This window comes from Acanthochromis polyacanthus, chromosome 8, assembly GCF_021347895.1.
Source record: "Acanthochromis polyacanthus isolate Apoly-LR-REF ecotype Palm Island chromosome 8, KAUST_Apoly_ChrSc, whole genome shotgun sequence".
In the NCBI taxonomy this organism is placed as follows: domain Eukaryota; kingdom Metazoa; phylum Chordata; class Actinopteri; family Pomacentridae; genus Acanthochromis; species Acanthochromis polyacanthus.
Window position 1 is genome coordinate 24,642,569 of NC_067120.1, and position 237,257 is coordinate 24,879,825.

General features: G+C 40.6%; 6 protein-coding genes and 2 long non-coding RNA genes across 13 annotated transcripts; 5 read left to right on the forward strand and 3 right to left on the reverse strand.

Annotated features, from left to right (window-relative positions):
- The first annotated feature begins 4,587 nt into the window (after positions 1–4,587).
- rfwd3 (ring finger and WD repeat domain 3) lies at positions 4,588–19,863 on the forward strand. The gene is made up of 12 exons (XM_051952137.1): positions 4,588–4,729; positions 5,487–5,607; positions 5,900–5,951; positions 6,763–6,960; positions 9,326–9,417; positions 10,490–10,604; positions 12,181–12,433; positions 12,720–12,870; positions 12,958–13,134; positions 13,300–13,514; positions 15,832–16,046; positions 17,783–19,863. Exons 1-12 carry the CDS (start codon positions 4,588–4,590, stop codon positions 17,924–17,926), a joined length of 1,875 nt encoding a protein of 624 aa, XP_051808097.1. The 3' UTR covers positions 17,927–19,863.
- Positions 19,864–26,018: 6,155 nt separating this feature from the next.
- On the forward strand, positions 26,019–73,875 carry glg1a (golgi glycoprotein 1a). The gene is made up of 25 exons (XM_022212340.2): positions 26,019–26,390; positions 36,732–36,761; positions 38,185–38,271; positions 40,881–41,096; positions 43,790–43,993; positions 44,655–44,726; positions 45,059–45,245; positions 45,800–46,014; positions 47,489–47,610; positions 49,013–49,114; positions 50,361–50,514; positions 53,499–53,723; positions 55,636–55,698; positions 56,008–56,121; positions 56,430–56,518; positions 58,058–58,175; positions 59,722–59,814; positions 60,323–60,460; positions 61,777–61,900; positions 62,034–62,176; positions 64,028–64,129; positions 66,560–66,667; positions 66,815–66,935; positions 68,907–69,013; positions 70,911–73,875. Exons 1-25 carry the CDS (start codon positions 26,064–26,066, stop codon positions 71,076–71,078), a joined length of 3,429 nt encoding a protein of 1,142 aa, XP_022068032.1. The 5' UTR covers positions 26,019–26,063; the 3' UTR covers positions 71,079–73,875.
- A 4,586-nt stretch (positions 73,876–78,461) lies between these two features.
- LOC127535149 (uncharacterized) lies at positions 78,462–79,638 on the reverse strand. Its single transcript, XR_007943794.1, has 3 exons — positions 79,451–79,638; positions 78,736–78,822; positions 78,462–78,660 (listed from the first exon to the last, which is right to left on the reverse strand). It is a non-coding gene; the product is annotated as an uncharacterized LOC127535149 (long non-coding RNA).
- Positions 79,639–82,073: 2,435 nt separating this feature from the next.
- On the reverse strand, positions 82,074–101,105 carry si:dkey-234i14.3 (fibulin-7-like). The gene is made up of 7 exons (XM_051952241.1): positions 100,969–101,105; positions 98,135–98,294; positions 94,987–95,161; positions 94,644–94,936; positions 92,570–92,707; positions 92,348–92,483; positions 82,074–84,887 (listed from the first exon to the last, which is right to left on the reverse strand). The coding sequence occupies exons 1-7, from the start codon at positions 101,050–101,052 to the stop codon at positions 84,527–84,529; spliced, it is 1,347 nt and encodes a 448-aa protein (XP_051808201.1). The 5' UTR covers positions 101,053–101,105; the 3' UTR covers positions 82,074–84,526.
- Positions 101,106–105,765: 4,660 nt separating this feature from the next.
- Positions 105,766–204,873, forward strand: LOC110959664 (RNA-binding Raly-like protein). 6 transcript variants are annotated; one of them, XM_051952246.1, is made up of 9 exons: positions 105,766–105,943; positions 122,157–122,229; positions 145,499–145,549; positions 163,649–163,833; positions 175,553–175,666; positions 181,302–181,453; positions 183,567–183,629; positions 198,709–198,757; positions 201,526–204,873. In XM_051952246.1, exons 1-8 carry the CDS (start codon positions 105,907–105,909, stop codon positions 198,742–198,744), a joined length of 711 nt encoding a protein of 236 aa, XP_051808206.1. In that variant the 5' UTR covers positions 105,766–105,906; the 3' UTR covers positions 198,745–198,757; positions 201,526–204,873. The 6 variants fall into 6 exon arrangements, 4 of the variants coding, with proteins under 4 accessions (XP_051808206.1, XP_051808208.1, XP_051808205.1 ...); XM_051952245.1 differs by having other exon boundaries at positions 105,767–105,943; positions 181,290–181,453; XR_007943792.1 differs by lacking the exon at positions 183,567–183,629 and having other exon boundaries at positions 105,768–105,943; positions 163,750–163,833; positions 181,290–181,453.
- Positions 152,385–163,792, reverse strand: LOC127535150 (uncharacterized). The gene is made up of 2 exons (XR_007943795.1): positions 163,662–163,792; positions 152,385–153,584 (listed from the first exon to the last, which is right to left on the reverse strand). It is a non-coding gene; the product is annotated as an uncharacterized LOC127535150 (long non-coding RNA).
- Positions 204,874–205,941: 1,068 nt separating the features above from the next.
- On the forward strand, positions 205,942–214,820 carry LOC110959665 (5-hydroxyisourate hydrolase-like). Its single transcript, XM_022206608.2, has 4 exons — positions 205,942–206,015; positions 212,298–212,434; positions 212,556–212,691; positions 213,920–214,820. Exons 2-4 carry the CDS (start codon positions 212,301–212,303, stop codon positions 214,007–214,009), a joined length of 360 nt encoding a protein of 119 aa, XP_022062300.1. The 5' UTR covers positions 205,942–206,015; positions 212,298–212,300; the 3' UTR covers positions 214,010–214,820.
- A 598-nt stretch (positions 214,821–215,418) lies between these two features.
- afg3l1 (AFG3-like AAA ATPase 1) lies at positions 215,419–234,594 on the forward strand. The gene is made up of 16 exons (XM_022206607.2): positions 215,419–215,720; positions 218,838–218,919; positions 220,962–221,053; positions 223,544–223,693; positions 223,941–224,012; positions 224,517–224,641; positions 224,780–225,047; positions 225,924–226,061; positions 226,158–226,311; positions 226,407–226,514; positions 228,363–228,488; positions 230,177–230,287; positions 230,533–230,648; positions 231,085–231,285; positions 231,993–232,187; positions 233,806–234,594. Exons 1-16 carry the CDS (start codon positions 215,589–215,591, stop codon positions 234,031–234,033), a joined length of 2,298 nt encoding a protein of 765 aa, XP_022062299.2. The 5' UTR covers positions 215,419–215,588; the 3' UTR covers positions 234,034–234,594.
- Positions 234,595–237,257: the final 2,663 nt, after the last annotated feature.

Consider the following 237,257-nt stretch of genomic DNA (forward strand, 5'->3'; position numbering starts at 1 on the left):
ATATGTCCATATGGTGTTTTTTTAGTACCATAAAGACAAAAAGTAGTCAACACTATGGCTGAGCATTTCCTTTTTGAAAGTGCAATGTACGATTGACAAAACACAGATTCAGACCTCCAGGCTTTCATATGTAACAAACCTAAGCACCCAATCATGCCCACTTTCAAGGTGGAGCTTTTTGTGTTAGAATACTCCTTGAGAATTGGTTTCCAATTCAAAAATGTATGACTGATTTACTCCAGTTTTTTAAGTTGCAATGGTGCAGCACAGAGTAGTTTTACAATGATTAAACAGTCATGGGTGAGCTGGTGTGCTCAAGCTACAGTGATTAGGGAGGGGTTAACTTTGTATCTTAACCTCCCTAAGATCCAAGCTTCTGGTTTGGTTTGTATTTTAATTTTCTGCTCATTGGGATAAGGAGAAACCAATAAAATATAAATAACTGGATCATATCAAATATTTGATTATGAATGTATTATTACATTTAATTAATATTTTTTTTAACTAATTTACATTGTTATTACTATTATTATTATTATATTATAGTAGTAGTAGTAGAAGCAGTAATATTAGCATTATTATTAGTATTAACAATATGCCCTTTTGGAAAAAAAAATTTAAAAAAACAAAAACATGTCCACATATGTGACCGGCAGGTCTTAAGAGGTTAAAGTAGTTTCTAGGTGCGATATACATTTTACAATGGAGCAGATTCTGATTAAATAACTTCTGGAATATCTTGAACAACAAGTATGAAATTTTAAGTATGACTTGTGCTTTCTGTTTATAAGATTAACAGGCAATGAGATTCCAATCGCAGTTTGATAGAGTCCTATTAACATAAGGCAGTTAATTATGTAGATTGTCTTATTATCGTGAGATAGATACTGGATACTAGGATTAGTTTCTGCTAATATGGATTTGGGACACAGCTAGGAACTTTTCTACAGCAGACATTTCACTTGGCAGAGCAGGTAAACATCTGATATTAGTGATGTCTCAGTTTTATTCAAGGATCAACTGATAGTGTGCAGTGAACCGTTATGCAAATTACATTGTATAATGAGTCCAACAATGAGAGTCTTATACAATGTAATTTGCATAACGGTTCACTGGGTCAAGGCAATGAGTTGAGTTCACATAAGAACTGCAGCCTGTGTCGGATCACAAGAGTTGACAATCCCCAGAGCATACATTCACTCAATGTTTGCAGCATGAGCCTCCCACACAGCGCTGTCAAACTTGACCGGCTCTCGTTTATCTGTCTGACCATCAGTGATGACGATGGTGACTTTTCGTACTCCTGATTGGGCGCCAAAGAAAGCCTCCTGAGTGGCCTTTCTGATGGCAGTGCCAGTCTAAGTGCCCTCACCCGTGTAAGGCATGAATCTGATTGCCTGCTTGATGTCCTATTTGGTCCTGTGACGAGCCAAGTTGAACTCTAAGTGGACATCCAGACTGTAGAGGACCAGTCCGATCCTGGTGGCGTTGTGTCCGACTGCGGTCCGGTCCACCAACCTGGTGACAAAGTGTTTGATGATCTCAAAGTTCTCAGGGCCAACGCTCTCTGAACTGTCTATCATGAACACGAGTTCCATTGGTCTTTCTTTGCATTTGATGCCTGAAAAAAATAATATACTGTTAACTCTTATCGTCTTGTTCATTGGTTTACCTCATGGTGAAAGCTGCAGCAATTTGCATTCCTATTTTGATCCAGCAATGTTCAAATGACAGTGTTGATGTGAAAGTTGTGTCTTAGCATTTGACAGATCCACTGCAGAGCATTTTAGGCAATGACTGTTGTGTGGGAATTTTGTTATTATTGTTTTCTAAATCATTTTTTAAAATGATAATTTCCATTATTTTTAAATTTGTCATTTCCTTTTTTTAAAAAAATAAAAAAATATGGCAGATGGGGCGGGGCTAAGGGAAGGACTCTATGATGTGGCAGCCTCTGATTGGATGCCTTCGGACAAAGTCTTGCCCCTTGTAACGTGGCAGCTTCTGATTGGGACCTGTCAAAGTTTGATGAGTAGTGTCCCATATTACTCTCTCACAGGTGTGTGTTGTGCATGTGTGCATAACACATATGTACAGATACCAAACTGCGTGACCTAAATATGTAGCGGGCAGCAGGAACTGATAGGACTCGGAAACATCCCCACAATTTCATCAACTGTTCCTTGTATCATTTCAGACAGATAAGTCCTGATAAATCTGCAGTGGTGGATTTGTAGTAGGATCTCAATCGTGATCGTCAGAAGGCAGCTGATATGGTGTTGACTTGTAGTCATAGTTAAAGTGACACCGTGACCCTATCTCGTAGTGATACAGAAATCTTGAACAAATCCATGGATCCAGACTATAAGTTGCATCAGTGCCAAAATCTAATCAGTTGATTCTTGTGTAATTTCTGACTTTACCTGAAAATTTTATCCAAAACCGTTCGTCCGTTTTTGAGTAATGTTGCACACAGACAAACAGACGGATAAACGGACAAACTTACGCTGATTGTCACATAACTCCGCCATTCCTTGGCAGAGTAACAAATGAAGTGGCTCTGGCTAAGTACCAAGACACCATTCAGCATGTCCTGTATATTCAAGTTTGTATGTATTCCAGAAAAAAAATAACAGATCTGAATCTTGATAAGGTCTGTAGACTTTAGTTGCATTGAAGTCCCTACTGTGTGGCCTACATTTTAAATATGGTAAATCTAAACTGTACATTTTTAATTTGACATAAGAGTAGATATCTACTGTTCAGCTGAGAAGTAATGCAAGTACTGTAGGTAATGTAGTTAAGATGACATACTTGACATACTGTGCTCTGTAAATCATTTACAGGATTTTTTTCCGATTTGATTGATAGCATAATTCCCTGTTCCACCTTCCAGCCCACTTGGTGGCGGTAATGCATCTAAAAAAATCAGTGTGTCCACTAAAGAAGAAGACAGCAAGCTCCACAAACGCTGCAGGATGGGGCGGGCAAAGCGGGCTGGCGCCGGGAGATTCGAGCCATGACCGCGATTCAGGCTGAATTAGCTACTGTGTGAACCTGAAGTAACCGTAAGCCCTCCACAGCTTGATCCGCCGGACGTGTTTGTGTTTTTTGTGTTGTCATGTCGTTAGCCTGTGTGGTCTCTCCGAGCGGAATCAGCGGCTGTTAAAACTTCTCAGGTAGGTTCTCACCGCGCTTGTGCTGCTAACTCAGCTGAGCACATCACAGCTCAAGGCGATAAATGTTAGCTAGTTCGTGTCGGCATCGAGCTAACGTTTTCCTCAAAGTTTCTGTAGTATTAACATAGTGAACAGTCGTTGCGTATGCATCGAGCCCAGCACAATCCCAATTCAAGACAAAAATGTTGTGTTTGTTGCCTCACAACAAATACTAGCTATTTTAGCGCAATCGTACGTGGTTACAAGGAGATTAAATGAAGAGTAAAAAAAAACCACTTTTCCGCTTTAGTTCTGTAACGCTGACTTCATATAAGCCTTATGACAGAACAGGTGACTGCTTTAACTTTTATCTCCAGTGGCTGTTGGCGTTCATTGCTTGGAGGCCTCCCAGACCTCGGGCTGTCGTTTAGTGCTTAGCCGAGGAACACACCACCTTGTCCCGCAGAAGGCTACGAGAAGGTGTTAATCGTAACAGATGACAACTTGATTGAACTAATGAGTTATAAGGGGATTTGTTTAACAACCGTCAGTTAATGGCTTCCACATTTTCAGGAGACAGCTGTTAACGTTGTCATGGCTCTAATGGGCGTTAGCTATGTAGCTGTTAGCACAACTTGCACATTATGTCAGCTTTGGCTTTGTGCAGCTGGCTGGAGCAGAGTTTGACTCCGTTGTGAGACCATCCACTAGGGTAAATCACAAGCACTGTGAGCACGTTGCTACCTGGTTGCTTGTTAGATATTCATTACTCTCTTTCAGTATACATTTATGTTTCTTGTCCAGTGTCAAGAGATACATTGAGCTCCAAATCTCCACTGGAGTAGGCCCTATACTTCAGGAGGTTTTGTTTGCGTCTTCAACGTTACAATACAGATTCAAGGTGAATGAGAGTACCCACTAAACAGACAAGCAAGTTAGACTTGAGGAATCCTTGAAGTAGACTTTGCTCTGCCTTCTGTTTGTAGTGACCAATCAGTGGAGCATTCATGGTGTTTTTATTGCAGGACACAAATGTCACATTATATGCAGTTAACGAGTGAATCACAATTTTAGGCTAGTGTATAAATAGCAAGAGGAGTACAGTTCAGTGTGCCATCTTTTAACACTTTGTCACCTTTCTTAAACACATTTTAGAAAGTGCTAAACCCTAATGCAAACAAGGATTTATAAATCCACAACTAAAAGTGGTAAAATACATTACTTTAATCAGATCATACAGACAGCCAGTCAACACTGAATTATTTTTTTTAAACAGATGGAGGCCATGGAAGTAGACTCCCCTGTGGAGCTGCAGGGGGAGGCATCGTACAGCCAGAGGTTGCAGCTGTTGCTGTAGTCAGGCTGAGGAGGCCAGTGCACCACCTGTCATTTCAGACTCTGGAAGCAGCACTGAGTGGAGGAAGAGAAGATGATGAAGACAATGAAGGAGGACAGTCAGCAGCTCGGGTTCCTCCAGACTTCTTGCCACCTGGGCATTAGTCAGAGGGCAGTGGGTGGGGCTGCAGCTACACCTTCTGCAACTCAGGGGGCGCCCATGCGGAGAGGCTCAGGTACCCAGAACTGTGTAGAGAATTTCTTATTTAGGTATTTAGTGCTTACTTTAATGAATGCCGTTAGAGTGTCACAACAGTTAAAACTAGACGAGGCAGTCAAGCGTGTGCAGTACTTTCCGCCAGTCTGTCCATGCCCCCATATTGCAATTGTTCAGATAATGCATGCTATTTGTGTATTAGTTTATTGATGTATCATAAATCACAGCAACATAGAATGTGGCCGTTTAATATAGATGTACCCACAAACAAAATGACCTTGCAGTGCACACAGATGTGTGTTATGTGTGTGTACGTTATGAATCGCGTGACCGAAATATGTAGCGGGGGGCGGGGACTGATGGGACTCGGAAACACCCCCACAATTTAATCAATTGTTCCTTGTATCATTTCCAACGGATAAGTCCGCAGCGTATTTGTGGTAGAAGCGCAATCATGTGATTGTCAGCAGTCAGCTGATGTAGTGTTCACTTGTAGTCATAGTTGCAGTGATACAGAAATCTTGAACAAATCCATGGAGCTGTCCTGAAAATTTCATCGAAATCTGTGTTTGAGTAATGTCTTGAACAGACGAACCACATCTGATCGTCACATAAGTCTGCTGCGTTCCTTGATGGAGTAATAAAACGGCAACTAACTCTTCTCTGCCTAAATTTGACCCAGTTCTGACTTTTCACACGCCCAGCACCCAGTACCTGTATTTTGTCAAAAACATCAGTATTCTCCTGAGCTGTTAAACCTATATCTGTGCAGACAGGGGCTCAGGTTGCACTATCCCAGTCAGACTGCAGCACCGTCAAGAGGCTTCCCAGACTTTTTGCTCCGAGCGCCGGCTGCCCAGTGTGGCAGAGCCCAGAGTCCGGAGACCACCGAGGGCAGTGAATCTGAGGATGAGGCAGAGGGGGATGAAACAGACCGGCTGCTGGCATGGAGCCTGTCAACTAGCCCCCTCTGGCTGGCCCTATCTCAACGCTGCCATCCAACACATTTCCATCACCAGGAAGCCAGTGCAACCAGTGATCCGACCAAAATTCATCACATGTTGCTGACACTAAATGACCAAACTTGGTTTCTATAATATGTAAAAGCAGTCTTCAGCGTATTAGCACAGTTAGGGCTGATGTATAGGTTAGATTCTTAAATTCCAGTGATTTTTTTTTTTGTGTTCAGACTCCAGTTCAGTTGCGAGGTGAGAGGACAAGAGCTAAATCAGGACGGCCAGGTAACTTTCAGATCTTGTCATCCTTCTGTTCCTGCTCTTATTTATCATGTTCATGTCAGTATTTTTAATGCACAGGACGGAACTTTTCTATTTCTACAGGGAGGCTTTATAACCTCTTCTGCTTTTAATTTGTACAGAGAGCTAGTAATGATATGAACTGTGGGAAAATCTATTTACGAAGAGATTGTATATTTTATTCCACCGTTCTGAACTGATACATTATATCCCAAATCATTTTTTTCGATTCATGTACCAATTAGTACACTCAGTCGACTCCATATCCATTAAATTGAATTTTATTTTTGCAAGAAATGGTTCATTCATTAAATTCTAATGTGAACTATAGTTGTAGCTATTTAAGATGTTCTGTTACAGCCTGCTTTACACTAAACACCATCAAACTTTATACATTTAGAAAGGGCAGACTTTTTCAGGGGACATTAGACTATTGAACTATTTTGGAGAGAATCCAGCCTTTTAGAACGGAGATTATTTCGCATAGGAAATAATATTTTGCACAAAATTTGTTGCTAAAAATTTGCCTGCCATTTCTACATTATTCATACACTTGAATCTGTTCTTTTTGTTTATTGAAGTTGTTGTATGAGTGCCCCCACATTTGCTTTTTTTTTTTGTTTTTTTTTGAAGATATGTGAAAGTTAACATTTTGAAATGTGCTATCTGCACAGATGGCCTCAAGAGTTTCTTGTCAATGAATTAACATATTTTTGTAACACTGTTTGGTTGTTTTTTGGTAATAAGAGTTTTAGGTTCTTTACATGGAATCCTTGTGCCACTATCTTTTTGCTAGGTGGCCCCAGCATCCCTAGCTTCAGTCCAATCATCCCACAGTGAGGAGAGTGACGGCGACACGTGCACATCTGCTTTGAAGCGTGGACTACAGCGGGTGAACACAGACTGTCTGCTCTGCGGCTGTGGACATCTCTTTGGCTTCACCTGTATCCAACGCTGGCTGAAAGCTCAGGGCCAGGCTGCTAAATGTCCACAGGTCAGTGACGCCACTGTGTCTTATCAGTAGTCTTCTCACATGGTTCCTTAGGCAGTGAAGTAGTCATTTCCAGATCTGTGTAAGTATGGAAAGGAAAAAAAAAAAGAGTAATGGAAAACACATAATAATGTTACTAGACTGTTGCCCCTTTTTAAGCTTTCTAAATTCTGAATTTCTAGGCATGTTTAATACAGTGTGAGAGAGCATGGGCCAGAAAGAGCTTGATGTTGTTGAAAGTAAGACATGTGTGGTGTAATACTTGAACAGTCACTCATCCAATAGATCTGCCTCAACACCTGTACATCACAACCTCCAGAACAGAAACTTTTGCCCCAAGAGCTCATAACTGCACTGGACAGACTAATTAGTCTGAATGAAATGGCTCTGAATTGATTACAACATCACAAATAAACAATTATTAAGCTTGACTGAGCATTTCTGAGTAGTGCAGTGATGCAGTTTTCAGAACAATGAAGTGACTTTTTTTTCATAAAGAAACCATACCTTCATTGTTGTTTCCTGAGGGCACCTTAATAAAACAAGGCTGTGCTGATGCTGCAAAAATAAACTCTGACTTTACAACTCATTTTAGTTCATACCTGTAGAAAAGACTTTGAAAATATGTGGTGGAGAGCTAAAAGCTGAGTGGTTACAGTATGTACTACATACTTGTTAAGGCCCCTGGGCAGTGCGCTCAGGTTTGAAATCCAGCTTACTGGAATATTTGCTGCATGTCACATCCCAGACTCTCTAGCTCACATATCTGTCTCTGTGCATCATCCTGTCATGAAGACACAAAGTCCTGATAAGAAATCTAATAATCGGGACAGCAATAATGCAGTGTTATTTCTTCAGTGTGTTAGGAAAACATATATTTTGTACCAATCCTCGCTGGGCAGCGATGTGTCTTTTTCCTTGCTGCTCATAGATTCCACATTGCAGCTTGAACAAGAAAGCACTCAGAGCACAGAATTCAGATATTGTATGGTTTCCGACACACTAAATCTTTAAATAATTTGGTGGTCCACAGCAGTCGTTTTGTAGTGGGAATCAGTCGTGTAATCGTCAGCAGACAGCTGACATGATGTTCACTTATAGTCTAGTTACAGTGGCTGCTCTCCTAGCCTAAGCCGCGCTAGACCCAGCTCTTAAGACACAAGGGTCTACGAACTCTCGACAGGGAGGGAGGCGGGCTAAAAAGGTTGTCTATCAAATCACTCTGCAGCAATTGGGCAGGTATACAACCATCAGCGCAACGAATAGGCTCCTAGAGCGTTGGAAATCGAAGGATGCGGTAATTCGGTGCAGCCTTATTTATACAGTCAATGGTGAAGCTCAAGTATATTACAAGACATGTTAACAGAAAGATTATTCAGAGTTGGTGCTCATGGAGCTCAAACGACTGTTGTCGACCGTGGCAGAGAATTAAATTCGTTGCCGTGGGTTGTCTAGCGCGGCTAGGCTAGTTGTTTCCGGTTGTTTCTGTCAGAATCGTCGCGCCTCTGTCGTCACTGAGTTACGCCCCACCTTCTGACTCTACACTTCATGGTGATTCGTCCGGCTAGTTTTAGGAGCATCCAACCTCGAGCCTTATGGAGGGTAACTAGACCCACCCTGGCAGAAAATTAAATTCGTTGCCGTGGGTTGTCTAGCACGGCTAGGCTACTGCTCTCCCACAGTGATACAGAAATCTTTAACAAATCCCGTGGGTCCAGGCTATGATCCACATCATTGCCAAAATCTAATCACTTGGTCCTTGTGTCATTTCTGGCCTTCCCTGAAAAGTTCATTGAAATCTGTTCATTTTTGAGTAATGTTGCTAACAGACAAACCAACGCTAGTCATCACAAAACTCTGCTGTGTAACAACATGCTGTGCATTGAATCATTCTGAATTTGGTGTTTGAATGAGCTACTTGAAACTACGATCTCGTGGCACTTATTTGGCAGCATAATAGCACGCATAGTCATACGTAGCATACATTGGAATTTACCATATATTAACATTGAACTGTGCTTGAATGTAAAACATGGTATAAAAAAATCTACCTAGAAGTTCAGAAATACAGTTGTGCTCATAAGTTTACATACCCTGGCCAAATTTGTGAAATATTGTCCTTTATTTTTTAGCAAGTATGTTTGTTAATGGAAACAGTTTCTTTCATTTAGGGCTGGTGTTTAGACAAAGCTATTTTTTGTCATTTAATTGTATTCGCTCTGATCATTCATGTTTTCATTAAAGAATGGAGTACATTTTACAAATTCTGCCAGGGTATGTGAACTTATGAGCACAACTGTATTAGTGTGGAATATCATTGACACCTGGATAGTGATGATTTAACTCAGTGTATTTTCTGTGTCTTTAGTGTAACAAGAAAGCAAAGCGTTCCGACATCGTGCTTCTGTATGCACCAAAGCTGAGAGCACTGGACAACTCTGAGCAAGAGAGCTTAAAGAAGTGAGTGATGGTTTTCCTTCTTCAACACACCAAACTGTAAAATCTTGAGTCATCGCCAATGCTAAGAATACTGAAAAGCAGTTATTTTAAAAAGGGCCCATTTTTCCTTTTTTTGGACAAATTAATGTCTGTCACTCATTCAGACATTTAAATTTTGTGTTGTTTGACATCCATGAGGTTCAGTGAGATGCTGTTACCATTTTGGAGTGTTTTTTTTTGTTGTTGTTTTTTAAAGCATGGCATTGTACCTTTTGCTTAACCAATTTTATAACTATTGTAACTTTGCACCGGTCCCCACTGGTGCAAATGTAAAGTGCAGGAGTGTGTGGGCAGAACGTGAACAGATTTGGCAAATTCTTTTCTTAATAATACCAGTAGTTTAAAACTCCTTTGTAGGAGCCTAAATGCAGTTTATTTTATGTTGGACATTGACATTCAGTGATTTAGAAGTTAAGAAATACACATCTCATAATTTCAGTAAGATAATACGTTAATGTTTAAAATGTCTTATAATGACAGAATGATTGATAATTGAGTTAAGCTAAAAACGTTTAACAATCTCATTCATATTACATTTGTGGCTTTTTGGAGCAAGTTGTTGTCAGTCAAGTTGTCGATAATCTTATTTGTTTGTGACTGCACTACTTTATTTTGGTAGATTCATAACGTGACATGAGAGTTTGGGCCAGGTGGTCACACACACAGCAGTTCAGTCAGGCTAAAGGAGAGTGGAGCCACACAGTTTTTTGACCTCTCTTTTGTGGATCGATTCCTGCTTCTATTAACTGTGGAAATAATTTTGTACAACGTTTTTTGTTTTAAGTAAACCTTAAACGAGTCAAGACGTTCTGTGGATTTTTTCGTTGTGGATTAGTAGGAGTGGAATTGTCGAGCGTCAAGCTAACGGCTACATTCATTAGGAACTACATCCTTGTTCCTAGAATGTTTTTGGCACTGACCAATTGACAGCATTTCTTTAAGGAATCTCGCCTTTTGTTGCTTGTGGTCAGTTGCTTGTCAAATTGGTATTAAAATTCCTGAAACAAATTCATTTAATTGTGTGTGCTTGCAGATCTCTGGAGCAGGAGCAATCTCTGAGGAGGAAGGCTGAACTGGAGTCAGCTCAGTACAAACTCAAACTGCAGGTTGTCACCAACAAATATGGACAAGCGCAGCAAGAGCTGCAGGTATGAGTGTCAGCTGTTCATTTTACTTTGTTTATCTTATTGTGTCCTGAAACTTTGAAGTAAACTTGTGAATGGGTTTCATATTTTTGGTTCTAGTTGTAATTAAATAGAATCTGATGAACAAAATAGAAAATTACAATAGCATTGATGTCTATGGTGTCCCGTGCTTTCACTCTAAATCAGCTGGGATAGACTCCAGCCCCCCACCCCCCCACAACCTTAATGAGGCTTCCATAGCTAGCTCGTTTTCTGTGAAGTCAGGAATGTGCCAAATTGTGAAATCAGGTATAGCATTAAGTATACGGTCCAGTCACAGTCTGAGCAGACCTACTCACCCATTTTGACTGTTTTCAGTGGTGTAGAACCAAACTTAAGAAGAGAAAACTACAAAATGATGAGAAATTATGCAGCAAGAAAAAAAAAGTGTAAACAATATGTGATTAATACTTCAGACTTCTCAAAGTTGTCACTGTTTGCCTTGATGACAAATTTATACTATGTTGACAATATCTTAGCCAGCATCTTGAGCCAGTCACATGAAATGGTTTTTACAGAGCAGGTAACTCTTGTCAAAAAGCGACAATTTGGTGGACTTTCTTCCTTTTTAATTGGACAATCACTTGTTGTGCCAAGGTAATGTTGATGTATAGGCAAGACCTGCTCAAACAAGTAAGGAGTAGGACATGAAGGTTTGGTGCACCCTAATTTCTCACTTTGTGAGCGCATGCACTTTAAATGTGACATGTATACTCCTGTTCAAAAATTTTGGGTCACTTAGAAATGTCCTTGTTTTTGAAAGAAAAGCAGTGTTTTTCAATGAGGATAACATTAAATAAATCAGAAATACAATCTAGACATTGTTAATGTATTAAATGACTGTTCTATCTGGAAACAGCTGATTTTAATTGGAATATTTACATAGGGGTACAGAGGAACATCTCCAGCATCCATCACTCCTGTGTTCTAATGCTACATTGTGTTGTGCAATTCTGTTAGCACGTAAATAAAAGTGTGAGTTTTCATGGAAAAGAAATTGCCTGGGTGACCCCAAACTTTTGAAATATAGTGTTTGTCAAATTGTTCTGGGAAAAAAAAGAAGTTTAAAAACTTGAATAAGCAGGTGTGTCTAATGGGGTACTATATTAGAGAATTGACTTGCAAGTAAAAAAGTGGATTTTTTCCCCCTCTCATTTGTTTTTTGTGAATCATTTATTATATTGGATTAAGCTAGTATAAAATCATATTACACTTTCTGGCATCATTTGTGTCATTAATGTAAATCACAGTATTACTGAAACTACTTTACTGTAAGTTGTAGGATTCCAAATAATTTTCCATTTTAATCATTCATATTGAATTGTTCTGCTTTTGGTCTTGGGAAATTTTGATTTTAAAAGGGATTCTTCAAGGTACGGAGTTCCTTTTTAAATGTAATTCATAACTTATTATAGTGAAAGATTAAAAAAGTGGCACATTTTGAACTTCATAGCTTAAGGGTGTCCACTGCATGTGATATTATTTCCATGATGTTCGGAAATGAATGTTGTGATGACCTCCTCTCTCCCTGATTGTGTAGGAGCTCAAAGCCCTGATGGCCCAGACTGGCCGGAGCTCACTTCCCTCCTCATCTACCCCTTCTTCCGCTTCGTCGTCAGCCTCATTCCTTCTCGGTCTGTCTCAGAGGGGGGATGGCTCCAAGACACTTCAGTACAGTTTCTCTAAGGGTGTGCTGGTGTCTCAGGCTGGAGGCTGCAGGGTTTTATCCTACTGTGAGCCTCTGAGTTGCCTGTTGGCCTCACAACCTTCTCCTCACTCCACACTGGTGCCTGGTAAGATGCCATCACTTTTTAGTTATCTTTTGACCCATTGACAGCTAGTTCCTTTGTCTGTTGACCCCTTGGTTAGGAACATATCTAAGCACATTGTTGGAGCAACATTACTTATGTTTCTTATGTTAGTTATCAACAACAACTGTCAATGCATTTATAACACCACCAAGTGTTCTCTTATTATGTGAATGAAGCTTCAGTTGAAAATGGCTGCCAGGCCTCTGTTTGACCAGTTAGCTCTGTCCTGATGGCTTCCACATGTAACTTTTCTTGTTTCTCCGTTCAGGTTGTGGGGTGAAGAAAGTGAGTGTAGTGAACATGAAGGCGAGTCAGTATCTTCCCATACACAGTAAACAGATCAGAGGTCTGTCCTTCAACAGACAGAATGACAGTCTGCTGCTGTCTGCTGCCTTGGACAACACCATCAAACTGACCAGGTATACATGCATGGGAAAATGTCACATTCACTGAAGTTTTTGTTGTGTATCTTGGATTATAATGTGAGTTTTTGGTGTGTGTTGCAGTCTGCTGACCAACACTGTTGTTCAGACCTATAACACCGGTAAACCAGTGTGGAGCTGCTGCTGGTGCTTGGATAACAGTAACTACGTCTATGCTGGTCTGACTAATGGTTCAGTGCTCATCTATGACACCAGGGACACCAGCACACATGTTCAGGAATTGCAGACGCTACGTTCCAGGTACATGCAATAAAAAAAATACGGCTAATATGTTCTGATTGTTCCATTTTTAAGGGTGGGTTGGAAAAACTGAGTTTTTGGTTGTATAGTGTGGTGTCTTTGGGCCGAGAAGATGATTAACTCTTTCTTGAGAGATCCTGACTTGTCTGACTCTAATTTTTCCAGGTGTCCTGTGGCATCTCTGAGCTATATACCTCGGGCGGCGTCCAGCTCATTCCCTTGCGGTGGGATAATTGCTGGCTCTCTAGAAGGTGGATATTTCTGGGAGCAGGTGAACGAGACCACCTACAGACCACACCTCCTGCCACTGGAGGCTTCCGGCTGCACCGACATCCAGGTAGAGACAGAGAGCAGACACTGCCTGGTTACATACAGGCCAGGTAAGACTCAAACCCTATATACCCCCCACCTTACCATTAATGTGCTTAAAGCTGCGAATAATCGTTGATTGTCATTATTCTTCAAATTATCTGCATATAAACCTAATATAAATAGCTGTGGGACTAAGGGTATTTGAATCTGTAAAATATTTTGAAAACATTGCTTCATTTCTCACCAGAATTTTAGTATTTCCGTACATTGCCAAATACAATGGAAAAGTTTATCATTTTCCTTCTCACACCTTAAACAAGTATCAGGTATAGCGCTATTAGATCTGTTAAGTTTTTCTGGAGTTATATACGTTTGAATCAACCAGTTGTATTGCAGTAGGCTTAGGTGGGTGTTCGTAGCTCTCAGTTGTGCTTTAGTACATGCCTCCTCTCACTTTTCCATTGGGATGTCCTCCCTCCATGCCCCCAGCCATCCTGCAGATCTTTCTGTACTTTCCTCTCTAAACCACTGTTATTCATTAGTTTTTCTATTAGATAGCCTTTCTGGTTGTAAATGACAAAGGGAGAGGGGGAGCACCCGTTTGTTTTGACCCGTGATACGGGTATTCTAGTGATATTTAATGACTTCTACCCCAAGCCTTTAATGATTGATTAATACCGTATTTGGCTTTATGGTTACATGCTACTAGAAGTATTGACAAATATCTGTTTTTGGGCACTCACTCAAAGTTTTAATACTTGCATACCTGCAAAATAGGTGTGACATTGTGTTGTGCAGTTCAACCGAACCAATGTCAAATTTTGATTTAGAATGGATTTCAGTTTGACCAGTAGGTTTATTTTGACTACGAATGACATAAACAAGTGACAAAAGACATGGTGTTGGAATCGTTAATGATTCATTTTAACAATTTCATTATTTTACTAAAAATGCCATGTCCAACATGATTCCTATAAATTTAAATTGTCACAAATTTGGGAGAAAATTAATTATTTCTACCATTGCAAATGGTTCAGGTAATTTCTACATGTAATAGAACATTCTTATACTCTATAAACTGGGAACAGTGTGTCAGTATGAAAACCAGACAGCTTAGTTAGAGCTTTCAGTTGTGTATTGTGGCTCCTCACACGTTATAAAGCCATATCAAAGTGTTTTCAAATGCCAGTGGCCACATTGCAAAGCATCATGAAAAACAGCAAGGAGATCTCAAAAGTCATGGTAGGATGCCAAAAGTTAGCCCTGCCCCTGCAAGAATGGTAAGACCAACACCAAAACCATCCTGATAAATGCGAGCAGTCCTGGGAGCAACATCTAAATCAGACACTGAACAAGGCTCATCAAGGAGGACTCCACCTCTCCTATACAGATGCAACAAAGCTCACCTTGACAAAGAAGAACAGATTTGGTCATCAATTATTTAGTCGAATGATATGAGAATATAGTTGTTTGGATGTAGGGATGTAGATTTGGTTTAGTGAAAGAGAGGACCACCATTCCCACGATCAAGCAAGGTGATGGGAATGTAATGCTTTTGGAGTTTTTACCTGATAGGCCAAAGAAAGTAGTCAAAGTAAACCGCATCAAGAGACGAGAGGAAAACATGAAGATTGTGGAGGAAAACATTAAGTAGTGTGCAGAGAAACACCTTGGGCTGCGTTTGACAGCAAGTCAGTGATTAGAAACATACAGCTGAAATAGCCAAGAGAACACGGAATCAATATGTTGGACTGGCCCAGCCAGAGTCCAGTCTGAATCCCATGTGGAGGAAACTGAAGACCAGAATGATGCCTACTATATTTGGTCACTTGTATTTTCCAGTTGGGAAAGACGCATTGGTCGAATAAAAATTCATTATAATTTTGGCAGAGGTACACTGTTAAAAAGTTTGGGGTCACTTCAAAATGTCATTTTTGAAAGAAAAGCTGTTTTTTCAATGAAGGTAACACTAAATAAATCAGAAATACAGTCTAGCATTGATAATATGGTAAATGACTATTCTAGTTGGAAACAGCTGATTTTTAATGGAATACCTACATAGGGGTACAGAGGAACATTTCCAGCAACCATCACTCCTGTGCTCTAATGGTACATTGTGTTAACTAATGGTGTTGAAAAGCTAATTGATTATTAGAAAACCCTTGTGCAATTATGTTAGCACATGAACAAAAATGAGTTTTCATGGAAAACCCCATGAAACACTACCATTCAGAAGTTTGGTTACCCCAAACTTTTGAATGGTAGTGTATATTGGTTTGGTAAATCCACAGAAACCCTGGATCAGTGCTGTCTGGGAGCAGAACATATGATATTAATCTGAAGGTTAAGCCTAGTTGCTTCATTATTAAACTTTGTCTCACACAGGACGCTCCAACCCCTCTCTGCGGTGTGTCTTGCTGGCTCTGAACCGAACTCCTCAGCAGGACTCTAGTCAGCTGCCCAGCTGCTCCTGTTGTCCGGTGCAGACGTTCAGTGCAGGCGCGTCCTGCAAACTGCTCACCAAAAATGCAGTCTTCAAGAGTCCAGATGGAGGAGGAATGCTGGTCTGTGCTGGGGACGAGGCTTCTAACTCCGCTATGGTCAGTTGTGTGTGTGTGCGCGCACGTGCGCATACAGAATCAGTGAGGATTGTTGAATAGTCAGGTCAGAAATATATTTAAATCGGACTGGGAGTCAGCAGCTGTAGTCCGTTGTAATCACTCACAAGAGGTCATGCCACTAAGAAAATTTTCTACGTCACTCAAACTAATGAATTGAGTTGCTGTTATCTATATTTGTGACCCAGCTGATTTTGTCATATTTCTAGAAAACCCATAAGAAATGTAATTTTGTGGTGAGAAAGACCCATGTGTTTCACTCGTTCCATCGTAGAAAATTCTGCTTTGTAGGAATCGTGGGTACTCAAGACTGCCATGATATACATGGTCTTCCAAGTATATGTATGTAGCATTTTTGGTATTATTTTATTGACTTCTGTTGATTATTAACTTGACAGATTATTTTTCCAAGTTTGTCTAGCCTAAAGCCAAAGTATCCCATAAATGTCCGTGATTATTTATTGTTTTATGTGTTTTTATTTTAAGACCAAAGTTGTTGTTTTTTTTACAATTTAAAAAAAATCTGATTTTTTTTTTTGTTTAGTTTATTCTTTTTTTCCCCTTTTTTGTTATTTTTGTGCTGCTTCCACTTCACCTAAAGTTTCAGATAATGTCTTTTTAAAAAACAAATACAGGCAAGTCTTAAAACCAGGGTGGATACAGCCCTAGTGCTTAGGGTTACTGTTGGCCAGTTGTTTAAAGTTTTGACAGCCCTTTAGAGTGTAAATATATAAATAGTACCATATGATTTATTACTCCTAGGAAAACGACAGAGTTATGTGACAATCGGTGTCTTTAATACTGTGTGCAACATTACTCAAAAATGGAATAATGGATTTGGATGAAATTTTCAGGGAAGGTAAGAAATGACACAAGGACTAACTGATTTTGGTATTGATGCGGCTTCTACTCTGGATCCACGGATTTGTTAAAGATTTCTCTCTCATTGCGAGATAGCGGCAAGGCATCACTGTAACTATGACAACAAGTGAACTAGGGCTGAAACAATTCCTCGAGTAATTTGATTACTAAAATTCCTCGAGGCAAAATTCTCTGAATCAAGGCTTCGTTTCATCAATTACTTGCTAGACCCCGGACCATGGTCTGAGGCCGAACTCAGACTTCATTCAATACAAACTGGGTTCTATTTAACCAGCGCAGCTTTTCTACTGTTTATGGCAGGAGGGTCTAAACGGTCATCTAAACAAGCCGTCGGCGAACTAAAACAAGGACAGATTTAGCTACTGCACAGCTTATTTCTTACCTCAAATGCTTTCAGAAATACTTTTCCCCAAAGTGTTTTTGAAACAACAGAGTTTGTGGCCAAGCCGCTATGTTTATCCGACGCATCTGCTGGACCAACAGCTCGGTCATTGGACCACACAGTGGCCAACTAAAGCACAAGTGCTGTTATGTGACACTGTTGTGGCCACCATGCATGCGATATTCAGATGTGGCGCATTTACGACTATTCGGGCCGTCTCCGCCGCTACTGCCGCGCTGCCACACGAACCACACGAATGGATCCGAATATTAATAAATGGTCTCTGTGTTAACAGTGTAATGCTGTAAATTTAACAAGAAAATGGGAGGGAATCAAAACAAGACTTAAATATGAATGAAAATATACTTGTCAGATCAAAATGGACTGGAAATAACACCAGCCAGTTTCTCTTCACTCTTCCTCATGTATTTGTATTTTTTGTTTTCCTCCTCAGTTGTGGGATGCCGGTAGTGGCTCTCTACTCCAGAAGCTGCCAGCTGACCTCCCAGTGTTGGACATCAGTCCATTCTCTGTGAACGGTGAGCACTTTCTAGCTACGCTAACGGAGAAGATGCTGAAGCTCTACAAGTGGGAGTGAGCGAGGAAGACTTGGTGTATGGGAGCCGCTGGTCTCATCCAGAAACCAAAAAAACAAAACCTTACCACAGGCCCAGAGGACCAGAAGAGGAAGCAGTCTGGCTAGAACTGTGGGAAACAATGCTGCTAAACTTTTATCTGTGTGTTTACACATGCAAAAAAACAGATTACTTCAAGTCATGGGCCTGAGGAAACCTTTCAGTCATTATTTTAATTTCCTTCCTTTTTAGCGGAACATCCATTTGTTGCAGTGTGAAGCCTCAACCCAGGGGTGTGATGGACGCTTTTCCTTTCAAAATAGTATGATTGTCTTTGCATAAGTCAGAAGTTGAATTAATAATGTATATGGTCAGTGTGTCAGCAGAGTCCCAGTCACCTCAGCTGCTGGAGTGGTTGGAGGCTGTGGACAGCAACAGATTTTCTCTTGTTTTGAATCTAACTAAAGCGATTCTTTGGAGAAACGTAGGGTCAATCTTAAAGTTAAAATGAGTGACACAGCAATGTGTTTGCAAGTTGTGTGTCCCTAATTACCAATCAGTTAAATTTAGGTTTTTCACTGTCCATTGTCAGGCTCTATCTACATTCATTTCTGACCAGTAGTGAAAACATTCAGCGAGATTTCCGAACTTAAGTTTTCTAATCCTTCACAGTCAACATCAAGTCTGGGCAGCAACTGACTTCTATTGTCTTCATTATTTTATCTGCAGATTACCAGTTATCAGCCTAACAAATCTTGTGATGGTTGGAATGTATGTGCAACAGTAATGTAACTTTTAAAGTGAATTTATTCATGTCCACTGTGATGGATTACACAGCTTAATAGACTTTTATACTATACAGAAATAAAAACTAAGGACTGTCTGGAAAAGTGACAGAACGTGAAATTTCTACAGAATAGCAACATTGTTTGAAAAATGGTTCAATGTAAGTGTAAGTCAGTTGTCGTAAAAGGGTTACATCCTGGTCCATTAAGTGGAAACTTTTAAAGACCATTGTCGCTGATGTATAGTATGAATCATCATGGCTAATTTTCCAAATCATATCATCACTTTGTAGTTGGATTCCCTCCTGGAATGAATGAGTTTAAGCATTTCTTGTTCAGATATAAAATTTGGTGACTAAGCAGTAAACCTAATCCATTCAAAATGCAAATTCCATTTTTATCTTCACGGTTGGGTTTTATATTTACCTTGTCAGTGCAGTTCCTTTCTGCAGCTTTGTAACGAAAACTTGGGAAGTCCTGTCACCACAGAAACAATGCATTAGTTTGACAATTTCATAAAAGTGACTTGATATTGATCATCTAAAAATGATGACATGGTTTGGAAGACTGACTATGCTGTAAATGATTTGTAGAGGAGCTACGTGTCATGTTCTGTTGTCAGAGTTCTGCTGCTGTTTCACTTGAAACGGTTAAGACAGCTGGTGAATAGCGCGTAGGCAACAACATGGGGAGCCCTTCAGCTTTTTCAAATCTATATCTAAAACAGGTATGTATGCTTGGATTTCAGTTAGCCCAGCCGACTTAGGCTTAAGTAGGACGTCGCTATCCAACTCTGAAACCTCAGACACCAAATTTTGTCACAGACTTTCAGTTGTTTCCAAAAATTGCGCAAAGAAACACAGTTAACCCAACTTGTTTTCATTAAGTCTGACCTCCCACTCCCTTTTGAGCATTTCATTGTGCACTTCACACAAGTTCACCCTGTCTGTCACAATGATTTATTTTGTTCATCTTCAGTCTGATTTTTTTTTTTATCTACTGTCCTCTGAACCAGAACTTTAAGTGCCAAAGTAATCTGCTGTTGATGTAAATTTTACTTTCCTTATCTTTGTTACTAAAGACAGTTGTATATATGTATATTTGCTACCAAACATTTGTGTACATCTTCGAAGGTAATAAAAACTGTTATTTTTCATTAAAGTTGTTACAATTTACTGTTTTAAATCACTGTATAAAATCTGCTGCCATCTCTTTTTTTATTAAAAAACAAGAAAAAAAAACAGCAGTACTCCACCGAGGCTGTTCAGTTGTATAATTTCCAATGAATGAAATCTTTAAACAAATTTCTGGTCTGTAGGAGTCGATTTGTAGTAGGATCGCAATCATGTCGTTGTCAACAGGCAGCTTACATAGTGTTCACTTGTCATAGTTACAGTGACGCTGTGCCACTATCTTGCAATGAAACAGAAATCTTTAAGAAATTTGTGGATCCAGTCTACAAGCCGCATCACTGCCAAAATCTAATCACTTGGTCCTTGTGTCATTTCTGACCTTCCCTGACAATTTCATCGAAATTCGTTCTTTTGTTTTTGAGTAATGTTGCTAACAGACCATAGACTGTGTGTGTATATATAATGGACGTAGCATCTGGCTCCAGAATTGAAGCCAACCCGGAAGTGTCAAAAACTTGCAATATCACGCCGTCTGCTAGGGTTGGCTCCAAAAAGCTTTTGCTCCATAGACCCCAATTCATTTTTGGAAAAAATAAAATTTGATACTGATTTTTTACAGCTCAGGATTTTTTTCCTGTTAGTTTTCATGGTCAAAATGAGAGATCAGGTGGCTGATCTTAAAATAAATCAATACTGAATTTTAAATAAATCGTTAAAGTTGGCGGAGCCAGGGGGCGTGGCTATACTTGATAGACAGCAACAGAAGCCTTTGCGGTAAAATTTGGGCGGGATAAGAGAGTCTTCAGCCAATCCTGCCCCGAGTTGCTCTCCGGTCCAGCCTGTTTGATGATGCTTTTTACGTCACTGGCTCCAAAAAATCCAAAACGGCGACCAGGAAGTAGCAAAATCCGGGCTTCATTTTCTCGGCGTTGAAACAAACGAGTGAAGTCACAGTTAGTTCACGCCTGTAACAGACAGATGGACAGACAAACCGTCAATCGTTACAAAACTCTGATGCATTCCTTGGAGTAATAAGCGCTCAACATCGTGATTGAGAATTTCTATCATGACAGTCTCAGAAATACAGATTCGTCCATTATTAATCAAATAGTTGTACATGTAACAGTTGAGCTTAGTGTCTTCACCCTTTCGCAGCCTCCACCAGAAACCAGTAATTCTCTTTTTGATCTTCCTGTTGCCTTGTAAACCATATCAATGCAAGTTGTCATTTTAAACTTGAGAATATACTTAAGGCTTATAGCAAAGAATTTCAAAATTTACACAAAAGCACTAACTTTAGTTTGTCTTTATGAAGCATCTATTTCTATTTCTCACAAGCATCACATGTGACTTGCACATTTTACAGCCATCTTCTGTTGAAGTCAGATAAATTTATCTTTCTACATCAGTGCCATGAGCTGAAAGGAAACTATCATTTAGATGGGATAGTTCAGTTTGGAAAGATTTTTCTACTAACTGCACAAATCAGCTACATGCTGCTTTCAAGATATGCATGTTAATTGCTACTTTATTTAGGCAAATTGCTAAATGTATGAATTATAAAATTCTTAAAAGTTTTTGTTTCAAAATATACAGTCATGGAAAAAATTATTAGACCACCCTTGTTTTCTTCAATTTATTGCTCATTTTAATGCCTGGTACCACTAAAGGTACATTGCCTGAAGAATACAATGAACATGACAAAAAAGGCAGCTGATTACATAGTACTTTTGTCCAATTTGACAAGCTTAAGCTTAATTGTATTTCCAGGGTATATAAGAGGCCATTTCATGTCATAAACAGCACTTCACATGCAAAGGCCTAGAGTGGTTTCCTGCTTACATTCAAGTTGTAGCACGACTCAGAAGTTGTCAGCCGTCACATAATGTCTAAAACAAAAGAATTATGTGAAGCCACAAAAGCAGCCATCTTGGCACTGCTGGAAATTGGCATGAGTGAGAAACAGGTAGGGAAAAACTAAAGATCTCCATGACAGCTGTTCATCACACCAAAAACAAAAAAAAAGCCAAATGTGGTACTATGGAATAGCTCGCTGGTCGCAGCAGGATACGTCTTTCTACCCCATGAGATGACCGTCACTCATTTGTTCCTGTGACGAGTCCTCGTCAGACCTCCAGGGACCTAATGAGTGGGAGAAATAGGACTTGTTCGGTAAGGACAGTTGGAAAGCGACTTGTTGAAGCTGGTCTGAAGTTGCATGGGGCACGGAAGAAGCCCTAAATCACCTCAGTCAACCGTTTATTGAATCAACAAGAACTTCAAGGAGAGATGTTCAGTTGTGAAGAAGGTTTCAGGGCGCCCGAGAAAGTCCAGCAAGCACCAGGACTGTCTCCTAAAGTTGAGGTAGCTGTGGAATCAGGTCACCACCAGTGCAGAGCTTGCATAGGAATGGCAGCAGGAAGGTGTGAGTACATCTGCATGTACAGTGAGGTGAAGACTTTTGGAGGATGGCTGGTGTTAAGAAGAGCAGCGAAGAAGCCACTTCTTTCCAGGAAAACCATCAGGGACAAACTGATATTCTGTAAACGGTACAGTTGTTGGACTGCTGAGGACTGGGGTAAAGTCATTGCTTCTAGTGAATCCCCTTTACGATTGTTTGGGTCATCTGGAAAAAAAACTTGTCCGGAGAAGAAAAGGTGAACGCTACCATCAGTCATGTGTTGTGCCAAGAGTAAAGCATCCTGAGACCATTCATGTGTGGGGTTGCTTCTTAGCCAATACAAGGCTAAGAACACAGCCATGAATAAAGAATGGCATCAAAACGTCCTCCAAGAACAACTTGTAGTTAATCCTCGAGGCAGGTGGACAAACAAAAACCCACAAATTCGGAAAAACTCCAAGCATTGATTATGCAAGAATGGGCTGCCATCCGTCAAAAAGGTGAACGCTGCAAATACTTACTTGTTGCATAACCTCAGTGTAATTGTCAATAAAAGCCTTTGACACTCATGAAATGCTTGTAATTGTACTTCAGTATGCCATGGTAACATCTGACCAAAAGATCTAAAAGCAGTGAAGTAGTAAACTTTGTGAAAACTTATAGTCATGCCAACCTATACTCATTCTCAAAACTTTTGGCCACTGCCCATACACTGAAGGAACCTACACTTTCCTACAGGAAATAACAGAAATAACAGAAAACCTTGAATGAGTGGATGTATCCAGACTTTTAACTGGTACTGGATATCTTCTGATTAATGAATGATAAAAAAAAAAACACAACTACACTATCATTCAAAAGTTTGGGGTCACCCAGATAATTTCATGTTTTCCATGAAAACTCACATTTTTATTCATGTGCTAACATAATAGCACAAGGGTTTTCTAATCATCAATTAGCCTTTCAACACCATTAGCTAACACAATGTAGCATTAGAACACAGGAGTGATAGTTGCTGGAAATGGGTCTCTGTACCACCATGTAGATTTTCCATTAAAAATCAGCCGTTTCCTGCTAGAATAGTCACTTACCATATTAACAATATCTAGACTGTATTTCTGATTCATTTAATGTTATCTTCATTGGAAAAAAAGTATTTTTTTTAAATAAAGATATTTTTAAGCGACCCCAAACTTTTGGATGGTAGTGTATTGTTTTTGCAGACGTACAAGAAATTTTAACCCAACTGTATAGAGTTGCAGTGCTTTGTCAGCTAAACAATTAGTTGCTAATTGATTTGTATTTATAAAATATCCTCCTATCCGAGTTGCTCAGATGTGTGGATTTGCCACTCATCTATGTCATATGTGACAATAATTAAAAAAATCTTTATATTTTGTGCAGTTTAACTGGAAAGAAACCCCTGTAAATTTTGATTAATGGATGTGTATAGTGGATATTTTTAAATAGCATTTTATAGACTAAAGTTTTTATTGTTAATGAAAATACGCACAAATCAATGACAGATGATGACAAACATTTTGGTAAGGATCTATGTACTTGTTTAGTCATGAATTGTTACAAAAAGTGGCATGGAGGAAGTACATTTTGTTTTGAAGTGAGAAAATACACTTATTAACATACCCTGACAGACACTGTTCCTTACTCACTACAATCTTCAGCATTTTTGTACTGACATTTCCTCCCATTTATAAGTGACTTATCCCCTGACTTACATGCAGACACGGAATCTTTTTAGCAATGTAATGGCTGAAAAGTAATGGAAATATATCTTTCAAGTTGTTCGGCATTTGCAATTTTTTTTTAAAGTTAAATGCATTTTTCTTTAAATTTCATGTGACTGATGCTTTGAAAGGGTAAAATTAGTCTGGTGATGTTCAATGCTTTCTTGTTGTCAACAAGCCCAATGTGCAGATTCAGACTAATAAAAAAAGAATGTATTTAATGTTAACTTGCCGCTGCTGGGAAGGATCCTGTTATGTTGTGATCGTGGCTCTGGACACTGAAGGTAACTTGTTTTTCTATAACGAACCAGATTAAACATTAATGCTCCAGATAAAACATTAATGCTCTTGCTGTGGCAAATAGCTTTTATTTTATTTTATTTTATTACATTATTGTTTAAGTTGAGATTTACAAGAAATATTTTAACCGTTGCTGTGTAAAGGGAATACTGCTGTTAAAAAGCACTATATTTGTTTAAAGTGTTTTCAAACCAAATGTGATTGCATTTTTGTTCATATAGCAATACTTTCAAAATAAAACTGTGGAATACACTATCCATCCATCATCAATACACCACCTAATCCTTATTAGGGTTGCGGGGGTGCTGGAGCCTATCCCAGCTGACTTAGGGCGAAGGCAGGGGACACCCTGGACAGGTCGCCAGTCTGTCGCAGGGCTACATATACAGAGAAACAATCACACTCACATTCACACCTATGGGCAATTTAGAATAATCAATTAACCTCAGCATATTTTTGGACTGTGGGAGGAAGCCGGAGTGCCTGGAGAAAACCCACGCATGCACAGGGAGAACATGCAAACTCCATGCAGAAAGATCCCGGGCAAGCCGGGACTTGAACTGGGATCTTCTTGCTGCAAAGCAAAAGTGCTAACCACTGTTCCACTGTGCAGCCCTGGAATACACTACTGTTAATTTAATTAATTTTGTGCATAAACATGCCAAAAATCAAGCGATGAATTGCTAGAAAAATTTTAACCATCGCCCAGCACGGGTATTTTTACTTAAGTGTTTTGTCTGTGTCCTGTTTGCCATACCTTATGTCACTGTGCCATCAAGCTCCAGTGATGTCCAAAGATATTAAAAACATTATAGTGAGACACACAGTTGCACATGTTCCTTTATTACTATGAACACACACACACACACACACACACACACACACACACACACACACACACACACACACACACACGTTTGTACTTCTATCTTAGTGAGGACATCCATAGGCGTAATGCATTTCCTAGAGCCTTACCCTAACCTTAACCGTCACAACTGATTGCCTAACCCTAATCCTTACCCTAACCCTAACCAAACCTCAATTCATACCTGTTCTCTAAAAACAAGTCTTCACCCTCAAACATGGCTGTTTCAAAGTGAGGACCGGCCAAAATGTCCTCACTTTGTAAAAATGTCCTCACTTTGATAGTTAAATGCAGAAAATGGTACTCACCATGTAGCAAGTACAAGAACACACACACACACACACACACACACACACACACACACACACACACACACACACACACACACACACACACACACACACACACACACACACACACTACAGTTAATTTTACTCAGTACCACAAATGCCATCATATATTTTGTTAACTGTAAGAGATTATGTCAAAAGCATATTGAGGGATTTTGAATAAAACTTTGGTACCTGTACCAAAAATCATATATTGAATGGGAGCTGCTTTGCAAAAAATGAAAATATTGATGAACGATGGAGTCACAGTTAGTTGGTGCATCATTTACCACCAAGTGTTTTTTTTATAGTTACTGACAAAGTGGTTCAGTACCAGCTTTTTTACAAGTATAAACTTCTTAAATGTTTTTTGTCTGTCATTAAAATGATAAAGAATGGCAGGAAAAGACGTTCCCATGGTGGTTGCGTGACTGAATGACACAGAGCAGGGCCCCACAGGCACAGACTCATCATTTAGGAGCTGTCCACGACCGTCCCATAGCAAAGCTAAAAAAAAAAAAAAAGCGTCTGCAACTTTAATTCTAGTTCCCATATTTCCGACAGCCCCTGAACGCAGCAGTAGGCTGACTGGCTCTGTGAAGATGGCGGACTGTATACGTGTTCCTCTGCTCCTGCTTTTGATGTGCATCTTGTCGTTTGTGCATTCAACTCGAGGAGAAAACAATGTTGTCGCCAAACTTGCTCCTGAAAACCTACCAAATCCAGCCGGAGTTCTGGGGCCCGCTGCGGGGAACCCGGGAGCCGCTGAGAAGAAGGAGGGCGCTGGGGCCTCGCTATCGCGGAGGCGCTCTGCCGGCTTCAAGTTGTCTGAGGAGGCGGTGTGCAGGGAGGACCTGACCCGGCTTTGCCCCAAACATTCCTGGAACAACAACCTGGCGGTACTGGAGTGTCTCCAGGACAGGAAAGAGGTAAACTAGCGGGCGTGAGCAATGTGGCTGCTGGGAAAGAAGCAGGGTGTGCCTGCTGAACAAACGAGCTAGTGTTAGCTGCGACAGTTAGCCAGCTGCTAGCCCCATCGTATTGAGAGAACGTCACGCCAAATGTCGGCCAAAAGTGAAGCAATTTACGAGTTATAACATTCAGTGTGACACTCACTGCACAAAGAGGTCGAAAACGTGTACAGAGTCATCTCGTCAGGGCGGTCTGTTCAGTTCGGCATCATGCAATGTCACGAAAGGCATGTAACTTCTTCAAGACTTGCGACTGTTTGAATTGTGTTTCTTTATAGCTTTAGCGTCTCCCAAAAATATCAAACTGGAAAAGCCAAAGACTGACAAAGGATAATAAAACAACACTGGAAAACATTAAAAATAATCCCTGTTTTGTGAAGTATTAGTTAGCCGATTTTTGCCAAAATGCATGGCTGTCACAGATTCACTCTTTTGCTCAATTTATTGTTATTCACATCTGGGCTAGCTGGCGGCTAAATGTAAAATTGTCCACGAAAAATTTCCAACTTAAAGGCTTAACAGTCCAAAGACACACACTGACACTGTGTGTTTGAGGCAGATCGGTAACCTGGTAGCTATTCAAACTGGGTTAGCTTACGTTAAGCTTGAGCGAGATGGTAGCTAAACCATCACCAAGGCTTTAGCTCGTTGATTTTTGGCTTGTTTCACACCAACCACATTATATGTAACGTTACCCCACAAGGTTTCAGTTCCAGTCATTTGGGGTAACGCGACAAGTTATTTTAAGTTTGTAATTGTTTTGTAGTATAGACGTCAATGTAAGGAAGATAAAGGAGTTAAAATCCGTTTTGGCTTTGGAGTCTCTCATCTCTCACCTGGGAATGGTTGTTACTGTCCTCCCTCTTCTAGTTGGGGCAGCACCAGGATTAGTACTCTGAGGGTTTTCGAATATTGAATATTGTCCTTACATGTTTAGACGTCACTTAACCAGAAAATAAATGAACTCTTCCCTTCTTTTTCAGTCCCAGTGCCTAAGATTTGCCAGTACCATTTTTTTGTATATCACAAAGCTGATTATTTTCTGCAAATATCTTATTTTTCATTTTGAAGATCAAGCTACATGTTTGTATTGCAAATTTTAAATGTTTCATAACATGTCCTATGGGACATATGTATGACATGGACAGAACTATGATCCATGAGGTGCTATTTGGTTGTAGAACAAACAGATTCAAAAAAACTTTATTTGTTCCCATGGGGCAATCGAAAAAGGCACGTAGAACAGGCAGTGCAACAATGATGTAAGAAACTGAGTCAAAAAAAAGAAATTAAAAATAAATGATGTAAATAAAACAAATGGGGATATATATATATATATATATATATATATGTTGCAGGCGAAATTAGAATCCAGGCAGATTTAAAAAATCCGCCTAGGCAGAATTACAATTTTGATTTCACCTAGGCTAGATTGAAATTTGAAGGGTTTTGAATATAATATGCTCTGTTAATGTAATTATTTGTTTTCCCTAACATTATGTACCTTGAAATTTGGTTGTAGATACAAGGTAAATAATTACTTAAAAGTAATATCAACTTTTGTCCTCAACACTTGACAAAATAAGCAGCGAAAAATTATGTTGTCAAAGTAGTTTCTGGGTTGTTTTTTCGTATACTGTATACCAAAATCCTGTTAGAGGGTGAGGGTTATTCTTTCTAATATACAGGCTATTGATATATCAAGATTGAAATCTTTACAACAACCATGGTAGGATTTTGATTTCGCCTAGGCAAAATCAAAATTCTAATTCTGCCTAGGCGGATTCTAATTTCACCTGTAACATATATATATATATATATATATATATATACACACACACACACAAATGTAGAGCAAGTGAGACAAGAATATAATATAAAAAATAGAATGAAAAGAAAAAAAACAAAAACTTAGTAACAAGCTAGTGCAAATGGTAGTGTCTACAGATACGGACCCGTAGCCTGTGGGCTACGGATACGGCACTTTCCATTTGCCAGATAGATACGGACCCGTACGCGTGTCTCGCGAGTCAAGAAGCTGCTAACCACTGCAAACTGTTGAAAGGTAAGCAAAGGTTAAGGTTAGGGTTAGTGTTAGGGTCAGGTTTAGGGTCCGTACCTGTAGTACCAATGCTACGGGTCCATACCGCTAGCGTCTACCGGGAGTCACGTGACCAGATCTCGCGCATCTGATTGGCAAATGGCAAGTGCCGTATCCGCAGTCCACAGGCTACGGGTATGGGTCCGTATCTCTAGCAACAACCAGTGCAAATATGGATGAACAATGTATACAGGTGCCACAAGCATCTCACCAACATTCAGTGTAGGGCTGTAACTATCAGTTATTTTCATGATCAAGAAACCTGTCACCCATTTCTTTGATTACTTGATTAATAAGTTACTCAATAATTTGCCACAAAAGTTTAAAAAATATCTGTCAGTGACAAGCTGTTTGCACAGCAGTCCAAAGATGAAAGCTATTTAGTTTACAATGAATGGCAGAAGAAAAAAGCCATTTATCACAGCCACAATGCTGCAAATATGAAGCATTTGGTGACTTAGTTGAGTTCTATTTTCATACAACCTCGTTATCTGTAAACTGAATTTAACCTAGATGGAGAGATAAGGTTTTCTTGATGAACAGTGAATAGCTTTCTGGTGGCTTTCCTCATCTTGCGCCAACTTTGGTCCAAAGATATTGTTAAAGAAAGATGAAAGACCACTTAACTCGCACAAAAAAGTCTCTTTCCCAGGCTTGCTAGTGATTTTCTGAGCACCAGGTTGCATTTGTGACCTGTAGGCCCCTCCAAGGTCTCCTTGAGAGATCAACTCAGGGCCATTGCTTTTCACTGGATGGCAACTGATTGCTCACTCATTTAAGCTCATTAGCTGCTTGTCTGCAGCAAAACTGCAGTGGACTGAGACATCACTCTATGCTAGGACAAGAGCTTACAGCAGCTAAGTTAGAGCTTGATTTGTGTCTATTATCTGCTTAGTCACAATCACAAGACAATATCCTCTGTGGTGGTAAACGTCATTGTGAAACACCCTGTCTTTAGCTTGTCTGTAGAAAATGTAGGGCAGTGAGCTAATTGCAAATAGCTAAAAGATGAAGAATGGGACAGTATACAAGGGGCAAATGCCAGTAAAACAATCTAGGAAGCCAGTACTAAAAATGACTACTGATGATATCAGACTTTAAAACTGCAAAAATACAAAGCAATTTTTGTACTTAAATATAAGGATATGCTATAACAGTAAATGGAGTATCTTCTCTTAACTGTTTGACTGACAGAACAAGCAATTTGAATGTGCAAAATTTGACTCATTTAACTTATTTTATTTTAATGGTTACAGTGGTTAAGTTTAATAATTTCAGAGTTTTCATAAAAAAGACCAGTCAGCTTACAACATAATTTGCAGTTAAATCAGGAATAACATAGTTTGTATTTACAGTATGGGGCAGCATGGCTTAGTGGGTAGAGTGGCTGTCTTGCAACCGGAGGGTTGCTGGTTCGATCCTCGGCCTGTCGTGCTCATGTGCTCAACCTAATTGCTCCTGGTGGGTCGTGGTTAGTGCCTTGAATGGGTGAATGTGACGTATCTTATAAACCGCTTTGGGTACCTTGCAGGTATAGTAAAGCGCTATATAAATACAGACCATTTACTCACTGGAAGATCAGCCCCTTAAGTGATCAGTAATACTGGGATTAGTCGCTGCCCTTTGCAGTGCACTGGGTGTAACATTTTTATATAAATCATTAAACACAGTTTTCTCTCTTACCTTCTCTCTTTTAACTGGAGAGATTTTTTCAAAATGAAATGACGTTAAATCATCTCTGTTAAAAATGACCATCTCGGTGCCATGCGCACCAGTTTCAGGCTATTGGCTGTTTTTTATTTTTTTATTTTTTTATTTTTTTTGTCCTTTTAAAACCTTTTTAATGACGCCGAGAATGATGTTTAGGGTCATGACTGAAATTAGCATGAGAGTGAAAATAATGTCATATCAAAAGTCCTGTTTATTTTTCCACCGAGGTTTTGACATGGAAAGAGAGCAAGTGTGATCCTGTGAATTTTGCTGCCCATTTTTTGTGATAATCATTTACTTGTTCCCAGGGAGTGCTTGCTCCCTCTGTTAGACCCAAGTAGAGCTTCATCATTTTAGGTTTTTATGGCGTAGTAAACTTTATTTCTGCATATGCATATGTCTGACTCGGCTGATCTCCCTGTGGACAATAATCAAAGTAATTTATGTGCGAGTTTGTTCACCACTGTTGAATTTAAAAAAAAAAAAAAAGTCTTTGGACTTGTTGCCACCGCAAATTTTGTTGCAGGATGTTTTGTATTTATCAACGACTGTGCATAGGTGTGAATGTGAGAGTGACTGTTTGTCTGTATATATAGCCCTGCGACAGACTGGCGACCTGTCCAGGGTGTCCCCTGCCTTCGCCTGAGTCAGCTGAGATAGGCTCCAGCACCCCCACGACCCTAGTGAGGATAAAGCGATGTATAGAGAATGGATGGATGTTCAAAAGTTTAGGATAACTTCGAAATTTCTTTTTTTTTTTTTTGAAAGAACAGCATTGTTTTGGGTCCATGGTGTCATCTCTCTATGCCTGCCATGCCAACTGTGTTAGAACCCTGAGCTGCCCAGCTGGCGCTCTGCTGCTACGGTTCTCTGGTTCAAGGGTGAGATTAAGAGCTGCTTTTAGACTTGATGCATTTTTGTGTGTCTCTGGCCTGCCCGCTGTCAGTCCTGCTGGTGGCTGTGGTTTTGTGTACGTGGTGCAGAGCCTCTGAGTCCAGAGGGAGGAGGCTCTGGAGATTGAAGACTTTGCTTTGGCCTGTTGGCTGCATGAAGCCTCGATGTGACTGTTTCTAATTCGTCCTCCCAAATGGACCCAGTGCCATAATGATCAATTAGCACATTAGAGCTCCATGGCAGCGTCTTGTAAAACAGGCGTTGACCAGTGTTTTTAGCTGTTATGCTGTACACGTTGAAAAACACAAGGAATGGGATCCTCAAATCAGGCAGTGTCTGTGACGTTTTGAGTTCCTAGTCTCTGTTCTCTAAAGCGTTGGTGCTTGCCGTTTGTCTGCTTATCAGGACTTGTGTGTTTTCAGCTCTTGATATTTCCCTGTCTAAGTGATGTCAATCTAAAACCATTATTTCCAAAGATACTGCACTAAAATACAGTCATTAGTGATTTTGTTTTTCCATACTGGCCAACGTTTTAAGTGTTGACTACCTATTGAAGCTAAATGATTGTGCTTTTTACACCATTACATTTATCAGATTTCGATACCAACTTACTTTGAATTCATATAACACAAATGATAAGCTAGCTAGTTGAATAAAATGCACGATTAGAGCTGTCCGTTATAAGCTATGTTGCAAAAAGTATTTGGTAAATAAAGCAACAATATTTCAGCTTGCTTGGGAACAAGATTATTACCAGTATGTAGTTGCTTTTATTGGCTTATCTTGCATTATCCTACATAAAGACAGGAGCTTTTAGTTTGTTTTGATGAAAGTATTTTGTTGCTCAGCCAAGAAAAAGAAGAAAAAAAAAGTTCCTGGTTGCTAAACAACATTCTTTAGTATCCTTCCAGCATCCAGTGTTTGTCTGACGGTATATTAAGTCTTAATGTTTAGTGTCGACACCGTTAAAGTGTTGATCTGACTTCAGCTCTGCTGCTGTTGTATTTAAAAGGAAGTGATATTACCAGTTATTAGTTAAAAAGTCTCAGGCACCTCAGCGCTTGTGACTCATCCTCTGATGTTTTTAGATATTTGTAACTGTTGTTGGGACTTGCAAGTTGCTTGTTAATCGTCCAAAATCATACAGCGATCTTTGGTAATTGAATCACAAATTAAATTACAATGCTCTCCATGTTTAGTGACAGGCTTTGCGATCACACATTTGTTTTAGCACCTCCTTCTCAAAGATGTCACGGAGGTTGTGAAAGAAGGATGATTGCTCAACGACTGTGGTCTTGTCATACATCGTCTACAAGTCATTACAAAAATGTAACCGACTACAACAGGGCTGTCACTAACAACTAGTTTATCGATTTAGTCAAGTAATCCAAAATTTCCTAAAAAAAAAAGTAGCGTGACCTTCTAATTTAAGATCATTTTATTTTGACAAGCTGCAAGTCATTGTGTAGTGCAATACAGTGAAATGGAAATGTTTACATATGAAAGTGCAAAACTGTAGCATTAAACTGGAAACTCCAACATGATAAAAATACATGAAAAAGAGGGCTCAATAAGTCAGTAGTATACCCCCAAAAGAAAGTTCTTTTAAACCCCTTAACAAAGCGAAAGAATCGACCTGTAAATTAAACAAAGTGCAAAATATACATGGTAATTAATTTACAAACACAGGACAGCTAAGCCAACTAAATGTCTCCTTATTGTGTTATTTGTCTTTTATTTGTAAAAAGAAAAAAATAAAGCCGAATTCACAGCACAGCTATCGTCTTAAAATTATGTCTGTGGTGAGTTTGTCAGACAAAGCTGTGGTTTTAAAGTCAGGATTTAGTGGTGCAGAGCATATGGATCGACCAATATGTAATTTTGTAGAAATGAGAGCAACTTTTACTGGGATTTCAGCTGCTTTAAAGTCCAGTATTTGTTCGTGAAGTGAGCAGGAGAGAAGCAAACAGACCTAAAATGGTTCCATGCCAAATAGCCTGTATGTTTGTTTTTCCCTTTTGAGGTGTGTTGTGCTGTGCTACGGTATGCTATCGAAACTGTTTTAATAATATATTGTGCAATGATAATGAAGTTAAATTAATATATTACATTAAAATGTTTTAAAAAGTTAAAGTTTGAACCAAGCTGTGAGCACTGTTGGCACATAAAGATGATAACAGAGCAGCTCAGTGGACAAACCTTAATGAAGGTGTGTTATTTGGGGATGCTAGTTCTTTTAGAAGATGATAAAGTATAGAGACAGAGAGACAAAAGGTCCATTATCAATAAAAACACATTCTTATGACAAGGCAGATAACATGTATTGGCTGGTCATTATTTCAAGCAGGATACAGAAGTGTTGCTTGAATGTTGTAAGAGACCACAGCTCTCTGAACAGTGCAGTATACAAACTATTACTCCGCTAAGGAACACCGCAGAGTTATGTGATGATCGATGTTGGTTTGACTGTTTACTTGTGTGCAACATTATTAAAAAACGGACTAATGAATTTGGATTAAATTTTCAGGGAAGGTCAGAAATGAATGAATATTTGGATCTCAAAATTAATACTCAGACACCACTGTCATGACCGAATATTCGGATATTCAGGTCCAGCCCTACAATTTTGTGAAAGTAATGATGATATTATTTAATAATTGTGCAACCACAGTGAATGAATTTTGAGTTGCAACAATTTCGGCAATTCCTTGAATAATTTCTCAAGTAAAAATACCAAAAGTTGCCTTTGGTCTTGTATGATGTTACATTGAACACCTTAGGTTTTTTTGTTGATTAAGAAAAGCAATTTGAAGACCTGATCTTGGGTTTAAGAAATTGCAAAGGACATTGGTGCATTTTATAGACCATATAAATACTGATTGATCAATACAATAATCACAGGCTCTTCAGTTAATACAGATACATTCTTGGGTTTTTGGCGCTCAGAGATTTACTGCCAGAAGTTAATGAAATTAAGCTAGTCCATTTAATTATATGCTGAATGATATTTAATTTGAACAAGTTAATTATTGCTTTCAAACTGAGAAAATAGTGCTCAAGAAGAAAGCTCGGAACACACTAACGCCCAGCTGCTGCTCTCTGCTTCATGACTCAGAAGGTGTTGGAAATGAATGGCTTCCCTCTGGATTCTCCCCTCCTTTCTGTCATGTGTCATTTTCTCTCTTCATCTCCTCCTCTCACCCATTTCCAATTATAGCTCAACCTCGCTCTGTTTTTCCAAGACAAAAAAGGGAGCTGATTAGGTTTAATTGAGCTGCAGCTACTACATTAGATGGAGGCTTTAGCAGATTTGTCACATTCGGTGATTGGAGCAACAAAAGGAGCCTAAATATTTCAAATATGTGAATGGGTGTGTCTCTGAAGGTTTTATTTCTAACTGTTGTGTATTTTACAGCTGTAACAGTCATTCAGAGATGGATTCATTCAATAATTTCAATTTAGAGTTGATTCAGATGAACAGTTAATTTGCTGTTGCCCAACAAAAGCCTATATTACTACACTCTCATCAGCTTTATTTGTTAAGAAATGGATAAGAACTTTTAGTTTTCTGAAACATGAAGGTCCCCTGACAGAGCTGGATAGATGCCTGCATTAGTCATTTTGGGCTCTGTAGCAGTGTAACGCAATGTCTGGCTGTTTATCCCAGAGGTGGGCTGAGTGTGTGCAGATGTGATGGTGGTACAGAAACAGAGGTAAATTAAAAAAAACAAACAAATATCTTGTGGTCTTTGATCCAGCATTAGACTGTCAAATTCTATCCAGGTTACCCCGCCCAGTTCTTGTCAACTTATCAACAAACGATTGATTGCAAGTAGGTTGAGCCTGCACAAAAACAAAATTACGTCAGTGCATCTGGGAACAAACTGTATTTTTTGATAATTGTAGTTTCCCAGCTGGACAACATAACCTACAAACAAAATCAGCTGTGTTTTATGGGTTAGCTTTTTTGCATTCTAGTGATTGCCTTTACAGTTTTGTCGTCATGACGTCAACAGTCAAGCTCACTGGATTATAAGCAATTATCAACTGTTTGAGACTTTGCTTTTCTTTGATTCCTTTATTTGTATCTGATTATTAGGTTTTTGGGCGTAACAGTATATAAATTCCAGAGTTTGCTATGCACCTCAGTTTTGGGGTTATGGTTTGGTGCATTTTCCAAAGAAAACAAAAGCATGCATAGTGCATAAAATACATGCTAAATATTAATATTCAATGGTTTCTCAGTTTCTAATTACTACGCCAAGGAACGCGGCAGAGTGATTTGACTACCGCTGTACGTTTGTCTGTGCGCAACATTATGAAAAACAGATTAGAATTAAATTTTCAGGGAAGGTCAGAAATGACACAAGGACCACCTGATTATAGTTTGGCAGTGATGCAGCTTATAGTCCGGAGATTTTAGTATCATTGCGAGATAGCGACACAGCGTCACTGTAACTATGACAAAAAGTGAACTCTACATCAGCTGCCTGCTGACAATTTTATGATTGTGATCCTACTACAAATAAACAGCTATGGACTTATCAGGACTTATCTGTTGGAAATCATTCAACGACCGAGGAGCCTTGGCGGAGTACCGTGCTCTCTGAGTGCTTTCCTTGTTCTTATTATATCAGTTAAAGCAACCATACTTGGAAATTATTAACACAAACTAAAACAAATGTTAGAAATATTGATTGTAAGACTTGGATCTGTACTGTGAAATGTACAGTATGTAAAATAGTTTTTCACTTAAGTGCATCATATTCATAACTAATAATTCATTTAAATCCATAAAACACAGCAAAGTAATATGTCTTTCTCTCTCTTTGTCAGCACTGGGGACTTGGCCATCTTGTCTCACTAAATTTTATTGGAACTGTTTATTATGGAATTGGTATTAAACAATAAAACCCGGAATCTTACATTGAGTGTGAGCTCCTTACGGTGCTTGGTCAGTTGACCTTTATAGAGTGAACAGACAAGCTGCATATTGTGGTATTTTTAATGTGCAGTGTGAACACGTTCTATGGGATTAATAAAATCTCTTTTGAATTTTCAACCTGGAAGTGAGAACTTGACTTCTGACAGCAAATGTGAATGTACACAAAGATGCTTTTTCTTAAATTATGGTTTTTATCATTTAAACCCGATAGTTTTTGATTATCCAGAATTCGGTAAAAATGATTGTTTTTAGGGGATTGTTAGTCTGCATTCATTCAGCTGCTGGTAGAGGCAGGAAGGCAGACAGGCCACCTCAGGGTAATGCAGCACAGCAGGAAAACTTGGTCCCCATGCTGCTCTAGAAGCGGTGTGCCAAGTCTGGAGGCCTCCTACGAACTTGTGCTATCCACAGATTTACCATTCCTGAACTGTGCTGCTTCCTTAAATAAGATGCCTGCAGCAGTTTAACCATAATGTCAGTGCCTGATGCCACCACTAGACTTGTCTAGAAAAGCTTGCAATGGATTATAGGATATTATAAATTGCAGAAGATGCACTTGATGTACCCTCAATGAAAGTAAAATAGGCCCTAAACATGAAATGAATCTCCACATTACCATCTAACCTTTTGTTCTCTTTTCCTCTTTCAGGAAACGGAAATCGCTGCTGAATGCAACCATGTAAGTCTCTACCCTAAAGGACCATTTCCCAGCATGCACCCTGTCGTCCTGTTTTTCCATGTTGTGTATGTTAAATGTAGAACACCTGACAGTTAATTTCCAACAACAGGGGCAGTAGTTTGCTACCTCTGTTTACCTTAACACCAGAAATAATAAGTAACTTCTAGTTTTCCTTGAGCTTTCTGCTGCACAAACTTATTAACTGTTGCGTTTTTATTCTTATCACTTTCAGTACTTCTCATCTAAAGTGTTTTTGACATTTTAATCGAATGCCAACATCTAACTATCAGCAAAATGCAGCCCAGTTGTAATTAAACAGAGTTGGTGACAGTTGTCATTGACATCAAATTAGTGTTTGCTGAGCACTGAACTGAAGTGAAAAGCAAATCTTTCCTAAACTGGCTATCGATCAGGCACAACATTATGACCACTGACAGGTGAAGTGAATTTCATAGATCCTCTTGTTATATTGTAACGTTCAACTGGGAAACCTTGAGTCCTGACATTCATGTGGACGTTTGACATGTACCATCCACCAAAGCATTGCAGGTCAGGCAGCCCCCTAACCCCCAGCCCCTCAGTGTCAGTAGCAGTCCTTGATGCCAGTTACCATCCTTAGCAGAACAATACACTCCAACACACGTCCAAAACTGCTCAGGAGCAGCCCGGGGAACATGGCAGAGCTAAGCTGTTCACTTAGATTCCACACTCCCCAGATCCAAATCTTATTGAGCATCTGTGGGATGTTCTCCGATAAGTCTGATCTAGGTAGATCCCTCCCTGCAACCCACAAAACACACAGAATCTACTGCCACCATCCCGATGCCACAGGACATCCCCAGAGGTCCTGTGTACATGCCCACTGGGTCAGAGGAGCTTTAGCAGCATAAGGAGACTAACACAATACTAGGCAGGTGGTCATAATGTTATGCCTGATCGGTGTATGTAGCTGCCAGTTTCTGATATCTTGGACCTAAGTTTCCTGTTGATGAGCTGGTCAGGCTACTCCATGCTGTCAGTTAGCAGAACACACACATAATAGGGAGGATGAAAGGTGGATATACTCCTCTGTGTATTCAGTCTAAAGAAGACTGGATAACACAGCATTCACCAAGATTACCTCACCAAGCTGAGCTGCATGTATTGAAGTGTACTAACTCAGTGTTTTGACATTAGATGTATTTACAGTTTTTTGACACTAATGAGCCAAAAAAGACATGGTAACAATGGAACTTAACCTACAGTACAGATTCTAAAAGACACAATAATTGATTGGTTGAACACAGTTAAAAGTCCTGGTTGTTAGTCTATTTGCTTGTAAAATTCTATTCAGTTCAATTCAACTATTTTCTTGTGCAGTATAATGATTCAGTTAGTTGGTGTTCGTGTAATCCGCACTTTGCTTGTATCTTCTGTCCTCCAGCTTCTGTGGAACTACAAGCTGAACCTGACCACTGACCCAAAGTTTGAATCTGTTGCAGTGGAGGTCTGCAAGACAACCATTTCTGAGGTCAGTCACTAAAACCTAACCTCTGCAGCTTCAGTGAAGAATTGTCATTTAAATTACTGTCAGTTCTTGAGAAAAATCAAACTAGCTTTCCAGACAAACTTTTTCACTGGTAGCGCCGGTGCCACCAACTTTCTCATTTGGTCTCACCTCCAATCTTGCCCCTGCAAAACGCATCAATTGCTGAACGTCCGTTATCAATACACTGCAGTTTACTAATGTTCCCTAAACGCCCCACATTGCAGGCTGCCGCAGCACTTGCTTGGTAGCTGCGGTGCTCAGACAGGTGTTTGAAAAAAGTTAAACTAGGTTGTTTTAATGTATATTTGTTCAATCTATAACTGAGTGTTTTTATTTCTTCATGTGATCTTTTGTATGAGCAGAAAAAACAGCCCATGTACACTACCTTGCAAAAATATTGGGTCACTTAGAAATGCTCTTATTTTTGAAAGGAAACTATTTTTTTCAATGATGATAACATCGCATTACTTAGAAGTACAGTCTAGACATTGTTAATGTGATACATGACTATTCTAACTTGAAACAGCTTATTTTTAATGGAATATCCAAATAGGGGTACAGAGGCCCATTTCTAGCAACCATCACTCCTGTATTCTAAAGGTACATTGTGTGAAAGGCTAACTGAAGATAATTGATGATTAGAAAACCCTTGTACAATTATGTTAGCACATGAGCGAGTACAGGAAAAATTTACTCGCACCGTCTCAAATTTTAGTTACAAAATGCGACTACGTAGTCTCAGTTTGGAGCCCTGGTAGGTGTGCTCTGCATTTCACGAGAAGACCCCACTTTTAAGTGTAAATACCACAGTACACAAAAGTTATAAAAATACTGCTTTCCACCACTGTGGTAAACACAATAGCTGCCTGTGCCGGTTAGTGTGACACAAATACAGCTTAGTGATCCTCATGCACTAGCACAATGCGACCCCTTTAAATTTTAACTTGCACACTCTCAAAAAAGTAGCACTCGGGAACCCTGATATGTTTGTTTTCGGAAGGCAGCATTTTGAGACAAGTGTAAATGTTTCTAGAAACTGAATAATAGAAAAAATGGTGAAATTATAAAATATTGTCTGTTCAATCTTTTTAATTTAGGTACATAGTGTTTTAGTATTTTATTGTCACTAGAATGTGCATCATTTTACACATGTTAACATGCACGGAGACATCATGCTTTAGATGTATTTTAAGTGTCAACTGAAGAGCTATAGATTATTTTTTAACCTTTAAAGTCCATAAAGTTTTATGGAACTGCTTTCCCCTTAAAAACAAAAGCAGGTTTCCTGGTTTTATTGATATCAGTTTATGAGTTTTTAATTAGGTTTTGGGGCAATATTCAAATACAATTTTGTCTAACCCACTTTTTCCGGATCAGAAATACTTTATTGATCTGGAGGGGAAATTGGTTTATAATAGTAATCAAACAATAAACACGTAAAATGACTTCAAAAGGAGCTTAACAATTTCTTAATTTTAAAGCAGGCGCTTGTAATTGCTTCATTTCCTTTACAACACATTGGGAGTCTTCCAAAAAAGTAGTGGTTGTTCATTAACTATGAAGCTATATAAATTAATAACTGACCTTACAGCTTAGTAATAGTATTGTAGTTGGGAGGTATCGCCTGCCGCCAGTGCATGTCAGATGCATAAAAAACACCCTTCTGCCACACCTTTCTGATATGAGATGGAGGGTGTCTGTGTCGCCTGTTATCTGTAACTTTCTTAACTGATAATCTGACATTCACACCGCATGCTGTGATTTGAAAGGTGCGTGACAAAGGAGTCAGCCATAGTACTTCTTGTTGTAGCCACCTTTTTCTTATTGGTTAATTAACAATTTGTGACATTCTTTATGTATTTAACCCAATGCAAAACAGTTTTTTTTTGTTTTTTGTTTTTTTACGAAAACAAATTTCAGCACTGTAAGCTGAATATTCGGATCTCAAAATAAATATTCGGATACCGCCGTAACGGGTCCAGCCCAAAGTCTTTATCTCCCTGTCTGCATTTATTTGCCAGCACCAGCTGAAGTTTGCTATAGTCTGCAGATGTCATCTCACTCATAATACAGAAGCTCTATAAAAAGCCTAGTTTCACAGCACTGTGCTGTACAATAATTGAAATACAGCAATTCCAAAATGAAAGCTCACAGTCTTGTTTTACCACAACTAGATACCACATGTTCTCTGCAGGTGAAGCTGCTAGAAAAACACATTCTGCAGCACACCCCCTTCATGTTGGCTGCATACACTAAATGGTACATGTAACCATGGCATATGCAGTGAAGCAAACAGTACTTTGTAGAAATAAATGACTAATGATATATAGGCCTGGCCAAGTTACCTGATTCACAAACAAAAATGAGGGTTCTTAGGCCTCCCAGTAAGAAAATGAAAACAAGTCCAACATCTAAGTTTGCCAGATCTGTTAAGGTATTCAGACTGAGAAGAGTCTTGGTTTCATCTTTGCGTAGCTTGAGGTATTTTCTAAGTGAATATGGGTGTACTTGTTAACCACCTCTCAACAAGAAGACATTTTAAAGTGCTTTCAGTTTTTTCCCTAATGACACTATTGTTTATCTTTATTCAGATAAAAGAATGTGCAGCGGAGGAGCTGGGGAAAGGTTATCTCGTATCCTGTCTTGTGGATCACCGTGGCAACATCACTGACTACCAGTGCAACCAATACATCACAAAGATGACCAGTATCGTTTTCAGCGACTTCAGGCTCATCTGTGGCTTCATGGATAAGTGTCGCGATGACATCAACGCTCTGCACTGCGGTAGCATCAGCACTGGAGAGAAGGTGAGTGGAAGCACATGTCTGACTTTGAAGGTAAATATCTGACAAGTCTTTGCATTTAGTTTACTTTAAGGTACAGTCCTCCATAAACTATTCTGACTTCTTTGTTTTTTACATTCTTTATATACCTGTATGTTAATATTTAAATTCGTGGTGGGATGTGATTAAAAAATTAATCTAAGTAGTTACAGGTAAGGCTGGTAAGGCCGCGTTAATTTCAATTAATTTTTTACAGCAAAAATAACGCTTTAAAAAAAAACCATTTAATCGCGCTTTCCTCAGTTCCCTGATTTCTGGCACACCGGCAACACTAATGAATACTCCAGCCAAGTAGGTGACGGTAATGAACCTAATGTGTGTTTGCCAGCCATGAAGCAGAAGCACTGAATGACATCAGCACGCTGCTGAACACTATAGAATGATGAAACCGCAGTGAACTTGTTGCACAGAAAGTTTTCTTTAAAAATCTTCCTAATGGCAGCTTGGATAAAAGCGTGGTTGTGTGCAAATTGTGCAACAAAGAGTTTTGTGATCACCACAGCACTTCAAACCGATGGTATTACCTCAGTGCAAAACATGTTTACCAGATTTTATCTTGGGTCTTATGACATCCTTGCTTCCACTGAAATTTCAAAAAACTACATTCAAAGTGTGACTCGGCTAAAAGGACAAAAGACATGTTTGACAGCAGTTTGTCAGTGAGCAGAGCAAACACGTTTTGCCATTGCTGCGCCAAGTTAAACCTCATAAGCCTGTTAGGCACACAGTTATTATGGGATATCACGTTGGCACAGTTGGAAATCGCAGCAATTTACTTTTTGTCAGCGGCAGTCGGTTTCATTATCAAGAATTTGTCATGGCAGCTCGTTTCTGTGTACTGGAGCTGCTCAGAGTGGAGATTAGGCTGACAACGTTTGATATATTTATGGCAAACAGAGTTCACCTTCGTTGTATTGACTGTATACACACTGAAAAAATTCGAGACTGACAAATTTATTGATGAAGTGCGAGTAGATGTGATGCTAAAATATGAATAATTGAGTGCAGTAATATGTTTTTTATTTGTTGGTACAGCAAATAATGATAAATCTTTAATTTTTTTGACCTGTAAAAAGTCAAAAACTCAACTATGTAAGAAAGTTCAAAGAAAACAACTTAAGTTTAGTACTTCATATTAAAATATTCTGTTATGCTTTGAATTATGACATAAAACTGTATGTGGTTCAGAAAATATCACTAGCTAACTTCTGCATTATACATTTTTTGCTCATGTGTAATATACTTAAGTCATATATTTACAAATTGATAGGCTGAAGGCCAAAAGAATACATTTTTTGTTTTTATAACCACGATCAAAAATTGGATTAAAATGACCAATCAAAGCTTGTCTTTTTTGATTAAACATTTTAATCCAATTGTGTTCTTCTTTTGTGTTCCATTGGGAATAAACTTGAAAAATCATGCCCAGATTAGCAGAGTAGAACTTTGTAGTTTTATTTGAAGAATTGCTTTGAAACTCCAGAACTACTTGGTTGAGACTGTGTAGCAATATTTTTGTTTCTGTGGTACAACTTGTCATATGTGTTTAACCCTTTACGCTTCAGTGCGTAGTAGGTGTACCGCCGGCGGTACACTTACTAATTTGCATAGGAATTTCAAGAATGTCCGACGGCTGCAAACCCGATTATACAAACACTATACGCCGATGGAAAGCTTAGATTCTCATGAATCCGCCGGTATAAACCACTTTCAGATGTGATTACCACAGCGGGTGAGAAAAACACATTTGTCCGACAAAAACAAATATTCATCCATCCGTTCTCTATACACGGCTTCAACGCACACAGCGCGACTCACATTTCCGGGTTCATTATTACACACAGAAAAAAAAGATTCCACAAAAAACGGCCATAATCCAACCTTTTACATCCAGACAACAAAAGCCAGTAAACTATTTTGTCCAAAACATGTCCTGAAGTCTGTATAAAATCCACGAATCGGTCGTTTTCAAGGAAATGCACCTTGCGATGTGCGTCCAATATTTCCTGTATTTTTCGTCATTTTTTTTATTTAAAAATAGAATATTAGCGATTTTTTTGTACTGAAAACGGCTGGAATTGACTGAAGCTTAAAGGGTTAATCAGTAAACAAAAAAGCTTTTTTTCATTTTTGTAGCCAAGTACTTTGTACTAAGAAGTATTCTTTATGTTATGCTTTGTAATATTGTGACATGTAGCTGCATGTGGTTCAGAAAATATCACTGGTTGACCTCTACATTATCAATTCTTTTGTTAATGTGTGTAAAGATGGGACTTTTCATAATGGCCTCATTTAACTTTTATTTGCCTCACCTGCGTTCAGAGACGATTTGATCTACGAGTTCAGTGTTGCAGATTCTGAATCAGTGATGTGACAACAGTGCAAATTTCAAACTGGTTTCATGGCGTGTCCCTGAAATATTGTTGTTCAGACATACCTTCAGATTTCAATGGGCATAAAAAAAAAATTGATATAATATGCTAAGAATTTCAAACAAACCAAAGATGGTTGAGCAGAAGCAGTTGATAAGATTAATGACCCGTTATTGAACTTTTTCTATAACTGTTGTCTTAAAGGGAAACCTTATTGTACTTGAGCTGAGTGACACTGCCTGAACTGTACCTGCTGTAACTATGTATACTTCACTATCTGTGCAGGACATCCACTCACAGGGTGAGGTGATTGCCTGTCTGGAAAAAGGTTTAGTGCGCGAGGCTGAGGAGCAACCAGGGGCACATGCCATCAAGGACGACTGTAAAAAGGCCATCATGAGAGTTGCTGAGCTCTCCTCTGATGACTTTCACCTCGACCGCTACCTTTACTTTTCCTGCAGAGAGGACCGAGAACGCTTCTGTGAACACGTGAGAATTTGCTGACAGTTAAATACACATCTACATGTGTACAGTTTTTACTCAGTTGATGCAGATTTCTTAGAAGAATCTCTCAACGTGTCATTTACATCCTTTCTATTCTTAGCGCTAGTGTATGCCATATCCTTCAAATGCTCATTTCCTCCTATGCTTTTTCTTTATGTGCCTATGTCATGATTTGCAATGTTTACCAATTGTCTGAACTGAGAGGAAAGTTGGTTTTCTTACCTTTGTGATCTTTACAGCTCTTTACATTGATTTTCAACTTAGTTTTCAGCTTTGAAAACGTGTCAATTTTGGCTTTGAGAAATCTACAGATATGCTGAGATACATCTCTAAAACCTTGTTATAATTTCACAATCACAGTGGTAACAACAGCAGGCTCTCTCCTGATTACTAACCCCTCACTTCAATTCATTTATCTTCTCAACAAAATGCATAGAAGAGAAAAATTTGGATATTAAAATGTATTTAATGAATGGCTATTAATGCCAGAGGTCATCTTACCTTTCTTCTTGAGAGTATCAGCCATCCATACAACGTGAACGGGATTCTGAAATTTTGACTACTAAAGTAAAGGTAGAAAATCTCGTAAATGCAGCAGTAGAAGAGAGCAGTAGTTAATGGACTGTTTTGTGTCTTGATATTTCAGACATTGGCTGGGGAGGGAAGAGTTTACAAATGTCTCTTTAATCACAAATTTGAGGAAGCCATGTCTGAGAGGGTGAGTACTGTTCACTTCAACTGTTAAGTGTTTAAAACCTAATAGATGATGCTTAATAGAATTTTTTGTTTAATTTTTATTTTTTTAATTGTAACTAAGTGGCTTTTGGGAAGTACCAGTAAAACAATGTATTAAATCTCTAGGTGACAATGTCTGTCCTTTATTGGACAGCACAATAAAGGCAATGCGACATGGTTTAAATAAAACATTACCATTGAAGTCGGTGATGAAATATAATCTTATAACTATAATCCAGAAACTGGACTAAATACATACTCAGTCATGCTGTGTACTGTACTGTACCGTGATGATGACTGTGGCTGTGTCTTCAGTGCCGTGAGGCGCTGACCACCAGGCAGAAGCTGATCGCTCAGGACTACAAGGTGAGCTACTCACTTGCTAAAGCTTGCAAGTCAGACCTGAGGAAGCACCGCTGCAGTGTGGACACCAGTATGCCCAGAGCCCGAGAAGCTCGTCTGTCTTACCTCCTGCTGTGTCTGGAGTCGGCTGTACATCGAGGTAAGCAGAATCAACTTTCTCTGTCAGTCACTCTTAGTTAAACCACTAATATGTCTGTCTTTAGTTGATTGTCTGACAGTCAGAGGCCAGTCTGAGTTCAGTTACCTGTCAGACACTAGTCTGCTTTCACTTGTGATTTATTGATGTCTCAGCTACACTATGAACCTCGCACCTTTATATCTGTCTTAATAAAATGTTGCCTTCTTCAAGAAAAGACTTCTTCTATTGCATGTAACAGTGAAAAGGTTTAATAAAAGTTTAATAAAAATAAATAAATTGGATTCAAAATTCATCCTTACAAAAATGAGAAACAATTATCTTAATGTAAATATTTTTTAAAAAAAAATTAAGTTTCAGATTTAGTTTATTTTTTTCATAGAAACAGCTGCACACACGATTCAATCTGCATCATTCTAAATGAACCTCATCTTGCTAATTTTGTCAAATTGCTGTAGTAAAATGCCATAGTAAGGAAAGCTTGATAATGTAAAAATCACTTCATCCATCTGAACAAGCTGCAGCTTAGTGAGAGCATTTGTATGAATGTATTTCAGGTCGTGTGGTCAGCGGTGAGTGTCAGGGTGAGATGATGGATTACAGACGGATGCTGATGGAGGATTTCTCTCTGAGTCCTGAGATTGTGCTGCACTGTCGCAGTGAGATTGAGACTCACTGCTCCGGTCTGCACCGCAAAGGGCGAACTCTGCACTGCCTTATGAGGGTCGGTCGGGGAGACGAGGGAGCCATTGAGCCCAACTGTCAGAAGGCAGTGAGTTGAAAATGACAATCTTTACTGGTTTTTTTCAGTATGCTATGAGGAAAAGTAAAATTTATTTTCAGTCAATGTGCACAACACGCAAAGTATGGGATATCATAATCACCATTTCTCCAATGGAGAACCTCTATAAATACCTCAAAACAATGTGCTGATGTATCTTTAATCATAATTATGTCTAATGTAGCCACAACTTTTAAAACACACAAATATTTTTAATATTATATATTAAAAATACAGTTCCACAAATATTTCATGGTAATATTTGAGATTGTCTAAAATTTTAAGGGTGTCCGAAAACTTTTTTCCACTACTATAGTTGTTAGCATTGGCAGTCAGTTTTCCCACTGTTGCTGTTATTTCTCTTAATCAGCCTGACTGTACATACGACTGTCTGCAGTAAGGTTATGTCATCCATGAAGCAGCAAAGGGATTGCAATAGTTGACCTGCAATATTACACACATCTCTGATCATTGTCCTTGCGCTGTTCAGAATGATCTCGGAGGCAGTGAAGAGGATTAGTGAGATGGAGCAACCCAGTGCTATTCCCCTGTTGCAGTTGTGTATTCCCTTAGTGAGTGGCATATTTTCACACTGCATAGAAGCTCTCTTTGATGTTCTTGACACAGGCAGGCAGGTCAAAGAAGTCCGAGACAAATCTTTTGTGTGGAACCGATCAGTATGCGTTCTCCAGATCGAGCTACACTGCACAGAGGTCTTTCAGCCTGTAGACACTTTTTGATCCCATGGTATTGTCTCAAACCTCTGAGTGTTGTTTCCTTTGTGCATCCACAAGGACACGACCAGAAAATCTTCTCTGTCGCCAAGTACCACTCCAGTCATTTCCGTAATATCCATCCTGATTGGTCCTTCTTTTATCCCATTTCTTGGAGGACTGCTGGGCTCTTTCTTTCTTTCCATGCTCTTAGTTGAGTTGGGTCAGCCCTCCACTGGACCTGTGGGAAGGGTAACTAGCCCACCCACACTTGATGTAGTCAGACACTATGGCTGGGGACATCCAAAAGAAATGCTTTGTTCTGCATAGCGTATAATCATTTTGGTGGAATTACACTTTTACTGCATTGCTTCTGCTTTTATTTTGAAAAGCAGAAGCAATTACACTTTTGCTGCATTGCTTCTGCTTTTATTTTGAAAAGCTGAAACACTTTAGGCTGTTTACTTTGCCATATCTGAGTCTTTAGATAAACAAGCCTTTGTTCATGTGGCAGATTCAGTCTGTACCTTTTGAAAAGCTGTTTTCAAGAGTAATCATTATTTCAAATGTTCCCAGAAATTTAGAACCGATTCTCGATCCCAATAGCACCTTCAACTTTATGCGACTATCGGCCATGGATGATGCTTTCCTACTTTAGACAAAATTCACTGTAGCACTAGAGGATAGGCTCTAGTGTGGACTGTCTGTTTGTGTTAGATTCTTTTGTAGATGTGATTGTTTTTTGTCCTCAGCTCCAGACACTGATCCAGGAAGCAGACCCAGGAGCTGACTATCGCATCGATCGGGCGCTTAACGAGGCCTGCGAGTCTGTCATTCAGACAGCATGCAAACACATCCGCAACGGAGACCCTATGTGAGTCCTGCTCTACTGACTGTCACTTGTAGGGATGGGTATCATTAAGATGTTAACAGTACTAATATTCTTACTGATACTGCTTATCAATCTGGCACTTTTATTGGTAATTTGTTTTGCTTTGTTTGTTTTTGTTAAAGAAAAAATATTTGCTTTACATACTGTAATGTGATAATTGGAATGTAAAATAAATTGAGGATTTTTTTTTAAACAGCAAATTACTTTAGAGACCAAGGCTCCAAACTAAATTTTTTCGCTGGAGCAATGGTGCAACCAGCTAAAAAAATTGGTTGCACCATCCACTTTGGCACAAGCGAGACACTATTTTTGAAATAATCAGGCACAGACCTCTTTATCTTTGGAAGACATGCTAAATAGTTTGTTTTATGCACCGGACAGAGGAAGAGTGACAGGGCCACATAAGAAATAAAAGTACTACTTTCTACCATTATGGCTAACACATACCTGCACCAGTTAGTGCGACACTAACTCTAGCCTAAAATCATCAGCTAGAATGTTGGGTGTTGGACATAGTTGTTTGTTCCAACAAGACAATGACCCAAAACATGCATCATCGGGAGTAAAGAAATGACTAAATCAGTCTGGAATTAGGGTTCCAGACTTGTTTTTCAAAATCCTGGTTTTAAACCCATCAAGAACCCATAGACTGTCAGAAAGCCAACAAATTTAGTTGAACTGCACCAATTCTGTTAAGATGAGAGGTCAAAGATACAACCAGAAGTTTGCCAGAAGCTTTCAGACAGCTACCAAGTACTAAGGTGCTTAGTTGAGATGAAAAAGGCCAGGGGACATTCAGCTAAATGCTGGTGATGCATTCATATTTGTGACCCTGTAGATTTTTTCATATTTCCAGAAGGCCTAAAATAAATCTATGAAAGAACCAAAATGCATGATTGTTTTGGTGACAACGGGGTTCAGTGATTTCATCATAGGAAGTTAAGAGTTATAAGAATCACAGGAAACTCAAGACTGCCATGAGATACATGGTCTTTACAAGTTTATGTCAACTTTTGCTCATGACTGTGTATGTAGTTTAGTTTGTTCTAGTTTTTCATTTTCTGTCATTTAAGGTTTTACTGGTGTGATTTTTGTGAGATTGCTCTGAAAACTGTCTAAACTTTCAGTAAGAGGGATGAAGAATAAATACCCTGACTTCTATGATTTAGCTTGCTGTAAACACCCAGATTGTAAATCTTGTAAATCTCCGTCAAAAAAATAATGCAATGTAATTCAACTCTACTGAGAGAATTTAAACATCTGTGAAAATAAAATGTTCTGCACGTTTCATTAAAGATGGGTAATTACCAAAACAACCCAGCATTTTATACTTGATCTGCTTTCTGGATTAGATGTGAATATATTTGTGTTGCTGATCCCGTAGGATCCTGTCATGTCTGATGGAACATCTGTACACTGAGAAGATGGTGGAAGACTGTGAACAAAGACTGTTGGAGCTGCAATACTTCATCGCCAGAGACTGGAAGTAGGTCCTCCCATCATTTATTCCCAGGCTGATTTAACTATAGAGATGACAAGAAACTTTGGGTCACAGTGACTAAGTTAATATTACTTTTTTTAATGAACTAAAACTTATTGTGTTAATTTCTTAATGATATTTTTGCTTTTTATTCTGTTTAATGCTTTTTAAAGTTGGCCTACTTTGGGAATTCTGTTATTATCTAACAGAATTTAGAGAAATGAAAACATGGATCAGTTTGTTCATTTCCTACTTGAATAAACACTCGGTTGGGGTTCCTTTACCAAGAATCTCTGCATCAATGCAGCATGGCATGGAGGCGATCAGCCTGTAGCACTGCTAAGGTCTTACTGAAGCCCAGGTTGCTGTGATGGTGGTCTTCAGCTTGTCTGTATTTTTAGGCCAGATGTTTCTCATCCTCTGGACAAAACGCCATATGGGGTTCTGTGGGTTTCTGTGGGGTCAGGTGAGTTGGCTGGCCAGTCAAGCACAGTAACATCATGGTCAGCAAACTACTTGGTAGTAGTTTTGGGTCTGTGGCCAGATGCTAAATCCTGCTGGAAAAGGAAATCATCATCTCTATAAAGCTTGTCAGCAAATAGAGGCTTGAAGTTCTCTAAAATCTCCTGGTGGATGCTGTGTTGACTTTGGACTTGATAAATCACAGTGGACCTACACCAGCAGATGACGTTTTCACTCTTCACCTTTCACCTCTGTGGCCTTCCTTACTTGTAGAGGGTGTCATGATTGTCATCTGGACAACTTTCAGTTCAGTAGTCTTCCCCGTGACTGTGGTTGTGTGTTCTGAACTAGACCAAGAGATGCACAGTATTTGGACTAATTGAATCATACTTGACTCAAACTGGAAATTAAATATTTTAAAGTGCTTCAGTTTTGAGTTTCATGAGCTATAAGCCACAAACATCAAAATTCAAACAAGAAAAGTTTTGATATGTTTCCCTTTACGTGTAATGAAAACAGAGTAGAATAAATTTTCACTTTACTTTTTTGAGATGCACTAGTACATTAACACTGTGTTTAGAATACATGCATTTATTGTATGTGTGTTTGTTTATATAGTTAAGTTCAGAAATGAAAACATAGACCAGCCGATGTGGCAGATGTATGTGTGGTGTGTTTGTTGCTATATTGCTGCATCATGTTTGAGTTATCGATCAGACATTATGACTGTGTTCTGACAACTGACAATCCAGTTGTTTATCTGTGCATTCCTTTCTGTGTTGTTGCTCAGGTTGGATCCAATCCTGTATAGGAAATGTCAGGGTGATGCGTCCCGACTCTGCCACACTCACGGCTGGAACGAGACCAGTGAGATGATGCCACCTGGTGCCATTTTCTCCTGCCTGTACCGCCACGCCTATCGCTCTGTGGAGCAAGGACGGAGGGTGAGCCTCTCTTGCCATCTCTTGATTTTTATCTGATCTGACATTTCAAACGATGCATATATTGAGGCCGTAGATAATCATGATGTGTCTTCAGGGTTACATTTTGTAAGTTTTCATCCCCTAGATTTTGTGAGATATGCAGGTTTAGCCCACCATCTCAAATGCATTTCAGAGTCACATAAGATAATCCACAGATGATCATTCATTCTGAGCTATCTTCTGGCCAATATAGTTTAAATATAGAATCTTCTGTCAATGTTGTTTAATGATTATCCCGAGTTAGCATTTTTTTTCTCTCGTTACACTGTGGGAACCACAAAAAAGGGCCCTTGACCTCTGTCACACTGGTGTGGTGACAAATATGTAGGTTGCTGAATATATACCAGATGATTTAGCACAAAACACCTGAACATTCATCCATAGCAAGATCAAATGGTTAACTAGAAAAGCACTCGGAGAGCGCAGACCTCCGCCAGGCCATCTCTCAATTGTACAGATGAGCAATCATCATCAGAGTTTGTTTGTCTGTCTGTCTGTCTGTTTGTCTGTTAACAGCATAACTCATAAAGTCATGGACGGATTTTCACCACATGTTTACAGAATGTCCGGAAGAGCAAAAGTAACAATCGATTAGATTTTGGCGGTGATCCGGATCACTGTCTGGATCCAGGATTTTTTTTGAAGAACTCTGTACAATTGAGAGATGGCCCATCTCTCATAGGTGCGCTGAGAGAGCAGCTCATCCACTCTTTGTTGAACCAGTGAATTAAAATCATCCATGGAGTAGCCGGGGGCTTGGCCACTCTCCAAATCCACAACTCGGTGCTTGATATCAGCCGCATTAATGCTCAGGAGAATGCAGAACGCTACGGACGCCACAGAACATAAAGACGAGATTATGTTCAGCGCTGTCGTGCGGCAATATTGTCGCTTGTGAGACGCCACTTCTTTTGCCATTTTCACCTCCACGCACTTAGATGCTCCTCTTGCCTCCCCGATCTCCATTTAACTACAACTACACGCACCGTTGAGAGCAAACCGCATCTTGCGCGGAGTGACGAATTTAGTGGCACACTATCTCTCAGTGCGTGCGTGCGTTTGTATGTCTGCGACGCGGCGCACAGTGGCTGTATGGTGGCAGCGGCGGACAGATGAGCGCTGCGCATCTCCTGGCGGCCATCTCTCAATTGTACAGAGTCCTTCAAAAAAATCCTGGATCCAGACGGTGATCCGGATCACCTCCAAAATCTAATCGATTGTTACTTTTGCTCTTCCGGACATCCTGTACAAATTTGGTGAAAATCCGTCAATGACTTTTTGAGTTATGCTGTTAACAGACAAACAGACAAACAAACTCCGGTGATTACATAACCTCCTGGCGGAGGTAGAAATCAAGTGAAGTGGTTGTTTTGGCTCCTTGCTTGAAAATGTTTATCTTAATAGGAGATCTTTTGTCCTTATGCATCCCCATGATTTTACCTTTAGCAGCAGCTAAATGTCTAAACTAACAGTATATACAGTGTGTAAAATTATCACAGCAGCTTGTTGACATTCAGAAGAAAATGAAAACTGTGGTTTAAGGAAGTCTGTGAACATTATCACTGATTGGAGGATATTCTTGTAGCTCCCCAGTGGGGCGGATGAAGCAGGAAAGCTTGGTTTGACTGTGAGTATGTCTGTCTGCTGAGCTGATGATGATAATCAATGGAAACGGGACATGCCTGTCATGATGTGGTTTGTAGGAGAAGTGATTGTCATGGGTAAATCTTATCTAGTCTCATTGCATGTGGGAACTGGTTTTTAATTGCTGAAATGAGCTGTTAAACTGATGTGGGGAATCAATACAAAGCTCCAATAACAACAAACAAGGTTACGCTGATTAATAAACTACCACAAATTGAAAATTTGATTAAAAGCAGCAGGGTAATGTGTGTTATCTGTGCTTAAAGTGATACTCCTCCCAAAACACATAGTTTCAGTATATCTTTTAAAGGCTTGTAGGATTTCTTTGGAACAAAATTCAGTTTTTGTAAAAATGTTTTCTCCCTTTCAAAGTAAAGCTACACTGGTTGGCTCAAGATCTAATTGGTTGAAGTGAATTCTGCTTGTCACCATGTTTATTGAAGTAAAAGTATCAGAATTGTAGAAATTTTACAAACCACTCATCGACTCAATCCTTTTTTTGGTGTCGTATTTAAAATATGGTCACATGCTCTTCTGTCTTAACTTTCATTTTCATTTTTTTTCTTTAAATGGTGACATGTAACAGCAACATCAGGTTAACTGCAGATGACTGATAGGAGCAAACTGTGTGTCACCATCTCGTTTTATTTATTGTCCTTTTTTCTGGAAGAAACTGCTTCACAATGGAGTTACACTCTGTTCTGAAGAGTTGCTTGAACAAACACATCGTTTTGATAAGCGACATGACCTTACTCTTCTGTTGAGAGCTGACCTACCCAAGCTCATTAACTTCAGGGCTCTGTACTGACTGGAATGATGTACAATCCTGAGAACAAAATGTAAGAGGACATGGCACAAAACACATAAAATGAAGAGACTCAATTGAATCGTACTAGCATGTTCCCAACTCATGTTAACCATTAGTTCAGCAGCTGCAGTAGCTTACCTACAAGTCCTGTGAGGTAGTACCAACGTCATAAGGTTTCTAGTACATGTTTTGATCATACTGCGTTCTAATTCTCTCTTCAAGCCTTTGATGATATACTGGAAACATAATGAAAGAAATCAACTACTTTTTCCCTATCTTCGTGTACATATTTTGTTTCTGTTGCCTCTGAATTTCATAATGAAATACTTTGTCTCTGTAGACTGACTTACATATCTAAAAGTTTTTAACAGTCTCTATTGAGGATTATTTGTAAAGGCAAAATCTCGGGTGGTGTATCACTTTACGGCAGAATTTTGGCAATTTATTTCTCTTGCTTTTTGCAAAAATTGATGTTGTGATTATCCTCATACAGCTGTCCCGGGACTGTAAAGTAGAGGTGCACAGGATCCTGCATCAGAGGGCACTGGATGTGAAGCTGGACCCTGAATTGCAGAGACGCTGTATGACTGACCTGGGAAAGTGGTGCAGTGAAAAAACAGAGGCTGGTCAGGAGCTTGAGTGTCTGCAGGACCATCTGGAGGATCTTGTGCCTGACTGCAGAGATGTCGTGGGAAACCTGACAGAGCTGGAGTCAGAGGTTAGTCACTACCTCAGTAAATTACTGTAGAATTTAAGGACTATTTATCTTTTTTTTTATAACTCCACTGTAATACAATAAACTTCTCTGACTTCATGTTTTCTGCTTACTAATAGAATGCACTATGTCAAAGGGAAATCAAAAAATGTCTTTCTGCTTCACTAGATTGCCAGCATAATACCTAAATGGTCTTAAGTAAGACTCCATACTCATCCTCTAAATCTGTGACTTCTAACCTTTTTGCTTTGGTTTGTGACCAATATGAAATTAAATGTGATCAATGTTGGAAAGATTTATGTGGTTCATATCACACTGTTGGGTAAAAAGTTTTATTTTTGGGAATTTTTTACATTCCGAGAGCACAGTACTCCGCCAAGGCTGCTCAGTCGTATAATTTCCAGTGGATAAATCCGCAGCAGTCGATTTGTAGTAGGATCACAATCATGTGAGCGTCAGCAGGCAGCTGACGTAGAGTTCACTTGTAGTCATAGCTACCGTGACGCTGTGACGCGATCTCACAGTGATACAGAAATCTTTTACAAATCCATGGATCCAGACTATATAGCCGCATCACTGCCAAAATCTGTCCTTACCTGAAAATTTCAGCCAGGTCTGTTTTTGAGTAATGATACAAACAGAAGGACAAACGTAAGCCGATTGTCACATAAAGCTGTCGTGTTCCTTGGCGGAGTAATAAACACTTTTTTGTATAGCCTTAATTATAAGAAAAGGTTTTCTAATAAGTACTGCTAGTTTGTAGTTGTTTAGTAGTTATGTTTATGTTCATATAGAAATGACATGATAGACTGAATCCATCAATGTTAAGCACAGTATTTTGGTTAATTCTTTGCTTATTCCTCATTGTGTTGGTTCATAAAGTTTGATTGTTTATTTTAGGTTGTAGGGAATAACTTATTATTACATCTTGCATACTTGACAGCTGCACTAAAAACTTAATCCATTCAAACTAAGGAATTGCACAGGACTTTTTCTGTGCACGCCTTATGAAAGTCTCTTTCGAATGAACCGAATGTACACTACCATTCAAAAGTTTAAGGTCACTTAGAAATGCCTTTATTTTAGAAAGGAAAGCAGTTTTTTTTCAATGAAGATGGCAAAAAAAGAATCAGGAATACAGTCTAGACATTGTTCATTTGAGAAATGACTTTTCTAGCTGGAAACGGATGATTTTTAATGGAATATCTACATTGGGATACTAGGGCTGAAGCTAAATATCCGAATATTCGGTCGTGATGGTGGTCTACGAATATTAATATTGAGATCCAAATAGTTGCCTGATCCTGTGTTCGAGTGGTACATGTGTTAGCTAATTGTGTGGAAACTACTTGATGGTTCGAAAAACCCTTGTGCAGTTATGTCAGCACATGGATAAAAGCGTAAGTTTTCATGGAAAACATGAAATTATCTTGGTGACTCCAAACTTTTGAATGGTAGTGTATCTATCCCATGAACATAAGTAAACTGAATGGGTTGGATTTATTGCTTAGTCCATTCCACCTATAGATGTTAGCCTCAGTTGTCATAGATTATAGCCATAGGATATAGTGTAACAAATATTAGTCAGTTTGCTTTATTTGAAGGATTTTCAGAGGCCTAAAATGTTTAAAATCATAAATTAGACAATTCAGAAAAGAGCATTTTATTTTACATAGCAGAGCTGTGTTATTTCTTCTTCTACTGGTTTAATCGTCTCAAAAACCTCAATTTTTTATTGAGTCCCCCAGGGGTCTTCTGACACCAGGTCAGGAAATACTGCTCTAATATCTGAATATAGCCTCTGTGTCACTGGGAGCTGTGCTGGTGCGATATGAGCAGGTTTAGTAGAACTGAATGGGCTACTTTTTATTATTGACTGTTTTGTGCAAATGGCAACACTCTTTTCTGTTTTTAGGATATTCAGATCGAGGCGCTGCTGATACGAGCATGTGAACCAATCATTCAGACATACTGCCATGTAAGTACACAATAGAGTCACTGTGTTATAAGCCCTTTTCAAAAGAGGAATATGTAACATTGCTACCTTCATCAAGCCAATTGAAATGACGGCTTGGTGGCAATGCACACTTTGATGATTTATACGTGAATCTTTCTTACAGTTTTATATTCAGACATGCGAAGTCTGAATGTAAAACTCAAAACTACACCTAAGAGAGCATAACTTGTGAACTTATGAAGTTTGAAAAGCTTCTGAAAGTGTTTGAATACCTTTTACAATACTACCCTCTTTTTTGTGTTTCTGTCTTTTTCTCCATTTGTCGGTCAGGAGGTAGCTGATAATCAGATCGACACTGGTGATCTGATGGAGTGTTTGGTTCAGAACAAACACCAGAAGGAGATGAATGAGAAGTGTGCAGTGGGAGTAACACACTTCCAGCTGGTAAGCAGATGAGTGAAAATGAGTTGTCAATAAGAAAGTTTTAGATGCTACTTGGGTAAATAAAAAAATGACTAATCCTTTTCTGAAGTAGCAAATCAAATTTTTTTCATGAATGCATTATAATGCAGTCAGTTATGATATAAATGGATAAATATTTTCCAATTTTTTTACTGTTTCTGGAATTTCAAAAATTATCAATATTTTAGATAATGAAAATGTATTTATATTAATAGAAATATTCGTGCCTACAGTAATTATCTGCTACATTGATAAATAAGAAGCAGTTTTGCCTGTCTTTCTATCTACAGATTCAGATCAAAGATTTCCGATTCTCCTACAAGTTTAAGACCGCCTGCAAGGAAGATGTCCTCAAACTGTGTCCCAACATCAAGAAGAAGTAAGTCACACCAACACAAAAATGTTTGAGACATTACAACAATATGCACCTTCACACATTTAACAAGTAGTGAAAATCTGAAAAAAAAATCACCATTTTATTGGATATGAAACTATGTCATACAAATTAGAAAAGTTCAATTATTGTTCTTAAACTGTGAAACTGGTTCAGTGCTCAGTTTTTTTAAGTGTTTTTGTAAATGGTGTTTGGTCAGTTCCTGTAACTCCTGCTGAGGTTTCTCCAGCTGGTGGCTGAATTATAATGTTCACTGCCAACAGCCTTTTTCCATTCAGCAGCCCAGCAAATACTGAGGTAGAGGAACCTGTGGTAGAGGTTATGTTTAAGGTTGAAGAGAATATTCTGGAGTCTTGAAAAACACTCTCAGAAGTATTACCAGAGTTGAACTGGCAGTTGTTTTTGAATTCTTTTTTTGAGTTGCTATTATTTTAGCCTTTTTTAATTTCAATGTTGTAGAAACTGATGTTTTGGCACGACAAAGTCTCTATGACAAATCTATGCTCTATGAAACAGCATTACAGCTGTTTTTCATATTTCCAGGTGTAATGTCTCTTTCACAGCATTCTCTCCTCTCTTGCCTATTAGGATTACAAACTCATCTGATTGCTGCTTACAGGATATGGTGTTTGTTGAAACGCCTGTACTTAAAAATAACATTTTGTTAGAATGCCCTGTTTTATTTATTGGTGTAGTTGTACAGCCATGGCCATAAGTTTGGACACAGCATGACTTACTATGTCTGTTTTGATGTCTATTACAGAACATAACTAATATTTTTTGACAGCACCAGTTTAATTAGTCAACAAATCAACAAGGGATATAATATTATCAATAAATTCCAACAATTGGAACAACTTTGTTCCCAAAACATATTAGAAGAAAATAACAAAAAAAATGCAGTACTTTCACAACCGAATTTGGTAAGAATAACAAAATGACACCAAACTCTTTTGATGTTTTTTTTTAAATATGAAACTTAATATAGTTCTCAGGAGTTGTGTACTGTATTGTAAGTGACAATTTTGTGGTATTTTCTAAGATTCACAAGCGTCATGGTACTTGTGTCCAAACTTATGGCCATGGCTGTAAATGTCAAAGGGATTTTTGAGTGAAGTTTCCTTATTTTGAATTCAGAATTTCAGGTTCAGAAATTCAGTTCTTTACAAAAGAGTTTGAGTTTGGCTGTCTATGCTCACAGTGTGTGGATCAGTTGTAACTCTCAGTCAGATTTGTATTTAGACGTTTTTGGTAAAGTTTCTTCAAACTAGAAAACAACAGTTTTGTCAAAAACTTTTTGGTGCGATTTTGCAATGAACATAAGTAAGAAGGTAAACAGAATTATATGTAGCAGTGTGACTTGGAGATTATATTCTAGTCTGTCTGTTCATCAGCAAAGTGAAGACTACAGTTTTACCCACATCTAAAATACTAACTCATCACTCTTTACAAGGTTTTTTTTTTGATAGTAGCTGTTGTATACCAAAATCTGATTGGTTGAGTGGTCTTGTATTTTGTTGTCAGGGTGGATGTTGTGATTTGCCTCAGCACCACGGTGAGGAACGACACCCTGCAGGATGGCAAGGAACAGAGAGTGTCCCTCAAATGTCGTAAGCAGCTGCGGGTGGAGGAAGTAGAGATGGTATGTCCGCTAACATTCTGTCAGAGTGACTCAGTTGTCCAGTGTATAATCTAATGTTTAGTTTCCAGTGAACTGTTGCTCAGAGACTAAACAGAAGGATACCTGACCACAATAAATGGGATAGTCTGAATGTCTGACAGCAGGTGTTGCTAAATTTGACCGTGTTCCTATGGTATAATGCCAAAGATGTTAAATGCCCTGAAAGAAAATTAACATTGAAACACTATTGAATTCATGAAAGCAAATAAGTGAAACAGTTTGATGTTGAAATAGGCACGCATTAATGTGTTATTTCAACAGACACAACACGTGGGTATATTTATAATAATCCATATGGCATTGTCAGAAATGGAGCTTTTGGGGTTTTTTTGCTGAGAAATGCAGCTTTTGATTATTAGTCATTCATGATCAGAAATCATCATAATAATAATAATGGATTAGCTTTATATATATATATTTATATGGGCACTCAAAGTGCTTCACAATGGACCCATTATTCATTCACTCACACATTCTCACTCTGGTGGTGGTAAGCTACATTTGTAGTCACAGCTGCCCTGGGGCAGACTGACGGAAGCGTGGCTGCCAATCCACGCCTATGGCTCCTCCGACCACCACCAACATTCACACGCATTCATACACCAGTGTGAGAGCAGCGCTGGAGGCAAGGCGGGTAAAGGACACAACAGCACATGACTAGGTCAGAGCGGGAATCGATCCGCCGACCCTTCAATCATTGGACGACCCGCTCTACCACCTGAGCCACATACAATGGCAATATAGAATGTGGCCATTTAATATAGATGTATCCACAAGCAAAATGACCTTGCACTGAGCACAGGCGTGTGTTATGCATGTGTACATTATGTATGGATACTGAATTGTAACCTAAATATGTAGTGGGCGGCGGGAATTGATGGGACTCAGAAACATCCTCACAGTCTAATCAATTTTTCCTTGTATCATTTCCGACTGATAAGTTCGCAGTGGTGGATTTGCAGTAGGATCACAATCGTGATCGTCAGCAGCTAGCTGACGTAGTGTTCACGTGTAGTCATAGTTACAGTGACACTGTGTTGCCATCTCACAATGAAACGGAAATCTCGAACAAATCCATGGATCCTGACTATAAGCTGCATCACTGCCAAAATCTAACTGAAAATTTCAGCCAAGTCCGTTAGTCCGTTTTTGAGTAATGTTGCCAACAGACAAACAGACAAACCAACGCTGATCGTCACATAACTCTGCCACATTCCTTGATGGATTAATTCGAGTTGAAGTTTATTATCCGTCTTCTCTTAAATCTGTCTGACTGAACTCCTATTCGAACAGTTGTAAAGCCTCAGTGGACCAGCATTAATTGTGGCTCTTGTTGAAAGTTCCTGCTTTTATGTTCTGAGGTTCTTGCACTGATGTTTTTGTCTCCAGAGATATTGAGATGTATTGAATATGCATACTGAGATCCTTCCTATTGCCTGCACGGATTAAAGATTTTGTGTGTGGTGTTTGTGTCTATTGTCTGTAAATCCACTCTGAATTTCTGCAGTCAGAGGACATCCGTCTAGAACCAGAGCTGTACGACTCCTGCAAGCAGGACATCAACAGGCTATGTCAGAATGTGGCCTTCGGCAATGCACAGGTCAGCAGCTGCACACACTAACAGACTTCATTCATTCATTATAGGGAAGACACTTTTAGGAATTAATACTAAATAGTAAGTTTACCTCAACACAGAGAACATGATGAGTATGTCTGAAAAAGTTAGCATAAGGTTTACATATAGGCAGGAACCCTGTGCCACCTTCAATTTGAACATATTTTGAGTCCACATTTTGTAGTCAGTTAGTGTAGAATACTTTTCAATTTCTGTCCTTCGTAGAAACTTGAAACCATGCATAAGACTGGTTTCTTTTGATGATTGAAATGTTGTTAATACACAATGTGGTGGTTAGTTTTCTTAACTGTGTGTGGGAACTTTAAATTTAAAATTGAAACGACAGTAGCATATAAACCTTATGGCCAATTGTAGCTACTTCTGTCTTTGCTTTGTTAATGCTGCAGTTTGAGCAATATGGTCCACATTGTGTAAATTTCAAGAGTTCCAGTAACCAACAAATGTGTTTGTATGTCTTTCTGTCTCTTTGCAGGTTATTGAATGTCTCAAAGAAAACAAGCGTCAGCTGACCCAGCGTTGCCACCAGAGGATTTTTAAGCTGCAGGAGGTGGAGATGGTTGATTCTGAGCTGGACTACCAGCTGATGAGAGTCTGCAAGAACATGATCAGGGTAGGTCATCAAATTATCAAATCAGAAAAGCACTCAGAGTGCAGTGCTCCGCCAAGGCAGTTCTCCATATGGTATTATTAGAAATGTATCATTTTTTTAAATTTTTTTTAGAAATGCAGCATTGGCACCTAGATAGCTGAATAATTTGAGTGTGCAACCCATGAACAGGGGCTATATCCCCTATGCAGCAGCCTGGGTTTGATTCCAGCTCACAGCCCTTGGATGCAGGTCTTCCCCCCTATTCTTCTCCTTATTTCCCTGGCTGCCTCTTTACTAACCTGTCAAATAAAGCCAAAAATGGCCAAAAAAAAAGAAGAAAAGAAATGCAGCATTTCTTTATTAGTTATTGATGATCAGAAATCACAGTAACATAGAAAGTGACCATTTGATATAGATGTACCCACAAACAAAATGACCTTGCCTAAAAACAGGCACGTTATGCATGTGTAAGTTATGTATAGATACCGAATTGTGTGGCCTACATATGTAGCGGGCAGCAAGAATTGATGGGGCTCAAACACCCCCACAATTTAATGAATGGTTCCTTGTATCATTTCTGACGGATAAGTCCGCAGCGGCAATCATGTGATCGTCAGCAGGCAGCTGACATAGTGTTCACTTGTCGTCATAGTGACAGCGACGTCGTGCCGCTATCTCGCAACGATGCAAAAATCTGTAACAAATTTGTGGATCCAGACCATTAGCTGCATTACTGCCAAAATCTTATCACTTGGGTTTCGTGTCATTTCTGACCTTTCCTGTAAATGTAATCTAAATCTGTTTTTGAATAATGTTGCAAACAGACGAACAAACCAATGCCAATCGTCATATAACTCTGCCGCATTCCTTGGCAAAGTAATTAGCCCAATAAAGTGAGCATCACATAATCCCCAATATATATCTGTAAATGTACATTTTTTAATCATACTAGGCTTCTAAAATCAGCATCTTTGATCAAGAAGAGCTTCTTGAAATCTGTCAGAATGCACCTTTTGCAGTTTAATTTTGTGGATTTCATATGCTAGGCAAAGAGTAGGTGATCAAACTAAACCAATATTATCGAGCATGCATCAGGGAAAAAAAAAACAGTTTTGTTTTTTCTTTATTTTTTGTTTCCCCAAAACAAATGTCAAAAAATGTTGCATGAAAAAATCCACAGCCAAGAGCTGGAGTCATGGTACATACCAAACTGAGCATTGTGAGCATTATGTCTTAATAGCAACAATTTTTCAATGTGTTTGCATCTTATAGATGTATTAGGGTGCGATGTTTGTTGCAATTAGGTTGTGATTGCAATTGATGTTTCATGTGTTTAGCGGTTCTGCACGGAAACGGACGGAAAGACCTTTCTTCAGTGTCTGAAACAGAACAAGAACAGTGAGCTGATGGATCCTAAATGCAAACAGATGATCACCAAGAGACAGATGACCCAGAACACAGGTACAGACTCATGCATCACAGAGATTGATCTCTTCTACCCAGACATTTTTCTACACTGTTGTAAAAATATACATTTTAAATGCTGACCACGAATGCAACTGCTGAAGTTCTGTGTATATGCATGTGTGTGCAGACTACCGGTTGAACCCAGTGCTGAAGAAGGCCTGCAGAGCTGACATCCCAAAATTCTGTCAGTCTATCCTGAGCAAGGCGACTGCTGACAGTGAGCTGGAGGGTCAGGTCATCTCCTGCCTCAAACTCAAATACGCTGACCAGGTCAGGCATATTCTTTGCCATTTTACTATGTGCAACATTTCCAAGATCATGTTAGCTTACAGAGCCACAACTCGCTTCCAAATTGACCCTCTGTTTCAGTATTCTTCAATTGCAAGATAAATATATATGTGCTACTTCACTGAGTGATAATATTTTAACAACTTCTTATCTTAACAAACATGAGACTATAATTTTGTTTGTATTTATCACCATCTGCTTCCATGAGGTGTTGATGGGGCATTCTCAGTTAAGAATCAGTGAAGTTAGAGATGTCCCATTGATCTTTCTGTTGAAAATATGAAACTATAATGTCTGTGCTGCATTTGAAGCTGTGGGCAGTTTCTGTCAGCCTTCCCAAATCAATAAAGTAATCTTTAAAAAAATAGCTGATGGATATTGATGCACTATCAATTGAATATTATTCATGAATATTCATGCTAGGCTTAGGCTATTTCTGAAAGGTTTGCTCTGCCTTTTAGCCATGGCCAATACAAGCTGGAGTATTAAAACATTTTCCTAAAATAAGAGTAACATCAACAACCTGCTCTAACTGAAAGACGTGTCTCTCTAGCAGAGACGTAATCTCCAAAAATAAAGAAGCACAGCCCGCTTCACAAACCAGGACATTAGCTACTTTCAACATGGCTAAGACTACTCTAGGGGTTAGCAGCTAAGTTAAGAGGCAGTTATAGATTACTTCAAAACAGTGTCGGGGAAACCGTATCAAAAAATAATGCTTAAGATCTGGGAATTGGTGGGCAGAGACAAACAGCAGATGAAACTGCAGAAAGCAAACATTATTGATCTCAGTCGATCTCACAGTACGCAAGAGGACGCTCAGATATCGTCACTCCTGTATCTATTGCACATATTCAGTTATAGTAATCTTTAATATTGAAGCAGCCTACTTAGGAATGACATTGACATTAACCCTAAAAACACATTGGTTGATCCTTATCCTAGATAAAATGATGCCATTTCAGGTTGGGTAAATCTGACATCAAAACTCCTTTTCAAAATATTTTTTTGTTATACAACTGTCGGAGTTATGCTGCTGTAGCTACTTGGAGAGACTAGAGGCTTCTGTGAGCGTAGCTCTACAACCGTCTAGCTACCTAATGTAACCTGCATGTGAGGCATTTCAGGACAGCTATAAGTTGTGGTGTATATCAACAAGCTGATGTTCAGGCAGTGAAGTGTTCTGAGTACAATTTAATTATTACATTAGTTTTCCTCTAGTGAATGCTTTGAATTCAGATGTGGAAGAACCTTTTTTGACTTTTATTTTTTGTTGCGTTTGTATAATAACAGAAATGCAGCAAAAGAAGTGAAAGCACAGCTCTTTTTTAATTATGAAAGTAAAATATAATTTTTTCCCCTCAAATCAAGTGAATCATCATCATAAGTAATTGTTATCTCAGTGTTGACCAAAGTAATCAAGATTGTCATTATGCCCATGATTATGTAACCCTTCTCATGGGTGTTGTGGTCACATAGTGCTATAAACAATCCTAGGGTCATCTTTGTTAATATAACAAACTGCTTATATGTAACTTTACAGTAGTTTACATTTCACCTTGGACAGAACTCCTCAGTATGTTTCAACAATGAAGCAGGCTGAGTAGTGACAGAAATTCTGCACAGGACAAAACATTAATGGCTAAAAGCTAAGCTTTAAGAAAGAGTCAGAACTTTAGTGTATGCACACAATATTGTATCAGTCAGACAAAATTTTGCTATATTTAGTGTTTTTGAAATATATTAGGGTGTAGAGCACAACTTTGAATCTGGAAAGCTCTCAAAACAATAAAATAACAATATTCGCATGTTTGCTGATTTGTGTTTTGGCAGCGTTTGTCTCCTGACTGTGAGGATCAGATTCGGGTCATCCTACAAGAGTCAGCCCTTGACTACAGACTGGACCCTCAGCTGCAGATCCACTGCACTCAAGAGGTATCTTGTACCGCTATGTATCTCTGTATCTTGGTGTATCCTGAAAAGGTTTTTATTTTTTTTTGAGCAGTTCAAAAATGTTTTCTTTCATATAAAGGGGGTTCTCAGTTTGCGACATCCTCAACTTATGGTGTTTGTTGTTACCTCGGAACTGGTTACAGGCGGGTGCTCACTTTACGACATATGGCATTTCGTCATTATGTGGAACTGGTTGGCGAGCGGAGTGGACAAAAATGTCATCATGCGGCGCTATAAGATGACTTTGTTTATATTTGTCAGTTGTACACCACCTTGGATTGTGCTACATTCGCTGACTTTTTGCCCTTCATTTTGGCTCTTAAGTGTGATCATGTATCAGAACAATAACATGCCGTTTTTCAGTTCAGTAAAGTACTACTTAAACGGCATAAATACAGTGTATCTCAGTTTAATTAACAACCACATTCACGGGGAGGACTGCCGACAGTGAAAGTTTTGAAGAAGATGGTCGACAGCCTCCACATGGAGGGAAAGCCACAGAAGGTCGTTGTTGAACAGGCTGGTTGTCGGCAGAGTGCTCTATTGAAGCATGTTAAACCTTTGATGCGCAGTGTGGGTCAGCAGATACCCATTTTCCATTGGATTTGGGTCACTTTTGACCCATGTTGCGCATCAAAGGGTTAAGGAGAAAGGGTTTAGGAAAAGGTGCAGAATCAACAGTGATAAGCAGCCTTGAGTGGCTTGTCAAGAATAGTCGATTGAAGAACTTCAGTGCTCCACAAGACGTGGCAAGTGTTAGTGTATCAAGAGCCACCAAGTACAGACATCTTAAGAAAAACTGCCACAGCTGTCGCATTCCTAATAGCAGGCCTGTCCTGAGCCAGAGACGACATCAAAATGTCTTACCTGGGCTGAGGAGAAGAAAAACTGAACTGTTGCTCAGAGTTCCAAAGTCCTCCTTTCAGACAAAGTACGTTTTGCATTACTTTATGAAATCAAGGTCCTACAGGCTGAAGAAAGGGTGGAGAGACACTGATTCCAAGATGTTTGAAATCTGTGGTGATTTGGGGTGTCATGTCATCTGCCAATGTTGGTCCACAGTATTTTATCAAGTCCAAAGACTATACAGCATCTATTTGAGGCTTTAATATGCTGACAAGCTTTGTGGAGATGCTGATTTCCTTTTCCATCAGAACTTGGTACCTGGCCACAGACCCAGAACTACTACCAAATGGTTTGCTGACCATGATGTTACTGTGCTTGACTGGCCAACCAACTCACCTGACCTGAACCCCATAATATGATGTTTTGTCAAGAGGAACATGAGAAACATCTGACCTAAAAATACAGACAAGTTGAAGGCTTCTGTCGCAGCAACGTGGGCTTCAATAAGACCTCAACAGTGCCACAGGCTGAGGTGTCCAGTATTGAGTGTATAAATGAATGAACTTTTCAGAAATAGACATTTTGTAGATGTATTGTAAATCCCTTTTTTAAAACATTTATTTGAGGAAATGTTCTAATAATTTGAGAATCTAGATTTTGGGTTTTTATGAGGTCTCAAATTTAAAACAAACAAAAACCTGAAATATTTCCCTTTCATGTAATGAATAAAGAGTATGTGAAAGTTTAGCTTTTTGACTTAGATTTAAAAAAGAAAATTTTTAACTTTTTAATGATAGTGGTGTCACCACTGTTTAGTTTGCACGCATTGTAATGTGGATGTCTTGCCAGCAGGAGGTGTTAACTGTTTTTAATTCATGACTGCACGCATTTCCATTTATAGCTTAGATAAAATATGCTGCTGTCATTGAGTAAAATGAACACATTTTTAATTGTTGATGTTCTGAATGATGTAGTGGGTAAAACTGGATGTGACCTTTCACATTTTAAGTTGTTAGACTGGAAGACATTGAAAGACTAATCAATAGAAAATATCACAGTAGCCACCCTAACTGTGCACAGATGAAAATCAAGAAAGCAATACAACATATAAAACTATTCAAAATGAAAGAATATTAAAACACAATAAAATATAAATTATGGATTAAAAAACAGTATGTCTGCTCCTTCATGTACTGTGAAGCACTGGAGGTGTACTGGTCCTACACTTCAGTCTTGGACATCAATAGAAATTAATTTTAACACAGACTGATCTTAATGAAACCTGACAAGTGAAAATTCATACAGCTGATGCCACTAATATGCAAATCTTTACAAGCTATCATCAGGATCTCTTTACACTTATAGCCACTGAGAGGTCAGTGTTTGACAGTTTGTCAGTGTGGAAAATGTTATATCGATCTACAGAGGCATAAGACGATCAGCTCACCTTGTTTTGCTTTTTTTTGCTTTTTTTTTTTACTTTTAAAGCAAGAAAAAGCTCAGTGCTTTGCTCAGATGTACTTTAACTTTGACTATTATTGATCATGTATGTATTTGTTTGTGTAGATCTCAAGGCTTTGTTCAGAGGAGGCAGCTGCTCAAGAGCAGACAGGACAGGTAGAGGAGTGTCTAAAGGTCAACCTGCTCAAGATCAAACAAGAAGGATGTAAGAAGGTAAATGGCTTCACTACTCCCTGTCAAGGCATACATATTACTATTTTTTCTGTTATTCCCTGTTCTCTTTATTCTCTTCATTTTGGTCCTCCTAATCTACCTTTTATTTTCACCTTCCTCCCTCCCTTTCTTGCCGTCTCCCTGCAGGAAGTGTTAAACATGCTGAAAGAGAGTAAGGCAGACATTTATGTCGACCCCGTCCTTCACACAGCCTGTGCTCTGGACATCAAACACCACTGTGCTGCCATTCCTCCTGGCAAAGGCCGCCGTAAGTCTACAAACCGACACACCACAAGACTCAGGCAAAAATCACATGCTGTTGAAATCAAAGGGCCAGTTCTTATTACCGTATTTTCCGCACCATAAGGCGCATCGGATTGTAAGGCGCAGTCTTGATTACGGGTTTATTTCTGTACTTAAGCCATATATAAGGCGCGCCGTATTATTGGGCGCATGCTAAAACAAGGAAACGGAAGCAAAACAGTGAGTTTGGTTGAACTTTCTTCTACCACATATTTAAAAATACACTCACATTATTTTTTGATCAATCTTTTGTCACACATCCATAAAAGTCCTCATCTACTGTATCTGAATTGAACAGCTGGGCAATTTCGACATCAAACATGCCGGGTTCCTTCTCGTCATTGTCGGAGTCAGTCTCGTTGCCGGGTGGCTGATGCCGGCAGTGATGCCGAAGGAACCATATCTGATTGAATGAGCCATTCGCAGTTTCACTGTACCGGCCGTGTGTACTTAGACTTGCATGGCTTAATCTTTGAGACAAGCATATGCTACTGGCAGGATCAACCAGGTAGCCCAGACGGGACGAGCATGCAGCGCACGCCCGAGCGTAGAGCTGGGTGGCGGCGCCCGGTCGGGACTGGGGGTGCGAAGCGTGGCTGTGCTGGGGTGAACAGACAGACGGTGTGGCTTGTGTTATGTTTGCTGGTTATACAAGAAGAACTCCCGCTATTAGCTTAACTTCATTTTCACCATGCTTGCTCAGGGAGACGACAACAGATAAAACCGTGTAGCGGTTCTTCTTCTACCTGTATACCAATGCCCTATGCTATATGCTGTTAGAAACCACTACTGACACCCTGTGGATAAAGTGGCATGACAGTTGATCATCACAGCTTGGAGAATAGTCAGTACTCTATGTAGCTTTATGTAATGTTCTCTAATAGGTTTATCGCTGTCAGCATGTGTAGTATACATATTTCGTCCCTATGTCGGCGGGAATTGGTCCGACAGTCAGATTTTGGAACTCAGTGCACACATAATACGCACCGGGTTAAAAGGCGCACCATTGATTTTTGAGAAAATTAAAGGCTTTTAAGTGCGCCTTATAGTGTGGAAAATACGGTAAGTTTATTTGTTTGCTTTTCCAAGATGGAACTACAAAGTCAAATGTTCTTCATATCTGACAAAATTATAAACAGTATGATCTCCCATTAAAGCAGATTTTTGCTAGAAGTAACAGCAAAAAGAAGCCCTGAGCATTACATTTTGGGACTCAGGACAAACTGTTCAATAGCTGTAACTATTCAGTAACCCTTTGCAGACATGCCGTGGCGTTGTTGTGTAGATATTAGGTATATCTACAAATTGATGAGACCCTTTCTTTTACCATAGATTTCCATTAACAATGTTGTTGACTAAAACACATTTCATTTTGGATAAATTTGTTATTTTTTATGGTTTCCGGTTTTCAAATGTAATGGAAATGGAATTTCTTCATCTTAGATAGTTTCATTTGTGATCAGGTACATTTTCCCACACAGGTTCTCTACACCATTTCAACTGTATGACATTTTTCACTTTATTACAATTAAATAAACATGTTTGTCAACTTTGCCCTTTTATAAAATACCCGAGATAACACTGCTTCCATCTAAATAAACCAAAACCAATTACTAAGATGCAGGAAATGAATACCCACAATACAAAAACAACATAGAATTGTATTAATCACAGTGCTGTTAGAACCATCCAAACAATACAATGACACAAAAGACGAAGACTACAACAAATTAAGGCCTCTGTGTATATCGTCGCAAAGTAGAAGGAAGACGCCCTCACTAGTTTAGTTAGTTCAGCGTCTGTGTTAATTTATTAGTCTACATATTAAACAATATAGTCTCTAGCCATTGTTTCTAAATAACCTGACTTCAAACAATGCAGCTACAAATTAACACAAGATGACACGGTCATGTCTGTCTGTGATGTTGTCTCTCAGAGATGTCATGTCTGATGGAGGCGCTGCAGGACAAACGTGTTCGCCTGCAGCCAGAGTGCAAGAAGAGGCTTCAGGATCGCATCGACATGTGGAGCTACGCTGCCAAGGTACATGAACCACAACTTCTTCACCTTGTCAGTGAAATCCTCTCAAGACTGTAGCAACACAGCTGATGGTCATGTGACAGGGAGCAGGAGACACGCTGAGCTATTTACACAGAAAGAACAATAACAGGGACTCAGTGGAGACCATTGTATGTAACTCCCTGCCTGGCCTGGTCTAGAAATGTTTTCTAAAAAGGGGGGGGGGGGGGGGGGGGGTGTTGCAGCACCATTTTCAATTTGGCTTTGGAAGATAGTGGTGCAGTGATGGCTAGAAGTTGGGACTTTGCATGGCTGTAGTAAGAGGATAGATGAGTTTCTTTGCGAATTTGCAGATCTCTACCACCTGTGCTACATTGACTTCAGGGTCCTTGAAATTAGGCACTTTTCATGAGGGGCAATGTTCAGCAGTCCATATCTCTCTAAACAATGAGCCTAGAGGGCTCCCCCTGTTTAAGTTATAAGTCAGTCTGGTCTAGAGCAATACTAAATGGTGCTAAGACATTAATCTGTAAGATTTCTGGTATTTTTAACACCCTTAACCCTACTCACGAGTGTTTTTTACAAATAATTTATACATTTTGGGCAAGCCCCCCTGCTCTGTAGAGACTTCTCCTGAGTGTGTGTGTTGTTTCTAGGACATCATCAACATGTAGAGAGCTGTGATACCCAGAAGCAGAGATATAAGCATTTTAAAACCTAAAAATTCCAGGCGAGGATTGGGGGGAGGGCATTTTGGCCTAAATTATTAAAATTTGAAAATGCCATAACTCAAAAATTTTTGGAGTATAAGCCTCTAATTTTGCACACAAAGCCTTTTTATCATCATCTTCCACCACCAGCACCCACAGTAAAATTGAAGATGGTACTGCAACCACCTTCCTGAATATTTAGTGTTTTGGGATGGAATAAGCCAAATGTAAGATATCCCAAGAAAAACCTTTGGCAACTTTAAAAAAACATCAGTGTTGTTTATTACTAATGGCATAAGATGTTTAAATTGTGTTTTGCTTTTTATTTGAATCTGAATGAACAAGCTGCATGAAATCTGTTCAAAGTGATGCATCATTTCATTTGCATTACAATCTGCTTTTAAGTAGCGTCTCTTTGAAATTGCTGAATTAAACCAAATACAAATTTGAGACTTTTTTCTCCACCAAGGAATGGGGTGGAGTTATGTGACGATCGGTGTACATTTGTCTGTCTGTGTGTAACAGCATTACTCAAAAATGGACTAACAGATTTGGATGAAATTGTCAGGGAAGGTCAGAAATGACACAAAGTGATTAGATTTTGGCAATAATGAGACTTATAGTCTAGATTCACGGATTCATCAGGGATTTCCACGTCATTGCTAGATAGCGGAATGACATCCCTGTAGCTATGACAACAACTGAACACTACGTCAGCTTCCTGCTGAAGATCACGAGATTGCGATCCTGCTGCAAATCGACTGTTGGGGATTTATTGGGACTTATCTGTTGGAAACTGTACAAAGGACAATTAATTGATGAATTGTGGGGGTGTTTCCGAGTGTCATCAATTCCCGCTGCCCGCCACATTTTTAGGTCATGTGATTCAGTATCTATTAATTATGTGCTCATGCATAACACATGCCTAATAAATAAACAAATGCTCCATTTCTAAAAAAAAAAAAAAAAAAAAAAAATACTGTCTGTCATATGGGGGAATGGACCGCCTTGGTGGAGTACTGTGCTCTTTTGAGTGCTTTTCTGATTTGATAACGGGATTTTTAAACTGCACAAACAACACTTAAAATTGACTAATTAACTTGCGTGCAGAGCATTACTTTTTAAACTGATGGAAAAATGAGAGGGTTACTCAGATTGAGTATTAAATGATCACGTCTGGTGTGACTCTGTACTGTCCTGACTACTGCCAGGTGGCTCCTGCTGAGGGCTTCTCGGACCTGGCCATGCAGGTGATGACATCCCCATCCAAGAACTACATCCTGACTGTAATTAGTGCTGGTGTGGCACTGCTCTTCCTGATGGGGCTGCTGTGCGGCAGATTCACCAAGCGAGTCACTCAGGAGCTGAAGGACAGGTAGACCCCGCCCACTCTGGAATCAGGACATGTCCACAAAAGAAACAACCACCCCTGAAAAGGACCTCTTCATCATTTACCCTGACGTACTCTCCCACCTTACCCCCTCAAAAGTCCACCGGACAATCTAAACCACTTTAGTTTTTGTCACCCCATTTCATTTGTCCTCCCTCCTTTCACCCTCTCTCACATCACTTTTGGGGTGAACACCCATAATCCCACAGAAGGAAGTGGGCATGATCAGTGACTCCCACGCCCACTGCTGCATCGTCTTCACCTTTTTTTCCTTTTCCTCCTGAGCTACAGAGCAGTGGCATCCTGCAGTTGAACGACAGTCACCCGATGTAGATGCAGTATTACTCTGATTTTTTTTTTTTTGTCCTTTTTTTGCCTCCTCCTTTGCTGTGGGGTACGGGTGTGGAAAGGGTGGGGGTTGTGATGATCAGAGGTGAGGGTTTTCGGGCAAAGGTGGTGAATGAAATTATACTGAGTGTAAATGTGTAGAAAATGGGATGGAGAAAATGCTCATGTATAGAGCAGTTTAATGGCTCCCATATTTTAATGACAAAAGTGTGTGTGATGATATGAAAGTGTGTGTGTGTTAGCGAGCGTGTGCGACCCGAACTGTCTTTCTACCACCATATTCTTCTTGTTTGTCTTTCTGCAAAATATTTTTGAGGGTTGTGTTGCTCTTTTTTGCTGTTATGTGTTGACTTTATCGCCATGGGACTGCCAGGCGGGCGGTGCCAACCAGCCAGTCCTCAACCGAGCCACAGATGAAAAGAGGCGAAGGGGAACCACACTACACGCACTCCAGGTCGAAGCTCTTCTCACAATGAAAATTATTTGTGGATATTATTTTTGATTTTTTTTTTTTGTTTGAAGCCGAATATGCTGCATCCTCAGCTCGTCTCTAATGCAGTCTAATTGATAATTACTATTTTTGCTTCCTACCCAACCTGTGCCATAAATGCACTATGTCCATCGGCTGCTCCCAGTTGAGCTGCTCTCGCTTTTCTAGCCGTTGGTGGGACATTTGCTCTACATCGTACTCGCCTCCCGGAATCACTGGCTGGTTTCCACCACACCGTGATCCCAGTCTGAGCAGCCAGACTGGGTAAAGTGGCTTTTTAAAAAAAAAAAAAATTCTCCTCTCTGTACAAACTCAGAGTGGCTATTGCAATTGCGCTGGTTGGTATGGAAAAGCTGAGAGCAATGCAGGAAAAAAAACAGAATAATGAAAGAAATGATTCTAGATTATTATAGAGATGTGAACATTTTGTGTAAAGATGATACTGGAATCATTGCACATTTTTTGTTCTTTTTTATATCTATAAATATATATATATATATATTTTGTTTTTTCATAGCCTTATTTATTTGTTTACTAATGGTTAAAGTTTTTTTTTTTTTTTCTCCTCTATGATTTGAATGTCCTCTGGTTGCCTTTTCTCCAGCAGGAGTGCTTCCCTCCGGCAGGGGGAGGAGAGGGAGAGAACAGGCAGCAAAGTCCTCCAGACATCAATCTGCTGTGGCGGCTGGCTGATTTGTCTTGTAGTGCTGTAAACACCTCTCTGCCACTAAGACGGAGTTAGATTTCTCTGGTGATATTGGGAGAGCAGTATATTGGGAGAGCAGTTCATTCACAGGGTTGTTTGTGTGCTCCAGGTCAGAAAATTAATTAAATCTGAGTAAAATAGAGGAGGCTTCCTTGAGGACTCTGTCTGCTGTGATAGTAAGCTAATTATATTTGGACTATTGGTCAGATAAGACAAGATATTTGATTACATTTATTCCTGATTTTTTTTTCTACAGTTTGTGAAATTTTACTGACCAAACAATGAATCAAGAAAGATATTTGAGATTACTAGTTGCAATTCTAAATGGAAGTCCACCATCATCACTGCTTTTCCTGCTGGGACAAATGAAAACTACATTACTGAATGGAACAGTTAAACTCTTGTTTCATGTTACTGGATCTAGTTTTTCTCATGCTGATCCTGCAGGTCAATGCCAGGCGAGGAATGCAATTGGGGTGATGATTTAATTGTGCGTCACAGCCTCGTCATCAAGCTTTTTGGTCTTGGTTTAAAGACAAAAAAAAAAATCCTGCTTAAGAAGTTGTTGGTGCGTCAGAGTAAAGCATTAAGTGAGGATCTCTCCTCTCCCAGCTCGACCAGGTCTTGTGTACATGTGTACTATACTGAGTGATGACATACTGTAAACTACGTACCGTGCAGTTAGCCTGTACCGTTTCTGTTTCTTCTAATTGTTGAAGTTTGGTGTGGTGAGCGCTGCCATTCCTGCTTGTAAATGAGACGTTCTGATTCATTGAACTGCCTTCACTTTTTTTTCCATCTAATGTTGGTTTTTATCAAAAGCGTGCCTAATCACCGTCCCGCCATGGGATCCCACTGTACAGAACATCCCAGAACCCCCTGCGGCCCCAAGCAGAGGAGCACGTGGGCATATTAGTGCGTCTGACTGTGTGATGGATGACGTGTGCCTGCGTTTGTGTGTGTTGCCCACAGATTTCAGACTCCACAGGAAGCTGTGTGATCTCTAGTCGGTTCCTTGCTGTTGTCTAGAGCAACGATGACTGGAACGTTTGATTTTAAGTTTGTGACAATTAAGATTTTTTTTTTTTGTAAAACTTTTTTTTTTTTTCTGTCTGAATCCATGGAGTTCCTGATTGTCTGAATTATTTTCCTTGTCCACTTTTCTTTTTGGTTTCTTTTTGTTGTTCTGTACAGATGAAAATTGGACAGTTTGTTAATAATAATAAAGACGCAAGGTTTCTATTTCACTGTCAGCCCTGTTTATTTCAGAAATATCTGATCCAAACACATTTGTTTTCCTGTGTTTCTAATTCGCAAGTAACAAGTATAGTGAGAACTAAGAAACATCAGTAAGCACTGTTGCACTTCCCAACAAATGCACCATTACTCTCTATTTAAGTGATATATAAACACCACAATGTCCAAGTGTTATAGAAAACACTGAGCCTCATTTAGAAACGAAGCTGAATTCCTGGGGTGTTTCTTACACATTGTTGGTTTGGAACAGTAAAAAGAATATATAATCTAAATTTCTGAAGAAAATGTCCGTGTGCCCAGATCTGTGTCAAAAATCCAAGGGAAGCATTCACAAGTTGGCCTAAACATAACTAACCACAACTTTTTCAGCAAAGCAAATGCATTTCTTCAACTCTTTTGGACTACAGCAGGACACTCTTCTCTCACGCTGGCTCTTTCTCATGCCACAGACATTAGCCAACAGGAGCACAGTGTCAGACGCCAGTTCACTCATTTCATTTTAACATTGTCAAAGCAAGAACAACATAAGTTCCTCCTAAACACATTTTTAAACAAATATTTATCTCTTTAGCCTTATTTATTCTAATAATAAATGTATATAATCCACATTTTTTTTTAACATTTAACACCTATGTTGCACTCATTTCTGAATGTAAGGCTCATTCCAGAATTGGAGGACATTTTACATCCCATCCATCAAATTTCAAATAATCCATGTACAAAATACTGAAACATGCAGTTGTTGTGTAAATGTACTTGTCCTGGTACCAAATCTTTAAAAAAAAAACAAGAAGAAAAGAATGTTTGAAAATATTTTTAAAATACCAAATAAGTCTGCAGTACCCCCTAAAATGCCATTTTTCTCTTGTCCCACCCTCCAGATAACCAAATAGAATTTCAATTCAAACAGTTAAAATTAAATTTAAAGCTCCATTTTGTGATTTCTTTTTTCATTGATGTCTCGTAATTGTGGGAACATTTATTTTAATCAACATAATATTTTACGCTATTATGCATGGAACGTGTGTCCCACAACAATCCTGTTATAACATTTTTAGCTGGTAGAACAAGAAGAAAACAGTGAATCACATGATATGCTGGAATTAACTTCATCAAACAGTTTTCCAAAAGAATTGGTAGAGCAAAGCTATGTCCTTTCTTCTATTATTCATATTTTCAAAACATTGTCAGCCTTCATTGAATGTCTCACTACCTCATGCAACCCTGTTATGCATATTATCAGGATAAGACAAATTATTTTTACTTTTTTCCATCAGTAAGTTTGTCCTCTTGGTCAGCAGTAACAGCTAGCTAAATATCTAGCTCCCGAGAAAAAGCTAACATTAGGATGGAGTAGCAACCCTGTTACTCTGATTAGAGTAGGGTTAGCAAACAACAAATAAAACATGTAGTAAAAATAGTACCATTGCTGTGTAAGCTGAGCCAATCAAGCCTTTGATAGCTTATTATCTATTATTGATGAATATGTAGCAGAAAATTGTAAAACATAGTTTATTTTTCAAAACTTTTAAGGTCCAAATGTCTTCCAATTCTGGAATAACCAACAAAATTACTTTTAATGCTTGGTTTACACTTTTATTAGCTCTTTTCTATTCAAAATAAAACATTTAATATTTTACTGGCCAGTAAGATTTTAAAGTGGGTAGTATGTAGCCCAAGTTACATCCTACCCTCTGATGGTCTGTTGTCCTCAACAAGCTAATAAACTGAACACTTAACCAGAATGGTGTACTATGACCTAGCACATTGCCTGTAAATCTTCATAACAACACCTCTGTGTACTATTTTCAGAGGCTGTTCTCTTATGGAGTAAGATTACTGTCAAAAGTATTCATCCACAATTCTAACCATTCGTATTCGTAATGTTAAACGTTTGTATGTTAATAAAAAATGTGTACACAAAATTCTGCTGTCATATGCATGAGTTTGATAAATTAAGGGTTAGGATTGTTTTTACGAGTATGAACCTAAAAGTTGTGAGTGCAACTCTAATTTCTACGACTACGAAGTCTTCCCTGTGAGGACGAATTCAAGTTTATGGGTACGAGTAGAAAAATACTGGAATGACGTCACATAGGTCACAGGGGAAGGTAATCGAACACAGATTGCTCCAAACGCGCATGCGCCATTTATAAAGCGTAGACGCCGGGTGGACCCGGTGGACCTACCGGGGCAGGTGACGCCTCACAGGTCAAGTAAATAACACATCCAACTTCTTGTAATTTATTTATTTCATGAAACTGTACTGTTTTAATTGATATACAGTTTATGGACGAAAGACGGTACTGCTTAGCTTGCACGCTAACGAGCCGGGCCGGTGACACATTAGCCTTCTAATGCAAGAAGGCTAATGAGGAGGCTAAGGAGGCTTAATAACAAAACAAACATAATTTGAGATTATGAATCGTGGCAATTGGCGTATGAATCAGCCCATTGTACAGCCTAAATTGCTGTAAATTAAGTCCAGTTTTAGTTCTTTGCAAACTCAGACACGTGCATTAGTTTAGTTTACAATGAATCTGGCGGAGTTCGGTAAAGTTGGAAAGATATTCACAGATTCGGACTTCCGGCATCAATAACTCATGAGATATATGTTGTCAAAACATGAACGATGCCTCTTTCAAATCGTTGTAAGGTAGACAATGTGCTACAAGGCCAATTTTATCAAAAGTCGCTGTATTTCAAGCTACAGAAATAACATTGGCGTCTATGAATAGCCGGCGGTGCAACGAGTGAACAGGGACCGTCTGCAAATAGCAAAACCGCTGCAACAGCGAAAAGAGACGCTGCACATTTATTCAGTAACTTTACTCTTGTACCCTGTAGAGCCACTAAAATCACTGGAGCCATGAATCGGCTGCGGCTGGTCAAACTACAACTCTTTGTTTGGTGCTAAATGAAAAATTGAATTTTAAGGATTTTTTATGTTTTGTATGATTATTTTATGAGTATTAAAATGGCACTTTTCTTCATGTATGTGGTATATTTTATATAACACACAGGAAAAATGGCATAAGGGCATAGTGTACTTGTTTGTCCAAACACATAATTCTGTATAGTAATGGAATTTACAATCCTTACCAAAGAAGAGTATCAGATAACGCCAATATACCAAACAAACTGTTTAGACTGTCACCTCAAGTACTGATGATTGAGAAGAAAGACGATAAGACACTTTATTGCAAAGTTTCAGTGTCAATTGATTCATTTATACCATAATGTTAAATTGAGAGTAATATTTTTCTAGTTAAGGACTGTACAGACAATACTTGGAGGTAATAAACCAGACGGTCTGACCAGCACAGGTCACAGCAAGTACACTATGCCCTTATGCCATTTTCCCTGTGTTATATAAAATATACCACATACATGAAGAAAAGTGCCATTTTAATACTCATAAAATAATCATACAAAACATAAAAATTCCTTAAAATTCAGATTTTTAATTTAGCGCCAAAGCAAGAGTTGTAGTTTGACCAGCAAGAGCCCATTCATGGCTCCAGTGATTTGGTGGCTCTACAGTGAAGTTATTGAATATATGTGTAGTGTCTCTTTTCGCTGTTGCAGCGGTTTTGCTATTTGCAGACGGTCCCTGTTCACTCGTTGCACCGCCGGCTGCTCATAGACGCCAATGTTATTTCTGTAGCTTGAAATACAGCGACTTTTGATAAAATTGGCCTTGTAGCACATTGTCTACCTTACAACGATTTGAAAGAGGCATCGTTCATGTTTTGACAACATATATCTCATGAGTTATTGATGCCGGAAGTCCGAATCTGTGAATATCTTTCCAACTTTACCGAACTCCGCCAGATTCATTGTAAACTAAACTAATGCACGTGTCTGAGTTTGCAAAGAACTAAAACTGGACTTAATTTACAGCAATTTAGGCTGTACAATGGGCTGATTCATACGCCAATTGCCACGATTCATAATCTCAAATTATGTTTGTTTTGTTATTAAGCCTCCTTAGCCTCCTCATTAGCCTCCTTGCATTAGAAGGCTAATGTGTCACCGGCCCGGCTCGTTAGCGTGCAAGCTAAGCAGTACCGTCTTTCGTCCATAAACTGTATATCAATTAAAACAGTACAGTTTCATGAAATAAATAAATTACAAGAAGTTGGATGTGTTATTTACTTGACCTGTGAGGCGTCACCTGCCCCGGTAGGTCCACCGGGTCCACCCGGCGTCTGCTCTTTATAAATGGCGCATGCGCGTTTGGAGCAATCTGTGTTCGATTACCTTCCCCTGTGACCTATGTGACGTCATTCCAGTATTTTTCTACTCATACCCATAAACTTGAATTCGTCCTCACAGGGAAGACTTCGTAGTCGTAGAAATTAGAGTTGCACTCACAACTTTTAGGTTCATACTCGTAAAAACAATCCTAACCCTTAATTTATCAAACTCATGCATATGACAGCAGAATTTTGTGTACACATTTTTTATTAACATACAAATGTTTAACATTACGAATACGAATGGTTAGAATCGTGGATGAATACTTTTGACAGTAATCTTACTCCATATAAATGTGTTCAAATATAACCACACACATAAAATTATGGAATGTTACAGAAATACTAACAAAGCTGCCATGCATTTAATATACCAAAAAATTTAAATCAGCAATGAACAACTTTGTTGTGTAAGGTCATAATAGAGGAAGATATAAATGTATTTACAGAGTATCCAGTGTCCAGGTACAAATACTGGAAGAAGAACCCACTGGAGACTGGCTGCATTGTCCTGTAAAAAGATATCAATAACTGAATATGAAATGCTCAAACTCCACTACAAAAGCAAAACTTTTTAACAAATTACCAGCAGGTGATCCATGGGGTTTGTGGATGATGGTGGAAACCATGTGGCAATGACGCGGCTGTTTGCAGCAAACACATGCTCTATTCTCTGTAACAGAGATAGATAATTGAACTATACTATCCAATCCATTTGAATTAATAGTTTTGTAAACCTTTCATTTTAGCTGAAACTCTTCTATCACACATCACACCTGACACTTTTCTCCAGCCGTTCCAGCCTGCCTGTACACACTTCTTCACCTCTTTTCCACACTCTCCATTGCTCTGGACTGTTGACCCTAAGTACTTAAAATCCTCCACCTTCTTGATCTCTTCTCCCTGTAACCTCACTCTTCCACTTAGGTCCCTCTCATTCACACACAGATACTCCGTCTTGCTGCTGCTAACCTTCATTCCTCTCCTTTCCAGGGCAAACCTCCACGCCTCTAGCTTCTCCTCCAATTCCAGTAGATTATTCTGAATATTTTGAATCAGTCTAATTCTAAAAGGAATGGCATCGTTTAAATGTTTTGTTAAAGGTCACTTTTCTAATGGGCTTGCTACTTAGCACGTGACAAAATAAATAAGTCTGACGTAAGTCTGAAACTAATGCAAGGAGATAATGCAACTGGAGATAAAATAATATCACTTCCTTCCTTGTCTGTCACAAAATAGCAAAACAGCAACGTTAAAGTACGTTAAAACAGCACATTTAAACAAAAGATAAACGTGCTTACCTCCATTTTGGAAACTTCTTCTTCTCTAATACATTCTTCTTCTTCTTCAACGGTTCAACTGCGCTATGCGGGCGGAGTTAAACGTTTAACTCCGCCCACGTTTAGTTCAAGGTGGGCGGAGCTCAACGTTTAACTCCGCCCACGTTGAGGCACGCCCCGATCTGCGGGCTGCAGTCAGGGGTACTTGGCAAAAGGGGCCGTTCGAAGGTCTGCTGGCCTTTTATATGCGTTCGGAGCATTTCCATGGTTTTAAATAATGCACTCACGCACCTGGGCGTGAGGAACTTTGATGTGAAGTTCACCTTGGAACTCCAGTTCAATAACACATCTAAAACAGTCAAATCACACGTTGTGCGACTTATCTTAATAAAATTCTCCTAAAACTCTGATGGAGCTCAGCATTCATCCAGAGAAGCTTTAATACAAACACTTCCAACCTATATACCTTCAGTCTGTGTGAAACAGCTGACATGGTGTGTACAAGTCCACGGAAAATTATTTATCGTCTGATTCCAATCAAGAAACCGCTGCTGCGCCACGTGCGTAAATGCGCGTAAAGACGCACCGATGGTTTCTTCTGGTGCTGTGATGCTGCAGGTGTTTATTAAACTCAGAAGAAGCAATGTGACATGCAGCAGCTGTGGGCAGCAAACAGGGCTTCTGGAGGTGTTTAAATGGTTCTGCTGAATCCACAGTGACATTCAGTGAACCTGTGTGTAGAGCACTACTTTGATGACTGACTCACTACTAAGCAGACTGACAACATCCTGATGTTGGAGTGTCCTGAGTATTACATGAGTGGTGCAGAAAATCTCTTCTCAGCCTCTAGAGAGGAGGCACAGACTGACCACCCACTTCCATAATGCACACTTATTATCCTGATATTTAATAAGAAACATAATATAAGTCCACTCTTGAACAGCTATAACAACTCGTACCCTACTGTTCAAAAATTTTAGGTCACCCAGGCGATTTCATGTTTTCCATGAAAACTCACACATTTATTCATTTGCTAACATAATTGCACAAGGGTTTTCTAATCAATTAGCCTTTCAACACCATTAGCTAACACAATGTACCATTAGAACACAGGAGTGATGGTTGCTGGAAATAGTCCTCTGTACCCCTATATAGATACTCCATTAAAAATCAGACATTTCCAGTTAGAATAGTCATTTACCACATTAACAATGTCTAGACTGTATGTCTGATTAATTTAATATTTCCTCATTGAAAAAAACTTATTTTCTTTCAAAACTAACAACATTTCTAAGTGTTTGCTTGATTCTTTCTGTGAATTGGCCATTTTAACGATTGTGCTCCTTCCTTGTGTGCCAGAACAATTTTTTCCCTACCAATGTTTTGCAGCGGTACCATTGCTGCATCCTGGGCTTAGGTCCACCAAACAGGACTGCGATTTGTTCAAGGAAATCCACACAAGCATGAGCTTTTGTCGCCCTGTCGCAGAAAACTAATGTTGATGGCTCATGAGCACTTTAGGGCACATATAAACACTGTCTTCAATTTTTATGCCCCTACCAGCCTACAACCCTACCACCGGGATGCATTCGCTCCATAAGTCAGTTACTATTGTTCTAGTCTATGCAAAGTGATCTTCACCAAAGTGGTTAAATAATCCTGCAGGCAAAATCTTTAGTCACTTCGCCAATGAACATGGTGGAGTAATGTGACGATCAGTGTACGTTTGACTGTCTGGTTGTCTCTCAGTCTGTCTGCTAGCAACATTACTCAAAAACAGATTAACAGATTTGGATGAAATTTTCAGGGAAAGTCAAAAATGACACAAGGACCAAGTGATTAGATTTTGGCAGTGATGCAGCTTATAGACTGGATCCTCAGATTTGTTAAAGATTTCTGTATCATTGTGAGATGGCGGCACAGCGTCACTGTAACTATGACAACAAGTGAACACTACATCAGCTGCCTGCTGACAATCACATGATTGTGATTCTACTACAAATCGACCACTGTGGACTCATTGGGACTTATCCATCAGAAATGATACAAGGAACAACTGATTAAATTGTGTGGGTGTTTCCAAGGCCCATCAATTCCCGCTGCCTGCTACAAATTCAGGTTGTGTGATTCAGTATCTGTACATAACGTACACATGCATAACGCATGCCGGTACCTGCATTTAAAAGAAAAAAATGCTGCATTTCTGACAATGTCACATGGGGGAAATGCACAGCTTTGGTGGAGTACTGCGCTCTCTGAGTGCTTTTCTCATTATAGCTGTGAACAAAGCTGACCTAACATTATATCTCTGTGTTTGCCTCCATGTGGTTTCACATAATGTGTGTTTTCTGTCTCTCTGTGTGAGAATGTCTCTACAGACATGCAATGTGAACATGCATGACTGTATGTCTCCATGTGTGTTGTCTGTTTTAATGTGTGTGTTCTGTCTGGCTGTTGGAGGCTTCAGGCTGTCTGACAGCTCGGTGTTAAATTCCTCAGTCCAAGAGACCAAAACATGTTGAGCTCAGTTTCGACTGAACAAAACTACAGTTTACCTCTTGAATGTCCCCAAACATCCAAGAATACTTTACAGGATGATTTACTACTTCACAGAACAGACATCAAACCAGTAACTGGCGCAATGTTGGGAGAAACATGTTTATTTTGTGCTGAACAGAACACTTTTAGTAGTATAATCAGAATACAAACTTAAGTACATTAATAAAGTACACTAACATAATTTCAGCAAAAATCTTCCAGCTTTAATACAGAAATGGCAAATATATTGACTCATTCATAGCCTCAGTGTGTGCCTCTCGTAAGTCATCAACATCAAAACATCAAGCCACAGACCTGAGGAATCCTTTTTTTTGTAAAAAAAAAAAAAAAAAAAAAAAAAAGATATGTACTTCAATACTTAACATGATTTGGAAAGCGTTCTCAGAAAGAAAAGATTTTTCTGATTGTTCGGATGACAAAAAACATACACTACCATTCAAAAGTTTGGGGTCACCCAGACAGTTTCATGTTTTCCATGAAAACTCACACTTTTATTAATGTGCTAACATAATTGCACAAGGGTTGTATAATTATCAATTAGCCTTTCAACTCCATTAGCTAACACATTGTACCATTACAACACAGGAGTGATGGTTGCTGGAAATGGGCCTCTGTACCCCTATGTAGATACTCCATCAAAATCCAGCCGTTTCCAGCTACAAAAATCATTTACCACATGAACAATGTCTTGATTGTATTTCTGATTAATTTAATGTTATCTTCATTAAAAAACTGTTGTTCTTTTAAGAATAAGGATGTTTTTAAGTGACCCCAAAGTTTTGAACGGTAGTGTATCTGTTGAAGAATAAAATATAACTAACTTGTTCCTCAAATTGGATTTATTCTTCAATTTTCCAAGCATAATAGATGTCTAAAGTTGCCAGTTTTTAAAAATGTATTAGTAGATGCTTAGCTCTTTGACTTGGAAGTGACGATAATACATAAGAGGCACAAACTAGGAAAACCCCTTCACTATTTTATACTTTTAAATGAACTCAGAATGTATCTCTTGAGCATCAAAGACTGGAAGTGTAGCCTTTAAAAAGTGCCAAAAGTATTTGTTAAAACCATGATCACACATAAGGTAATGTGGATTGTAAATGTACAGATATGCATTGCATTCACAAAACAGAGTTTTTTGTAATTGGACAGGAGACTAACATGATAGTAAGTTCCACTGTGGCCTTTATTTGTTAACATTGTGATAACTGGAGCATGTTGAATTAACTTTTAACAGTTTCTTTTTTGCTGTGCAACACTGGATGGACTGCGACCAAAACAAAATTACTCTGATAGTGAAGACATCTTAAAAACCTGATGACTCTCAGGCAAGTTCTTAAAGTGTTCTAATTATTGCCCATTTAATCAGTTGGACATTGTATTCTAACTATGAGATAATTTTATCATGATTATGAGAGAAGGATTGTTTGATGAGATTGTCATAATGTAGTCATTATGAAATTTAAGTTTCCTAATTTCTTTTTCGTTTGAGGATGCAGTGGACTTAAGTACATTTAAGCCGTAGTAATAATAACGTAAACACATCTTGTTTCTTTGCTTTGACTTTCTACTCTAGTTTGCTGATTGACCTGCTGTCACACCGCTACTATAAGGAAACAGCAGAAACACTAAATATCTTTGGTGTACTTGAACTGAGCTATATTATATACAGAATTCATAGAACAGAAGAAGTTCAACAGATTGTCACCTACAAAGAGGCCAAAAGCACTCAGTGGTTTGACACCCCTCCTACGCTTCCTTTGTTAAACCTAGAAACTTGCAATAAGATTCTTCATCCTGCCCACAAACCTCTCCATCCATATGATCCAAGATCAATTCATTATTTAGAATTGATTTTAAAGATACAGTGTTATAATATCAATTTCCAGACAGTCCTTTTCTGACCATGTTTTATTTTTCACATACTTTTGCTTTTTTGCACAAAAATCAAATTTTGGAAGCCACCATCCTTCCTGCTACAGTTACAGTGTGATGGTGTATACAGGTTTTTGAAAAATTCAACATCTGAAGTCACTGCTGAGGGCAAAAATTGAAATATATATTCAGGGTCCACAATCAACAGTATCTTTTACACTTCGAAGCCCAACTGAATTTGAATCCTGTGATTTTTATACTGAAGCATGGCTTGGTTTTCTATCATCTATCTATCTATTTGAGAAAAACACAGAACACAACAAAAAAAATAAACATAAAACAAAGTGTCATACACAAAAACTAAGTAACAATGAGGACCTTTCCAGTTTGTGAAAATTATACTCAGCACTGCTGCTTCCATGAGCTGTACAGTTGCTCAGTACATGAACAAACACATTTCTAAAAGCACTGAGAGCACCGTTAATTCAAAAATGTGTTAAAAGTGTCTTAAAAGACCTTAAAATCCATAAACACTAAGATAAATGACCAATCAGTTTTAAATAATAAGCTGCTGAACTGTTAACTGAGGTGTTAACTTTACAAATTTACATATTGTGTAAGTAAGGCAAGTTAGAACTGAATGTAACAGCTTAACCTTCCCCATTAAAACTCATACGGAGAGACGAACAGGGTGACCTTGGTGAGGTAGCGGCCCAGCAGGGTGTTGTGCTCCAGCTCGCTCATCTCCACTTCAGCCTCCAGATTGGCTGGACCCTTGATGGGCGTCACCAGGAGTAAGGTGCCTGTCTGCCGGCCTGAACGCTGCATGCTGAAATGGCCCCGTCCACGACCACCCGCCAGGCCGAATCGCAGTGTGTCACCCAGCACACGAGCTGCAGACACCCGGAAGAGGACACGAGGTGCGGACATGTTGGACACCACAGAGAGGAAGTGGAAGGAGATGGAGTTTGGTGCTTGAATGCAGGCTGTGTCTCCCATCATGCATGGGTTCCTTTCACAGCGCCTGAAAAAGCACCAACAGGGTAAAGTTATCTTAGGATTTGGTTCGCTTACTTCCTATTGTAGGCTCAAGCTGTAATTTTTTAAATAAGTTTAACCTTTAATATATTTGTTTACAATATTCTGCTAGGGCTGCACAGAGAGGTAGTGGTTAGCACTTTCACCTTGCAGCAAGAAGTTCCTCGGTTCAAATCCCGGGGTGGGCCTGGGATCTTTCTGCATGGAGTTTGCATGTTCTCCCTGTGCATGTGTGGGTTTTCTCCTGGTACTCCGGCTTCCTCCCACAGTCCAAAAATATGCTGAGGTTAGTTGGTAACTCTAAATTGCCTGTAGGTGTGAATGTGAGTGTGATTGTTTGTCTGTATATGTAGCCCTGTGACAGACTGGTGACCTGTCCAGGGTGTCCCCTGCCTTCGCCCGAGTCAGCTGGGATAGGCTCCAGCACCCCCCACGACTCTAGTGAGGATAAAGCGGTGTATAGAGAATGGATGGATGGATATTATGCTAGTCTGACTCAGTGGATGTAGATTTCAGATATCAGCCTGCCTTTTCTTCCACACATTTCATGTGGCTTTCTCCCCCATTTCAGTACTCTGTGTTAAAATTTTCTAGATCTCCTTTACCACAGGAATCTATACACACAGTTTTTTTTATTTAAATGTTGGGATAATGCATTTTTTTTGGTGAATCATCCACTTACATGACAGTTCCTACCTCCCTGTGTGCACGTGTTCTACCAAAACAATCCCTCAATCACTATCTTTCAGTGGCCATGTTGCTTCATCCTGGGAATAAATACAAACAAACATGTTGTTCCTCTATAAGCAGAAAGATGATGAATTGCAGCCAGACCACTGTCCTTCACTGATACAGTGCTGTAGAAATGGGCCATTTTTACATTACACTGTCTAATAGTCTCCTCTAATGTGATCCTTACAATGTTTAGCTGTCTAAGGACCACAAGTGATTCCAAGCTCACAGGAACAACACAGACTGTGCAGTGATTCTGATGTAGTGGCTGAAACACATTACTCCAATCATACTTTGGGAGAGTCTTCTTCATCGGCTGGATGTTGTCCAGCCGATGAGTCTTTGGCTCGCTCTCGCTGCAAATAGCCTCTCCATTTTTACAACTCATCTTAAAACCCACTTGTTCACCCTGGCCTTTTGCTGTGCAGAGTCACCTTTAACGGATCTTTTATCTGTTTTATTTTACTGTTTTATTGTTTTGCTTTTATTGCTCTCATATTTTCGATGATTTATTTGACTGTAAAGCACTTTGGTTGGCCATAAGGCCTTTAAAAGTGCTATATAAATAAATCTGACATTAACATTGACATTGACCTGCAGAGGGGCTGCACGGTGGCTTGGTTGGCACTTTCGCCTTGCAGGTAGAAGATCTCCGGTTCCCGTCCCAGCCTTCCTGGGATCGTACTTCATGGAGTTTGCATGTTCTCCCTGTGTGTATGTGTGGTTTTTCTCTAGCTACCTCCCACAGTCCAAAAATATGCTCATTTTAATTGATTATTCTAAATTGCCCGTAGGTGAGAATGTGAGGGTGATTGTTTGTCTGTCTGTGTAGTCCTCTGATAGACTGGGGACCTGTCCAGGGTGTCTCCTGCGTTCACCCCAAGTCAGCTGGGATAGACTCCAGCCTCCCCGTGATCCTAATGAGGATTAAACGGTGAATAGATAATGGATAGATGTATTGAAATGCAGGCCACAGAATGTCAGTATTAATGGCATCACATCCTCCACCATCATCCTGAACACTGGCTCAGGCCACTGCTGTACACACTGATGACCTACAGCTGGAGAGCACACTACAAGAACAATCTTGTGGAGAATTTCACAGACGCACACACAGTAGTGGTTGGACTCAACACGCACGAAAATGAATTGGCATACAGGCTGAAGGTGGAGGACCTGGCACAGTGGTGAGGGGACAATAACCTCATCCTCAGCATCCAGAAGATCAAGGAGATGATTGTTGATTTCCACACATCTGGAACGCCACCTCTGCACATCGATGATGCAGCTGTGGAGATAGTCCCCTCTTGTCAAGTACCTCGGGATACAACTGTCCAACACCCTCACCTGGCACACCAAAACCACTGCTATAATGAAGAAAGGCCACCAGCCCCTCCACTTCCTGAGGAAGCTGATGCGGGTAGGCTGAAGGCTGATGTGCCCAGGTCCTTCTACAACTGTGTGGTGGAGAGCGCCTAACTTCCTGCCTTTCTGTGTGGTGTGGAGGCTGCACTGTAGCAGAGAAGGAGGTGCTGCAGAAAGCGATAAAGTCTGCACAGAGAACCATCAGGTGCTGCTTACTATTCACTGGGGACATCTACATCACCAGATGCAATGAAAGAGCCACCTGTATCCTCCGTGACCTCACCTACCCTGCACACAACCTGTTCACCCCCCTGTCCTGGGGAAGGAGACTACGCTGCATCCAGGGAAAACATCCCAACCGAGAAATGGCTTCTACCTGTATGTGGTCAGGCTGCTGAACTGCTCCTCCCCACAATAAACATTTGCACATACTCACTTTCAAATCGTCACTCTGCACTTCAAGAGCATGCCTTGATGCTGCAGCACTGACACTGTTAATGTGATTTACATCTAGTGAGTTGTTGTAGCTACTCTTCTGCTGCTTCTCTTCATTGTTTCACTGACCACCTTAAAGCTGTTGTTCATCGTGCAATGTTGTATATAGGTTTAATTTGTTGTTTACCTTAGTTTCATGTTTACCTTAGCTTTATGTCTACCTTAGTTTTATTTCCTTTATCCTCGCTCATTATTTATATACTGTATATTAATTTTTAAAATGAAATCTCACACAGTGAACTAAGAACTGAGAGACTGCATTTGTTCTTATCATGTCACATAGTTGGAATTACAATTGAAGTGGAGTCTAAGAGGTACATAGCTTAAATTCAAGTTGAGTCTGCGTTTTATATTGTGACTCGTTATATAACTGTACCTTAAATATGTTTTGATAAGCAGCTAAAATAGCAACAAATTGTGTCAGTGTCCAAACATACATGGACCTATAGATGCATGCTGTCTCGGCGATCTACAAAATTAGAAAAAACACTATTGTGTTTAACTCGTGCTACATCTCCAGGTGCCAGCTGAAGATTAATGTAATTGTAACAAATTTAAGTTATCCGCAGTGAGTGGGAGCGTACAAGACAGGAGTAGTGGCATGAATAGAGTATACATTATTAGAGAGCATAAATTAATAACTTGTGTGAAGTATGTTTTTCTCTCCATGTCCCCTCCTGAGCTTCACAGCGATGCTATCAATGGGAGTATGATGTTTGTGTCCTTCTTTTCACTTCCTGTAAAAAGTTTGTTATTTTTGATGAGTCATGTTGCACTCAGAGACAAATTCAATCCAGTGTGGTTAGCTGCAGCCCAGTAAGACCGCCCACCATACGAAACCACACTTGATGGTTAGCTCGTGGGTTGCATTTGCTAGCAAAACAACATCATGTGTCTGAGGTCAGCCTTAAGTCAAAAACCTCCTTTACATGTCCAAAAAAATTGTGGTTGTGATCCAGATAGCTGGAATATATTCATGTATTCTCCCTCCTCCTCCACATACGCCTCCTGTCTTCTGTCTAATCCAAGAGAATCTGATTGTTCTGAACCACTGTGACTCTCCAGAGACTTCCCTCTTAATGTCACCCTCTTGTCACTGTGTTTTTTATTTATTTATTTTTACAAGATTTCTTAGCCCACTGGCTGAAAAACACCCCAAAGTACTGGATTCACACCAGCATGTTTCACCATGGGAGTGGTGATCTTGACTTTGAATGCCTCTTCTTTCTTAAAAACACTTTTATACGGTTTTAGAGACTTTCCCTCTATTGTGAGTGTGCAGGTCAACCTCAGTGATGAGCTCTAACAAGACTTGCAATTGACTGACCTGACTAGAGAACTACCAAATCATCTGTTCTCAGTTTGTAGTCTATTGGATTGCTGTAGAACATGTTAGAAATGGCCAGGACCATTTGGAATGTAGAAGCTGCATTTTGTCAAACACCTGTTTCAGTTTTAAGGAATATTAATAATTTTGGACACAACATTTTTAGTAAAAATGCAAAACAAACAAACAGCCACAAAAAACATCTACAATAATATTTTGCCTTATTTTGCCACTTGTTCGTAATATTTCTATCTGGAGAAAACATAATGCTTAAACCAAAATTTGGCCTGAGAATTAATCTTATTGGGTTTACCTGAATGTATGTGAGCCTGTTTACAAGTCTGTTGGCTGTATTTTGGGTTGCATTAAAAGCCAAAAACAAAATTCATATAGATATAAAAATTTGCTCTCCACTCAGTGAAAAGATCTTATTTAGTTGTCTCGTCTTGGACCTTGCTTTTCAGACATTTTCTTTTTAAAATGCCAGCTACTAACTCAGATATTGGGACTGTCCTTCTGGACAGTGACAAATCATTTTTCACATTGCTACCATTTGCTGTGGCCCTAAATTCTGAAGTGCCTTTACATTAGTTCGGAAATCTTTAAACTTTGAAAACTTCTAAATGTTTTTTCTGACCTGAGGTCACTGTCAATCTTCTCTAGCAGATTAACTTTACAAAACCCTTAACCTAACATTGCATGTGGCAGAGATGCCCCCCTGGAGATTCCAACAACCACAACACTGTCCTCCCTGCTTTACTGCAGCATACAATTTTGATTCAGCAGTAGGAATAAATCAAAACTCAGCAGTTCGTCTGAGGTCAAACCTCATTCTGACTCTCAGCCCAGTTTCTCTTAGTGGAGGGATGCTAAATGATGGGTGGAAAAGGGAAGTGGTTGACAGGATGGTTCAACTCATTGTTTTCAGATCTCTCTCTCCTGTCATTGACATTTTATCTCAGTCATTATCTTCAGCCCAGTTTGCATGCTTTCTCTTTTCTCTACTTACTTTGTTTGTTGTTTCTTTGTGCTCTAGATTTCATTTTAGTATATTTTAAGGCAACAAGTCTCTTAGCTACTGATTAGTTGTCGAGCTAACAGTGGCGTCAGGCTCAATGGACGACTTGTGTTTAATTCAGAGTCAGTGTTTGGTATCTGTCCATAGCTGTTGAGCATCCTTAAGATAAGTTGTGGTGATTCTCGGATTTTTCATCTTGCACCAATCTCAGATTTAAATCTGTATTTGTCTTGTGCTTGAAGTAGTGGTTCGCAGTGTCTCCTCTCAGATGTTTCTAGAACCTGTTGTGTAGCTGCATCCTTTCTATGTGGAGTTTGCATATTTTCTCCGTGACTATATATCTACTAGATTGGTGAACCTAAATTTATTATAAGTGTGAGGGTGAGTCCCTCTCTAGATGCGATGGACTGGGAACCTGGTCATACAGTACCACTTATCTCTCCATGTCAGCTGGGATAGGCTCCAGTCCCCAGATCCAAATTGATTCCAAAATTATGGCTATTCATTTGTATATACATGCAAACTCCTCCTCACTGCATCCATAAGCAGTTACATTTGTGAGACTCCATGCTTCTTTGATCAAATGGTCTGCACTTATATTACGCCTTTTAACCTCAGCAAGATTATGCAAAATTTTACAATGTATTTATCATTCACCCATTTACAAAGACACACAATGGTGGGAGAGATGCAATGCAAGGGCCATGCTCACTTGGGCTTCAGTGTCTTATCCAAGGACACTTTAACACATGGAGGGATGGAAATGCCAACCTTGCAATTGGTGAACAACTCGCTCTTACGCCTCCAGATTGTGTCCTAGATGGCCCATTGACTTTATATTGTGATGACCACATATAAATGAAAATCTGTTTTCTAGGCTCTCGAAAAATTTTGCGAATACCAAACCATAATGGATTCCAATTTGTTTGCCATTTGTGTGCAGTTTCATAACAAGTTCTATTAGCCTGAAATGTCCATGCAGGTCAGAGGTAATCCTGGATCAAGATTAGTTTAAGAAGTTATAATAAAACCCCAGCAAGTTCTTTTTACTTGTCACAGAATGATTCACACCTTAAAGATCTGGGGCCTCATTTATAAAGCTTGCGTACGCACAAAACAGGGCTAGACTTTCTACGCAAAGGTTGTGATTTATAAAAACAAACTTGGCGTGAAAATGTGCGCACCGGTTCGCCAACCTTGATTCTTGATGCTTGCTTACGCACAAAACAGGGCGTAAATCACAAACTTTGCGTAGAAAGTGGCGTACGCTGTGTTCGTTGTGATTTCTAAAACAAACTTGGCGTGAGAATGTGCGCACCGGTGCGCCAACTTTGATGCTTGCTTAAGCACATTTTGGAGACAGAGGGAACGGCAGTGCCGGAGGGTGAAGTGGCGAATTGAAACCAGATTGATCTCAAACCTTTATTGTTATCACATATTAGACTTGTAGAGCCGGATAATCATAAACCCTCATTGTTGTAGATATTCATATAGTGCGTCATTCGGCCGACGACTTTATTTGCAGAACTATGTTCATATATCAACAGGGGCGGATTGAACGTTATTTCATTCGGTCGTTTGACCGAAGGGCCACATCTGGGGCCGGTGCGGTGATCTTTATTAAATAATTTTGTTTGCTGATCACCCGGCGCCGGTATGGCTCATCGGGGAAAGCAGAAGACCCATTTACAGGGGTGGTCTCCGACGCAGTGGCTCGGGTTCGGTTCCTGCCCGCGGCACTTTTATGCATGTCTTCCCCAGACTCTTCTCCCCATTTCCTGTCACTATTCACTGCAACTATCACAGTAAAAAGGCAAAAAAAAAAAAAAAGTAAAGAATTTTGTTTATTTATCCATATGCGGCCGAATGGGATGAGCGTCCAACCATTAATCAGCCCTGTACAGGCACGCAGGCACACATGCTTCACACCACAACCCCGAGTGAAAATTAATTTGTCTATGTGAACCGAAAAAATGTACATTCAATCAGTTTACAAATTATTTGTACATCGGACATGATCATAACAAATTTAGTGGCAGGGTGGCCTGGGTCAACACATGATTCATTCATCCTGACGCACAGCAGTGAAAAGACTGCCGGCCGGCGCTGCGTGAAATGCCGTGGATCAGCAGCTTACTTATATACAGATACATTCATGAGTTACTTTGCATTGACCATTCATGGTAAAATGTGGGTGTGTTGTGGGCGGAATGTGAGGTGGATCCACCTGTGCAATCTTCCAGCTGGTGTCTGATTTATCAAGAAATTGTATGCAGCTGTGCTTACCCAAAGTTTTATAAATCAGGGGCGAAGGGCATAAGCCAATTTCGTATTATCGGCGTACGCAAACTTTAGTATGGATCCTACGCAATGTTTTATAAATGAGGCCCCAGGTGTGTAATGGTGACATAAAGGTCAGAAAGAAATATACAGCTTAGTAGAAAACTATTATTAGAGAGATGGAAATGTGAGGAGAAAGGATGTTAATCTGAGTGATATATACTCTTACATTGGTGACGTCTTGATGTATGTAGCATTTTTCATCTCAGGACACTCCACTGCCACACACTGAAAACCTCCAAAAGTGTTCACACACACCTGGTCCACTGTGCAGTTGTGCATCTGGTTTTCACACTCGTCAATGTCTGAAAATGAAAAATCAGATGTGAGAGTTTCAACCACAAGTTCACATATCTCTAGACATTCCTTAACTGATTGGATGACCTCTGACCTGTGCAGCTACGGCCACCTTGGGCCAGATCGTAGCCATCTGGACAGAAGCAGTGGAAGCTTCCAGGTGTGTTTACACACTGATGGATGCAGAGCCGACCGGGTTGACCCAGAGGGAACAGATGACACTCGTCAATATCTGAAACACAGAACTGTTGTGGTTAGAACTAGCCCTACTCTCCTGTATTCTGTTCACTGGCCCCTGTAAAATCTAGAATATAATTTAAAATCATGTTTCTAACTCTTAATGACTAAGCTCCATCGTATCTTAGAGACCTTAATATATTATATCATCCTAACTGAGAATTTCACTGTCAGACTGCAGGTTTACTTGTGGTTCCCAGAGTTTCCGAAAGCAGAATGGGAGGCAGAGGCTTCAGTTATCAGCTAATCTGTTGTGGAATCAGCTCCCAGTTTGGGTTTGGGGGGCAGAAACCCTCTCTACTTTTAAGATTAAGCTTAAAACTTTCCTCTTTGATAAAACTTATAGTTAGGGCTGCTCAGGATCACCTGAGCTGTCCCCTAGTTATGATGCTCTAACTAGGTTGAGACTGCTGGAGAATTCCCATGATGCACTGGGTTCCTCTCTTTTCCATTCCTCTCTCTTTCTTCCATTGTTACACATTACCATTACATATCATTAACTCTGTGTTTCCTTTGAGGTCCTGTGTTTTTTCTCTCTGCAGGTATCTGTGGATCTGGAGAAAAACATCTCTGATCTGCAGTTTCTGGCCTCGCTGACCACCAAAACATTCATTGTTCAGTTTGTATTGTTTGTCCGTTCTCCTTTTTTAAAAAAAAAAAAAAAAAAAAAAGATCAACTGTTTATTGATTTTTTGCAGACAACAGTTAAGACAAATGAGAAAAGAAGAGAAAAAAGAACCCATCCATAAGGTTAGCATAATACATTGCTGTCTTTGTCTTTGTTTTCACCCCATTAACTCCCCCCCTACTCCTGGTTAGCATATGAAATTCACAAAATTGTTCAAGCAACAAAACACAGACACAAAAAAAGGACAGAAATTAAACCAAAACAAATCTCTCTCATACATCATTCATTCACTCACTCTAGTGTACCCTGGTCCAGAAATCTCATGATCACTGTGTACATACCAGTATATCAGTTCATGCAAACATATCTGTACAACATTTTTTTTTACATTTTAACCAGATGGACAGTAAACAAAACACACAAGAGATAAGCATATAATTCACTGTACAGCCAGAAATGAGAATTGAAGTGTAATTTGTCTGTTCTCCATCTGCTATCCTGCTATCCGTACCCCAACCTCATCCTGCTATCCCCACTCCCTCATCCCTAATATCACCCCAACCAGGAGAGGCAGATGACCGCTTACCAAGGTGCGGGATAAGCAATCATCTGCCTCTTGGTTCTGTCTGAGTTTTTTTCTTCCCCATTAAGAAGGTTATTTTTCTTTTGGCTCCTTCACACTGTTGACAATAACTTGCTTCTAAGGAATCCAAAGGCAACTTTGGATTGTTGGGTTCTCTGTTTAAAATTTGTAAGATCTTGATTTTACTATGTGAAGTGACATCATGCTGTGCTATGTATGACGTAAGTTGTGAATTGGTGCTATATAAACAAGAAAAGCACTCAGAGACCGCACTACTCCGCCAAGGTTGCTCAGTCGTTGTATAATTTCTGATGGATTAGTCCCGATAAGTCTGCAGCGGTGGATTTGTAGTAGGATCGCAGTTATGTGATCGTCAGCAGGCAGCTGACATAGTGTTTACTTGTTGTCATAGTTACAGTGATGCCGTGCCGCTATCTTGCAATGATATGGAAATCCTGAACAAATCTGTGGATCCAGACCATAAGCTACATCACTGCCAAAATCTAGTCTCTGTCATTTCTGATCTTCCTTGAAAATGTCATCCAAATCTGTTTTTACATTTTTGAGTAATGCTGCAGACAAACGTATGCTGATCATCACCTAACTGAATAAAATTGAATGAAATTAATCAGGAATTTAATCTGCAGCTAAATCAGCAGTAACAGAAGAACTGCTAGTATGATATTGTGAAATTAGTTATTGGTCCAAAGTATTTATTACCTGTGCAGATGTTGTTGTCACGTCCTGATATGGTGAAACCCACATCACAGGTGCAGCGGGTGGAGCCCAGGAAGTGTGTGCAGTGAGAGGGTCGGACAGAGGAGGAGGAGGGAGAGGATGACGTGGGTGATGAAGACAAGTAGGGAGAATATGAAGATGCTGAAGAGGAGGAAGAGGATGCGGACAGAGCTGCAGAGGCATGGAAAGAGGAGGAAGAGGAAGGAGCAACAGGAGAGAAGGAGTTGGTGGTGATGTTTAGGCCTGGAGATATAAAAAAAGATAAGTGAAAAATGCTTATCCAAAAATATCAAGAGTGTCCTTGAATTATACCTGAAAATATGACTCACGTCTGCACATGGGCTGCTGGCCACTCCACTTCAGAGACTCCAGACACACTCGGGTGCGAGGGCCTATCAGCTCATAGCCGGGTTTGCACAGGAAGTGGACCTCGTGTCCGACACCAAACACTCTCCCCAGTCTGCGGCCATGAGCAGGGGGCTCTGGTTTGGGGCAGGAGGCTATGAGCAGACAGAGGCAGGTTCATTCATATTCTGAGATGATGTTTCTCAGCCTGAAGACTTTCTGCTTATTTAGCAATTTAAGTCATTATCTGATATAATATAGTTATCAAGGGCTGCACAGTGACTTGGTGGTTGGCACTCCACTAACCTGGAGTTCCCGCTAAAATGCCATTTTTCCTGTGTTCCACCCCCCTGATTAACAAATTGAATCTGAAATAAAACAGTTAAAATGAAATTTAAATCTCCTTTTTTTGGTTTTATTTTTTTCATTGATGTCTCTTGTAATTGTGGGAAAAAAATTTTTAGTCAACAAAATATTTTAAATAAAAATTATTATGCATGAAATGTGTCCTACAACCCTGTTAGCATAACCCTTTAGCTGACAGAAGATGAAGAAAACAGTGAATTACATGATTTACTGGAGTTGACATCATCAAACAGTTTTCCGAAAGAATGGGTAAAGCAAAGCTATGTCCTCTCTTCAATTTTTTCGGATTTTCATAACCTTGTCAGCCTTCATTGAATGCTTCACTTTACCTCATGCGACCCTTTTATGCATATATGCATAAGACAAATTATTTTTTTTTTTTTTTACTTTTTTACACCAGTAAGTTTGTCCTCTTGGTCAGCAGTAGCAGCTCGCTAAATATCTAGCATCTACTCCTGAGAAAAAGCTGACCTTAGCATTGATTGCCAACCCTGTTACTGTTATAAGAGTAGGGTTGGCAAACAACAAGTAAAATATGGAACAAAAATTGTACCACTGATGTGTAAGCTGAGCCAATCAAGCCTTTGATAGTTTATTACCTATTATTGATGAATATGTACCAGAAAATTAAATTGTAAAACAGAAGGTTGATTTTTTCAAAAATTTTGAAGCCCAAATGTCCTCCAATTCTGGAATGACCCATATAGTTTTTAATTTTACACCCAATACTGAATGATATCCTAAAAAGAACAGATGGACTGACATGCCTCTTTTTTCGGCGAAGTCTAGCAGATGTTTGTGTCCAGTTATTGAGCAAAAACTATACAGTCCCTGACAAAAGTCTTGTGGCTTCTCTTAAGTTGTAGGAACAACAAATAACAACTGGACTTGTAGTTGATCAATTGGAATCAGAAATGGCTCATATGAATGACAAAGCCCTCTACATTATATTTATTATGCCAAAATAAAGTTTTGTATCATTCATTGAATTTTATCATTTAATTAGGACAGAAAGGTCAGATTTTGCTTGGACAAAAGTCTTGTCACATACAAAAATAATGTTGAAATTATACATATACTTTATTCTGAATACTCAAATATGCTATAAAAACATCAGAACATTAAGTCATGGTGTCTTGCAAAAAAGAATTAATATCATGTATGACTCCCATGAGCTTGGAGGACTGCATCCATACATCTCATCAATGACTCAAATAACTTATTGATAAAGTCATATTAAATGGCAAAGAAAACAGTCTTGCAGGGTTCCCAGAGTGCATCAAGATTCTTCGGTTTCATCTTCCAAGCCTTCTCCTTCATTTTACCCCAGACATGCCCAATAATGTTCATGTCTGGTGACTGAGCTGGCCAATGCTGGAGCTCCTGGACCTTCTTTGCTTTCAGGAACTTTGATGTGGAGGCTGAAGTATGAGAAGGAACACCATTCTGCTGCAGAATTTGCCCTCTCTTATAGTTTGGGATGTAATGGGCAGCAAGAATTTCTTGATACTTCAGGCTGTTGATGTTTGAATCCACTCTGCAGAGCTCTCGTACACTCCATACCGGATGTAACCAGAAACCATGATTTTTCTTTCACAAAACTTGACTGTTTTCTTGGTGAATCTTGCATCAGTGCAGCTTCTGCAGGATTTGTGTTGACTGGGATGCAGTTCAATGGATGATTCATCAGAAAAATCAAACTTCTGCCACTTTTCATTGTCCATCCTTCCTGCAAGCTGTGGATCTTGACAAATGCAACATGATTTTTTGTTGTCTTCTGTTTAATGCTGGTTTCTGTGCACTAATTTGACCACGGAGAACACCACGTGAGAGAGTTTGACAAACTGTTCTTATAGATACAGGGATTTCTGGCGACCAGTTCACGTGTAACTCTGTTGCAGTGGAAAAAGGGCTGGCCCTGGACTGTCGAAGCAACAAGAGAAGACTCTAACAGGTGTCTGCCTGACCTGGGCTTGTCGTAAACATCACCAGTTTCTTCAGATCTTTTTCTTATCCTCTCTACTTGACATTTGGATACATTAAAGCTGTCTGCCACCTCAGCAGCAGACTTGGTCTTCAGGCTCTTGATGATCAGCACTTTGGTCTGTGGTTGGATCTTTGGCATGCTGTCCGGATCAGGTTGGGCTTAATATGAAGGTCTTGTGTCTTGTGTTTCTTTTTATACACACCTGGGAATGTGTCAGTTACAGTATTTGTCACAGGTGAACTTCTAATCTGTGATTGGTTGAATCATTTAAAGACATGACAAGACTTTTGTCCTTGCAAAAACAGATGTCATGGGCTTTGCCAAGACGTAAACATCAGGACACTTTGACAGGTTCAGTTTGCACCCAGTTATTAATGTGAAAGCCCTTGACATTAAAATGGACCATTTTTTGTGAGAACTGATTGATTAGACATAAAATTATATGCCATTTAAGGTTACTATATCCTTATGCAACAAGACTTTTGTCAGGGACTGTAATCCCAGACAGATGGAAAAAAACAACAAAAAACATAAATTGTTTAGTTGGAGCTGAAGCAGTTTCTTTTTAGAAAATTTTGTAAGTGTAAAATTAACATCGCTTTACCACAGCCTCGGCTTAATGTGCCCTTTAAACTTCTACTGCAGAAGTGCAAACTCTGGGTCAGAATCTTTGGCTTTACACCTGTCTGACACCAGACTTTCTTCCTTATAGTTCACTGAGACTGTACCTTCTCCTACTGAGGGCTCAATGGTAGGATAAAGTGTCATCCCTCACCGTTTTTGCCGCTTTTAAAGATTGCCATGGTGCTATTGTGCAGAGCACTAATCTTCTTTCTTAGGGAGCGCAGACCTTGCTGGTAAGATGCCTCGTGTACCGCCAACATCTTCTCCACCTGCCGCAGCGAGTTCAGGAGATCATGAGTGGGCGGACACTCCTGGGGGCAGGATGAAGGAGTTAGAGGAGAAGTTAGAGGATAGATTTTGCTGCTACTGGAGAGCATGACAGCACGGCCTCACACAACTGTGACTTGCACCATTAGTTCATCTTCTCTCATTACTTGTAATTTGCCGAAAGAAACACATTACTTGCATGAGCATGAGGCCCAACTGTCAAACTCCTTCTGAAGGAGGATACTGTCACCATTTACACTGCCCATCCAAAAAAAGTCACGCAATCTAATTTTTCATTGGACCACCTTTAGCTCTAAGAATAACACACATTTGCCGTGGGATCGTTTAGATAAGCTTCTGCAAAGTCACAGCATTTATTTCTGTCCAAAGATGCATTAATTTTCTGCCAAGATCTTATATTGATGATGAGAGAGTTGAATCACTGTGCAAAGTCTTCTCCAGCACATCCCAAAGTTTCTCAGTGACCCTGAGGTCTGGACTCTGTGGAGGACAATCCATGTGTGAAAATAAGGTGCCATGCTCCCTGAACCACTCATTCACAATGTGAGCCCCATGAATCCTGGCATTGTCATCTTGGAACATGCCATCAGGGAAGAAAAACTCCATTAATGGAAAGACCTGGTCATTCAGTACATTCAGGTAGTCAGCTGACCTTGTTCTTTGGGAACATAACGTTGCTGAACCTGAGCAAGCCCAGATCATAACCCTAACCGCTTCAGAGTCCAATCTTTATGCTACCTAACAAACTGAAGCCTTTTTTTCTGATTAGCCTCACTGATCAGTGGTTTTCTTAGAGCTACACAGCTGTTTAGTCCCAACCCTTTGAGTTCCCTTTGCATTGTGCGTGTGGAAATGCTCTTACTTTCACTATTAAACATAGCCGTGAGTTCTACTGTTGATTTCCTATGATCATCTAAGAGTTTGTTCCGACCACATTTGTTCTTTAAAGATGATGGTTCACCACTATCCTTCAGGTTTCGATAACGCATTGGACGGTTCTTGACACAATTTTATTAGTTTCAGCAGTGTCCTTAGATGTTTTCTTTGCTCGATGCATCTCAGTAATTTGACCCTTCTGAGACAGATTAACATCCTTTCCATGACCACAGGATATCTCTTCTGACATGATTGTTTAAAAAATGAGAAGCTCCTCTCTGCATCAGCTCGGCTTAAATGAAGTTGTTGCCAACTGAAATATATTCATTCAGAAATTATCCAATAAAAGACTCTTATCTGTTTGCTTAGTTAAATCCAAGTGGTGACTTTTTTTTTTGAACAGGCAGTGTATAATCAGAGAGTACAATAAGTAGTACTCATCACTGAGTTTTGTGCAGGAAGCCCCAGGTTTTGTGAGAGAGCCATGAAGACCTTCCCACAACTTCAGAGCTTTCTGATTTATAATTCGTATCAGCTGATTTAAGAGAAAGCTGAACATGAACCAAACTGTATTATTCCTGTTATGCAGAGGACTATATCGGACAACTAACTTAGTCCATCTGAAATGTGTTTCAGGTGTGAGGTCTCTCCATAGACGTGAGGTTTTCCAAGCTGCAGTAACGTCTGGGTGAAAACTGGACCAGAGGCTGCCGCTGACCTCAGGCTGACAGCTGAAACACACCGCGATGCTGCTGACTCACAATGGACATCTGGGTGTGTGTTTTCAGTGTTTGGAGGCATTTCAGTAACAGATGAGAAAAATACTGAAATCATGTTTAGTAAAACTATCTAAGGCTGGAAAAACTGAGAAGGTCCAAAAAGAAGAACACCTCAAATTCTAATTAAAAAAAAATCTTTGTATTCAAATGACAGTTGTTTTCATATTTATCTTCTATTTATTCAAGCTTGAATTGCAAATTTTAAGGAACATTAGCTAGTTTTCCACATAAAAGCAATATTTCTTCTTCTTTTTTAACATTTTTTTAAACATGTTTTTCCAGAATTCTTTAATATTAAAAATTTGAAGTTTTCAAAAAAATATCCGTCAGCTAAACTTTAAACTATTACTGATTAGACAGATAACGGTTCAATTTTTAAAAAAAAAAGTCTTTTGTGAATCTCTTAAGAGTACACAGTTCTCACCTTTAATTTTACTGATGACAGCCTTGGTGAGATTAAACATTTCTTCTCAAGTAAGTTCTGGCCGAGATAGATAGAAAATGAATTATAGACTTAAAAACTATAATTATGTTACAAGATCAGAATTAAACAAAAATTTTCAGTAAAGAAAATCAACTTTACTGAAAAATGCTGTGAAGCTGCAAATTAAATTGCCATTAAGAAATAATTTGATGAACAGCACCTGCAACCTCAACACCAAGAAAGACAAAAGCAGTTGTTTACCTTTTTCTGCAGCAAAATTCTTGCCTCCTGTTGTGATTACTAGGATATTTACAAATATCGGTCATCTACACCCATCTTAACAGATCATCCTTTCTTAATTCACACCTGAGTCACTTGTCTGATTAAATAACAAGTGAATGAAGTGAAATTGACCAAATACGTTTTTTCTAATGCTTAACATCCATTTCGGCCTTTGAACCCATAAAAGCACAAACCGTCTGCTTGTTTCCACAGCTTATTGCCCCAGTGTGGAAGTAATTTATGAGAGGTTAAATCCAATCCAAATACAAACTTTTACTATTTTTTAGAAAGGTTAAAAAAGTCAACATTGTAACGTCTGCAGGCTACAGAACTCACCTGAGCAGAAGAAAATGTGATGTTCTGTAAACTCATCATCAGCACAATGACCACAGCAACATTCATCGTGGACAAAAGCCTCATCCTGATAAAGCGGCTCCTGATGAACTCTCAGTGCTCTGTAGATCAGCTCTGAGTCTTCAGCTCCTCCACTGCTTCTCCAAAACTAAACCATCTCCTCCAGTGCTGCTTCTTTTCGAGGGCACTTGACAAATTTCTCCTTTACTCACTCGCAACACTCCCTCACCTCCACCCACTTCCCTGTCCGACATTTTCAAGGCGGGAGCTGGAGGAGGATGTGGGGGGAAGACCAGCACCCACATCTGGGACATGTTTTCACTTCTTTTTTTGGTCTATCAGCATCCCCAGAAATAGACTCAAATTAAAAGGAGAAGTCAGCTGGCAGTGGTGTCTTTTAATCATCACCCGCACAACAAAGCAGCTACATTTTGGTTGCTATTTCAAATTCAGCACAGGAATGTGATGACTGCTGCAATTACAGCAACTATACATTTCCACTTTTTCTTTTTTTGAAACCCTAAACCTGCTGCCTTGAAGCATAATGCTGTGTGGCTCCTAAATGACAAGGCAGCTATATTTGAAGTCGTTGCTGATAGCCCTGTCTGGATTATTCCCTGCCAGAAAAAAGGAACCTGAAAGACATGTTAGAAGACCCTAAATGCACCCTGCAGCTACGAGTCTAAGCTTTAACTCAAATAAATTCAGTCATATATAAAGTATGGTAATAGCAGAGTATAAACACATACTATAATCTCCTATAGGAAGGTTGCAGCAACACATGCATAGTTGACAAATAACAGATTTGCTAGTTTTTGAAGTATAAAGTTAAATTGAAAGTACTTGTAAAGACCATAAAAAGACCTTAAATGCAATTAAAAAGTCCTTGAATTTGATGTGCAGTGAGTGTAGAGGCCAGCCTGTTTTTCAAGGGACACACACGCAACAGAAATCTTATGGGACTCTGACAAAATGTAAATTGTTATTGCAAGTCCTTTAAAAGTTTTTGCTTTTGTTAGTGAGTTTTGAAATTCAACAAAAAAATAGTTACACTTCAGTTCAGTTCAGTTCAGTTCAATTTTATTTATATAGTGGCAATTCATAACATACACTACCAGTCAAATGTTTGGACACACCTTCTCATTTAATGTTTTTTCTTCATTTTACTGACTTTTTACACTGTAGATTCTCACTGAAAACATCAAAATTATGAATGAACAACTATGAAACTATGTAGTAAACAAAAAAGTGTGAAATAAGTCAAAACATGTTTTATATTTTAGATTCTTCAAAGTAGCCACACTTTGCTTTGATTACTGCTTTGCACACTCTTGGCATTCTCTCAGTGAACTTCATGAGGTAGTCACCTGAAATGGCTTTCAGTTCACAGGTGTGGCTTGTCAATGTTAAGCTGTGGAATTTTTTGCCTTCTTAACGGGGCTGGGACCATCAGTTGTGTTGTGCAGAAGTCACACAGTTGACAGCCGTGTTTGACAATTGTTAGCATCAATATTATGGCAAGAACCAATCAGCTAAGTAAAGAGAAATGACAGTCCATCATTACTTTAATAACTGAAGATCAATCAATCCAGAAATTTGCAAAAAATTTTGAATGTATACCTATGTGCAGTCACAAAAACCATCAATCGCTACAATGAAAATGGCTCCTTCCAGGAAAGGAAGACCAAGAGTCACCTCTGCTGCTGAGGAGAAGCTCATCCGAATCATCAGCTTCAGAAACTGCAAGTTAACAGCACCTCAGATTAGAGCCCAGATAATTACTGCAAGTTCTAGTATAGCAGACACATCTCTACATCAGCTGTTCAGAGGAGACTCCGCCAATCAGGCCTTTATGGTAAAAAAACTGCAAAGAAACCACTGCTAAGGAAAAGTAACAAGCAGAAGAGATTTGTTTGGGCCAAGAAACTCAAGAAATGGACATTAAACCAGCGGAAATCTGTGCTTTGGTCTGATGAGTCTAAATTTGAGATCTTTGGTTCCACCTGTGTGACGCAGAAAAGGCGAACGGATGAACTCTATGAAGCATGCAGGAGGAGCTGTGATAATGTTGGGGTGCTATGGTGGTGACACTGTCAAAACATGTTTTGACTTATTTCACATTCTTTTGTTTACTACATAATTCCATATGTTCATATCATATTCATATTCATTCATAATTATGATGTCTTCAGTGAAAATCTAAAATGTAAATAGTCATGACAGTAAAGAAAAAACATTAAGTGAGAAGGTGTGTCTAAACTTTTGACTGGTAGTGCATATCATCGCAAGGCCCTTCATATAATATGGTCAAGAACTTACAAAATTATACAGTAAATCTCGACAACTCCAAAGTTTCCTTTAGATTCCCTTTCAGTAGCACTTGCAAAAAAATGCCATAAAATGATAAGCACCAGGTGAGAGCCCACAAAGATACAAGACCCAGACTGAGACACACACCAGGGATCTTCTAGCTGTGAGAGGATGGTGCTAATAATTTTTTGGAAAATTATTCTTTACTTTGGTGACATTGCCTCTCACAGTTTAAAAGTACAATTCCTGCAAAACGACATCAGAACTGAAAACTCTGAAAATAAAGTTTTTTTTTCTTCGAGGCAAACATTAACTAACTGCAGGGGCTTTTTTATATCAGAATTTCATGTTTGTTTTTTGAATTTTTTTTGTTTAATTTGTGAAAATGCCATCTTTAATGAGTCAGTTCTTACAAAACATTGCCCAGTAAGGGATGCAGTGGAGGAAGTAACAACTTCATTCACATCATCTGTCTGTGGTTTTAAAGTGGTAGATGATCAGTAACCATTAAATGTACACTGCCGTAGCTTCGGAATGTCCCTATTTTTGCTACATATTCCTAGCTACAATAGTTATTTACCACATTAACAATGTCTAGACTCTATTTTGGATTAATTTAATGTTGTTTTCATTGAAAAACTGCTTTTCTTTCCAAAAAAAAAAGGAATTTCTAACCAAACTTTTCAACGGCAGTGCACATAATTTAGTGAGCCCCATGTTTGGACTGCAGGCTGATAACATACATACAAACATACCTGTGGCAATGAAAGATGAACTAGAAGCCAGGTAGGTAGACAAAACTTTCTCTGCAAGCAAAAGGCTTGTTACATTAATGCCAAATGCCAAAAAACAGCTTTACCTCTTGTGAAATATAACCACACTTTATTTTTATTTCTTTTAGTTTTTTTCCCTCTCTGCTATCATCACTGAAAGCACAGTCTCTCTCTCTCTCTCTCTCTCTCTCTCTCTCTCTCTCTCTCTCTCTCTCTCTCTCTCTGTGTGTGTGTGTGTGCGTGTGTTATGTACTGACCCTGTGGTCTGATGGATAAATGCTCATTGAAATGCATGCTGAGAGGCTGTTAGCCAGCTGCTGATGGAGGTTACCTCCAAGATAAATAAAGGAGCCCAGGAGACAGCCCAGCTCTCCTCATAATCATATCTTAATTAGAAAGGACAGCTTTAATTAAAATGAAATCATTTAATGGATTTTGTAATTAAAACAGAGTTAGATGATGGCAGGCGGGTTGGCACAGCAGTGCCTCTGAAACACTGATTAAACTATGACGTGGATTTCATCAACATATTAAGAAACATGAAGTCTGGGGGTAAGCTTCCCGTTCATTACCTTCATTGAGATTTTATTGATCCTGCTGCTAAGCATTTAACTTTTCGAACCAAACTATCTCTGAGGTGGATTGTGACTTTACATGTAGAGCAGTCCCTGCCTTTTGCCCTAAGTCAGCTCCAGCGCCCCGTAACCCTCTAAAGCAGGGGTGTTAAACATGCGGCCCGGTTCCAAAACCAGCACACCAGAGGGTCCAATCTGATCTGTAGGATGACTTTGGGAAGTGAAAAAATTACAGAGGAGACATCAACTGCAAATTTTAAATTTATAAAACTAAATTTAAAATAATTTGTCAACTTGTTTTCATCATAAAGTAAAATACTACATTGTTCAGTTCTGGATACCTGGGACGAAATGTTTTGTGCCTTTGTGGATACTCTGTGATCTGTAAGTTGTAATGTGCAAAAGATAATATTGTTGAAACTGCACTTAATTTTCTTAAGAAATGTCAAGTTGTTCATAATGTTTTGCAAAAAGATAGTTCATTCACTGTTAACATTTTCAGAATGTGTTTTTTTTTTTGCACTAAAACAAAGGGAATTGAAGTTGTGTTTTTTATTGTAGGTTATTGTGCTGTGCTTTGACTGGTCCGGCCCACTTCAGATTAAATTGAGTTGAATGCATCCTCTCTATTAAAATAAGTTGAGGGGCCAAAGCACAAAGCGGTATATAGATAATGGGTGGATGGATGGATGTAGAACAGCATTTAAAAACAGTCATCATCAACAATGCGCATGCTGAGCACGTGGTAACTGCTCATCCCAAACCATTCAGCTGTAGTAGACAGAAAGAAAATACGCAATTCAATTTCATTTTGACCAATTTTAACAACCATGTTTTCATCCACTAGGTGGCATGACATCTCCATTAGACAAATTTTAACGGTCACCTGCCTGTTATTACTACTGAGAGGACAGCATCAGTGGAGAAGCATCTTGAACATCATTACAACAGTTCAGTAAATTGTAACAGTGATGACTGGGAGCACCGTACTTTCTGTTTTGTTCTATTTCCTTTAACTCATTCCACTTTTCTTGCTTTTCACTTGAATGCGCACTCATCCTCCCTCCCCACTTTCCTGCAGATAAATGAACTGGTCCCCCCTCCTCTCGCCTGCTCTCAGTGGATGGTACAGCCCACTGCCTCCTCAGCGGTCACCTCTCTACCTCTGCTTCTCTGTGTCTCTCTCTCTTAGTGAGCGAGGATTCAGTCTCTCATACTCTCTGAGTCGTCAGGTTTAATTTCTCTGTTCTTCTTCTCTTGTTATGATCCATTTGAGGAGCACCTGCCATAGAGACAGACGTGAGTAGCACACACACAGACGCAGACACACACACACACACACACGCACACATACAGTAACTTTGTGCATTTGAGAGACTGAAGAAACCTGGTAATTCTTTACTGTGACTGTAATTATCCCACAAAACATTTGGAGGTATGTGTGTATGTGTCACTTGAAGAGTTTACCAAAGCAGCTTCAGCATTTGACAGATCAAATGCTCATGTCAGTTTAGGGCTGACAACTGACAAAACAGTCTTTTATGCTGCGAGACAGCTGATTTGAAGATAGAGTATCACCTCTCACGAGGAAATTGTTGTCAGTTTAGAATTCATTCTTCACTGAGTGTGTTTATATGGATGTGAGTGTCCTGGCTCTGAGGCTTACTCTGGTTTTGATCATATGTGTTTCATCCATAGCTTCTAAATTACTGAATGACAAACTTCTGCATCCTTATCACTCCAAAAATGAGATATTGCAGGTCAGTTGGCTGAAGCAGCATTCATACTCCAGCTAAAACACCTGACTTTCTCAGAACCAGGGTCTGTGCTAATAATCTGAAATTAGAATGTTGTGTTCATTTAAATGATTTCATGACATGCACACAGTCATCTTCATTATGTTTTGTGTCTCTAAACACTGGATTGCAGCATCTGAAGTTCATTGTTGGTACAGAACACACTGGATGAATTCGTGAGGAAAATGAAGACATGGTTGCACACAGACAGAAACCAGGATACTAATATTCATGTGTACTGCAGAATGAACAACCAGATCTCCCGTGTTCCATTTAAATGTCAGCTCATATTCTTTGTGAAGACTGTTTGACTAGAGGTGGTAGAGCAGGTATGAATCAGTAGATTGGTGGGCTGATTCCCAGCTCCTATTGTTCACATGTCATGATGTACTGGAGCAAGACCCTGAACCATCATTTCTCCTGATGCTCTAGCCGGTACCTCTTTGCCATCACTGTGTGTGTGTGTGTGTGTGTGTGTGTGTGTGTGTGTGTGTGTGTGTGTGTGTGTGTGTGTGTGTGTGTGTGTGTGTGTGTGTGTGTGTGTGTGCGTGTGTGTGTGTGACAGGCACACTGACAATAAGAGGCAAGTACTTAAAATAAAACTGCAATAAATGCAGTCTATATTCACCTGAAAGGGACACAAATGACACAACTCTTTTTGGTGGTTTAGCATCTCTGAATGGCTCTTTGTAGCTTTTAGCAGTCTTCTACACTACCGTTCAAAAGTTTGGGGTCACTTAGAAATGTCATTATATTTGAAAGAAAACATTTTTTTCAATGAAGATGACATTAAATAAATCAGAAATACAGTCTAGACGTTGTTAATGTTGTAAATGACTATTCTAGCTGGAAACAACTGATTTTTAATGGAATATCTACATAGAGGTACAGAGGAACATTTCCAGCAACCATCACTTCTATGTTCTAATGCTACATTGTGTTAGCTAATGGTGTTGAAAGGTTAATTGATTATAAGAAAATCTTTGTACACTTATGTTAACACATGAATAAAAGTGTGAGTTTTCATGGAAAGCATGAAATTGCCTGGGCGACTCCAAACTTTTGAACGGTAGTGTATATGTTTGTGTTCATTTTGCATGGCATTGTTGACACAGACTGGTTTCTTCATCACAGTCCACAGATTCTTGATAGGGTTCAGTTCAGGACTAAGGTGAGACCAGTGTAAGACCTTAATTCTAGCCTGATTTAGCTATTTCTTTACCACCTTTCATGTGTGTTTGGTGTCAGTGCCATGTTGGAACATCCAACTGTGTCCAAGATCCAACCTTCTGGCTGATGCTTTGTATGTTTTCCTAGGTAATCCTCCATCACTTTTCCATTTAATTGTTGTAAAGCACCAGTTTCACAGGCACCAAAACAGCCCAAACTTATTTCTGGTCATTGAGGTCAAATAGCAAATTTTTTTTGTTTCATCTGGTCACAGAACTTTTGTCCACAAGCCTTTTCTTTGTTCATGTGATCGGCGGCAAACTTCAGCAGAGTTTTAACCTCCTGAGACCCGAGCTTTGGTTGGGCTTGCATTTTAGATTTCTTCTAATTATTTAGGATCAGGAGTAACCAATAAATATAATATTCGAATAATATCTAATATCTGATTATTATATTGATTATATTTTATATGATTATTATGAACAATACACTCTTTTTGAAAAAAAAGATGTCCACATATGTGTACACCAGATCTTGTAGAGGAAGGGCTTCCATCTTATACTGCAACCTCTCATTCCATGGTGATGTAAAACACACGGCTGTCACCTGAGTTTCAGCAACTTCTAATTTATAGAAATGGATCGAAGTGAGTTACCCGGCTTGTTCAAGTCCAGGATTTGCTTTTTCAGATCTTTGTTGAGCTCCTCAAACTTTCCCACTGTAGTATTTATCGCTGATTCCATTAAGTGTTTCAAATGGGCTGTATTTGAATTGATTGAGAGGAGTCAGCAGCTGTAGTCAAACGTAATTACTTACAAGAAGTTAAGATTCCATGCCACAAAGAAAATTTGATTAACTCAACTTTCTGGATCACCAAAACGGATAATTCCGACTTTGACTTATTTCCAGAAAACCTATAATAAATCTGTGAAAGATGCATTGGTCTCAAGGAAATTCAGAGTTGTAGGAGTCATTTCAAAACTTTAGATTGCCATGATATACATGGTCTTCACAAGTGGCAATTTGTATGAGCAGTGAACCAGATATTATGTCTCTCTACACATAGAGTGTTGGGTGTGGTTTTTGACTTGATAATTGTACTGTCTAAAAAAGAAATGGTTTTGAATTTCACTTTTGACACTGAAATGTAGTTTCAGCAGCTGCCCCAAAGCCTTGAATCAAGTCGTTGTTGCTGGAAACATCCCTGACAGTTTAACATCCCTTTCTATATGATATTCTGCCATTTCTCATTCATCCATGAGCTCATTTGTTTTAACAAGAAGTGTCTTAGGTTTTAACTTCCTTATTTCTGTCACATGATGGTGCTGCTCTGGTGCCATGTTACTGATGACAGCTATATTAGTATTTTCTTGTGAATTGTTTTAGTTTCCAAGCACAACTACACACCATGTTCAAGTTGTTTCCATTTGCTGATTTGTGACAACTGGACTTACATACTGATATTTCATTTTTTTGAATGAGGTATTTCATAAATAGCATAACAGGCAGCCATGTTTAGCAATTTTACAAATGTCAAATACATTCATCTCTGACCGCATACCTCATTTTTAAAAAGTGACATTAATCAAGTGATTTTGTCACAGATCAGGTCGGAGGTTCAAGCGCAAGCCGACAGAAACACAGCACACAGTAACTCCACATTCAATGACAAATCTACAAAATATGTACAATATTTACAGGAAGTCAAATGTAGGTCAAGAGGAAGTGATGCAACTGGGGAAGTTAATCAGAGTGACTACTCAAGGGAACAACTTCTGGCTGGTCGGTGAATTACACAGAAAACACAGTGGTTAGAAAACACAATAAGCAATCTGATCAGACAGAATTAGATTAGGCATAGGTAGTAAAGTAAACTAACCAGGACTTGGTAATACCAAGCTAGTAAAGTGAGGGTCCAGGGAATAGCACGCCTCTGAGTGCGGCACAAGAAACCACAAAATCTTGGATCATAGGAGTTTCTGTGTTTAAGTCATACAATATTAGACAGCAACAAAACTGTGAAAGACTACAGCATGTTTTCAGTCGCAGAGGCAGTATACACCACACAGTGACAACAATAAAACCACCTCCTTAATCTTGTGCATGTACCCCTCATGCCACTTAAACAGCTTAGACCCATTGACTCATGAATATGGAACCTCTAGGAGTATTGCAGCAAGCTGTGACACTGGCAGTAGATCCTTTCAGGTCTGGTGTTTTTTTTGTCATGAATAGTGTGACCTGTTTTACGTCTGGCTGGAAAAGATGCAGATTTTCCTTGACTTGTTTTCAGTATGTTTGGTTCTTGTGTCATTTCTGACCTTCCCTGAAAATTCCATTTCATCTAAATACGTTTGTCCATTTTTGAGTAATGTTGCTAACAGACAAATATACAGACAAACCAATGCTGATCGTCACATAACTCTGCCGCTTTCCTTGGTGGAGTAACAACATATTTAACCACTTACATTCTAAAGTAATTGTTTTGAATGTGGTGTGTGATTTGTAGCTGGCACAGCTGACTCTGAGGTCAGCTGCTCTCATTGGTGCCCTGTCAGTGGAAGAGGATGTAAAGCCCCTTATGTCAGAAAATATATATATATAAAAAAAGGCTGTATGAATTCACCAGGGTCTGGACCTGAATATGTTTTTAAATGTTTGGGTCAGTGCAGCTGCAACATTGATTCTGACACAGACCCGGTGGGGTTGGGGTCTGAAGCCAAAGTGCAGGCACACAGATCAGGCGAGACAGGTGAACCAAGGAGATTTATTTAATAACACAATAAAACGAGGCACAACAGAAACTGGCTACAGGAGAAGTCTGGGGATGGGAAAACCAAACTCCATTCAAAAACCTGGAGATTCTACTTAAAACCAACTCAGAACGCTAAACGAACATCAGGAGGGGAAGCTCAACAGTGCAGATATAAAAGTTAAAAATAAATTACAGAAACGACCAAACTCACTTGCAGGGGCAGGCAGGCAGGCTCGGGGTGTCGACGTCTGGCAGAGATGTGGCAGAACGGCCAGAGGAAGGCAGACGGATGACTGACTGATGGGAAACTAAGGCAGAGGAGAAGCAGGATTAAATCGTGACTGAAAACAAGCGATGGGAAAAAAAATCACAGCCCTGCTCCCTACTCACTACTCACAAAGGTGACGATACAAGCTTGCAGAGACTGGAGAGCAAAGCCGGGATTTATGGGCACTACAACGAGACAATTAATGGCTACAATGAGCACGTTTTGCAATGCACACCTTTTATAAAGCGGGGTTTGAAGCATGATACTGCAACTCTCAGCTCTTGCTCAATGCTTAGCTGGGATCTGTACTTTGTCTTCAGTGCAGCAACAGCAGAGAAGACAATCTAACCAGGATAAGATGTTGCAAAGGGAAGAAGAATGCCCACAGCCCTCTGCCCTAAGAATGGATACACCTCTCTATACTGAGTCAGAAGTCACTCAGTGTCTGTGATGTGGAGTCAGATGTCATGTCAATGAACTGGTCCTCCTCTGCAGAGCTGAAATCAATGAGAGCTGGTGCATTGAAAGAATCTCTCACACAGTCATACTGGGAGCTGTTTTCAGGGAAGCACTTTTTAAAGAATCCCATCAGTGATGAAATATGCTACAAAATATATGGAATCACTAAGATGTCATCATTGTCAGTAGTTTCTACAAATCCATGCAAGTTCTCGATAGTCGCCTGTCCCACATCGCAAGCTTTCGAGTGAAAGAGCTGATCTTGTCTGTGACTTGAGGGAGGTGTTTCTCTTGAAGCTGTAGATTTAGTCATTTAGCTTTTCAAATATGTCACACAGGTAGGCCAGTTTCACCAGGAAGTTTTCATCACAAAATTTTTCTTTGACTTCACTTGTGCTCCTGCTCCAAAACATTTTATCTCCTCTCTGAGCTCAAAACCCCAGGACAAGACTTTCCCTCATGCCAGCCACCTTGCTTCACTGTGAAACAGCACAGCTTTATGTTCAGCTCCCATCTCCTCACAGATAGAAGAGAAAACTCTTCTTTTTAGTGGTCTGGTCTTTATAAAACTGAGTATACTTAGAATGTCAGTCATAACCTCACTTAATTCAGAGGAAATGTGCCTTGATGTCAGTGCGTCTCAGTGTATAACAGTGTCCATTTAGCATTAGGTGAGCCCATTTTGATGAGTGCCTGAAGCCTTTTTCTCATCCTTGCCATGGTCTGTGCACCATCACTGCAAACACCAATGCAGTTCTCCCACTTTAGCCCATTTTTGGTCATGAACCAGCCCAGTATTTTGAATAGCTCTTCAGCTGTGTCTTTCTCTGACATATTTTTTCTAAATAAAAGTAGATCCTCACACAGGAGTTTGTCATGTCAAAATGTACGTAAGTAATAAACAAGCAGTCTTTTTTGCTGTCACAAAAAAGCTGGTAGTTTATCTACCAGCTGTTCTCGAAAATTGTTAGCAATGCCATTTATACGTCTGGTGACAGTGTCATTGGACAGAAGGATAGTTTTTATTTTTTGCAATGAAGTAACATTCATGAAGCGGGATGTTTGTTGGCAATATTCCGCACATTTTTGCTGAAAAAAACTCAAGCAGCTTATTAGCATGGTTGTACCAAGGGGGATGCTCCCCACTATTTGAGAAGCACTGGTCTAGGCTAAGGCATCCTGAGGCCACCACTGGTCATCCCTAATTACAGACTGCATTCCTATAGCCACACTGCCATTATTTACAGAATGTCAGAAAAAGTAGTTACGTAGGTCCCAATACATCCATCCAGCGATAGTCTATGCACTGCTTAATTCTCATCAGATGGACATCTACACAGATAGACATCCGCACTGTATCGTGCATATATAATATATGCACGAACATCCACATTTTATGATACAGCGGACGATAAACTGTGCTTATCCGTGCTGTATCGTGCATATATAACATATATATGATACATCACAGATGTCTGTCTGTGTTCAGTGCTCCGCTCAGTCAGTTATTTCTGTTGCAAAGTGCGCTCACTTCCGCTTTTGATGCCTTAACGTGTTTTAACGATTAATCGATTCATCGTTAGTTGCAGCCCTAAATACAATGTTGTTCTGAATGATCACCTTCATCCTAAGATGAAACACTTCTGTCCTGAATGGAGTCTCTATAATGCAAGGGATAACTGAATGGTTCTAATCAGTATAAAAATGATGTGATTCATAGACTATGACCTTCACAATCACCAGATCTCAGCCCAATTCAGCACGGATAAGAGGTTTTATTCTGATGGTACTTGTTAGTCCAATACCTCAGTAAGACACTTCATGAGTCCTTCAGCTGTCTGTAAATGAGACAGCGTTGTCTGATTATGAGCCATATAAAATAAAACTTGAGGTTTTTACTCATTAAGAAAAGAAACAGGATTTTAAAAGTGAGCTATCATACCTGTAGCATAAATAAAATTCAATTTCCAATTAAATCATTAAGTGGGCATGTAATTTACATACATCAGTATTTGTCAAATATAGTCTACAATTTAATTTTTAAGCATAGGTAAGTGTTTTGAGGAGATAATGATGCATACATTGCTTTACTACTTGATATCTGCACAAGTTGTGCCATGAAAGGTGTGCAACACCAAATACTTGGAAAACTTAAAATAATGTTTTGATGTCCAGATCAGGTTATCATGAGGCTAAATAATTGTCCTTTCTTGTTTTTAAAATCAGAGTAGTAGTTTTATTCTATAAAAGTACTAAATGACAAAGTTAAAATTACACAAACAAAGGCAGTGTTTTTGTTTAAATAGGCACAGTTTTCAACAGCACAGAATGAATTTTAATTCAGACACAGAATTCAGACAAGCTGCAGCGTTTCACTGATCTTTATCACAGGCCTATCAGCAAATCTTTTCATTCCTCATGTTGAAGGATTAAATCTCACAAACAGGATTGCAGTACAGTGTGGAGATTCTGAATATGTTCTAGTGATGAAACAGTCTAACTGCTACTCTGATCTGCTACTGATCCGGCACACTGAAATCGGCAGAAAACGACGCTGTCCGTTTGTGTTGAATTCCTGCAGCTAGAAGATCCCCGGTTCGTGTTGGCGTCTTCCTGGGATCTTTCTGCATGGAGTTTGCATGCCCTCCCTGTGTATGTGTGGATTTTCACTGGGTACTCCTGCTTCCTCCCACAGTCCAAAAACATGCTGAGGTTAACTGACATCTCTAAATTGTTCACAGGTGTGAATGTGACTTAGTTTGTCTTAATATATAGCCCTGTGACCTGTCCAGGATGTCCCTTGTCTTCACCCCTAAGTCAGCTGGGATAGACTATAGCCCCCCCCCCCCCCCCCCCCCCCCCCCCCGCCCTGTAACCCAAATGAGGTGTATCGACAATGGATGGATGGATGGACATTTTTGCTCGTGTTTGATTTTGACCATATGAGGACAATTTTCAAGCTTTGACTGTTTTGGAGTCTCTCAGAACTTTTCTGTGCATCAAAACTAAGAAAAATCGGATGGAGGCGGACACATCATCATCATCGCTGTACAGCAAGCTGACATTTCCAGGCAAACTGTTACAAACAAATGTAGCTGGACAGACAGAAGTAATTGTTTTGGCCTCATTCCAACCCCAGCCGCCGGCCTCTGCTCTACTCTGCTCTGGCATTCCTGCCGAACTTTGAACAGCCTGTCCCTGTAAATCAATGACCATGAGGGTGTGAAATTGTCCTGTCATCACTCTCTCTCCGTCCCCTCCGCTCTCATTTTACCCTTCTTTCTCTCTACTCTCTATAAACTTGATATGTCGTCCAAACAATGCAAAGCACTATAAGCAAGCAAATAGCTGTAATCACTCAGCTGATGATGCACAATCACCCATTCAGCACGCTGCGTGCACTGTGGCGACCTGGCAGCCCTATTGATCTCTGGAGGGGAAACGATTGAAGGCACCCCGTCACTTAACAGATGGTGAGTGATGGCACTCATAAACCTCACACTAAAAGACAAATGTCATACAAGCTGCATGTGGTGTGGCAGCAATAGACAACCCTGCTGCCGAATGCCAGTTCTACAAATGGGAAGAGAGAGATGTTGGGAGATGACAGGCCAGCTGCTGCCTCGATGAACGTGAGCTGACATGTGGGGGTCCTCAGAGTCGATCACTGAATGCTGATGGAGGTCATGGAGAGACGGACTCCACTCTGCTTTCAATTCAAGAATCCAAATGATGACTGACTGTAGAGATGGAGGGAACCTGGCCACTGAACACCAGAGAGGACACTGTCAACATTTTTTGTAACTACAAGGAAGATACTTCATAAAAATGAAGTGTGTTTTCCTGATTTCACAAAATCAAGGCTTTGTGACTGGAAGAATGAGATCACGGGTACAAGCAGGCAAAATAAGCTTCCTCCACAGGATGGCTGGACTCAGCCTTAGAAATAGGATGAGAAGCTTGGACATCAGGAAGGAGCTTGGATTAGAGATGCTGCTCCATCACATCAAAAGGAGTCAGTTGAGGTGGTTTGGACATCTGATTTGGAATCCTCCGAGGAGGCTTCCTTTGGAGGTTTTTCAAGCACGTGGGAGGAGATCCCGGGGTAGTCCAGAACCCGCTGGAGGGACTATATATCTCGTCTGGCCTGTAAATGCCAGGAAAAGCTGATGTCACCAAGGGGAGGGACGTCTGGAATGACCTGCATCGTCTGTTGCCCCGCGACCGAACCTCAGATTAGAGAAAGTGAATGGATGAATGAATGGATGGCTTTGTGATTACAAGAAACATTTCTCACAAGGCTCTGTGTATGGCAGTGATGGTCTGGTGGTCCACCACTCTGAGTTAGACTGAAATATTTCAACAACTGGTCATTGGTTTGTCATTAAGTTTTGAAAGGACATTGAGGATCTGGAACAATGAAACTTACTGACTTTGGTAAAACATTGTAGTGTCATGATTGCATTTACATCTGTAGGACTGGTGAAAAGTCTCACAAATGACTGCTTAGAATTTCATGATATTTGTTTCAAATGTTTGTGTTTCCTTCTGGGTGAGACGAGAATAGCTTTGGTGATCCTTTGATTTTGCATTTAATGTCATTATCAGGTTAAAATTTTAATTTCTTAAATAATTCTGGTTACATAAAATACCTGCAAACTAAGGACATTCCCACAGATGCTTGGCTGATAAAAAAGGAGCCAGGGAACTTACTGTCATGCAGCCCCAGTTTGGTACATCATTTACATTGAAGGACTCCCCAACATGATTGTCTTTCAATGAGTCTTTGATCAAAAAACCACAATCTGTTCATCTGTATTGTTTGTTTTGGGCTAAAATTTCAAATGAGTGAATGGATGGATGGATGGATAGATGGATGAAAGAGTTTTCCATTCTAGTTCTGTGGAAAGCCACAATTCTGAGTTGAATTCCTAACTTTCAGTAGTGCTTTTCTAGTTATTCCGTAAAGGACCGTGGCAGAATTATGTGATGATCGGCGTTGGTCTGTCTGTCTGTCTGTTAGCAACACTACTCAAAAACGGACAGATTTGGATGAAATTTTCAGGGAATGTCACACAAAGACCAAGCGTTTAGCACTAGCAAACCCAAGAGTGGATCAGTTGATACATATCACTATTGAACCCAGAGAAGAGCCAATTGGCACTAATCCCTGGTTTAAAGACACTTTTGTTATGACAATGAGGCACTAGTGTGTGCATTACCACTTGAACCTGGGATTTCAAGTGTTGATCACCAGCCATTATCAGGGACAATGCTCACATTCCTCAGAAATGGTCCTCATTTCAAAATGAATAGACAGTAGCCAGAGCCATCTGGTACAGTTCTGGGAGTAAAAAAAAGGGCAAAACCTGGGTTTTCTAGTGTTCAATTTTGGCAGTGATGCAGCTTATAGTCTGGATCCATGGATTTGTTAAAGATTTCTGTATCACTGTGAGATAGCGGCACGGTGTCACTGTAACTATAGACCCTTTATTTGTTTACAAACATTGTGACGGTTTTTGTGGGCGGGGCTTATGCTGGAGTCAAAAGCGGAGCGAGAAGTCAAGCGGGACTGGGAGTATATAGTTTGCGCTGGGAGTTTGCGCTGCAAACTCGAGCATTTTTAACCCGTAAAACTTCAGTGTCCCGCTGGCGGTACACTTACTAATTTGCATAGGAATTTAAAGAATGTCCGAAGGCTGCAAACGCGATTATATAAACACTATACGCCCATGGAAAGCTTAGATTCTCATGAATCCGCCGGTATAAACCACTTTCAGATGTGATTACCACAGCGGGTAATATAAACACATTTGTCCGACAAACAACGAATATCCATCCATCCGTTCTCTATACACGGCTTCAACGCACACAGCACGACTTGCATTTCCGGGTTCATTATTACACACAGATGAAAATATTCCACAAAAAACGGCCATAATCCAACCTTGGACATCCAGACGACACAAGCCAGTAAAATATTTTGTCCAAAACATGTCTTGAAGTCGGTATATAATCCACGAATCGGTCGTTTTCAAGGAAATGCACCTTGCGATGCCCGTCCAATATTCCCTGTACTTCTCGTCATATTTAATGGGTTATTGTTTTTGATTGTATTTTTTGTGTGTCTTGTTGTGTCCTTTTTCTGATGGTGTGTGTATTTGGACCCAGTGTCTGGAATAAAGCTGAATTGAATTGAATTGAATATTTTTTATTTACAAATAGAATATTAGCGATTTTTTGTACTGAAAATGGCTGGAATTGACTGCAGCTGATCGTGCATTTAACCACAACTGTCTTCGTTCCCTCTGAGCACGAGTGTTCGGTGGAATCCTATAAAACTTTAATTTGCGTTCGCCAATGTCATTCCTACTATTCTGGCATCCAAAAACACAGCAGGACGACATTTTAGAAAAGTTGATAGAGCCTAGTCCCTCAGTTTTTCGCATTTCGGTCAGGGCCGCGGGCTTCCTCTTTTGCCTCCAGCTAAAGCTGTGACGTCATTCGTGACGTGGTCATTAAAGGGTCTATGAGAACAAATGAATACTACGTCAGCTGCCTGCTGACGATCACATGATTGCGATTCTACTACAAATCAACTGCTGCAGACAATGAATTTTGAAAAAGATTTCATCTGTCGGAAATCACACGACTGAGCAGGCGCGGCTGGTCAACAAAGGGCGCTAGGGCGCCGCCCCCTCTGTCTCACATCATGCAGAGAGTCACAGCCCATCCTTTAATAAAATGCTTTTATAATTACATTTACATATATATCCTATGTTTTTAACAAGCAAAATGGATAATAGAGCCTGTAGAGAGTTACTAAGATGTATAATTTATAATAAAAAGTCAGATTAGAAACGTCATATCCGGCCTGGGGCGCACTCATCTTTCCCCATTGACTCTCGTTATAACTTTGACATGCGCAGTTCGTTCCTCTTCAATGCAAGAGACAGGAGACCGCGGGGCGCAGGATAACAGCGCCCGCTGAGCAATCAGAGCGATCAGAGGGAGACAGCCTGTCTCCCTCTGATCGCTTTACACACCACCAGCCATGGGGTGACAGCAGAAGTTAGCGGTTTGTTCATCCGCTTGCCTTTAACTTGCATACAAAAAATAACACAGATGTAGAGGTGCTGGCTTTAATCTCTAAAATGTGAGGATTTACTTTTTTGTCATTTAATAATGTAAATAGAAATGTTAGTTGACACAAGTGGCACTTTAGACTGAAAGCCTGTTGATTTTCATATGTTCTGAAATCTGAGGAATTACTGTTTTTCTTTGTTTTCATTGTAAATATTTAATGTTAGTTGACAGAAGCACTTTGGGCTCAAAGCCTAAGATAAGATAGGTTTTATTTGTCACATGCACAGTTATACATAGTATAATGCCTAATGGTTTTAGTATTTTGTTTTCAGGCAAAGTGACAAATTTTTATTGCTTTGATCTTAAATATGCAGATTTGCTGTTTTCTCATTGTCATGTAAGGTTGTTAATGTAAAAGTTAGCTCACAGAAGCACTGTCTGCTTTAAGCCTTATAGTTAGGTTTTTTTTTAACAAAATGTCCAATGTTTGTTGGTTTCACTGGTATGGATTTGTTTTTGTTTATCTGAGTATGTAAATATAAATATGTTGTTCCAAAGATTTTGCTGGACAGAAGAAGCACTTGGCACTCTTTGAAGCTGGAAAAATGAATTGTTTCTTTTTTTAACTTTTGAAGTAAAAAAGAGATTTGCATATTTATACATTGTTAATTTGTTTAATTATAGAAAAGGAGATTTTAAGGGTTTGTGTGTACCAATTACACCTTATCTGGAGCAAATCATATCAAACACTGGGGAGATAAATTCAAATTCACTAGCTGGTAACATTTACGTGCATTTAATTGTCTATTTGATTCAGCAGTAGTGCTTAGGTGTACCCTCGTAGCACATCAAATGGCTGTGAACATAATTTACATCAATTCTTGTATTCCGGTGTTGCCGACTCTGCTATTTGGTTTGGTAAATTAAGTGCACCCCCCCAAGAGAAAAATTCACCAGCCGCCACTGCGACTGAGCAGTCCTGGCGGAGCACTGCACTTTCTGAATGCTTTTATTTTTGGATCTGTGCTGGTTCCTGCTCCCTTTTCTTGCATTCTTTCCTTTTCAGAGTCATGTCTTGTTTTAGACTATAGAGGATTTGACAACAGTTTTCTTGTTAGTCTGTCTCACAAATAGTATATGCCTTACAGGCATCAATGTAAAAATGAATTGCTGAGCAGTCTAAAAGAAAATGATCAAATTTAGGCTACAAGTTCATTGTACCTATTTACTTTAAAAGTTGATCATCCGCCCATGTCCATATCCATCCATCCGTCCGTCCGTCCGTCCGTCCATCCATCCATCCATCCATTCATTATCTATATACTGCTTAATCCTCATTCAGGTCGAAGGGGACTAGATTCTATGATAGTTGACTTAGGACAAAGGCAGGGGACACCCTGGACAGGTTGCCAGTCTGTCGCAGGGCTGCATATAGAGACAAACAAGCACACTCACATTCACACCCATGGACAGTTTAGAGATACCAAGTAACCTCAGCAAGTTTTTGGAATGTGGGAGGAAACTGGAGAACCCGGAGGAAACCAACGCATTCACAGGGAGAACATGCAAACATGTTGAAAGATCCTGGGGAGGCCAAGACGCGAACTGGGGATCTTAACCACCCATCCACTGTGCAGCCCTAAAAGTTGGTCAGTATTTTTAATAAACATTTTAGTGGAATTTAACAGGAATTTCTCACTTGTGTAGAGTCAGAGTTTCACCTTGGAGATTTTCAAACATTCAGCAGGACTCTAGAACTGAAATCCCTGAGCATAAACATTTAGTTCATTTAGGGAGTTACCAGCACAGAGCATGTAAACATGGTGACCAGCTGCTCCCTGCTCACGGCTCTCACAGATGTTTCTGCCCCTTTGCCACTGTCCTCAGCATCACCGGCAGACTGCTTCAATAAATCCAGTATGTCAGCCATTATAACCCTTTTTGCCCCCTCTGTCCTCTTCTCTTCCATTTTGCATTTTCTCTGTCTCCTTCTTGATGTGAAATGTATGCTGGGATACTTGACTGACCCAAGTTCACACACATGACTCAGTTGCTAAAGCATGACAAAGAGTATTTCCAGGTGACAGGACAGCATTTGGATGCTGTAAATTGCAAATTTAGCAACACTTTACCTGTGGCTGATGATTTTTCAAAATAGCAAATGTAGAATATTGCAGTAAGCAGAAAAAATAAAGAAACTGAACTGTTTCTCATGTTGTGTAACAGGGCAAACGGACTATTGATTGCATTGCTAAGAAACCAGAATTTTCTTCACTTGAGTGAAAGAGAAAACCATTTGTTTTGTAGAGCTTGAGTCAGATCCATCAGTATTAAGCAGAGGATTGTTTCTCCCAGTCCCCCGTTAATCAATAATCAAGCTTGCTGACCAGAATGTAATATGGAGCTAGTGTACACTACCTGCATCTACCTGTTTTTTTATTGCCTCTTACTGGTCAAAACATCCACTGATGCACCTTTAAACATTTCCAACAGCAAGTACATCTTAACCTCACTTCCATTCCATCCATCCATCATCTATACACCGCTTAATCCTCAATCGGGTTGTGAGGTGACTTAAGGTGAAGGCAGGGGACCCCTTGAACAGGTCATCAGTCTATCACAGGGCTACATAGAGAGACAACCAATCACACTCACATTCACACCTATGGACAATTTAGAGTTAACAATTAAGCTCAGCATGTTTTTGGACTGTGGGAGGAAGCTGGAGAACCCAGAGAAAACCCATGCATGCACAGGGAGAACAAACAAACTCCATGCAGAAAGCCCCAGGCCGGGACTCGATGAGATGAGTAACTGACTTGATGCCTCTTTTTTTTGGATTACTTTGTTTCTCCATCTATAACTGTCACAAATCACAATTTCAAAACTAAAATTACTTTCAGTTTAATTAAGATAATGCCAAAGAATTGGTGAAGAAAAAAGATTGAGGCTACTCTGTTAACACAAGGGAATGATCAGAGCCGTGATTATTTGACAAACACTGTTGAAATGAAACATGTAATCAAAAGAAGCCCACTTCTTAAAGCCTAATGTTTTTATACCATCGAGCCACCCTATTCTCTTCATTAAGCAGACTTTGTTCCTCTATGATAATGTTTCCTTTGCTGCTGTAAAAAATAAGGCACAACTTCAAGGCCACTAGAGGACTTTACTTGAAGGACTGATGCTCTTGCTTTCCCTGGGAGTACAGCATTTTAGACTTCCTAACAATCCTCAGGGCTGTATGGAGGCTGCATGAAATCTTAGTTTTATTGTATTGCAAGAGTTTATGTGTTTTCTGAAATCAATCTTGTATTTTTGCAAAGCCAGACACTCCTTTCCTCTCTCTGGCTGACAGGCAGGTACATGTTTGCTGGTGAAAGGAGGGAAGCAGTATGAATGTGAAAGAAAATTAACTCCAGTGTGACAGATGGAGGCCAATTAGACTCTCAGGCCACTCGTTAAGGTGGCCGGCTGAGCCCACTGGGTCTGTCTGTGTGCGTTTGAGGAGTGAAACAGTGTGCAGCTGTGTATTATGTGTGTGTGGTTATAGTTTTCCCATTTTAATTCAGTTTTGTGAGTTGTATATGAGAGCTGTTTGTCTGGTATTGTACAGTAGTGTGTCTGTGTGTGTGGGTTTGCTTTGTGCATCACTCATGCTGTGGGGACATTCTTCTGTTTTCACAATTGCATTGTGGTGACGCAACTTGCTTTTGGGGACAAACAGCAAAAACCCATGAAGTAAACATCATACGGTACCTTAGGTCAGCATGAGCATAATTCTCTAGAAAATGAATTTAAGTCTATAAAATGTCCTCTAAAGTGATGGAAATGTGTTATGTAGAAATGTGTTTGCAAGTGTGTGTGGGAGAGAGATAGCAACAGGATCAGGCTGTGTTACCTGTCTACCTTCATTGTGCTCAAGCAGTGAGACTCCAGGCCTCCTTGTTTAGGCTGATATGACGATTTGTTTTTCAGACACCAAGATGAACGGTGAGCTGAGAGCTGGTCGCACCACTACAGGCAAGAGAGGAAGCAGCGATCATGACAGGTCAGTCAGCCCTGCTGTACTGCATATCTGTGGCTCACATTGTGCTGCGGGTCAGCTGCTTTAGTTTGAATCTTACTTTTGTGGTGTCATATTTAGCAAACTTCAGTTATAGTAAATGTACAAGAAATATAGGAAGAGGGAATCTAGAAAGAGTGTCTAAAGGTACTACATCCATGAAAGAGACATGTAAAATGTAACAATGTAAAGGGACATCACAATATTAAATGTCACGAAGAGGAATTTACATCACAGTATTCTGCTGCAGAATCTCTTTTGTTATTATTATGCTGAAATGTACACCGGTATTCTGAGAGAAAAAAACAGTGAAAGCCAACCGATTGTTGATAGTTGGGAGATCTATTGCATGATTTGTTGACGGAAAAAATGATTTTGTGTTATGTCACCAACCTAATTCAGCATGCACGTAGGACCATAGGACCATAGATTTTGGGACCAAGGGCTGACTTTTAACCCCCTCCTCTGTATAGATCAGGGGTCAGCAACCTTTAACACTCAAAGAGTCATTTGGACCCATTTCCTACAAAACCCTTTTGCCATTTATAATGAAGATACCATTGCATATATTGTTTTTTTTTTAAACCTTTTTGCTGTGTATAAAAAAACTATAGTGTGTTGCATTTATGATATCAATGAACTACTACAGAGAAAATGAAATTTCATTAGGCTTAATTCTATGAATACATTCAAAATAATGCAGTAAGTCTTTATAGACAGGCTCATGTGGCTATGAAGACTTTCAAACTGTGACTCCTGCTTGATGAGTCTGTAAAATGAATGAATGCATTGCACTGGTACAAAAGAGCTTCAAGTAGTTAATAGATTTATAGTGTATTAAGATCCCAGTTTGTGTCCCCGCCTTACCAGGATCTGTCTGCATGTATAGTTTGCATGTTCTCTCTGTGCATGTGTGGGTTTTCTCCGTGTACTCCAGCTTCCTCACGCAGTCCAAAAACATGCTGAGGTTAATTGGTATCTCTAAATTGTCCGAAGGTGTAACTTTGCTTGTTTGTCTCTGTATGGTGACCGGTCTAGGGTGTCCCCTGCCTTCACCCTAAGTCAGCTGGGATAGACATCAGCCCCCCTGCAACCCTAATGAGGAGGTGTATAGATGACGAATGGATGGATATTGTTTGGAGTAATTTTGACCACATCTAGTGCATACTAAACATGAATGCTGACCAGTAGTACTTTTCAGAATAGCAGTAGTTTTGTGAGTGGTTTTCAATGCTGGTTTACTCAGTGGTTTTGCTGTTGAAGTTTGTGTGAAGCTGACAGTGAGTGATGGTCCAGCTGTCCCCAGCTTTAACCTCATTCACTGTTTACATGGAAACTAAAGCCAAACTATCCTCCAAATCCCACCGCTGCCCGCTGCTGGAAGGATTAAAGTCGAGATGAACACAACTCTGCAGCAGCTAGAGTTGGGATTTATATCTAGGCAGCCGCGAAGCAAAACCCAAGAGATTGTGGAGCTCTATGAAGAGAACCACTGGGAACAGTTAACTCTGTATGAACCCTCACTGTTTAGACTTTCACACAATTTACTTACTGCAGCAACGAGAGACTGCAGGCTCAAATAATCCGTAATTCTTGAATCCCGACTGTCATGAGAAACTAAGGTGAAGGGTCAGAGCTCACAGCCTGTCCTGAGCATGTTTGTGGATTTCAGAACTAGTGCTGTGTGAATCTGTTTCATCTGTAATCAGTTAAAACGTCTGCCACAAATTACCAACCAAATTTAGCAAAAATACATAATTCATCACATAATACTGATACAACTTGAAGTGATAATTAATGAGTTGAGAATTATTGAAGCTGCACTGCAGAGGAAAGTATCACTGCAGAGCATAAATTGAAGAAGCTTGTAAGTGTACCAGCCATGGAGTCCCATTTAGACAAGTCAGTGAAGTCATTAGAAAGTAAAAATATGAAAAGATAATGGGATGGTTGACAGGAATATTTCAGGTTTTGGCTAATAAGCTCACAGTTATTATTTATTTATTACCCCTAATTAATCCCATGAGGGAAATTTTTTGATTTTTTTTCAATATCTCCCCAATTTGGGGGGGGTCAGAGCGCAGGGTCAGCCACAGTACAGTGCCCCTGGAGCAGGAGGGGTTAAGGGCCCAGCAGTGGCCGCATTGGGATTTGACCCTCTGCCCTTCTGATTAGTAGTCCAGAGACTTAACCATTGCACCACCACTGCCCTAATTAAGTTATGTTATGTTATGTTATGTTATGTTATGTTATGTTATGTTATGTTATGTTATGTTATGCTATGTTATGCTATGTTATGTTATGTAAAAAATTTTATGTAAAATTCACACTTAAATTTGATGATCATGCAAACCTCAGAAAAATAGTGATGTCATACAGTCACTGGTCTGCTATTCTGACTGCAGAGGTGAAGAAAGTAAAAGCAAAAGGTCAAGTCTCTGTGTTGTTCAAAAGTAAACTGAGCTTGTGTTGATGGGATAGAGTAATACACTGGAAACTCCAAACTGAAAGATGCTGATATTTGCTGTGCCACACTGTTGAATTCTAGACATCACTGTTCTGAAAAGCAATGAAATGCCCCACCATAGGTATTTGTCATACTTTGCTGTCACTGACAGCAGAATAACAACCAACACAAGTTGAGGTTAGGTAGCTTGCCAGATAATTCTTAGGAAGTTATTTTGATTGGCTGGGTAGCATGATGTTGGTCAGCTTTGTTGGTCTGTATGAAGTTCGGTATTAGTGCACATTATTAACTCTGTTATATCTTGATAATTTATTATGGTATTCACAGTTGTAACTGTCAGTTAATGAGTTTGCATGGTCATTTGTATGACTGCACTTGGTGCAGATTGTCTGTCTTTAGAAATGAATGCCATGTATCCAGTGAATGCATTTAAGCCCATAGATGAACAGAAACTGAAGAAGACTGTCACCACTGTGAATATTTCACTGACTTGCTTAAACTATGTGGTACCCAGTTTAGTTTTGTTTTCATTCAGCACATGCAAAGTCTGAACTAAGGGAGATACTTCAGACCTGACCAGTGATGTTTCAGCTCTGTTTCACTCCTTTTTGGACAGGAACACAGAAAGCATGACTACCTGCTTGTGAAGAGGAGAAGAACAAAAATAGGAAGAGTAACAAACACTCACATTCCTCCCAAAACACACACCTTTCCACTGTCTGCTGTATTTTCGCATCTGAACACAGCAGGTTGTGATCCAGATGGGTTCAGCCTCCTTCTTTGTGTTCTAATCAAAACTAATGACTCCAAAGCTGCTTTGAGCAGCCAAGAACCTACCTGAGATAAAAAATGTAGAAGGTCAGTGAGGATCCAGCATTTATCAATGCCAGAAGTATTCACAGGTAGCAGGAAACATAAGTCATAAGTAAAAATATTTTGTTCCAAGCTTCATTAAAAGTCTTCAAAAGTTTACTCAAAGGAGAATAGTGGTGGTGCTGTGGTACATCTGTCACGACTGCTTGGTTGCCTAGTGCTTGCTGATTGTCTCTTGTCCGACACCAAAATCACTAAATGCTGAGTGATTTGGGGGCTTGGAGAGCTTACAGACTTGCTGGCTTACATGAGGTTTCAGTAGAAATTCTGTGTACAACTGTCTAATTAGTTTGCAGTGCCTGAGTTGTGTTTATTTAAACAGTTTTACATCCTGCAGCAATTTTAGGTCTGAACCTTTTTGTCTTTCTTTCAGTTCAGAAGAATTAGTTTTTTGATTTGAATTGATTGAATTGAATGATGGCACGCTGGTGTTCTTGTCATGTTTTCATTTAATGAAAAATCTCACATTCTGAAGACTTTTTAGTAGTCTATTCAATTTTAGATTTTAAAAATTATGTGTATAAAGGAATTATATACACTACTGTCGAAATGTTTGTGGTCACTTAGAAATGTCCTTATTTTTGAAAGTAAAGCAGTTTTTTTCAATGACGATAACATTAAATGAATCAGAAATACAGTCTAGACATTGTTCCTGCGGTAAATGACTATTCTTGCTGGAAACAGCTGATTTTAAATAGAATATCTACATAGTGGTACAGAGGCCCATTTCCAGCAACCATCACTCCTGTGTTCTTATGCTACATTGTGTTAGCTAATGGTTTTGAAAGGGTAACTGATGATTAGAAAACCCTTGTGTAATTTTGTTAGCACACACAAAAAATGTGAATTTTCATGGAAAACATGAAATTGTCTGGGGGAGGCCAAACTTTTGACTGGTAGTGTATATAAATGACCTAATAATTGCAGTGCAATGGTGACTGATGATTGATTTACTGTGCTACATTGATGCATCTTAGATTCACACATAGGGTATCAAAGAATCCCTTGTACAGCGACACTGTCACCATCTCTGGGCAAATATGTGGGTTGTATTGTATCGTTTTTTACCCTGTTTTTTACTCTCATACTCTGTAGATTTGTCTCTCAGGTTGAAGCCCTCACAGAACCTCTGGTTGCGCCATCTTGCATTTTAAATCACCCTCCCTGCAGATGTCTGTAATGTACTCAGCGAAGGCCTCTGGAATTCCTGAGCCGATCAAACTCAGATAAGCTCTCTCTCCAGCGTTGACCAACACCCATTACTGGAGGAAAGTTGGGACATTTGTATTTCTGTGTGTTTTCATCCACAGAGAGATGGATCTCCCTGCTGAACCTGCACCCGGAGCAGCCTTTTCTTATTGAAAGACAATGACTTTCACTTTCATGCTATGAATGTTGTGTTTAATTCTTTTTCATACTAAAACCCCTCCTCTGTCAGGAATGCACCCTCACTGGAGACATCTCTGCCTGGCTCTAGGGGTCATAAAAAGTATGACTGCTGCTGAAGCACACAGACAGAGAGGCACCCTCTCTCTCTTTGACTGAAACAAGAAACATTTTCAAAATTAATGTTTCTGAGATGTATTCTGTGTTTACAGGTTTATCCAGACTACTGAAAGTGTTTCCTCTATAACATATCCAAAAATCTCACTTCTATCTTTTACAGAAGTGGATTTATTAATTTGTGAGGTTTAATCTGATTTCTTCTTTTCCTTCTTCCTATTCATGTTGAAAAGATGAATTCTTGTATTTGTTCATTATCAGATGTATGACATGTTATCATATCTTCACCGTGACATATATTATTAATGTTTAGAACACACTGAACATATAGTTATGAATTAAATAACTCATATAATACTCACATATGTGTTAACCTGTACATTGCTTAACTGGATTATGGTGAGAGATACACAGACCGCTTAATCGTTTACTATCCCAATATTTTAATCCATTATGGATCATTCCTTCTTCTCTGCCTCTCTGTGAGAACATAGGGAGAGTCAAATTTCGAGTGGAGATTCGCGCCCAAGCATCCTGGGTCCTCCCCTTAGCCGGACCCACAGATAAATTCAGCTGTAGCCCCCACCTCAGGCTCTCTTCCCTTCCGCCTCTGTCTGTGGGATGCACGTCAGAGTCTCCCATTATTTTCCTTATCTAAAGCGCGTTTTTTCTATCTCCTGAAGTTTCTTCATCTCAAAGTGTTAATTATTTATCTCTTAAATTTTGTAACATTAATTTAGACATTTTTGCTCATTTTTAAGCCGAACTTTATTCGTGAATTTCGATAAAGAACTGATTAAGAACCGATTTACATTTTTCAAATTTTTGGGCTCTACAGTTTACCCATTCTTTTATTCGGCTAATGCCTGCTAAAATATTACGAGAGCCCTCATTTTTGATCAAGTGAATTTTTCTCTTCAACCGAACCCGGCTCCACTCAGCTGACCACACCGGAAATCTGCTGGACCAGATCTCCGTCAACTGAACTGATCCACACATGCAGGACGACCACATCACCATCGTGACACACAGCATCTGGGAAGCAAAGCCATCCCTTCACGCTGTGAGGAGTCATCTGTCTGCGAATTCTGCGTCCCAGCATATGACAGTTCACTACAGTAAGAACCAGCTGAGTTCTCTGCCTGATCAGGGGTTTGATGTGACTAACTAATTGATTACCCAAATTCATTAAATCCGTTTATTCTTTTACGAACCTTTCTTAATCCAAATTACAGTTTACCTCGTCAAGTTAGTTATCTGGCTTCTCCTCACCATATTTCCGGTCTCAATATGCTAATTTGAACACACACCAGTCTCTCAGACACACGCATGCACACACACATACCCGTAGTCACGCATGCACGTACACACACATCACATTTCTCACTGTACATAGTTCACTTGTCATTATTTTAATAGAATAGTCAATAAATGCTTCATTTTAGACCAAATTACAGCTTTGAGTGTTTCATTGTGTAAGAACTGTGGGTCAATTTTAACCGAGAATTCAAGCCTTTAAGATATAACACTAATCAAAATTTAAATTAGTTAATTTTAATTAATTCCTCGCCTGGCGAGGTGGTGCCCATATACGAGTGCAATTATCTTACGTAGTGTCTCCTACATGTCCTTTCATGTTTGCAAAAAAGGCTTTTGAAAGCAGCGTATGCACTCTGTACTTCAGTCTCACTGAACTTCAGGGGAGCTCAGAGCTTCACTCTGAGGTGAAAGAAGCAGGCATGTTTGGGTGTGACTAATACTTTATCAATACTTTACTGCACAGGTGAAGTTAAACAGCACACAAACAAAAACACACAATCACTTTCTATGTCACAGTGACAGCTTGAACCTCCTTGGGTGAGGTTTTGTTTTAATTGCTCTGATCTTTGTCAGTAGCCCTGCGACAGACTGGCGACCTGTCCAGGGTGTCCCCTGCCTTCGCCCGAGTCAGCTGAGATAGGCTCCAGCACCCCCCGCAACCCTAGTGAGGATAAAGCGGTGTATAGAGAATGGATGGATGGATGGATGATCTTTGTCAATCAGAAAAGGTGATTAGTTTCTGTGTTGTCTTTTGGTGCATTGATGTTTACTCCTATATCAGTGATGGATAAGAAAAATCAGAAATCAAGAATTAGGTTTAATTCCTATGCTGAGGTGTTGTGATGACTTTTTCAGTACTGCAATATAGTAATTACAGTTTACAATATCAAAATGCACTGACTGATAATTGATCATAGGAAAAACTTAGATGTCTAAGTAAAGTGTTGGCTCTTTGTCATCAATTCTCCAAGTCTCTGAACTCTACTGGAAGTATGAACACTGGGTGTCATGAACGAGCGGGTTGGACCCGAGCAGAGAGCCACACTACCAAGGCTGGCTGGAATGAAAGTGCTTTATTGTTGGAGGGTAAATAGTGGCTCGATGGGGGAAAACCAGAGTGCTGGGAGCGGGGAGCGGCCGGTGTAGTGGGGGGTTTGGCCAGGAACGGGGGGTCACGGCAGGAACAGGGGGGTCCAGGCAGGAACGGGAGGTCCAGGCAGGAACAGGCGGGTCCAGTGAGGAGGGAAAACCGGTATCCAGTGGTCTGGGGAGAGCCGGAGGGGAAGGAGGACGGCAGGGGATCCCGGACAGCTGAATCTGGGCAAGGAGCAGGAGAAAGCAAAGTAAGAAACTTGGCAAACTCAACAGATTAACAGGAGGCTAGAGCGCAAACTGACTGTGAGGTCTTTGTTCAACAATCTGGCAGGGAGTGGAAGGATGAGCCGGTTCTTATTGCTGAGGTGTGTAATCAGGTCGATGTCCTTCAGCTGTCCGGGAGCCGTAGGGGTAGTTGATTGCCTGAGTGGAGTCAGCTGGGAAGCCAAACTCCACTCAGGCACCGAGCTGCAGGGGAAGACAGGGGCAGAGGAGCAGATGGGAGACCAAGGAGACCAAGGGAGAGACAGGGGCAGAGGAGCAGATGGGAGACAGACAGAAACTGAGTGACAGAGAGGGGAGCATGAATGGAAGAGGGGAGCAAGAGAGGGAGAAGAACCAGATGGGAAAGGGGGTATTGGGGATGTCAGGTGGGAAGGACGGGGGTGAGGAGGGAGCCCTGACACTGGGCTTCCAAATGATATTTCCTGATTTAGTGATTTGATGGTGGTAGAATCATATCAGTCTAAAATCTCCCATAGGTGTTCAGTTCGGTTGAGAGCTTGTATTTGTGAAGGCAGTTAATTCACATCATTTTCAGACTCATCATCCCTCATCAGGGAGATCCCAACGTGGGTATGCCGAAGTGTCCTTTGGCAAGATACTGAACCCAACATTGCTCCCAATCGCAGGGAGCATCTTGCATGGCAGCTCTGTCACATTGATCTGTGAAGGTGTGTGTGAATGGGTGAACGGGAAGCATCTTAAAGTCTTTTCAGTGCCACTAAGGTAAAAGGGCACAGCATAAATGCAGACCTTTTACCATTAACATAGCCATCCAGGAAAAGACCCCTCCCATCAGGACAGAAATAGCAGGTATAGCACTTGGACAACAGTGAAACAATATGTTAGACAACCATGAACACTTAAGAGATCAATGAGACCAGCAACTACAGATCAGAGATGTGTAGCTCTAGATCCAGAGGCACCTGCAGGGGGAATAAAACACAAACAACAAAGAGAGATACAAAGTCAGTGACAGTAAATGGTGATAAAACTGTAAAGAAGAGACAGAGGAGTGTAGTGCATCATGGGAATCCTCCAGAAGTCTGAACCTTTAGCATCATAACTAAGGGACACCTCAGGTGATCCTGAGCAACCCTAACTACACAGTTTAAAAGAGGAAAGGTTTAAACCTAATCTTGTCTAAAAATCTCTGTCTTGCAGACATGCTTAATGTGTGAATTTAACGACATGTCCTGGTTCCTCACTTTAGAAGTGGAAGTCAAGGGAATGCCATCAAGAGCAGCTATCTGATAGTGTGTTTCTGAGGTGTTTAGGGCCAAATACAATGGCCTTAGTTTTGCCTGAAATTACATAATGAAAAATACACTACTGTTCAAAAGTTTGGGGTCACCCAGACAATTTTACATTTTCCATGAAAGCTTACATTTTTAGTCATGTGTTAACATAATTGCAGAAGAGTTTTCTGATCATTAATTAACCTTTCAGCACCATTAGCTAACACAATGTAGCATTAGAACATAGGAGTGATGGTTGCTGGAAATGGGCCTCTGTACTGCTATGTAGATATTCTATTAAAAATCAGCTGTTTTTAGCTAGACCAGTCATTTACCACATGAACAATGTCTAGACTGTATTTGTGATTAATTTAATGTTATCTTCATTGGAAAAAATGCTTTTCTTTCAAAAATAAGGATATTTCTAAACATTTGAACAGTAGTGTAGAAGTAATCCAGGCCTTTATGTCCTGAAGACATGCCTTGAGTTTGACTCTGATTGACTGTGTTTCGCTATAGTGTTCCACATTTACTGGATGGATAATGTTTCATGAAACAATGAAAGTACCATGTCAGGAACATGATAAGAGGAAGGTTACAGTCTCTTATCACTGCAAACAGATCAGATGTTTTCGTTTCAACTGGAAGCTTGAATGACAATGAAGTCACTTGCTTTGTGTCTTCTTCTTCTTCTTCTTCTTCTTCTTTTCCTTTCGGCTTTTCCCTTCAGGGGTCGCCACAGCGAATCAATAGCCTCCATCTAACCCTGTCTGCTGCATCCTCTTCTCTCAAACCAACTACCTTCATGTCTTCTTTAACCACATCCATAAACCTCCTCTTTGGTTTTCCTCTAGGCCTCCTGCCTGGCAGTGAGAAACTCAGCATCCTTCTACCAATATATTCACTCTCTCTCCTCTGGACATGTCCGAACCATCTCAGTCTGGCCTCTCTGACTTTATTTCCAAAGCCTCTAACATGTGCTGTCCCTCTGATGTACTCATTCCTGATCCTATCCATCCTGGTCACTCCCAAATAGAACCTCAGCATCTTCAGTTCTGCTACCTCCAGCCTCCACCTCTTGTCTTTTCCTCAGGGACACTGTCTCCAGACCAAACAACATGGCTGGTCTCACCACAGTTTTGTAAACCTTTCCTTTCAACCTTCCTTTGCTTTGTGTGTAACATCATATTGCATGCTAAACTGGTTCCCCTTGTCCTTTGTTACACTTTGTTTTTAGCCAAACTTGAAAAAAAATTTGTGATATATCATTTTTTTCAAATTTCCACATATTTAATCTGCAAATTTTTAAAATCAGGTGGATCAAGATTGTAGTAAAAACAGTAGAGGAGACTGAAAACTGAACTGGCAGTACTTCAGCCTCACTGAAAAAGATGCATTAAAAATACGTGTGAAAATCAAACTCGTTATACTGGAGTATACTGAAAATACATGAACAAACTCTAAAGACTGTAGTTTTGCAGTCTTGCTCCATATGCTCAGTTTGTTTGACGGCATGTCAGTGCAAAGTTGGATGATCTGTGTCACAGAGTCCAGCAGCTGTAAGTTTAACATGTAATGACACACACACACACGCAGACAGACAGACAGAGAGACACACACATGAAAATAGTGTAACACCATCCACTGGTTTGCATTAGAGCTGGCGGCATGGTTCAATCAGTAGAGTGGCTGTCTTGCAACCGGAGGGTCGCTGGTTTCATTCTTAGCCTGGAGAGCTTATGCTGAAGTGTCCCTGAGCAAGACGCCGAACCCCTAACTGCTCCTGATGAGCTGTGTTCCATGCACCTTGCATGGCAGCTTCCCCCATCAGTATGTGATAGCAATTTTGTTGTACTCTGTATGACAATAAAGACGTTCTTTTTCTTCTTCTAAAAAGTCAGAGTTGTAGCTTTTGACTGGTGCTATCCCTTCTCTTTGAAGCCAGGACCACCAACATAAAGAGCACAGGATGTTGCCTTCACAGTCAGGAAATTACACCATGCTACCTCAGACCATTTTAGCAGGATAGGTGGCATAATCAAGTACAAACATTGAAATTACCAAAATATTGTGTGTGGGTCTTGTTAGTAAAACACTTTAATTACAAATATAGCAGAATTGTGTTTCTAGAGGAAACCGATTAAAAACTTGGTTATCTATTTGTTTTAGGTAACTGACTCCACTAAACAGCTTTTTATAAGTAGATATAATGCCTACAAAACATTCACCTGCCTTGTCAGGATTCTGCATCAGTTGGTACCTTTTCCTGTTTTTCCTTCTGTGTTGTCTGGTCTCTCTGTCTCCCTCTGTCTGCTGTTCCCTGCTTTCTCTGCACTTGGTCCCTGATTGTTGTCACCTGACGCAATCAGCTCAGATTCATTTTACCTGTTCTTCCCCTCTGTATTTAAGCCCGGCCATTGTTCTCAGTTGTTGCTGGCTCATCGTCTTGGACTCACCTTGTTCCCGTCTCCGCTCCCTCCTTTCCCCTGGATAACATTGCTCACAGGATTACACAGCTTCCCCGTTTATGGATTGCATTTTGGACTCAGTGATTTTCATTTGGCCTTCAGTTAGTTTGTTTCGCCATCTGCCATAGTTCCTGGGTTGTGAGTATTTTTCCTCTGTTCTGTAGTTTGCCGCTGTTTAGTTATTGAAGCCACCTCAGTCTTGTTTTCAGTTAGTTGTTTTATTTTAATAAATTCTTTTTCATAAAGCTAGGCCGTCTGTCTATTGTGTCTGCACCTGGGTTCACCACACCCCACATCCCTGACATGCCTTGGATGTTTCACCTTTTTATTTAGATCATTGTCAATATAATTTTGGCTTTTTTGACAGGAATTTGCAAAAAAAAAAAAAAAAAAAATCAACAATTTAATATCAAAGTGAAAACAGGTGTTTACAATCCCTCTATCCATCCATTAGACAATGCTTAATCCTCATTAGGGTCATGGGGAGCTGGAGTCTATCCCAGCTGACTTAGGGTGAAGGCAGGAGACACATTCACATCTAGGGACAATTTGGAATTGCCAATTAACCTGAGTATGTTTTTGGACGGTAGGAATAAGTCGGAGTACATAAAAGCATCTAATCATAAAACTAATTGAAAAACCCTAAATTTAAGTCTGTGTAGCATTATATGGCAAGTGAATTGTCAGAAAGGTAAAGGTGCTCAAACATAGATCATGACACTCTGTACCTCACTAATCAGACCTTTTGAATAATGAACTGAGCAAAATAAAGACCAGTTACCTATAAACATAGTAACTTAGTAAAAGTTCATTTAAGTGTACATGAAATGGATATTTTGAAATTTACAGGAAAGTTCTTCCAGAGACTGTATGGAAGAAATGCAGCACCATTGTAGGTGTCAGTCCTGGACTGACAGAGAATTTAAAAGTCAGCAGAATAAAATGATCTCTATCTTTATTGTCACACACCATGACGAGGTCAGTGATGTAGTCTGGCAGGAGACTGTGGGCTGATGTGAAAACAATCAAAGGCACCTTAGAGATTTTTTTGGTGTGAGTGTGATTGTCTGTAGCCCTTGATAGACTGGTGATCTGTCCAGGGTGTCTCCTACTTTTCCCCCGTCAGTCAGCCGGGATAAAATCCAACCCCCCGCAGACCACAACACCCACACTGAGACCTTTCCCCTGTGTGGTCACAATCCACTTGCAAATTCACCAGCATTCACCTTTTCTTTTTCCTTTCAGTATGAATGACAGCTGCCCTTAAGAAGTATGTACTGCTGCATATACTATGCATACAGTTATGACATTATTCGTCATGACGTTGCGCCTTAACTTTAAGCACCTTGCTCATTCATCCATTACAGTATGCAGTGTAACATGCAACAACTTCTTGCAGAGAAAGAAATAATGGTGGTGTGTAATTCCCAGTACAGCTTAGCTCCACCAGTTCTTTGTCTCAAATTTCTCTCAAGATCATATTTTAGTGTCTTTTTTTCTGTCTTAGAGACTAACACCTTTGCTGAAGCTTCCTGCTTTGACATATAAAGCATGCTGACAAGTTGTTGGGTCCCTTCCCCCAGAATCAGTATTCAGTTAATTGATGGGGAGCTTCACAGGCTCCTCGCATGTTTAGGTTTGTACAGTTTTCACAGTGATCTGTGGGTTTGTTAGAGGTAAAAAGTATGTTTTTCCTAACTTCCCATCTGCTGAGTGAGGAGGCAGACACACAAAAAAATCTAAGGAGAGACAGAGAAGAGAGATAGTGTGGATGAGAGAGAAAGAGAGTGAGAATGACACATTGTGCAGAACATTGTAATTATGTCTTCTTGTCCCTTGACCGCCCTGCTGAGATGAGCGTTTAGTGCAAAGAGATGAATCAGCATTTCCTTTGAGGAGAAAAATAACAGTTCAATGAAGAGGCAGCAGAAAAACAAGCAAAACATGAAAACAAAACCATTTAACTCACTGCACACGCAGACACGACAGAAAGATAAAGAAAGGAAATCAAACAGTGTCTTTATTTAAATTTAAAAATTGCTTTGGACTGAACTGTGGTGGGTACTACCGTTTTTCCTCTGCTCAACATTTTTGAAAATACAGAGTTTAACATGCAAGCAAAGCATACAGTAACAAGATTAGTACTCTGAAAGTGCAGTACTCTGCTAAGGCTGCTCAGTTGTATAATTTCCAATGGATCAAATCTTTAATTAAAAAAGATCTTACACTGAGCACAGACATGTGTTATGCATCTGTACGTTGTGTACGGATACCGAATCGCGTGACCTAAATATGTAGCGGGGGATGAAAATTGATGGGACTCAGAAACACCCACATAATTTACACAACTATTCCTTGTACAATTTCTGATGGATATGTCCTGATAAATCCTCAGCGGTGGATTTATAGTAGGATCGCAGCCATGTGATCGTCAGCAGGCAGCTGACATAATGTTCACTTGTTGTCATAGTTGCAGTGATGCCGTGCTGCCATCTCTCAGTGAAACAGATTTTTTTAACAAATCAATGGATCCTGTAAGCCGCATCACTGCCAATATCTAATCACTTGATCCTTTTGTCATTTCTGACCTTCCCTATAAATTCCATCCCAATCTGTTGGTCTGTTTTTGAGTAATGTTGCCAACAGACAGAAAAACCAATGCCGATCGTCACGTAACTCCACCCCGTTCCTTGGTAGAGTAATAACTTGGATATGTACTATTTTTTCCTAGTAGTAACTTGGATGTTGACAAAAGTAGTATTTTAACATTAGTGCGGCATTAGGTTTGCTCTCCGGATATCCACAACCTCCATATTGACTGTATGACTTTCAGCCTGTTGTCAGCGCTGTGGCCATAGCTGAGTTGCGTCTCTTCCTGACCAGGCCTTCGGCCAAGTTGAGCTGAGGTGGCAGGAACACAGCTGAACAGCCCATTAACCTCCTCCTCGCCACGCTACAGTACATCACCACTAATTTATGATACTGCAGCAGGCTACTAAGGGTGAGTGGTAAATCAGAATAAATGGATGTGGTGGAAGACACAACTAACATGTCTCACCTACCTGCTGCAGACACTCATCAAGGAGCACATGAATATTTATGACTGCACACACAAACACATTTGATGTTTAGTGTGTGAGGGGGCAGGTAGCAGAGCAGTTTATTGATGCTGAATGCTATCATTAGAGTTGGAGGGGGGTGGGTGCGTTAAGTGTCGACTTTATAAATGCAAATTCTTCATCATTTCCTTGCTGTGTCTCCTCTCATTGTTCTGCGTTTAGGTCAGTTCAGTTCAGTCATGTTTACTTATTTTGTAGACACACTCTTCTCCACTAAGACAAGTCTCTTGCTTTTAAAAAACAGATTTCACAGATCACTCTGCATAGTAAGGAAAGGACATTTGAACACATCATTGATTTCTCGCCCTCTCGATAAATGCCCTCTTTAAATGTGTTTGTCCATGGTGTTCATTGACGTTCCTCGCTGCTGTGTAATTATACCCATCAGGAGAACAGCCACTGAGCTCTCTAATAACACCATTAGGGTGTACAACAGTATGCACAGAGCAAATTAAATGCATTATTAACACCTAAAAGGGCTTTTTCTCCATGATTACAAGCCCAAAGCTGCTGAAACTACAGCCAAATTATTCTGGATTTTATCCAACAGTTGCCAACATGTGCACTGATCCACTAGGGAGAAAAGACATACTTAGAAATGAAATTTGAATATAAATGACAGAAACATTTACACATTTCTTTGTAGACAAATTGTGTTTATGCTCATGTATATGTTGACCAAAGTTAACTGTCTCAGAATAGGTTCACAAAACAAAATTTACTCCAACAGATACTCCAACAGCATGGGTGACTTCATTATCACTCTTGGGGCAACAAAGTTTTGACTGGTAGTGTAAGTCTAAAACCACTAATGAAGATACTTGTATTTTACATTTGTTCTGATCTAACACAAAATGGTTCATTACAAATCCAAACATTGGCTCTATATCTGAAGCTTGTCCTTTCATTTTAGAATATATGACAGCATGAACCCAAGCTGATGTACTTACCAATGGTATTTGACTGCTAACTTCATCATTATTATTATTAGACTCATAAGTCTTCTTCTTCTTCTTCTTCTTCTGGTAATACTAACAACAATAATAAAAATAACAATAATAATAATAATAAAATACGTACAACTTAAATGAAAAAAGAAGTCATTAGTGCTGCAAATTAGGTGTTATATTTATCCAAGAAACAGCAAATGAGCAATTTATAATTCACCTAGAGGGCCCTGGAAAGCATTCTGACACTTTAAATTTAATTTACATTCATCTCTTGACCCTGCAATTATCCCCTCTGGACTGAAATCTCTGAAATAGCCCCTGCTGAACCTCTCTGATCTGAAATGTCTAATTAGCTCCTTATAGCCCAAAGCTGATCTGCTCATCAGATTTTAATGAAAATTGCTGTTAGATTAACAGATAAATCCTGCTGACAGACAGACTGCAGCTTAGCACATGTGGCACAGGTGATGAAATGTCCCCAAATACTTTTAAAATACTCTATTCCAGGAAAAACAGAGCTGCTGCTGGATAGAGGCTTTCTCATGTTAAATGCTACAGACTGATTGGATGGGTTTCAATAATTCAATCAAGATCAGTGCCAGCTGTAATGTTTTTCATGGAATTAAATCTTATTTGCAGGTATTACCTCAGATCCTCCTGTGATTTGTAACAGCTAGAGGTTGCATTGATCTGCCTTGACCACAGTCTACAAGGTAAACAGCCCACCACAAATGACTTCACCAAATATAGAGGCTGTCAGATAATGACCTTCTAATTCTGAATAAAGTTTTTCCAACATTCCCTTTTATCTTTCCTAAACGCCTCTGCAGAGACCCTACTCAGCACAAAGCTGCCTTTTGAACATCTTACCAACCTCTTTTATGTTGCTGACAATGTGAAGATTAAGATTAAGGTGAACGACTACATATGGTTTTTTTTTCTGCAACTTGCAATTTACAACCTGCACCTCGTGAATATTTTTACAGAAACTGAAATACATTATAGTATAGTAATAGTACATCAGTTGAAAGCACATAGCCTCACAATTCAACTGGTGTAAACTGTTTTTTAAGAATACCAATATTCCATAGAAGCAGCAGTAGTTCCTTAGTTTATACTGAGTTTGTACACAGTAAAACAGTTGTGTGTACCATATTTTGTCATCTGTAGCAGCACATAGTTGTTTGTTCACTATGTGCTGCACACTATAAGAGTCCAACAAACAAAATGCTTTCAAGCTTGTAGTCTTTTTGTAGTAATGCAGGGAGGTGAATATTAAGTGGTGCATCTTTTTAGCCAGGGGCTACACAGTGACTCCGTGATCAACATGGTTGCTATCAGATCCATGGTTTACGTCCCGGCCTTCCCAGGATCTTTCTGCATGGAGTTTGCATGTTCTCTCTTCTCTCTTGACATGCGTGACTTCTCTCCAAGTACTCCGGCTTTCTCCCACAGTCGAAAAATATGCTCAGGTTAGTTGGTGATTCTAAATTGCCTGTAGGTATGAATGTGAGTGTGATTGTTTGTCTCTATGTGTAGCCCTGTGATAGACTTGTGACCTGTCCAGAGTGTCCCCTGCCTTCACCCCTAAGTCAGCTGGGATAGACTCCAACCCCCCATGACACTAATGAGGATGAAGTGGTGTATCGATACTGGATGGATCTTTTTTTGCCATGCTGGTGACATGGTTGTTGGCATTGTCAGTTGATCGGTTCACCACTTTGGTCCACACTGAAATGTAACAACAACTGAATAGACTAAATAATAGCTGGTCCACACATTCAGTCTTTGGAGGATGAATGATACAGGCTTTTGTGATCCTCCAAATTTTCGTTTTCCAAGCCTCCCAGCTTTACAGGCCAGAAAGAATTTTGTTGAACCAGTAGTCATCTAGATCAAACTTTGGACAATCCTTCCCTATCAATGCCCAGTAAATCTAAGTGAGCCATTGAGAATAGTCCACGAGGTTTATTTACTTTCTAAAGCTGCTTCTGCAAACTCTAAAATGTCTCAGTCACAAGGAAAGTATACTAAATACTCTGCTGTTGGCTCCAAGAGTGAAGAAAGAGTCTTCGTGCACTTCCAGCATCTGAGGAACTGAACACCCAGTTCAGTACTTTTACTATTTTTGGCAAGATCACTACAACAACAGGGGACATTAGGGCACCTAATGTGGTTAATGCTAACATTAGCTTGGATCGTATACCCACAGGTCAACCAAAGAACTATAACCAATAACATACTTTAAAGACAACAACGATGCTGAGAATGTGGTGATATTTAATGATTATTCAAAGAGAAAGCAATTGAAAGTCCTGGTCTCACACTCATTCACATCTGTTTGGTGCTCTGCGGCCAACTGTTTTGCTATGTGCTATCAATCACAGCTGCAGAGAGAGTGTTTCCGTCTAAAGGGCTCATAGACAGCAGCAGGTCATCTATCAATCCATCCATTCAGTTTCTTCCACTTATCCGGGGCTGGGTTACCCAGACAGTAGATGAAGCAGGTCATTCCAGACATCCCTACCCTCAACAACGCTTTCCAGCTCTTCCTGGGGGATCTAAAGGCGTCCCCAGATTAGATGAGATACATCATAATCATCATAATCCCTCCAGCAGGTTCTGGATCTGCACCAGGGTCACCTCCCAGGCAGACATGTTGAAAAAATCTCCAAAGGAAGTCTCCCTGAAGGCATCCAAATCAGATGTCCAAACCACCTCAACTGGCTCCTTTTGAGGCGAAGAAGCAGTGGCTCTACTTCGAGCTCCCTCTGGGTGTCCGAGCTTCTCACCCTGTCTCTAAGGCTGAGCCCAGCCACCCTATGGAGGAATCTCATTTCAGCTGCTTGTACCCGCAATCTCCTTCTTTCAGTCACTACCCAGAGCTCATGACCATAGGTGAGGTTTGCAACATAGCTGTTCTGCTAAACTGAGAGCTTCGCCTTGTTGCTCAGCTCCATCTTTACCACGATGGCTCAGTACATCACCTGCATTACTGCTGATGCTGCAGCAGCTCAGCTGCATTTAAAGGTACAGACACTAAAACAGCCTAAAATCAGGAGTCAAACTGTCTTTGCAGTGTTTTCAGCTGAAACTTTGAAAGACACATTCTGGGGACATTTGAAACATTGAGTCATTAATTTGCTGAAAACGGACACATTATGGGACCCTTATGTAATGAGATGTATGTCAAGTCAGGCCATGTTACCTGCTGTTGGTACGATGTGACCCAGTGCAACCTGCTGGATTGAAAACAGGTAGATGGTTTACCCAGGACCCAGTCTCCAAAGGACATATGAACTCAACAGTCACCAGCCTACCGTCAGACATGGAGTAGGGGCCCATGTATATGTTAGGCATAAAGTTGACATTTAAGCTTAATGGCAGCCCCTGCTAGCCTAGCCATGCTACACCCATGTTTCTGACGGCACAAGGGTCTAGGGAAGCTCGACAGGGAGGGAGGCGGGCTACAAGGTTGTCTATCAAATCCCTCTGCAGCAATTGGGTAGGTATACAACCAATCAACGCAACGAATAGCTTCCCAACCAGCGGAGCCGTGGAGCCAACTGGTATATTAAGGATTTGCCATATCCCGTCGGCATAAGTTCAAATACGTCTTTCTTCTCAATGAAACACTTCAGTGCCATCCTTTGTTTATCTTTCAAGTTGAATTTTAGCTTCAAATCTTTAAGGGCTGTGGCCAAAGCCGAGTCGAAAGATAACTGTTTATTGTGCGCCGGTTGTTTCTGTCAGAATCGTCACGCCTCTGTCATCACTTCGTTACGCCCGCCTTCTGACTCTACACTTCATGGTGATTGGGCCGGCCAGTTTTAGGAGAATCCAGCCTCGAGCCTTATGGAGGGTAACTAGACCCACCCTGGCAGAGAATTAAATTCGTTGCCGTGGGTTGTCTAGCGCGGCTAGGCTAAGCCCCTGCACCTGCAGGACATTGCAGACGTATTGGCCAGGCCTCTCCTCTGATTAAGATGTACTGCAGGCGAGAGAAGCACTTAATAAATACAAAGACAAGCCAAGTTGTTTTAAACATCCTGGCTAGAAGATCAGCCTATCAGCTTAAAACCTAGCTTATCTTCTTCCATGTAGTCAGCAACGAGTAAAGCTGGCCCGAGGACTATGTTCTACCAACTTCAGCTTTATTGTCATTCAGCAATGTACGTAGTACACAGTTAAGCGAAATGACGTTTCTCACATCCATTCACAGTGCAGAAATAAGGGTAATACTATAAAAAGTTAAGAATAAATTTAAGGTAAAAATAAATATAAGATAAATTTAAAAGACTAAATTTATCTTATATTTATCTTATAAGAAAAATTTAAAAGACTAAATTAAGTTAAAAAGCAAAAACAAAACAAAAGCTCAAGCATACATCAGACACAATCATATTTGATACTCTGTTTGTATATGCAACAGTTTTGTGCTTTCTGTCCGCTGTGCTTTTCAGTATCATTAACATTAATTCATATTATTCTTCAGATACTACAGGGAAATTTTGGTTTTGGAGACTTAATGAGCATGCCAACATTTGTTTCAAAGGCATATTGATTACTTCTAATTCTGCAGTGCTACGGTATGATTTTAATTTCCCCCAAAAAATCCAGTGATTCTGTTCTGCCTGATAAAATGGGACTTGAAAATGCAGTAACTTTAAATGTGCCTGATATCAAAATTAAGCAAAATGTTCCCTAAATTATCCTTTAAACGCTCATGAAGCTGATGAGAAGTTAGTCAAGTGAAAAGTATTCCAGATGCCATCAGGAATCATGAGGATAAAACAAGGGTTTAAATCTGAGGCTCTGTTAATTTTTCAAAACACATCACTAAATGGGAGTTCACATAAAATCCAAAACAGCCTGAAGGAAATATTTTACAGGGATCGTGAAGAGTTACTAGCTGGTTGTATGGCCTGTTATGTGCTCATAATCAGAGCAAGGAGTGTCCTCTCAGGTGGTATTACTGCTGTAATATCAGTTTAATTACACAGATAAACCAGCAGTGTGATCCCTGCTCAGAGGAGCGAGGCTGTCCTGCAGATCAATAATCTTGTTCTTACATGGCTCAGGATAGAGACACACGGCTGGGCCAATGCTCTGTGGTGTCTTCTGATCGATATCGTCGTTAAATGCTGATTAATACCCATCACTGCTGATGAAGATGAATGATGGCGGCAGCAGGAGTGATGATACAGCTGATTACAACAGAGTGGAGGGATAGGAATTTGCAGAAGATCCTCTGTTTCTCTATCAGTCACTGCCTTTCTCTACCTTTATCTGTCCATCCCTGTGTTGCTCTCCAGCCGCCTCTATCTCTTCTTGGCCTGTCTTTATTGGGCTTAGTCTTCATTTGTAGACGTTTGTCTCTGCTGTGTTTGTGTGTTAAATGGTTATCGATTCCTTCTCCTCACTGGATAAATAGGGCCACACTTAGGAGTTCCGTCTCCTTCTCTTTGTTGTTATTTATCCAGCTGAGAGCCAATTCTGCCACCTTTTCTCAGCTTCAAGCTTGGGCTGGTTTTCATGAAATTGTATTGCATGACACAAACTAGTTCTTCCCTTGTAACTAAATATTTACGCCAAGTGTCACTAGACGTAAGGTTACACAGCTGACTGATGGTCAAAAAATGCACCTGCTACAACAACAAAAATGCAACAAATTACCTGATTGGAGGACTTACACAAGCATATTTGCTATCAACAGGTAACATGTCAAAAACAATTCCATGAATGTTTTATTATGATGGAGAGCTCTGTGATGAAGAGCACACAGCGTTGTGAAAATGTAGTTTCAAACAAAGAATTTTACAGCAATGAGCACTTAAAAGAGTTGTGGTAAGTTTTTCACCCCTTCTTAATCTGAAAGCTTTTTTTGATATACACTACTGTTCAAAAGTTTAGAGTACACCAAGACAATTTCAACTCACACTTTTATTCATGTGCTAACATAATTGCTCAAGGGTTTTCTAACCATCAATTAGCCTTTCAACACAATTAGCTAACAAAATGTACCATTAGAACACAGGAGTGATGGTTGCTGGAAATGGGCCTCTATACCCATATTCCATTAAAAATGAGCCATTTCCAGCGAGAACAGTCATTTACCACACCAACAATGTCTAGACTCTCTGAAATCATTTAATGTTATCTTCATTGAAAAAAAAAAAAGCTTTTCTTTAAAGAATAAGTGCATTTCTAAGTGACCCCAAACTTTTGAATAGTAATGTACAGTATTTAGAGTAACCAGATTACTGATTTCAGAAACAAAAATACACAGTAGTAGACCATTAAATATTGCAGAGTGAGGTTTCAGTCCAAAGTACACTGCTCCAAGTAGACTGATGCTTTTAGGAAGAAAATCTGTGTGGACTGAATGGTCAGCAAAGCAACTGAATTTGATACAAATTGCCACTGTTTGTTTGGAAGCTGGAGGTTGAACATTTCCAAATAAGAAACATTCTGTGACGAGGCTTTTGGATGTTGATGAAAAACAGCATTAGTTATCAGGGAAGGGAACCTTTAGTTAAAATAAGGAATCCACAGCCTTGCTAGCAGCACTTTAACCCTGTAGGCAATTTTATATGTTGTTTTGCACAAAATGTTTTTTGTTAATAGCAAAAACAAATTCAAATGGTGGCCAAACAAAATAACCCTGAAGTGGTCAAAATTCAAAAAAACTTCCACAAAGGTTATTGCCTTAGCCGTGGTCATGCCATCTGCTTTATTCTGCATGTCAAACTGATTCAAACTGCTCAGACAGGATAGGAACTGACTATCAGGTCTGCAATTAAAAAAGTAAACCTAATAAACCAACAGACCTAAGTAGTTTGATGATTTTCAATGACTGTCTCAGGTAGAAACACATAAACGATTATGCTGTTTGATACCTGGGAAGACTGCATGCCATGTTTCTACAATTGTTGAGAAGGTTTTTCAGACACTGAAACCGAGCAGATTATAATAATCTGATCCAATATTTCAACAGGATTTTATAGACTTTATAGCAGTAATCACTCTATCCTTTCTGAAACAAGCTATAGTGGAGATCATTTTTTACTGGCCAGTGCATTGTTTTGTATGATAACACTGCATTGTATTGGCACAAATGTCTGCTCAGTCAGTTTCGTCAGGTTTAGCCATTTTACTCAGGGACTCTACTTTTAACTTTTAGCAGAAGCCTGCTTTATTGATACTGTTTTGTTATTGAAATGAGTACGAAGCAGTGTATTCTTGAAGCAATGGTGTTGTGACTCTCAACATAGCCTTTGCTTAATCACCATATTATTGATTTATTATGACGTCCATATCCATTAACCTCAAACACTGTCCAAATAGACAGTTATCCAATTTGTTGTTGGCAGTGAATTAGTCTTTGTAGCTGCTCTGTAGATTATTAGTGCTCTATCATTATCTGTCTTGATCCTGAATCTCTTTTGTTTTTACCTTGTCTGGGCCCAGCAAGTCCTTTAATTTATCCATCCATTTATCCATGGATGCTATGTAGAATGACACCAGCATTTTCTCATACCCAGAGGACCACATCATTCCTCAGGTTTTTTTCCAGAACCACTACAAGTCATGATCAGAACTGAAATATAAATCTGTGTTGTGATGTGATAACACTATGGTTAAAGTTTGGTTAACCACAAAAGCAGAAAGATTATAGTATAAGTTCAAATAAACTGAAATAACCTTAATTAAAATAGATTAAAGTTACGCAACTGTTGTGGTTTGGACGACAATGGCTGACATATTAAGGCTAGGGGAGCTTTGTCATCATTATGGCAACAGTAAACATGCGGTTAAGCTTTGGGAACAATTGTGGTAATGGTTAAAAAAATATTGACTGCTGATTTGTAACAGGAAACAAAAAGCTTCTGCAGTGTTAAAGTGCATAGCTGAATATCACATCTCTTTCTCTTCTTAGATCTGACTGTGATATGGAGTATACTGGATACCCTGGTGAACACTATAACCGGTAAGCTCAGAGAATATCTTAAAGCATCCATCCATCCATCCATCCATCCATCCATCCATCCATCCATCCATCCATCCATCCATCCATCCATCCATCCATCCATCCATCCATCCATCCATCCATCCATCCAAATATGATGTAGGGAAACAAAAGTTTGCTAAATCTATCATGTTGACCGGAATCCCATTCTTTATTACAACAAAAGTTGCGTTTTCAAGATGGATAATAATTCCTAAAAGATAAAAAATTAACAGTCAGTTTGCATGTGGAGGGGGGCATAAACCTCCTTTTTACTTCTGAAGCGCTACATGACAGAAACTCCATGGGAAAACAAGATACTTCAACTTGTTCTTAAGAATATAAACAAACATGGGATTCTGTTGTGTTGTGTTTGTAACTAAACTAAAAGTACTTAGCAAAAGACACAAAGCTGATAGTTACAGCCTCCATGTTATTTACTTTACAACTTGAGAGAAGTTAAATCAAGTCAGTTTTATTTATATAGCCCAACATCACAAATCACAAATATTCCTCAGGGACTTTACCACGTACAACAGTCTTTAGTTTCAGACAATTTGGATAGAGGAAACTTCCCAGGAAACTGTTATGGATAATAAAAAAAAAAAAACATTTCAAAACGTTATGTGTGGAAACACATCACTCAGTGAGGTGACCTCTGAAGTTTGTATCAAAACAGAAGAGAGATGCCGTGATACTTTACCTGATGCATTTAGTGTTTATCCCTCATTCCCTCATTTAGACAGATCTCCTGTAGCTGCTGGCTGTGTGCAGAGCTGCAGATGTTCTACCTTGGACTTAGACTTAGGCTGACTTTATTAATCCCCGGAAGGAAATTAAGTTGATACAGCAACATGGATATTTAATAAAGACAACACAGAATATCAGGGTAGGGTATAAAATGAATGACAAACTGACAGCCAATAACAGACTGGGCTTTCCTGATGAGTTTATTCAGTCTACAGGCATCCTTCACCTTGATGCCTGCACCCCAGCACATCACAGCAAAGAAGATGGCTCTCGCCACCACAGACTGCTAAAACCTCTATGTGATGGTTGAAGCTATGGTTGGACCAAGTTCTTTGGCAAACTTTGGCTGCTGCTGTTGTTCAGTCTCTGGTGATATGGGTATTTTCATCTGTATCACTCTTTGAACCAGTGGTGCATATATTACAGATCTGTTACCAACACACAGCTGGTGAATACAATTAGTGTTACACCCATTAAAAATGAAAGTGTCACAGCAGAATCATAACAATCACAACACAGTGACAGCTGTGTTATCACAAAGCTGCAGTCATAATCAGAGCTGCAGTCGACAGCAGTCAGTGAGAGAGCAGGTGAACCAGATCATGTAGTTTTCTTTCTAAATGTAATGGTACAGGCTTATGGCTGACAGTCACATCTGACTCTCACTGTATTCACAATCAACAGGTAGCACTATACACTACATGATACAAGATCATAATACAGTTCATATTTTCTCTACATGTCAGAATAAAGGCAAACACTAGTGTAAGGTAGTGCAAAACTAGTCCAGAAAAAAAAATCTCCCCTTGATTCCTGGGGGTTTTGTGCACCCAGACTCTGTGGGCTTTAGAAGATCTCAGCTGAACAAAAACAACTCTGAAATGCACAAGAATGAAAATGAGTGCAGTAAAGGGAAATAGGGAATTACAACAAAACTAAAAGAGATTGAAACTTTAAATAGACTCACAGTTTCTGATGCAGAAAATAAACATCCAACTAAGTCTTTTTTAGTTTAATTAAATTACATTCAATTAAAATCGCGCAGCTGCAGAACATAAGAAAGTGCTTTTTATTAGTGGTTGATGCTTTAATTCAGTTTTATTTGGTTTTAACTCTATTTATTTTCTCATTTTTTCACATGGCATTGAGTGTACAAAGCAATCTGACTGCTGTGATGGATTACATTAACAGAAAGTAGGTGATGTGAGTTTGAGTGGAGGAGGAGGCCGAGGACAGAGCAAACGAAGGGAGTAAAAGTAAGAGAAACTTGGAAACAGAAGAGATGGAGCGGGGATGAAGAGGAAGAGGAGATAACAAAAGAGATGGAGGGTAAAAGAAATATGTTAGAGATGGAGGGAAAGCTATAAAAGACTAGAAGTTTTTTCTTTCTTTTTTAACTAGAACAAGGGTGAACAGTGTCATAGAAACAAAAAAAGAGAAAAAAGAGAGCTGGCAAAGGGCGGGATATGAGGATATTAAAAAACACAAAGGAAAACTAAGAAGCAAGAAGTGGTGAAAGAACAACAAAGGAGTGGAAACATGGAGGGATAAGTAAAACAAAGGCACAGTAAAGTGAAGACCTAAGATAAAAAAGAGTGAGAGAGGTAAGTTCAGTGAAGGAGAGAGAGCAGCAGAGTGGGAAACCGCTGACAGCTAGGGATGATGGGAAAATGTCACATTGTGTGATTTCATGTCTCAGATGTAGTTTGCTGACAAGCCTCAGTCTCTGGAGTGTAGTGGGGGGGCCAGTTGCCCCACTACGTAAAATCTATGTTTAACCTGATCACTCTATGTATTAACAACTGTGATTTAATTCTAAGTTCTAGGTCTGAAAATATCTAAGTCTCACCATAGAATCATCAAAGGAGTCCAGGAGTCGAGTCTTCAGATGCCAAAAGTGTTTATTCTGTTTAACACAGGTCAAAACACTGAGAGAGGTTCCGGAAGCCCTCTGAACTTACTGTCAGATAATACAATCTTTTATACCCTCTGAGCTGGGGTCAGTTCATGCCCTTAACCCATCCCTCTTTTTGCCACCGCCAGCTGCCAGTATTACATAATTTAAGGAAAGAGCGAATCTTTACTCCCTAATAATTTTAATTGGAAACTCGTGGGCGGCCGGCACTTTTCCCCATGGGAGGCAGCCTCCCCCAAATTTTCTCACACGAACACCTGCACCCTTATCTCCAAACAATACTTTTGTTGATACTGGCAGTTATCCTAGAGGAAACAACTTACAGGCTATCTGTAAACCATTTCAGTCAGAGGGCAAAAGGCCTGCTCTCAGATACACACACAGACATAGATTTATTATAGCAGTGGATTAATTTTTCCACAACAGGAGGAGGTGGTGTGTGTTACTGTGTGTTACTGACACTGGAGACATAAATCTATGTCACAGTCACACTGTGTGAACTTTAGGGACCTACAACACAAATCAGTCACTTTTTGGATGGAGACTTGGTTAAAATAAGGTCAGGATAGACTAAAGTTACATTTAAGTTAGGATAAGGTTAGGTTTTGGTTAGGGCTCTGCTAGGTTAAGATTAAGTTTCAGTAAGATATTATCGGTGCTCTGCACTAATAGCAATAGGAGGTGTAAGGCGCTCTTTCAGTCTGATGGCCTGCAGGTCTCCCTTAGGCAAGGTCTAACACCTGTTTTGGCTCTTGACCAGGGTTACGTGAAACCATGTCTTGCAGGTGGATGATTATACAAGCAGATTCAGTTAAAGCAAATATATGGTTGTATAATCGCAATGCTGGGCAGAGGAATCCATAGATCAATGGCCAGGATTAGAAGTCCAGCGTGGACACTGCAGCTGAAGAAGGCAATGGAAGACCACTTCAGTATTTATTCCTATTGCAATCATGAACTCTAGTCAATGTGGGTTTAAGCTCAATAATTAATGGGAAGAGAGAATGAAAATGACACACGGACTGACATCATGGCTACACATGGAACAGGCAAGAGTCACAACTCAGAGAGCAAGAGATTGGACTAGATGGAGAGAAAAGATCACCTACGCTGAATGGCTTGGCACTTGATTGATTAATTATTATGATGTTAGAGAAAGGTAAGTGTTTGGTTAAGTTTAAGCTACAGTTAGGTTTAAAGTTAAGGTTGGGTCGAGCAAAACTGTGACCAGTCAAGAATCAATTGTGAGCAATTGCTACACAATGAATGATTTCTGTCTTGTGACTTGAACCCAAGTTGTTCTGGTGTCATTGAAACATTGGACATGATAATTTATGAGATCAAGGTGACTGCAGGGTTTGGGGGCAAGTGTCACAGTTGCTCTCCAGCGATTAACCCACTGTGGCCTCGTGGCATGATGGGAAATGCTTGGGTTTCACCTGATCTAATAGCCGGATGGTTTAGATGTTAATTCAACAATATGACATTCGATATTTTTTTGTAGTGGAGAGATTTTGGTTATATTTATCTGATTTGGAATGTTTCTTCTGTAAGCAGAACACGTGTTGTGTGGTTGAGGTGATGATCATTATCAGTCAGACTGGCTGACTACATTTAGATTACACATCATAAATTGTACATAATATATAGTTCTAGTCTGCTGTGTATAAACATTGTGCTGATTTCATTCTTTAAGTATTTAACAACACAGAAACATCTGGTAAGTGGACAGATGTCTCAGCCCCAATCATCTGAATATCTGACAAGTTAGTAATGAAAGCAGCTGTCCTGTATTTCTTTGTACAGTTTTTGATTATTTATTTACATTTTAGGTGATTTATGTAGATTAAGAAGGACAAGACTGTTTAACTTATATACAAATTGAGATGATACCAGTAAAATTTATGTAAAAACAGGCAAAACATGAACAGAGATCACAGATCAGCTGTAGAGCATTTTTAATGGCTGCCCTGTCAAAATTTAAATGACTGTAGGCTGCATATAAATTAGTCTCCTGGACTGATAATATTATGTTAATCAGAATCAAACCTAACCAAACGTGAGTGTTTATGTGACTTTCTGATCAGAACAAAGGGTTCTGGAAACTGTAGAGCTTGACAGCAGATTTTTGAGCTCTGCCCTCTGCTGCTGCCGCCTGTCCTCGTACGGCTTCCAGGCAGTGGGGAGTTCTTCTCAAGTCAGCCAACTAAAAATTGGTCAAAGTTCAGGTTAGGGTTCAGTCCACAGGGACTCCAATCAGCATCCTTGTCATCAAAAGCAGCACGGAGAAGCTGAAGGGAAGCTGGCAAACTACCTTTATCAAGCTGACTGAATTATTCAGCAAAATTGAGTTTATTTTAAGGCAAACAGAAAAGTACTGTTTTCATGAATGGATTCATTGATTTCATGTAGATGGTGGGGCAAATCTAGCTAAGCTTATGATAACTTGGGACTTCTAAAATAAATGTCAATGTCATGGCCCCTCAAATGATGGAAATGTATGTGTTGAAGACACAGAGACAGTATATAAACAGCAGTACTGTTTTACACAAACCTTGACGTGTCCTTGTGTTTTCTGTAGCAGAACCACTGCAGTATTTCCTGCGGTTAGCTGCACACCTAAAGAACCTCAATAACTATGACACTACTGAATAGATACTGAACTAGACTGATTGTTAGACTATATATTTTTTCTGAAACTATTCAGAAAAACTGGGGTGTAATCAAATGTAATCTTTCAAATCTATCCATCCTTACTAACTTTTTTTCTGTGTCCCACATACGCTACCATTCAAAAGTTTGTGGTCATCCAGACAATTTCATGTTTTCCATAAAAACTCACTCTTTCATTCATGTGCTAACATAATTGCACAAGGGTTTTCTAATCATCAATTAGCCTTTCAACACAATTAGCTAACACCATGTAGCATTAGAACACAGGAATGACGGTTGCTGGAAATGGATCTCTGTACCCTTGTGTAGATATTCCATTAAAAATCTTCTGTTTCCATCTAGAATAGTCATTTTCCACATGAATATATAGCATATCACTGTCTTCAGTACAGTAACAAAGAAAGCGATGAAAATAAATGCATTTAAATAAATATAATGCTATTCATAATAATAAGTTTAAGAATAGACAGATATTTTTAATAGTAAACATGCTTTCAATCTCTTTCTAATATTTAGCATTGCTTTGGACTTTATGTGCCACTTTCTGGGTTTTCCTCGTTTATGTCATCACTCCTTACGAAACACCAACGGTTTCCAAATATCCTCGTAGACTTCCAATTTGTCTTTTAAAATGTATGTTATTCTCTCCATAGACTTAAATTGTGCCATATTCTTTATCAGAAACAGGAGTGGACATACCAAGCTTAAGTGGTAAAGATTCAGCTTTGATGTGTTTTTCTATTTATTAAAATTTTTATTTTCGCTACCATTTTCGCTAATTTCAATTTATATCACAGTTCACTGTGTTATTCTCACTAACAACATGCCCTGCTCACAAAACAGCAAACACATCAGTAGTGGTTTAAACATATTTTTATAGCAGTACTACAACTTACTGACAGCCTGTAAAACTCAGTGACACTGCCGAAGGTGACATGGCTCCTAAACACTACGTGGGTGTTACTTGGTGAAATGTGCCACTACAGCAATTTAGGGAAAAGCGGGAGTCAAGTTGTTTTGAAATCATGTCCTCTCTAAACCTGTAATTCCTCCTCCATCCCCTCCTGTGGGCTCACCTGAACTGCAGGTTTGTGTGAAGCTGAAATCACAGCGAAGGTATATATCTGAACACACATTGGGAGGTAAAGCCTTCAGTGCTGTTCGCCTCAGTTCAACTGCCTCAGACTCTGTCTGCATACACTTTCTGTTTATCTGATGGTAAATGAATGAATGAGGACTCACTTTTCTGTAATGGTTGCAACGACAGTGGCTTCTTATCACGGTACAAGAACACACAGCATCGGAATAGCATGCATAACCAACATACTTGAAGTTGTATAAAGTGATTTGGGGAAGATTTTTCCCACATTTCAGCACCAGTGTTTGTCCAAAAACATTACAGAGAGCAAAAAGACAGTTTGCTGCCAAAATCACAAAACATCTTTCATGTACACGAACAGTCAAAAATTTGGACACACCTTCTCATTCAGTGGCTTTTATTTATTTTGTGGACTAATACTGAAGACATCAAAACTGTAATAGAATGCATAAAGAATTATGTTGTACACAAAAATACACGTGTGTGTTATGCATTTGTACATTACAGCCATGGCCATAAGTTTGGACACAGCATGACTTACTATGTCTGTTTTGATGTCTATTACAGAACATAACTAATATTTTTTGACAGCACCAGTTTAATTATTCAACAAATCAACAAGGGATATAATATTATCAATAAATTCCAACAATTGGAACAACTTTGTTCCCAAAACATAATATTAGAAGAAAATAACAAAAAAATGCAGTACTTTCACAACCGAATTTGGTAAGAATAACAAAATCTGTATGTATGGATACCGAATTGCGGGACCTAAATATGTAGCGGGCGCCGGGAATGGATGGCACTAGGAATCACCCACACAATTTAATCAATTCTTCCTTGTATTATTTCTGAAGAATAAGTTTGCAATGGTCAATTTGTAGTAGGATCACAATCACGTGATCAACAGCAGGCAGCTGACGTAATGTTCACTTGTAGTCATGGTTACAGTGACACTATGCCGCTATCTTGCAATGATACAGAAATCTTGAACATATCCATGGATTCAAACTAAAAGCTGCATCACTACCAAAATTTAATCACGTAGTCCTTGTGACATGGACAGAGTAAAATATGCACGTCAGACAGCAGCACTTTCCATATGAGCGTCTGTCACATAGAGTCACAGTTAAAATATTTGTTTGGCGACTGGCCTCAGGCCAGGAGTCCTGAGCACCCTCCTGAATGCAATCAGACTTGTGAGGATATTTTTATTTCCCTGTTAGCAAAGTAGAAGTTACCATCACACATGGACAGAATTTTCAGTGTTTAGAAAAACTACAGTAAAAATGTATTGTTCATCTTACCTTAATTATTATCTAATCAGAGATTTTTTTTTTTTAAAAAAAGGTCTAATTAGTGTACTTTAGTGTTAACGGGACACAGTACACAGGGATTCTGAAAAGCAGCAACCTCAATTTCTTATTTGACTTTTCCCAGTTAAAGTTAAAAAATGACTAGCCAAAATGCAACAAACTCCACACAGCATCTCAGTGTCCTGCTGGGGTCTGCTGGGGTCTGAAAACACATCACTGCAGGCAGCCAAGGACAGGTGGAGGAGGTTAACTGCATGGAGGCTGTAGAATAATAGACAGAAGAAGAAAGAGAGGAACAGAGGGCAGAGAAAACACCAGATTAGAGCAGAGAGAGAAAGAAGCTGACAGCATGAAAAACAAGTGAGTTGGCAGCCATCAGCAGCTCACATAAGCACTCCACTCACTTTCCATCCACTGTCTCGCTCACCTATTGTTCACTTTGTCTTGCTTGACACCCCTACCCCATCACTGGTCTGCCTCATCCTTTCTGTCTTTTCACATATTCCCTAACACATGCCATGGTTTCACACCATGACAGCCCCACATGGTCCATTTGTATGGTGCAGCTCTGTCTGTGGTTCTGCTAATGCAGGACACCTTAAAGGGGAACTTCAGTTTTTTTCAACCTGGGGTGTGTTTTCATGTCATTTCATAGATGTGAGTGATGGAGAAATGAATTTTCGACATAGCTCCAGTATTTACCCAGGCAGGCAGCTTCGCATCTCAGCTAGCGAAAAGTATGGGGCAACTTGCCCCCCCGCATCAAAGTCCACCCTAACGTGCTTTTTTCCCCACACTGACCAGCTCGGATAGTCTCAACGAGTGTCCCACAACATACTAGAGATGAGAAGTGAACGAAAACCTCCACATTACCTGGCGATCGCTCTTTGTTGTGGTCTGTATCCAAATCTCAGGACGCTAGAAAGCAAATCTTGTTCCGAAATCGCGCGATAGCTCACGCCAAAATGTGCTTTTTTTCCCCACACTGACCGGCTCGGTCAGTGTAGGGACCGGTTTTAGCTTGCGAGCTATCGTGCGATTTCGGAACGAGATTTGCTTTCTAGCGTCCTGAGATTTGGATACAGACCAACTCACATATGTATGAAATGACATATGAAAACAGACCCCAGATTTAAAAAAAAACGAAGTTCCCCTTTAAACTATGCTCAGTATCTGTAATGAAGTTACTTTCCTATCTTTCAATGAACAAAGCTTCATATATTGATCTTCTGATTTTCTGATCACTTTTGGTCTCTTTGTTCCTACTTGGTTACAACCAATCCTGTTTCTAAAAACAATTCAGAGCTCTATCCCTTAGAAACCTAGCCTAGCCGCGCGAGACCCATGCTCTGAAGATGCAAGGGTCTAGGCACGCTCGACAGGGAGGGAGGCGGCCTAAAAGGTTGTCTATCAAATCACTCTGCAGCAATTGGGTAGGTATACAACCAATCAGCGCAACGAATAGGCTCCTAGAGCGCCGGAAATCAGGGGATGCGGTAGTTCGGTGAAGCCTTATTTGTACAGTCAATGGGTGAAGCTCAAGTATATTAGAGACATGTTAACAGAAAGATTATTCAGAGTCGGTGCTAATGGAGCTCAACGACTGTTGTCGTTTTTGTTGTCAACCCTGGCAGAGAATTAAATTCGTTGCCGTGGGTTGTCTCGCGCGGCTAGGCTAATTGTTTCCGGTTGTTTCTGTCAGAATCGTCGCACCTCTGTCGTCACTTAGTTACACCCGCCTTCTGACTCTACACTTCATGGTGATTCGTCCGGACGGTTTTAGGAGCATCCTTATGGAGGGTAACTAGACCCACCCTGGCAGAGAATTAAATTCATTGCCGTGGGTTGTCTAGCGTGGCTAGGCTATTAGAAACCGTCAGTCTTGCCACAATGTGAAGCTAAGAAAGCTTCTCTTTAGAAAAACAATCTAACTTTTGACACTTTTGCTTAGTGCTGATGCCACATTTCCCACTATCATACAGCCATGACCATAAGTTTGGACACAAGTACCATGACGCTTGTGAATCTTAGAAAATACCACAAAATTGTCACTTACAATACAGTACACAACTCCTGAGAACTATATTAAGTTTCATATTTTAAAAAAACATCAAAAGAGTTTGGTGTGATTTTGTTATTCTTACCAAATTCAGTTGTGAAAGTACTGCATTTTTTTGTTATTTTCTTCTAATATTATGTTTTGGGAACAAAGTTGTTCCAATTGTTGGAATTTATTGATAATATTATATCCCTTGTTGATTTGTTGAATAATTAAACTGGTGCTGTCAAAAAATATTAGTTATGTTCTGTAATAGACATCAAAACAGACATAGTAAGTCATGCTGTGTCCAAACTTATGGCCATGGCTGTCGGTCAACTCCTCCTGTGGCTCAGGAACTTGTGGCATCGTGGCTACCTGTTGTCTCTGTTTGATGTTTGACACTTTGGTGATGTAGTCTGGATTGTTTTAAGAGTTTTGGCTTTTGACAAAATGATGACAAAATGCATTTGTTTGACAATCTTCCATTTGCCTTGTATTGGTGTCTGTTTGGCTGAGGTTTGTGATACTAAGATTTTCTGCCTTGGCATAGTATGGATGCTGCCGATCCTCCTCAAGTCCAGTTATACCAAACTATGGCTTATTTAGCAAGAGTGTGATGGTTTCAAGGTAGTGAGTTCTAAACATGTTATAAGAATGTCATTAGCTTGTAATGTGTTGTCGTTATATTGTAGGTTTTTATTGGCTGCTGTTTTGCGTTTGGTTCTACTAGCTTTGCTGTGTTAACTTTTATTCTGTATTTTAAATCGAGCAAACTGATATTTTTGGTAGTTATTGCCCCTTTAGTGGAGCTGGTTGCCCGCTGGTGATGGAGGTTAGGCATCATAGTGTTTTTTTTTTCATTCACCGGTTATAGTGTAAGAGCACTGGGGCATCTTATCTTGCAGCTTGTAGTGATCACGACTTGCTCACAAGCAAACAAATGGTTGGTGGTTTGTAGCACTACTGGAGCACCTCCCCCCTGTTGGCTTATGTCCTCTTTCTTCTCCTTGTGCTGATGTTATTTCTCTAGAATAGTTAATTTTTTTTACTGTTAAATATAAACAAATTAATGTAATAAATACTTCTGAGCATTTTCATTGGTATACTTTTCCATCCATCCATCCATACAGAGGAAGTTCATTTCAGCTACTTGTACCTGTGATCTCATTCTTTCGGTCACTACCCAGAGCTCATGACCATAAGTGAGGGTTGGAACGTAGATGGACTGGTAAATTGAGAGCTTTGCCTTGCAGCTCAACTCCCTCTCCACCATGATGGTTCAATACAATGCCTGCATTACTACTGAAGACACACAAAGACGCCTGTCCATCTCTTGCTCTATTTTCCCATCACTTGTGAACAAGATCTCGAGATACTTGAACTCTTAAAGCAACTCCCCCCTAACCCGGAGGTAGCAATCCACTGGTTTCTGGCAGAGAACCATGGCCTCAGACTTGGATGTATTGTTTCTCTATTTTTCTTTGGGTTATTCTCTCCGTAGGTACTTCCAGACATCCAGCATTCAACCAATTAGTCAATCAATTATTCAATAAATGCAGTTCTTTCAGATTTTAAACCACCCTTCTGTCTTCTCACAGTTAACAAACATATGTGATCTGTCTATTACTAAGGTGGTAGTCAGATTTAATATTATAATTAGTTCTTGGGATGAGAATCCCCAGGTGTCATTGTAGGGCTTTTACCTTTCACCCCCATTCATAATACCTCACACCCTCACCCAAGAGATTTCTTCTGGTCTAACTGACTAGTGGAGAGTTTCAGATGCTAATAGTCACTCAAGCTCACATGGCTAATGACTCCTAGACGACCCAGGACTCATGTGCACCAATTGTTAATGGTTGTATTAATGGTTATGAAAGCATGTGGTCCAATGACAGTCATAGCAGTCATAGAGCTGCTGGTTTACACAGCAAAGCACAGCATCTCAAACAGTCAGTTTGAAACGAAGAAGCCTCTAAGAAATTTCCTGCATTTTTCCTTTAATTTGTGAGCGTTACTCCATAGCCAGGCCTCCTTGCTCTATTTGAGCTCAGGCAAAATGTAAAGCCATGGAGCCCAGTCGTGTCAACACTATCGTCCTGTAAATATTTATAGGAGTTTATCTGTTGGGCTGTGGATTATCAGCTTAGTGAGGTACAGTAGCCCCCTGACCGCACACACACACATGCACACATCCTCATATGTTGGGACTGCAGGGACAAACATAGCAGTAGGTTAAAGTGTGTTCATGTGCATGTGCTGATCATACAACATCGCAAATCTAAAAGTTGCTGTGCATACGTTAATCCTCCGCTGTGTTCCTGAACTTCTATCACTGCACTGAACTGTTTGTGTGACACAGAGTGCAAATCTCACAAAGTTTTGTGCAGAAAGTCATGAAAACAAAGATACTTAGCTACATAAGAAAGAGATAAGAATTAAGTCGCCATAAAGAGAAGTTTGAAGTGTTTCGGGCTCCAACAGATCTGCAAGCATTAAGATTGTGACCTGTTTTATCTTCTCCATCCCCTCCACCTCTTTTTCATTATACAGAGGTTTGTTTATTTTTATCTGCATTTCAGTAGCAAATGACGAAAATACAATAAAAACAAATAAATATAAATCATAAAAATAAACTACACAACTAAACAGGATCTACACCATTTTTTTCAACATATTTTCTTTTGAAGCACTCTTAGTTTAATATCGCCTCCCAACTACAACTGTTTAAATCACACAAATTGCCTACTGATTAACCAATGTATTTTCCAACATGGTCTTTATTTTAGGTCAGTATTTAAAATATACCTCAATAGCAAAGCTAACCAGTGTATTTTTTTTTAAAAGGGTGCAGTTTAACGTGACTTGAAGGGAAATTTGAAAAATGAAAAATTTGCATTTTATGTTTTTGAAGTGATCATAGCTCCAGCATTTTGACCATTTTACTGCTTTGTAATCAGTTAGTCTTTCAACACCATTAGCTAACACAATGTACCATTACAAGACAGGACTGATGGTTGCTGGAAATGTTCCTCTGTACCCCTATGTAGATACTCCATTAAAAATCAGCCGTTTCCAGCTAGAATAGTCATTTACAATGTCTAGACTGTATTTCTGATTCATTTAATGTTATCTTCACTGAAAAAAACTGCTTTCCTTTCAAAAATAAGCACATTTCTGAATGACCCCAAACTTTTGAACAGTAGTGTACATGTACTGTACAGTAATGCTGTCCAAAGCAAATGTTAATTTATGTAGACTGTATGCAGTAATTACATTAAATAAACTAATTTTAGTAAGGATACATTTTGGTTTTGATTTGTCTTAGACTTTTGGTGAAAGCAGGAAAACCCTTCATTCAATATCTAAACATTTTTCTGTTTTGAGTGGCACACGTTGTCATTTTCCTGAGGTTTTTGAAGTGTAAATGCATTTTTCCATGGCACTAAAGATTTCTTTGAAATGAACTGTGTAGAAGCTTTCAGGGGTGTGTGTTATTTTTCTGTGTCTGTGACAGTGAAACAGATGAAGTGTATTCATGTTTCTCTTGCAATCAATCTTCCTCCAGCTGTAGATTGCTGCTATGATAGACAACAGAGGTTGACAGAGAGAGGAAAGACTGCTCGTTGTCCTCCCCATCGCCTCCTCTATCGCTCTCTGCATCAAATTGGAGCTGTCAGTCAGCTCTCACCCGCAGCACGACACACTGTCAGAACACAACAACCACAAGAGAAAACACAGCATCAGTGAGCAGGAACATAACACCAATGCCTGTGAGAAAGAGGAAGAAGGTACAGCAAGCACTGGAAGGAGGGCCAGGACCAGGTTTTAAACAGCTCTGTCACCTTGCTGAAATGCCTTTCATGAATGACAATTTCACTGCTTTTTTTTTTCTTATTGTGTATAAATCCCAAAACCAAGCATCTCTCCATATTCTCTGACTCCTCTGCTGTACCTGTGGCTCTTAGCTTCAGGTCCATTGGTTTCTATTGAAGATGTAAATATTTATGTAAATATTAAATAATATATTTAATATTTAAAACACCTCCAAAGCATAGTCTAGATAGTATTTGTTAAGATCAGAAATGACATAAGGACCAAGTCATTAGATTTTGGCAGTGATGTGGTTTGTAGTCTGGATACACTGATTTGTTAAAGATTTCATTGCGAGATAGCGGCACAGCGTCACTGTAACCATGACAACAAGTGAACATTACGTCAGCTGCCTGCCGACAATCACATGACTGCGATTCTACAATAAATTTACCACTGCAAACTTACCCATCGGAAATAATACAAGGAAGAATTGATTAAATTGTGGGGGGTGTTTCCTAGTCCCATCCTTTCCCAGCGCCTGCTACATATTAAGGTCACGTGATTTGGTATCCATACATAACATACACACGCATATCACATGCCAGTGCAAGGTCATTTTGTTTGTGGGTAAATCTATATTAAATGGCCACATTCTATGTTGCCGTGATTTCTTATCATGAATAACTAATAAACAAATCCTGCATTACTTTTAAAAAAGATGTTGCAATTCTGACAATGCCATATGGGAGAATGAGCAGCTTGGTGGAGTATTGCAGTCTTTTTCTAATACAGAGTGTGACTACTTTGAGTGACCACTGGGTGCTGTCATAGGACAGTCCATTGCTCAGAGATGTTTGCATGGCTCTCATCAGCTCCAGTCACAACCCACCTGTTTTCTCCATTTTGGTTTAGCTGGAAGTTAAAATGAGTCAGACACTGTCAAGATAGTGATGGAGCAGTAAAATCCTGTCCAGGCAACCTATGGATCAGGATTCTTACACTATTACATAGAATCAGTGACCTAATCTCAGAGCCTGAGGAACAAAACATGTGTGACTGTCTAAATACTTACAGTCTGCACTATACAGAGCTCTTTTTTTCAAGACTCAGTCATTTTCTAAATCAGCTTGACTATCAGCTCAATGACCATCACCCCTGACTTTGGCACAAGAGATGAGTGGTTCAAATCCCAGGGTGCAGTTGTTTAGGTATGACCTTTAGACAAGGTCCTTAGTGCTGCCCTGCCTACTTACATAATGTACATCACTTTGGATGAACGCATCTCTGAAATGAAATTGCAGAATTGTTTTGCACAAAATCAAAGACTGAACCCATTAAAAAAAAAAAAATCACAAAATCATGAAAGTATTCCAAAATGAAATCAATAAATAATAATTACAGTTAATATATTTGTAGAACACATTAAAGCAAGGAGCTTATTTTTTTAAAACGAAGTGTGACATAAAATCACCAGTAACAAATTGGTGTCTCCATACAACCCGGTCTCACGGGGATTCGTGAAACTGTCACGTAAGTTTTAGTTTCGGTTTCGTGCGCACCAACACGATTTCGTCATGTTTTTCGTGCCGCTCACCACGAAATGTTTTTCGCTGTGGTAATCACATCTGAAAGTGGTTTATACCGGCGGATTCATGACGATCTAAGCTGTCCATCGGCGTATACTGCTTGTGTGATCGCGTTTGCGGCCGCCGGCCGCCGGACATTCTTGAAATTCCTATGCAAATTGGTAAGTGTACCACCGGCTTATGGTTAGGTTATGGTTAGGTTATGGTTAGGGTTATGGTTAGGGTTATGTTTAGGGACGATGTCATGCAAAATATAGCGTTGGATTCGCCACGGTTTTACATTAAAAATATAATATACACATTCTTTTGAAATACGTTCTGAGTGGCACGAAAAGTCCGCCGTTTAAAATACATTGGTGCGCATTTCGTGGTGAGCGGCACGAAAAACATGACGAAATCGTGTTGGTGCACACGAAACCGAAACTAAAACTTACGTGACAGTTTCACGAATCCCCGTGAGATCGGGCTCCTCCATAACACATACACACTTTCAGTGGATATCAGGTGTATCAAGAGTGATGCCTGTTTACAGGAAGATGAATGGAAGAATCTGAAGGATGAATGATGACCTGTGTCTCACTGCTTTTTAGTGTTCAGGCCTTCAGGTTGGTTGTATTTAGATCACATCCATATTCCTGCTGTAAGTGCTGCATATTGTTTTCACAATAAACTTGTTCCTTCATCAGTTTAACCTCTTAAGCTCTGGTCATATTTTCAGAAAAAAACGCCGGGATTTCTTCGGCCCACCCATGGGCCGACCGGGCTAAAGAGGTTAAGTGGCAAATTCAACCTCTAAATGAATTTAGAAGAAGCCAGAGTGCTATAGTTGTTGCAGCTGAAGCTCCTTGTTAACTAAACCATTTATACACCAGTCACACCGTTTTTTGTATTTAGTCGTTAATTGTTGTAAATAACTGTTTTATTCTGCCTTCCCACTCTGTGCTTTGCATGCATTTCATATGTTACTCGAAATGCCTCTCATCTACGTACCTGCAGCAAAAAAACCATGCAGGCAGCTGTTAGTTGTCGGGAACACTGATGCCACAATTGTTACTTTACTGCTAAACAATACTAAGTTTGAGAGGATGGACAGAAAAGTCCACAGAGACGTATTTCCTTGTTAAAGCTGTTCATTTAAAAACACTGAAGAGAGGGTTTTTTTTTTTGTCTCAGTGTAGCAAATACAAACTTCACATCTAAATCTGAAATAGTCTGAAACCTGAAGATTTAACAAAAATAATACTGTGTATGCAAGGCTTTTACAAAATATATACACTACCGTTCAAAATTTTGGGTCACTGAGAAATGTCCTTATTTTTGAAAGAAAAGCATTTTTTTTCCCTCAAAGAAGATACCATCAAATGAATCAGAAATACATTGTTAATGTGGTAAATGACCATTCTAGCTGGAAACAGCTGATTTTAATGGAATATCTACATAGGGGCACAGAGGTCCATTTCCAGCAACCATCACTCCTGTGTTATAATGGTACATTGTGTTAGCTAATGGTATTGAAAGGGTAATTGATGATTAGAAAACCCTTGTGCAATTATGTTAGCACATGAATAAAAGTGTGATTTTCATGGAAAACATGAAATTGCCTCGGTGACCCCAAACTTTTGAACCATTATTGGTATTGTATGGGGCTGCACAGTGCTTTGGTGGTTAACACTTCTCACCTTGCAAGTATAATATCCCCGGTTTGCATCCTGACCTTCCGGGGAAATTTCTGCATGCAGTTTGCATGTTCTCCCTGTGCATGTGTGGGTTTTCTCTTGGTGCTCCAGATTCCTCATACGGTCCAACAACATGCTCAGGTTAATTGGTAACTCTAAATTGTCTGTAGGTGTGATTGTTTGTCTCTGTATGTAGCCCTGTGATAGACTGGTGATCTGCCCAGGGTGTCTCCTGCCTTCCCCCTAAGTCAGTTGGGATAGATTCCAGCCTCCCATGATCCTAATGAGCATTAAGCAGTATATAGATAATGGATGGATGGTATCTGTATGCTTGGAGCAGATATACTGTTGCATGTATAAGCCTTAAGAATAATCAATCATCAACCACTGATACCGTTTATTTGATTGGCAATTATATAAGCTGAAAATCTAAATCCTGACATATCTTATTCCTCCGCAATGGAACTAAATAATTCTCTAATTACTATTAAAAATCAATCACTGGGTGGCCAGATAGAGCTAGCTGAATGGGAGACCCATAAAAAGGGGCTATAGTCCTCGACGCAGTGGCCATGGGTTTGAAGTTGGCTCATGGCTGTTTACTGCATGTCATTCCCCACTCTTCTACCCACATTTCCTGTCTCTCTCTCCACTGTCCTATAAATAGAGGCAAAAAGGCCAAAAAAACAAAAAAATTCAAGAAGTAAAAAAAAAAAAAAAAAAAAAAAAAAAAATCAATCACTGAGGAACAGTGACATGTACTTTCATTACCATAAACACACACATTGTAGTTTATAATCCAGCTCCTGCCCCCTCACACTGAATCTGTAACCATTAATGTGTGTTCCACTCCCACCTGCACCCATAAACATTCATGCCCACACAATATAGACATCTATTGATCTTGTGTCTTTACCTGTCCTACACTGAAAACACATTTTACTGTATAGCATTATTTAAGAGATACATAATATTTTTATATAAACAGTTCATAGACCTCTCATTCACTGAGCTCCTTTTCAGTTTATGAACCAAGATGTTGACTCTGTTCATGTCATAAATTATCCTGTGCTTCGTTACAGAAATAAAATACTCAAGATACAAATGAGCAGCATGTCGTTGCACAACCAACTCAGAGCCTCAGGCAATGATGCATCATGGGTCTCTGAGATTTGTGTGTTTAAAGCCTGTATGTGTTTTTTGCAGGGTTTTTGATTACCAGCGTGTCCCCTCTTCGGTCCCAGTGGATTCCATTCATGTCAAAAGGCCACGCCCTTCATCTTCCTCCTCTTCATCTTCCTCCACAGCGGCTCTAAGGGCGAAGAACAGTAGAGTGACCAACAGGAGCAACAAGACCCATAACTCCATGTCTGGCAGCAGCAATGTTAAATGTAAAAGGATGTTTTGCTAATTCATTGCACATGCTTATGTGAGAAAGGCATTCAATTTCATTGCATTGGCAAATACATTGTGAAAGAAATGCTGCCTGCATTACATTTTCAGTATTATAAGATACTGTCTATATAGGACCAGTTTAAATCCAAACATAATCAAAAATGACATACTTCATGTAGTTGTTGCCTTTTTTTAAATAATACAAAGGCATGTCACTTAGCAACTTACGAGCCAGATGTTTGGCGAGAATTTGGTGGAGACAAAACCATAGATGAAATTAAAAAGTACATTGGACTTAAATTCCTAAAAAACAAAGGAACATGACTTCATATGAACAATGTAACGCACACTGACAACTGACTTCAAGAAAGACACTGTTGAGAGACTCACTTAAGTCTCTCAGCGATCATTGAATAAACTCCTAAAAATGCAGCTCCAGATATTAAAATTATGCATGCACACACACAGAAAAGCACAGTACTCCACCAAGGTTGTTCATTCCCCCATATGGCATTGTCAAACTTTTTTTTTTTTTTTTTTTTTTTTTTAGAAATGCCGTGTCACGCGCCGAGTGGGTTTCTTTTGGATTTAACAGGGAAAATGACCAGATTAATATTGTTAAGGTTTTGCACTAGGTTCTTAACGATCGGGTGGAGCACCTTGTCAGCAACAGTAATATACAGAGGGCGAGAAAACCAGATGCCGGTGGCAAACAATCATTTAATTACAAGATGAATTTCTTCTCATACAGTACAGGTTAAACTCCTACGTTACACTCCTCGGGCCTGCAGCCAGCAGGGGAAACAATCCAACGTCACCTCAGTCCTTCGTTAAAATCCGCTTAAAAGGTAAAATCCCTCATTAAAATCCACTGTCCGAATCGTCTCGGGGGCCGTGGGACGCGGGGCACTCAATTCGGCCGTCACGGGATCCGTCCAACTTCCTCCTAAGCCTGGCTCGTGTCCAGGGGGAAACCACCTAGAAGACACAGATCCACTGCCATTACAGAAGTCTCTTTCTCTCAAAGCCACAACCACGATAACGTGCACACACCAAAACGCTACTACAGAGTCCCCGAAGGATACTCACCCGCCAGGCAGAGCTTAATTGCCCTGCCGCTGCGAGTATGTCACGTCGTAGCGCTATGGTTTCCTCTCCGGCTTTCTCTCTCGGCGTCACCGTCTGCCTCTGTCCTCCGCGTCGTCCCTCTCCACTGGGCCACCCTCTGCAGTGCTTATCCCAGAACGCTCTCCTTGTTGTCCATTGACTCCTAAATAGTTCTCTCCACCAGCGCCTCCAGCCCCGCTACCATTGGCTCCTGTGGAAGGAAGGGAGAACCCAAACAGGTGCAGCCTATTGCCTCAGAGGTGTTCACGGGTAGTGGGAAACTCAATAGAAAATTCTGATAATAATAAAGAAAACAAGCAATATAATCAAAACACCAACAATATAAATCCCAAAACATGCAATGAATACAGAAAAGAAAAATATCAAAACAGACAATAAACTCAGTCCCCACTACCCCCGTAACATTCCCCCACACTTTAACGTTGTCAGTCCCTGCAACGTCATGAGTCTCTATATCTCAGTGGAGGCTGCCCTAGATTTTCCCTGGTAGAACGCCGCAACACAGCTTCAGGTTCGTCTCTTACCAGCAGCATTTCTGCTGGCCTGGGGGGAAACCCATAAATCAATGGCACCGGGACCTCCACGGCTGCCCGAGTCACTGCTGGAGCAGTGTCCATCAAGGGGGCCGTACACACCTTCAGGGCATTTCTATGCACAGTCTGTACCCGCCCTCCCTTTTCAGGCTGAACATGGTACACCAACCCAGCATCTCCCACCTGTTCAAGAACAAAAATCTCGGGACCCCACCACGGACACAGTTTCCCTCACCCTTGTCGATTCCTGTTCCGAACCCACACTCTCTCTCCAGGCAACGCCCTAGCTCCACCATCATACCGCTGCTTACTTTGGGTGGCTACACTGCCCATCCTCTGCTTAGCAAGACCATAAGCAGCAGTCAACCTCTCTTGATGATGCTTAACCCACCCTTCTACGTCGTGCTTTCTCTACTGGAGCCTGACACCCAACTCAATGTCTACCAGGAGACGCAGGTGTCGTCCAAACATAAGGAAGGGGCATAACCTGTAGCACTGTGAATAGTGTTATTATAAGCGTGGACTAATTCGGGTAAATACTCAGGCCAACGGTTCTGTTTGTCAATTTCGAGAGTCCGAAGCATCCCTAACAGGGTCTGATTAAACCGCTCTGCACTTCCATTACCAACAGGGTGGTATGGAGTAGTCCGACTCTTTGTTACACCATAAGTGTCACATAACTGCTTCATCATTACCGACTCAAAATTTGGTCCTTGATCTGAATGAAAACGTGCAGGGCAACCAAAAGGTTGAATAATCTGTGTCCAGAGCGCCTTAACAGTAGTCTCAGCTGTCTGATCTCGCGTAGGAACTGCCCAAGCAAAACGGGTAAACAAAATCCGTGGCCACCAGAATATTCGGGTGTGTATCAGTGTACCGACCTAGAGACAGAAAATCTAAACCCACCACCTCCAGGGGATAAGACACTGAAATAGGTCTTAACAGGGCTTGAGGCTGAACTCTCTCGTTGCAGGCGGCACACCCTTGCTGGAACTGACGCACTTCCCCCTCCATCCCTGGCCAGAAAAACTGCTGACAGATCCGTGAAAGAGTCCTCTCCATTCCAGCATGGCCTACAGCTTCATGTACACTCCTCCACACTTCTCTGCTCCTAGAACTGGGACACAATCTGATGTCTCGTCTCATGAGTCTGTGAATCAAACACCTTATGGCACAAGATGTTATTCTGCACACATAACCTCTTCCACTGCTGCAACAGTCGCTGACTTAGTAAGGAGAGTGTTTGACGCTCCAGTCCTCCAGGCAATACATGCGTCTCCACATACCTTTTAACAGCCTGTATATCCGAGTCAGCAGCTTGTGCCTTCTCCCACTCACTCCTGGTCTGCTCTTCTCCATCTCCTTCAGGTTCGAGCTCAATCGTTGCTGCCACTGGGATCATGTCCATGTCTGCTAGGCTGGGGTCACCTGTGGTTGAAGGGTCAACTGGATATCTGGACAAAACATCAGCATTCACATTGCTCTTGCCAGAACGATACTTAATATCGAAGTCGGAGGCAAGCTGTGCAACCCAACGCTGTCCCACTGCACCCAGTCGAGCTGTCTGTAGGTGGGCAAGAGGGTTATTATCGGTGTACACAGTAAACTTTGCCCCGGTCAGGTACCCCTTAAATTTCTCTGCGACTGCCCACTTAAGGGCCAACAGTTCCAATTTAAATGAGCTGTAGTTGGCATCATTACGCTCGGTTGGATGTAAACTCCGGCTTGCGTAAGCTATGACACGCTCTCGCCCTCCCTGGACCTGGGCCAAAACAGCTCCCAACCCTTGGTTACTCGCATCTGTATACACAACAAATGGAAGAGAATAATCAGCATAAGCCAATATGGGTGCTTGAGTTAAAGCAGTTTTGAGTTCAGTGAAAGATGCTTGGCATTCAGGGGACCACTGCACCTTCTGGGCTTCAGATTTCCTACTGGCTGGGATCCCAGTAAGCAGCTGGTTCAACGGCCGTGCCACCTTAGCAAACCCAGGCACAAATTGTCGGTAGTAGCCTGCTAGTCCCAAAAAAAAGCTCGTATCTGTCTTATAGTGGCAGGGACAGGCCAGTCCAGTACAGCTGAGATCTTATCTGGATCCGGTCTCACGCCCGTCGCATCCACGATGTGGCCCAGAAACTTCACCTCAGTCTGTAGCAACTTACACTTGTCCAGCCTCAGCCCATATTGCCCCAGCTTCTCCAACACCTTATCCAGATGGGAGGTAAATCAGGAGAGTACAAGATGATATCGTCCAAGTACACCAACGCATAGTCGGATAGTGGCCCACTTAAACACCGCTGCATCAACCGTTGGAACGTGGCTGGTGCATTACACAGGCCAAAGGGCATCCGTTCAAACTCGTAGAGTCCCAGCGGTGTCGTAAAAGCCGTCTTCTCTCGGTCCACAGGATCCATCTCCACCTGCCAATAGCCACTCGCCAGGTCGAGCGTCGAAAACCACTCTGCTTGGGTCAAATTGGTCAGGGTCTCCTCGATCCTGGGTAGAGGAAAAGCATCTTTATGGGTCACTGCGTTCAGTTTCCTATAATCAACACAAAACCTCCAACTGCCGTCCTTCTTTCTTACCAACACTATGGGCGCCGCCCATGGGCTACAACTCTCCCTGATGACACCCGTTTCCAACATACCCGAGAGTAGCGCCTTCATCTCCTTATACATGGTCGGGGGCAAAGGACGATACCGCTCTCGGACAAGGGTCACCTCACCGGTGTGTATTTGGTGCTGCACTGGACTCGTGCACCCAAAATCCTGGTCATGCTATGCAAACACATGCTTCCATTTCCCCAGGAGCGCATGCAGCTCCTCTTGTTGCTGCTCCGACAAATCTGGTCGATCCACAAGGCTGCTCACCTCCTCCGGGAGTTCCTGCTCCCACTGCTGTATTCACCAGGCCCACTTCTACACAATCATCCCTCAGCGAAAGGTTCAGGCCCTGCGGTCCATGTACATCCACCTCCTCGACATAATACAGCTGGCCCAGCGTCTGGTATCAGCCTATGGTCAGACAATACGGATGAGGGTTACAAATTCTTATCGGGATCCTACCGTCTCTCACTGTCGTCAACGTGCGCGCCACTCCAAAGCTGCTGTTCTCAGCCAGTCCTTCTACGAGGGCACAATGAGTCTTATCCTTGAGGCCCCTCGGAATCCGGGCCCATACTAGCAGCTCACTCTTGGGGGGGGAACTTTAACTGCACGTCGACTTGCCGATCGCACACAGCCCAGCAGGCCATCTTCCGTCGAGGTTGCTGCAATGCGGCGGCAGGTAGCAAACGCATCCCTCCAAACTTGGTGGCTCTGCAGCTCCTGAAACAGGGAACCAGACTTCTCGGGATGTTTAAAAAGCATATTCCAGCACGAGGCCACAACGTTCATTCCAATAACCAGTGGGTGTGTACAATGTTCATCTTTTGCAATCACAACTCCCCTTCCAGGTATCATCATCCCCTCAACTTCCAAATCCACCACAGCATAACTCCCATAAGGCAGTTCGAGTCCATTGGCTGCATGCAGTTTAAAAAAAAAAACTTAGGCCCTCCAGCACAAGTTATCTGGGAAAAATGTCGCTCAAAGAGGCTTTGTTGCATCAGGGTGACTTGAGATCCCGTATCTAACAGCCCCACCAGCTCAACTCCTTCAATTTTAACAGTCATTGTCGGGCAGTTTCCAATAAATGCATCAGTGGCCCTATCTCTCTCCCAAACACGCTCAACCCCTGCCCCCCGGACCTCAGCAGCAGGGATAGTTAGTTTAAAGTCGGCGGTGGAGGCATCGCTTGTCTACAGAACCTAGCGATGTGGCCTGCCTGCCTGCACCGGCGGCAGATGGGCCTACCTTGTTCGTCCCAGCGATTTATAACATCCAGCTGCCGCTGTCGTTCTCTCCTCGGTGGCACCGGAGGTGGCCTTTCCCTGCTGGTAGGCTGGAGGAGTGGTTTCATCTCTCTCAACAAATCTTGCGTCAATCCAGACACCTGCGCTCTCACATCATCCATTATTTCCTGCTTCAAAGTCTCCTTCCAATTAGCATCCTGAGTTAAAGCAGACACACAGGGTTTATTCACAGACGCACAGGTTACCTCTGGCTTGGAATTCCCGCACTCCGAGTCGAGCAGGAGTGCCTCCTGACGAATGGTGGCAAAGGTTTCATCTGGGTTATGACGAGCATATACTTTAAGCGCTTGGGCCAAAGTTCCATCCTGTAACCCCAACAACAGTTGATCCCTCAGGGCGGCATCAGAGGGGGCGCTATCAGGATCGTGCCGCTGCAGCCTGCAATGTAGCTCTCTCAACCTTAATATATAAGAAGGCACGGTTTCATCTTGTTTCTGTACACAGCTAAAAAATTGAGATCTCAGCACCGGCGCCGGGGTCCTATCCCCATATAGCGTGTCCAAATACAAAAAGATTTTACGAGTGTGGTCCCTCTCATCACAATCTAAAACACTAAGCTGGCGTTTAGCTTCCCCGGCTAATGCTTCCAAGACAATCTCAACCTTCCTAGCTTCGACTAGTTCCTGTGTGCCCAGTAAACCCTGAATTTGCTCTTTCCACTCACTGTATTTCACCTCATCACTGGGCCCTTTAAACCTTGGCAACCAAGGGGCCCCAGGATACACCGGCATCATCATTCTGGCCTCTCTGTTCAGTCACTGCAGGTGCTGTGAAAACCCGATCCTGCTGACCGCCAAAAATCTGTCACCCGCCGAGTGGGTTTCTTTTGGATTTAACAGGGAAAATGACCAGATTATTAATATTGTTAAGGTTTTGCACTAGGTTCTTAACGATCGGGTGGAGCACCTTGTCAGCAACAGTAATATACAAAGGGCGAGAAAACCAGATGCCGGTGGCAAACAATCATTTAATTACAAGATGAATTTCTTCTCATACAGTACAGGTTAAACTCCTACGTTACACTCCTCGGGCCTGCAGCCAGCAGGGGAAACAATCCAACGTCACCTCAGTCCTTCATTAAAATCCGCTTAAAAGGTAAAATCCCTCATTAAAATCCACCGTCTGAATCGTCTCGGGGGCCGTGGGACGCGGGGCACTCAATTCGGCCGTCACGGGATCCGTCCAACTTCCTCCTAAGCCTGGCTCGTGTCCAGGGGGAAAACAACCTAGAAGACACAGATCCACTGCCAGTGCGGAAGTCTCTTTCTCTCAAAGCCACAACCACGATAACGTGCACACACCAAAACGCTACTACAGAGTCCCCAAAGGATACTCACCCGCCAGGCAGAGTTTAATTGCCCTGCCGCTGCGAGTATGTCATGTCGTAGCACTATGGCTTTCTCTCTCTGCGTCACTGTCTGCCTCTGTCCTCCGCGTCGTCCCTCTCCGCTGGGCCACCCTCTGCAGTGTTTATCCCAGAACGCTCTCCTTGTTGTCCTCCATTGACTCCTAAATAGTTCTCTCCATAGATATATACAAACACTAGATGGCTCATGAGCGCTGTCAGCCTATGGGGAGCAACGTCGCCACATGGCGGCCATCTTGGGACAGGGCTGCTCGATCACTCATAACATTAAAGTCAATGGAGCATGGATTTTAAAATCACTGTAGATTGCTCAATTTTCAACCGATTTTACAACAGCTTGGTTTGTTATAAACGTCAGAGATGTACTTGTTTTACTGCTTACATAAGAATAATTAAAACCATTGAATTCATATAATAATGAACACAGATATCAGCTTTTTTCAGCATAAATGGATGTAAATGTAATTTTAATATTTAGCATTGCACTTTTTTATTACTATCAGCTTTCTAATGCACAGATAAAAACAAAGCTCAACCAAAATCAATGCACAACAAAAAGAGATGATGTCTTTTCTTTTCATGAACCTGGTGCCTACATTACCCACAATGCATTTCGACTGCAGGCTAACTAATCCAGGCATAGATGTATACAAACAATAAGTCTAAGGTCTCAATCAAAGTCTCTTAACAAGCAAATAAATACAACCACAACCACAAAGAATGTAATTTCGCCTAAAGATTAGGTTCTCAAAAAACGTTGGTCTCAGGAAAACCTAATAATTGAAAATCAGATTGTGAGTAACACCATCTTCAATGTGAGTAGCCAGGCAGAAAAGACACACAACTATGCCGCATTTTTCAAAACGAAAAACTGCGATTTCGGAATTGAGCCTGAATCATAGCCACGTTAATAAGGTTTGTAATAAACTAAACCGTTTGTAAATCAATCAAGAATTGAGCGAGTTATGAGTGTTAAAGTGAGGAAATCATCCACCTTACCATTGACTACAGTACAGTGCGCCAGAGCAGTCCCCTGTCCTAAGATGGCCGCCAAGTGACGACGCCGCCGACTCCGTCTCGAGACATCTAGCGTTTGTATATATCTATGGTTCTCTCCACCAGCCGCCGGCACCTCCAGCCCCGCTACCATTGGCTCCTGTGGAAGGAAGGGAGAACCCAAACAGGTGCAGCCTATTGCCTCATCAGAGGCGTTTACGGGTAGTGGGAAACTCAAACTCAATAGAAAATTCTGATAATAATAATAAAGAAAACATGCAATATAATCAAAACACCAACAATATAAATCCCAAAACATGCAATGAATACAGAAAAGAAAAATATCAAAACAGACAATAAACTCAGTCCCCACTACCCCCGTAACATGCCGCATTTGTTTATTAGTTGTGGATGATCAGAAATCACGGCAACATAGAATGTGGCCATTTAACATAGATGTACCCACAAACAAAATGACCTTGCGCTGAGCACAGGTGTGTTATACATGAGTACGTTATGTATGGATACTGAATTGGGTGACCTAAATATGTTGCAGGCGGCAGGAACTGATGGGACTAGGAAAGACCCCCACAATTTAATGAATTGTTCCTTGTATCATTTCCGACGAACAACTCCCAATAAGTCTGCAGCTGTCAATTTGTAGTAGGATTGCAATTATGTGATCGTCAGCAGGCAGCTGACATAGCATTCACTTGTAGTCATAGTTACAGTGATGCCGTGCCACTATCTCACAATGATACAGAAATCTTTAGCAAATCTGTGGATCCAGACTATAATCCACATTACTACCAAAATCTAATGACTTGGTCCTTGTGTCATTTCTAAACTTCCCTGAAAATTTCATCCAAATCCGTTTGTCCGTTTTTGACTAATGTTGTGAACAGACAGACAGATAAACAGATGGACAAATGTGCACTGATCACATAACTCCACTACATTCCTTGGCATTGATCTTACAAAATGAAAATGACAACTGTTTACAAAAAAAAATTTAATTCACTTTGTGGCAGTAGCTTAATTTGACTTAACATTTACTGACCACTAATATCATAGCCAGCAGATTAGTGTACAATATTATTCAGCAAAAACACAAATCAGTACAGGTAGGTTTTTACTGTACCTCAAAAACAATGCAAAAGGTATAAGGGCAGTGCATACTGTAGGGTATTATTAGTGTCAAAAATCCAAATATTTATTTCACAGTCTCCAAAAGTTGTATTGGAGTAATTCAGCTATACATGTTTGACCCGAAACCCAATTCTAAAGGACAATAATGGTATGGATAGTCCCACACTGAAAGTTTACAGGGTCACACAGCAAATGTTTGAACAATTTTTTGAAATCAGACTGCATCATGCACATAAATAGAAACTTCATAGATCCTCTTTTTAATTGCAGACATGCGCTACAAGATTTGAAAACAATTGCACATTACACACTAAGATTATTGTGCCAAATGGAGCAGTCAGATTGCAGTGCTCTACCCCACGTAATCTCATGGGGAAGCAGATGTAAATAGCATGGAGATTCAGGAGCAACAACTTGTAATGCTAAAAATACTTTGCAGTGAGAGAATACAAGAGCAGAAAACTGAAGCAGTCTGGATGACAAAGCTGTTGGGGAGGTGCACCCACCATGGTTTGTTTACTCTTCAGGAAGAACTGGAGGTGATTTTTTTAACTGTCAGATTTTATATCCGTGGCTTGTATTAGCCTCAAGGCTTGAATATTTAGTATTGCGTGGCAACAGTGTCTCCTGTGCTAGCAGTATAATCATAACCTGCCCGATAAATATCAAACATGCCTACCATTAAATACATGGCTTTTGTTAGATTTTGTTAGAACCGTCAAGACATAAAAAAGAAAAGCAAGATAGGTCAAATAATCAATCCACAGCCATGAAATCACAAGAAAAAAACTGACATAGTAGACACCCAATGTTTGTATAAAGAACAGAAAATCACATATTCAAAATAATTTTTTCTTCCTCGTCGTTTTCAGCTGAAAACAAAATTATTTTAGTCTCTTCTTAACTGTAAATATAACTCTTAGTTTAACTTGATCAAAAGGTCCAAATTTAGCTTATAGCTGTTTCTTGTAAGGTGATCATTAAGAGGGATCGAGCATTGCAATTGCAAAAAGCTAACATTAGCATGGATTAGCAACTCTGTTACTGTGATTAGAGTAGGGTTAGCAAACAGCAAATAAAACGTAATAAAAATGGTACAATTGATGTGTAAGGTGAGCCAATCAATCCTGTGCTAGTGTACTGCCTGTTACTGATGAATATGTAGCAGAAAATTAAAGAAGGTTTACTTTTCCAAGATTTTGAAGCCCAAATGTCCTGCAATTCTTGAATGACTCTGAACCTAATGAAAGCATCAGTAAGCATTCTCGCGTTTTGACTGTAATTCTGCAGGTGTAAAGGATGAAAGAAATTCTGTTGACTGTGAGTGAATCCTGGTGGCAGAAGCAGTGCAGGCAGTCATGTGGGATTGAATATTAAATAATTTTAACCAAAAAGGGCAGAGACCCCGCCACCCCTCTGTTTGCAAACAGTGTTTGACATCGCAACCCTCTCCAATTAAAGGCTGCCGTGATGCTCACACTTGTGAGCTTGTGATAGTAACATTTAGCCTTCTTCTTTACATCTGCAGGTAGCATGAGCTCCTTCGGAAACATGGCGCGCTGAGGATATTTCTCCTTCTGCCCTTCTAAACCTTGTTCATGTTATCTTTCGTCTGTGTGACAGCTCATCTCAGTTGCAGGGCCCCAGGGTGTAGGAGAGAAGGCAGGTGGGGGGCACTCCAGATGGTCTCTTCATTAAAAGCTTCTGTACCACAGGGCTCTCCTTCCTGCTATAACCCAGCCGAGCCTATCAGCGCTCGCAATTAGACTGAGTTAATAGTGCATAGCAAATAAGAATTGTTTATACTAGTTTATTACAAGCCTTAATAGTTTTTACTGCGCCCCATCACAAGGAAATTAGATTGCCTTTGCTAGCTTCCGAGGTCGAAAAGCTTTCAGGATAGAAGTAGTTTTCAGGGTCATTTGGTGAGCTGTTGGCGGTGCCATTGGTCCATTATGGAGCACAGTGAGACTGAAGGCTCATGCAGTTGAAGAAGGTGGGAGTACAGTGCTAAGAATAACTGATGGTGCATGACTGCATGCTTGATGACTGCAGGAGTCACTGAATGATACTTGGGTGTGTATGAATTGTAAAACCCTAACGTGGTCAAGACTGATTTTCAAGTGTGTTTCAACAGAATTATAGGGAAGAAAATGTACTTTCAAACACACTCAAAATCAGCCCTGTCTATGATGTTGGTAGGTTCGGGCTGTCTACCATATGTTGAAATTAGGTATGTAATTTAGTGACATTAACCGTGAATGTTGGGTGATGTATGGTTTGACTCACAGTCTGAATTTCAATTTGTCCTACAGGCATTGAAGTCGGGGCTCTGTCAAGCCAATCAAGTTTTTCCCCACCAAACTGGAAAAATCATTTCTTGGCTTTGTCCATGGGGCCTTTAAAATAAACAGGAAAATTGACAAATACAAATAGTTACAAACGAGAGAGAGTTGGAAGATTACTGTCGTCAAAAATACTGAATTACTGAATGCTTTAGTAATACAATTTGTCTTGATTAAGACTAAGGTGCCCAAACCACAGAAAAATGCAAATGTGTGTTCAGATACTGTTGGCAGTATAGTATCCATTGCTTCAACTCTCCTTCATCTCTATCTGTCTCTCCTCAGTGAAGATGGCAGAGCTTCTTGCCATAAAGAGTGAGCTGACAGTGATCAAGGTTCAGATTGATGGCCTGTTGGACTGCGTAGACAAGATGGACAGACAGCGGAAGGACTGTTCAGGTAGAGACAGCAAACAGCTGGACAGCTTCCTGTCCCTTAATACTGTTTATTGTCTGTATGTTCACTTATTACTGGTATGGGGTTTCTGTCAACCCTGCTAAAACCACCTGTCCTACTTTAGGCCCATTACCATGCCCTAGTTTCAGAGTTTGACTGATCTGAGGTTCAATTGCCCAAAGATAATACGATCATTTTAAGTGTTTCTCAATACTGAGAATATTAAGAAATAAGAATGTATTTCAGACATTAGAAATGATATTTTAGGAATAAATATTGTAGAAAAAAAGACATAAACATGTTTGCATGTGTTTGTTGTTAGCTACAGAACAGTTATAGTTGCTGGTACAGTCTCATAATACTGTACTATGATTGTAAGACTGATTGACTTTACAGTAAAAAAAAAAAACAGGAAAAGAAATTGCCTCATCTTCCACATGGCTTATCTGCAGATATTGGCTTTTCACCTGGGACCTAGAAGCTGTACCATTACTCTTTATCTGCATTATTAGATACAATTCATATTGTCTGCAGTTTGAAATGCATCATTTGACACACATCACAAATCTGATTCATCTTACAGACAGAATTAGTCAAGGTATAGTAGCTGGGAAGTGGCAATTTGAGGAGCAAATGTAATACAATTGCGGACTTTCTGGAGAACCAGATGTAGGCATCCATTGAAGCAAGTTTGAAACCGAGAGTCTCAGTTTATGGCCCACACCGTGGGGATGCCTTTCACATGTCTGCTGGAAACACACCCTGCTACCTCAAGTCATACCAAATGCTCGCTTAATGCAAACAAAAGGCAAATGACACATGGCTAACTTTACTTTAAGTACAAACAGAACAGTAATTGCACTTGCAAACCTTACTGCTTACTAAACTGTCCCTGGTAATAAATCACTGCTCATAAATCAAAAGTTCCAAAAGACCAACTAAGTCTGAATTAAGGAGTCGGAGAGCAATAAATTATTGAAGCAATAATTTCCAAAATCGCCACCATCACATTTATAGCCACAAATTTTCTGACTAGGGCCAGAATGACTCATGTTTAGTATTTCCAATAATTTCTAGCCAATTTGGTCAAGGGATTTTTCAATGCATCAAACATTTCATTTCAGCTGGTAAAATCAATGGTCACCAACTAAAACATTACTTTTGATTTTCAGGTCAAAAGATCACTTAGACGTCTAGGTTGTGAGTGGGCTAAATTTCTTTAAAAATGTACATGCTTGGATTATTTTAACAGCACTGCCAATTAAAGTCTACTGGCCCATTTTTTTCCCACTTTTTTACAGAGCTAGTTGTAGCCCATGAGGTAGTCCTTTAGACCTGCATCTTTTAGTCTAATCAATTCATTGAATTTTAGTAAGTAGTGTATTTAAACTACTGTTCAAAAGTTTGGGGTCACCCGGACAATTTCATGTTTTCCATGAAAAATCACATTTTTAGTCATGTGCTAACATAATTGAACAAGGGTTTTCTAATCATCAATTAGCTTTTCAGCACCATTAGCTAACACAATGTACCATGAGAACACAGGATTGATGGTTGCTGGAAATGGGCCTCTGTACCTCTATCCTCTATGTGGATATTCCATTTAAAATAAGCCGTTTCCAGCTAGAATAGTCATATCTATCTATCTGTCTATCTGTCTGTCTGTATATATATATATATATATATATATATATGTATATACATACATGACTCTTGTCCATTTCATTGGAAGTGTTTGACACTGACAGGCATCCCAGCTTTATTAAATAACAATGTCAGCCACGCACGTCAATCTGATACAGCTTTAAGCTTGCAGAGAACAAATGAAGTCTAAACTCAGCTTTATTACTGTGATCTGTGGGGGGACTGGCAGTGTGGCATTTAGTGATGCAAAGAGACTCGTGGTGTTTACCATCAGATGTGTGCTACTATCATACTGCATCTGTGAGTAATGGTTCAGTGGCAGAACTGCCACCAGTGGAGTGTGAATTATGACAGTGAGGTAAACAGCGATAAACACCGGCTTCATAACCTTTCATAAGCTCCCTTTCAGCGATCAGGAGTTATCTTGCCGTCACTCAGCTCTCCGTCTGCGTGTATGTAGGTTTTATTTTTCGTTCTTGCAGGAAGAAAATTTCCTCCTGTGGATAAATAGATTAGGAAATTATCCAAGGTGACATGTACTCTTCAGTTTTTTAGGTTATTTCAAATGTTTTCTGGCATAAAAATAAGAAAACTTTTCTTTCCCTCTGTGGCAAGGTGTTACAGTGTCTACAGCTATATATAAACAAGTGCTGGCCGATGACCCCAACATTCTCACATAATACATATCTAAAACCCTTTGCACCAAAATCAAAATACATGTCGTCTTTTAGGTTGCATGCAGACTCAGTTTCATTGGCAAAAGCAGATGGAGGTCTGCACTGATTTTAATCATTATTTTAACAGCACTGAAAGACCTTTGATTTTGACCAAGTTTAGTCACATCTCGACACTGTCCGGCTTTGAAGAAAGCTGCTGCAGGATAAACAAAGGTCGAATGAACTACATGGAATTAAATCAGGTTACTGGTATATTCACCAACAACCAGCAGCACAGATAAAAGACAAGGGGAATCTCTATGACTGTGTTGTTTTACAGTTTTTGTCAGTCGCTTTGGTACATTTCTCAAATCATCCTGGACATTTGCGAAACAGTAAGTGCATTTCTCAAAACGGTTTGTACAAATAGCAACACAGCATTACAGCAGGATTACCTGCAAAAGCCAGTCTCTTGCTCAAAATCCTGAGTTCATCTCTCAAAAGTAAATATCTATGGCATCAGAATGACAAGTCCTTGTGTAATTGTGTGTGGATAAGACAGTTAAATTGTTTAGTCATGTTGTCATTATAACAGTGTACTTTGGAGTGATGTTCTGATGTAAACTCTGGCTAAAGTTTTGATGACAGTCATTGTAAAATGTAAGTTCCAGATTAGTGTATGTGGGAGATTGATCACAAGAGACTGGACAAGACTCACATTTACGCTTTTACTGTTTGTATTGTAATTTGTTGACAGACCATGCCATTGTGATCCAGAAAGGAAAACAGCGCAACATAGCACAAAGAAAAAAACAAAAATGCAAAAGTAGAAGTGTGAACATCTCCTTAGGGAAAACTGTGCATGCAGTGATGTAGGAAGTACAGTGCAGTCTTCCTACACCTCCTGATGTTCCTTTCTGTTCGGCCACAAATTCTCATCTACGTAAAAAATATCTTCTCTTGCATCTTTGAGTGGTTTCAGAAAACCCTAAACCTTCACACATTTCCCTTCGTTAGAGAAAGTTAAGATTCACCTGGACAGGACAGATTTAGAAAAAAAGTATAATGGAAATGTATAGAAATATCCTTGGCATTTTTTGACAGCTTGTTCAATCATTTTGCATGCAAAGAATTATGCGATGAACTAATGCCTAAATGTTGTCGGGGGTATTCAACAGAGACCCATTATAATACATTTTGATCAACATGACATAAGCAACTGATAATGTAGGAAACAACAGAGAATTGTACATAATCATTTGCATGGATGTACCAACACATTTGCAACATGTCCAAAAAAAATGAGAAACTGCTTTTTTGATGTGCACAAGTGACAATGATGTGAAGATTAAACAAGCAGTTTTGAGAATTTCAATTTTGATCTGAAAAATGTACCAAAGCGACTGAGAAAAACTGTAATATATTTACTATGCAGGATAAAGTAAAAAGATGACATAGAAATAAGGGAGCAGAAGAGACAGAAATGAGCGATGGATGGACTCCAGCAAAGGCTACAGCAGGGTTGTCATGTTACACACTCGGTGTCTTAGGTCCTGGTTCGGCTATAACATGAGGTACCCAACTCACACTTGTGGCATTAAGCATTTCAGTGATTGGATGATGGATTTCATTCATGTTGAAACACTTAAGAGTTATAATAGAAATTCAAAAAACGGTTGCCTTGTAAAATACAAACATAAGTTGTTGTGCAGAATATTGCATCATTTTTTCAATTGTAAAAATATGTTTCTCTACAAGATGCAGAACTTTAAAACTAACATTTTTATATGCGTACAGTATAGTAAATCTAATTAGACCCTCCAGAAAAACGTGATTATGCGATCGCATGAATTCCCGCATTGATCACCACAATGCCGCTGATTATGAGGGGGTCAATTATTTCCCAAACAGCCGCATAATCCCCACAAAACAGCGCATAATTCTGGCAAGAATCTCACATTTCCACGAAAAAAAAAGAAATATGCGGGTCCTGCTTGATTTCACAATTTCCGCATAAAATGAGAAAACTATAACCAATATAAATGGAGTTGTGAGTGAGTTTTTATGTGACGCCCGGCCTGAAGTCATCAGTTCGCGCATTCACACAGACACACTAGAAGCACGAGCTGATGCGGAGCGCGGCGCCAGTGTTGCCAACTTAGCGACTTTCTCGCGAAATCTAGCGACTTTCCAAAGCGTCCTAGCGACTTTTTTTGTCAAAAGCGACGAGCCACAAATCTAGCGACTTTTTCTGCCGTTTTGGAGACTGACAGGAAAACTCGGATCATTCTGCAGTTACTGTTTTCAACGAGCAGCGGATGCTGCTGTGAGGTTCTCCCTCTCCCAAAGCACAGGCTGTCAGTCCAGTAGTCCAGCAGTCCCAGTGTCTGATTAGAGGACACATCCCTCCGCGACCAGCCGGCAGGTGAATAGCACATATTTTTGCATATTTCACAACTATTCGCATACTTTGCAACTTTCCGCAATTTCCCCGCATAAAATGGCACAAAAACCCCGCATATTTATTCGCATAATACAGGATTTTAGCCGGCATAATCAACGATTTTTGCCCGCGTTTTTCTGGAGGGTCTATCTCGTGTAACTGTAATACTGTGATCCACTTAATAGTTTAGAATGTCACCTGAATGACAAAATGACAAGATGATGCTGTAACTCTAGTGTGTCTCAGTGAGCTCTGATAACATCCTCTGCAAGCACCAGGCAGGAATTGGTCAAACGGGCAAGTTAATAGTGTAAAGAGTGAAACAAATCCAATAACTCTTCAAGTCCCAACAATGTTACGTTTACCCTTCAGTTACTTCTTGTTGTCAGAACACCTGCAGAGGAAATTGCACTGCTCATGTCTGGTTATTCAGTCAAACTGTATGTGATGAGATGCTTGTGTGTGTGTGTGTGTGTGTGTGTGTGTGTGTGTGTGTGTGTGTGTGTGTGTGTGTGTGTGTGTGTGTGTGTGTGTGTTCTTGTACTTGCTACAAGGTGTGTACCATTTTCTGCATTTAACTATCAAAGTGAGGACATTTTTACAAAGTGAGGACATTTTGGCCGGTCCTCACTTTGAAACAGCCATGTTTGAGGGTGAAGACTTGTTTTTAGAGAACAGGTATGAATTGAGGTTTGGTTAGGGTTAGGGTAAGGATTAAGTTTAGGCAATCAGTTGTGATGGTTAAGGTTAGGGTAAGGCTCTAGGAAATGCATTACGCCTATGGATGTCCTCACTAAGATAGAAGTACAAACATGTGTGTGTGTGTGTGTGTGTGTGTGTGTGTGTGTGTGTGTGTGTGTGTGTGTGTGTGTGTGTGTGTCAGTGTGTGTTACAGAGTGTCCTCAGAGCAGGGAGTCCAGTGTGTTGAACTCTCCTCACCAAGGTTCAGTCTGCAGTATGGAGAGAGAGAGTCCTGAACCAGGAGAGGCCAGCGCAGATGAGTCACTGCACTACCAGGACTACTACCCCCACAGCTACTCCCACAGGGTAAATATATCTCAGTACACCCCCAGTTACTCCCATAGGATATACACTACCAGTCAAAAGTTTTAGAACGTTCCAATTTTTCCATTTTTTAAATTAAAATTCGAGTAGTTTAAGTCCAATGAATAGTTTGAAATGGTACAAAGGTAAGTGGTGAACTTGTCATGCCCCCTCCCGCTCCTGTGCTCCGGCTCGTCTGGAAAAGCGCAGCTGAGCAATCAGCTCTATATAAAGCCTGGCTTTCCCTCAACTCTTTGCTGGATCATTGCTACACGCTTCAAGCTGGATACACGCTGCACTCCCTCACGAGCACACCGCTGTTTTGGACTGTATGGATTATCTTGCCTTATCATCACCGCTCCTCCGTTGTGCACCCCCTGTTTTCCTGCTCCGGATCTGCCCGTCCCTCGGTCCTCTCCGCATCCTCGCCACCGGCCCTCTCAGCTCTGCTCCCCACCTCGTCTCCTGATTCCCTGGACGTGCTGTGATTCACCTCTCCCCGTTTTAGTTTAGCCCTCACCACGGCCGTCTGGTCCGCCCTCAGTTTAGTTTTGTTTTGTTTTGCCCCCCGTTCTGTTAATTCCCGTGCCTCCCTTATGGAGTGCTTCCTTGTTTAGTTTTCGGTTTAATAAATTCTTATTAACTCACCCGCCTGCCTGTTTTCCTGCTGCATGGGTTCTAAACGCCCGGTACATGACAGAACTGCCAGAGGTTGAAAATAAGGTAAGGTTACCGAAAACTGGAAAATAATATAATTTCAGAATTACACAATGAAAGTGGTGCTACCAAATCCTACAGGTGTCCCAACTTGTCTTGATCATTTACAATCCCCTCTGTCTGCATAAAAGTAGTGTTGGAACACACCGTGGCACCATACCCTCCAGAGCATTATTTAAACAGCATTGTACTGCAGAAAATAGTGTGTTGCTATAAAAATGGAGAGGAAAGGATGGTTCCTCAGTGTGTGACACGAACTGTCAAACACGGAAAAGGACACATGATGATCTGGGGCCGTTTCGCTGGATCCAGGGTCGGTGACTTGTACAGAGGAACCCTCAAACAAAACAGCTACCACAGCATTCTGTAGCGCCATGCAGTACCCTCTGATATGCTCCTAGTTGGTCAGGGGTTCATCCTACAGCAAGATAATGACCCAAAAACATAAATCCAAGCTTTGCCAGAACTTCCTGAGGAAAAAAGAACAAGATGGCAAGCTTGAAAACGTGGAGTGGTCCACACAGTCTCCAGACTTAAACCCCATGTAGCTGGTTTGGGATGAACTAGACAGAAGAGTGAAAGCAAAGCTACCTGCAATTGCTGCACATTTATGGGAACTTCTGTAACAGAACTGGCAAGAACCTTCCAAGGAATGTTTGATTTCCATTGTGGAAAGAATGCCATGAGTGCGTTCAGCTGTTATATCTGCCAAAGATAACTACTTTGATAAGTCAAAAGTTTAGAATACATTTTGGTTTCTAAATTGATTTTTTTAAACTTCATTTGTTCTATGCTTTCATTTCAAAGTTCAATGAGATATTAACATGCATAATTTCCAATAAAAAATGGAAAAACTGGGGTGTTGTAAAACTTTTGACCAGTAGTGTACCACTGTACTCCCACAGCTACTCCCATAGAGTAAATATACCTCAATACCCTCATATCTGACATCGTAGCATATGATGAATTTAGAACACTGCTATCACCACATAGTAAGTAAATACCCAAACGGCTTCTACAATGTACGTAAATACATAATACACCCCTAGTATAAATATATACCAGGACTGCCCACACAACTGTCCTCAATAGGGTGAATACAGACAACATTCAACATGAATACACACCACATTTACTTTACAGCTACCCCAACAGGGTAAATACTGTGTGTACCACTATAACCCCCATATGGCAATTATACCCAATACCGTCAAAGCCTGGGGTTTAAATTGACAGGAGCCCACCGCTGGCCTTGGCCTCCTGATATCACAGTCCTGCCAGTCTTTCTGTAAGACATCATTACTAACTCACATATAACTTTGAAATCTGTTTTCAGACAACATGCTGTGCTGAACAAGCAAATATAGAATGTTGTCTTTTTTTTTCTTTTTTCTTTCAGCTGCAGCATCACACAGCAGGAGAATCTTTGCTGTCTCCAAACTCAGAGAGACAATTTACACAGGTGGCACAGCAGCAGCAGCTCCATTAACTATTTACACCTTGTCTCATTGTGATCTTACACAGCCAACCGAAATGCCTTTGTGCAGAGCAAATGCGCAGATTTGCAGTTTCTAAACTGAAATGAAACAAAGTGGATGAACACAGCTCAGGATACATCCTATGCCATCAGAGCTGTCCAAAAACTTTTTTTTTCAGCAAACATTCAAATACTGTCTCCTTGGAAGAATTTTTCTAATGAAGGAAGCTTCAGTTTTGCATTTTGTAACACAATGATATTTGCAGCAGTAGCTTATTATATTACGGCATGCAATCATCAGTTAAATACAAACAACAGTTTTTTAAAAACTCAGGACTCCACGGTGCTTCAGAGAGGTCAATGTTTTTTCTTCAAATTTCTTTAAAATGTTACTTTGTCCAGTTTGCTAAAATTACAGAGAACACAGTACAATATTCAAATGAATTTGAAATTTCACCATACCATGGAGATGAATGGAATTTAGTTTTTTTTTAGTTTAAAGAATAACATATAGAAAATACAGCTGCAATGTCTCCTTCCACAAGCAGTGCTCTCATTACTCAAACCACATTTACGGAACACAGTTTTCCAGTGTGTAAGGTTCGCGGACGCCAAGTCGCCCAAAGCGACCAGAACGATGTCCGGGCGATAAACAGATACAATTTATACATTTCTCATCACCCGGCTGGGCAACAAGCATTTTATAAATAAATAAATTGAAAGATTTATAACTTTTCGCTTTGTTCTGTGCAGGCAGTGTTGCCAACTTAGCGACTTTCCAAAGCTTTTTGTCAAAAGTGACTAGCGACAAATCTAGCGACTTCTTCTGCCGTTTTGGAGACTCTGATAGGAAAACTCGGATCATTCTGCAGTTAGTTTTCAACAAGCAGCAGGTGCTGCTGTGAGCCCCTCCCCCTCCCAAAGCACAGGCTGTCAGGGGCTCGACACACAGGAAGCGACAGTTGAGGGGGGAATGCGAAAGTTATGGCAACAGGAGATAAATTCAACACATGGTGCATGAAGGCAGGCGATAGCGACACGTCGCGCTGTGCAAAAGCACAGATCACTTGTCTCCCTCACTTCTGATTGGCTGTGAAATTAGAGGGATTTTTTACGTTTTCAGAGTTTCATGACAGAAAAGCATAAAGATGATGAGCCAGAAGATATTGCTTGATTTAGCCGAAATTTTACTGTTGACATTGGCTTATAAAAGTTTACCCTGGTGCCAACCAACTCCCATGCAGCAGCTCTTATATATATATCTCACGACTTATATCCCGTGTATCCCATATATCCCCTCAGTCCAGGGGCTCGACACACAGGAGGAGACAACAGTCGCGCTCCATTAATTTTCTATGGCTGCTGTGCGACGAGACGAACATCGCTTTCCCCCCTCCCAACAACACGATGGCGACATTCGTGCATGTGAAATTTCGCGCGCGTTCACGTAGACGTGCACCCGCTGGCTTGCGATGCGATACAAGAAAGTTGAAAAATGTTCAACTTTTGTCGCTGTCGCCTGGAGCTTCAACCAATCAGCGAGGGTTTCACTCACTGACCAAAGAGCTTACAGCATGTTACACAGTACAGTCCACTCCTATACATTAATGGTCCACTTTGGAAAAAAGTTCTGGGGCGAAAGTAGGCCCGGAATTTTTCTGGATCTTTTCTGAGATCTGGCATCAAATGGTGGTATTCTCCATGCTCTTTCCGAGATTGCAATATGGCATGAACCCAGGGTCATTTCTTTCTTTTATAGGCCAATGTCAAGAGTAAAATTTTGGCTAAATCAAGCAATATCTTCTGGCTCATCATCTTTATGATTTTCTGTCATGAAACTCTTTGAAAACGTAAAAAATCCCTCCAATTTCACAGCCAATCAGAAATGAGGGAGACAAGCAACCTGTGCTTTTGCACAGCGCGCCGTGTGTTGCCGGCGCGCCGTGTGTTGCCGGCGCCTGCCGCGTGTTGCCGGCGCCTGCCGCTGCCAAGTATCGCGCACCGTGTGTTGAATTTATCTCCTGTTGCGATGAATTTCGCATTCCCCCCTCAACTGTTCCTCCCCGTTTGTCGAACAGGAGAACCAGAGTGGCTGCCAACACCTTGGACAACATTATAACAATCCAGATGTGTACATCCTCAGTCAGAGAGTTTGACCCAGATCAAGCTATAGACAGCTGGCTGAGTGGTGCCAAAGCACCCAGGAGACCAGCTCTGATGGAGAGACTGAGAAAAAAATGTAGGCTGGTGGTCCACAGTCAGCCCAGTGCAACTGTGACTCAGGAAGCACCAGACCAGCAGCTGGAAGCAGAAGACCAGCAGCATGCAGCTGCTTAGGAAGATATTGATGAGGAGGAGGAGGAGGAGGAGGAAGTTCAATGGCAAGAGGAAGGCATGGAGGATGATGTTGATGAGGGGTTTCTGGATGATTTCCACCCAGAAATGACTGAGGAAGATGTCGTTGCTGGGCTGAAGAGATTGGCACAATTTGAAGATGTTGATGTAGATGGACATCTAGTTCAACTAAGTTGTGATTGTAAAGATGAATAGAGACTGATTTTTTTTGTAATGAGAAACTGATTATTTCGATTCTAATGGTAAGCAGGTTGTAAGAGAAGAGCTCATTAAAAGAAATTGACTTCCTGAGAAGTTATATTTATTTTTTTATTTTATGTAAACAACGCGAAGTACGGGCCACTAGTTTTTTGTACGGGCTACCAGAAATTTAGATTTGGCAGGAGTTGGTGGCCCGTATTTTCCTGTACGGGCCACCAGAGATTTTAACGAAGCTTACACACTGGTTTTCACTAGAACTCCAGTACTTTCAAGCGAAGACATTGTGCCTATTTCTACTGTCTTCAAGCCCCAGCCTTATTGAAGGAAGTTCCCCTGCACACACATTCATTTCACAGCCTTCAGCTGTAATCCGTGCAGTCATCCTCACTGCTCAAGTATACAGTCATGGAAAAATTATTAGACTGTCCTTGTTTTCTTCAATTTCTTGTTCATTTTAATGCCTGGTACCACTAAAGGTATGCTACCTGAAGAATACAGCAATGAACATGACAAAAAAATGCAGCTGATCACATTATATTTTATGTGTTTTTTGACATGTTCAAGCTTAATTTTAATTCCCAGGGTATATAAGAGGCCATTTCATGTCATAAGCAGCACTGCACATGCAAAGGCCTAGAGTGGTTTCATTCTTACATTCAAGCCGTAGCACAACTCAGAAGTTGTCAGCTCTCACATAATGCCTAAAACAAAATAATTATGTGAAGCCGCAAAGGCCGTTGTCTTGGCACTGCTGGAAATTGGCATGAGTGAGAGACAGGTAGCGAAAAAAACGAAAATTTCCAAGACAGCCATTCATTGTTCATTACGCCAAGATAAAACAAGCAGAACATGGTACTACCATATTTCTAGCTGGTTGCGGCAGGAAACTTCTTTATACCCCATGAGATGACCGTGCATTCATCCTTTCCTTTTCCAAGAATCATTATCAGACCTCCGAAACCTTCAAAATGATTGGGCACTGTCAAGAAATGTGACTTGAAACCGACTTGTTGAAGCTGGTGTGAAGTCACACAGGACACGAAAGAACCCTTTCATTAACGAAAGGCATAGGAAAGCCTGGTTACTCTTTGCTGGGGATCACAAGGATTGGACTGTTGATGATTGGGCTAAGGTTCTCTTCGGTGATGAATTCTATTGTCAGTTGATGTCATGAAACGATGGAGGTGGACTCGAGCAGAGAGCACACTACCAAGGCAGGAGTAAATTGAAGTGTTTTATTGCTCTGGAAATGGATATATGGAGAGGAGTGAGAGGAGTGAGGGTTGCCTGGAAGGGGTGGAACGGAGTGGATCGGGTCGGGGCTCTGGAGCCGGGGATCGGCGGACGCCGTGGGTCCTGGGGGGACCAGAGTGCGGCGGGAGGTGGTGGATGGATCCCTGGCAGCCGGAGACGGACGAGGACAGAGAGCCGGGGAAGAGGCGGGTGCAGGGGGACGTAAGACGCTGACAATCCAGGGGGCTGTGATGGTGGAAGAGCCAGTCGACGGCTGATGTCTCGCGGTCCCGTGGGAGATGCTGAGGGGAATCGCCGGAGGGAAGAGGAGCCGATGGGGACCAGAGGTGTTTCCAGTCGGAGGTTTCGGCTGAGGAATCCAGGAGGCGAGCCGAGGGGAACTGATGCAGAGCCTGAGGCGGATCGAAGCCGGAGTGGCTGGAGAATCCGGAGGCAGAGCCAAGTGGGGAATCCAAGAGGGGGCAAACAGACCGAGTAGAGAGTCCAGGGAAGAAGGAAGAGTGCCGAATGGTTTCTGAGGGGGTCTCAGGGAGGCAGGGCAGGAGAATCCCGGACAGCTGGAGTCTAGGCAGGGCAGAGACACAGAAATGTTAGAAACGTCAAATTTTGCAACGTACCTAGGAATGGCTAGAGAGAACTGACTAGTAAGTCGAGTTCAACAATCTGGCAGGGTGTGGAAGGTTCAGCCGGTCTTTATTGCAGAGGGAGTAATTACGGTGATGAGACGCAGCCGTCCGGGTCTCAGGGAGAGGCTAATCACCTGAGTGGAGGCAGCTGTGAAGCCACACTCCACTCAGGTGCAGCGCTGGGGAGAGAGCAGAGTGAGAGGAGAGCAAGAGAGGGAGAGGGAGAGGAGAGTAGAAGAAGGAGAGGGAGAGGAGAATAAACAGAGGGGGAGTAAAAGGGGGGAGACAGATAGGATGGGAAATTTGGGATGCCAGGTTGGAAGGGGTGAGGAGAGGGCCCTGACAGTTGATGCCCACTCCAGCCAACTTATTGGTTAGGTAGAAACCTGGAGAAGCCTACAAACCAGACTGTCTTGCCCCTACAGTAAAATATGGGAGTGGATCAATGACAATCTGGGGTTGTTTCAGTATGGATGGAACAGGGCAAATGCAATTGTGTGAAGGGCGAATAAATCAGTCTTCTTCCATCAGCTGAAAAACTCTTTCCTGCCTCCAGTGACTGGATTTTTCTAACAAGACAATGCCCCTTGCCACAAGGCAAGGTCACTTGAAGCCTGGATGGAGAACCAGAACACTGGAACCATGTCTTGGCCTACTCAATCACCAGATCTAAATCCAATCAAAAACCTGTGAAAAATCATCAGAAATGGAGTACCATAGGTCCCAAAACAAAGCAAATTTGTTTGAATTTCTGCAATAGAAACGTGTTGCTGTGAACAGCAGAACAATGTCAGAAGCTGGTGGAGATCATGCCAGGATGCATGGCTGCAGTCATCAGAAACAATGGTAATGCAGTCAAGTACTAACTCCGGTGTGTATCATGTGACTAAAATAGACAGAAAAGAATGGAATCCCTAAAAGCACTGTTTTTGGCAGTGCAATGCCATAGTTGAGTGATTTTGATTATTAAGAAAACCATGGAAAATGGCTAGATATCATCTCTGAAATTAAACTCTTATGAATTGTTTTTATTGTTATTATATCTGTCCAAACAAATGTGCCTTTAGTTGTACCAGGCATTAAAATAAACAAATAAAGAAACAATAAAGAAATTGAAGAAAACAAGGGTGGTCTAATAATTTTTTCCATGGCTGTATACTTAACCAGATGAGATGACTGCATGGCTGAAGGCCGTGGGATGAATTTGTGTACAGCGGAACCTTCTTCAATAAAGATGGGGCTCAAAGACCAGAATTAATTTTTTCCATGACTGTATATCACGACTACCCCTACAGATGTATTACTGCAAATTGTGAAGGACAAGTATATATCTTGACCCTCATACTTATACACGCATGATAAATAAAAGCTTGTACCCAACTACACTATTGGCTTACCCCTATAGACATTTACAGTAACATTCCAAAGTTATTACTCACCCAGGCAATTCCATGTTTTCCATGAAAACTCACACTTCTATTCATCTGCTGACATAATTGTACAAGGGTTTTCCAATTGGGCTGCACAGTGGAAAGGTGGTTAGCACTGTCTAGACTGTACTTCTCATTAATATTATCTTCAATTTAAAAAATGCTTTTCTTTCAAAAATAAGGACATTTGTAAGTTTCCAAGTGACCCCAAACTATTGAACGGCACTGTACCCTAGTAGCTGGCCCCTCTGCAGTCAGATTAGAGTCCCTATATTATCAGAGTATCGACATGACGGGTCCAAAAAATTTTGGTCACGTGATCTATAGACGCCATTTTGTTTCCTATTCATGAACGTGGGGTTTTCCTGTTAAAGCTCGTGTCCGGAGTTTGGATCGCAGCGTCTCCCAAAACACTGTTGGTCCCACCCTCCCTCTGATTTCGCCCCTTTATTTGTGCACGCGTGCAGTACCTGAAAGGAGTGCCCGGAGTGCTGCAGCATCTTGCCTGTTTTGCTGTTTTCCACTCTTCTACATTTAGTACATTTAGTAAATAATAAAGGAATTACGTTAGAATTCTGTATTGAGTCTAACTTGTCCTAATACCAAAATAACATGAGTCTGCTAGTACGAACGAGTTAAGTTTCAATATGTGATTACACTCGTGTATTCCTCTCGATGATGTTGTTTATCAAACTTAGTGCATTTACGCATGTATATGTGTTACATTGTTTATTTATTTCTATCTAGAGTTCAGAATTGCATGACTCCTCTGACGAAGAGTATGTCCCAGACGCTCCAACATCTTCCTCCAGAGGTCAGGCATCTAAACGAAGCCGTCAGGCGGGCTATGGAGGCCGTGGTCGGGGAGCGACGCGAGCACCCCGAGCCAAAAAACATCCTGCAGTCTCTTGGCCTGGCAAGCCGTGGGATTGGTAACTTTCTGGAAGTTGCTGATCCCTGATGCTCTCTCCTCCACAAGCAAAACAAATGTGCGCGCGGTTGCGTAGTGCGTAGCTCGCCCACCTCTGCATGGGCTTGCTTGCTGTGCGCGTAACCATTGATTGACAGCATGACAAAGCTGAAGCTCGAATTTGATTGGTCGGCAGCGACCGGCGCTTTTTGGAATAACATGGGGGTCTATGAGAGGAAGGCGGAGCTCATGAATAAATTTTCATATCGCGTCATACTAACATTATATTATAGTATCGAACTAGACTAACACATTTAAGCTTTGTTAAACGATACATAAATTGAAAACAAACGGAAACTCCGGACTCGAGCTTTAACGTTGTTTACACCGCAGAGAGTAATTCTAGGTCCTTTATCGCTTCCTAAATACCTGAAAAATGACGGGCTGTTGTGCCTTTGGGTGCGCAAATCGATCGGAGAAGGGATTCCACATGTTTAGATTTCCCAGTAATAGTGAAAGAAGGAAACTGTGGGAAAATAAAGTCCGGAGAGTGGGATGGAAACCCACTTCATCATGGTTTTTGTGCCAGGTTAGTCCCATGTATGTACTTTCATGTTATGATGTATGGGTGAATGACAGATAGAAAAGTGTGATGTGATTTTAGGCAGTTGTGGTTATTTTGACTTTGACCATTTTCATGCATGGAGATGCATGAACCCCGTTAAACTTAAGTGGCCCGTATGTGCAAACGTATTTTGCTAAATTGACCGAAGCTGCAAACTCAATGATAGAAACATTATACACCCATGGAAAGCTTAGATTCTCATGAATCCGCCGGTATAAACCACTTTTTGATGTGATTACCACAGCAGGTAATATAAACACATTTGTCCAACAAATAACGTAAACAGCAAAACTCACCTTTGACTCCTCATAACTAGTCACAGATGAAAATATTCCACAAAAAACGGCTATAATCCAACCTTGGACATCCAGACAAAACAAGCCAGTAAAATATTTTGTCCAAAACATGTCTTGAAATCAGTAAACAATCCACAAATTGTCACAGTTCCGCTCCTCTGTCCTGTCTGTCTGTCTGTCTGTCTGGTTGTCTCCCATCCTCTCCTCTGCCCTGTCTCTGTCTGGTTGTCTCCCATCCTCTCCTCTGCCCTGTCTCTGTCTGGTTGTCTCCCGTCCACTCCTCTGCCCTGTTTGTCTGGTTGTCTCCCATCCGCTCCTCTGCCCTGTCTCTCCCCCTACAGCTCGGTGCCTGAGTGGAGTCTAGCTTCTCAGCTGACTCCACTCAGGTAATCAACTACCTGCACGGCTCCCGGACAGCTGACGATCATTCACTAACGACTCACCTCTGCAATAAAGACCGGCTCAGCCTTCCACTCCCTGCCAGAGCGTTAAACAAGAACCATGCAGTTCAGTTTGCTCTTGAGCCCTTTTAACAAATCCGTTTGAGTTTCTGCCTGTTTTCTAACGTTGTTTTTTCCTGCTCCTCGTCCTCAGTTCTGCTGTCCGGGATCCCCCGCCATCCTCATTCCCCTCCGGCTCCCCACCGACAGTCGTCACCGGTTTCCCCTGCCTGGACCCCCCACTCCTGCCTGGACCCCCCCACTCCTGCCTGGACCCCCCACTCCTGCCTGGACCCCCACTCCTGCCTGGAACCCCCCGCTCCTGCACCCTGGCTTTCCCCATCTGCCATTATTCATCCCCTCCAATAAATCATTCTACATCTCCTCTGGTCTTGGATGCGTGGCTCTCTGCTCAGGTCCAACCCGCTCATTGTATGACAGAACGCTCTGGCCAGACATGGACCCGGAGAACTCGCCGCCAAGGCCGGACCGGCTCACTCCACCCGACATCAGGCAAGTCCACCAAACCCTCCGTCAACTCACGGTCAATTACCAGAAGATGCTCAGTCAACTCACTGTTTTGACCGGCCAGGTATCCGAGGTAGCTCCCGACCCAGCCCTGTTGGTTCAATACAACCAAGCCTTTCAGGATATTGCCGCCACTAAGGCACATTTGAGCCAAAACATCGCCCTGCTCGCTCAAATTTCCTCATCTTCAGCCCAGCCTGCGCCATCTTCCCCCCCACCAGCCCCAGACCCAGCCAACACCCAGACCCTAACCGATGACACCTCCTCTCCCTTCTGGGGAACCCGACTAGCCTTCAAACCACCATCTAAGAAGCAGCATGTCCCCCGGAAAGGAGACACCCAGTCCCCACCAACCGTGGAGCCGGCCATTGAGCGACCTGGCCGCCAAGGACACCACACCAGGAGGTGCCGTGGCTCCCGGGATCTTGCCCCATCAAGGCCCCTCTTTGACCCTCCACCCGTTGTCCACATGTCGTCCATCCTCCTGTCTCCTGTTTCCCAGAATCAGACCTTCAACCGGACCTCCGTTCCTCACAATCAGACCCAAACCCAAGACACGCCCTGGGACATCTTCTCCTCCTGCGATGAGCACAGCGTTTATTTCAACGCGCTATACGAGTTGTGGGAAAAGTGGAGGGAGGATCCCCAAGACTCAAGCATAACCCTGGGCCGCAAGCTAGCAGGCCAGCGACCCGGATTAGCCAACCACTTACCTGCTTACATCCGTGACTTCTTGAGTGCTCCTCTGAGCGACCCGCCTACTGGCTCCCCTGGCAGCCAACCGGGCCCTGTCTCCCTGCCGCCCATAGAACCACCTGCCAAGCGGCCTGGCCGTCGAAGACGTGAGGCCAGGAGGCACCGTGGCCCCCCGCCTCCAGTCCCCGCGGAGGTCGACGACGCCCCGCCTCCAGTCCCCGCGGAGGTCGACGACGCCCCGCCTCCAGTCCCCGCGACCTCAGTGGCCTTAGAAAGGCATAAGGCCTTCTCTGAGCCCCTTAAGAGGCTCTGCGCCTTCCCTCCAGCTCCGCCCCCGGAGGACCCACCGGACCCGGCTCCGCCCCCGGAGTGGCCCCTCTGCCCTGTCCGGCCCCCGGGCCGTCCGCCGGAGTGGCCCCTCTGACCTGTCCGGCCCCCGGGCCGTCCGCCGGAGCGGCCCCGCCTGTCTGTCAATCCCCAGGACCGTCCTCTGGAGCAGTCTATACTGGCTTTACCGCCCCCGGGCCGTCCCCCTGAACGATCCACCCTGTCTGTCAAGTCCTGGCCCGTCCGGCCTCCAGGCCACCCTCTGAAGCGGGCCCTCCGCCCGGTCCGGTCTCGGCCTGTCCCGCCTTCGGGCTGTCCCCCGGAGCGGTCCCTCCGGCCCACTCATCCCCAGCCAGTCCGACCTACGGTCCGCCCGCCGGAACGGACCTTCCGCCCGCCGGAACGGACTCACCGGCCCACTCATCCCCAGCCAGTCCGACCTACGGTCCGCCCGCCGGAACGGACTCACCGGCCCACTCATCCCCAGCCAGTCCGACCTACGGTCCGCCCGCCGGAACGGACTCACCGGCCCACTCATCCCCAGCCAGTCCGACCTACGGTCCGCCCGCCGGAACGGACCCTCCGCCCTGTCCATCCCCGCCCTGTCCAGCCTACGGTCCGTCCTCCGGAGCGGACCCTCCGCCCTGTCCAGCCTACGGTCCGTCCTCCGGAGCGGACCCTCCGCCCTGTCCAGCCTACGGTCCGTCCTCCGGAGCGGACCCTCCGCCCTGTCCGTCCTCCGGAGCGGACCCTCCGCCCTGTCCGTCCTCCGGAGCGGACCCTCCGCCCTGTCCGTCCTCCGGAGCGGACCCTCCGCCCTGTCCGTCCTCCGGAGCGGACCCTCCGCCCTGTCCGTCCTCCGGAGCGGACCCTCCGCCCTGTCCAGCCTACGGTCCGTCCTCCGGAGCGGACCCTCCGCCCTGCCCTGCCCTCAGTTCGGTCCGGCCCAGTCCTGCCCTGCCCTCAGTTCGGTCCGGCCCAGTCCTTCCCTGCCCTCAGTTCGGTCCGGCCCAGTCCTTCCCTGCCCTCAGTTCGGTCCGGCCCAGTCCAGTCCCCGTCCTGCCCTTCCCTCAGTTCGGTCCGGCCCTGTCCAGTCCCCGTCCTGCCCTTCCCTCAGTTCGGTCCGGTCCTGTCCAGTCCCCGTCCTGCCCTTCCCTCAGTTCGGTCCGGTCCTGTCCAGTCCCCGTCCTGCCCTTCCCTCAGTTCAATCCGGTCCTGTCCAGTCCCCGTCCTGCCCTTCCCTCAATCCGGTCCTGTCCTCAGCTTCGCTCAGCTCTGTCCAGTCCTCAGCTCGGTCCGGTCCTCAGCTTCGCTCAGCTCGGTCCGGTCCTCAGCTTCGCTCAGCCCAGTCCAGTCCTCAGCTTCGCTCAGCCCAGTCCAGTCCTCAGCTTCGCCCAGTCCAGTCCTCAGCTTCGCTCAGTCTTAGTTCAGTCCAGTCCTGCTCTCAGTTCAGTCTTAGTTCAGTCCCTCTCCCATTTCTCTCCCTCCCGTCCTTCCTGTTCCTTCCGTCCCTCCTGTCGTTTCAGTCCCTTTCGTCCTTCCCTCCTGTCTGTTCCCCTTGTTTTCTGCCCTTCCTGTCCTTTTGGTCCCTTCTGTTCCGTCTGGTCCCTGTGTCTGTATGCGTGTCTCTGTCTGCTCCTTGGTTGCCCCGGTAGGTTTGGTTGGGTCCATGGGGCGCCGGGAGGTGCCCGTTGAGGGGGGGTACTGTCACAGTTCCGCTCCTCTGTCCTGTCTGTCTGTCTCGTTGTCTCCCATCCTCTCCTCTGCCCTGTCTCGTTGTCTCCCGTCCGCTCCTCTGCCCTGTTTGTCTGGTTGTCTCCCATCCGCTCCTCTGCCCTGTCTCTCCCCCTACAGCTCGGTGCCTGAGTGGAGTCTAGCTTCTCAGCTGACTCCACTCAGGTAATCAACTACCTGCACGGCTCCCGGACAGCTGACGATCATTCACTAACGACTCACCTCTGCAATAAAGACCGGCTCAGCCTTCCACTCCCTGCCAGAGCGTTAAACAAGAACCATGCAGTTCAGTTTGCTCTCGAGCCCTTTTAACAAATCCGTTTGAGTTTCTGCCTGTTTTCTAACGTTGTTTTTTCCTGCTCCTCGTCCTCAGTTCTGCTGTCCGGGATCCCCCGCCATCCTCATTCCCCTCCGGCTCCCCCCCGACAGTCGTCACCGGTTTCCCCTGCCTGGACCCCCCACTCCTGCCTGGAACCCCCCGCTCCTGCACCCTGGCTTTCCCCATCCGCCATTATTCATCCCCTCCAATAAATCATTCTACATCTCCTCTGGTCTTGGATGCGTGGCTCTCTGCTCGGGTCCAACCCGCTCATTGTATGACACAAATAGCTAGCTTTCGAGCTTCAAATCCCCAGTTGTCGCTACTCTGATAATATAGGGACTCTAAGTCAGATTAGAGTGCCTGTATAACCAGAGTGGCGACAACTGGGGATTTGACGCCATTTTGTTTCCATTCGCTCAATATGGGACACACAGTGCGAGGTGCACATTCACGAAAACTAGCTATTTCTGGATTGCTTAATGATTTCAAGACATGTTTTGGACAAAATATTTTACTGGCTTGTTTTGTCTGGATGTCCAAGGTTGGATTATGGCCGTTTTTGGGGAACATTTTCATCTGTGACTAGTTTTGAGCCTTCAAAAGTGAGTGGTGCTGTTTACGTTATTTGCTGTTTGTTGGACAAATGTGTTTATATTACCCGCTGTGGTAATCACATCTGAAAGTGGTTTATACCGGCGGATTCATGAGAATCTAAGCTTTCCATGGGTGTATAATGTTTCTATCATCGAGTTTGCAGCTTCGGTCAATTTAGGAAAATACGTTTTCCCGTCTGCCTGTACGGTGCTGCAGCTGTTAGCATATGGCTAACAGCGTCCTCATGCTAACGGCGGCTGACAGCCCAGAAACAGGTGAACAACACGGAGCCTGTTCAGGTCATATGAGGCTGATAAGTGACTGCAGGTTGGACGGAAAACAGAAAATAGGAAACAGAAAACTGTCAGCTGTTTGTTGAATTGGAAATCATGTGAATGAACAGGGAGGCTGTTGTTGAAGCTCAGATTATACAACCATTGAAAGCCTACCAGCCACTCTTCAGCGGCCCGTATTTCATGCATCTCCATGCATGAAAATGGTCAAAGTCAAAATAACCACAACTGCCTAAAATCACATCAAACTTTTCTATCTGTCATTCACCCATACATCATAACATGAAAGTACATACATGGGACTAACCTGGCACAAAAACCATGATGAAGTGGGTTTCCATCCCACTCTCCGGACTTTATTTTCCCACAGTTTCATTCTTTCACTACTCCTGGGAAATCTAAACATGTGTAATCCCTTCTCCGATCGATTTGTGCACCCAAAGGCACAACAGCCCGTCATTTTTCAGGTATTTATGAAGCCAAAAAAGACCGAGAATTACTCTCTGCGTTGTAAACAACGTTAACAGGCATAACCGGTGTTCATGAATTGGAAACAAAATGGCTCCTATAGATCATGTGACCAAAATCTTTTGGACCAGTCATGTCGATACTCTGATAATATAGGGACTCTAAGTCAGATTAGAGTGCCTGTATATCAGAGTGGCGACATGACGGGTCCAAAAAATTTTGGTCACGTGATGTATAGACGCCATTTTGTTTCCAATTCATGAACGCCGGGTTTTCCTTTTAACGTTGTTTACACCACAGAGTGTAATTCTAGGTCTTTATTCGCTCCCTAAATACCAGAAAAATGACGGGCTGTTGTGCCTTTGGGTGCACAAATCGGTCAGAGAAGGGATCCCACATGTTTCGGTTTCCCAGTGATCCTGAAAGAAGGAAACTGTGGGAAAATAAAGTCCGGAGAGTGGGATGGAAACCGACTTCATCATGGTTTCTGTGCCAGGTTCGTCCCATGTATGTACTTTCATGTTATGATGTATGGGTGAATGACAGATAGAAAAGTTTTTATGTGATTTTAGGCAGATGTGGTTATTTTGACTTTGACCATTTTCATGCATGGAGATGCATAAAATACGGACCGCTGAAGTTTAACGGGGTAACCCGTTAAACTTCAGCGGCCCATATGTGCGAATGTATTTTGCTAAATTGACCGAAGCTGCAAACTCGATGATGGAAACATTATACACCAATGGAAAGCTTAGATTCTCATGAATCCGCTGGTATAAACCACTTTTTGATGTGATTACAACAGCGAGTAATATAAACACATTTGTCCAACAAACAGCAAATAACGTAAACAGCACAACTCACCTTTGAAGGCTCAAAACTAGTCACAGATGAAAATATTCCACAAAAAACGGCCATAATCCAACCTTGGACATCCAGACAAAACAAGCCAGTAAAATATTTTGTCCAAAACATGTCTTGAAATCAGTAAGCAATCCAGAAATAACTATTTTTCGAGAATGTGCACCTCGCGCTGCGCGTCCCATATTGAGTGAATGGAAACAAAATGGCATCAAATCCCCAGTTGTTGCCACTCTGGTTATACAGGCACTCTAAGTCAGATGAGGTAATACTGCCCTCTTGTGGATAATGTCCACCACCACTTCATGTATCAGTGGAAGGCACTTTGTTTGGTTTTGAATTTGGGTGTTTTCCTGGCAAGGTAGATCTGGGGTTCTTACCGTTATTCTCTTTATCAGTCAATTAAATTTTTTAGTCACATAATTGTACAAAATGTCAGACAATAACTAAAAATGCCTTTTCACACGGTGATGTCTTCAAATTACCTATGGTGTTTTACCAACAGTCAGAGCATAACTGTGTTAAAATATAATTTTGTAAAGACAGTATTTATTTGCCATGGTTCATCCTTTTACCTGACTTTGCAATGCCATCTTCATATAAAATAATTACTTTAACCAAACAGTAAACATGTGACTCATGGCTGCACACTGGTGGAAGACATGTTTACTGCTGCCTTGCAGGTCTTTTTGTTCAGCATCTCACCGGTCCGGATCAGATCAGCCGAAGGAAGGAAGGATGCTTTCCGTGTTTCTGTTTCTTTACAGGGAAACCTGCCCAACAGAGCAACACTGCCTGAGCGGAGGCAGGGAACAGATCGTCCTTTAATCTGCTGTATTGTTCTTCTGACATGAAGAAGCTGAGTGTGCATGAGGAAGAGAGTGTGTTTTAGTAATTTCCATTCATCTCTCCATGTGCATGCACAACAAAGGGTGCTATTATGAACAGGAAATGAGCATGTATGAGTGCTCCATTCAGTTAAGATGAGCTGCAGTGGTGATGATGGTCAGGAGGTAAAGATAGAAGCTGTACCAGTAAATTATAATTACAGTGAGTTTTAATTGTCCAACTGCTCTGTGAAAAGGTTGTCTTTTCTTCCTTCAGATAAAGCATTATCATTCTCGGGAGGACAACCTGTGATGCTGCAATCCAGGTATGAAGATGACACATTAGACATTGGAGCTCATTAACAGATGCGGTGGGATTTAGCCTACATTTTATTAGTGTCAGCAAAAAACGTCTTTACCCTAAATGTACACTACTGTTAAAAAGTTTGGGGTCACTCAGGCAATTTTATATTTTCGGTGAAAACTCACACTCATGCTAAAACAAGTGCACAAGGGTTTTCTAATCATCAATTAGCGTTTCAACACCATTAGCTAACACAGTGTAGCATTAGAACACAGGAGTGATGGTTGCTGGAAATGGGCCTCTGTATCCCTATGTAGATATTCCATTATAAATCAGGCGTTTCCAGCTAGAATAGTTATTTACTACAATAACAATGTCTAGACTGTATTTCTGATTCATTTCATTTCATCTTCATTGAAAAAAGGTCTTTCTTTCAAAAATAAGGACATTTCTATGTGACCCCAAACTTTTGAATGGTTGTGTAATGTTTCATTTTTAGAAAAGGAAAAGTAATTTTCTGACATGACTGGCCATTGTAGTTTTCAACAAACTGTATCGAAACGGGGTGAAAAAGGGGATTTGTTGGGGGCAAGGCGCAGCAGTGTATTGATCAATGTTTTGTGCTCCTATGAGCGTGCTGGGCAGCTGAATGTTGTGAGTGGGATCGATTTTAAAACACAGTAATGTATTCTGGGTAATGAAGGAATAACACACGTTGACTCAGTGGTATGTTTTAAACAGCTCTTGGACAACAATGGAGCTCAGTGGCATAGAGCCTTTAGCTGTGTCAGGCCTAAGATACACAGATAATACACTTCATTGTTAGCTTTGGTATATTAATTGAGTTTACAGACATTAACAGAATGTAGAATATATCCATATTATATAACAGCAACTCCAATCATAACCTCAAAACCCGCCATCCGCTTTATCAAGGCATGTTTTAGATACGTTTAGTACGGGGAATCATTTTTCTGGAGTTGATGAAAATGTGCTGATTAGTGTCAAAAAAGTTTCATTTATGTTCTAGCCTCAGATGGATACTCCTGGTGTTTATGGCGTCATACCTGTATCATATTGCACAAAAGACATTTTTGACTTCACTCTCCTTTTAGCCATGGTTGTACTGCTGATGGGGGATTTTATATTGCAAAGAAAAATGAATTCACAGTGATGAAAAATGTAACAGATGCAAAAAATGACCAGAAACCCCGGGAATTCAGAGGGATATCCTAAAATTGCACATAATTTACAATACTGTGGAGTGTTTTTTTAGACAGATTTCTAGTGTTCTAATTAATTTTCACTTCTTTCAGTACACCATGAAATCCTACTGACAAGACTCAAAACATGTAAGATAATTGAGCCCTCAGTGAACAGTTGCTTTTCCAGAATTATTTATTGTCATTTTATTATGCAGTTAGGAGGCGGGACCATCTACAAAATCCTGGATGGAAAGCTTGAATACATTTTATGAAATAAGAAGTCAGCATTGCTTTTCAGCAGCAGACTGGAATTGCAGAGTGTTTTTAGACTCTCTGGTTGCATGAATAAAGGCACCAAGCTGTTTATTTTAAAGTATTAACATTTACACTGCATTTTTAAGTCTCTTATTTGCTCCTCACAGAGCGATGAAATTAACTGAAACCAAGAGCTGCCTGGTACTAAAATGCTGGTGGCATGCTTTGGAAAATGGTCAGCAGTAATTTACAGCACTGCTTAGACAATTTGAAGTTTATTAGATATGAGGGGCATTTTTTCCATGAAGTTTTCAAACTGTAGTAAAGACTTATCTGTTTTCCCACAGAGCTCTTTCTATTTAATTATTTTTTAATACTGTGGAAGATAGCAGTACATTTAAGTTTAAATTACTGTAGTCAATAGGAAAACAAGAAAATCCCTTAGAGAGCACAATACTCCACCAAGGCTGCTCAGTGGTTGTATGATTTCTGATGGATCAAATCTTTAAAAAATTTGTGGTCCACAGCAGTCCATTTGTAGTAGGATTGCAATCATGTGATCATCAGCAGGCAGCTAATGTTGTGTTCATAGATAGAGTGATGCCATGTCACTATGTCACAATGATACAAAAATCTTTAACAAATCCATGGATCCAGACTCTAAGCCGCATCACCGCCAAAATCTAATCAGTTGGTCCTTCTGTCATCTCTGACCTTTGCTGAAAATTTTATCATAATCTGTTCATCTGTTTGTGAGTAATTTTGCAAACAGACAAACAGACTAACAGACAAACCAGTTCCGATCATCACATAGCTCATTTCTTGGTGGAATAATTATTTGATTTGGAACCACAAAACTTAAAAAAGATTTTTAAATGTGGGTCTTTACCTTCAGTTGAAATCTTATTTTGAACATATCACCAGACATTCACCCCCTGTGTTAGTCAATCTATCCATCCATCCATTCTCTATACACCGCTTTATCCTCACTAGGGTCGCGGGGGGGCTGGAGCCTATCCCAGCTGACTCGGGTGAGGGCAGGGGACACCCTGGACAGGTCGCCAGTCTGTCACAGGGCTACATATACAGACAAACAATCACTCTCACATTCACACCTACGGGCAATTTAGAGTAATCAGTTAACCTCAGCATATTTTTGGACTGTTGTTAGTCAATTCTTATGGTAAAATACATTTTGTACAAGATCAAGTCTGTATTGGAGAAAGGAGTCGTAACATTGCAGCTGAGCTTGGAAAATGTTTTATATATTGGACTGTGTTTGTGTCCTGGAGATCCATAGCTTGAGACTTCTCTCATGTTCACTTTGCAGATCCTTGTAGAAACAGAAGCTCACATTGGTAACAGCTGGTATGGAAGATGCCTCCAGAAGATGTTGGCAACTTCACCTGCATGAACTCTCCTCTTCACCTGAATTCATCCATTGCTGTCAGTTTGATTTGTATTATGTTGTACTGTTTTCTGTTCTGGTTTCCAGTTTACGCTGATGGTAAAATCTCAATTGTATTCCTCACACATCACCGACATCAGCACTCTATATTAAAAATATCTTAAAACCATACTAGTGGTTTTTAGATGATCACCACTGATTTCAACTACAGTATTATCAATAGGCTCAAAAATGAGCTTACTACAACTTTAAAATTTCTTCATTCAAAATAATTCTTTGTAATAAGCAATTTATTAGATTTTAATTGCATTTTTTTAGTAATGCAATCAAGGTTAGGTTGACATCTTTGGCTCAAACAAAAAACATTTTGTTCATTGGCTGCAAAGTTAGCATCGGACTGTAGATTTATTTTCTTTGCTGTTGCCCTGATCCGTCCCCAAACCATGCTGTCCTTGCTGGACTCCCCTCTGATCACCGTTAATGAAGTCAGTTTTGCAGCAGCTGGCAGCTCCTTATCACACAATTTATTTTCATCAGGCCTGCTTTCATTATGTGTAACCAGCTGTGTGCAGGACTGCATTATAGTTCTGTGTTAAAGCCTGAGTGAGCATAGTTTTATGACTCCCTGGGTCTACACTGTTCAGTTCACTCAGAAAAAGAGCTATAAAGTGATATATGGACTATGACAATTTCCTGAAATGGACACTAGCTCAGAAGGAAAATTGCATGTAGTGAATATAAATTGGAAGATTACAATTTTCCACCATGACTATGATTATGAATCTTTTTACGACAACTCCATGACTGTGAAATTTTCAGCAGTCTAAGTAAGTTTTGCTGAAACTCTTTTTGATCACTTGTTAGTTTAGGTTAGTGAACAAAGTTATCAAGTAAAATGGTTACAATACATTTAGCAGCTAAATCACTAGCTTTAAAGTTAGCTTAAAGCACAGTTTTTGATAACTGGATCTGCTTTTTGTTTGTTTCACATTAGCTCTCAAATGGTTAGGTGTTTGTTTTTTGTTTTTTTTTTGAAGTGGAGTTGTAAGAGCTACTTATCCATAATTAGTTCATTACCTACATTAGATTGCAGTTGGCACACCCACAGTTTGGACATGCAGGAGTAACGGCATAGAAACTAAACAATGCAATGCTGTGGAGAGGGACAGCAGCCAAATATATTTTAGCCACCCAAAGAGACCCAACTAAAGAATTACTATCAGTTTAAGTGTATGCTCAATTGCCCATTCACTGCTTTACCTCTTGGTCAGATGGTTCTTCCTGACATGAACCTGTTGTTATGCTGAAAATGACTGTCTGATGGCAAGATAAAGCAGTTAAAATATTCTAAATTTAATGGACACTTAAAATAATATAGATTTTTTTGGGCTATGCCTTTCTTTTAGGTTGCTAAAATATGTTTTGTTGCTGACTCTGTCCACAGCAATCTTTGTCACTACTCCTGTCTGCTTCTCCAAATTGTGGGTGTGCCCAGCTTCCATCTATACACTGATTATGGACAAGTACCTCACAAAACCCCACTTCAAAAATTGCAAAACAATACTTTATTTGGTTATGTATAAAGTTACATAGTGCTTCAATGCTGCAACTAAAACAGTTGTGGTTGAGGTGGGCTAGCAGTTCCCTTTTTAATGTGAGGTGAAGCTCTCATTTTTGCAAGTTGGTCTTTGTTCCAACAGTCACTTATGGTCATGAGTTCTAGGTAGTGACTGAAGGAACAAGATTGTAACTACAAGTAGCCAAAATAGGTTTTGTCTGTGTGGTGGGTGGGCTGAGTCCTGAAATCGAGTGAGGAGTTTCTGATTCTTCATGTTGGTAGGAGCCAGTTGGGGTGGTTTAACATTTGATTAGGATGCCTAGTGGGCGGAAGTTTTCCAGGAATGTCCAACTGGGAGGAGACCTCGAACCCAGAACCCAGAACTTACGAGGCTACATATCTCATCTGGCCTTGGAACACGTCAGTATCCCTCAGGGGCAAATGGAAATTGTTGTTAGGGAAAGGGAAGCTGCTGCCATAATGACCCAACGCTGAATAATTGGAAGAAAATTAATGAATCTGCCAGTAGTTCTCTAAGAGTTAGCATTGTGTTACAGATCAGTTTGACAGATTGTGTTTTCCTTAGATAAGCTGAAGAACCAGTTTAGCAGAACAAAACCTGTGGTCCAGGTCAGCTATTGCTTTGTTTATGAGATAAAAATAATTATATTCAGGTTATCCAAATCAAAGTATAATAGCTTGGTTCAGTTTAACTGATAGCTTAAGAGAGATTAAGATTAAGATCTAAGAGCTATTTTCAGAAAAGCCAGTACAGTTTTTTGAAGTGAGCAAGTGGAGTATTGTAGGCCAGTTTGTTTCAGGTTTCAGTGGGGCCTGCAGGTGTAAATAAGCCTGACCTATTTACACCAGCCTGTATGAAATGTCAGTACTGATTAATCTACACTGTCCATGTTGATAAATAAATATATTTCAAAAGAAAACTTGTCAGCAGGTGGAGATTGCAATGAGACCATCACATGAGAGTTGACGATAAAAGTACCAGCTGGCCCATGTTTCCTGAAAGATGATAAAGCCTCGTCCTGGCTTTGCATTTCAAATGTTTGTTGCATGTGTCAGACATAGTAATTTTTCATCATTTTTACATGTTATTAAAATGGCAGTGAATTTATGACCACCATCAGTTCAAATGTGCATGAGTAAATACTAAAGGACTTTTTGTAGAGTTGTACTGCCATTGCATTGTTAAATGACAGTTACACTGTGCTGCACTGCACACTCACATAAAGTGTGTAGCATTCAATATGTTATCATTACTGCTGCAAAAAGGGTCCAGTGTCATATTTATTGTTTTTAAAGTTGGAGTCATATTGCATTTTATGAGATATTCTTCATTTCGCCAGATTTTGGGTGATGGTTCAATGGAGAGTATAGCCACTAAAGTGTTGCCAAGTCAAACATATAAAGATATAAATAGTTGTGACTGTAAATATGTTCAGAATGTTCATGTAAAATATTTGTTGGTTTAAAAAAGTGACACTTGAAATTATTTATGTGCATAGTAGTGGCTTTTTATTTTAAAAAGTATTTCAAATATAAATAAAAAGATAAAAATGTTTTAATAAGAAATCCTAAAAATACTCAGTCGTTTTGGAAACTTCATTATAGCTTCTGTTGATACTTTTGTGTTTGGTTAGTGCTAAATGTAACCTGTTTGATTGTAAAAGTAGTAAACATGTTTTTCATAAAACTTGGATGGTTGGAGCTGATGTGCTTTTTATTAATTTGATTTCTGTGTGTAGCTTTATGTTTTAGGTATTTAAAAATACTTTGCTGATTGCTGGTGACCCACAGCAAAGTGCACTGTGAAAAAATAAAATAAAATAAAATATATATACACACACACACACACACACACACACACACACACACACACACACACACACACACACACACACACACACACATATATATATATATATATATATATATATTTGCTTTTTCTTTTTTACAGTCAAATTCCAGCAGGTGTGGTTGCCAGAATGCTATTTTATAGGTATTGTCATGTACATTTTGCTCTAAAGGTTAAAATTTTTCTTTTTTTTTTTTTACAGTGAAATATGGAATGAAGTACATTTTTCTTACCTTAAAATCAACAGTATTAAAATATTTCTTTACTGTAAATGAAGAAAATGTTTTACCGTAATTTTACAGTAGCGTTCTGGCAATCACAGCTGCCGGAATTTTACCATAAAAATAATCTTGTTTTTTACAATACACTAAGAAACACACTGTTAGCGAAGTACCTCATATAACCTCACTTCTAAAAACCCAAGCTTTCTTTTAGAGTAAGAGGGAACAGCTGCAGGTGCAGCGATGCCTAACTGCCCACTAGGTTCAGCAGTATTATCCATTTGTGTGGGGCTAATGTAGGGGAGCTGCTCTCCCTGTTGGCATACAGCACTGAAGTGAAGGTTTTACCAAGTTTCCCCAGAAAGAGGCCAAATGCATCATGATGAGAAGAAAGTTGGCACATGGGACAAAATTTGAAGAATGCAGAAACAAGTAACACTCAAGGGTTTTAGAGATACCCAAACTCTTCAGTAAGAATTGAAACCAAACATCTTTCATTGTCATTCAGGCTACATCAATTTTATTGTATTGTGTTAATTAAATCACCAGAGCCTTATCATGTATGAACAGTCACAATCATTAAGCAAGGCCCTCCACATGCTGTTGACTGAAGGAAACCTTTTAATGATTCATTAGAATCAGGACAACCTTCGACACCAGGTTTGTTTACAGTGCATGCTGGGTAAGCGTCTGTGTTGGTATAGCTGGTTGGTTTTAAGAGCTGCATGATGCTGCTGCAAGAGAGGGGAGCGTACACACACAGGTAAGACTTTCTCTTACACAAAAATACACAGAGGTTGTATTTTTTTCCTGTTTCACACTAAAGAAAAAACAAAAAAACACATTTGTAGCGTACCTTTTTCCACTAAAGAATGTGAAGAGCAAATGTTAAAGTGATCCCCACCTCAGGTCCACTGGATTGCAGATGTTTTGCCTGACGCATTTGCTATCACAAGAAAAAAATATGATTCCTTTGTTGAAAATGATGTTTTTGAAGATTCGGAACCTTGTCTCACAATTTCTCCTTTAGCTTGAAGTAGTGAATAAATTTAGGTGGTTGAATATATTAGGCATCTCATTTTATGTATAATTAAAAAGTCCCTTTGGACAAGGGTACCCAAGGCATAAGTCTTGTCATGCTTAAAATATTTTGGAGGTAATAGCAGGGCGATTTTGTACTTTCTCTGTAGTGGATATTGACATAACTAAACCCAGATTTGGCTCTTGCTTAGTTTGTGTGCACTTTTTATCTTCCTTAGTTTCAAGAACATTTTTTTCAGTTTTCTCTTTGTTCAACTACATAAATCTTTGGTGCATATTGTCATGGCCGAGTGGGGTACATGATTCAAATTAAAACCTTTAAAATAGAATTAAATTGGGTAATTAGGATTTAAAAAAAACAATTAAAGCTGACAACGCCACCTAGTAAGGGACTAGGACCCATTTGAAAGAGGTTCTTAACCCAGAGGTGAACAGTGCATAACAACAGAGGATAGTAAAAGTTTTTGCAATAAATTTATTAGGCCGAAGATAAATTGTTAATAAAAAAACGATAAAAATTAGCAGACAAAGTTCTTAAAATAAAGTCACTGAAAACTTGGAGACCAATTGGACTCGTCACACGGGCGTCTCTTCTCCGGTGGGAGGCCAAGGGAGCTTCTCCAGTCCTCCGGGGCCAGTGCGCTGCGCCCTGCAATTACGCAGCCTCTGGAGCCAGGTCTTGCTTCGTGGCTCCCGTACGTCCCTCTCCGGTCGTCCTGGGCTGCTCCGCGGCACCGGCCCTGCCAACCACGGGCACTGCGAGTGGGGAGTATGTGCAATTCCTTCCTAGACCACCCCGTGTTTGTGCGAACTCACCCGATCTGAGCGGCTATCTCTCAGCCGCTCAGTCCTCGCCGTCAAACCTTCAGAGTGGTCGTTTCCCCCGCATCCGCCCCGCTGCTGTCCGGTGTTGGTGCCGGTGCTGTGCACCCCTGCTCGACTGCCCTGTCGTCTGCCGTGCTGCCTATTGCACGCTGCCGTTGTCTACTGTGTTGCCCATTGCCGTTCACCGCTCCCGTTGTCTGTCATTCACTGCTGCACGCTGCCATTCACTGCTGCACGCTGCCATTCACCGCGACCGCCACCGCCGCTTCCGTGGCCCGCTGCCGCCGCCCCCGTTACACCGTCTTCTTGGGTCCGGCAGCCTTCTTCTTCGGGGCTTTGGCCGGCCTTTAGCTGGCCCCCTAGCCGGCACAGCTGCTGGCGCTCCTGTTGTCCGCGCCGCTGTTCCCCCCTCAGTCTTCGTCTGATTGTCTCTTATTTGCTGTCGTTGCCCCAGATTCAGTCCCGTGTAATCAAACTGATTGGCACCAGGTGCGCTCAGCCAATGTCCACAGTCTCTATTCCCAATACACAGGTAGGTAGTGGGCGTGACCTGAACCCATCCAGAAACAAAAAAAGAAAAACGAAAAGCAACACAACCAAACATGCAATTTGGCAAACTAACACAGAAATCAAGCAAATAATTTCACAACAAACTATCAAAAAAAAACACACACCAAATAATCATGCAAATAAAGAAAATCAAAGCAAATAAAAGGCCATATTCCCACAATATAGTCTTGTAAATGTAGCTGCAAGGGGACACAAGCCAGTGTCTTATTGTGCCGGTCCCAAGCCCGGATAAATACAGAGGGTTGTTTCAGGAAGGGCATCCGACGTAAAGCTTTGGCCAACATGCGAACCAAATGTATGGCTTCCATACTGGATCGGTCGAGGCCCGGGTTAACAACGACCGCCATCAGTGCTGTCGACCGACAGGGTGCCGGTGAAAAATGGACGACTGTTGGTTGAAGAAGGAGGGGAGGAAGGTGTGTTCGTAGGAAGAGAGAGAAGAGGAACACCAAGAGTCTAGGACTGAGAGTAGGGACTTTGAATGTTGGAACTATGACAGGAAAAGGTAGAGAGCTGGTTGACATGATGCAGAGGAGGAAGGTGGACATACTGTGTGTCCAGGAGACCAGGTGGAAAGGTAGTAAAGCTAGAAGTCTAGGAGCAGGGTTCAGGTTGTTCTATCATGGTGTAGATAGGAAGAGAAATGGAGTAGGAGTTATCTTGAAGGAGGAGTTTGTTAGGAATGTCCTGGAGGTAAAAAGAGTGTCAGATCGAGTAATGAGCCTGAAGCTAGAAATCGAAGGTGTGATGTTCAATGTTGGTGGGTATGCTCCACAGGTAGGATGTGAGCTGGAGGAGAAGGGGAAATTCTGGTTGGACCTTGATGAAGTGATGCAGAGTATCCCTAGAAGTGAGAGAGTTGTCATTGGTGCAGACTTCAATGGACATGTTGGTGCAGGAAACAGAGATGATGAGGAGGTCATGGGCAGGTTTGGTATCCAGGAGAGGAACGCAGAAGGACAGATGGTGATTGACTTTGCAAAAAGGATGGAAATGGCTGTAGTGAATACTTTCTTCCAGAAGAGGCAGAAACATAGGGTGACCTATAAGAGTGGAGGTAGGAGCACACAGGTAGACTACATCTTGTGTAGATGGTGTAATCTGAAGGAGATCAGTGACTGCAAAGTAGTGGTAGATGAGAGTGTAGCCAGACAGCATAGGATGGTGGTGTGTAGGATGACCCTGGTGGTGAAGAAGATGAAGAGGACAAAGGCAGAGCAGAGGACCAAATGGTGGAAGCTGAAAAAGGAAGAGTGTTGTATGACTTTCAGGAAAGAGTTGAGACAGGCTTTGGATGGTCAGGAGGTGCTTCCAGATGACTGGACAACTACAGCAAATGTGATCAGGGAGACAGGTCGGAGAGTACTTGGTGTGTCATCTGGAAGGAAAGGAGATAAGGAGACTTGGTGGTGGAATGAAGAGGTACAGGAGTGGATCCAGAGAAAGAGCTTAGCTAAGAAGAAGTGGGACACTGAGAGGACTGAAGAGAGTAGACAGGAGTACAGGGAGATGCAGCGTAAGGTGAAAGTAGAGGTGGCAAAGGCCAAACAAGGGGCTTACGATGACTTGTATGTTAGGTTGGACAGTAAGGAGGGAGAGACCGATCTGTACAGGTTGGCAAGGCAGAGAGACAGAGATGGGAAGGACGTGCAGCAGGTTAGGGTGATAAAGGATAAGGATGGAAGTGTGTTGACAGGTGCCAATAGTGTGATGGGAAGATGGAAAGAGTGCTTTGAAGAGTTGATGAATGAGGAAAATGAGAGAGAACGAAGAATAGAAGAGGTGAGTGTTGTGGACCAGGAAGTAGCAAAGATTAGTAAGGATGAAGTGAGGAGGGCGTTGAAGAGGATGAAGAGTGGAAAGGCACTTGGTCCTGATGATATACCTGTGGAGGTATGGAAGTGTCTCGGAGAGGTAGCATTACAGTTTCTTACTGGGTTGTTCAACAGGATCTTAGATCGTGAGAAGATGCCCGAGGAATGGAGGAGAAGTGTGCTGGTGCCCATCTTTAAGAACAAGGGATATGTGCAGAGTTGTGGCAACTACAGAGGAATAAAGCTGATGAGCCACACGATGAAGCTATGGGAAAGAGTAGTTGAAGCTAGGCTAAGGGCGGAGGTGAACATCTGTGAGCAGCAGTATGGTTTCATGCTAAGAAAGAGTACAACAGATGCAATATTTGCTTTGAGGATGTTGATAGAGAAGTACAGAGAAGGTCAGAAGGAGCTGCATTGTGTCTTTGTAGATCTGGAGAAAGCTTATGACAGGGTGCCCAGAGAGGAACTGTGGTTTTGTATGAGGAAGTCTGGAGTGGCAGAGAAGTATGTTAGAGTGGTGCAGGACATGTATGAGGACTGTAAGACAGTGGTGAGGTGTGCTGTAGGTGTGACAGAGGAGTTCAAGGTGGAGGTGGCACTACATCAGGGATCAGCTCTGAGCCCCTTCCTGTTTGCTATGGTGATGGACAGGATGACAGACAAGGTTAGACAGAAGTCTCCATGGACTATGATGTTTGCAGATGACATTGTGATCTGTAGTGAGAGCAGGGAACAGGTGGAGGAGAAGCTAGAGGCGTGGAGGTTTGCCCTGGAAAGGAGAGGAATGAAGGTTAGCCGTAGCAAGACGGAGTATCTGTGTGTGAATGAGAGGGACCCAAGTGGAAGAGTGAGGTTACAGGGAGAAGAGATCAAGAAGGTGGAGGATTTTAAGTACTTAGGGTCAACAGTCCAGAGCAATGGAGAGTGTGGAAAAGAGGTGAAGAAGCGTATACATTCAGGCTGGAACGGTTGGAGAAAAGTGTCAGGTGTGATGTGTGATAGAAGAGTTTCAGCTAAAATGAAAGGGAAGTTTTACAAAACTGTGGTGAGACCAGCCATGTTGTTTGGTCTGGAGACAGTGCCCCTGAGGAAAAGACAGGAGGCAGAGCTGGAGGTAGCAGAACTGAAGATGCTGAGGTTCTCTTTGAGAGTGACCAGGATGGATAGGATCAGGAATGAGTACATCAGAGGGACAGCACATGTTGGAGGCTTTGGAGATAAAGTCAGAGAGGCCAGACTGAGATGGTTCGGACATGTCCAGAGGAGAGAGTGAATATACTGGTAGAAGGATGCCGAGTTTCCCACTGCCAGGCAGGAGGCCTAGAGGAAAACCAAAGAGGAGGTTTATGGATGTAGTTAAAGAGGACATGAAGGTAGTTGGTGTGAGAGAAGAGGATGCAGAAGACAGGGTTAGATGGAGGCAATTGATTCGCTGTGGTGACCCCTGAAGGGAAAAGCCGAAAGGAAAAGAAGAAGACAAAATAGTCTTGTACTTTTCTCATAGGATTCAAATCAGGTTAACAATGTACTAGAAAGTCTCACATTGTTTTCCAGGCTCTCTAATATATGATGTGGTCAATTGTATGGAATGTAGCACTGCTAATAATAATAATAATAATAATAATAATAATAATAATAATAAAATAATAATAATAATAATAATAATAATAATGATAATAAAAATAATAATCAATAATAATAATAAAAGTAATAAAGGTTGTACAGCCATTTAATTGTGACTATGCTTTTGATGATAAAACAGCGTTAATATACTTTAATCAAAGCTTTGCTTGTTACTTAACCTCATATCTGATGACATTTGCCATGGTCCCATTCAGATTGTAACTACGATTAAAGCTGCAAGCAGCATTGGTCAGGTCCTTTCATCCTTGTTGGTCAATGAATCCAAGCATGTCCACCAGGTGGCGCTGCAACTGAGAGTGTATTTCGGCCTATTGCCTTTTTGATGACAACCTATCGAAACTTTCCACCAGGTGGCGCAATCACTGTGAATGTATATTGACCTAGATACGTTATCAGGGCTGGACTGTAAAGTTTGAAGCAGATTATAGCATGTACAAGCTATTTAGCACTTCCTGTTTCATGGTGACCCATCCACAAGGTGGCACTCTCTCTGTGACTGGATTTTGGTTTACAGAATTCATCACGTCAGTTACACAGCATTTCCTATGTCATGGCGAATTGTTGGTATTCTGTCGGCCGCCATTTCCACACCCTCCGACTTTTGCAGAGCATTTTGATAACTTTAAATCACCCATGCCTGGAGTACATTCTGGCCAAATTTAAGCTCTGTCAGGATTACCCTGTTTGAGTTTATAGCTTTCAAAAATGTGCAAAAATAGGTCCAAAATCATTCAAAATACGACATAATTAAAAATGGCTGACTTCCTGTTGTGTTTTAGGTATAGTTGTCAATTACATTTTTGTGCATCGTGAAAAGTTACTTCTGCCTACCAAAGTTCACAGCTGTAGGTGACATGTCCTGGTTGTACAGCCTGTCTAAAAATTTCCAGGTGCAGCTATTGAGCCATTTTGTCTCACACCTATGCAAATTTCATAACATATCAAATCTTTCGCCGGTCCTGATGTGCGTGCAAATTTTCACGCATTTTCAAGTATTTTTAGGCCTTCAAAAATTGCGATTCAAAAATGGGAGAAAAAATAAAAAGAAGAAATCCATTAGTTTCAAGAGGGTCCTAGGGACCTTTGGTGCTCGGACCCTAATTGAAGGTCCTACAGCAAAGGATGACCTGTACACTTGTGCCTATCAGATTATGGCGGCAGCAGAATCCAGCCCTCTGACCACTCATGTGCTGAACACTAGCGATGGCATCCCAGGTGCCAAGATGGCTCTCAGTCTGCACCGATTGGACTCCCAGTTGATGATATGGACCATGCTGAGTGTTGGGTATGCTTTAAATATTTGTTTTTATCTTTAATTCATGCATTTTTCTAAAAAAGTAATTGAAGTTGAAAAGTAGATTTTGTAGGAGACCTTCATAACACAGCGCTTTATTCATGATTATTAGGACAACAAATGAAGATGGCCGCTGCTCTGTACTCATCAGCCGGGAAGATTTCACACCCGGCATGTACAAGCTGCGCTTTGAGACGGGAGCATACTGGGAGAGCCTGGATCAGACCTGCTTCTATCCTTATGTAGAGGTGAGATGAGTTTTTCTGCCAAAGGAGACAGAGCCTTGATGAAATATGTAACGATCTGCATTGGTTTGTCTGTCTGTTCGCAACGGATTTGGATGAAATTTTCAAGGAAGGTCGGAAATTACACAAGGATCAATCGATTAGATTTTTAGCAGTGATGCGACATACAATCTGGATCTACGAATTTTTTAAAGATTTCAGTCATTGGAAATGATACAACGACTGAGCAGCTGTGGCGGAGTACTGCGCTTAGTTGGAAAATTGCATTGATCATTACCACTACATTCAGTATATTTTCAATTATTAAACTGATGGTCTGATTTAGTCACACTGTAGCAAATGTATCCATAGATGTTTAATTGGGAATAATATTTTTTATAGTTAAAGATTGTTATAGTTGTCTTTAAGTTATACATTTTTATTTAAAAAATTTAATCCTGTTTTGATAACATTTTAAGAACATCTCAGAAGTACGTAGTTTCATTTTTATTTTTTATTTTTTAAAAGAGGCTAAATAAATCATCAACACAACTACTGGTGTTGTCATGTACATGGTTAGGATCATTCCATTCATTGACTATTCTACTTGAAGAAAGAAAAACTAACTTTAAAAAAATTACTTGTTTAAAAATAAAGAAATTAATTACTGAATACATGATAAAAGACTAAATTATTCAGTATTAAATTACCCAGTGTCAAAGGTAGCTTTAAAAACTTTGACTGAAAGAATTAAAACGTTCATATATAAAGTTTGTTGCTATGATGTGACAGCTGATCACCACAAGATGTCGCCAAATCAGACAAAACAGATTAACGTGAGAACATGAGAATGTTTGAGTTGGAGGAATTAAATTAAATATTGACCTTGTCAGTAGGACACAGCCTATCACATCACCATGATAATAAACAATAATAATAATAACAATAAATAACAATAAATGAAGACAACAAATAATTTCCCACAATACACAAAGTAACTATCATTTATATCATTTACAGTCTGCAGCAACATGTTTGATGAAAAATGAGAGCATCCTTGTGATAAGCTGTGTTTTTTGTTTTTTTTTTACAATAAGCAGTCTCTCTTTCTCTCTACCTCTCACTCTCTCTCTCTCTGTGTCATGTCTCTGAATTTGTGTGTGTGTGTGTGTGTGTGTGTGTGTGTGTGTGTGTGTGTGTGTGTGTGTGTGTGTGTGTGTGTGTGTGTGTGTGTGTGTGTGTGTGTTTTCAGGTTGTGTTCACCATCAATGACCCAGACCAGAGGTTTCACCTCCCTCTCCTGATGAGTCGCTTCTCTTACAGCACCTACAGAGGAAACTGAGATCTGTGGACCTGACCAGCCGGAATCACAGATCGAGAGAGACTTTTCTGTTGTCTTTCGAGAGTTGGGGTCACTTTGAAATGTCCTTATTTTTGAAAGAAAAACATTTTTTTCTTTTCAGTGACGATAACATGAAATTAATCAGCAATACATTCTAGACATTGTTCATGTAGTAAATGACTATTCTAGCTTGAAACGATGGATTTTTTAATTAAATATTTACATAGGGGTTCAGAGGCCCATTTCCAGCAACCATGACTCCTGTGTTCTAATGGTAATTCTGGTAGCAAATCACGTTGAAAGGTTAATTGATAATTAGAAAACCCTTGTGCAATTATTCTAGCACATGAATAAAAGTGTGGGCTTTCATGGAAAACATGAAATTGCATGAGTGACCCCAAACTTTTTAACGGTAGTATATAGAAGAGGCGTTTCTCTTTCTGTCTTTGATCCAGTTGTTGTTCTGTGTTACTGTTACTGACTGTTGAGTTTTAAATACGCGACTATAGGATACACTGTGTTTTTATATTCATGAATACACAGATAATCTATCTTATGCTTATGTGTCATTACTGCACTCTTGGATTCATAGGCAACATCTAAGGAATCATTCTTTCTGAGTCAATCATCACTGACATTTATTCTTAATATCACTATTTTATGCTTCATGTTATTTCCCATCACACTAACTTACATGCTTACATGGAAACCTCTTAATTATATAATTGCCGGTGTTGATGACATTGTCATTTTCATAGAATCTTTATTCAGAGTCCTAATCAAATGGAAATAAAGCTGAAAGTTAATTTCAGTTTTCCCTTTTGACTTATTCCATCAGTCCATCTTCATAATGTAACAATTGTACGTCACCTGTGCCGCAGGTATGCCGACACACCAAATATTTGCTGGATTCAGCTTCTTCGCTGTAAGAATTTGTTACTTTTGTTTTTCTTTGTCAACAAACAAAATGTCAGCATGTCAGTGTTGTGTTGAATAGCTAACTTTCACTTTATCGAAGGTGCAGTCGACTCATTGTTAATATGATTTACAAACAGAACGTTTTCAACTTTGAACGATGTAAGTTTGACCTGTAAAGTAATATCTGTCACGTGGAAAAACGCTCAGTCATGTTTTGGTAATCGTGAGCATAGATATGAGGTTGAGTAAAGCGCTGTCTTCTGTTTCAGCCAATCAGGGGAAGCTGTGCTGTGAGGACCCGTTGTTGGCCATTCTCGCGCCTAAACGTAATAAAGAGCTATTAAAATTAAGAAATAGGTTAACGTATATTCACGTTTTAAAATAATTTGCTTCGCGGTATATGTAAATGCACTTATCTAAATGAATACAATAAATACTAAATTCTGGTTCATCTCGCAAAAATTTCCATCAGGAATGTGAACGGAAAGTCTCACAGACTTTTACATCGTCCTCCCGTTGACATTTCATGCCTTGTTCTTACCCAATAGCACTTGAAACTGTTTTTGCCGTTTTATTATGGACTTCAGGGGGAGAAGATAGGTTTACTAAACAAAAACTGTTGTATTTTTGACTGAACCTCTGGGCAGGCGGCACAAAGAGGATGTCTCAGCTACTGAGGCTTCTCTCGGCGGCCGCTCTGCCTCTCTGCCGGGCTGGAGGAGCCCGGTCTTGCTTCTCAGTGGTACCAGCAGCACAGCTCTTCACAGCCGGATACCCGAGCTCCACTGCCCTGGTAGGTGAAGGTAGAGGTTTTCTGCCTCGTTTTAAAGCCGTATTAGTCCACGAAAAAGTCAGCAACCTAAGTTCCCTTTGAACCCAAAATAAAAACCACTTGGAAAATAATGTCGTCCTGAGATGGTTTGTAGTGTATTTTTGTTTGGGCAAAAATCTAATTAAGTTGCGAGATTAGTATATACGTTTTGGGGACTTTTTCTGTTTGGTCGCTACTTCACACTTTTTAGGAAGACTTTGGGAATTGTAGGTACAGGGTGATATTTAAATGTATATGGAAACGTTTGTCCTGTAACCACTGTGAATGTTATATGACAAGCCACTACAAATAGAAATGCCTTCAAAAGCTGTGGACGAGCTCTTCTACAAAAGTGAACTAAAATCCGTCTTTCTGAAACTGCGTGTACTTGAAAGAAAATTCTGATGTAACGCTAACGGTAGCCATTGCTAGAAGTTATACCAGTATCTTACTGAAACTATGATACCAGAACAGTAATTTCTACAACAGTGCTTACTGAAAAGTACGCTTAGCAGAGCTTTCAATATAATTAATTTTAAAAGCCACATCTGGCTTTAAGATTAGTACACAGAGGTATCGATGACAATTCAGATTAAGAAGGATAACTAACTTAGACTAACGACACAAAAGCCTGACTGTGAAGCCTCATATTAACATAAAAATCAATTATTACCAGGACTGTGAAAGCTTAGCTTGTTACCTTTCCAGTTTTGAACATCTGAGTAATTGGGTCATTCCAGAATTGGAGGACATTTGGACTTTAGAATTTTTGAAAAATGAACCTTCTATTTTACATTTTACTGTGACATATTCATCAGTCCATCAATCCATGCTAATGTTACCCTTTCTCAGGAGCAGAAGCTAGATATTTAGCTAGCTTTTTCTGCTGACCAAGATGAGAAACTTACTGATGGAAAAAAACAAAAATTATTTGTCTTATCCTGATAATATGCATAACAGGGTTGCATGAGGTAGAGTGAGACATTCAGTGAAGGCTCACAATGTTATGAAAATATGAAAAATAGAAGAGAGGACATAGCTTTGTTCTACCCAGTTTTCAGAAAACCGTTTGATGATGTCAATTCCAGCGTATCATGTGATTTATCATTTTCTTTTTCTTCAACCAGCTATAAAGGTTTGCTAACAGGGTTGGGTCCATGTTGTGAGACACACATTCCATGCATAATAATTATTATTTTAAATATTATGTTGATTTTAAAAAAATCCACAACGATGAAAAATAATGATACCATAAAAAAGGAGATTAAAATTTATTTGAACTGTTTTGTTCGAGATTCACTTTGGCCATCAGGGAGGTGGGACAAGAGAAAAATGGCATTTTGGGGACAACTCCAGACGTATTTGATATTTTAAAAATATTTTCAAACATTCTTTTCTCTTATTTTATTTTTAGGTTTAGTGTCAGGACAAGTACCTTTACACAACAACTACATGTTGTACTATTTTGTAAATAGATTATTTGAAATTTAATGATGCACGACACATCAAATGTCCTCTAATTCTGGAATGATCCAATGCGTCAGGTACACTTCGTGAATACTACTGCAATACTATGCGGACACACTTACAGTACTTAGTTAAGAATGCAAATTTTACAACAGTGGGGTCTGATACTGAAGCAGCTTTCACCAGACTGTTCACCAGTTTTTTGAAGCCTTTGGTAAACACTTTCTTTGTAGATCTTGAATGGATTTGAGATCAGGCAGCAGGCTTTGTACACAGGGACATTATACAAACAGTTGATACAACGATGGAAAAGCATTGTTGTCTAAAACTATGCCTACCATGACATTTGGATTTTCTAGCAGACCAAGACCATACTTGGAAAAGCAGCAAAGCAAAAGTATCAAAAATACACTATTAATTAATTTTAGCCATGCAGTGATTCAGTATCAAGATCCTTATGGGCCAGTGTTGGCCACATTTTAAATATTCCTCTGCTGAGATTTAGAATTCACTGGTCAGATGTGCTAATTATAGGTGAACTCCAGCATGTGGTTGTTCACCTGTTAGAGGTCATGATTGTAAAACAACAGCTTTGCATAATATAGTCGCGTGTTGTTTATTCTCGAAGGATGCTTTTGGTAGAGAGTATTCACTGCACTAATAGTTGGGACTGAACGATTTGAGGAAAATATGTATTGGTGATATATAATTTTATTTCACAGTTCTGAATTGTGATTACTTAAAGTCAAAATTCAGTTCAATATTCAGTGCGTAATAGATTTAAAACATGATAGGTTTTTAAATTTTATTCAGTTTGATATGGAATTTCCATCTATGATAAAGCCTTACCACATGAGATACCATCAGAAACATTTTTGTTTATTTATTTATTTGATAGGGACAGTCCCCGTGACCCTAGTGAGGATAAAGCGGTGTTTAGAGAATGGATGGATGGATGGATAGGGACAGTGCACATTAATGAGCATTTATTTAGACAGCAATAGATGTAAATATGGCAGATTCTAGCAACAATGATAATTTACATCCCAGTCATAGGCAGGTAAAAAACATACAGTGAAACACAGGACAATAGGTCACAATAAAAGCACATTGCTAAAAATACACAAAGAAGTTAAAAGTCAATGATCACAAGACTGGTTCACTTTCAGCAACTGTTTAATGTGAGTTTTGAAGGTTGGTAACGTGGGACAATCCCAAATGGAGAGTGGAAGACTGTAAGACTGTTCCAGATATGCTCCTTCTGTGAAGAATATGCTATTCTTCACAGAAGTAGCATTTTGTCTGAAGGCTGTTTTTCTATGTGGGACCTCACAGTCCCCTCTGAAGGAGACCCTGGTCCTGAGACCACTGTGAACTCTTCTTTTGAGAAAATCAGACAAGTGGGGTGGGGCGAGTCATTGCAACACGTCATCAACCCCCCCCCCGCGACTCTAGTGAGAATAAAGCGGTGTATAGACAATGGATTGATGGATAGATACGACTGTTACATAAGGGGGATTGCAAGAAGGGTATGGCTTTAAGTAATGGTCTTGATTTGCTAGTTGCATTGTTTTACATTTTGATTTGAAATCATTATTCAGCCTGTTCACTGGCTCTGTGGTCTTTTCCCAGAAAGTCAACCGAACTCCTGCTATCCTTTCCTGTCGCAGATTTCTATCAGCCCAGTGGCGACTCTACTCTACTGAGCCCAAAGGTGAGCCAATGTTTTCCTACCACTTCATTTAGATTCATTAAATAATGAAGTAGTTTCTGAGGAGAAATTATTTTCTTTCATGTGTGGCACTGGGCTGCACAGTGGTACAGTGGTTAGCACTTTCGCCTTGCAGCAAGAAGATCCATGGTTCACGTCCCAGCCTGGGCCTGGGATCTTTCTGCATGGAGTTTGCATGTTCTCCCTGTGCATGCGTGGGTTTTCTCCGGGCACTCCGGCTTCATCCCACAGTCCAAAAATATGCTGAGGTTAATTGATTACTCTAAATTACCCGTAGGTGTGAATGTGAGTGTAAGTGTGATTGTCTGTATGTGTAGCCCTGCGACAGACTGGCGACCTGTCCAGGGTGTCCCCTGCCTTCGCCCGAGTCAGCTGGGATAGGCTCCGGCCCCTACCCTAATGAGGATGAAGCGGTTTATAGATGATAGATGAATGTGTGACACTGTGGTAATCTACAGTCCTGTCTAATTCACTTAAATGAGTCTTATTATTATTAAATGCTTCCATTCCTCTGACATGTGTAGACATAATAAAAATCTAAAAAATTTTGCCCCTCATACAGTGGCAAGTTTTTCCATTTGATCTAATGCTCGTATTTTTCAAAGTATCGTGACAATGCTGCTGTGTTCCTCACTGTGCTGAATATATTATAATGCCCACATGCAGAGGAATTTGAAGGTCATCCTGGACAAGTATAGATTCATCTGTGCAGACAAAGATGCAACCTTGTCCATTTTGGCTGGTTTACCTGTGTCACTGTGTCTGAATCCCAAATATTCTCAAACAGGTCATGTAACCCCACTGGCGGCATCACCTAGTAGCTTTTTCAGCTCAGCTGTCCATCTGTTGTACCATTTATTTGTATCATGACGGATCTCTGTTGTTGTGCTCTACAGTATGTCATGTTAACAGATTGTCTCTGTGTCAGTTTTTTTAAAGTTTGAAGGTATTGAAGATCATATCTTTGGGATTTCTAAACTTGCTAATATATCCTAATACTGTGGTATTGCCCAGACCTAACCTATAGCAAAACATTTTGATTTTATGCACATTCACCCTCAGTTGCATACAGAGACACTGTTAAGCCAAAACCAAAAATGACAGGCTCCCAGGATCTTATGGATCATCCTCAGGAAATGATACGTTAAACCTTTCTTTAGCTGTTGAATCTGAGATGACAAACAGCAGTGTAATGCCCCCAGATATCAAATGGATAATTCTCATGTGAATTAATTTGAGTGTCTTTGATGCAAAGTCCAATCATTTCTTGTTTAGTTTCACAAACATTGCATGTGTTTTTCAGTAAACATTGAACATTGTGACTATATTGATTATGTTTCTAGAGAGCAGCAGAAACACGTGGAGGTGTAAAACCAGCCAAATAAACCACTTCAAATACTGTGACATTTAGTATTGTAAACAACCCAATCCAGAGAGACTCTACAGACACAGAGACATAATCAGCATGTTTTTTTGTACACTACTGTTCAAAAGTTTGGAGTCACCCAGACAGTTTCATATTTTCCATGAAAACTCTGACTTTTATACATGTTCTAACATACTTGCACAACGCTTTTCTAATCATCAATTAGCCTTTCAACACCATTAGCTAACACAATGTAGCATTAGGACACGGGAGGGGGTGGTTGCTGGAAATGTTCCTCTGTACCCCTATGTAGATATTCCATTCAAAATCGGGCGTTTCCGGCTAGAATAGTCATTTACCATATTAACGATGTTTAGACTGTATTTCTGATTGTTATCTTCATTGGAAAAACTGATTTTCTTTCAAAAATAAGGACATTTTAAAGTAACCCCAAACTTTTGAATGGTTGTGTATGTCTGGAGGCTAGACTCTGTTGATTTTTAAGGGATACATTGGTTGTAGGTTTAGGTCTTGATCTACCAAGGTTACTATTATGAAACAGCAGAATTGCTGCAGATGGAAAGACTGGTATGAAGGCCAGATAGGAATTACTGGTTGGTCTGACAGATGTGTTCAAAACCAATAATTTGATTTTCAGATGGAAAAGGAGGACCAGCAAATGAAGGAGGAGGAAGATCAGGTGGAGGAAAGAGAGGAGGAGGAAAAGACTGGTGGAGTCGAATGCAAAAGGTAAGGCATGAAAACTCGCATGGAAATCATAATTCACAGCTACAGTGTAAATAAACATTTCTGCTTACAACGCTTGCAACCAGGGGATGTGAGACCAGCATCTCAGACTAAATAGAGACGTGTTGGTCACACTTCCCCCTTGCTGCCTTTCACTGTCATTTACAACCAAAAAGATTGTGTACATGTGAGTCCACCGTCACTTTTCCAATGCAGTGCGGGAGGCCACGCTCAGCCTGTTTAAAAGCACAGGGAGGACCAACAATTTCAGGGGAAGGGACTCATGATCTTGTCAATATAATATACATTATTTAGACATTCACAGTGTAGTTGTAGGAGAATATGTGACCACTGAGATAAGTTTAAAGTTATGTTACAGGTACTTTGACTTAGATAGTTTATAATATGAACATATTCTATTGTATTTATTGCTGACTTAATGTCAGTATTTTGAGTTCAGAAATTGTTGCTTTATGTGAAGCTAAAATGGGTTAAAATTAACCTCAGATTTGAGATACTTTTCTGTCCACAGTCGAACTATATAATACGTAGAAACAGTTCAGTTCTGTGGCCTTTTCCCTTGCAGCTAGCTAAGATCACACCAAAAGCACAAAATGCTCAATGCTCCAAAATATTCTAGATTTACAGTGAAAAGCTTAAAGGAATCATTGATGTTAGACACAGATTGCTGAACAGATATGTTGTGCATGGCATGATGCTACAGTGTGTGTTGCTGCTCTCCAGAAAACACCACTGCAATTCAGAGTTTGCTTCAGAGCACCTCAACAGCAACATTTATTATTATTATTATTATTGTTATTAACCTTTATTTAATCAGGAGAAATCCTATTAAGGGTAAGAACCTCTCTTGCAAGGGAGTCCTGGCCACGATAGGCAGCAGCAAATACAAAATACAGTTACAAATTTACACAGAACATAATTAAAACACAAGCAAAAAACAAATAATAACTAGAAAAGCACTCGGAGAGCGCAGACCTCCGCCAGGCCATCTGTTTGTCTGTCTGTCTGTCTGTCTGTTAACAGCGGCCATCTCTCAATTGTAGAGTCTTTCAAAAAAAATCCTGGATCCAGACGGTGATCTGGATCACCTCCAAAATCTAATCGATTGTTACTTTTGCTCTTCCGGACATTCTGTAAAAATTTGGTGAAAATCCGTCCATGACTTTTTGAGTTATGCTGTTAACAGACAAACAGACACACAAACTCTGATGATTACATAACCTCCTGGCGGAGGTAATGAAATTTACAAGCAAGTTATGACCATTGCATGTTGTGGCGTCGACCTCAACAACTCGCAATTTGGATTTGAAAGCACTCAATGAGATTAACTTGATTAGTTTCCAGTCTTTCTGCAGCAAATGCCATGCAAAAGGTACAGAGTAAACAAAAACCTTTTTACCCAAAGCACTATGAAAATATGGAACTGAAACGAACAGATGATCTTGTAAATGGAGAGTAAAGATCAGAGCTTTTCTGTGTAGTTAGAGAGAGAATGTAGGTGGGCAGTCATCCAAGTATTGCCTTATGAAAACATACCAATGATAGATCCTTCGGGTTGCTAAAACAAGCCGTCCCACCCTTGAGTATAACTCACAGTGGTGTGTTAACACTTTACAGTTCATAATAAACCTCAGAGAAGCATGGTAAACAGTGTCAACCATCTGAAGACATTGAGCAGAAGCGTTCATGTACAAAAGATCACCATATTCCAGCACTGACAAAAAAGTTGCAGCGACATTACACAACATGAAAGAAAAAATGATTTTGTGTAGTGCTAAAACTAACGATGAATATACAGCAATGCATATGCTGTCCAAAGGGTGCTGCATTCTAGGGCTGAACAATCAGCTGATTTCATATTGAAATTGCCATTTGATACAATGCAGTTAGTAAAGGCTGCAATTTAGGATATATACGTATTATGCAGCATGTCTGATCCTAGGTTTAGACTGTGATCGATTTCACCCTCTGATATCACCGATATCACCACTGCTATAACAATATACATTGGTGTCCTGTGTGATTGGGCCACATCAGGCTTTTATTACATTCTCCAAAGTAACTGTGCTACATTGTGCTGCATGCTAAATATGAACATATTTGGTGTAAACCAAATTTCTAGTTTTGTCTGCAACTCAAAGGTGTTAATTTCACTGTCACTGAGGAAGAAATAAAGCAGATGATATTCACATTTAAGAAAATGAATTCACAATTTTGACTTAAACTGATTTAGTAATTAAATAGTAGTTGACATCTTAATTGATTTATTGTGATGGTTCCATTAGCATCTATTATTTTATCCATATGAGCTGACAAATGTGTCAATCAACATAGCCTTTTTCTTTGTTAATTTTAGCAGTTGTCTAGATATCTTTCACCTCTGTGCCATCGCCTTAATGATAACTGATATATGTGATTGACAACCTGTTGGTAGCGTTAGCATTCATCTGTGCCTGTGTTGATTTTTTTCAGGGTGATTTCCCCTGGGATGAGAAGGATTTCCGCTACATGGCGATCGCCGTGGCTGGAGTGAGTTCAGCTCTGCTCTATTTCTCCTTCCGAGATAACGGCAGAGAGATCAGCTGGAAGGACTTTGTCAATTGCTACCTGGGCAGAGGCATGGTGAGGAGCACTCTGAGGTGTTGGCACTGATAAACTCATACTGTAATCTTGATATATGGCAGGATATTGAGTTTTTTTTGTCAACTTGGTTAATTTGAAACTAAATAAAGTTGAAATGACTGCTGAATTGATCTGTGCAAGATCAATTACTACTGAAGGCCTGAACACTGATAGTTTAAAACTCCTCATTGTTGGGAACCCTTTACATATTTGTTAAGTTAACAATTTAATTTAATAATTTGTCCAGGTCGATCGGTTGGAGGTTGTCAACAAACAATATGTCAGGGTCATCCTGGTGCCAGGAGCTGATGCTGAAGTGGTGAGTAGGATGTCTCTCATAGCTAAAACTTTCCCCTCATCTACATATTTATGTGAATGTTTTGCTACACCCAGTTAAGCAAATCCGTAAAATATGACCAGTAACCTTTAAGGAGGTTGAAGAAATCATCTCAATGCAACCTGGAAGGAAACTGCAAATATTCTTCTTCTTGCCATCCTCGGGATGTTTTTTCTTGATTCATCTAGCAGTTTCAACTAATCAACTAATCGTTTGTCCTCAAAAACAGTAAAGAAGTGGAAAACTTGTCCATTTTCTGGCATTCCCTGTAGCCAAGGTTGTTATTCAAACTTGTCCTCACAGCCATCTAAAATCCAGAAATATTCAGTGTATTTGTTTGATTACATAATAAACAAGGAAAACAATCACATATTTTGCATTTCTGCTTGAAAAAAAACCTTAAAATTAGATTTCTGTTGAAAGCTGTGTTTTAGTTTGCTCTGCAGTTGTTCAGCTGAATGAAACTGAATGTTGTGTGACCCTTAGAGTTACGTCTGGTTCAACATTGGCAGTGTTGACACGTTTGAGAGAAACCTTGAGACAGCTCATATGGACATGGGTCTGGAGCCGTCACACCGACCTGCTGTCATCTACAGTTCTGAGAGCGACGGGTAAGTTTAAAACACAAACATGACGTGTATTATGTGAGCCAGCAGTTTCTCATTGGTCTTATCGTCATTGAAACATGCAGTTACTTAAGCTTTTCTGAAAATGTTGATAACCTTTGATGTCGTTTTGCACCTTCTCAGCTCTTTTCTGATGAGCATGATCCCCACACTGCTGCTGATAGGCTTCCTGCTCTTCACACTGAGACGAGGACCAATTGGAGGAGGCGCTGGTGGCGGAAGGGGCCCTTTCAGCATGAGCGAGTCGACAGCCAAGATGATGAAGGACAACATCGAGGTGAAGTTTAAGGATGTGGCTGGCTGTGAGGAGGCCAAGCTGGAGATCCTGGAGTTTGTTAACTTCCTGAAGAACCCACAACAATATCAGGACCTTGGAGCCAAGATCCCCAAGGTTGAAACACGAACATGCATAAGCACACACACACACACACACACACACACACACACACACACACACACACACACACACACACACACACACACACACACAGGATCATAACAGAAGCATGGCTTTTATAGTGTTCACATTGAGGCAGCTGTATATGGAAAACAAGGAAAACAGAGACTCATGGTAGCAAAGCTGACCAAAAAGTAGTGTAAATCGCAAGAAGATATATTAAATTTAAGTTTCAATTTCATTTTTTAACCCTTTATGCTTCAGTGCGTAGTAGGTGTACCGCCGGCGGTACACCTACTAATTTGCATAGGAATTTTAAGAATGTCCGACGGCTGCAAATCCGATTATACAAACACTATACGCCGATGGAAAGCTTAGATTCTCATGAATCCGCCGGTATAAACCACTTTCAGATGTGATTACCACAGCGGGTGAGAAAAACACATTTGTCCGACAAAAACAAATATTCATCCATCCGTTCTGTATACACGGCTTCAACGCACACAGCGCGACTCACATTTCCAGGTTCATTATTACGCACAGAAAAAAAGATTCCACAAAAAACGGCCATAATCCAACCTTTTACATCCAGACAACACAAGCCAGTAAACTATTTTGTCCAAAACATGTCCTGAAGTCCGTATAAAATCCACGAATCGGTCGTTTTCAAGGAAATGCACCTCGCGATGCGCGTCCAATGTTCCCTGTATTTTTCGTCATTTTTTTTAATTTAAAAATAGAATATTAGCGATTTTTTGCACTGAAAACGGCTGGAATTGACTGAAGCTTAAAGGGTTAAATTATATTTTATTAGCAGTTTACTGTCCACATGAGTTAAATGCCATTAGTTGAATAATGTTCTTGGCCCAGGGTGCTGTGCTGTCCGGACCTCCTGGGACAGGGAAGACTCTGCTGGCCAAAGCCACAGCTGGAGAGGCCAACGTCCCCTTCATTACTGTCAACGGCTCCGAGTTCCTGGAGATGTTTGTGGGCGTTGGTCCAGCCAGGGTGAGCAAAGGAAACCCAAATAAATGTGTGTTGGACTGTTGTAGATGTGATTCTAGTCAGAAACTTGAATGCTTGACTGAACTCTGTCCTCTGAAGGTGAGGGACATGTTCGCCATGGCAAGGAAGAATGCCCCCTGCATCCTCTTCATTGATGAAATAGATGCTGTGGGGAGAAAGAGAGGGGGAGGAAACTTTGGGGGTCAGAGTGAGCAGGAGAACACCCTGAACCAGCTGCTGGTGGAGATGGACGGTACGATGGACAGGAACCAGAGTCTGACTCTTGAAACTTAAAGGTTGAATTTAATGTTTTATGAGTCAACTGTCTGTTGCTATTTTTTTTTGAAGGTTTTAACACTGCTACTAACGTGGTGGTCCTTGCTGGAACCAACAGACCTGACATCCTGGATCCTGCACTGATGAGACCAGGACGCTTTGACAGACAGATTTTCATAGGTAAGAGAAAGTTGAGGTGACTAGGTCATGGACAGAAGGGGGAATGTGGACCTATGGTTAAATTTTGTGCTGCAAATTGATGGACACCTGCCTTGGCAGACGCATCTAAATGGGAAAATTAGGTTTCTGTAATGACTGTAGGTCATAAATAGGGCACACAAGAAAGACTGAACCCATAACCATTTTTTTAGATAGAAACTGTAAAGAAACTTCTTTAAAAAAAAATCACATTGTCCAAAATTATTCAAAATACTTCTTTTAATCACAACCTCCAAACGAATTTTGTAATTGCTCACAAGCTTTTTGGAAGTATCTGCAGGATTTTATCGGATCATTCTTCCCTTGCAAACATTTCAAAATCCTTGAGGTTGGAGGGTTTCCATGCTGTTACCCATTTATTGAGCTCCATCCATAGGTTCTCAGTGAGCTTTATATCGGGACTCTGACTTGACCACTTAATAACATTAATATCATCGTCCTGGAACCATTTCTTCACCACCTTGGGGAAAGCATCATTTATATCTATGCACTGTGTGCATTGTGTGCTGCTCTTTTTTTCATACTGTTTTTCTATTGGCTGCTGTAACACCGAAAAATTTTCCGCTACGGGATCAGTAAAGGTTTATTCTATCTAAATATCTTGGCTGTATGCTTCGGATCATTGTCCTGCAGATAGTCCAACACTTCCTCAGGTTCAGGTTCTCTGCCGCCTGCTTGAGAATTTCTTTGAGGATCTTGACATACTGCTCTTTCCTCATGATGCTTTCCACTTTAACCAAGTTGCCAGGCCCATTTGCAGAAAAGTAGCCCCACAGCATGATGCTTCCACCTCCATTTTTCATCTCCATTTGCTTATAGGCTCCACCCTTCTTTCGCCAGATGAAAGCCACATCTCAGTGCCCAAAAAGCAAAATTTTTGGTTTCATCTGACCACAGAACAGATGACCAGAAGCTTTTGTCTTTTTTTAAGGTACGTCTTTGCAAAGGTTAGACAAGCTTTTACATACTTTGGTTGAAGCAGGGGGCTCTTTCTTGGTCGACATCCAGAGAGACCATTTTGGTGCAGTGTCCGCTGCCTTGATGAAGTCATCCCACTTACACTCAGGTCCTTCAGGACAACCTTGGTAGTAGTCCGTGGATTGTTTGCAACATCTTGCTTGACCTTTTTGGCAAACCGAGGTGATACTACTGGCTTCCAACCATATCCTTCAAGGTTTTTGATTGTGAGAAATTTTAGTACTTCGCGATGATACTTTGCACTGTTGCCACTTTCACCTGAAATTGTTTGGCCATTTTTTTGTTCCCTTTTCCTTCCTTTTTGGCATTTACAATGTGTGCTCTCAAGTCCTCACCCTAGATGTTTGGTCTTTGCCACAGCAAGTCTTGCGTTTACTTGAAAATGACTGAAATGTCACAAACAAGTCGACTTTTGTCGTCAGATGACTATAGTTTCTGGTTAAACAGAAACTCAGAAACATTGAAAACAATAATAAACCCTTTAGACCCTTAGAGAAAATGGTTTGTTTGAACATCCTATGGCTGTCTGTCTTGGTATCACTGGGGTATAAATATGTCCAATTTTGGACATGGTGACTTTTTGTCAAACTTTAATGTAACACCTTTAACAGTGTTACTTCACGTAACATAATTGGTCATGTTTCCAGACTTCCCCGCTTGTCCTATTTATGTCAAATCTGAGGTGAAATACTGATGTATAACTAAAAAAATAAGGAATTCCTTGTATTTCACAGGGGTATGAATCATTTTGTGCTTAAATGTATGTTTTAGATTGTTGGATCCAGAGGATTTTTCTTTTTGACGTAAAAATCCTCTACTGCATTTTCTCAGGTCCTCCAGACATCAAGGGCAGGGCATCCATCTTTAAAGTCCACCTGCGACCAATCAAGCTAGATCCCAGTCTGGACAAAGACAATCTCGCCAGGAAAATGGCAGCTGCCACTCCAGGATTCACTGGTTTGTCACAACTGCATCATATGTCGCCCCCTACAGAAATCTTCTATTTCTGCATATTTCTCACACTTAACTGTGATATTTATGTTTGTTGAATATTATACAAAGATAACCTATGAAATGGGGTGCACAGTGGAGTTGTGGTTAGCACTTTCGCTTTGCAGCAAGAAGACCCCTGGTTCAAGTCCCGGCCTGGGCTCGGGATCTTTCTGCGTGGAGTTTGCATGTTCTCCCTGTGCATGCGTGGGTTTTCTCCGGGCACTCCGGCTTCCTCCCACAGTCCAAAAATATGCTGAGGTTTATTGATCACTCTAAATTGCCCGTAGGTGTGAATGCGAGTGTGATTGTTTGTCTGTATATGTAGCCCTGCGACAGACTGGCGACCTGTCCAGGGTGTCCCCTGCCTTCACCCAAGTCAGCTGGGATAGGCTCCAGGACCCCCCGCGACCCTAGTGAGGATAATGCGGTGTATAGAGAATGGATGGATGGATGGATAACCTACAAAATGCTATTTTTAAATTATGGTTTATTGAGGGATTATTGAAAACCCGTATCAGCCCAATGAAAAACTAATTGCCCCCCTGTTTAGTTCCTTGGCAGGAACAACTACAGTTAAATGTTTGTTGCAGCTTTTTACATCACCATGGAGGAATTTTGATCCACACGTCTCTGCAGAATGGTTTTAATGAACTGCCCTTAGAAAGTCTTGTCACAGCATCTCAATTAGATTGAAGTCCCGACTTTGACCTCAGTGACTCAGTGACTGGTGAGATTGAACCCAGTTGCCAAATGAGTTTGGTCATTGGAGCCCTCACATAAGGCAAGATGGACTAAACAACATTTTTCCCTCAAAAAATTAAATGTTCATTTAAAAACTGCATTTTGTGTTTTCTTGGGATATCTTTGTCTTACTTTAAAATTAGTTTGATGGTCTAAAATGTTTAAATGAGAAAGATGCAAAAACAGACGATTTCTGCAGGTGGGCAAATAGTTTTGCACGGCACTATAGAGCTCAGTTTGACTTACCAAGAAAACTGAAATTTAATTTAGTCATCGAACTTTTTGGTACATTTAGTAGAATCTTGATTTGTAGCTGATCCTCTCAATATCGTTCACATTATGTGACCTAAAGGACAAGTCTGATGGACAATCAGCAGACAAAACAGTCCTTACTTTACCTTGCCTGCTGGTTGGGAATACTTCAGTTTTAGATTGTAAAATTACTCTTCAAAAGTTTTCGGTCACCCAGACAATTTCATGTTTTCCATGAAAACTCACTCTTTTATTCATGTGCAAACGTAATTACACAAGGGTTTTCTATTCATCAATTAGCCTTTTAACATCATTAGCTAACACAATGTAGCATTAGAACACAGGAGTGATGGTTGCTGGAAATGTTCCTCTGTACACCTATGTAGATATTCTAGCTGGAAAAATCAGCCGTTTCCCGCTAAAATTATCATTTACCACATTAACAATGTCTAGACTGTATTTCTGATTAATTTGATGTTATCTTCCTCTTTTTTAAAAAAATAAAATAAAGACATTTCTAAGTGACCCCAAACTTTTGAACGGTAGTGGAAATATATGCAAATGCGCTTTTCAGTATAAATGAACATGTTTGGTGTTTTAGTCAGAATTCTGAGATAGTGATTAATGGCTGTAATTTTCTCTGTCAATGAATGAATCAGGAGCGGACATCGCTAACGTCTGCAACGAGGCAGCTCTAATTGCTGCTAGGCACATGAACCCCTCCGTCAACGGCAAACATTTTGAACAGGCCATCGATCGGGTCATTGGAGGTATGACGTCACAAGCTGACTCAAATTCTAGTCACTTCTTATTCCTGCTGTTTATTTGAACTGCTTTTATGTTAATTGTATTCCATAATTAATTTTATTCTGCTCCTTATTTTAATGCATTTTATAATAACAATAAAGCGACAACAGCAGTAAAGTGCTACCATCTGAAAGTATTAGACAGTTTCTTTCTGATATCAGTTCATATTTGTCAAAGTTTGAGTTCTGGTTTGTCCTTGTGTTTTCAGGTCTGGAGAAGAAGACTCAGGTCCTACAGCCCACAGAGAAGAAGACTGTGGCGTATCATGAGGCAGGCCACGCCATCGTTGGCTGGTTCTTGCAGCACGCTGACCCCCTGCTCAAGGTACACTCTATATATTCTGAAGCATTTATCAAATGATCAGAAATACCAGAATAATGCTGAGATTTCTGTCAAACAAGATTCTCAAAGACTAATTCCCTTTACTGTACACAAACTGATAACTCTTCTTGGTGTGCATAGGCTCCCTGAGACAAAAACTCCAGATTTTACAGATAGTCCATCACTTCCAGATTATGGTGATTAAATTTCTCGACCTACTAAAAAATCTCATTAAGGAACATCTTTAATTGCAGTAATTGCTTTGAATTTAAACTACTCACTGCTCTTCATGTAATGAGAAGATAAAACCTTCTACCATCGCTGTGACTGTATTACTACTGTTGTCACTGCTGTTACTGACGATGCTGCACTGTCACATCTTCACCTATTACTGGTGTAGAAAGTAAATGTTTGTAAACCACATTGTGTTTGTGTCCAGGTGTCAATCATTCCACGGGGGAAGGGTCTGGGCTACGCTCAGTATCTGCCCAGAGAGCAGTACCTGTACAGCAGAGAGCAGCTGTTCGACAGGATGTGTATGATGCTGGGAGGCCGAGTGGCAGAACAGGTCTTCTTCGGCCGCATCACCACCGGAGCTCAGGACGACCTGAAGAAGGTTACGCAATCTGCCTATGCTCAGGTACATGCACACATGCTGGATCCACCGGTTCTGTCAAATTAATAAACTAGAAAGCACTCGGACAGCACAGTACTCCGCCGAAGCTGTTCATTACCCCGTATTACATTGTCAGAAATGCAGCATTATTTTTAGAAATGCAGCAATTATTTATTAGTGATTGATGATCAGAACTCACGGCAACATAGAATGCGGCCATTTAATATAGATGTACCCACAAATGAAATGACCTTGCGCTGAGTACAGGCGTGTGCTATGCATGTGTACGTTATGTATGGATAATGAATCCCATGACCTAAATATGTAGCGGATGGAGGGAATTGATGGGACTCGGAAACACCCCCACTATTTAATCAATTGTTCCTTGCATCATTTCCAACAGATAAGTCCCAATAAGCCTGCAACGGTGGATTTGTAATATGATCGCAATCATGTGATCGTCAGCAATAAGCTGTTGTAGTGTTCACTTGTTGTCATAGCTACAGTGACACCATGCTGCTATCTCACAATGATACAGAAATCTTTAACAAATCCATGGATCCACACTATGAGCAGCATCACTGCCAAAATCTAATCAAGTCATCATAATCTGTTCTTGAGTAATTTTGCTAACAGACGGACAAACCAACAGCGATTCATCACATAACCTCCGCCATGTAAAAATAATCATATTTATTCTGTGACACCACACTCCACATCCTTACTTCCAGGTGGTGCAATTTGGGATGAGTGAGAAGGTGGGGCAGGTGTCGTTTGACCTCCCTCGGCAGGGCGAGATGGTCATGGAAAAGCCGTACAGCGAGGCCACGGCTGAGCTCATAGACCAGGAGGTCAGGGAGCTGGTCGAGCGAGCATACGAGCACACCCTCCAGCTCATCAAGGACAAGAAGGACCTAGTGGAGATGGTAAGACTCTCTAGAACATATGTTATCTACTGCTTATGTGTTCATGACTCCTGGTCCTGGAGCTTGGAATTTCAGAAATTTTCTATTTACAGAAATTCAAAAGTAGGGAAAACCAAACTATATACACACTACATATTGGGAGAATCTGGCTGTTTGATGCACTTTGGGAAAACACTTATATCTAGCCTTGTATTAAGCAACAAATGCCTGCTTTAATATCGTCACAATACCAAAATTATGAATTTGATATGATACCTGTCTAAATATATTGATTGTTATAAAAAAATTACCACAGCAAAATTTAAATCGTTACTTACAAGTAATACTTTATTAATTAAGAGAAGGTATTTGAACATTTAATTAATTGATACATACAATTAATAAAGAACAGCTCTTTACCTGTTCATTGTTCTCCACCTTTGCATTCTTTATATTCTTTGAACAAGTCGACATGTTTGTCAGTGAGATACATTCCCTCAAAAGCAGCTCATAAGAAATGTGGCTAACGAGTATTTTGATATATACCGATCAGGAAAACATTGTGACCACTGACAGGTGAAGTGAACAACACTGATTATCTCTTTATCATGACACCTCTTAGTGAGATGGATCTACAGGGTGACACAAAAATACAGGAACTTTTTAACAATCCAATAAAACCAAGAGTGATGAGAGAAAAATATTTTGTTCATAATAATTGAAACCTTAAAACATGTCATTTAAGAAACAATGATGGAATTTTCGTTTTTTAAAAATTACTTCCTGTAGATGGCGTCCTCCTGTAGGAATGCATTTCTGAAATCTACCTGGGGCCATCTCAAGAATAAAGTGTACACGACTCAACCAAGAACTCTGGATGAGTTAAAACAGAGAATTCAGGATGAAATTCACAGTGTCCCAGCTGAGATGTTGCAGCGGTCAATGAGGAATCTCATCAGCAGATTTCAAGAATGCATTCATACAGGAGGACGCCATCTACAGGAAGAAATTTTTAAAAAAGGAAAATTCCATCATTGTTTCTTAAATGACATGTTTTAAGGTTTCAATTACTATGAATAAAATATTTTTCTTCCATTGCTCTTGGTTTTATTGGATTGTTAAAAAGTTCCCATTTTTTTGTGTCACCCTGTATTAGGCAGGAAGGGATGTGTGGTGGCTGGACTACTGGGTCAGAGCATCTCCAAAAATGCAGCTCTTGTGGAGTGTTCTTGGTCCACAGTGGTCAATATCAATTCCAAGGAAGGAACAGTAGAGAACTACTGACAGGGTCATGGGCAGTCAAGGCTCACTCATGCATGTGGGGAGTAAAGTCTGGCCCATGTGGTCCGGTCCAACAGACGAGCTACTGTTGCTTAAACTGCTGAAGAAGTTAATGATGGTTCTGATTAGTGCTGGAAATGAATAGCCAAATATTCGTTTTTCATGGTGAAATCCGAATATTCATTTTTTTTTAATTTACTGAATACTCGGATCTCAAACCCCCCTATAACACTTGGCCAGTATCAGCAGTGTGGCAGCAGTAACGAGGTTTACAGATGTTGTCTGTGCTGAGATGTCAGAGATTCAGGATTCCTACAGGTAGATAATCAGTGATGTTGAACCATGATGCCATCCTCAGGTGGGGAAACGTCTGCTAGAAAAGGAGGTGCTGGACAAAGCGGACATGTTGGAGCTGCTGGGCCCACGGCCTTTTGAGGAGAAGTCAACATACGAGGAGTTTGTGGAGGGGACGGGGAGCTTCGAAGAGGACACCAGCCTGCCAGAGGGCCTCCGACACTGGAACCAAGAGCGAGAAGGGGAGGCCGAGGAGACTAGCTCCACTCAGGACAGACAGCAGGCCGTGTAAAGCTCCAGTTTAAGAAAAGCAAAACGCATCCAAGCTGCAAAAACACTCTCTCTGCTGGCTCAGTTTTCAAGAGTCTGGGAGGTGTGGAAAAAGTTTTTTTAAACAACATGATTTCAACAATTTACTACCTTCCTGCCTTCAATTTATAAGGTCATTTAGGAGCAGTATTTATTCATTCAGCGATACAAATGAAGCATTTAATACCAAAATTACTCACTGGGGTCTTTTTTTCAGAAACCTTACTTCAGACAACCTTCAGGCTCTGTACACTATCTGCTTGAATGTAGAAGTTATCCAGAGAGGCATCACTGAGGCAGCAATGTTTTTTTTTTTTTTTTTTTTTGTACCGCTGGGACAGCAATGTGCTCCAAAACAACTTAAGATCCATCAAACAGGAGACCAATGCATAGCGGATTTGAATATTTCTGAGCTGAGTGTACATGATGCACATTTAAACTGTGTGAACATACAGACTTTCTTTTTATTTATTTTTTAAAAAGGGAGATGTGCTCTCTGATTAATGTGTGCCTAACTGATAATAAAAAAGTAAATGTAAAGATATTTTCTGCCACCAGACTGAAAACATTTTTGCAGATTTAAATGTTTTGAGAAGTTCTTTTGTGTCCTGAATCTCTTACTGCAGCACTTGCTGTTGACACTGACATATTTCACCTACTTCAGTGTTGATGGCAGTCAACCACTCAGCGATTGTCCGTTTGAACTTTACAGACTTTTGGATTATTTTATACAAACAATTTGATGCTGTAAAACAGTGATAATGAGTCAACGGGACACTACTGTACCACTTGGCCAGAATAACAGGAGCATTTAACGTTTTGGTTTTCAGACGTGCTGTTTTAAAGGAAAGAAATCCCCCTAAAGTACTTAAAAAAAAAAGCCAACTACAACTGCTAAGACAGTACAAGGCTTGTTTTATTCTACATTTAATTGTTAAATTAGCAGCTCTCCTGAAGAGAGTTAAACCATTTAAACAAAATCTAACACTTAACCCTCTGAGCTCCAAGCAGTTTCAGGGTGTTTTTGCTCCTGTCACATTTTTTCCTCACTGGGGGCTCATTTTTGACTGCAATATGAAGTTCTGCACCTCCATTAAAGCAGAACAACCACAGTAGAAGTAAAGAGAATTCAATAAATGATTATTTTACACAACATTAGAAACCTAGGATCAAAGTGTGCAACAGTTTCCTAAGTACCAGCAGGTGGTACTCCTGCTTGAAAATAATTGGGGCAACATTTTTGATTTGTTTTGACGTTCCAATCAGCTCTGTGTAGACATAGGCTGCACTTCAGCCCAGTTCTGTCTTTTTAAATCCCGAAACAAAAAAGTACAACAGTTTATTTTGGGCGAGTTTTTAAATGAGACATGTAGAAGTTGCGACAAAGCAGTGTTTCCCCTACCATTATATTAGGGGGGCGCCCCGCCCCCCCAGAAGGTCAAGTTAAATTAAAATAATTGTTACTTTTTTACACGCAAACTTTAGTTTTCCTGCATAAAGGCCGCTCCACATGCTGTCCTTACAGCACTCGCTGCAGCACTCCACTGTGTCTACTCCCCCCTCCCTCCGTCTTGTAAACAGTCACACTGCCCCCCACCCCACAGTCACCACACACACACACACACACACACACACACACACACACTAGTTTGCAGTGGCGCATCTCGTGTTTTACTTTCTTCAACAAACTACGGCCAAAATATAGTTATTTCAGCCATAAAATAAAGAAGCAGAAGAAAAACCACCTCTGATGACAGTGACGCGCGCCATGAGGTAATTACGACCGTATAGCGGGGCCATGTGTTGTTGTTCTCAATCGTGTAGGAGTGTTAAAAATGAAAAAAGTGGGACCCGCGATGAAACTTCATAGAGAGAAAAAAAAAAATGAAGACGCTCTTTTTAACAGCATGACTTCTTATGATGCAAAATTGGTCCTTTGAGGCGACGTCTGTCGTAATATTGGGCCTAAAATAAATAAAGTATCATTATTATTATTATTATTATTATAAAATAATTAGATGAAGCCTTTCAACACCGTAACGTAAAAATGGGCTAAAAATGATTCACACGCTCAATAAGTGGTACAAAATGGTGAAAATTATATATTTTAATATCGGCGTGCGCGCACACGTGTACACACACACAAGCGTGAGCGCACATGTGAGCAGACTCCCGCCAGCGACTGTCGGAAAATGGCACATGAAAAGCAAAGCAAAATCTCAGCGTTTTTTAAACGCTCACAGTCACAGGGTGATAATGGCAACACCAGCCGCCCCTCTGGTTCTTCAAACAGTAGCACCCAGAGCAGCTCTGCCTCTCCCGGGCCAAGTGACAGCAGCCAAAGTTCTGCACGGCAAGCCCACCCCACCTGCCCCGCAGCAAAAGTCATCATCTCACCACCGCATGTCAGGCTTTGACCATCGACTGTATATATAGTGGACGTAGCATCTGGCTCCAGAATTGAAGTCAACCCGGAAGTGTCAAAAACTTGCAATATCACGCCGTCCGCTAGGGTTGGCTCCAAAAAGCTTTTGCTCCATAGACCCCAATTCATTTTTGGAAAAAATAAAATTTGCTGATTTTTTTTCCCGTTAGTTTTCATGGTCAAAATGAGAGATCAGGTGGCCGATCTCAAAATAAATCAATGCTGAATTTTAAATAAATCGTTAAAGTTGGCGGAGCCAGGGGGCGTGGCTATACTTGATAGACAGCAACAGAAGCCTCTGCGGTAAAATGTGGGCGGGATAAGAGTCCTCAGCCAATCCTGCCCCTAATTGCTCTCCGGTCCAGTCTGTTTGATGACGCTTTTTACGTCACTGGCTCCAAAAAATCCAAAACGGCGACCAGGAAGTAGCAAAATCCGGGCTTCATTTTCTTGGAGTTGAAACCAACGGGTGATGTCACGGTTAGTTTACGCCTGGCTTTGACCCAGCTTGGTTGTCAGAGGGGAAATATTCCCCCTGGCTGTACAAAACTAATATTGGTAAGTAATTAATACTTAGAGCACACTATGTGATATCAGGCCAATTTTAGTTTAGTGTCGGGTGAGACAAGAGCAGACAAGCTCCGACAAAAAAACCTAGCCAAAATCGGCCTGATATCGTGTTGTTAGCTCTAGGCGTAAGCAAGTAATTAATAAAAATACATACATTACATAAATGTAGGTAGGTAATTAAAACATATTATGACTCAAATTCCTTATATCGA

Bases quoted from the DNA above. Each gene is read 5' to 3' on its own strand.
- afg3l1 (XM_022206607.2), top strand. From the start codon at position 215,589: ATGTCTCAGCTACTGAGGCTTCTCTCGGCGGCCGCTCTGCCTCTCTGC. The intron at 223,694-223,940 runs GTGAGGAGCACT...TAATTTGTCCAG, and splicing joins GCTACCTGGGCAGAGGCATG to GTCGATCGGTTGGAGGTTGT. The intron at 224,642-224,779 runs GTAAGTTTAAAA...GCACCTTCTCAG, and splicing joins TACAGTTCTGAGAGCGACGG to CTCTTTTCTGATGAGCATGA.
- LOC110959664 (XM_051952245.1), top strand. From the start codon at position 105,907: ATGATCCATTTGAGGAGCACCTGCCATAGAGACAGAC. The intron at 163,834-175,552 runs GTAAAAGGATGT...GTCTCTCCTCAG, and splicing joins TGGCAGCAGCAATGTTAAAT to TGAAGATGGCAGAGCTTCTT. The intron at 181,454-183,566 runs GTAAATATATCT...TTTTTCTTTCAG, and splicing joins CCCACAGCTACTCCCACAGG to CTGCAGCATCACACAGCAGG.
- si:dkey-234i14.3 (XM_051952241.1), bottom strand. From the start codon at position 101,052: ATGAGGCTTTTGTCCACGATGAATGTTGCTGTGGTCATTGTGCTGATG. The intron at 98,295-100,968 runs GTGAGTTCTGTA...TCCTGCCCCCAG, and splicing joins TCACATTTTCTTCTGCTCAG to GAGTGTCCGCCCACTCATGA. The intron at 94,937-94,986 runs GTCATATTTTCA...TTTTTGGATAAG, and splicing joins CAGCCCATGTGCAGACGTGA to CATTTTTCACTTATCTTTTT.
- rfwd3 (XM_051952137.1), top strand. From the start codon at position 4,588: ATGATGAAGACAATGAAGGAGGACAGTCAGCAGCTCGGGTTCCTCCAG. The intron at 6,961-9,325 runs GTCAGTGACGCC...CTGTGTCTTTAG, and splicing joins AGGCTGCTAAATGTCCACAG to TGTAACAAGAAAGCAAAGCG. The intron at 16,047-17,782 runs GTCAGTTGTGTG...TTTCCTCCTCAG, and splicing joins AGGCTTCTAACTCCGCTATG to TTGTGGGATGCCGGTAGTGG.
- glg1a (XM_022212340.2), top strand. From the start codon at position 26,064: ATGGCGGACTGTATACGTGTTCCTCTGCTCCTGCTTTTGATGTGCATC. The intron at 58,176-59,721 runs GTATGTCCGCTA...GAATTTCTGCAG, and splicing joins GGGTGGAGGAAGTAGAGATG to TCAGAGGACATCCGTCTAGA. The intron at 69,014-70,910 runs GTACATGAACCA...GACTACTGCCAG, and splicing joins TGTGGAGCTACGCTGCCAAG to GTGGCTCCTGCTGAGGGCTT.
- LOC110959665 (XM_022206608.2), top strand. From the start codon at position 212,301: ATGGCGGCAGCAGAATCCAGCCCTCTGACCACTCATGTGCTGAACACT. The intron at 212,435-212,555 runs GTATGCTTTAAA...CATGATTATTAG, and splicing joins TGGACCATGCTGAGTGTTGG to GACAACAAATGAAGATGGCC. The intron at 212,692-213,919 runs GTGAGATGAGTT...GTGTGTTTTCAG, and splicing joins GCTTCTATCCTTATGTAGAG to GTTGTGTTCACCATCAATGA.